The 268,868-nt window shown below is 42.8% G+C and overlaps 2 protein-coding genes and 2 long non-coding RNA genes across 8 annotated transcripts; 2 read left to right on the top strand and 2 right to left on the bottom strand.

The window, feature by feature from the left end:
* The first annotated feature begins 17,032 nt into the window (after positions 1 to 17,032).
* PODXL (podocalyxin like) lies at positions 17,033 to 57,533 on the top strand. Its single transcript, XM_031609724.2, has 9 exons — positions 17,033 to 17,184; positions 42,614 to 43,438; positions 45,208 to 45,368; positions 46,310 to 46,375; positions 50,865 to 51,015; positions 51,376 to 51,437; positions 51,555 to 51,722; positions 52,758 to 52,814; positions 54,053 to 57,533. The coding sequence occupies exons 1-9, from the start codon at positions 17,139 to 17,141 to the stop codon at positions 54,245 to 54,247; spliced, it is 1,731 nt and encodes a 576-aa protein (XP_031465584.2). The 5' UTR covers positions 17,033 to 17,138; the 3' UTR covers positions 54,248 to 57,533.
* An 8,212-nt stretch (positions 57,534 to 65,745) lies between these two features.
* Positions 65,746 to 163,559, bottom strand: MKLN1 (muskelin 1). Of its 4 annotated transcripts, none has more exons than XM_031609737.2 (18): positions 163,447 to 163,559; positions 148,024 to 148,093; positions 139,832 to 139,974; positions 138,376 to 138,464; positions 132,537 to 132,646; positions 128,514 to 128,706; positions 120,717 to 120,794; positions 119,492 to 119,557; positions 111,997 to 112,109; positions 96,855 to 97,067; positions 94,920 to 95,141; positions 92,703 to 92,808; positions 83,710 to 83,857; positions 82,567 to 82,681; positions 79,254 to 79,393; positions 77,088 to 77,190; positions 69,076 to 69,130; positions 65,746 to 67,288 (listed from the first exon to the last, which is right to left on the bottom strand). In XM_031609737.2, exons 1-18 carry the CDS (start codon positions 163,536 to 163,538, stop codon positions 67,167 to 67,169), a joined length of 2,178 nt encoding a protein of 725 aa, XP_031465597.1. In that variant the 5' UTR covers positions 163,539 to 163,559; the 3' UTR covers positions 65,746 to 67,166. The 4 variants fall into 4 exon arrangements, with proteins under 4 accessions (XP_031465597.1, XP_031465596.1, XP_031465598.1 ...); XM_031609736.2 differs by having other exon boundaries at positions 92,679 to 92,808; XM_031609738.2 differs by lacking the exon at positions 163,447 to 163,559 and adding an exon at positions 148,466 to 148,617 and having other exon boundaries at positions 92,679 to 92,808.
* A 62-nt stretch (positions 163,560 to 163,621) lies between these two features.
* Positions 163,622 to 183,799, top strand: LOC116239610 (uncharacterized). Of its 2 annotated transcripts, XR_016463485.1 has the most exons (4): positions 163,622 to 164,357; positions 165,403 to 165,595; positions 175,863 to 179,996; positions 180,115 to 183,799. It is a non-coding gene; the product is annotated as an uncharacterized LOC116239610 (long non-coding RNA). The 2 variants fall into 2 exon arrangements; XR_004169136.2 differs by lacking the exons at positions 175,863 to 179,996; positions 180,115 to 183,799 and adding an exon at positions 165,813 to 168,167.
* Positions 183,800 to 218,332: 34,533 nt separating this feature from the next.
* Positions 218,333 to 220,960, bottom strand: LOC149919356 (uncharacterized). The gene is made up of 3 exons (XR_016463532.1): positions 219,790 to 220,960; positions 218,927 to 218,989; positions 218,333 to 218,408 (listed from the first exon to the last, which is right to left on the bottom strand). It is a non-coding gene; the product is annotated as an uncharacterized LOC149919356 (long non-coding RNA).
* Between the last annotated feature and the right edge of the window lie 47,908 nt (positions 220,961 to 268,868).

The following is a 268,868-nucleotide window of genomic DNA, read 5'->3' on the forward strand; positions in this document are numbered from 1 at the left end:
GTGTCATTTTGTGTATTGCAGTTGGTCTTTCTTACCCTGTCCAAAATAAAGCACGATTCTTCTTTGAGTCCTGTCATATATGAACAGCCGTGTAAGTGATGCACATCACAAGGCGGATCTCTTGGCCATGGGCACGTTTTTTTGTGATCTTCTGTGATAGTTAACAGAGACCTAGGGCTCAACTCAATTGCGCAAACATGGAGCTGTTGTACCAACTGGGATGTTCTAAGATATTTGGAATATAGATAGCTTACAAACATATCAGATACCTCACTGAGACAACCCAGATGGCCCAACAAATATATGATTGGGTAGCTGAATCGTACCTACTGTGGGTGGCTAGAGGTGTAGTCCAAAGCAGAGATCAGCTTGGGACCAAGAGGAGTGGAAAGCAGAGGATTACCTGCAATGGCTAAGAACTTCTTCACAAAGGGAGCAGAGACAGGTCACAAATACCAGACATTATATGGGATTAGTCTGCATAGCCAGAGACAAGTCCTAAAACATGAGTCTGGATCTCATGAGGGGGTTGATTCAAATGAGAGGTTAATGGCATGATGAGAGGTTTGTCTTTGTCCTTCCTTGTCCCAGAAGCACACCCCACCTCTTCCCATCGCATAGGCAGCAGCACCTAAAGCTTGGGATGTGAACACTCACTACCAGTGTTTTGCTGCTGTCTGTTAGGCACCAGCAGACCCCTGCCAGCAGGGATGGAAACTAAATATAAACTGGCTCACGCTCACAGATTTCATTATCGAGTTCAGAAAAGGAAACACCTGGAGCAAAGGGAGGAGGGGCTGAGCTCTGGTGCTTGCAGGGAATACCCACCCCAGAGGCATTGGCGTTCCCATCACAGCCTCATAACAAATAACAAACAGATTCTGTTTTCCATTCCAGTGGCACGTCCCTTTGGAGTCACTGTCCAGCCTCAGGCTGTATTTACTGCAGTGAGAGTCTGCATGTCCACCAGCACCAGGCATCTTTCTGCTCTCATCACACTGGGCTGTGCAGAAGCCATTTCTTACAATGGGACTTGGAAAGGCTGAGCAAAATAGACACAGTCCACCTTCCAGTCTGGGATTTCTTTCCCAGGAGACAGTGATGGCATGCAAAGAATGGTTCCCTACTCTATTGTCCCTGCAGTCCCTCTACTTTGGGGCACAAAGTTTGGACATTATCCAAGCAACAGCAGCTGCATCTTCTGATGGTTGGACTAGATGATCCTAGTCGCCTTTTCCAACCTAAATGATTCTATGATTCTCTCATCTCAGCTCAAACCAACTCTTTCACCCCCAGCCTCGTCGCATCAAAGGGCTCTGTGTTGTGCCTCGTGCTCCCACTGAGGTCAGCTCTACAAATTATCCTTTTAGTCCTGCTGTCCACCCTCAACACAGCACAGAAGTCTCTGTCCTCCCCTCCACCCATTCCAAGCTCTACGCCAAAATAAAATAAAATAAAATAAAATAAAATTATAAGCATCTATTTTTTATTCCCCCTTGAAGACAGTCCACCTGCTCTGACTTTCATCCCCACTTTGCTTTCTGACTTTTCTTAGCATTTGGCCTATTCTCAGAGGAAAACATTCACAATGGAAGAGATCAACGGCGTAGAGGAGAACACACAAGCCAGTATCCATCCAGACAGCTGCTCCTGCTCCACCAGTAACCAATACAGATTTTGTTTTCCCCTCTCCCTTCACATGCTAATCATCCAGCAGCGGTTAGAGCTGCAGCCTGACTCTAAGAAACAGAGCGAGGGGCCGAGGGGAATTTTTCAGTGCTAAGCAGCACGGGAGAGAGAAACTGGGGGAGGAAAAACACAACAAAGCAGCAAGAACAAGACATGCAAGGACGTGAAGAAGCCTCATTGCTTATGGTTAGTCACGTTCAGCCCTTTCAGCTTTCACCCTCCAAGTGACCAGGCAAGGGGCCTATTGAAGATCCCCACTTTCTTATTAGTATTCCTCTTTCCCAGCCGGAGGAGGTGGTGAAGGGAAGAAAGTGAGATGGAAGTGGCTTTGGGGAGGGTGCTGGGAAATTCCTGGCATTTTTCTGCCTTTGTGTCTGGGGGCTGAGCTGAAAGGGAGCGATGCAGAGCTGCCAGGGAGGGCAAGGGCAGAAAGACTCCTGCACCCCCCCAGCAGGGAAGGGATCGTGCTAGGAGAACTGAAAGCCTATTTACTCCTTTTGCTATCGCCTTCCAAACAAAACCCCAAATCTTTACACTTCGTTGTGCGGTGGTTGTTTTTGCTGTTTTGTTTTTTTTTTCCAGACTCTGAGGTCTGTCTACCATCTTCCTTGATAACACGAACTTCTTTTGATCCTCACGGGAAAAGCCTGTCCAGATCTTTTCCCTATAATTCTGGGGACAGAATCTCTTCAGGTTTTTGTCTGGCTTCACTTCAAAATAACTGTCTGTCGGGGCTTCCCTGTCTCCTTTTCTTGACATGATGCTACACTGCTTCATTTCAACGTCAGATCCCAGCTACTGTCACATTCCCCAAGCCATAGCAGCATTCAGGATCAAAAGGAGAGCTATAAGACAGAAGGGGATAGACTCTTCAGCAGAGTCTGTTGTGATAGGAGAAGGTGAAATGGTTTCAAACTAAAAGAGGGAAAGTTTAGAATGGATATGAGGAAGATTTTTTTTTTAATAGTAAGGGTTGTGAGGCACTGGAACAGGTTGCCAGAGAGGTAATGGATGTCCTGTCCCTGGAGACATCCAAGGTCAGGCTGGACGGCATTCTAAGCACCTGATGGAGCTGTAGGTGTCCCTGTTCATTGCAGGGGAGTTGGACTAGATGATATATAAGGGTCCCTTCCAACTCAAATGATTCTATGAGCAAAAAGCAAAGCTTGGTCTAAGTCACTGTGCTCTACAATTAATGAGAGGTTGCTAAAGAGGGAGAGTAGGCAGACAGGAATATTCCTAGGGAAGACCATGAGAATTGCAATGATAAACAAACACCGCAGGAACTCCAGCACAAGGGTGCTATCCAGAGCACCAAGTTTTTCTAATTTTTCTAAAAATCCTTTTTAAAATTGTTATTACTTATTCACTCTTTTGGTTTCCAAAGCATCCTAAGGCAGCGAGAGCCACACCTGCACTCTGCCCAGCTTTTGTTTGGTGAGAGATGCCGCCCAGCTCCCGAATTACGGGAAGGAGCGAATGCTCCTGCCTCCTCCCACCCCTATCACTACGGATGTTGTGGCCCAAAGGCTGTTCTCCTGCTTTGCTTTCTCTTTTGCAGACAATGGAGTCCCAGTCTATTCCCTAGGCAGTGCTTACACAGAGGTTGTTTGGGGCCTATGATTGTTCCTGGTGCTTTTACCTTTTCCAGTCCCATTGTATCCAGTTGAGGTGAGGGGATCAACATTGTGTACATCGTGCAAGAGGTCAACACCCCAGAGATTTACTCAGTGCCATGGTTCTTAGGCTTTTTTTAAAAACCCTAAACCTCTAAACTTATATTTGTTTTCTTTGACTCTGGTTGAGTGCAGCGAAGACATTTCACTCTGCTTTTTCCACTGATACAAAGGTGTTACCCCAGAAATGGCTAATTGGGGACCCACATATTTCCAAGCTGCTTTTTGCCATGTGCAGTTACATTTAAATTTTTAATAGCAAATGTCAAATTTCCCACTCACTTGCTCCAAACTAGAACATCCTTCTGCAGTCCTTCATGCTGAGCTGCATAAATTTGTACTGGCTTCATTATTCACCCTATTGTCAGAAAAGATTGATCTGATCAAGCCCAAAAGAGGCTGGAACCTAACACATCACATCCCTACTGGGAAAATCAGCCATCCATTCCTGTTCTTTGTTCCCTAGCTTTGGACTTCTGATTAATCCATGGCAGTTAATGAATAATAATGGTGGGATAATCTTCTCTGGAGCTGGGTCAGTCCAATCAGATTGGATTTGACCCATTTGCCATCTCTTTTTTTTTTTTTTATAGATCCCAGTAAAAGAGACCAGAAAGACCATAGTGACAAAATGGCTTCACTCTTGATGATCAACTTATTATTAGCCATGAAACAGCCATCCCACAAAATACTTCCTAGTAATCCAAATGATCCCACAAGAAGATGAATGCTCTAGCAGCACAAGACTCAAGCATTGAGATATTCCCCTAAACTCTCTCCAAAACGACACCTCCTGGGAGATTCATCTCGTCTCTTCCTTTACCCAGGTTTCATGCAGAACACAGCTCTCAGCCCTTCTCCCCTCCTCCATCCACCTGATGCCTGGGGGGAAAATGCATGGGGCTTTGCATCATGGAGAGCTATAAACTACATCCAGATCTGTCACATGGAAAGAATTACGATGAACCAATGCATCCACACGCCATCTGATAGCTAAAAATAGGGAGTATCCACCCAAAATCATCGAGCCCCACCTTGGAGCACCCGTGGTGTGCCTGGCAGGACGTGTGTTTGTTGCAGCACAATGCAAAATGGTGAGTGCTAAATATAGGGGTGGTTGCTCTTAAGCACGGGAGGATGGAACGAACAATGTGTTGTGCCAATAGCACAGCTTTTGGCTAGTGCAAGAATATCAACGACAGACAAGAAACTGAAGCAGGAAGAAGTTCATTTATCCATGAATACATGCTGGCTTGTGCTATTTCCTCCTGTCAAGAGCATCTCGAGGAGCAAGAGAGCTCCTCGCCATCTCCTATACCTCTTCCTCACCACTTCTCTTATTCTTTTTGACTAGGTTGGAAGGATTAGCTGGTCCCTCTGTTGTCTGTGCTTAGAAGATGCACAAGCACTGTGAATTGAGATCCACAGAGAATATCTCTTGTTGACAAAGTTTCTTGCCCAAACCAGTGCTTTGAAGAGGGAAAAGCCTGTGGAAACAAATGGGAGTGTCAGGCTTCCATTTTCTTTGTCATTATTTCTAGTGATTATTCACCATGTCAAGTAAGCAGGAATTGTTGGTTTTACCTTACCTGGTACTACAGAGAAGCAAATTTCTTGTATTCTGACGTGGTCCATCAAAATATGTGAGAGAGATAAGCTTGTGTTAATCATCACTGAGAATTGGTTCTCTGACTTATTCAAGGTTAAGCACTCAATAATGGCAATTAAGTTGAGAACATGCTCACCTAAGTTTGAGGGTGAGTCCAGGCCTCCCATATTTTGTTTTGCTATCTGGAGAAACAGGTATTAATTAAATGTTTATTGGACTGTCTTTCATCCTAGTCTTCCAGGACAACATGTAGACTGTCACCTTGAAGGACTAAATGCTGTTCTCCAATACCATCACATGCAGACAAATCAGAGAAACAAAGAAGGCAGACTTGGAAGAGGGCAAACAGTTTTCCACCATAGAAGAGAAAGCAGTTTTCTTTTTCTCATTATTTGGACTGTAATGTTATAGCATCAAGCTCTTCTTCTGTCACCTTGAAAAGCATCATTAAAGATGCTTTATCAAGGATGGCATATACTTTGAGACTTCATTTATTTTGAATGAGGTAAGGCTTTTCCTGTAGGGAAGACTCTCCCAGAACAGCAGTTGTTTTCATATTTCTTCTTTCAGAGTTTTTTGCCCCATAATGTAGTAGGCAGTTTGCATTGGTCCATATGGAGTCCTGTGCATTAACTGAAGGGATTCCTGGAGTCCAAATAGGAATTCAGATCACTGCCAACATCTTTGAGCCCAAAGGGTTGGAGGCTCTTGCAACATTATCTGATTTTTCCCAGTGCTGCAGTGCCCTTCATGTCCTTGTGAATCAAAGTATGAGTGTGGGTGCTGCACGTGGATGGGCAGCCATGCCCTCACCAAAGCTATTCAGTGGTCATCTCAAAGTTCCTTGTTCCTTAGAAATATAGAAACAGAGCAAACTTACAATTTCTTTGTTGACTCAGGATCCTAAATATCTCCAAATATCTAAGGAATTTAGTATGCAACCACATTCTGGAGCTTTACAGTGGGATGCACAGCAGTTATCAATTGGGTGTTGACTAAGACTTAAGTCTTCACTTTGACTGAGATCTATTGATTTCTCTTGGCAAGTAAGTGGGACCTAGTTCAGATGATGGGGTGGGTTAATCAGCCAAGGCAGAGACAGCATCCCCTCCTTCTTCCTAGCTCCAAATCCATGAGCTCAGTCACTCATCAGAGCCATGGGATCTCTCCAGCATGGTCACTAATGGTGGCGGTTTTAGTTCTGGCTGTTTGCAAGCCTGTCAGCCTCTTTGGAAGCACTTGCAGGTTTTCTCTGAATGGATTTGTCATTTGTCAGCAGGTGAATAGATCACCCTCAACCTGCTGCAGAGCGGCCAATTTTTTGCGTGTCCTTTTGCATCTTTTGCAGATGTTCTTTAAGTGGACCATAGCTCACTCACATACAGGATGCAGCAACATTATGTGAACTTCCTCAGATCCCAGAAATTTCAGCAAAGTGCTCCCCATGAAGTGGGTATTCCCACCATGTTTACTGTGGAGCTAGCAAGGTTGTTGGACCAAGTCCAGCCCAGCCCCCTGCTCTTCCTGGAATTTCCTTTTATTGTTAATATCAGCAGATGAAACATAGACCTCAACTGAGCTTTTCCCTTGACTTTCAGTTTTCACACCAGCAACACTTTTTTTTGTGGTTTATTCCCTTCAGTGCAAAGAGAGATTGAAGCTGCCTCCTTATTAAACTTCTATTTTAACCAAGGTAGGAAAAGAAGCATTTCTTTGCTGTGCTCCACCTTGTGCTTGGCACAGATCTGGATCCTGCAACACCCTCTCTGCAGTGCCTTCAGATCTGCTGATCTGTTGTGTGCATGCAGGATTGCATGGGTTGCTTCATAAAAATAATTCTCTCGTGTAAAAGTGTACATAAAGGAGCAACATCATTCACCTTCAGGAATAGGGGATGTCCCTCTGGTCCTTCCAATAAATATAGCACCTGCTTGAGAAGATAACCCAGAGGATTCCCCATGGATTCCCACTCTTGCTCTAAAAGGGAATGTGTATCCTCTGGGTGCTGAGAGGCATCTGCCAATCTAGATGAATATCCAAGAATTGGCAACTTGAACTACACTCCATCCCCAAGTTCTGCTGCAGAAGCGGTTGTCTTTCAAACAGAGGATGAAGGGCTTTGTTGGATGTGATGCATACCTTCCCAGGTTGCTAGATCCATATAATTGCAATGACTCTGCTGCAGGTGGTCAGTATATGTACTATCTAGGACAAGAGAGATCACAGATTATTGGGGAATTTGTAATCTTATTTGTTCATTTTCTTTTTCTTTTCCCCACCCTGACCATTAACTCTCCCCCTTTTACTGTCTTAGTGGACCTGCAGTCTCTTACACTGCATAGCTGGGAGTGGGTGGATGCACACATGATGGGTGCAAAGAATGGGGATGTAGAATGCCCTCCTTCAGGCTTCTCAACCACAGATGCAAAACTGACATTTTTAGGACAAAGCAGACCCCCTAAAAGCACAGCCTGGATCTGCAAGCTGAATTCCTCCTCTTACAGCAGCAGAACGTGTGGTGTGTGCTGTAAAAGGCAAGGTGTGCTGTAAAAGGCAAGGTAGTGTCTGATGCAAAAATAACAAGGTGAAATGTTGTGAATGCTGCTAATTCTCCCTTTCAGAGCCTGAGAACAGTCACGAAATGCCAAGTCCCCAGGTACCTAATTAGCATCTTTTGCTCAGCCAAGAGGACTTGCCTTTATCCTGTGCTGGGACAGAGGTGAGCTCCAACACTTGTTTGCATGGCATTTAGCAAAAGACAGCTTTGAATCCATTTGAGCTTTCCAAGAGCAAAGCAAAACACAAGAACAAATAATAATGCTCCTTACCTCTAGTATGCCCCGTTTCATTGCCAATATCTCTGGCTAAAAGAAGACTTTGGCCCTTTCTTTTTGCTTCTATGAGGATGTAGGCAGACTCCCTCAATGCTGGCTTGGTCTCAAATGGGTGAAGTTTTCACACAAGGTGGTCTCCTGGCAACAATTTCCCAGCATCTGAGAGCTAAATTTGGAAGTGGCTCAAGATGAATCAACAATGACCCCAGCACAGTGGCATTAAGTCACTGGAAGACTTTGAGGAGCCCTTTGAATGTATGATAGATCTCACAGAAGCAGGTCTTTCTGGTGCCTGTGGGCTGGAATCCCAGAGGGGGTGGCCACATTTGGTGGGACTGAGCAAGCCCAGTCTTGCGATAACCTAAAAATCAAGGAGTTTGGTTTTTTTTTCTCACCTCTTTCACCCTACTGTAAGCATAGGATATGTTGGATTTTGGACTCTACTGAAGGTGAAGATAAGTGTGAGTTTTGGGGTCCTGCCCTGATCTTCCTTTCCTCTTTCAGTACAAGCTTGGTGCAATTGCAGTTAAAAACTCTTGTCTGATTTGTCCTGGTCCTGAACACCAGGAGGGTCCAGAGGGAAAGTTAAACCCCATAAGACCATCAACGCCCATCTGCAGCTGAGAAACACATTGTAAACCTTTCCTGTAGTCAACATTTGATGGTTATCAATACAGGCGTCATGTAGAGAGATGATGACAGGGCCTCACCCCTTCAAGACTTCCCATCTCCCAGATGGCTCTAAGATACATTTTGCTTTGTAAACACCAAACAAAAGTGTCAATCTGGGATTGTGCTGATGTTGCTAGTGCATTCTGCCCTGGAGAAGAGCATGAACAATGGTGATGGACAGAATGGACTGAGATTTTCCCTGTTATTCTCACTCCATTTCCATTTTTTCCCCACCACACACCTTGCAAATGCCCTTGGCAAAGTACATAGGTGCTCAGTTCTTTGCATTTCACAGAGACTCTGGTCTCTGCAGAAGGACTCCTGCCTACACTAAAATCAAAGTACAATCAGTCCCTATTATCTGTTTGCATAAGCAAGCTAAACATAGAGAACTCCCAGCTGCTTATTGTGGTGGATTCTGTTGCAAGTGATACCCACAATACAAAGCTTCATCCCTTCCTGCTTGAAGTATTTTGGAAACACGTTGTGATGCAAGCATGAATTTTCCTGTGTCATCTGCACTTGAACAGCAGGGAAATGGGGCTGGATTCTCCATCATTAACAATCTTTTGGCAATTTTGCATTAATATAAAACGGATTTAATTTCTTCTCCTGCCTCTGAAAGACACTGTCCTAGCCAGTAGTCACCATCTACTGTTAAGATCCATGCCAAGGGGTAACCCAGAATATCTTACCAAAGCTGTTCGGTGGTGCTGTTCATTAAAAATGCCAGACAAAACTGAAATGTGCTACGATTTGTACTTGCCCTCCTTAGGTTTAGGCAGGTTCTTTGTGAAACCAATGCCTTTCTGTAAGTCCCATTACTTCTGATGAGAATGACTCATTTCCACTAAATGGATGAATGCCCCTTAAATTAATCTTCACTAAAACATGGGAGTAGGGAAACAAAAGGGAGGCAGTGTTTCAATTAGCTTCCAGATTGGTTTTATTCTTGTTTTTACAGATTACATGTAAAATATAAAACAAAATAAAAGGAAATAAAACCAAAAGGAGGAGACCAAGTGAGTTTATCTGTAAAAACTTTCAGTTCTTAGAAATAACATTTATTATATCCACAGTACATTCTCTCCATAGATGCTAAGACTGTTCACAGACACAGTCCATGTATTCATAGTCCATTACTATCTTGTTAATCTTGTTGAGATATGGGATACAATTTACACTGGGAAACTGAGGCACCGGATGAGAAAATTACTGGTAAAAAACTGAATTATCATCAGTATTGGAACTGAGATTCCCCTCATCTGGCTGGTGTAGGTGATTCCTTTGACCTAGCTGGGGTTCCAAACAAAGAGCTGAATTCCCCCTATAAAAAGCATTTTTCTCCTGTTAGTCTACCAGAAGTAAATGCCAATCCTTCCCTTGTAACTAGGACACTTTCCCCCTCTAACAGACCACTGTACCCAATAAAACCTGACCCCATGCTCTCAAATCTGTAGGGAAACCCATAGTGATATTCCCACGGATCCCTCTTGACAATGTTGAGCAGCAGGATTTTTCACAGTGGCCGGGGCACCATTTATCTGAATGGGAACAGAGCATGGCTGGTGCTGGGTCTTGGCTGTCTTTCTGAGAGGAGAGTTGCTGCTTTGTCTTGGTTGAAAGAGGAACTGCTCACAACCTGAACTGGGAGCATCACCCCTTCAGTTGATACTGGAGTAAGGAAGCATGAGATTTTTGGTGGCATTGAAGGAGGTGGAGGAGTCCTGAGACATTAACATTAATTTCCATTTAATCCCCCTTTCACAGTTTATTTTTCAATCACGCTCAGAAATGTACAAGAGGAAGTAGAACATGCCCTGAAATGCTCACAATCCAGTATGAGACCAGAAGACAACACATAGGGCTTTCCCAAGGCTATCTGACCCAACCTGGCCACTAGCCCACCCACCCTGACTCCTAACTCATCGCAATACTCAGGAACCTCCACAAAGCCCTAACCAACTCCTAAGCATTCCATGTTATCAATGGATATTTCATGGAGAAGGCCCATAAAGAAAAATCACGTACAACAACCTCTTCCCCATCCCTTTCCTCATTTCCAGGCTCCAAATGATCTGCCTCATCTCTAATAATTCAATGAGCTTTGTTATGACAGCGCAATGCAGTTAATGGAGAGTGAAATTGAAGAAGAATGTGTGGAAGTTGCAGCTTTTATCTATAAAACAAATAGTGAATTCCTCAAGGCGGCTGCAGCCCTGAACGATGATCTGGCCTGTGGGGCCTTCACACGCTGCCCTAGTAACTCCCAAGCTGTTGGGGCAAATCTTTCTCAAAGTGGGAATAGAATGTGGCAAAACCTGTGGGAAGAGATATGCAGAGCCAGGTGGGAAGCCTGGAAGATATTTGGATTGGAGGTACATGCTGCATATAATGCCATGGCCTAAAGGACCATCCTGAGTACATCTCACCACCAGGGCTCCCAAGAAGTTCCCCCACACCAATTGGAAGGAAGTAAAGCTGGTCCATCATTCATTGAGAGAAATCCAGCACAATACTATTTTGGAGGTCTCCACTAGCACACTGTGGGATGTGTGGGAAGGCTGAATGAGGGGCCTTGGGGCAGCAGTAATACAACTCTTCTCTCTGGGCTTGAGAAAAGAGGTGCCTATTTAGCTTGAGATGCAGACTGACAGGTTTCCACCAGTGGCTATTTCTAGCAGTGGAAAATGTGTCTAGCTGATTTCCTGTCCCTCCCAGTGGGCTGTTTGTTTTTCTGTGGCTTCTCTGCATCCCTCTGCCTTTTCTTATAATAAAACTGTTATGAAAGATTTATACGAATAATGATGCAAGGCAGACGCGTACGAAACCTCCAGATATATCTGTGAATGTTTCTTAGCCCTGATGGGAGAGTTTTGCTTCTCCACATTGCCCCTCCATGCACCTACCATGCGATTGCCATTAACGTTATATGTTGCAGCTCCACATCTCTACGCTGCCTGAATGACATGGAGCTGCATCAGTGGAGGTCAGTTTGGGGGTTAGGAAAAGGTTCTGCATCAGAGAATGAAGGTAATGGAACAGGCTTCCCAGGACAGTGGCAGAGCTCCAAGCTGCTGGAGTTCAAGGAGTATTTGGACACCACTTTCAGACATAGGGTTTTATTACGAGTAGGGTTTAGAGGGTGATTCAACAGACCTGGTACATTTGTGTCCTTCAGGCTCTTTGGAAGAGGGATAGGATTCAGTTGACTAAATGGAGCCTGTGGGGTGCAATTTTACACCCTGCAGTATAACATCAACTGGTCTGTAGCTGCACTACAGGCACGCAAATATGGGTGCCTGCTTTGGATCCAAATCTACCAATATGACCACATGTATGCTCCCATGTGTGGTTGAAGTTGCTAGCAAGCTTCTAGGACATGTGCATCTGGAGGGTCAGAGTTCCCTGAAAATGCCATTACTTACTTCTTTCTCATTAAAAAATAAAATCAAGAGAATTAGCAATTATACTTGTCTGAGTGGCCAACTCCAGAGGAGGAGCAGAAGTGTTATTGATCCTTAAATGTAGGATCAGAGCTGAGATCAGGAGGTTATTTCAGACCTGAGAGCAGAAGACTGTTGAAGTCTTTGTCTAAAACGTTAAGTACAGAAGTATTTTTACTTCTTTTCACACATAAGTTGGGAAGCCATGGATGGCACTCTAAGTGTTTCCAAGACTGTTCTTAATTTCCTCAAGACAACTCTTGCTCCCAACGTAAGGTGTATTTTTGGCTGTGTGTACCACAGACTTTTCCCTCTTTCTGTTTTTCTTTTTTTTTCATTTTCTCATGAAAATCCTCTTTCCCTCAATTTAGATATAGCTACAAACTTCTCTCCATTAATGGTCCCACTTCCTGGAGGCTATCTGTTAGGAAGGCATCAAACCACCTCTAGCTGGAGGGAGGGCAGTCAGTATTTTTTCTTTCCTTTCTGAAATAGCCACAGGTGATCTAGTCCCCAGGAGACCCAGTGCTGTTATTTATGGTTTTGTTGGATTTTTTTTTTTTCTCACACCAGTGGGATCAGCCCTGTGTGCTGCTGTTCATCTTCCCATCTTAATCCCAAATTTGAATTCCAAACCTTATTACTTTGTGCCTCATCGCACAAGGAAGATAGGTGATGACATTCAATAAAATTGGATTATTGGCAACTTAAATGTTCCTAAGCTGGATCTCAGCCTAAGGATTTTCATGCTGCATAGGCTTTCCTCGGTTATTTTCTGTGAAAAGAAGTAAATATTGCAAGGATGCCTGGAGATGCCAGTCAAATGTTACAGCAAATCTGAAGACAGCTGAGAAGGAATTACACGGTCGAGAGAATAGTGAGCTCTCTCTGGGCATTTATCCCACTGCTGTGAAGCACAAGAGTATTTCCTGTGTTACATTTTCTGCTCCTTTGTCCAATTTATTCCTAAATGACAGAATAAATGGGGTTTTCCTAGATTCTGAAGGACCGTGAATGCATCTTATGATGAATTTCCCAGTGATGGCTCAGTGTCAGGATGGAGATCAGTGGTGAGTGGTGTCAGCACTGGCACCGACGCTCATTAATATCATCATCATCAATGGCTTCAACAGTGGGATTAAGTGGACACAAGGTTGTTAGGATCCAGGTATGTAAGTCTATGTGCATTATTACATCAACTTCAAGACAAGAAACCTGAGTTAGGTCCATGGGAATGTTTAATAATAAAAATTAGGGTAAATTGTTATCTTTTCAGTTGCTGTTTCTCAGGCCAATATACAGATTATTTTCCAAAAGGTTTCTTTGCAATTCTAAAGCATACATTTGTGTTCAGAACTGAAACTAAAAGCTCTGATGCAATTTTCTGACTCCTGGATGTTGGTATTTTGGATAACCACTGGAACAGGGAGGCTTGCAGTAAAGCTCCCTCCTAGCAATGCTGTATGTATTTGACTGTAAAAGACTGGTTTTGTGTATCTGTGAAGCACCAATGATTTTCTGACACTCTGTGAAGCTTTTAGGTTCACAGGTTAGGTCTTTTTCTGACTTCTTCTTCCAGCTCCTTTTCTGACTTTTTATCCCTAGGCACCTTCTTACAGAGATCTAGCTTTGGAAGCAGTCATGCTAAATATCCTTTTCTTTCTTCTTTCAGCTGTTCATGATTCATAGCCTTGATCTGACACCCTCTTGGTAATTAGCCCTTGCAGCAGAGGCAAAAGGCAGACCTGAGATGCTGCAAGCAGATGCCTGCATCCTGCTGCCAACCATTGGATACAGCACAGCTCCTCCCTTCACCCTCTTTGTAAAGGAGGTTGAACCCAGAGTTTCTACATGGAGTTCCCAAGAAGTAGAGTTCATACTGCTGTTGTAGCATAAGTTGCAAGGTGCCTTCTTCTGATAATTCAATAGGAATTATACAGTTCAGATCAGCAATTTAGACGTATTTAACGCTTGGGGAGCAAGGTTCCCTCCTTCCTGCACAAAGCCAAAGGAACTGCAAGGCTCAGGTCTGCTGACAAGGACCAACCAGATGGACTTATCATAGAATGGCTTGGGTTGGAAGGGTCCTCAAAGATCATGAAATTGAATCCCCCACGCCAGGCAGGGTTGCCAACCACTACATCAACAACTTGACCAGGCTGCGCAGGGCCCCATCCAACCTGGCCCCTCCAGAAACAGGGCATCCACAACCTTTCTGGGCAACCTGTTCCATTTATTTTCCTTTAACTCTTAAAACGACCATAAGCATAAGTACAACGGCTGTTGAAGGCAGCCTGATATTTAAGCAGATCTTAATGTGCCAGCTCTTACTGCAGCCAGAAGCTTTCAGAACATTCTGCTTTCCTACAGCTCCTGAAGTCCTTTTAAGTTAATGCCAAGGGAGCTTTGCTCCTGGATATTCTTGCCATTGTACTCATTCAAAATGGAGACCCACCAGACTTTGTGACATTCTCAATCTCCCAGTTATCCCAGAACAACGTGCCCCAGAGGGTGTTTTTTTCAGTGTATTATTGCTGCTTGTGCAGTAAACAAGTGAGAATCACAGAATCATAATTGTTTGAGTTGGAACGAACCCTTAAACATCATCTAGCCCATCTCCCCTGCAATGAACACCTACAGCAAGAACAAGTTGTTCAGAGTCCAGCCTGACCTTGAATGTCTTCAAGGACGGTGCATCCACCTCATCTCTGAGCTTCAGGAGCTCAGCATCACTTTCCTCCTCTCCATCCTTGGGACAACTTTATCCTGATCCAGCTCAGGATTTTCCCTAGACTGCCTCGTCTTGGCAGTTAACATGGAAATATGCTGATTAAAGAGTGTGTAGGGGGGAATGTGATCTGTTATTAAAAAAGAGAAATATTTTGCAGGGAGAGAAAGATCCGCCTCCCTCATATTGGCGAGATTGATAATGTGCATCAACATCATCTTGCATTTATTGCTACTCTAGCTTCATGGCTTTTAGGTGCTGTGAAATGCGGTCATAGCAAGAGCAGGGGAAGTCTCACCCAGGGACTGACCCAGTGGACAAAATCAGAACTAGGAGCCTCTTCTAGGTACAAAGCAGAGCTGAATGAGCTAACCCAAGCCTTCCCTGAAGCATTCTCAAGGTGACCTTGCAACAAGAAGAAAATTTTTAATTGAAGACATCAAAAGTACCAAATCTGGAAAGCCCATTTTGGAGTGAGGGCTATTTTCATCACCTCTGGGTCCAGGCTGGGAAGTTTCATGGTTCAGCTGGATCTGCCAGTGCAAGGGGGAGGATTTGGTGTAAAGTTCTGAGCTTATTTTTAGCCTCCTCCTAGCTGCTCTTTGCCTGAACACAGGTGAAAAAAAAATGTCAGTACTCTTCCCTCTTGCCACAAAAAGTGCTAAGATTTGATAATAATTTCGTCCTTGTTACACTGTAGAGGTGGAGTACTGACTCTTCCCTTCACCATCTCCTGTTCCAGGGTCTTCACATGCCACTGGAGGGGAAGAGGAGGGGACAGGGGAATTTTGCACCATGGGGATATGGACAGTGGAGGCAGTAAAGCTGAACAGAGAAAATCCCAAATCCAACTCCCTCTGGGTAAGAATCCCAAATCAGCCTCCAGTCCTGGTGAGAATCCCAACTCAAACTACCTAGATGAAAATCCCCAAACTCCCATTCAGCTGAAAACTTTCAGTCCATTTCAACTCCCTCCTCCAAATTTAACTCCCAAAACCCTAATTCCTGAATGAAAATCCCAAATAAATCCCTATCCAGATGAAAATCCTAAACCCACCCTTCATGCTGAAACAACAGAATCTTCATCATGCAGCTGGGAATTGCAAATCCCTCCTTAAAATCCTCATCTAGATAAGAACCTCAAATCAACTCTTTAACTTCTTGCAGGTGAAAATCCCAAATCCAATCACACCCTGATAAAAATGGTAAATCCCACAGCCCTCCATTCTGATGAAAACACAAACCCCATCCCCAAACTTCACAAACCCTCCCTATAGCCACCTACAGTGGGTGGGAAGCCCCCATTTGCCCTCCAACCTGTATCCCAGTAAAAATCCCAAATCCCCCAAGGTCCCCCACATCCAGATGGAAAGCCCAACCCCCTCCAAACTCTACCCCAGAGAACCACCAACGGACCACTGTCCATGTCTTATGGCAGGTGGGGAACACAGACATTCTCCCAGAATCCAATCTCAATAAAAAACCCCAAATTGCCCAAAGCTCTCATCCTGATGAATGCCCTCAATCCCACCCACTAAGAATCCCTGTGAACCCCTATCATGATGGAAACCCAAACTCTACCCTCAAATTCTATAAACCACCCAAATCACCCCCTGTAGGTGGGTAGGTGAGAATCCCAAATCCTCCCCCCCCCCAAACTTCCATCCTGATGGATACCCCAAATACCTTCACATGAAGATGGAAAACTCAACTCCCTCCAAACTCTATCCTAAGAAACCCCCAAAACCCCCTTAACCCTAACCCCAAATCACCCCTTATGACAGCCCAGATCCCACCCCAAACACACATCCCAGTGAAAACCCCAAATCTCCCCAAGCACCCATTAGACAAAATCCCCAGATATACTCGTGTGTAGAAAATCCAATTCCCCCTAAACTCTACCCCGAAGAACCCCCATATCATCTTCCATAGCATCTAGGAAACGCAGACATTCTCCCAGACCCCCATCCCTATAAAAGCCCAGAATGCCCCTAATCTCAATGAATAACCCAATCACTCCCAAATGCAAGTAGAAACCCCAAATTCCTCCAGATTTTATCCCAATTAACCCCCAAATCATCTTTTAAGCAGGAACTCCAAATTCCCCCCAGACTCCCACCCCACTAAAAAAAACCCCAAATCCTTCCAAACCCTCCATGCGACGAACACCCCAAATCCCCTCCACGCATCCCAACCCTTCCACAAACCTCCGCCCGGACAAAAACCCAAACTCCATCCCCAAATCCCTTTGTATCCGCTGACATCCACAACCCCACCACCGCCCCTAACAAACACCCCCCCCCCCCCCCCCATATCTCCAACCCCAGCCCCGGTTCCTAGGGGGCGGAGGCGAGGGCGGGCCGGGGATGCTGCGCACCTCCCCCGGTTGCGGAGGGGGCAGCGGGTGCGGAGCCGGGGGAGGGCAGCGGGAGCCCAACGGGGAGAGCGGAGGGAGCCGAAGCGGAGACGGCCGCACAGAGCACCATGCGGGCATCGCTGCTGCTGCCGCTGCTCCCGCTGCTGCTGCACGGTAAGTGGCACCCGGAGCCGCCTCGCTGTTTTGCCTTCGCTTTGCTGTTTTTTTCCCTTTTTTCTTTTTTTCTTTTTTTTTTTCGGGGGCTGCGTACATCCAGCATCCTCCCTTTTTGCTTTCTTCTTTAACTCATTGGAAGCAATTGGGGAAGAAAGGTGTAAAAAAAGCACTCGGGGTGGTGTGTGCGTGGATCTGGCTTTATTCAGCCTCTCGTTTAGAAACTAAGTGCAGGAAACCATTCGAATTGCCAACCGGCAGCTTAACTTCGGGCGCGAATCTATAGGGCAGCGCGCCGCAGTGCTTCTTCCTTTATGCAACGCTGTGAGCTGAATGCGCTGCTTCTTCACAAAGCCCTTCAGTGGGGCACTGGAGCGGCGGTTTGGAGAAGAGAGCACGGAGCAATGAGCCTCATGCAGCTCTTTTGGTGCCCCAAGTGTGGTCGGAGTTTGGGTTGGTGTCGTAGTTTGGATGTTGGGTTGGTGTCATGGCTGGACTTTGGATTGGCATCATCGTTAGACTTTGGGTTGGAATAATGGTTGGGCTTTAGGTTGGAGGCATCGTGGCAGTGATCCAGAGTGCGTGGTGCTGTCCGGGTTGAGCCCGTGCCTCTGGTTTGTGGAGAGGTGGGGAAAAAGATGAGGGGAGATGGCAAAGTCAGTGTTGGAGGTGGATAAAGGAGGTGGAGTGGTGGAGACCCTTTGCTGGGAGGGTCAGGGGAGGTTGGGGAGCGGAGGTGTGGATGCTGTCTCGGGTCCTGTGAGAATGGCTGTGGGAGGGATGGTTTTGTCAGAGTGATGGTCTTAAATTGCATGGAAAAGTAGTGGGGAAGTGAAATGCACAGATTGTTTTCAAGGTGAATAAAGGCAGGGAAGAGTTGGGGGATCTCTTGGTTTCTCAGAGAGAAATGGGGCAAAATAATAAAGGAGGAGGTGAAATCTTGTTCTGGGTCACATCAAACTCTGTGGAGCTGCACAGGCTCTGATTCAAGGTAACAAAAGCTCAGGGTATCTCCGGAGGTAAAAGCAGAGTGAAGGGAGGGCCCTGGGGTCTGAACTGCAGGGGGAATTATTGGCCGAGGTCAGGCTGGAATCTCTGCCTGCCCCTGTTTTATTGTCCTGCTGCTCGTGAGTGTTACCGTGTCACCTCGTGGCATCTGGTCGTGATGGGCACGCAGGTGGGAAGTCCTCATCTCCTCCTGGTGCCGACGTGGGCTTTGCAAGAAAATTCTCTTGCTGTTAAAAAGGCTCAGCCTTATTAATATTGGCATAAAGCAGGGGTTGTTAATGCAGTTTTTCTGTCGCTGGCCAAAATTTGGCTGAATTTGGCTTCTTGGAAGGTTTTGTGTTGTTTTTCAGAACGGAGTGCAGAGTGGGACAAAAACAGGCTTCAGCTCCAGGAGGGAGCCCTGGGAAGGTAGAGGACCTGTTTCTACAGCACTCTCAAGTGATCCTATTACATATTTCTCGGAAATTATTTGATTAAATCCTTCAAAAAACAGCATTTCCTTGCCATTAGTTGCTGCTCCTAAGGTTTGAAATAAGCTCCTTAGAGGTGCTTTTATGTTGTTCCTTGGGTGCTGGCACTGGGATTTTCTTCCTTTGAGGTTGAAATAGGCTTCCTTTGCAGCTGGGTGTTTGGGCTTGGGCATGGCTGCTTGGCAAGATCTTGCTGCTGGTCCCAGCAGTGCTTATCTGTCATAACCATCTGCATTACTCAAGTAGTGCACCTCTTTTTCCACCAAATTGGATCGAAGTTGAGTTTGTAAATGAAACCAGAAGTTTTTTTTTTGTGGCTTAAAGGAGTAACTGGGATGGAGCTCATTGCCACTTGCGCTTGTTTTCTGATTAATTTGGATGTGAAACTCGTGAGTGAGCAGGGAGCTGGGTTTTGGGATGGTTTCTATTGCTGTGAGGAAGAAGGTGACAAGGTTGTGTTTGGGGAAGAGCAGAATTGAACCTTAGTTTTTAAGAGCAGCTCTTTGAGGTACAGCTATTTCACTACGAATGCTGCTTCCAGGTTTGTAGCTGATTCTGGAAAGATCCCCCCTATTTTTCTTTTGCCATAAATCAGAATAAAATCACACTCGGACAAAGCACAGCCACTCCACACAAGAGATGTTGCACGTAAAACATGGGGCACATAACATCTTGAAATTCAGACAGCTTGTGAGGGGCCCTACGGGGCTATAGCGTGCTCCCAGGATATTTTATTTATTCCTCCTACATATTAGATCTTCTGTCCCACTGGGGCATGATAGCAGAATTGCATCAGGAAGAGTAAAACGATATGTTTTATCCTCAGAGGATTAAGAAGAGCCCCAAGCTCAAACCTGCCCCAAGGGCAGGAGCAGCCCTTACCCTTTGTCTGGCTCTAAACAAACACATCTCCGGGTTGCTGCCAAAACAGCCTCCTTCATTCCCAAAAGCTGCTCTGGTTCCCTGGTGCTCAGAGCTCATGTTTGTCCAAGACAAGCTGTCAAAGACATGCATTCTTAAAATCCATCTGATTCATTGGATGCTAATGCTGAGATGGGCAGAAGCAGGAAATTGGTGGGTGCCAACAGGAGGAAAAAAGTCATTAACTGAAGTGTTTCAAATTCAGCACTGAAGCAGAACGTGTATTCTCATACAGTCATTGCTGGAGGAACTTTGACGGGATTTTTGCAACTCATTTCCAACTCTTGCCATTTTAGCAGCGCAATACCTTTGATTCCCCGGTGGCAAAACAGATTCAGTAATGATACCCCATGGGTCTGTTTTAGGAGGTTTAATTAAAGGCTTGTTTGTAAAGTGCTTGAAGGTCCCTGGATGAAAGGAGCTGGAGCCATGCAATACACTGATTTAATTCCAGAGAGTTGCTTTAAAGGCTTGTGATGAGGAGGCTGGTGATCACTCATGGTGGTGGTGGCAGGAGACGGGCTGCAAATATCTGCTCTCAGCATTTGCAGAGAGGTTTGGGTTGCACTTCAGTTATTATTTCCCATTAAATCCTGCATCTTCCATCCCCACTTGCACCCTCCAGAAGACATAGGAATGCCAACAAAGTGCAAGCAAGCTCTGGAGTGTTTTGAGACAGTGGGATTTGGAAACTAAATTCCAGTCAGTGAGGATCCCTCAGGCTGTGCAGTATCCCCTGTGTTATTCTGGGTGTTACATCACTTTTCTAGAGCAGAGATTTGCTATCAGGATTTAGACACAGGATGCATCCATCCCACCTGCTCACATCTGCATTGTATTTCGCCCCCTTCGTGCTCAGCTGCAAGTCCTTCACCACGTGGGCCCTTTGCCTTATCCCCAGTGACCCACCATGGCACCCAGAGCCACAGTGCCTTCACTAGCTCCTTCCACATATGGTCCAATCAGCTGGGACCAAGCCTGGTGCAAACCCACACACAGGGGCACAGAACATCCTCCTTCCTGAACACCAAGCCAAGCATTCGCCTCACCTTCAGTCCTAAACGTCACAGAAGGGCTTGAACTCTACAGGAATCCAGGTGGCCCTGTTTGGTCCATTCCCCATGTGCAGGCATGTGTAATCTCACAAGCTCTCTGGAGCGTTTTCTCATGCCCCTACCAACTTCCTCCTCAAAAATCTGTTTGTGTGCACTGATGGCCTGCACAGCTCCTTCCATAACCAGCCAATCTCTGCGTAAGGATGTTGTTCCTGAGTTGTTGCAATGCACGCCCTGCCTTTCAGAGAGCTCTTCAGCAAGTTTTGCTTATGTTATTATTGTTATCCTAGAAGATGCACGCAGTCATCTGTTAATTGTAGAATCATAGAATGGTCTGGGTTGGAAGGAACCTTAAAGATCACATAGTTTGAGCCCCCTGCCATGGGAAGGGATACCTCCCACTAAATCCAGGTGTTTAACGTCACAGCTGTTGTTCTCCAGCCACCTGTGCTCATAGAATCACAAAAACTTTGAATATCCCGAGTTGGAAGGGACCCCTAAGGATCATCGAGTCCAACCCCTGGCTCCACACAGGACAAACCAGGGTGCATCTTGCTGCTGAATGTGCTTAGATGAGCTCACGTGCCGTAAAATGTGCTAAGCACCCATAAGATGGAGCTGTTGGGGTTGAAACCATGGAGTATTTGGGGCATGGTTTGTTGTTTTCTGCACAGGTGTTGCACAGCCATGTCAGAGCTGTGTGCTATAGAAACCTGTCTTGGGATTCTTTGATGGGAGACAGCACTGCAGCATGTGAGATCACCAGCCTTGGTGTTTGGGAATGTAGCTCCAGCCTCCTGCAGAATCCTTTCTATGTGCCATTGGTGCTTGACCAAAGAATTGCTCTTTTCCCCTAAACTGCATGGTGTGATGGTGTCCCACACCCTGAGGTGCTTTGTCATGCTGAATTCTTCATTATTTGGGAGCTTCGTCAAGTTTTAATGGCTCTAATGCACATATTTCTGCTGTAGTGCTTGGCAGAAGCTTTGCAGTGCTTTGCTCTGGAGGTCCCTGAGAAAGATGGGAGGAGAGAGGTGCTCTCCTCGTGCCACAGCTCCAGTTTTGAGGTGCCTAAGCAGTGGGACTAGTCCATATCCAAAACCACATTGCATTAGAGTTTAAACCCACCTGAAGTTGGCTGCCTGTTTTGAATTGCAAATAGTGCTAGAAATAATTGGAGAGTCCTGGAAAATGCCAGTAGTAGCATTCCTGCTACTGCTACTGGTAGTGCAAAGCTTTGAGGTGGGATATTTGGCATGAACTACATGGGGAGCTGCATGGATACTGGACTTGAGCCATAGAGAGTCTCAAGTCTCAGGTCTTTGAAAATTGCTGAGACCCATTGGCAGCCAGCAAATGCCAGGATGCCTCTTCAACCCTACTGTGAAAAAAAACCCTCTGTCCTTCAAGATATAAAGTGAAGTTGCTCCAGACCCTTAAGGCACCAATATTCTCCACTGATCATTTGATTATCAGGGCGCAGGTTTTCTTGCTGAAGTTTTCTCATCACCACGTGTGGCTGCTTTGCAAATCATTGTCTTTGCAGCACATGCTGCTCCACGTGCAGCGAGCACCTATTGCTTCCCATAAATAATGTATGTGTTGTGGCTTTCTTGGTCACAGGCCAGGAGTGCTTACTGTTGTGTGTGCTGCTGGTGACAGTTTGGTGACAAAATATTGCAAGGAGGCAGGGAGAATGCAAAAGACTTATTAAAATTAACTCAGTGCAACGCCTCAATGCCCAGCATAAAGCAGAAGGGCAAATGAATGGGAAAGAGCCTTCAGCTATGGTACAGCACCTGGTTTTAGATGTGCATCTGTAATAAACCAGCTGCAAAAAGGCAGTGTCTGAATGCACTGTGCTCCCCACGTTGTGATGTGGCTTTCAGCATAGCTCAGCTTGTGCACAGCTTGTGTCCAAGGAATCACTGCTCATAGTGATGGGGCCACCATCCCCTTATTCTGGGGAGAATTCAGGTGTGTAATGAGATGAGTGAGTCCGAAAAAGTGCAATGTAGCTGTGAATGTTCTGGAAAACAGGTCATATGGGGAGGGGCTGAGGGAATTGGGATTGTCCAGTTTGGAAGAGAGGAGGCTCAGGGGAGACCTTATTGTTGTCTACAGTGACATGAAAGGAGGTTGTGGCAAGGTGAGGCTTTTCTCCCTGGTAACAGCAATGGAATGAGAGGGAGTGGCTTTAAGTTGTACCAGGGGAGTTCAGGTTGGATATTAGTTTCTTCTCAGAAAGGGTGATGAGGCATTGGAACAGGCTGCACATGGAGGTGGTAGAGTCACCGTCCCTGGAGGTGTTCAAGGAAAGTGCAGATGTGGCACTGAGGGACGTGATTAGTGGGCATGGTGGGCATGGGTTGATGGTTGGACTGGATGGCCTTAGTGGTCTTTTCCAGCCGTAATGATTCTATGATTTAGACACTAGAGATTTGTATGTCCATGGATGGTGCCCTGCAGGGTTTATGTTACACCAAAAGCATCCAGGATCTGCCCTCAGAAATACTGATCTTGCTTCACAGTATCTGTTTAGAAACATCCAAAAATGTGGGTTTGTAGATGTGTTCTTGGTGGGTCAGGAGTACACCATAATGGTGGCAGCATGTAAGGCAGATGGGAAGAACAGTCTTTGGGTTTAAATCAAGGCTGTGTTTGAAGCTGAGTGCAGGACTTGTGCCTTAGAAACAGGCAGATGGGATTTGCAAGGAAATCTGCAAAATGGAATAGTTAATGTTTTATTTCTGAGTTACTCCCATTGTAGATGTTGCCTTGAGGTTGGCTTCATATTCTTAGCATCCAGAATAAAAGCTGGATTAATCCAGCAGGTTTTTTTTTTTTTAATTTGCAAATTCAACATGCATGCAGCTTTGGTCTTCCAGCACATGTGAATGGTGATAGAGAGGAGAAGGTCATTTTGCAGTGGTAGCAAAAGGCCTGAGTTATTAATGACAAATGCTGAATTTTTCTCTCTCCGCCTTAATTGATTTTAGTAATTCTAACTGAAGGAGATAGAAATTGGCTTAGAGTTATTCAGCTGTAGTACTTAAAGATACATGAAATCTGCGTGCTGGCTATTGTAAGAAAGGAGGAGACACGCTTATCAGGCATTTATTCTAAGTGGTTTCTGCTAAACACAGTCCAAGAGAGAATGCCAGATTTCTAACTCTGACAGAGTGCATTTGAAAGGGTTTGCAAGTTTTGGAGAAACTGTGTTTGAAAAAAGCCCTTCTTTGAAGCGTGATAGCAAAAACGTTTTTTTTCTTCCCCCCAGAGTCTAAAGGCAGAAGGGTGAGATAAGAAATTCCACCACAAACGCAGTGAGGAAAAAAAAATGTCAAAAGTTTAAATGATACTGCCTGGATAGCTTTCAGGGTGACTATTACACCTTGCTTATCACGGCACTGTGTTCCTCGACTGTGAGAAAGGGCAGAGTGGGCAAAGCAATGCACTGTATTCCCCAGCACAAATCCAATTTGCATCAGCTGTATTGATACAACTTTTTCCTGGATAATTGCAAATGGTTGCAGCAATACCAGGAGCTGAGGTGGACCCATGAGCAAGAGACGTGCTGCGTTCCTCGGCTCTTCTGTAGCTTTCTTAGTGAGGAGCCGAATAGACTTGATGGGGATGATTTAAAACCTTCAATCAGTTGTTTTAAAAATAATCGAATGGGTTGTATCTAAAAAAGTCACCCTCCCAGCTGACTGCAGGAGGGAGTTTTGTAAAAGGGGGTCGGCATGAAGTTAAAGGTTTGATGGGTATGAAGCATGTATTTTTTATGCTCGCTTCATTGCGTCTGAGGCTTAGCATCGTCACTGGCAGCATGCAGGTGTGTTCAGAGCTTCTGAAGAGTGTTATTAAATTTATACATATTCTAAATAAGCAATTATACCCCTGTATCTGAGCAACCTGTTCCAATAAGGGTGGTGAGGCACTGGCACACAGTTTGCCCAGATTGGTGGTGGGTGCCCCATCCCTGGAGACATTCAGAGTCGGGCTGCCCAGGGCTCTGAGATCCTGATGGAGCTGTAGGTGACCCTGTTCATTGCAGGGAAGTTGGATTAGATGGCCTTTAAGGGTCCCTTCCAACTCTATTCTATGATTCTGCAAATTACAGTTGTCCTTGTTGGACCTTTCTAATTTATCAACCAACAGAAGAGATGCCTAAGGCACAGTCAAGGGAAGAATGTTTTCTAGCATGTTCTAGGTGAGCTAATATTAAGCCTCTTCAATAGAGATTGCTATTGCACCACTTCCAACCCAGCATGAAATCTTTTGGCCGTGTTCTCCCTCTCTAGCTGATGGTGACCTGATTTGGTTTCAGAGCCTGCATCTGTTTGTTCCCACAGGTTTCTCTTGGCAAGATGGTGAACATAATAACACACAGTAAATGCACAAAACAGCTCCCACCCTGCCCTTTTTTTTCTTTTTCTTTTTTTTTTTTTAATAATGCTGTGTTTTCAGGTGGATCAATTCTCTGATCTAGCTCAGCATGCTGTGACAGTGTTCATATTCTTGCAGGGCAGAGCCTCTTTCAAAATGCACATGGTTTGATGCCAAGTTAAAGCAATGCTGTAAGCACACCGAAATCATCCGTGGCAATGAAAGGTTGGATTGCAGCAGTGCAGTGTGCTACAAATGGAATGAGCCTGCACCTGCCATAGGGCTCCTGGCAAAGCTTGTGTTGATCAAGAGGCAACCAAGGCAAACCATGAGCAAAACAAGACATGACATCCAATTGGCGGTGAGGCCAGCAGGCAAATCACCCTCTTGACCTCAATTTTCAAGCACGCAGGAGTTAATCTCAGCATACCCCAGTGGCTCTCGAGATCATCAGTGCTGCACTTGCCTGAGCCTCGGGTAATTCACATGTAGATGCTGACCTCTTTGGTACAGGTGATAAATTTTCCCATCTTGAATAGTCATGTAAAATATCATAAAAAAATGCATTCGGAGCTTGTTACATCACCCTAGTATTGAACATTATTCTGTTTCCTTAAGTTTTTCCCAGACAGCTGAAAAAAAAACCTTCTGAAGTCTCACTCTGTGCAATTTGTAGGCTTCTAAGACAGGTCCTTGAGGTACCAATGAATCCCCATTATCCACATTCAACACAGGAACGTGCTTTTTCTCATTAAAACCTCACAAAGGGTTCAAAACTTCCTTTTATTGCAAAGTGCTTTGATTTAAATTGATGTGGCTTAAATTAGGAATTTCAGTCATGGTTTAAAATAAGGAAGCAAAAAGTCTTTATTGGAATGATTTCATTTTAATCATGCTTTTCATTTCCAATTCATAGCTATATCCCTTACGCAAGGTTGATTTCCCCTTGGTTGCTCACTGTAAAACATGGAGATTTACAGCTTGCTGTTACCTTTCAGCTGTATTTTCTAACAGGGTAGTCACGCTATGAACATATTTGTTTAAACAGCTATATCTAGGCTGCCACCACTCTGTTTTGATTTTTAATGTGTACATCTTTCAGGTCTCCCTAGGAAATGATGAATGGCGCTAACTTTGGGCTCGTTGCAGGCAATCACTCTTTACTCATGAGTGAAATTTCTGTTAAACTGACAGATGTGAAACAGCATTTACAATTCTTTTAAGATACATCAGGCAACCAAGGACTTGGATACCTAACACATACACTTTTCAACACGCTTTCGAGATTAAAACCAAGAAACGTATTGAGCAAATCTCAAGTGTCAATCTCTGATGGAGTTAGTGACTGAAATGAATTGTTTCTTGTCCCTGGGGGGTTGTGAATAAACAGGAGTTGTTCTCTTAAATCTCGCTTTTACTGTTTAAAACAAGAGAGAAAGCTATTTGATTTTTCAGCTGCCAGTTCCCAGTTGTTTTCACAGCTTAAAATTAACCATTGGTGGAATCGCTGAATGTGTCTTTCTATTATATGCAGAGAGGCTGGGGCACTGGAAAAAAAAAGGGAAAAAAAGGGAGGAAAAAAAAAAAAAAAGGTTAGGATTAGGGTTAACTTTCTTTAATTGGCTCACCAGTTTTTGTCTTGCATCCAAATCCCATCTCATTTAGTGCTGAAAAATCCCAAATCCCCAAGTGCCATGGATGTTCCATTTGAATTTATACTTAGCGCAATGTATTGTTTGTAATAATTGTATTATATCTATATATCTCCTGTTTGATGCTAGATGACACATTCGTCCTTTCAAAAAATAGGAGTTGACCTCACCTCGCCAGGACAGTGACCCATGGCAGTGCAGGTCTTTCTTCCCCATGGAACAGTAGCTTGGACCAGTCCTTGTGTCCAGGAGAGCAATGTAGCCTGGCAGATCCTGGTGAGCTTCCACCCATGCACATTGCATGGCCATCATGGGGATCTTGGAAGCATGGAGAATAGTAAGTTCAACCCCCCTTCTGTTTTCTGAAGTAAAACCCCATTAATAGACAACTGTGTGAAACCTGGGGGAACCTGGATCCTCTCAGCTGGGCCATTTAGATCCATCTCTCTGATGATCCTTCCTGAGAACGCTTTCTCCCATTGGCTTGATGATTAAACATCAAACACACAAAAAGAAAACAATTTGATGATATGATATTGCAGTGTCTTGAGCTCCTCAACATAGCAGGATGCTCTCAAAGGATGGAGGCTGTTCAGCATGATCACTGCCACCAAGATGATTGTGGTTGCTGCTCCTGCCGTCACTGTTCTGCATGTATCTGTTGCAGCTATTGGAGTATCACCTCCGTTGTATGGAGGCATCTCTGCCAAGATACATCAGTTAAGATTGCTAAAATTGCCTGAAGTGTCACAGCTGGAGGCAGCTTAAGGCAAAGGACACACTAAGATCATTCAGGCCCTGGGCTGAATCTTGCAGCCATCACTTTGTGCTTCTCCTGGCCAACTCCTTCACAGGCTGTTGGGGGTATCAGTGTCTCAGGATGGCCATACTACAGTGAAGTGCTGTCATGCAGAACAGTTCTCAAAATCTAGCCTGTAATATACCATCTCACCTTAAACTGCTTTTTCTGTGGGGCTTTCCAACAAGGAGAAGGCTGATAGCAGATTGGGTGGTGTTAATACCTAATGAGGGCAAGGATGGCCAATACTTCCACCACTGTGTGCTGTGTGATCAAAGGCAAAGCCTACCATCCATCAGTATCCACATTTGCTTTGTTGGTGTTCCTCCCAGTCGTGGCCTCAACTGGTGAGGGCAATTTAGGGCAGCTAACCTGGGGAAAATAAAACTGTTCTTTCTGCCTAGGAAGTGACACAAGAGGAAGGGTGGACTGGTGGTCAATGAAAAGTAGGCACCTAAGGCTGTGTTGCAGCAGGGCGTGTTGTCTCATGGGGGACATATAATTTGTATGGTTCAGTAATGGGGTGAGAAATGCAGAAATCTAAGTTAAGAAAGGAAAGAGCTATTTCTCTGTTCAAAAAAAAAGAAAGAAAGAAAAAATGAAATCCAGCTCTTTCATGCTCTGTGAAGTCTGGCCATGGGTAGCTGACACCTGCACAGGGTAAAGTTTTGGGGGGTTCTAAGGGTTTTTTGTGGCACAGCCAGCCCCTGAAGGTGCAAGGCTGTCGTTCCTCTGATCCCATTAGAAACGGAGATTATGGAGGCTCATCCACATTGCTGATAGAAGCACAGAAACTCCATCTCAGAGCACAGAGTGAGCAGCTCAACAGGCATCAGGCTGTGTGCAGAGCTGCATCACAGTGCTTATGGAGGAGAAAGTGGGGAGGAATGCAAGGAGCTGCATTTTCGACACAACTCAAAGATGCCAAGCTCTGAGCTGGTTGGTGATTGCTGAGGCCCTTGCTGCGTTTTTCATGAGAAGAGGAAGGAAAATTTTGATGCTGGGTGATTGCACTCTGCTTTTCCAGCTTCCTTTTCTAATTGCCTGTAGAATTTTTTGGCATAGCGACCACAGAGGTGCTTCCAGCCCTAACCTCCAAACACCCACAGGATCCTGCCCCAGGAACAGGGCTGCTGTGGGCTGAAAACCCTCAGCTAAGATACAGATTTTGTAAACTACCAAATTCACGTGTAGCTTGTGAACTTGGTGAGAAGTACTCACAGGAGAGCCCTGCCGAAGGAGTGCTGGCAGTTTGGTGTTTGTATTTGAGCTGGAGGAATTAAGTGGTAGCTGTACGCTTTGTCTTCCCATGAGTGTGTTTTGTGGGGCTGCTCCAATCTGTAGTGATGTAAGCTGCTTTCCTTGCTGGCAGTAGCGCTGCGGGCTGCCCCCAGCCCAGCTGGCTTTTTCGGGAGGTTTCCTGCTAATCCAGCTCAGAGGGCAGGGCTTTGTTTCCATCTCTACTGACTAAGAAGGGGGTGAGGAAGGTGCAGCTCTTGAGTAGTTTCTGTAGGGATTTTGGTTCGGTGTGAGCACAGCAAGCAACAAGGGTAATAAGATCTTGCCTCTGCTCAGATCTGGCAGGAGAATATACTTACCAACAGCCAGTTCTATGCAACAGGACTGTCCTTTTCTGTGATGGACAGATGATTATGAGGTGCCTGTAGGCAGATTTCACATATTTTTCCCCCATAGGGCAGGGAATGGCTTATTATAGCAACTCGTTGCCACTTGGACCTCACTACATATCCCTAAGTTCAAGGTCTGCAAGTTGTCCTGGCTCTGTTCAACTCATGGCTATACCATGAAGCCTGTGAGACTGGGAAAAGGAGGTTTGCTGTCCTTGATGACGTAAATTCACAGAATCATAGAGTGATTGGGTTGGAAGGGACCTTTCAGATCACCTCGTTCCAACCCCCTTGCTATAGGCAGGGACACCTCACACTAGACCAGGCTGCTCAAAGCCCCATCTGGCCTGTCCTTGAATACTTCCAGGGAAGGAAGAAGAATATGTTTGTTTAATGGCAATAAATATCACTTTTTGGGTACAGCTGGAGCTGGTGTGGATGTGAGCCAGTTTCTTTTCTTAGAGGTCTTTTCTTACCTTGATGATTCTATTAGGGACATGTTTTAGTGGGCATGGTTGTGATGGGTTGACAGTTGAACTTGATGATATTAGGTCTTGATGATTCATTGATTCTGCACGGTTCTTCTGTTTGGGAGAGCAGATGACAGGCTTGCTAGTTATTAATTGTATAATAACAACGGTCAATACCAAGCATTGCTGAAAGTCACTGTTTGCTTCTGAAGCCTCAGCTCTCCCTTGCCTCCATGATCAGCATATCCAATGCCTGATTTCTGAGAGCTGCCCTGACTGAAGTCAAAGGCTATTTTGCCCTGATGATAATAACCAGATACATCTGGAGGAGCTGATGATGCTTTCCTTTAAGACTGCGTGGGGATTTTCAGTTGTCTCTTCTGCCCTTCTGTAATTGAATGTGCTGGTTTTCTTGTGTCTCACAGAGTAGTTTTTGCAACAAGACTGCTTTGAATTGGCAGTGATCATTTGCAGACAGAGTTGTTCAAACAGCAGCAGCCTTTTCTGGTGTACCACATGCCCAGCATGGGCTGCATTTGCTGTCCCTCTTTCTTCCCATTTCTGCTCCCCAGCTGCAGTATTACCACCAGTAATACCCACTGAATCCCAGCACAGTGCCCCATCCATCACTCTTCTGGAGGCTTTCTGCAGGTCCCATCAAAGACCCAACTTGCTGTCACTGCCTTCTTTTCCCATCTTCAGCTCTATCATGACTTTAGGTTATTTTCTAAAAGAAACACCCAAGCTTATTTGTCAGAGCTTCACTGCTGTGCTATAAGCAGTGATCCGGTCTCTGCAGTTCCAGGTGCAGAGTAATTTAGATAATATCATCAAGCCCAGAACTGTGTCCTCCTCCTCTGCCCACTGCTCTGCCCTTTTCAAGGTAGGGAACCAGCATGGTGTTTGCAGACCTGACAGCTTCTCTAAAGCGAAAGGGGAGGATGATTAACAACAGGGAGGGGGTGCAGCTCCTTCTTCCTTCCTGCTTCCTTTACTCCCTTTGCTCTCTTCCCTTGCCCTGTCACGGCCCGACTGCTGCACGACTGCCAGACATGGCCATGCCACTTTGCAGCCAGGAGGGAGAAGTATTTTGGTGGCAGCGAGATGTCACTGAAGCTCTGAGCTCCAAAGCTAACACAGATGCAGATTTTTTTCCATCCAGAACCCCAGGAATATGGGTACTGCAAGCTCTCCTTTCTGCAAGATGCTGTGTAGTGTTTCTTCCCCTAACCAGTGAGTCTATTCATGCTCAAACCCACTACCAAGACCTTCTGGTCCAGGGACAGATGTTGAATTTTTGAGGAGCTGAGTATGACCCCTGTTGCATGCCATACTTGTATTGTATTGCTCAGCACACAATAATGCCACAGCTCGTTTGAACTGTGTGCAAAATGCTGGATCCTCGACCTAGTGACATCCTACAACTTCCCATGCTCTTCTGCTTGGCTCTAACCACACAGGAATCCCACTCCTTGCTGGGAGAACAACATTGTTCCCCTATTGACTCATAACAATGAGGTCACTGGGCTGGAAAGACAATGTCACTCAGCAGCCAAGAACCCAGCTGGCTGGTCCTGGTTGTGTCTCATCTCCTATGACAAAACCACATTTGATTTGACTAATTAAAACTGTTGCAGGCTCTGCCTTGACCAGAATGCACATTGTTTTTCATAAACATCGAGTCAGGACAGTTGGCCAACTTATTAGTGAGAGCCTTCTTTTTTCTCCACCTTCACTACTTGCTGTGTAAGCCTATATTCCTTTTCCTAGCAACGGACAAACCATCTCAGAGATATGCCACCATATGTTTCAGAGCCAGATACGTGTTTAAAGGAGGATCTAACGCCATCAAGACATTCCATCCAGAGCCCATTCTGCTCTAACATGAGCCAGCTCAAACCATTTTAGGATGGCCAGTCAGTATTGCCATCCAGCTTTTGTTGGACACACAGTATTTTGGTGTCCCTGCTTTTGAGTTTGATGTTGCACCTCAACCCATGGCACTGGGGTGCTTCCATGCCCCATATACCCTGCGCAGGACAATTTGCCTGGCCCATGCACCTCGTGGATGGACCAACTTCAACCCAGAACTCGCTGCAGACAAAGGATATATTTCTATTCGCTTATGAGTCATCTTTTCATCTTTCCCTTTATGCACTTTTTGGGTGGTAAAGGCACAGTACCCACACATAAGCAGGGAAATGCCCAAGCACTGTGCCAGCAATCTGTGCATCCACCATAAACCTCAGCGTCCCTCCAGTGCAGTGCTGGGTCCAGGGGCTGCAGCCTTCACTGCTTCATAAACAGAGGTTTCTGAACGCTTGAGACCAGTGGGCACTTGTGCTCTCATCATTTCTTGCTCTTACTGCCATTCTGAGTAAGATCCCGTAGATACTGAATAAAAATGCCCTCAGAGACTTCTCAGAATAAATACTGTTTAGTGCTGCCAGGTTGTGATTTCCATTAAAGCCCCATTTTTTATTTTTTTTTCCTGTCCCCAATGCAATTGTCTGAAATCAGATTTATCTTTTTTTTGCTGCCCAGGCCCAGCTGAGCAGGAATGCTGGGTGTATGTTTACCTCGACTGCTGTCCCAGCCCTAAAGCACAGCAGCCGCTTCTTTTGAAGAACACACAAAGCAAGGAAGAGAAGCCATTGTTTGGGAGGAAGTTGAACTATAATGTAATAGACTCTCATGGGAATTAGTATTATTAATTATTTGTATTGCTGTGGCACCCAACCAAGATTGGGGCCCCGGTAAGCAAGGTGTTAGACTGGCCTGTAAAGGAAGACAGCTCCTTCAAATCAAATCCATCTGTTTTTGTGTGTAGGGATGGGGAAAGTGAGGAAGGGATAGATTAAATGTGTCACCAGGGTTATTTTGGAGAGCTGTGGCTGAGCAAGAATGAGCAGTGCATCATTCTTAGAAGAGCATCCTTCCTCTCTGGAGGGGAAATGGTTAAGGCTCATCTGCTTTCCTGCCCACAGCAGCAAAGAGAGCATTGCATAACAAATATGCTGTGCAGAAGAATTCTCCATCACGAAAGTACTGAAAAAGGTCATCTCTCACTGTTTGCATCTTTCATCAGTGATTCCTGTGATCGTGTGTTTTATGTTAAGGACGGGAAGAGCAGGAGCTGTTGAGTTTGAAGAACAAAAGTTCTTCAAGTGGAAACTGAGTCCCAAAACACTTATTAAAAAAAAATAAAAATAAAGGAGCTGACATGGATGTTCTTTTTTCCCTATAAAACTGATTGCTTCTGGATAGTTAAATAATGAGGCAATTATGAATTTGCCAACAATAGAAGTTGATCTGATTATACAGCTTTAAAGCCAGATCGTCACTGGGGCCATTTGGTGGGAAAGCAACTCTGTGCCAGTCAGTCTTTAAATAGTTTTGAATAGGAGGGAGGGTGAGATGTGTCCTTCCCTTCCTAGGTTCTCCCCACTTAAAGAATAGTCCCAAGCCTCCTGCCAAGAGCGTCGTGTCCAGCCGTTGCCCAAAGTCTCCTCTTGCATGCGCAGCTATACAAATGTATGAACATGCATACGTATATGCGTGTGTATACATAGAGCTCCAAATGATCCGGGAAGACCCCACCCAGAGGGAGTTGTGGGTGGGAGCTGAAGAAAAAAGGTGGGACCTGAAATAGCACGGACACACAAAGGATCACAAGGAAATGTGGAGCCCTCCTTGTGACGCTAACAGGAAATCTCCAGGCTGCTGGTTCCGTAACCCTGGCTTGCCAAGGTCATGGAGGGGATTGAACACAGCAGAGGGACTGATCCTGATGTCCAGCTCTGCTCCTCTACAAAAAGCACTGGGAGAGACCCACAGCGAGGTTGGATGGGGCCGTCGGCATCCTGATCTAGTGCTTGATCTAGCAGTCTGCAACCTGGTCTGAGGCATGGGTTGAACTAGGTGATCTTTGAGGTCCCTTCCAACCTAAGTCATTCTATGATTTTGTGTGGTGGCAGCTTTAATGTGGGTGAAGGTTTGCAGATACGCCATGAAGTGTTTGTGGAGGAACCCATCCCCAGCACAGTCAAAAAATGCAGCAAAAGCAGAGGGCATTGAAGAGCTAATGCTTAACTAGAAATCACACAAATTTTTACCAAGGGAAGCTGAGATCTGTGAGGATATCACTGGTGCCTCCTGGAGGTGGCTGCCTACATCACTTGGCATCATCTTCATCTACTTCACATCACAGCACCCTTCACCAACTTCAAGCCTCGATGGACCTCCAGCTCATCACCTTTGTTTCCATCCTGGCTTGGTGGTGGGTGTTGCATGTTGACCCTGAAAAGGTTAAAAATAAAGCTGGTTGGAGCACAGCAGAGCTGAGGGCGTAAATTTGGGCTGATGGCATGACTCACCAGAAACACTGGGCGCACAAAGAAGGGTGAGGCTGTGGGTCTTATCACAGCCTCCCATCATTCTTCCGCTGGCCATTTTCACTCTCAGGGCGGGCAAGCATCCTCCAAGTCCTGCCCAGAGCAAGGCTCTGCCAGAGGCTTGAAGCCTCTAGGAGGGATTAGAGGCTGTCCTGGGAGGGTGATTCCTGCTGTAAATCTTACGGGAGGAGAGGAGGAAAGGGAAGTACATAGAAGTGCAGACAGCACTTTGCAGTGCTGCAGGGGTGCCATGTGCCAGCACAAACTGACTTCTCCATCACTATCCACACTATATTTCCTTTACATCAGGGCTGCTTGTGGTGAGGCTGAGATTTCCTTGTTCCTCTAGTTTCACAGTTCTTATCCCTAAGGTTGCAGATCAGACCTCCTCTGTGCTGGGCCTCCAGCCTTTCCTGGAGGCTGACATCCTCACTTCTGCAGCATTCATCACTTTGGAAGACCATTGTGGCAAATCCAGACACATAGCCAATGCATGGCACCTGAGTGACATTAGGTGAGAAAACACTTCAGTAGTGCTGGCCAGCTGGCATGGTTTCAGATAGCAGGATAGTAGGGCCAAATCCTACCTCATCTTGCTCAATATGAACCCAAATATGAGCCCAGCCAGCTGGAAAGGAAGGCAAGTCAATGAGTAGGATAGGAAAACCCACCACTGCTGACGTTGGAGCTGGAGAGGAAGGTGCACCCCATCCCTGATGTTTGGTTGGTATTAGTGCCAAATATTGCGTTTGGGGGCTTGCTTCTGTGGAGACCATCACCAGATTTCTCCTAAATTAGCATTCTTAAACTGCATCTTTCCTTCCCCCCCACTGCATTTTGGCTTTCAGGGCTAAGGAGACTTTAATTTGATTTAACCCACCTCATTTTGGCTAAATGGAATGAAGGTTGATTTAAAGCTGAACAAGAGTGGCCACCTGGTGGGTTGTGTGCACTTTGATTAATCCACTCTGGAATCATGCCTTCTTTTAATTTTAGATTAATTTTCCTGAGTACTTTGGTGTAGACAAGCTGTCAGGCTGAATGAAAATCAGTTCCCATCTCACTGGTTCATGTCCTTGCTCCCTCTCAAATTGTCTGTAGTAGTCTTCCACGAAAAACAGGCAGGGATGGTTCAGTTTTCAGGGGTAGAAAGCACAGGGAGGAACTTCTTCTCTATTTCAAAGAATAAAAATGTCCCCTGGCCATCCTCACACAGCCTTCAACCCTCACTGTAAAGGGTTGGTGATGTTGGGTGTTTTTCTAGAGGAGTCAAGTCAGCATTGCCAACCTAGTAGTCTTATCCAGGCTCTTGGTCCTGCAGACCTCAAATGCCTATCCAAATTGAGACAAGTTTAGGCTTTTAATCTTGTTTGTCGTCTTTTTTTTTTTTTTTCAAAAATCAGACTTTTTAGCACTTACAGAATCAAAAGAATCAAAAGAATCGAAACCCAGTTGCTTAGGTTGTAAGGCACCTAAAAGATCAACTGGTTACAAACCGGTTGTGGGTAGGGATGCCACCCAACTGGATCAGAGCTGAAGGGGCTTCTTAGAGACTTAAAGCTCAGGAACTACACAAGAAGAATCCCAAATGTTTTCTGTATAACAAGGTTATGTGTTCTTATGGCATTTTTGTGATTTTCAGTGTCATTTTGATTCATGGCCACTGTTCAGGGCTAAAGGTAGCTGGGCTTTATCCCGCTGCAGAGCAACTGTTGTAGCCCATTACTCAGTGTAAACCTTGAGTTTCTTCCAAAGGCCCTGGGTGACTTCTGCAGAAATAGAGAGCTAAATATACCAGGCTTTATGTCCTTCAGACACTGGCTGCAGGTGGAAAACTCCCCTGCTGAGCTTTGCATGAAGGAGATTGATGCTCCTTTGTTACAGGAGGTCACCTCACTGCCACAAATCTTGCTTCAAAGAAACAAGGCCATCACAGGATGACTCCACTCTGATGGCACAGAGGAGGTATGAGAAGGGCAGGAACATGGCTCTGAGCTTCAGAGCATCCGCCTGGGCTGAGACACGCAGCTTTTTTGGCTCCTGCTCCCAATGTTTCCGCTCCAGCAGCTCCACTACAGCTTCCTCAGCAATGAGGCATTTCTATGTGAGTTGCAAAGGGCCCCCATTTCATTTTGCAGCCTGGGAAAGGTGTGGAGATGGAGCAGATCCTCTTCCAAATCCCAGCAACCCCAGTGGAAAGAGGATGTTCCCAAGCTCAGTGATAATGTTAGGGAGTAGAGTGTGTCTGTGTGTCTGTTTGCCTCCTTGACAACCTTGTGTGAAGGCTTTTCATTTTCCACAGTAGTCTTCCTGTCTGCTTTTGATTGTTTTTTCCTCTTCACTTCCTAGATAGCTACAGCCTGTCCGTGAGAAGAGTCGTGGAGACGCGTGGCCTAAATAGGATGTTCAAAGACATACTCCTAAATAGAATGTGCCATGTGTACTCGTGACAGGCTGAACTGGAGCTTGGTCCACCCTATTGCCTGTGTCTGGAGGTGGCCATACAGATGGCACTACCTGGAATGGACCAGTTGGATCCTCTTGAGTGGAAGATGCCGCTGTCTGATCCCAATTTCACAACAATACCCAGGCCTCAAAGGGAAACTCAGGAGAGGTCCAAGTGTGGTGTGAAGGGCAACTTAATGAGAGTGTTTTTGAGAAAACAGGGGTGCGAATGTGCTGAGATCCTTCTGCTCCACCAATCCGTTGGGCAGTCATTAATTAGCGTGGCAAAGGAATGCATTTCTGCCTCCCAAAATGCAGTGTTTAGAGATGTCAAGGGAGTGAAGAGGAGAGAGGCTGGGATTGCAGGGGAAGAGCAGTGTGTCCAACAGGGAGACATGCCTTTGGATGATCTTTAATATTTGTCATGCTTCCAAATGAAACAGCAGACAAGCTGAGCTGGCTGAAATACTTACAGAAAGAGCTGATGGGGAATTTGTTAATGAGGCATATTTCTCATCAGAAAATGCCAGTTCATCAGAACCTGCATTTCAGGGGCCTGTGTCACAATCCTGGCACTAAAGATGCCTCAGGACACAGGTGGATTTCTTGGTCAAAACCAAGGCAGTTTGTCAGTATTATTGCCTTGATTTCATGGTCACTCACATGCAAGAGCTAATCTGCACCAAATTGCAGGGTTGTATGAATAAAGCCTCACCACATCAGAGTCAGGGAGGTTCCCTGCTGAAAACATGCCTGGTGGTTTTAAACCAGAGTCCAACAATCCTCATTTCTTTCCTGAGCAATGCTTCAGTGCTAATTAGACTCAAACATCAGGTCTCATTGTTAATATTTTGAAATGCAATGCTGTCAAGAACGTTCTGCAGCCATTTTTCTTCTGGCAGGATTTTGGAGAGGATAAAAACCCATGTATCAGCAAATTGGATTGAGAGATGAGTGTCTGAAAGTGCTCTGGCAGCAGCTGTTGGACCTTTCCTCATCTTCTCACCTAGGAAGCCAAGCTACTCTTTGGCCTGGCTGAAAACATTTTGTAATGTTGACAGTGAGATCAGCAGCAAAGCAGGCAGGCAGTGACAGCTTCAAGAAATTTTGATGACAGAATCACAGAGTTGCAAGGGCTGCAAGGGACTTCTGAGGATTGTCAAGTCCAGTCCCCCTGCCAAAGCAGGTTCCCTACAGTGGGTCATACAGGAGAGTGTCCAGATGGGTCTTGAATATCTCCACGATATCTCATGATGTTGAAGATGCATCTTTGCCAAGGGTAAGAGTGATGTGAACGCTAACAGCATCCTTACTATATCCTACACCAAAATCCCAGCACGAAGATTAGAAGGATGATGCTGTTTGGATCCCATCTTGCCCTAAACAAAAAGTTAAAGAGCCCGAGAGCCTCTACACAATCAAAATTAAAAATCCTGACGAAATGACCACTGGCTCTGGTAGCCCAGCTGAATTCCAGGATAAATAACTCTGCACTGTGATACTCTGCCAATCTGGCCACCCTCACAGTTTTAAAAGGAGGTGACAAATTTCCTGTCCACTGCAATGACTATGTGCTGTTCCTGCTCAGACAGGGCTGCATTTTTCCAGGGATAAAACCCTCCTCTTGACCAGGAGCATCCTCACTGGCTTTGGTCCATGCAATCCACTGGCAGCGACCATCCTGGAGCCTCAGCCCCGGCTCTCCCTTTGACAAACACAACCTGTTGCCCCTATTTTATCAAAAAAAAAAGCTGCAAAAGGGGAGGGAAATAGGAACTTCCTAAAGCCTGGCTCATATCCCCTCCTCTTCCCCCGTTGCTGGGTCTCTGCAGCTTTCTCATCCCGCCTTGGGAGGAACAGGAGCCGGCTGGCGCAAGGCTTTGAGCCGGGCTCAGCCCACCGGCATGGGGTGTGTCACCCACCATTTCCTAAGTTATTCTTTTGGGCTTCCTTTTCTCACTATTAATAGATTTTTAGCCAATCTGAGCCATTTCAGAAAGGTGGTCAAGGCGGGGGACGTGTTCCTGAAATAGGAAGCGGGAAGCTGTTGGGAAGGGAATTAATTGAACCAGAGGAGCTGCATGGAGAGGTGGTGGCTTTGGATGGACGGGACATGTCCTTTCACTTTGCGTTTTGCACGGATGTGTTTCCTTTTTTGTTTTGTGCTCCAGCTTGTGGCCTTTCCAACCAAGCTGCTTCCCTCCAAGTTCTTCAGGTTGGATATGAGGAAAATGCTCTTCTCAGAAAGAGTGGTGAGGTATTGGCAAGGCTGCCCAGGGAGGTGGTGGAGTCACCATCCCTGGGCGTGTTCAAGCAAAGGGCAGATGTGGCACTGAGGGACATTGTTAGTGGGCATGGGGATGATGGGTTGGACTTGACAATCTTGGAAGTCTTTTCTAACCTTGATGATGCCATGATTCTGTGTTTTTCCCCAAAATACCATCTTCTGTGACATGGTTATAATCACTTATGCATCACTTTGTGGCATGGTTGGTGATGGTTTCTGACAGATGAAAATTGTCACTCTCGATTGATCGTGCAATGAGTTGCATTGGCAAAAGGCACCACACTTTTCCCTTCATATTTTAGGTCATTTTTCATATCCTAACCAAGCATTCCAATAGCAGCCCCATCCAGAAGCACTCGGGTCTGAGTCCTCCTCCCTTGGGGACAAGCAAGTTGATCTTCTCAGCTAGCAATAATAGAAAGTTCTCATCCCTCCGGGGCTGTCCCCATCATGAATACACCATATCACCAACACAGTCATGGGATGCATATGCGGAAATGAAATCATGTTTTCTCAGTGTACTCATTTCCTCTAGGCCATTTGGCCACCGTGCACATTGATGCATGTGAGGAAAACTTGCACTTTCCTCCTGTGGGAAGACATCAGGTAGATTTCTATTGCCCAGCACAGAAATGCAAGGTTTTGTGGGTTTTTTTTTTCAGAGGCATTTAGAAGAGGAGAGGTGTAACCTCATAGCAAACAGCTTTGCTAGTTTTCCTTAAAACGAAGAATTGATGGTGGTCCAAAAATGTGAAATCAAATAATCATCCTTCCCCTGTCAAAATGCAGCCAGGAAGGTCAGGGGCAGGTAGGTATTTCTCCTGCCTTGTTTACAATGAAGATGAAGGACCCCAGCTGAAACTCAAGTGAACTTTCCTTCAGGCTGCTGGGTGGGATCCCATGCTGTTAAGGGGTGTGCTAGCTTAGAGAACTTCTCCTCCATCCTCTTTCTCTCTCTTAATACGCATTAAATCCTTTTATCTCTGGGGCTCATGGTGTGAAAGGATCATTCTTTTCCTGCAGAAGGACATACTATATTTCTTTTGTGACCAATCTTCATGCTGAAGGGGTGCTGAGCATAATCCTGTCCTGTCTGCCTTTTGTTGCTGTCACCCTGTGGTTGCAGGGATTTTCTCTCTTCTGTTTCAATCAAATCCTATTCATTTCTTCTGCTGAGGACAGTCATCAGGCAGCACTGGCCACTAGCCCAGACAAATGGGCTTATTACCAGTTATTACCCCTGGATCCAACACAGAAATTTGGAACAAGTGAGGAGGAAGAGAGAAAAAATAGTGCTTAGAAGTCTGAAAGAGATACAAGGCATGTGGAAGGAAAACTGTGCCTCATGGACTTGCATGCTTTTGCTGCTTGTTGTGTATTTATTTCTACTTGGAGATTGATATTTGCTAGGCTTCTGAAAGACTTGAAGCAGATACCTGGACAAACAGGTATTAAGCCGTGGGCAGTAAAACTGCAGAAAGCTCTGCAGCCCAAGAACCACAGCAGCATATGGCACCATATGTAACTGCAGTGAGAAAACAATTTAATTTAATGCAACAGGAGAGCAAAGGTAAATTTCACTGACAGATGAAGACCCAAAATAGGACAGATGTGAGGGTGTTTCAGGGGAGGTTCAGGCTGGGTATTATCTTCTCTGAAAGACTGGTTGGGCACTGACAGAGGCTGCCCTGGGAGGTGGTGGAGTCCCCATCCCTGGAGGTGTTCAAGGAAGGGGCAGATGTGGCACTGGGGGATGTGATTAGTGAGCTCTATTGGTTGGACTACGTGATCTTAGTTGTCTTTTCCAACCTTAATGATTCTGTGATTCTATGATAATATGAGCCTGGAAGGAGGGTCTCACTCAGCTGTAGCTGTGGAAGATACAGCAGCAGCCCAGATGAGCTAATGTGGAGGTTAGTATGGAAATGGTACTCTCAGGTCAAGTTTGGGGTGGGAGATCTTTCACAAAGGGATTTCCAGTGTCCATTTGCTTCTGGGACAGGGATGGGTTATGAAAAGGAAGTAGCATTAGTGGGAGATTTCCTCCACCTTCCTTCCGACCCTTTCTTTATTTACAGCTCTTTTATATTTTATCTTTAGAGTATGGGTGTTTTTTCCCTTTGTCATCAAAGCGTCTGTCAGGCTTTTACAGCCTTATTTATGGGATAGATCATTTTGTATCTTAACTGGATGCCTGATCTCCAGCTTAGAATCATAGAATCATAAGGGTTGGAAAAGATCTCTAAGGTCATCTAATCCAACCATCAACCCATTCCCATCATGCACACTAACCATGTCCCTCAGTGACACATCTCCTCACCTCTTGAGCACCTCCAGGAATGGTGACTCCATGCGTTCCCTCATCAGCCTTTCCCAATGCTTCACCATTCCTTCTGAGAATCAATTTTTTCAAAATCTCCAACCAGCAATGGTGTTTTGCTTCCTTTGCTCTTTTTCTCTTAAAGATGGTGGTCAGTCTAATGGAGAATATGACTTCTCTCTGTAAATGGTCTTTACCTGCAGATGTGGTGGGAATGTTTCCTTACAAGCCCAGGTTTTCCTAAAACAATTCATGCTGCTAGTTTGCTCAGCTCACATCGTAAAGGTGTTTTCGGAATGGCTGCTCCTGGTGGCTTGGCTTGGCAGGGTCCATTCAGATTAGATTTTCCCAGTGATATGAATCTCAAAAATTTGAGCTTCCATCAGATCTTGGACACATAACCAGTGCCAATAAACAGGCCATGGAAGAGAAGATGCCTTATCAGCATGCCAACACAGAGCAATGAAGCAGGTCTCTGGAGAGCAGCATCCAACCTTGCAAGTTTCCTGCTTTGGGCAGTTGGGAACAATATACAAGGAGGGGCATGGGGGAAAAAATAGCCCTCTTTTGTACTGTTGTCAAATGGAAGAAACGCCCCAGAATCAGTTGGTTTCTTTACTGCAGACAAATGCACTGATGAAATGACTCAGTGGAATCTGCATTTTCTGAAAGGTGGAAAATTGGTCGAAACTTTCCTGGAGTGAAATTGTGCAGGTGCCCAGAAATGGCAGATCCATGTGCAGCGGGGGAATATTATCTCTGTGGCAATTGATGGAGCTTCTGCTGTGATTACAAACAGAAAAACAGACCTGAATTTTATATCATAGTGAATATACCACGTTTCAGTGTTGCAGGATGTTGCTGCTGTTGGAGACTTGTCTTCTGTTAGGCAAACTGTCCTTCAGAGTGTGCCCCTCAGAAACACCTTCATAATTTTAGAATTTAAATTACTCTTCAGAAATTAACTGCAGATCTCATTCTGTATCATGGATAGCCCTCTTTGCATAGAGAACAAGTTTTGTACCCACCAAGGTAATGTCAGCTCTCGGTAAAGTTCTTTATAGCTTTCCTCAAAGAGTATGAAGTAATGATAAAAATAGCATTTTTATGTGATGTTTCAGGATGTACAAATGCGAGTTAACGGCTTTTTATAACTAAAAAAAAAAACAACAATAAGCTAAGCAAACAAGTAGTTGTAATTTGCAACGGACAGCTGATGTGAACATCCTTGAAATTAAAATTACGCAATTTTCCAAGTAAATGCATTTTGTATTCAACTGCAAGATCTATCTAGAGTTGACCCACTCTTTCAGAATGAGTAGAATAAATATGCTTTTCATAGATCTCCTAGCTCTTCCTTCTCATCCTCTGCTCTGTTTTGCACTGGATGCACTGATATCAGAATGTGTCACTCAGCGAGAATTTAGAAGGCATGAGTCAAACCCTGAGTTAATGACTTGTGGGTTCTGGTCAGCATTTGTTTCTGCAAATCATAGAATCATAGATATTTAAAATACCTGTTTTGGGTGGAAACCGAGGGAAGTGTCCATAATTCAAAGTTTATCTTGGCCTTTCTGCTTTTGCCTAGGTGTCAGCTCTGAAGATAATGATACGACCACAGCGAGCTCAGGAGAAACTAAGCAGATCACCACTGCTACAGTCACCACCAGCACGGTGCAAGAGAGCAGCTCTACAAGCAAACTAAAAAGCACATCTCCCACCACTGTGATGTCCTCCACTGCAGCTCAAGGGACAGCCACTGCAAGCAAACCACATAGCTCTTCAGCACCATCCATCCCACCATCATCAGTCACCGCCACCCAGAGGATCAGCACTACAATCTCACAAGGAATCACACCATCCACTCCTACATCGACACACACCTCAGCTCAAACCACCAAGACCCCAGACAGATCAGACCCATCACATGTCTTAGAGACATCAACCACTGCATCTCAGCAGGTCAGCTCTTCAGCCATCTCCATGACCCCAACAACCACCTCTGCTGCCACCTCCAGTGCTACACAGCAGATGAGCCCTCCAGACAGCTCAAGAACCTCACTCACCAAACCCAGTGCAAGTCCTACTTCCACTCAAGTGACCAGCCCTTCATCCACCTTAGTATCGACTGTCTCAGTGTCTCCACACAGTGGAAGCCCTGCTTCGGACAGCACTGTGTCAAGCTCTGGAGTCTCAACAAGCAGCCCTGTAGTCAAGGACAGCAGTGTCTCTTCTACTATATCTGCTACCAACCAGCATCACCCTTCTACTGCTTCTCCAGTCCAGAAATGTGAATTTACTACCCCTCGTAGTGGATCCGTGTCCTCTACCAGCAGTAAAACCTCTCTGTCTCCACCATCTGGCACCACAAAGAAGGCCACGGTCATAACCACCATGACAACTGCTAAAGCAGGTATCAGAAGATTAAAACCGTGATTTCTTGGGTTGGGGAGCTCTTTGGTGGTCTTTTCCTTTGGGTACTCCATCCACCTCCCTGTCATTATGAGTTACTAATGCCTTGTCCCATTTTAGGACTGTCCAGCATAGCTTTTTCCATGACCACCAGTTGTTTATGTCCCTGTTGCCATCAGTGGAGACTGAGTCAACAAAATTCAAGGCATGGATCATCTGACGAAACACTTTCAGATGGAGCAAGCTGTGCCCCAACCAGCTGACTGCAGTGACTCGATCTCCACTGACTGCAAAAGGGAGCGATGGGTTCAGAAGTAGTGTGACATTGTAGAGTTGACAGCACCTCAGATGCTGAATGCAGAAGATCCCTAATACAGCTGACAGCTTGGTGGGCATGTACAGAAAATAAGCTTTAGATGACTAACGAGATTTTGTGGTTAAACTCTGAGTCTGTAACCTCTAAGAACTCGGAGCAGTTGGTAGGATATTCATTGCTGCTGCAGGGGTTTTGGCTGCTGACTTTGTACTAGCGTCCACGTGGTGTTTTGGATCTAGCTGAACACCACTGATATGCTTTTTCTATACCTCCAGAGCTTTAGGGTGTTATGTTAGTCCACAAGTGTCTTGGTAAGGCACACTTCAGACTTCCCTTTGGTATTTTGTCCTGTAGCATTTACAGGGAGGCAGCCCCACTGTGGGAGTGTGGAACTTTCAGACTTAGGTGGGATTGCGAGTTGAGCTCATCTGGCTGCACACAGAAGCTTGTGATGGCATTAAAACCCTTCATTATCCTCCTGTGGAGAATATATAGTTGACCCAGTTTCCTGTTACCTGCCACTCAAAAAACCCCATCTCCCTCAGCTCTCCAGATCCTCCTTGTTGCCAGCACCACCAAATGGGTCATGGCCTCAAAGCAACATCTTCTTTGACTTCCAAGCCATGTTTCAAGTGTTTTAGCAGACAAGGATAGGTGAAATGACTGTCTTCGTACAGAATACCTCAAGTTGGGTATGAGAAAAAATTTCTTCTCAGAAAGAGTGGTGGGGCATTGGCACAGGCTGCCTAAGAAGGTGATGGAGTCACTCCCTGGAGGTGCTCAGGAAACATGGAGATGTGGTACTGAGAGGCATGGGTTAGTGAGCATGGTGGGGATGGGTTGATGGTTGGTCTTCACAACCTTAGTGGTCTTTCCAACCTTAATGACTCTACGATTCCATGATTCTTTGATTCTTTCCTCTCAGGCTCCATAGAATGGTTCTGCATTATAGCATGAACTATGAAATTATATTGATTGAAATTTGACCTCAAGCAGTGAGCATAGAAAGGTTAAGAATCTTTGCATTCCACAATCAGGTGGGAGAATGCATCACAAATACCACATTTTTGAAATTTATCCACTCCTAGAGCCTCCAGAAGGTGTGCAGGGAGAAAAGTGTCCCTCATCTTTGCTGTAGTAAAGGCAGGACTCCCAAAAACAGAGGGGCTGTAAACAGGATGTAGGATTTTAATTCTCTTTGTCACCATTTAAGGATCAGTTATGAAGAGAAGGATGCAAATCCTTAAACAGATCTGGGAAGCCAGAGGCTGCTGTTTTCCTTGCACTATTCCCATTGCACAAGAAATCATAAAATGCTGTAGCAATCAAGAGCACTACAGACTCAACTCTGTTAGCTGGGTTCAGCCTCCCACCAATGGAGCTGTGTCAGCTGTATCCTTTCTACTGTCTCATTGACTGTCTGCTTTTTTTTTTTTTTCCCCTGTATATTGGAGACCCAGCATACACAAGCCAAGGAGACAGATCTGTGACACACAAACCTGGTGTTACTGCTGAGAGCCCCACCAGTGCATCAAAGCCAGCACCAACCCTTGGAGACCAGATGGAGAGCAAGAGGCCTGATCAGCCACATGTGAATATGTCTTTCCAAAATGAGGTAATGTGACCTACGGAAAGGTGGGCACTTCCTAATGTCCAAAACAAAGCTAAAAAGGGCACTGAGTCTTCCTGAATGGACTCTGATGAGTTGGGAGCACGATCAGGCTGTTCCCTGGAGAGCGGTGGCGAGGCACATCTGTGCAAATAGTCTTTTTTTGGGTGGGATCTTGTAGCAGGGAGCTGCATTTTATCCCCAGATCATACTAATTTTTAGCTGGAATTGCATGTAGATGTAAAACTGCAGCTCATCTCACTGGATGTGCCTGTTTCAGAGAGAGATCTGTCTTAGGAAACAGAAGGTAGCAAAATAAGAATGGGTAAAGCCTTCTTTCACATAGCTTTCCAGAGACATGGAAGACGGGAGGTGAAAAGAGCTCTGGGTGCTGAATAGGGAAGAACAGAAATTTGGGAAGAGAAGGAGTGTAGTGGAGGGCAGGATTTGCCTCGGGGTGGACTTGGACGTGATGAGAGGGCAAAGACTGCAATTCAGCATAAACCCCACATGGATAATAAAACCAGAAAATGGCTTGGGAAGGGCAGGGGAGTCTAAAAATGCAAGCCAGGATAATGAAAGATCCCAGTTCTAGGGGGGGGAGAGAAAGGGATTCTGTTCCTAAATGTTCGTTATTTGTAGGGTGGAACTGCATCATGGCTCACTTGCATGGATCTTCCTCTCGCCCACACTAATTTCCAGTTTGTACTGCAAATGCTAAACCTGCTTTGGGAAGCATATTAGCAAATACACTCCAGGCAACCCTTTGAGTTACCCAGGTGAACTCTTATCACACAGAAATGGTTGAGTGGTGGAACACAGGGCCTGATTTATTTTGATAAAGCAGATTAGAGCTTTGGTTGAGTTGCCTTATAGTTGTATCAGTGGTGGACTGTCCTTCAGCCTACAGCAGTGATCTGACAGTTGCTTTTCTTCTGTCTTTCCAGGTGATCTGTGAAGACAAGATACAAGAGACGTGGCCCATCATAAATCTGAAAGAAGCAAAAATTTGTGTAAGTATGGGTTCCTTTTGTTTTCTTCTGCAGGGCAAGCAGCTGAGGCTGCTGACAGATCAGCTTATAACCTGCAGCACTCTAAGCATGTGAGCCTGCAGAGATGACACTTAATTGCTTCAAAATATGTAAACACTTAGGGGATATAAAATGACCAATGCAAACCTACATCCAGCAGTATCTCTCAGTGAGAGATGTGACCAGAGCAGATGTCCATGTCTTGTTCAAGGGGAGGGACTCACTCAGCCAAGTCTCAGAGAAGAGAATGAGAAGTTCTAGAAGGTGAAACCATCGCTCTTCAAAAGCTAACGGGGAAGCTCTGCCTTTGACTTCAGAGGGTCCAGAAGTTCATCCCCAAACCCCAAAGCATTTGAGGGTGGCTTGAGCTGCAGAGCAACTGGGAAGCACAGCAGCCAGGATGCTGGGGCTTGATTAGTTCTTTGATACTAAATCAGCTCTCAGAAAATCTGAAGATAATCAAAAAGTTCCTTTTCATTTGTTTCAAACCCTCTGTGGGAGCAGCGAGTGGTTAAATGTAGTTCCAAGGTTAGGGAAAGGCAAACCCAACCCAAGAGCAGACACCAAGACTCCTTATCCTGGAGGCTGTCCACATTCACTGCTGGCTTTTCTGATGAATACCCACCTGCAAAAGTATTCTTGTGGGAACGATGGGTTTACTGTAATAGGTGGGATTCGACGGAATGATTAGATGGCATTTTTGAGTAGGCTGAAATTTTAGCTTTATGGTAAAGAGTGAGGGCAAATGCCAGATCTTGACTTCTCAGAAGGAGTGTTGAGGCATTGGCACAGGCTGCCCAGGGAGGTGGTGGAGTCACCATCCCTGGAGGTGTGCATGAAAAGGGCAGATGTGACACTGAGGGACATTGTTAGTGGGCATGGTGGGGGATGGGTTGATGGTTGATCTTAGTCTTTCCAGCTATAATGATTTTATGGTGATGCACCAGTAAGCTATGGGGTTAATGGACATCACAGCTTGGCATTCTCCATGCTTGCTGGTGAGCCAGCAAGTCTGCTGCACTGCTTTCCTTTGGTTCCTCTGGGTGTAATAACCATCAGAAATGGTGTTAGTAGTAAATGCTGATTGCCTCTTGAAACAGCTGCTGAAGGACTGCAAGGGTGCATCCTCCCATAGCATCCTTCTCTGCTGCCAAAATACCTCCCACCCATCCATTTCTCATTCAGCAAATTTGTGAAAGCTCTGCTACATTTTGTGCCTCCCAAGCTGAGCAGATATCAGAAATGGCACTATCTGGCTTCCCTGCTTTGTTGGCCCAGTAAACGGGTCTGTAACCAAAGCTTGACAGCAAAGTGAAAGAATCCTTTGCATTTTGCAGCCCGTGGGAAAACAGGAAAATGTGCACTATAAGGAGAAGTGTTCCAGAAATGGCTCAAATCCTGGTCTGTAAGATCGAGCCAGCACTGGGAGTGCACTGTGCTGAAAGCTCGGCTCCATGAGGAGCTGAGCAAAGTGAGGGCAATGCAGGGGTTGGGGATGTGTCCATGTCATACCTGGCAGAAAAGGAGGCATTGCAGACCTCCCCTATGCCCCTGTGGCATCTGCAGTGGGGCAAGGAGGGACCCTGGCAAAAGCCTGGGAATCACAGCTCTGCACCATGGTTTCTCCAGCTGCAATAAGTTCAGAAATAATTCAAAATAATCATAGAATGTTCCAAGTTGGAAGAGACCCACACCGACCATTGAGTCCAACTCTTGGCTCCACACAGCAGCGCCCAAAATCCATACCCTGTGTCGGAAGGCACTGTTCAAATGCTCCTTGAGCTCCAGCAGCTCAGAGCATGTGCTCTGCCTTGGGGAGCAGATACACTGCAGTTGAGCAGAAATTCGTTTATGGGTTGGTTGCTTCCCAGCATCCTTCCTCTTCAGGTGATGCTTTTAACCAGTGCTGAACATTTTGGTCCAGGTTGCTCCACACTCCCTGTTACCCTTTCTTGTTTCTTTCCTGACAGCAGGATCTTAACGAGTTTCCTAATGAGACTCATTAGCTCCATGCCTTGTTTTACATAGATGATATTTCCAGTGTTGAGCTCGTGTCATAGAATCATAGAATTGTTTGAATTGGAAGTGACCCTTAAGGATCATCTTGTCCAAATCCTCTGCAATGAACAGGGATACCTACAGCTTGATCAGGCTGTTCAGAGCCTCATCCAGCCTGATCCTGAATATCTCCAGGGATGGGGCATCTGCCATATCTCTGGGCAACCTGTTCCAGTGCTTCACTGCTCTTACTGTAAAAAAAATCTGCAGCTGGCTTTTTGTTGGCTGCTTGGGTGCCCTGTTCCTCATCTCAATCCATTAGATGGAGTAGGAGGTGACAGTGCTGGAGGTGACTGGAGATGGTGATCGGCTCCAGCTGAGCCACACAACCCTATGGGAACCTTGCAGGGAGCTCACAGACTCCTCCATCACATTCCCAAGCTGGGATGTGCCCAGTGAGTGGATTTGGAGAATGCTGGGAACACAGAAGCCACTGTGAGACCTCCCAAAATCTATCTTCCACCTCCAGGCTGGGGACAACAGGACAAATCCCCAAGCCACTGAGGCTCCAAGTGAGGTCATGCCCCAGCTGTCGGGACAGGTTTGTTGACACAAGTGCCATTACCTCACTCAGGGATGTTGGTTTTAGGTCCCTGCCAGTGTGGGAACCGGATCTGCACTGCTCGGCAGTGCCTCTCAACTCCAGCCAAGGAATGTGAGTGTCTCCAGAATGGAGAGAGCGTGGGGCTGGGGCATCCCTATGGCTTGCTGTGGCCCCTTGCCATGCTCTGAGCTGGGAAAGGGCAAATCCCTTGCAGTCAGCCTATGGAGGGGCTTAACATCCAGCAGTGTGGTGCTTGTCGCCCTTTGAATGCAGGAGTTTGAGCCCTCCCAGCTCAAAAAAAAAAAAAAGAGCATTGTAAATGTCTTATGTGTAGGGTGGTGGGAGGAGTGATGGGGTGCTCAGGTGCAGGGGAAAGACAGAAAAGCCCCAGAGAATACAGCTGCAGGGAGGCAGCAGACGGTTTTAAGGCTGGTGCCAAAGAGAAAGTACAGGGAATGGGGAACTGCAGGATGTGCATAGTGTAGGAGCACAACCCAGCGTCCAGAGACACACAAAACACTGCTCCCAGTGAGCTTAGTCCTCTTCTCCCTCTCCTGCTGCCTCATCCTGACACTTGCAGCTTTTTCCCAATGCTGCTGGGTTTCCAGCTGGATCAATGCAGGAGGAAAGAAGTTTTTCCCCCACAGAGCCAAAGGGCAGGGAGGGTTAGCTGCAGTTCCCAGGATGGTTGGGGTTTGCTCCTTCTGGAAGCTTGTTTCAGAAGTAGTAAGGTGTGCATGGATAATTGCAGCATGCAGGATATTTGCATGCAGGATCTGTGCACACAGTCCTTGCATGTGTTGGACATACACACAAAGGATCTCTGCATATAGGACCTGTGCATGCAGTCCTGTGCATGCAGGATGTGTTTGCACATCACAACTATGCATGCAATGCCTGCATATGCAGAATCTCTCATACAGTTTCTCTGCTTGTCTGACCTGTGCACACAGGATTTGTGCATGTAGGAGCTGTGCATGCATGACCTGTGCATGCAAGAAGCCATGCATGCACACAGAAGCTATGCATGCTATTGTACAGCTCCTGTGCAGGATCTGTGCGTGCAGGCACCTGAGCATTTACACCTACTTTATTGAGCTTCTAGCTGTTGGAGGACATTGAACAGGTGCAGAGAACCTCAGGATCATCCCACTGGGGCTGTGGACTCCATTCACCCCTCCACCTTCATCCCTCCAGTACTTCCCCAGGCTCACCTCTCCAGGGATGGTCTTATTTCTACAGAAACAAAATCCTTTCTCTTGTCTCCATAGGCAAAACTGAACTATGAAGGGCAGAAATGCAGGTGGTGGGAGGGCTGCAGATGCCCTTAGGGCATGGCAGCTCCATCCCATTCCCATTGCAGCCTCAGCCTCCACACCCCACTTCCCCTAGGGACCTGCTATTCCTGGAACACCAAAAGCTGCGGCTCTCAGATAAGGGCCCCATAAAGGAACAGCAGCCAAGAGCTCGGCTTTTTGTAAAGAAACAACTTTTGAACTTTTCCTGTTCCCTGGGAAGGCCAGCAGCAAGCGGATAGGGAGGGGGGTGGCCACAGCATCCTATGTTGGGATCTCAAGTAGTGCCACGGGGGGTGATTTAGACTGGACATGAAGAAGAATTTTTCTTCATGGAGAGTGCTCACACACTGGGATGGATCTGCCCAGGAAAGCAGGCATTCTTGGATGTGGCACTAAGGAACATGATATTCTGATGGGACTCTCTTAGTCAAGTTGATGGTTGGACTTGATGGTCTTGAAGATCTTTTCCTTCCTAAATGATGCTATGATTCCCAGCTACCCTGGGGAAGGGATATGATGCTTTGGGGTGCTGGGTGTGGGCAGCAGTGCCAACCCCCTGTTGTCACCACAGGATGACTGGAAGAATGACAGTGCCAATGAGTCCTTCTTCGAGTTCTTCTGCTCAGAAAAACGGCACGCATTCGACAGCAAGAGGGACAGGTGCACGGTGACACTGGCCTCCTCCAATCCTCATCGCTGGTCTGTGCACCCTGTTGTGCATCGTGAGTATGGGCCCATGTCCAGCCCAGTGGGGTAGGGTGGGACGAGAGCTGGGGACACATTATGATACCAGGTGGAGGTCCAGTGAGGTCTACCGGAGGTTGGGTGGGGGTCACCTTTCCTTGGGTTGCCTCTTCTCACTGGATCAAGCTTGGACATTTCTCCCATGGCTCCTTTGGAGAGATCTCCAGGAACAACTTTGGTCATCAGGGCTGTCCCCTGGCCAAAGAGGTCCCAGCTCCTTGGATTGCTTTAGAGAGCCATGAAGGCTTGGCTCCACGCCCACACAGCTCTGTCTGCCTCTTCCATTGAGCAGGAGCTGGTGCCACACCTTTTCCATCTCCACTTGTGTCTTCCCCCAGGCCTTCTGGACCCTGAAGCAGTCTTTGAAGTGCTGAAAGAAAAGAGGAATGAGTTACAGAAGGTAAGAAGGTCCCCAAGATCAACATGGGGGATGTCTTCACAGAGGGGTTGCATGGGGTGGCTATCCTTCCCATCCAGAGAGCCCTCCTTGGAGCCTGACCTACTCCTCCCCTGACAGCTTGGCATCACCAATGTCACCTACCTCAACCGGGAGATGGAGGAGGAGATCAAGGATCAATTCAGCACGCCCCTCATTATCACCATTGTCACTCTGGCTGGCTCCTTGCTGCTCGTCGCAGCCATCTACGGCTGCTGTCACCAACGTTTCTCCCAAAAGAAGAGCCAGGTATGGTGGGAGTTGGGTGGGGTGAGCATCCCAAAACCTCCTTATCCCAGAGAAGATGAAGACGATCAGGTCTTCACCTCACCAGAGGTCCTGGCTCACTGTGCTGGCACCACCTTTGAGTTTTACTCAAGGGATTCGGTGCAGCATCACAGTGTAATGATGCTGAGTTCTGCAGATGCTTTAAAGGGGCAATGGTTGCCCTTCTGGGGTATTGACAGAGCATCAGCCACGGTGCAAATCAGGAGAGTGAGGAGCAGGTGGTGCACGGGTGCAGCAGTGAGCAGCAGCTATCCCTTCTGCCTCCAGGCCAGCTGAGCCACATCTTTGGGTCACAGAGTACTTTTGAGGCTTCCTCAGCCCAAATCCTACCTTCAAAGCCATCCATTCTTCCCCTTCGCCCCCCAGAAATACCCAAAATATTTTTCACAAAAATGAATGTGGCACAAAGGAACGTGGTTTAGCAATGGGACTTGGTAGGTTAGGTTGGTGATCTCGAAGGTCTTTTCTAGCCTAGATGATTCTATGAAAAATGCCTTTGGGAGCCAAGGAGGACATCATCGACACCACGTGCTGCAGTCCTGGAGGAGCAGGCAGCAACGTGATGCTCTTGGTCCATAGTGTTCATAGAGCAGAAAGAAATTGGGTATTTTTAGTGACTGGGATGCATGTCTCTGCGGAGCAGAGGGACAGGTACGAGTAGCCACTGGCCATAGAGATAGAGAACAAAACTGTAGCAAGCAGTTTCTTTGGTACATCGATGGCCTCTTGCCTGAGCATAGGAAAAGATCTTTTTCTGACCAATTACAAAAGTGTTTTAGGAAGTCAAAAGCATTTCTCCATTTTGTGTTTGATTTTGGACGTTTTCTTCCTCTTTTTGTTTGTTTTCCTCCTGCTTCTTTTCAAGAATGACTTGAAAGTTTTGTTCTGTTTTGTTTTCTCTCTTTTTTTTTTTTTTTTTTTCCTTTTATTTTTCTCCCTTCCCCTTTTTAAACCCCCTCCCACCCCCCACTCTTGTTTCACCTGGGAAATAACCAGCACATCCACCCTGATCTCCCCGGGTTTGATGATGGACGTGCCATCCTGATCTTTAATGTGAGTGCAACGAAACGCAGGGAGCAGACGGGTGGGCGCCGCATCCATTACCCCCTTTCAGCTCTCCCCCCTCCGCAGTGGCCAGCAGCTTTCAACAGGACTAAAGCCTACTAAAGCTTGGGAGCTTCCCACCACTTCGCTGCACGTGCCGTGCTGCAGGGGGGAGAAAGAGCTGCCCCAGCATCCCTCTATACCAGGGGGGCTGTACCAGCATCCTCCCACTCCTCGAAGGCTCCAGTGACCCCTCTGCTTCTGAGCATCCCTCTGGCTCCGCCGTCCCCTCCTGCAGTGCCTGCTAGCTCCCAGCCCTGCGGTTCTGCTGCTCCATCCTTTTCCTTCTCCCCCTTCCAAGGATTTCCTCCCACACCCAGCTCCCAGCATTTGTTAGGAGCAGTTAAATAAATCAACTGTAAAGCCAGGAGGATGTTCGTAGGAATGCAAACAGAGAGCCCTAGGAAAAGGGACAACGTAGGAGTGCAGCTCCTCTATAAATCACTGTGGGGTGGGAATGAGTCGCTGCAGTGAATGCAACATTGGGATGAGGTAGGGATGCTGATGACGCTGGAAATGAAAAGGGAGCCTCTGTGGGGCTGAGGTGCAGCTTGGAATAGCGTGGCTCTGAGCACCAGGCTATTCATTGCCTGATTCACCACTCTCCACAGGAGTGGGGATGGCCCAGCCACAAGTGTGCATTGGGATATGGATGGATGGATAAATGGAAACTGGTTTCTAACAGGAGCTCCAGGATTGGGCATAGAGTTGATGCTGATCTGGAATAAGTGGGCCAGCAGAATCTGCAAGCTGGGAGCTGCCAAGGGCTGAAGAGGAGAGTAAAAATCAAGCAGTTAAAGAGAAACAAGGGTGCAGAGGGGGAGCTGGGGAGGCAGAAATAGGAATGCAGAGTTGAGGCAAGCCAAGGATGCTCTGCCTTTGGTGCCAGCCTCCTCCCAGGGGGTGAATGTGGGGACACAACCCCATGAACAGACAACTGAGAGGTTTTCTGCACATCTCTGGCTCCTCCTTCCTCTTCCCACCATCAGCAGTTTCTGTCTCCATCCAGCTCCATGCTCCCACCTTGCTGACTGCAACCTCAAACTCAGCATGGAGTCTCTCTCTATATATAGTTTTAAACATCTATACATGTTGCAGCCTTGTCAGGCTGGGAGGTGATGAATGCTGCACATATGGCATAGCCAAGCTCTTCCTTATTGGGGTTTTTGGGTTTTCTTTCCTCACAGCAGCGCCTGACAGAGGAGCTACAGACAATGGAGAATGGCTACCATGATAACCCCACACTGGAGGTGATGGAAACGGGCTCTGAAATGCAGGAGAAGAAGGTGAACCTTAATGGGGAGTTGGGGGACAGCTGGATCGTTCCTCTTGACACCATCATGAAGGAGGACCTAGAGGAAGAGGAGGACACGCATTTATAGGGTGCAGGATTTGAGCAAGCAAAAAACAACCCCCCGAAACACCTAATCCCTTTCCCTAAAAAAACAGAAAACAAACATGACCCTCCCATACACATACACAATTCTGAAAGAAGGCAGAATTCCCAACAAACCCCAGAAAACCCCTTGTGAGCTAATCACAGCCACCACACGGGGTGAAGGATGGAAGAGAAGGACAGAAGAAGACACCTCCGTGGCACATCACCAACACAACACAGTGGTCACATGCAGTCCAGCAGCTCTGTCACCCATGGGTGCTCCTGGGGACGTGTCCAGCAGATTGGCCAATATGCTTTGCTTTGCTGCTCTGCTGCGTCCAAACAGAGATGCTTGAGGCTTTCTAGCAGCAGGGATGCTGTATCCCTCGCATTCCCAATCTGAGTGCATCCTCCAGCTTCCAAGTGACTCAAAAAGTAAAAAGAAAAGTAATTAGGATGGGAGAGGGAGCACAGCTACTGATAGCAAATTGGCACCTGGCAGTTAGAGCTAGAAAAATCCTGTAGTCCATGCTGTTTAATCATCATCCTCCCCTACAGCTCCCTTGTAAAACACCCAGGGACTGAGCAGAAAGAGCAGGAACACTCCATTTCCTCCTTTCTTATCCACTTTCCATCCTCACCCAACTGCTGTTTAAAAATGCACACTGGCCACACTTCATGGCATAAGCAAATGCATGCATCCAGGCATGGCTGGACTGGGGGTGTTGAGGCCAAATCCCACACTGCCTTTATCAGCCCCACAAAGAAGTGGGGCAGGTTCTGGTTACAGACCAGGAGAGGTGAAGGGAATAGTGCAGCACCTTCCAATGAGAAGGAGAGGACAAGGTGCCACTCCTTGACTTTGTATCTCCAAGGAAGTGTTTAATGAGACAAAGACCAACCGAACGCTGTTGGTGGTTTTGGTTGTAAAGGAGCCCAGCTGTAACACAGACCAGTTCTATGGTTGCATTTACCTGTAGAAGCATCTGATCACCTTCCAGTAGTGATGCAGCACACCCGTTTTCTCCTGAGGCAGGTGCTGATGTCTACAGCGATGTTTCGTTCTGGCAGGGAATTCTGTGCTCGTGTTCTCTTGTGCTAACTACAGAAATGATACAAGAGCAGCAAAGGTGTGAGCCAGGTAGCTTGGCTGCAGTCAGAGTTTTCCATCTGTTCAGCCCTTGGTGTTTCCTCTCCGTGAGGTTGGTGATCTCCATCCTCATCCTCAAGGTTTTCTTCTTCAGAAGTACTTAAAATAGCAGGGATCTGTGAAGAAGCCTCCAGCAAGGCTTGTACGGAACTTCGGTCTCCTGTCAAGGTCTCCCTTTGTGGGAAATCTTCAAAGGGGAAAAAAATAGGAGCAGAAAATGGCTGGACCAAGACTATTTGTGGTTTTCCCCTTCCTGCCACAGTTCCTCAGTGGCTCTAGAAGGAGAGTTTCACAGCAGGCGGTCTGGCATGGAAGGGACCTGAAGTCCCTTGGGTGAGGGCGCCTCCTGGATCTCATACATCATCACAGCATGCTGAGGTTGGAACAAACCTCTTGGTCCATCTGGTCTAATCCCTGAACCAGAAGGGACACCCAGAGCTCTGCCCAGGACCACATCCAGGTGGGTTTGAAGATCTCCAAGAAGGGAGAAATGCCGACATTGAGGTGCTGTGCAGCAAATCTGCAGTGGTCCGGGAGAGGAGCTCCAGGTCAGTGCAATGGAGGAGGCATTCCCAAGGCTGTCCCAGAAGATGGGCAAAGATAAAGAGGTGAGGAGAAATGACAACATTGGCAAAACTCTGCTCTAATCCATCAGAATTGCTCACAAATAGAGTGGTCAGAGCAGCTTGCTCAGCCCCAGGACAGAAGCTGGAAGATGATTGATTTTCTCCTATGGGCCAGCTATTTTCCTTCTCTCCCACACTGAAGGACGTAGTTGAAAGTGTTCAAGCCTAACTATTTTTGTATGTAAATATTACTGCTATTCATCAGCAATGTATTCCGCACACTTCACTTATCTGTGCACTGCACTACGGGGAAGCAATTTTAGAGGGGGAAAATAAAAAAAAAAAAGATTAAAAAAAAAGATTAAAAAAGCTAAAGGCCTGTCTGGTAGGGGATTGCAACTCAACGTATAGCAGGAGAACATCTGATGAAGCTGCTTGGATAACCCCATGCTGCTGCATGTCAGCATCATGTTAACGTTGGCAAATTGGTCTTGGGGTGGGCAGCAGCATGTTCAGCCTTAAGGAATAACTCTAGTTGTAATGCTTTTGGAAGCATGTTGCTTCCCAGCTGTCCAGGATGGGTCTTTGGATTCATATTTCTGTCCTTAGCATAAAATAAAAGCAGTACGTGCCTAAGATCCCCTTCCAGTGAAGAGATGCCAAAGTGCTTTAATGAATCAGGTCCAAAGACTTTCCCAGAGAGCCCTACGAAGGCTTGAGATCAAGTAACCTTAAATCTTTCAGAGCAGAGACTGCTGGAGATATTAACTGCTCAGCAAGTGCTTACGGTGATTTATATTTGAATAGGAATTGTACATTTATTTATTTTTCCAGACACCATATTTTTAAACCACTAATATTTTATAGTAGATTTTCCTTCCCCTATTTAAAGAACTATTTCCTTGGGAAAAAAAATAAATAATAAAGTTTTTATGTTGATAACATTCTTTTGCAAAAAAAAAAATTAAAAAATGAAAGATCAGGTAGGAAATGCAGCATCTTCAGCCTTAATACTTCCCTTCATAGACCTGTAGCCATAACTGTTAGACCAAAAAGAAGGATTTACCCATGCATTTCCTCCCTGGCCCTCTCTCCTTCCCCTCGCTCCTCTTCCCCAAAATAGCTTTAACACCCAATATGCTGTACAAGGACTATTACTCTTACCTTTTGGTAAGACTTTTGTAAGCAGTTCAGATGTTCTTGCAAGAGACTTTTCTATTTGCAGATTCACAAGGAGCATGTAAATACTTTAGGACCATTTATCTCCCACTCACAGTGCCATGACCCAACTGAGCAGGTTGATGCTGTGACTTGCCTACAGCCGAAGATAATAACCCACAATGGGCTGCAGAAGGAGAACCTATTTCCCAAGGCAGCTATCCATTGAACCTTGCAAATATTGTAGAGCTCTCATGTACTGTATAGCAGCATCTCTCGTGGGGACAGGAGTCTGATTTACACTGGAATTTAATGAGGAAAACTGGATTGTAGAGATTATTCTTGCATTTTCCTACAAATATATTTTGAAAGCATCATGTATTTCTGTCAATAAACATTCGTATGTAAAAGATTGATTTCTTGGCTGAGTGGAAGATGTGTTGTGAGGGGAAGCAGAGCTTGTGCTCAAGAGCCATAACCAGCTACATGCATAACCATGCCTGAGCTTGGTTGGAAACCCAGCATAGGCATTGCATGGTCCTGTTGGCAACAGCGTGTGAAACTTTTGGGGAGGGAAGGAGAAAAGCCAGCCCAGACCTTCAGATACCCAGCCCTGTAAGAGTTTCTGCCACGCTAAAGAAAGTATGATTGTGATGAAAACCTTCCCTTAATTAAACAAGTGGATATCCATAGGTGTGGGATGCTAAGCTGATCGAGGTGAGGGCAAGCTTGTAAGTGTCTCTAAAAGACTCTACAAGGCCATAGTTAGCCAAGTCTGTGCCATTCCCTCTGCTCCAGCCACAGGCTAAGCAAAACTAGGCTGTCCATAAAGAACTGTCCCTGTCTGAACTGAGGATTGGGCAGAAATTCACTGCTCCAAGTGAAGCAAACTGGTGGTATTTCCAGCTACAGAAAAAAGATGACAAGTTACTGTCATTTTCTCAACTATTCTTCTGGCTGTTCAGTTTTAGCAGAGTCAGTACTAACCACTGCAGTGCAGATCTATGTGCAGCATGCAACCCACACAGTCCTCTGAGGTCAAGAGATGCACGAGCAGCCAAAGTGGCAAAGCAGCAGCAATGTGGGCAATGCAGCATTTCCATTTGCCTCCTTGCAACCCAAAGAAAACATTTTGTTCCAGGTTGGATGGAATATGTTTCCACTTATGCAAGGACAAAAAAAAAAAAAAAAAAAAAAAAAAGGAACTTGGTTTGATTTAAGTACTGAAAGTCAGCAATTCGCATCAGTCTGTTTTCTAGTGCCGTGCTCCTCCCCAGTAGAAGTTCTTGCAAGTGCTAGCACACAGTGGATTTATGGAGCACAGATCCAGCTAATCATCGCTTTCACAGAACAGGATGTTTTCTCAGCTTTTCTGCAGTGCAGAGGACAGGGCAGGCTCACCCAGCAGGAACAGTGCCTGCTGTCCAGACAGAACACACCATCAATTTGAGAGTATCTGCACCGCTCAAAGTGTTCACAATTTTTCCATCCTCAGAAATAAGTGATGTTAAACAGATCTGAAATGTACACTCTTGCTAGCATATACTTTTTTATTAAGAAAAAAAAAAAAGAACAAAATACATTCTCTCCTTATGTACATTACATACATCATAACTACATTTGTAGGTATTCCTCATATCACTCATCCACTTATGTACAGCACAGGGCTTCCAGATCAACCCAGAAATAATTGAAAATGACTTATGCCTAGGAAGCAAATTAACATTCCAGGCTGAACAAAGATAATCCATTTAACTGTAAAGAAAAGGCAGGGATGGGGAATGACCACAGTCCAGGAATGATGCCTGTGACCACCACGGTAAATGCATATCTTGGGGGCTCAGTGCAGGACCAGCCAGTATTTGAGTTGCTCACTGAAAGATGCATGCAGTTCAGTGTTCTCTCTCATGGATGCTCCATGCAAGCCCAGGGCTGCACTCCTGTTCAGCTCTCCTGAGGTCAGGTGCCCAAGACCACAGCCGCAGTAATAAGGGAATTCAGAGGGACAGCAGAGTCTGGGGGGTTGCTGCAGGAATGCAAATGCTTTGGATCAGATGCCAAAACAGAGAAAAAGGTCAGACTCTGGATACGGAGTTGACGCTCACAAATCCAAGCACTACATAAGGATATTCATTTTGGGGGGACCACACAGCGTAGAGGACAAGGAAACAACCATCAAAAGTCCAGACAAACAGACCACCACACTGTATAGAGCTAATGAGAGGCAGAAGCTCTTCTCCAACCAACAAAACAGCTTGAAAATGCACCCCAACCAGGTGATGGTGTGAGCTCAGCCAGCTTAGCTGTGTCCAACTCCACACTCCTATGCTATCATTGCATTTAAGAGAGGTAGTTCGTTTCAGTGTTTTCAAAGTACAAAGTTCAACAGGAACATGTTTATCAAGACTCCTTCATACTTCTAAAATGCAGCATGTTGACCTCGATATCTAAACATACAAGATGGATTTAACTACCAAGACTGGAACGTGGTCTCCCATTAACTAAGAATAAGCCAAAGGACTTTCATTTTCTGCCCCTAGGCAAGGCTGTATGCAAGGTTTGGGACCTCCAAGACTCAAGTCTCCCAAGAACATACATGTTTGTGCAATTAAGCTCTTTTCTCTGGCTGAAGGTCTCCCCAGCATCCCCTCATTTCCTGCTGCGGGGAGGACATACTAGAAGACAACACAGAAAACACAGCTTTGTTAGACAGCAACAGCTCCTAATAACTAGGGCTTGTTTTGTTTTCCACAACCCAGCACTGCAGCTTCTGAAGTGAGAAATGTTTCGCACATCAAAACATCAAATGGTGGGAGAGGGAGGGAGGTTAGGAATGAGGAAGAAAGAAAATATTTGGCTTCCACTGTTAGAGTGCCTTTCCAATTGCCATGGCAGACAAGAGGGAAAAATAAACACAACTGTCCTCCATGGTCAAAAAAATGTAATAGTCATATCAATACAGGAATTCTTATCAACATGGGAGACCTCTACAGTGCTTGGTGAAGGGAACCAAGCCATTCAACTTGACTACTGCATATTACTGCGGTGTAATGCAGAGGTATGAAGATCAGCCAATATTCAGACTTGACTATTTTCAGTGAATTCTGACTTGCGATTAAGGAAGTAGATATCAATAAAAGTCACTTTCCTCTTCTAAGAGTTGAGATTTATTTTTCAAGGCTTCAGAAAAAAAAAAAAAATCAGTTTTCTTCAATGAAGAGACTCCATTGATGCGTTGCAGCACTTTTCTATTTAGTGAAAACGATGTCAATGATTCAATCCTTCAGCAGCTAGTTACCAAGTCAGGATATTCAAAGACTATTTTCTCATTGTTGGGATGAAAAACATATCCACCGGTCTTTTGGGAAGCTGAGAAAACTGTAACCACTGGAATCAACATTTTGGTCTAGCCTTCTCACCATCATATTAATTAAAAAGTAAGCTAACATCCCCCCAATTCCACCAGCAGCTTTTGTTAGAAAGCTTGGGGCATTTTTAGGTTCTAACAATCTTTAAGTCTGTGAGACCTACAGCTGATTGTGCTGCAAAACTTTCAGTGTGTTTTCGTTCGAGCCTGATTGGCCTCTCTGCAATTGTTGGAGAGACTGGAAAAGAGGGCTGGAAATCTTCCTTATGATCTGTCCCATGAGTTCATTTTTATGATGACTGTGACAGACAGAGAGGGCCAAAGCCCAAGGTGAAGCTCCAGGACTAGAAGAACCTGGTCTTGCATCACCACTATTTGAAACAGAACCAGAGAATCCAGACTGAATAAAGAAAGTCTGCTCTAATTTGCTGAGCTACTTAAGAGTCAAGTCTTGCCATGAAATACGCATCACATCCTAAACACGCTCACATGATCATCACAGCATCATCCCAAGTCCACTTCTCGTGTCCCTTTGTCCTACACTATGGAAATAAATCAGACACCAACTACTTGCTGTATGTCTACACTGGTTAGGGATTTGGGATTACAGAAGCAAGTGCTAGAAACCTAGAAGAATTATTGAGACGAACTTGCTACTACCATCTTCTCCTTATGTCAAACAGCTATCACACTGCAGCTGCTATGCAAAATAAACAAGGCTCAGACAGGAGGAAAGGATTTATCACAGCAGTTCTAGGAGAAAACATTGCGATTCAGATATTTTTCTTCCAGAGTAGTAGCAAAACCAAAACCTAACCTGGTAGAGCTTATCTTCAGCTCTTCACTCACCACGATTTTTTCGGGAACAAACTGCAATGCTATGCTAGAGCTGTACGTGCCAATTTCTGACAGCACACAAATACTTACACTTTCCAGGTCATCAGTAAAGGCTGAGCTGCCTTACAGCAAACAGCTGGAGGCTGAGACAACATACACCTTTGTCTCTACCAAGTATAAATTCAGATTTCAAGGTACTAATGTGATATACTGACAGATATTGCAAGTCTGTGGCTATAATGTTCAGAAGCAGGGCACAATTTGGGTCACAGCAAGAATGTGGAGTCCATCACATTGACAAATGGAGTTCAAACACATGAAAGTAAAGGAGACAGCAGCAATGTTACCTTTAGAATTCATGTTGCAGTAGATGCTGCCTTGCAGACCTCTAGACTCAAGACATACAGCTGGCATCATATACAAACCCACGACCACTACTGTCTGCAGAGGTTTACATATAAAACCAAGGCATTTATGGATAACCCAGAAATCCATCCAGTTCTTTGACCTCTGCCAGAATGCCAAAAGCATACCTGCTGACATCAACCATGATGATTTCTCATGATTTCTGATTCTCACTTTCAAATGGCAACAAGCAAGTAACTAGCTGGCTCCAGTCATGCCAAAGCTGGGTTTAGATGCATTACCTACAAATAAAACATGTAGAATCAATTTAACCAAGAACTGAGCCATGTACTATTATAATGCTTTCAGTACAGTAAACTTATTTCTTCCACTCAAGTTCTCATTATAATGGAACCTTTAAGTAAAACAGGGATTTTGCCTTGAAATTGTTGCCACAACTTAAATACTTCTAGCATAACCTTTCCCATGATGGGATATCATGATCTTATCTACCATACCCAAAGGCATTTAGATACACTAACAGTACATTTGCATTTCAACAATATTTACAGCTCATGTACTACTGTCAATCTGTACCAATAACAAGTCACATAGCTGTTCTTAAATCCTCCTTTCACAAAAAGGCGTCTCAAAATTTCCACACATACTTAGAAGTATGGCCAAGCTTGTTTGTTTATGTTTTGTTCTGTTTCTTATGTTCTTTGTTCTGTTCTTTCTCCTGATCACAACAGTGTAATTAATTGTTTTATAGTGGGCCTACCTCTGTTTCTGTGACAACTGCAGCTATAAAACAGCTCAAGAACTTCCAGAGAAGCACATGAATTAGTTTTGTTGTCAGGGCTTCTCTTGACAACAGCCAAATATTCTTTAACTCGGAGCCAACCATAACTGATAAGCTAAAATTCAAAGCGCACACAAAGCAGGGATCAATGCTTCACAAGACATTTTTCCACTTCTAAATACAAAGGTTCTGGATGGAAACATATGTAATACTTTTAGTCATTTTCCTCAAAAGCAGCACAGCACTGTATCAACAGAATCACTGCATGTACGGAGATGAAGGAGCACTGAAGTCCAACAGCTCTACAATAAGTCCTCAATTCCAAAAAGCAGAAGGCACCAAGCGAGTGAAAAGTTGTTGTACTGCTACCTCCACCTTTCTGCATCCGAAACAAGTGCAGTTATATGTCTTTTATTACAGTAAAAGCAAACTTAGGGAAAGGGAAAAAAAAAGATTATTCAAGTTTTTCAGAGTACTGCTCTGAATTTATTGCTACTGCCTGCAGCATTCACAAGTGCAAGTTTTCACAGCAGGGCAAGATTGGTCTACAGCACTGTGACAAAGGAAACTCCCTTCTAAAAATTTGCACACATCAGGAAAATGATTCAGAAAACAGCTGTTCCACAAAACCACACAGAAAACACTCTTCCAGGGTAATCACTATGCCTGGAAGGGGTCTGTTCTGGAAGAAGAAATAACTAACGGAGCCCCTGACGCTTGTGGCTGCTTATGAAAGAAAAACACAGATGAAACTATTGTGACCTCTTGTCACTACCCCCATACCTCTGAAAGGAATCTGCATTCCTGCAAATAGGTTGGTGCAAGTCAGTTACTAACACTTCTCCATCATTTAATTTTCAGGCTAGGTCCCTTCCAACTAGGGCCATTCTGCGATTCTGTTAGTATAATTCACGACCAAAAAAGTTCAGCAATTTAAATTAAGCCTATCCATCCCTATTTTAGTATAGACTTCTTAGAGGTAAGCTGCAGTGTGTTCTTTAGGAAAGCTCCCTAATTCCAGCCTAGCTGCTATTGCACAAGGCAAGTACTTGAGAGAGAAATATCTTTCCAACCAGGACTTCAAATAATAATTAGCAATGTCATGCCCTTATTCAGAAAAATCAGCCCTCTTGACCCTTGAGCTAGAGCAAGCCTGTGTGTGTCCAAAGCAATTCAGGGCAAGCAAAACCAAAACCCAGACATTTATGCACATGATTGAGTATCACTATGTGAACTACACCTATGGGATGGTGCCAGGAGAAAGAGCAAACAGAACTTTTGTGACACAAAAGTTGTCCTTCCTCATTACACTCAGCAAAAGGAAGGGATGCTTATACATTACAAACATCATCTTTGAAAGAGCCAGGAGAGAAAAAACTACAGCTCATTTCAATGACCACTTTGCAACAGCTTTCAGATCACCCCAGGAGCAATGCTAATTAATGGAAGGCTTAGAGAAGGGCAAGGAGGCAGCTATCCTCTCTTCATTTGTAACACCACCACCTAAGCAAGTCCTTCTGCCACTTGACACATGAAAACGTGATTAAGTCATGTTATGATATCAGCGCTCTCTTGCAGAAGTCATGTTGAAGAAATTTGAAGGACTTCTGCCTTGTGATCACCATGAGGAGCTATATAACACAAGCATTAACAAACTCAATTAATTTTGCCTAATCTAAGTGGCCAAAATCAAACCTGAAGGGCTTTGTTTCTCAAGGAAATCATATTACTTCATAGGAATAACTTCAACAATTTGGTGATCCACAAAATAATGCTACAGGTTAACACAGTTTAGAAATAAATTACTGTAATGCAAAGATTGTATAAACATTGCATAAAATCACATTATGATAAAGGCAAATTTATGCCTTTGCATATGCGTGTCTTTGCTACAGAGTGAGTGGCCTCTGCTACAGCCTGCAAGCAGTACAGGGGAAGCTTGAAAAACTCTCCCATAGCTCTTCTACACTTGAAATGTTGCATGCACTGTGCTGCAAAGCATTTTCAGGTGGCTCTTTTCTTTCCTCGTTGTACATCAGTACCTCTGTAATGATCACATCTATCACTTTCCTGGAACCTCATCAGCATTTTGAACATCTTCATGCAATTATGTTCAACAAACTCTCCCTGCTCCTTAACTTTTTTTTTTTTTTTTTCATACTTCCCCATTCCGAATTTTTAATTGTTTTTTAAAATAAAGTAGTGCAGTATATACCAATGCTAAGAAATCACTTAGTAGGAGCACACAGAACAAGGAAATACCCTAGGCAAAGCCATGAGAAGCCCTCACTGTGGATTAACATCTCTGGCCACAGGGTGCCTCTGCTGCTCAACAAATACCCAGAAGCTGAGCAAATAGTTTCTGCTGGTTAATCACCAGCTGGAATCCACAAACTGTGCTTGTATGAGCTGAAATCGATCGGCTCAGGATAAATGCAGACCAATATTTGATCATCCTGAAGTGCTCTCATTAGCTGCGTTTGTCCATCCTATAGAAACAATGCTTGCCTAATTCAGACAAGGAATTCATTTATTCTGTGCTACAGAAAGAGAGCTGGGCTGCCAGGATTTGCATGTACTTCTGAGGACAGTGAGTTTTGACTGAATTTCTGTAATACAAACCACCTTAGCAGCAACATTGTTCACACAGCCTTTAGCATTTCTGAACTTCCACCATCTACTCACCACGGCTCCTCAATCTAGTTTTGGGTTTGCGATTATGCTGAGGCTGAAAAGTACTGCAGGGTTGCAGTACTTTAGCTGGTTGTGTGGGATGCGTCCAGTTCAATCTCAATGGAAGAAGTGCCTCACTTAGGAAAACTTGCCCAGGTTAGCACCTCCACTATCTCTATCTTATGGCATAAGCTCTACTTTAACTAGTTAACAAAGCGACTGCAAACACAGCATAAAACCTAGCAGTCACCTAAAAACTTTCCATGTCACTGGAAAAAAAAAATACCATGTTTCAAAGAAACAATTTCGTCAAATTTCATTTACTGCACTGCGTATTCTTCCACAGACATGTGATTTGCTGACCACTAAAGTATACAATTTCTAAACAGTCTAAAGTTACGGGTTACTTAAAACACTGCATCTATATACTCCTCCCTGAAGACAAAGCAAAGCCCAACCTCTAACACATTGTTCCTTTCTGGGTGATTAATCACTAGTATGGAGGTTTAAAATTTATTTCTAACATATCAGAACTACGGAAGTTGAACAAAGAACATGATTAAAGAGGCAACACAATGCAATCAAAGCAAGCAGACACTCAAGCTCTGAAAAAGACACTTCACTAACTCTTTATTTCAAGAGTTCAAATCATCTTTGCACACACACAGGACTTCCATCGAGTTCAACAGGAGCTGTGTAGCCGTAGTGAGTGCAGCAATGGTACCCTACTGGCACGAACATTTCTGGACATAAAGCTTTGCAGTTGCATATACGATTTACAACAGCCAGTTTTGTATTGAATGCTTACTGACACTGAACGCAAAAAGCTGCTAATGCTCGGTATGAGTATCCTTCATTCCACTTTATAGTGCAGCACCAAGCCTTACCTTATTTATAAAGAAGGCTTTCAGCAAAGAAGAGTATATTTTCTATTCATATGCATCAGCTTGCTTTTTAAAGAAGTTTATGCTAAAAAGGCCTCCTTCACATTCAGAGCAAGGTATAAAATGCATTTAAAAGTAAAGAAACTGCACTACACAAACAGAAGACAAGCTGTTTGGAGCAAACCTCTTTACATTTACACACTGACAAATGCACACAGAAGCATAGGTGTATGTAAACGAAGACAATCTGCTTCGGAAATCCTACACCCAACCTGGAGTCAGGTTGCAGAGGTTGGGTGTGTGAGTGGAAGACCCAGTTCTGCAGAGCGCTGTGAGGACCTGCAGAGTTTTTCATCAGGAGAGCATGGCACTGGAAACAGAGCGATCCCTGAAAAGGAGCCTGTGCAGACAACCCCTGCACTCCCGTTTTCTGACAGTTTCTCCGAGGCTCCCCCATGACTGTCAGGTCTAAATGGAAAGCTCCAGAGAACGGAAGTTAGGCATTTAGGTTTAGACTAGATATCAAATGCAATCAGACACTGCTGCCAGCCAGGTTCTCGAAGAAGACAGACAATTTGTAACACATGCTCCCTTCACATGACACCCTGCGATTACAAGACTCAAGACACATATATTACTATTACCTCAACACACGCCAGTGTCTTGCTGCCAAGTTATTCAGCTGCTGAGGATGGACTTGTAGGACAAAGTAATATATCATGACTAGCTACAAATGAGTAAAGAACCACCACCCCCTTTCCCATGAAATCCAAAATAAAACCCATCATCTTTAATTCCAGACAGCCCACGAATCTCAATTTTCTTCTAGAGGGAAAAGTGATCACTGCACGATAGGGTTTTATTTTCTTTTCCTCCCCTCTCTTTTCTCCTTACATTTGCTAACTCAAAATTCAATGTCAGAAAAAATATATATATATTTAGTCAGAAGTATGTCAGTTACATTTTTATTAACCTACTCCAAGAGAAAAGCTTCAGGGATTCACCATACAAGTATAAAACCCCTTTCAAACAGCTAGGGGTTACCATATTCATCCCAGCAGTCAATCGATGCAGTAAAAAAAAATTAAAATACTGAAAATGGATGCTTTTCCCCTCTTCCACATGTCCAGTGATCGCTCTGTTACAGCGTGATGAGGTCTACCAGGTTGCCTTTAGGAGGGGTCATGTTGTCCGGAAAGAAGTTGACTAATGTGTCAAACAGCTGAGTTCTCTGCGCATAAGTGTGATCAACATCTGAAAATCCTGGGGGAGGAAAAAAAAAAAGGAAAGCAAGTCAGTGCTTACTACTTTAAATGCTCAGTTTAGCTGTGGAATACACCAGCTTTCCATTCTAAATGGAAGTTAATTATCTGCCACATTTTTGTCCCTGACTACAGCCCAGTTAACATCTATAGCATCGTACTAATAAAGCTGCCAGCTTCTCATCCCACTACTGTATGCGTGTAAGCACATCGAGTTCATGTCATCCCAAGCCAGCACTGAAATCAAAACACCATAAAAAGTAGTAGGCAAACTGGCTGTCAAGTTTGTGGACAGTCCTGAAGAAACCAAGGAAGCAAAAGTCCTCAGGGAACTGCTCTGATGTCCCAGAAAATAAGATTCATGTAGCTATTTTTATTTGGTGCCTCATTTCTTCTGTCCTCAGGCCCTCCTCATTATCTCATGACTGCCTTAGCCAGAACTGGTACTCACACTGCCCATAGTTTTTCTTGAGACAAGCTCTACTGATGGTTGGAGTCCCGAGTTAAGAGCTGCTGTTTAATTGCTGGGCTGCACTGCGGACGCAGCCTGCATCTTGGCACAAGGTCTCTGCAAAATCATTTTGTGAAGTGCCTCCTCCTGACAGGGGAGGGTTTAGTCTACCACAGCAGCATTGTTTATCCAAATCCTCATACTTAAACCATCAACAGCAAGAACAATAGAGTGGGCATACAACAATTTCCTCTGCTTTGTACTACTTAAACCACTGGTATCTCGAAGGAATGCTTTTTAATTCACTTTTCAGTTAATCAAAGTCAACCAAGTTAATCAAACCAAGGGGGGTTGGTTGTTGTTTTATTTTAGCAGCACCACTTGATGCATGTATCCTCCAATCTTTAAAGACAATCTCTGAATACAGCACTGTATTGTAGAACGCAGTGGTGTTAATGTGGGAAAAACTAAATCATCTTTCAGATTACTGAGAACTAGGAAAGGGGAAAAACAAAATCAAAACACTCCTCTGAAAACTAGCATTTACTTCCCTTAAAAAAACATTTTAAACAACAGCATGAACTAGGTAGCACTCCCCAAAGTCAGCAATGCTTCTTCATCCAGCAGGGCAGATAATGCAGGCCTTTTCCTTCCCTCAATTTCTTCCATAGGGATTTACATGGTTTGTCAAAATTGAAGCAATCCCTGCTCCTAGCTGGAGCCCAGCAGCTGGCTGGCAACACAGTTACAAGAATGCAAATTATGCCAATAGTCTTCCTATAGCCTGCCCAGGATTAATATCTGAACTGTTTAAAGCAGTTAACTGGATAGAATAGCAAAACAAATTAATGGCTTTGGCTCAGAGCTCCTGTTTTCAGACTTACATGCCACTGCTTTCTTCACTCTTGACATCCTGCCCAAAATACTCATTTTGCAAAGAACACAATGAACTAAACTACTCCAGGAATTGCAATTATCCCAGCAAACAGAGACGTAGCCATGCTGTGAGATTCCAAAGTGACATGACAAGATCCTGACCAAAACTTCTGTTTATTTGGGCAACAGTAACGCATCAAATGTAATAAGAGACACAAAACGATCCCCAGAGGCATGGATTTAAAAGCACTGGTGACAGATGTTTTAAATATGGGCTCAAGGCTTTGGGCACTGGTCATTATACTCTTTCAAATGCCTATGCATTTTCAAACTGAAAAAGGCTCACGATACTCATAAGAGCATGATATTTAAAAAAAAAATGCATACAGAAGAAACTAACAGTAATGATCTTTAGGAGAGGGAACATTCTTCATGCAATTCCTCTGATACACAATACTCACCAAGAGTGGTGAAATCCGAGCCAGACTTAAATAATGCTGAGGCAAGAAGCTGAAACTGGAAAACACAAGGTGGAAGAAGAAAGAAAAAAAATGCTGTTAACTGCATTGGCAAAAAACAAACAAACAAACAAAAAAAACCAAAAACAACCAACAAACAGTGGCCGTAGAGTTGCTGGGTTTTCTCTGCATAATCCTTAAAACTACTGTTGCATGCACGTGAGTAACAGTGGACAGTGCTCTCATATGAACAACACAGCTTAGCAGCACATGGTAAATGTTTTCTTGTAGAGGTCTGACTTAGACCAGCAGTGAAAGGGTACCTGGTACAGTGCAGCATGAACTGTTTTAACACACCAAAAGCTTTACATTTTGATAACCTTTCTGAAGAACAGCTCATATCACAAGCTTGTTTGAGGCTTAAAAAGTTTTAAAAAAAGTTCCATACTTGGGAATATCAGAATCCAGAGTAAAAGTGGATTAAGTAACACATTCATATTCTCCCCTAACTTCTTAACAATAGACAGTGAATACTAGCTTCCTTTGCGCCCAGCTGCTGTTTTCAGTTCCTCATGTTGAAGCAAAGCTCAGTGCTTTGTCATGTATCTTCAAAAAACTAGCCAATCCTTAAAGGCTTGTAATGTTTTGTCTCCTCTCTGTCTATTTTATGTATGGTGATACAGCCCAAAGAAAGAAGCATAAAATATGTAAAGGAAAGGAGTGGGGAGAACACCAGAAATTAGATGCTGATCAGTTTAATTTCAGAAATAAAAAAGGGGAACAATGTAGATGACAAGTAGCAATCAATGTTGATTTAGCAATAAGATGTATCACATCAGTCTGATTTCGTCTACAATAGGGCAGCAGGCCATAGGGATGGAACATGGGACTCATTTTTTTTTAATCTCGACTTTCATTGGACATCAAATGCTTTTCTATGATATTTAAGGTAAATTAGTGAGGAATCACAGAGATTAAGCTAGCAGGGAATAACAAATAGGCCAAGTAACTTTACTGGAGGTAGTCATGAGTGGTTTGATATCAAAACAGAACCATGAATCACAGAAGAGGAACAGGGCCTGGTCTGAAAGCAGAGGACACGTTCATTCAGCCCACAGACCTCGTGCCATGCTTATATTGCCAGCATGGAAGCAGTCATGCTTCAGACTGTTTTTCTGTTTCATCCAGGCTATAACGATGGCTCAAGATGCAATGCACTAGGGTCAAGTGCAAATCAACAAACCTAGAATAATCAGTCATACAAAACAGAACTGCAAAAATACATTTGCAAGCTGTAATAGATCACTGTCAGCCTATTGCAAAAATAACAAATACAGCAGAAAACGAATGAAAAGGAGTCAGGTCTTCAAGTAAATCAAGTACTCCCACTGTTCCAAGGCTTGTAAATTCTCATTTACAACATGGCAACAAACTCTGAACACCTTGTATCAATTAGCAGCATATTGGGAAAGTGCTAGAAAAATCAAGTGGTTTAAAAATCAAGCTCTGTCAATACAGTTTAAAGAGTCAGGGTTGCACAGTCTCCACAGAGGAATGCCCAAGGATGAAAGAGCAATGAGTCGCAAATGTAAAAGGCATTTACGAAAAGGTAAACCTACAACTAAGTGCAAGAACAAAAAAAACCTTCAGCAAAATTCAATCTGCCATCAAGATAAAAGCAGACATGCTGCAGTGTGTCAGACTAAACTTGTAAATTTTTATGGAGGCTATCACAGGAAGAGATTAAGAGAGGCATTTAAGAACAAGTTGGGAAGATACAGAATTGACAAATTGTAGAATAGGGGGGATGAAGTTGATCAAATACCCTCAGTGAGAGGTCTGATTACACAGAATCAAAAGGGACTGCATTGCTACTCATGTACTTCACTGCGATCAAAACTTGTAAGACTTGCTTGGCCCTGCACCAGTAACATCCTTAAGCAGAAGCCCAGTTTAAATAGCTCCAAAAGGTTCCAATAAAACCAGTGGCCAAATCCATTGTGCTTGTGATACAAAGTGCTATCTTCCTCTTGCAAACAAGTGCCTTACTGGCCTGCTGCCAAGCTGCCTGGTGACACACTAAGCCAGCTCTGTGGGGACAATGCAGACATCACATGCTTTGAGGGATTCCCCCTCCTCTCCCAGTGACCACAGCCACCCAGCCAGAAAGAGAAGTAAACCCCAGCTGGGGCTGGGCTTCAGGTACTCAGTTCCTAGAGATCAAATAACACAATCCAGGTAGTAACCTGCTGAACTGAGACCAAAAATCAGTTGAAAAGACCCTTCGCCAAGTATTCTACTCTTTACGCACTCTGAGTGATGAATATCTGCTGCTATGAGTTCTTTTCTAGCCTCTGGGGAAAGGAGTATCTTTTCTCTTTCACTGATGCCACTGCAGTAGAGTTAACCTTGAGAGCTGTGTTTACTTTTGCTTTAAAATGATACTGTATGCGTCATTTCACATTTAAAAAGCACTTCTTTTTGAAAGAAAAGTCAAGCAGGTGTGTTATCAACATCAATTATGGACAGCACTGAAGCTTTATGCTGGCACACCACATTTGCATTAAAATACCAACTATACAATGTTCTCCTAAAAGACCCCCATTTTTTTCCCCAATGCATAAGATTGCTACTGCTAAGTGAAGACCATGTCTCTTACACACCATTCATAGCATATATCCAATGCAACTTTTTTTTCTCATATACTTCTGAACACACTATAAAAAAAATAATTTCTGCATGAGTTTTTCTGTTAATTGATATCCTATCAGATAGTATTTCATATTTGGCTTCATTCTGGGTCCCCAGTATGAAATTATCATCTTTTTTTTTCTTTCCCAAAAACATTTTGCTTTAAGCAGCTTCTACTGAATTCATTTATAGCTAGAAAGAGCAAAGCCCTCAACAGACCACATATCAGATCTCTCCCATCCAGTACCAAAATGAAAGAGCCAATTAATGACCATCTAGGAAAAGTGATTTGCTTAACGTCACATAGCAAATACATTACAGAGGCAGGACCAAAACTCAATTATCCAACAGAAGCATCCAACTGCTTTAATCATGCCACCACCCATTTTTTTCTGACAATCCCTTCACCATGTTGGCTTCATCTATTCCAAATTAAGCCTCCATACAAAAGACAACAGTTTACTTCATTACGCAATTAAGTTCTCTCTCACAGATCCAATCCTCCTTCTAAACTAATGCAAGGGTTTCTCAGAGACAGGGATATAAGACAACTAACATAAGGTTCCACAACCACTTTCAGAGAAAAGCCTAATTAAGACTAAATAATTAATATTAATTCCAGTATTTTCCAACTTCATGTTTCCAGTATTACCATTCTTTAATCAGTTTTACATATTTCACCTAGGTTTCTACCTAAAGCAAAAAACCAATTCCACTGTGTGACAACCCATAAAGGTTTTAATGTATTTGCTGCACATCTCTGCTGTCTGCGCAAAGGGAAGATCAGTAATTCTGTCTGGGATACTCAAGGGGCTGTACAAGTTAGATATAATTCCTCCTCCAGAAGGTCGGCACACCGAGTGCTCAGATCACAGCACAAAGCAGTTTCTCAGCTTTGACCGATTCTGTTGGGATGGCGCCTCATAGTGAAGGCACAAAGAAGAAACAAGAGGCCTACACTGTTTGAGGATGGAGCTGTCACAAGCTGAAGTCTGGGAGGGTTGAACACTTATTTCAAAGACTCCTTGGCTCCAAAACCTCTGCTCCTGCAGCACTCAGAGCCTGAGGCTTTACAAAGAATCACAGCAGGACATGAAGAACAGAAGCGTGCTTTTCTTAGCTCCTTCCTAGAACTATTTTTCCTATTTGGGCTTAAATTTTCCCAGAAATTTCACTCAAATGCAGACTTAAACAATACTTTTGGGCTCTGCTGGCTTTTATCTGGCAATTTTTTTTTTAAAGAAAATGTCTCAAGAATGGAAAGTATAAAGCAGCCTTGAACAGGGGCCTCAACTTGGCCTCCAGGTTCTTGTTCGTTTTCTCCCACAGTCCAAGAAGAATGGATTTCAGCTTTTACTTGCACTTCGTACCTATGTTTTGGCAAGCATGGGAACAAGCTTAAGTTGCTTCTTCACACTAGGCAAGTCTCAGTCTCATTGTCAAAAACGGTCTTGTTCTACTTGGGCAGCACTGGTCATTTTTTTGTAGCCTCTTCATTTCTTCTACAGACTGCAAGTAATGTTTTGGGTTTGATCACTACAGTGTTCAGCTGATCACACACAAGGCTGTGTTCTCTGATGTTTTTATGCTTTAGTAGCATCTATTTTTTCATGATATATACAAGTAAAACACTTGGAATTCATTTGAAATTCCAGTTTCAATCACCCTTATGACTTTAAAGCTTAAATTAGGAAAAAAGCTTCTATTTAGGAAAAAAATTATCACCAAATGCACATCTATTTGTATATGAAATAGAACATTCATTCTGGCAGATTTTTTTTTTTCCAATGTCAAGAACTGCCAGTGTCAGTCTTTTATCTAACTTTCATCTCCTAATGAGCCCGGATGCACAGACAGACTTCCACGTGCTCTGGAAATTTACTCTCCTTGCACACAGTGTCACAGCCAGTAAACAGAAAAGATTCACTGATCTGAAAATGCTGAACTGAAGAGGTTTAAGTGATTTCAAGCAGAAACACAGTTAAAGAGAACTAGATCCGCAATTGCAGGCAACAGCAGAAATATAGTTGACATACAGCTTGTGGCTATTACAATAAGCACCTATGATATACCTACCTGCTAGCAGGCATCTACAGTTTCACAGCGTAGTAATTAAAAAAAAGGAAGTAAAATTATCATCCCGTGAACATTGCTAAAATTCACAACAAAGGAAGGAAAATCTGAGGTATGTTCCTACTGTCAATCATTCATGCTACTTTAAACAAAATTGGTTACTAATGCCAAAGTAAATTTTGAGAACAGCCTGTTTATTTTCTTTGGCATTTAACTCAAAACAGCTGAAGAGACTTGCCTAACTAAGTTTGAAAAAATCACTTCTATTATAAGACAAGTAAGCTTTACCCTGAAGTAAAATTCTGCTTGTAATATCATACCAGTCTATAAAACTGTAACAAAGTCAAGGATAAACTCATTTTGGTCCTTTCCAAAATTAAGAGAAGTACTATAGAGAAGGAGAACAACACGTAAAAGGGAAACTAATTTCTTTAAAATTTGCCATACTTAGAAGCCTTACAGTGTTCACTGGTTGTAGTCCTCATAGAACAAACCAATCAGATACACAGCTCTCAATATTAAGACTATCTCAACTACAAATAAAGACAGAGTACGTAGGTGTCTGTGCTGAAATAAACAATCAAATTGCTGCTTGCAATTTGATATGGAATCCAAAAAGCCTGCGTCAGTCCTCTGGAAAGCACAAGAGCTATTTGAAGATGTAACGCCAGAGCAAAAAGCCAACTCGATGTGATAACCGGAAGGTAAATTGACGTCAACTGGAAATACACCCAGTTACTACCAGTGCTGTGGCTGGCTCTAAGCCTCTGACCCAGCAGATATGTTCCAGTGTAAAAAGCTTTACAAAGTAAAGTTTTGTGACCAGCAAAATTTGCAAAACAACCAAAAAAAAAAATTGTTTAATTTTTTTCCTGGAATTTGTTAAATAATTTTCAGATACCACAGGAATCAAAGCTTTCATTCTGCTGAATGATACGCACTGATTTGGCAGACCTACATGACAGCTATTGAATCCTGCTTGGATCAGGCATTAGGCCTGCAGAGAAAGGAAAGGGTTCAACATATATTCACTTATTTGGCTTGTTCTACTTGAGCTTATATGCTTAGAAGAGAAGACTGTCAGAAGATCTCATTACGGCTTTCCAGTATTTAAAGGGAGATTAAAAGCAGGAAGGAGAACAACTTTTTACACAGGTATAGTGATAGGACAAGGGAGAACAGTTTTAAGCTAAAGGAGGAATGATTCAGATGAGATGTCAGGGGAAAGATTTTCAGTGAGAGTGATGAGGTGCTGGAACAGCTTGCCCTGAGAGGTTATGGATTCCCCATCCCTGGATGTGTTTAAGGCCAGGTTGGATGGGACTCTGTGCGATTTGGTCCAGTACAGCTCATCTAGCAGCTGGCAACCGTGACAGCAGCGAGCTGGAATCTGATGATTCTTTAAGGTCCCTTCCAACTCAAGTTATTTTATGATTCTATGATCATTAATGAGCAGAATACTAGCATGCTCTGTCAAACCTTTATTATTATTTAAACTTTTTATTCTAACTATACTCTGCAAGATACAGCTACTACTTTTCCCCAGAACCTCAGGAGTCCGTGCATTTAGGCAAATTCTTCATTCTTACAGAGTGGACAAATTCAGTACTACACACTGAAATGAGAATATAAGATTATTAAAAGATTCCTTATTTTTACATGTATGCAACATACAGCCTGCTGGTGACAGATACCTGCATGAACTAGAAGGAAAGATGCTCACTGATCATACCACAACACATTCTCTTCAGGCAATAAAAAGGCACACCCAGCCAGCAGATACAAGATCTCTTTAGGAGAAGTTGGCCAAACACACACATGGCTTTCACAGACATGATGAGGCTTCTAGAACACAGATATGCCACAGACAGAAAGGGAAAGTAAAGAGCACAGGACAATTTCACGTCCTGCAGAGAGAGATGGCAGAGAACTTGAAAAGCAAGCAATGGAATTGTCATTTCATGTTATTAGTTATTACAGATTCAAATAATAAAAGTGCTATCATATTTAAAATAGGCATAATTGGCAGAGCCCTCATGAAATATGGGAATTATCTCCTTTTCTAGCTAAGGAAAATGAGGACTATTTGTTCTTTGTCTTTCCTTTGCTAGAAATAGATTTAAAAATCTATGAAAGTACTTGATATGGGACAGTTTCAGCGAGAAATCATCTAACAGAAAACTTATAGGTACAGCAATTTTATTTCATTTGGATCAGAAGTTTATGAAGCCTAACCAGAATTTATAACAATTAAATTTGATCAGTTCCGAGATTCCAATGGTAGTTCATATTTTTTCATTTTATTAACTCTACATTTTTATACTATGCATATGCAAAGTCATTCCACACCAGTGCCTGTACAAAGATCACTTCTTTAGACAAAGTAATGAGTTGAAACCAGATTAAGTGGCTTTATTCAGAGACTCGGCAATGAGCAACAAGAGTCCACTCTCCTACTTCAATTTTATGAAAGGAACTGTCAAATTATTTCCACAGTGAGTAATGCATGAAGAGGGTAAGAACTGAGGACTCCACTTCTTCATCTAACCAATGCTTGTACATTGAAACTGGTTGCCACAAGTTCCAAGTAGACATGAACAGGAGAGTGAAGTCAACCAAACTTATCTGACACTTCACACTATTTCTTTAATTCATTTTGTAAAGTGACACATACTGCAGTAAAGGAATCAAAATAGAAAATGGGAGCAAATTTCTAGAGCAAATCAACGAACAAGTCTACTAGATAACATTCAAAATGCTGAAGAAATAGGAGTTTTAAGGTTAGCGAGTAATGTATATGTGCAATCTGCTTCCAGCAATTCATAAGATGTAGAAGGAAAGCTCTTTCTACCCCCAAGCTATTTGATATTGACAAGCCAAAATGTAAAGTGAATAGGTGGTTTTATTCCTCCTCCACCATGCAACCAACCACAGACTCATGACATTTCAGAGAGTTTACATTTCAATTAAAGTTCCCAAAATACACACGAGTATGCTGGAAATAGAACAAAGGCTTAGTCTTCACTATTATAAGCAGAAATCCTATTTTATCTGGACACATAGTTGTACAATGCCTGTTTCAAAAGTAATATGATCTTTTGTGTGGAGAAAATACAATACAGTGAAGTATCATGTTCCAGTTGAGCTTTTCAAACTGAATATAAACAAAATTTAAGAAACTTAAGATCTGTGCTAGAATGTGAAAGCACAGTACATATTTCTTTATACTTAAGACAAAGATTGTTCATTACCTCTTTTGTCTCCTCAGGGTCTGAGTGATCCACAGTTACATACAAATCATTCTGTAGGTACTTCAGTGCACTAAGAGGATCAGTCTGAGCTTTTTCTTCAAACCTGCAAAGAAGAGATAGAAAACTTAAGTGCAAATACATTCTTCAGGACTAAATACAGCTATTTCTACATAGAGCAAAGCCTACAAAACTTTTAGACAAATACTTCCAAACAATACAGTATTAATGGCAGCTCAGCATCACATTTACTAGGGTATGTGCTGTTAAGGCAGACTGAAACAGAAGAAATAGTTTTTTTTGGAGGGGTGTAAGGAATATTTAGATTCCTGGCCAAATGGAAGCCTGACTAAAATGAAAGATGAAGAATGCTCCCTGCTTCTGCCAGACAACAAAAGAAGGAACAATGGGAATAAAAATCCTCAGATTCAATGACTTGACATTCCACCTTTGGAAAGAGCATATAAATGTAAAATTTGGCCATGCATCACCACCATTATTTTCTCATTTTCTTTTAATAAGGGGAAACATTAACTGCTGCAAATTCCTGAAGAAACACATACAGCCAGAACAAGATTATGGGCTCAGCACTCTCGATGAGGAGAGCTGCTTCCCTAGAGTACTGAATTGGGTAAATAAGTCTGGAAATGATGAGGTTTAAAATTACCTATTTTCCTCCTACCATCTATCTGCTGAGCGCAGTATTATACGCTGTTGCCTTCTAAATCACTAATACACAGTTATCAAGTCTTTCCATGAAAATAGCTTAGATAATTCTAAATGACAGTGACGAGAACCTTAAAAACTATGTTCTCAGTCATATATCAAATGTCATAGAAGAACACAAGGTCTTTTATTTGTAAGTCACACTGAATAGATTTCAAACTATCTGACTGGTAGCAATGGACATCTGTAACTTGAATTTTCAATTCATTTCAAGATCTGGACTTAAGTCCCAAAAAGGAAAGATTATGACTGTTACCTGATTTACATGACAATTTGGTAATTAAACATTATTACTTCCAACCAGTCAAACAGATACTCTTATATGATACTGCCACAGTCCAGAGAACTCCAGCAAAGCAGCCATCATACCAGTTCCTAGCTGGTACATTCGGTTCCCTGATGTATGCCAAGAAACAGGAACACAGTGCATAAAATCCAAGCTTCTGCCAGACAATATGTAGCAATGTTTTCTTTTAGTGCAACTTAATCAAGTGAAAACATGTAACGCAGAGTTGTTTCTGGAGGCAGTACAGATGTATTTGCATACAACCACAGCGGTTAGTAAACCTCCCAGATTACTGGCAAGATTTTGATTTGTACTTGTAGGGATTCACAAATATTGCATTGCTAACCTGCAAAAGGCCTCACCCAGAAAGTCTACTACAGCAATTTGCTTGCTACCTCAGAAGTTAAAAAAAAAAGTAAAAACTGACCCTTGACCTCCAACTTTTGGCAGAACCAAAGTATTCTCATCAAGAATGCAGAAAGAAGATATATCTATTGCCTTCAAATAATTTGCTGAACCTTGAAAGACTCTTTAACTGTTACAATTTATTGCTTAAGGCAACAGCATGAGCTTGATTTTGAAAAGCTGCTTCCTTAAGTAGCAAATATAAGGTAGGTCTGAAACATCCAGAGTGCAAGTATCGTAGTGCAGATGAATTCCCCATAAGCAAGATCTTTCAAGCGATTCTGAAAGAGAAACACTGATGACCTCACTACAGACAAGTCTCAGATGTGCAAAGGAATTCAGCCCCCAGACTTCATTAACATCCTTGTGAGCTGTCACTATCTCCTAGCACACTGCTTTAAAAAAATACTCTATTTCCTTGGGAGGTGACAGTACACATGTTGATGAGAAGCAGAGTGAAGAAGAAATCTAAAAATTCTCCACAAATCCCCACACGATAGTCAAGACTTATTTTAGCTTCAGAATAACATCATAAAACCAGAGTGAAGCAAATAATTACAATTTTGTCATTTAGATTTGCCCAACAGCTTTTAATATTGAACTATTTTTTCTTAACTATAAATAAACAGGAAATTTGCAAATCGCCATATAATCAGTGAAGTGAAACAACTATTAACAGGATAGAGAGATTTTTAAAGATACTAAAAGAGATTTTTGAAAAGAAAATTGCAGAACATCTTTTGTTTCTATACCTGTGCTTCCTTATGAGGTATTTGCAGTGTCTTAGCAGGTATTCCTTTGAAGGTCGACAGAGCTTCAGAGACCAGAAATCATCTAATCTCATCTTTGGAGAGCAGGACTTGCCAGGATTTCCTCCAAATAAATAATGAACCTATAGATGAAGATCAAGAAGTTTAACTGTTTACATATATTCATTAGACAATGACTCTCTCTCTTTTTTGGACAAGCTGCTCCAACTTATTATGAGCTTTATTATCCCTACTTTATCCCTTAGAAAATGAGGTTTTCTTAAAGCACTTAAAATTTCAGATAAGACATCCACAGACCAGGCAACCTCTTTCTTTAGGAAAAACTTAGAAGCATGATAAATCTTCAGGTAGATAATACGAGCAGAAGAGGATCTCATCCAACTCTTGTTGCTCTGTTCAAATTAGAGCAAACAATATTCAAACTGATGGATTACAAGCTTCTTTTCAAATCTTGTCCTCAAAGACACCAAATTATCCCCATCACAAGACAAGGAAAAATTAAGGTACCTCAACTATGGCCTCTCTCTATTTAGGTCAAGCAGACTTATATATATATATATAAAATCGAGATTACTCCAGCAACCAGACTCTCTCTTCAAATAAGAAATAGCTATGTTCGTAAGAAAGACTCAGAAAAATGAACTTTCTGGACTAATATTCTTAACTCTAGTCAAAGCACCGTTGATGAAGATGCAGTGCTGAAGGCAGTACAACTCAGGTAAGTAGTCTTCTCCTTGAGTCAGAGAAGACCATGGTGTTCTCCAGACACCCCTGGAAGAGGGAATGGGGGAAAGTCCTAAAGATGCTCAAAATGAAGTGACAACTAGCCCAGTCCAGCACAATCTTGGGAGATGACACAACCGACCTGTGTTTCCTACATGTTATGAAAGCTCCCAAGACCTTATTTTTCTGTGAAAGACAAATTTATTTCCATTGTCTTTGGAAGGGCAGACTTATTTCACCTGTATACAACAGTCTAGCTGCAAGGTGTTTGATGCACTGCCTGGGCACAAAGGAAGAATTAAAATAAAAAGACATAAGTATAATGTTAAGAGTTGAGAAAAATTGTAATGCTAAGAACAGTGGAATAGCTGAAAAAGAAAAAACAAATCTTATTTGGTACCAGATGTCACATCCACTGCTGTGACTGATCATGTTCAAGAGTTCTAGTAATCCAGAGACCAACCCTGGTAACACTGAATGCAGTATGCAAAATCCATTTTTTGTTGAAGGTAGCTCAAATGAAGTAGTCTCAAATAGACTTCTGATAATTTCAGAATACAACTTTGAAATGCAAGGCTAGACAGAGAGAGCAAAAAGAGCAAAAAGGACTGTATTTCTCCACTTTTTTTTTCTCCTTCACATCATTTCATATTTCAGGCTCTGAACTGCTGATACTAACCACGACAAAGAGTCGTCAAATATTGAAGTTCAAGAAGTTTAATAGGCTACTTATCTCTACAGCTTTAAAAATAATCACTCGAAACAATGTATTCTACATCCTACTGATGTAGGCTCTCCTTATTTATATCGAGAGGAATTTAGAAAGGTCATTTGAATAGAGGTTTCTAAAAATAAGACTCTTCAAAACAAGCGCATCAAACAGCTCTTCAGATAATGCTGAGCAACTGCCACAATTTAGCAACCTTCACAATAACTTAGAAAATTCTACTATCAATCTCAATCTTATACCTTACACATTAGAAATAAACAATTAAGGGTAGATCAGTATTTATAATCTATCATTAACATGCTCAGTGAAGACAAATAATATCATTGCCATACAGAAGCTGCACCTATTCTCCCTTAAACTTCTCCTTCCATCCACAAGTTTTTCCAAATTCCATAGCTTACTATGGAATTCACACTAAATAAACCAATTTTAAAAACAGTTTAATCACATCCCTGAAAGTTGATGTGAATTTGTCACCATGATTTAAATTCACAGGTTAATGAAGTTATGGTAACCTAATCATTGGGTTTGTGTTAACATGCACAGAGCTCTAAATCTGCTCATCACTCATGTATATACTCATGTATATACATGTATATACTCATGTATATACTCATGTACACATATCATGTATACACTATGAACAGACCAGGTTGCTCAAAGCCCCATCCAGCCTGGCCTTGAGTGCTTCCAGGGAGGGGGCATCCACAACCTCACTGGGCAACCTGTTCCAATGTCTCACCACCCTCACAGTAAAGAACTTCCTCCTAATATCTAGTCTACTTCTACCCTCTTCCAGTTTAAAATCATTTTCACTTGTCCTGTTGCTACATGCCCTTTTAAAAAGTCCCTCCCCAACTTTTCTGTAGGCCCCCCTTCAGGTAATGGAAAGGACACTATTAGATCCCCCAGGAGCCTTTTCTTCTCCAGGCCAGAGCCCTTGCTAGTGAGACTGAGGCAAAGAAGGCACTGAGTATATCAGCTTTCTCCATATCCCCTATGACTGGGTCTCCAGTATCCTTCCAGAGAGGGTCTGCATCTTCTCTGGCCTTCCTTTTATTGCTGATGTATCTGAAAAATTTTTTCGTTGTTCACCTTTATGTCCCCAGGTAGATTTAATTGTATCTGGTTTTAGCTTTCCTAACCTGATCCTTGGCTCTGCCAACATCTTCGTAGTCCTCCCAGGTAACCCGGTCCTGCTTGCACTCCCTACAGACTTTCTTTTTGAGCTTAAGTAAGTCCAGGAGGTCCTTGTTGATACACAATGGCCTGCTGGCATTCCTGCCTGCCTTCCTTTTTCTTGGAATGCAATGTTTCTGGGCTTGGAGGAGATGGACCTTGAATAATGACCAACTTTCTTGGGCATCCCTTCCCACCCGGGCTTTATCTCATGTCACCCTGCCAAGAAGCTCTCTGAAGAGAAAAACATTCCCAACAAGAGAGAAAAAAACAATGACATTCCCAACATTCCTTATTGAAATGTTAATTGTTTGTGAGTACTTGGAGGGAGGAATGCAACAGCTAAACTAAAGAAATAACTCCAAGAGGTCTTGAGCTCAAGCCCCTGAAGATAATGCATAAAGCTGCAGGTGCTCTCAAGTACAAGAGAAGCTAATAGCTTGCTGCCGGACAAGTCTGTATTGCTTTTAAGCGCTATCCACAAGAGGGAAAAGTACAGCCCATTTCCAACATTAATGTGTTAGCTGAAACTTATCCATCAGAGTAATCCAAGCAGTTAACACCAGACAAACAGATAATTTCATTGTACTGCCTCTGAAGAAGCAATTACACTGGATGAGCAACAAAAATAAAAACACCGTCTATGTATTTAGACCCTCATACCTTGTGCAACTCATCATAAACCAGTTGATGGGCAAATCTTGGGCAGGGCTCTTCTTCCTGAAGACTTTTACCTGGATTTTCTTTGGCTGCTTGGTCATTTTTATAGACACAAGACCTAAAATATATTGACAGTAAGTACTGATTAATAGAATAGCATTTTGGATACAGCAGAGATAAGGGAAGTCTAGACCACAAACTTTAACAAAAGCACTATTTCAATCACTGATCTTCTCTCCACACAGACTTTTTTGTTTTTGTTTGTTTCCAGCTGAAGGTCCTGCAGAGAGACCTTGACAAACTGGATAGGGAACCTGCCAAGTACATAAAGTTTAACAACAGCAAGTGCTAGATTCTCCACTCAGGATGGGGCAACTCATATTTATACAGATTGAGGATGAGAGGCGTGGAGAGCAGTCCTTTGGAAAGGGAACTTGGGATTCTAACTGATGGTAAGTTGAATCTGAGTCAGTGACATTCCCTGGAAACCATACCCTGGGGTGCACGAGACCCAGCTCTGCCAGCCAAGAGACAAAGAATTGTCCTTCTCTATTCTCTAGTGTGTGGTCTCACCTCAACCACAGGGCGTAGTTTGGGTGCCACAATATAAGAAGGACATAAAACTCTTAGAGAGCATCAGCAGAGCTACAAAGATGGGAAACAAGGACAAGACGTACAAGGAGCAGCTGAGGTCCAAAACCAAGGTGTTTCAGCCCAGAGCAGAAAAGGCTGAGGGAAGGCCTCATAGCGACCTACAGCTCCTCAAAAGGACTGGTGACAGTGACAAGACCAAAGGGAATAGCATGGAGCTCATAGGGGAGGGTCCAGTGGGGAATTAGGAAAGTGTTTCTTGCCTTGAACATATCCTACAGGAAAAACTTCATATAAGGGCTTACCTTCTCCCCCACCCACCTTCCACCTGTCTCCAGTGAAAGAAGAACACAGTTTCCTCCCTTCAAGAGGCTCGTTTCTACAGTCTCTCTAAATACTCTGGGAAAGAGAGCCTAAAAGGAACTGAGCCTTCAAGATTACCAGTGCATAGTTATAAATTATTATAGAGTAACTTGGGAAGTATGACTGTGTTAAGGACTGCTTTCTAAAGAAATCATTCTAGAATTTGGAAGTTTTCCCCTTTAATTGACTTACCAGCTGTTCCTCACAATGTCATAAATCCAGAAAGAATTCCTTACATTCTCTTCTCGCTTCTCCTTATCTTTACTGAGCCCGGACAAGACATGGATTTCATTCAGTTCTGGATCAATGGTAGCCCTTTGAGTGAAACCTGTCATTGGAACTGATAAGAGAAAAAAAAAAAAAGTTAAAGGCTAAAAATAAAGGAGGATACAGGAAAGGATCCAAGCATCAGATAAATGTATTATTACCCTCTCCATGAACTTCCAAGAGAGGAATATGGGGATATTCCAATATCCACAGTAAAGGCACAAGATTTCATTCAATTACCTTCTTAGTATTCTGGATGAAGAGCATCTTCAGTTTAACCTTGTGATTTATTATCCCTATTTACTGTTTAAGTACTTTCACCTCTTCAACTTTCATATAGAACCAGTATCTGGACGGGGTGAACCCAGTATTTTCTATTTTCCACAGTGTTCTCGTTATTTACCACAACTTAAAACTGAAGCATCTCTAAACAGGAGCTATGCAGAAGTTGCTCCTGTTTAGAGAGCTCCTCATATGAGTCCTCCAAAGTCACATGAAAGAGATGAGAGGAAGAAACATCACCCAAAGGTTGATTCCTTCTCCGCTAAGAACAAATCCTGTACAAATTCTCTTATTCCCTTCTTATTTATGATTCCTGGAAGCATATTAAACAACATTCTGAGAGCTGCTGTTTCCTAGAGAAAAGTATAGACAAGGTTTGAAAAACTATTGCCCTCAAAAATGAGAATAAAACTGCACTGCAACAGAACTAGATCTTCGCGAGATAAAAATGGGATGATTTTGTCGTTATCTCATCTGTAAAAGGAAGCATTGATTCCCAAATATTTAATTGAGCGAGAAAGCTCAAAAAAAAAAAAAAATCATGATAAACTTATGATCACACAGCTCACAGCCTCGCATTGTTTTCTTTAGTACAAATATTTCAAGGAAGTTTTCTTTATCTCCTATATGGTTGTGGTATAATTGCTAAGCTACTCTTCTGTTCCACCTTCAGATTTAGAAATATGTTTAAATACTGAGGATTCCAACAGTTTTCACCATAATTCCCTGAAAAAAAAGGTCAGCAAATTTGTTTGGCAGTCCTTTTTGTTTGTTGTATAATTCCCATTTCCTGTTTCCCTAGGCAACCATCCTTCCAAAATGTATTTGTGAAAAACACGTGATCTTTGTTTACGGATCCTGTTTGTCTCATTTCTCTTTCTGGGTCAGTTTACAAAGGCTGGTAAAGGTTCCTGGACTTCAATCAAGATTTTGGCATGAAAAATTCTCAGAACTTTTGTATTTTGCAAATTCTTCCCTGCAATTAACTACACACACAGGCTAGAAAACAAGACCTGTGCTAATAAGCATTTAATATTGCTTTTCAAGAACACACAAAACAGTGTTTTGTAAACCTATTCTCAAATAGACTTGCATCTCATACTTTACCGTTTACATCTGGTACACAAAGAAAGTAATAAATGTCAATTTGAAAATTCTAAGCAGAAAAGTGTTATCAAAATGTTTAGCAAAACTGAAAAGCAAATATTTCTTAAAAATGATTACCTTTTATGTAAATAGGAACTGAAATATATATTGTTAAGTCGTTTTTAGAGGCCTGTCAACCAGTTCCTTGCTTGTTGTTTTTATGGAAAAGCAAGAGGCAGAGTCTTTCAAGCCCTCATCACCGTAAACTTGCCTACTGTGACCTCTATTTTGCCATGACTTCTCAAAGGAAAAGTCATCCAGTTTGTAAGCAAATGGGTACAGAGCAAAGAAGAAAAGCAGGGAACAACACTAGATGTAGAACAACTTTACACTTTGTTTTGTTGGTAAACCATGAGCAAATTTCTGAAGAATCAGTTTAAGGAGTACTGTGAAAGTCACCCAATGAGAGAATTGATAGCAAAAAAGACTAATTTTCGAAAAATATACATATAGCATGTCTTTTTGAATTGTCAGCTACTGAATCATTGACCCAAAAGGATTAAATCCAAGGCATATGTGAGATATTTCTGGTGAGAAGCATCTAAATTTGATCAGCAATGCTAATGTAGATGGAAAATGTCTTCGCAACCCTATCTGCTGCTTTTAACATTCGAAACCATGTCGGGTTATTAGAAAAAAAGCATGCAAATCTTCAGAGCATTAATACCCTAGACTCACTGAAATGAAAATTATTATAATCATGTGGAATACGGTTAGCATATTATCACTGATACAGAAAGCATATGAAACTTGTCTACGGAAGTCTCATCCCTCCTCAAATGTGTTCGGTATCTTTCCTGAAGCTGAAATTATTATTTATATGGTTGGTTGTGTTTTTTTTTTTTTTAACTCCTGGAAATAAAATAGGATTCACATGCAATAACTGCAATCAAACCCAAATTCAAGTAATTCCAAGCTCCCTATAGTGTTATGTGTTCTTGAGACTAAATGCAGAAAGTCTAGAAAAATTTATATCCAAAAAATATATATTTAAACTGCATTTAGTAGGGACTTAAGATGAGGACCAACTTGCATCAACTCTGACCTAAGTAATTAGGCAGAAACCATAGTGAAGTGGACAAAGCACACAAGGCAGAGGAAGCTGACAGCTAGCCTTTTGCAGAAGACAGGAGAAAGACAGATGCAATATAACTTGAGAAATAAAAAAGCACGATAGATGTGGTGAACAAGTTCCTGAAAATAAAACAAAAGGGAAATGAGGCAAACTACCACTATTATAGTAAGAGGGAGATGCTCTGATATTTTACAATAGAAACATCAGAGATGTTGCCTGTAAACTCCAATCCTTGACAGAGCAAAGGGCTACATAAAATCATCATGACTGACAAACACTGCCACTAGGGGGTAAGAGAGATTCATCATTTCCAAGTGCAGCCGGCTTGCAGTCAGCACTGGACATAATTCAAATGATTGAGGTCAGCATATTAGAGAGGGACAACGGCTGTAAACCCTTGTGATATTTAACTAATAAAACATACTTTGGGACGGAAATTAAATTTTGCATGCAAGATGTTAAATTGAATTTATGTCAGTAACAGATTGCTTAGGATCTTTTTTGTTGTTTTTGGTGTTGGTGCAATTTTTTGTTTGTTTATTATTCTAGTAATTATATATTTTTAAGAGTCAGTAAAAAGCATAAACAACATCAGATGGGAAGCAGACAGTAATGCCAGTGGACTTCGAGAGCTAATATTTGCAATGTACTGGATCCAAGAAGTACATAAAGCAGTAAGAAGAGCTGCACGAAAGTTCCCTCACTTCTCTGCAAAAAGTAGATGTAAATCAGCTCTGGAGCAAACCTCCACTGATTTCATGCAGTCTGGAGTTCCTCTCAGGCCCCACTATCACTCAGATCAGCTGCAGGCAGACAGCTTGAAGGACAAAACAGCAGCTGAGGATGTAGGGCTGGTTGTTTTGAACACGATACTGGCCCGTTGCATAGTGATATCAGCTTGGCTTCTATGACAGTACATCACAGATTGAAGAGGAAAAGCTGTGCAAAGAAACTGCTAAACAGAATGCAAAAATCAAAAGCACGTCCAGAAGAAAGTGAATGTTTTTCACGTGCTACTGCACCCTTTTCCCGTAATCTCATTAACTATCCCAGTACAGACAGATAATAACTAATTGAAAGCAAGGGATCTGAATCCTCTCTCCAAAACTTGGTATTTTTGTTTTATCTAGTAAAAACAAAAAGCTTAACAGCCTCCATATTTGAAACACTAAACAGCTAACCAGGACTTGAGTTTACGTAACTGGCTGCATTCAAAACAAGCAAATGAGGGCTGCTCTGAAAGTAATGCCTCTTCTTTTATTATGTCAGCCCATGACGTTGGCAGTATGTCAGTAGAGGTTGAACCTTCCTGCAAGCACTGTTACATTTTGTTGCCACATGACAGATGACAGTGGAGAGAATGGCATCTGATATGGAAGCGCATATGAAGCAAAGGCGTGTTACTGAATTCTTCTCTATGAAAAAAAATCACATCCGTTGACATTCATCAATGCTTGCTGAATGCTTCTGGAGACCAAGCAGTGAATACAAGCTCAGTGATGCAGTGGGTGGTGTGCTTCAGCAATGACTCTGTCATAGCAACTGTGAAACAGTGGGTCACGTCCAGCAGTGCAGGTGAAAATGTACAGCTAATGGTGCTGGTGACCATGCTGGAAAACCGTGCTTTGTAGTCAAGAATTTGCTCCATCAGATAGTGTTCCTGTGCTCTATGCATCTACTGTAGTGTCCATGGAAATAAGCAGGAAGTCTTACTTTCAGAATAAACGACGTAATTCCTGAAAAAGCTCTGCTAAAATGCTGAGTAACCACGTACAGTGTCAATTCAGTCTTCTAGAAAAGTGACACCTAATCATGCAACAGATATGTTCCTACTACTATAAACCCTACTTAAAGACGTTCTTTTTTTTTTTTATTACAGTGATCGTTTCAGCAAGCTGAATATTTTTTGGCTTGCGTGTACAAACAGCTAGAGTTGTTTCAAGCACAATGTTGACTGCTGCCAGTATCTAAGCAAGAGGAAAAACAGAGCTCTCACACAGAGGCAGAGTTTGCCAAGCAATAAGCTGGAGTTCACATAGAGGAGGATTTCATAATACTAGACAGAGGTTTGGAAATTAAATCCCATCTCTTACTGGACAAGAAATTATAGCAAGTTTTTAAACGTGTTCTGAATACACAATTGGCAAATGTAATATGAAACCTCTAGTTGCCAATCGCTTCTGGAGGATTCACTAAGGGAAGCAAGTTCACTGATATGGCACTATAGTGCCACCTAAATTACAATTCCCTCAGAACATGCTACCAGTAATTCTGCTACAAGCAAGATGCAAGCATCCTCCTCCTCATGATACCCATGATTAAAAGAGCAGAGAGAGCTACATCACTCTACTGCTGTTCACCAGAACCTAGCACATTCCTAAAAGAAAAATTTGAGGGAAAAAAATAGCAGTGTGTCAGCAAGTTGCTACATATTCCTCCTTGTAATTCATAAAGCTGAAGCAGCACCCCTCCTGAACTTTAATGGAGCAAAGTGACAGAGACAGTATTCAAGCCAGCTGTTGACACAGCAAGATAATAATTATTCTCTTGGATTTTTCATGATGAGACTGTGTTTGGAAGCCAGCCAAGGAGCAGCAAGGAGACCATGTGAACTGTTTGGTTGTTACATTAAAAAAAAAATAACAAATGAGCAATCCTGATGTTCAGTGAATAAGCTTTCTCCCAAGGAATGAGAAACTTTGTAGAAAGCAGATCATTTAGTAAATTCAAATGGAATTCTGCTCAGTCTTCCCTGTAGAGCGCTCTTAAGATTTGGTGACTGCCAAGTCTCCTCACCTTCAAAGAGGAAACCAAGTGTTTTTAGATTGGTTCAGAGAAGCACCTTACAAGAATGAAAAAAAAATAACGTACATCACCAAAAAAGTACTTCCATGTTAAAAGATATGCTGGCCAGTGGCAGGACAGACCTTAAAATGAACACAGGGCAAAACATGTCAGATGTCAAACAGACAATCAAAAGGAGATATGCAGATCAATTGTCCAAGCTGGCTCCAAACTATGCTTTTTATTTTGATTAATGTTTTTCCAACAGTGTTTTGCTTTACATCAAGACTTCCCAGATTAGGTAGTGTCGTCTCTGTCCGTGGTCCTTATCCATGAAAACTCAGCTCTGAAACACGCCTGACTTCCTATATCCAATGAGCATCTGCCCAAACAGAGCTGGGAAAGCTTGACAGGGAATTAAAAATACATATATATAGACAGTTTGTCCTTAAGTACTACTTCACAATTAAAAGGAAATATAAGAATACACAGGGTTTGCTTTTGTTTGATTTTGTTAGTTACTCAGTGGATACAGGATGATCTCTGCTCTCCTGCAGCAGGAAATTCTCCCTCTGACACACCACCTGAGTCAGGGCCAAACAGGATTATCACAGGAACCTTGACCACAAGTGCTCCCATCAGCTACATTAGACCTGAAATGACCGCCCACGATTAGTCATACGCTGTGTGCTGAGCAAGTCAGGCAAGCTGTCAATATAAACTTTTAAAAACATGTGATATCAGTGACATCTCTAATCCATATGTATGCCTCAGACAAACTCGTGGCTTGTGAGATTTTTTTTTGTTGTTTTTGTTTTGATTGACTTTTTTCGGGGGCTGGTTGTTTAGTTTTCATTCTCCCCCCTATGAATAATTGTAAGTCTATAACTGCTCTAAAAGGATTCATCCACCAACATGCACATTCCTGCCTCTTTAACTACACGCTATATGTCCTCCAATTTCATCACTACTGCCTTGGTTCTTATCAGGCTCATTATCACAATTGAAATCTCCTTTCCTCAGTCCCATTTTGGCCATTTCTCTAGCTGACCTAATGAATTTCTTGCTTGTGATACTTATCACACAGGAGAAAGATAACCAATATGAATGACTTTATTTTGGTGCCCTCCTCTTACAATAGGGAGAAAGCACTAGTGTTTTGGATGCATTGAGGTGGAGAAAACACCAGCGCTCACCCTGCAGAAGAGGCAAGTGCAACTGGAAGACAAAAAAAGACGTGAGACTTATCTATGCTCAAAGCAGACTCAGTAACAAAAGAGTTTTAGTAGGCAAATCCTGGAGAGCTCTATTTGCAAACCAATCTTTCAGAAGCTGTACCTTGGTCAAATTTAGTATTTTCCAAATAAATAAAGTATGTCTAAACTTGCTACAGCTTGCAGTCCTTTATCTCAAGCACATTATCTACACAAGGAATTGATTTTCCACAAGCAACACTTAAAGTACAACTAAGAGTAAAGAATGACTAAACAGCATCAACAACTCATCCACGAGATGAGACAGCAGCAAAACCAAAACATCACCATAATTTTCTGATATGGTATCCACTTCATATTACTGATATGCCTTTAAGTTTTTCTACATTTTTTCCAGTTTTCTCACTGCTGCACTGAAAATTTTAAACAAATGAACAATTACGTTTTTAGATAAAATAAAAATCAGAATAGCTCAACTAAGAATAGAACTGAATGCCATATGCGAGCCAGGAACAAAGTGTAATCATGGGACTTTATAGGAACATTTAGGTCAGGCACCTTCAACTTGACTCATCACACCAAGCAGCATAAAACTCCACAGCAACAAATCACTGAATCACTTAGTTCATGCAGATCAAACCAACATATCATCACCTAACAAGAACACAGAGACTTGCTTTTTTAGGGTAAAAATACTGCTATCAATATTTACTGTCTACATGTATCAGGCATGTTTCTCTGCTCCTGTTAAGACATACCGAATATTCTTACAAAAGCGAAGGAAACATTGGAATCTGTTTGTTTATTTTTCACACATACAAGAACAGTGAACTGAAAATCTTGTGAATTATTTTCAATGACTCATTTCTTACCATGCCTACCATTCACCACTCAGGGGCCTGCGGGAATGGCAAGGAAGGTTAAATACTCGATTCCCATTTGCGTAACTGAACCTTGCAGATAATATATTCACTGAGAAGCGGTGCTTTATGTCTTTACTAGCTTTAAGACAAGCTCAATAACTTTAAATATGAAGTTAACACCAATGATAGTTCACAGCCACATATTTTAAAGCTTCTGGCTATTAAGAAAAGCAAAATGGAAGAATGCTAGTAAAGCCGTAAGAAAAAAAGAACAATACAAAACTTTGAAAGCTCTAAGGACCACAGTATGTGGGTGTGTACACAGCAGCATCAGGCAACATGCAGGCACCTTATTAAATAAGACTGTCAACAATACAAGCTGTTTCTTTCTGGGAAGCAATGAAGTAAATAAATCACTCCAGAGAATAAGTGTTTGAGTACTCTTCTCCCTCACTGACATATCTAAATTGAATGAGCAAACAGTAACTCATAACTATCAATAATTCACTTCAGAAGTTCAGTAAAATTAAGCCTGATCAAAATAAGGAGGGAAGCCTAGATTTAAGGTAAAATCAACTTCTTGGGATTTTGGTTGCTGGAAGAACAGTAAACAAGATCAAGCTTGTTATTACACTACATATAATACTGGAAGCATTAATAAATTCTCTCATAGTAAACAGTGCAATGCAAATTTCAACTTCCAAGCCATAGGCTCAAAAACCAGAGAGGAAAACAATATGCTTCATACAAGCAGAAATCCTATTTTCCAAAATGACCATTCTTCTCCCTTTGTGCCACATTTGAGGAGAAAGAGCTTAAAATCAATTTTTTATGGCCATGTCCTCTGGGTGTTTTTAGAGGATTCTGGTATACAGGACTTCTGTATATAGTTCCAGGTGGCATGAACCATGCAGAACTGAAGCTTTACTCTATACTGCTACCAGATTTAGCTCCCCTTCCTCAATTTAGAGAAACTATATCAGCACATGTGCAGCAGAAACCTCATTTTTCTCATCAGCTCTGATCAGGCAAAATAACCTTTGCCCCTCTGCTCCATTTCTCCGGACATCCTACCTGCCTTTCTGCATCTCAAACCAAGCTAATGATTACTGTTTCACAGCACCTTTCACTTTATAGAACTTAAAAAGCTGTTCTCTCCTTCCCTGTTTCCACAGACAATTATTTTTTTCTCTCATCTTCGCTGAAATTGCAAATAATGTTCTCCTAAGTTTAATTTTGCTGGGTTTTTTTTTTGTTGTTGTTTTTGTCTTGTTTTTTTTTCGATAGGCATATGGTTTCATGCATCAATTATTTGTATTGCGCTAAAAGATAGAGATATCGAATGACGAGAAGGACAAAAGAGCTGGCATAAGTTTAACCTATATACTGTGGAGTTCACTTGGGTACACAGGGCTGGTTAAGGATGCTAACCTGATACCACAGGTCTCTGCAGTTGGCCATTCACCTACTTAGCAATATATTTCTCATTCGTACCAATGTGAAGACATTACTTTGTAGTCATACTCTTACCCATCCCTGAATCTTTCTTAGTACCATCTGATATGATATCCACATGGTCGCTGTCTACATCGTAGCTGAAGAAATCATTCAAGTAAGTTTTTGATCTCTGGCCACCAAATACGTATAAGCAGCGATTTTTCTAGAAAGGAAGAAAAAGGTATTCCTTAACCAAGTTCTTTATTTCTGTTTCACAGAACCATTAATGAATGAAAGAATAACAGATTTTTCTTCTAAATTTAAAATCATGCTTTTAATTTGGTAATCATCTATTACTTCCATATCCGCAAAGATTCACAGAATTATGCACAACAGTTTATTATTCACAGACTTAGTAAAAGCTATATAATTCTTGATTTCATTCTTAATCTTTTTCATTCCTGAAGTCATGTATTTTCAGTTTCAAGAGCTATACCACTGAGGGCTTCACGTTTCTCCACCCCAAACAAATGCAATTTTAGAAGACATTATTTTCTCAGTCTAAGTAAGACTATAAACCTGGATCCAGAGTATCGATTCCAGAGTAACCAGGCAAATTTCACACAGTAATGGTTATAGCCCTGCCAATCAAACTGTAAGGTCAGAATTTTGAAATGGCAATTCATTTTTCAAGTCCAATACAGAAGAGCAGCAGTCTCAAGGGACACAGGGATAGCCTCAAGTTGCACTAGGGGAAATATAAGACTGGATGTCAGGAAGAATTGCTTTATAGGAAGAGTAGTCAGGCATTGTAACAGGCTGCTCAGGGCAGTGGTGGACCTTCCCATTCATGGAGGTATTTAAGAGATGTGCAGACATGGCACTAAGAGGCATTGCTTAGTGGCAGAATTGGCAGCATTAAGTGCTGACTAGACTTGATGATCTTAATGGTCTTCTCCAATCTAAGTGATATTGTTTCAAAAAAGAACCCTACTAGATAATTTCACAGTTTAAACCAGGAACAAAGAAATTAAGAGTAACTATCCAGATACCAACACACTAAGAACAAATAAGAACTAAGGCAAATATGCAGCAAGCCAGCTTTATCACTTCTTTCAAGCTCATCAAGTAGAAGGCCCATAAGAGGCAGACTGTTTTTCTTACAAAAGATTGAGAAAACAGTAAAGTACCTAAATTGTCATCAACTCTGCTTGTCGAAATCTGTCGTCTTAAGTTTACCATAGGCATATTCTTAAATCCTCTGGTAACTATGCAGAATCGTGTGGCAGTATTTTCTTTTCTTTTTTATAAAATCAAGTTTTAGAACTAGAGTCATTAAAAGCAAAAATGGTATTGAAAGCTCTAAAAGCATAGCAATCACTATGAAACCTCCGATCTTTCATTTGAAAGGGAAAACCTTTTGAAACTGGTCAGTTTTCAATTGTACATCGCAGAACACATGCTGATGCCACAATATTAATTCCAGTTTCCTTCCTCCTCCCATCCCCAAATCAAAGGTCAATATCAGCAAAACTTTGAAAACTCGTTTGCTGCCACTAAGTTCAGTGCAGAACTGCCATTACACCACATCTGCCCATGGAAGCTTCATAGTTGATACAAATTCCCTTTGTACTGTGTTATTCTACTGAATGTATCTGTACAAAAAGGTAGTCCAGTACAGATACAATGCTTTACAACCCTCATCCTGCAAATCCTATATCCAGCACTTAAACAGCTAATGAACACAAGTGGAAAAGCAACAGAAGATTTTTATTTTCTATTAATCTACTCAGTAATAAAGTGCCATGCAACCTCTATCAAACACTCTGCCGTTCCCCATCAGGCTCTGGATTAAGAGCCCATAATGCCATCTGAACCAAACTTAACAGCTGATCATGATAACAGGCAGCAGCTGGGCCCCTGTGCTTCTGAATGCATGTCAGGTAAGCCCTGCACTAGTCAGGTTTACCATTCCTGGTCTAGTAAATACTTTATGTAATTACAGAAGACTCTAAGATTCTTTACTGACTCTGAAAGGAAAATACTTCTGAGTAAATTCAACCAGTAGACTACAGTTCAATGCCTTTAATTAATTACAACCAATTTAGAATTCACCTTGCTTTTAATTTCTATTCATTTTAAGCCATGAAAACTTTGCCCGAGACTTCAATTAATACCACCTGCACTTACCAAAAAAAGCATTAGAACATCATTAAACATAAAATCAGGTGAGACAACATCATTTGGAAGATTAAAGAGCCTGTAAGACAATCAAAACCAGATGTTCTCCTTAAGGTCAGACACCATGAATCAAGATGTGGTGGGGATACTTACAGAATGGAACAACATACAGTGTCCTATTCGGGATTGGATATCCTCAGGTCCAGCATTACAGGAATCCTCTCTCAGAAGTTTCCATGTCTGACATTGGCAGTCAAAAGCAAACAATCCACTGAACTGTGGTTCGCTGGCTCTGCTGTCATCAACACTGCCATTACAGGTCAAAATTCTGCCTCCGAAGGTATATATCATGTGTTTTTCAGAATCCATACACATCTGTAAAAACAAGAGAAATTTTTTTAAAAAGCACATTACGATCTGAATGTGCTCAGATTTATGATTATGCAACCCTCCCCTGCAAGTGATATCTAGTAAGTTAGATAGTACTCTGCACATCTGAAAGTCTTGTGAACAGATAAGAGCACAGGCGTCATGGTTGACAGGTATTAAACTCAGAAAACAGTTCCTTAGTTTAGAGCTTGAATCTAACGTCAGCTTGACAATTTAATGATCAAAAAGGGCTACACTCGTCTGCTCCTAATTGCTGATTTTAGGGAAAAAATATATAGTTTTAATCCAGGATCCGTAGACAATTTTGCCAAAAAGTAAACAAAGTCATTGCTAGTTTACTGAACGCAACACTACTGATCCAAAAACAACTAGTGATCTGTTACTCAGCTTCCATCTCACATATTTATTGTTGCCTTTGCTACTTCAACATAAAAAAGGACTGTAACCTGGCCAGGAATCCTTGAAGAGTCTGCAGCAGAAAAAAGTTTATCCCCAAAGCCAGAATTCGAGTTATGGCACACACAAGATACATCAGTACAAATCAAATAGAACTCCCTGATTCCAGGTGATGTTCTCAGACATAGTGCAATGGAGATGTCTACAAAACACCGGGGGAAAAGAAAGACAGAAAAACACAACAAGACAGATGCTACTCAGAAAAGCCTACACACAACTTTTCCCAGGCAGCACATTTTTGTGAAGGTTAAACAAAATCTGGTATCACAGTACAGTGAGGGAGAGAAGAGAAATCTGTAGATTGAGAAAGAATTCAGGGAGGACATTCTTTCCTTGGAGATAGAAGGGAAAGAAGAAAATTTCAGAAGGAGGCAAACAAGGTACCCAAAGTAGTCTTGCCAGCTGATCCTTTGCTTTTGCTCAACACCTGGAAGACTGATATTTGTTATTAATAGAACAGAAAGACTGATTGGCTTTTGTTCTGCAGGCAACACATCTAATTTATGGTGTCAGCAAAAATGCATATCGTGCTGGCAGACAACAGCTTTGGTTACAAAACAGCACCAGTTCTTGGGACACTCTAAAAACAAATACTGATGTATTATCTCTTGGCCATGTTTTATAAAAACAACTAAGAACCAAATATCTTTTTCAAGGACACAAAAGCCATTGAATACACGACATGATTAAAAATAGAGTAATTTGAATATACAGAGAGGTGCAGCTTTTTAAAAGATTGGTAGCTACTCTTGTAAGATTTCAATCTCTGCAAGGCAAGAGCATTTCACAAAATTAAAGATAATCGATTTTTTTTTTTTTTTTAAGAATCCTGATCCCATTGGCCTCATTTCAATGTCTTGCTTACAGTATTCTTCTGAAGGTAGCACACAGCTTCGCAAATTGTACCCCAATGTCTACTCAGTAGGCTGATCTGCAAACCCAGCTCAGCAAGTCTGATTAAAAGCAGATGAACTGTACTTTCAGCTTTAATAAAACGTGTCTTAGTTTAAAAATATTTTTATGATCTGACTCAATTTTATTGGAATACCAGTAATCAACAGCATTAAACAATAATGCCATTAGAAATTAATTGAGTGCAGATCACAACTTCCCCCATCATTGCAATGTTACCTAGTACAGCAATTCTAAATTGCAAAAGGCTATGATCAAAATTATAATTCACAAACATTGAGAAAAAGGTATACATATAGGGACTTGTGCTAAAATATCAGTGTAGCTGACCTGATGATCGAACACCAGCTTTGGACCCCCATCAGCTGCAGTGTCTTCACTCAGTAGCATCCATGTATTCGTATCAATGTCATAGCGATAGAAGTCACTTTTCAGAGATTTGCTGTTCCTCACAGAGGAATCCAGGTAGCGACCCAGCGTGTAGATCTGTCTTCGTTGAATATCAATGCACATCTTGTGACAAGATCTGGCACTGGGACCACTCTAGAAAATAATCACAAAAATAAAGTATATAACACATTTAACACTGTTCCAGATAGATCACTACCCATTCAGGACAAATAAATATCATCAGGAAGTGAAAATCCTTTGAATGCTCAGGAAAATTTGTGTCAGCCAAATACAGAATTAATATATATCAATATAGCAGGACATTCTGTAACTTCTTTGTGCATTAGAAAAACACTGGCAAAACAAAGCAATAAAACTTCTAACGTAATGCCTTTTTGTAAGATTCTTTAGGAGACAGACCATTCCCTCCAGAACTGATGCTCAGAGGCATGTGAAAGCTACTTGATCTTTTAAAATAACAGAAGCTGATGTACATGAGAGCAAATTAAGATGTCACAGACTATAAATAACTACTTAGGAAGAAGATTAAGACGTGCTCTATTACATGAGGCTCTGTTTTATTAATAGACTGTTTTCTAACAGATCATAACCAGGCACTCCCACAAGCAACCATATCCTGTAATTGGTCTTCGAAGGCAACAAAAGCACTCCATCGTTCATGAAACAGATACTGTTATTCCAGCTCCAACTACAGAAATGTTTCTTACAGTAAGCAGAACTGCCCTGAGTTATGGTCTTCAGAGAGAAGACACTGTCAAATTATTATGCACTTATCCATCCAAGGTGCTCAACTTCAAAACACAGAGTAATTTATTCAATGACATTTAGACAATACTATGCAGTACTGGACACTACTGCCTTCTACTTCAGTCAAGACTAATTTTGAAAGCCTTCCTATTCTCATCTTGAAGCACACAAGTTCTGTTGCTGTACTCCAAAATACTAGAAATCAAGGTGGGGAAAGCCTTATTTGCAGGAGATCAGACAGAAAAAAGTAATGCTTACAGATAAATTCTGTATTTATTTCACCTTTCTTTGCGCTTTGGAAAGCATTTAAATGAGAATGACAGAACAAGGCTGTGCAGCTAGCTTTGAGAATCTTCTCAAGAGTCTGGAAGATAAGAAATAGAAATCACATAGAAAATGTCCACAGTTTCAAAGGTTGGTATTGGGAACCTGAAAAGGCAACCTGGAAAGCAACAAGGAAAGTGGGAAACTTTCCACTGTCAACTAAAAACGGTAAGATGCACATAAACATGACCAAACTATGAAAGACAAAACATATTAAAAATATATAGAAAAAGAAAGACTACCCAAATACTCAAAAGTTGCATGACAAATCACCATTTTTTACAAGTCCTACAGTTTAGGAAAGCTAATCATGCCATACCAAATAACAAAATTTGCTCCACGTGCTACTAAATACCACCTCACTTAAAAAAAAATATCTAATTGTATCATTTCATTTAAAACAAAGCTGATTAAAGTATACTGATGGAATATTCTTCACTAAGTTTGATAAAAAGAATTCTTCATTAAAAAATAGTTGCTGCAAACTATTGTTTGAGTTAACTAAACAGTACAAAGATGTGAACTAAATTGTTCGCATTTGGTAACTACGAAGCTTGCCAGCAATAATTACAAATTTGAGAATTAGCTATTTCATAGTGATTAAAAACATTTTCTCTTCAGAAAAAAATACTGACAGAAATGAAACAATAGCATGAAATCCTGAAACACAGCAAAAGTTCATTCATTGCCTTTGGTCACGTGGAAGAAGGTGAAAGAGAAGGTAGCAACATACTTGATCTTGATCCCAGAAAACACAAATTACCATGTTCCAAAGAATCCTATTCAGAACACATGAGATTCTTTGCATCAGAGACATCAACTCGTATATTCACAAAGGTTATCCCTGATTCAAAAGAAAGCAACCCCCTATAGAAGAAGTCCATTTCTTGTTATGGAGGAGCGTGGAGGATGTTCCATTGTTCCTCTGCCAAAGAGCATGTTATTGCCATGGCACAGCTACTACTAGATGGAATTGTAAGCCCCACATGTCTGAAATCAGTCCTTTCTGACCCCTTCCCATTTGTTATGTCACTGTAATTTTCTTTTTTAAATGAACCCACTGATTTAAATATCTCACTCCCATAACACTATACAGTCTCTCTGGGCTACAATAGATAATATCAGATTTGCTTAAATAATGTCTTAGGAACTTTCAAGAATAAATCACCAAACTTATTAATTTCTTGACCTCCTTTGCACTGTGGAAGAGATGCATCTTCAAATGAAATTTGAGCACAGGCAGAAGGCTCAGGCACTCAGCATATGCAACACTAGTTTTAAGCCAGGGGAGTTAACAGCACAGGTACTACAGAAAACAAGCTTCAAATCTTAAGGCTATGTTAAAATGAAAAACAAGTTCAAGAAAAATGCATTGTTCATAAAGATAAGAGTTGTATATTAGTCATGTATGACTTTTTAAAAGGCATTTAATTTGACCATTTAATCTACAGACTGCAGGCAGAAAAACTTCACCTCAAGCTCACAAGAATTTTACCTTTGACTTGAACTTGTAGAACCTGCCATAGGATGGATTGTACCTTGTCATACAGAAAGCTTCCTCCAGTTCATCATCTTTACACAAAGAAAACTGAAGTTATTCCTCTATACCACTTAGGAAGTCATGTGGAACCAATCGTGTATGCTGTGCAATTACTAATAGCAGTAAATAAGTCCATTAAACATCAGCTTATATGAGGGCTATCCTCTCTGCTTAAAAAAGCCCTTGTATCATGAACATACTTCAGTGGGAGACACAAAGTCCATTTATAGAGACAGATATGGGCAGACACTGAAAAATGACTAAAACTTCACAGCACGTGTGGTTAAATGAATCAAGAGTCCGTGGTCGATTACAAATGTTGATCCAAAGTTTCCTTTACACAGCTACAATAGTGAGCCTGTTGCTCAGACAAAGAACACACTACTCCAACTTGTCATGGAGAAAGTGACCCACCAAATTCAAACAAATAAGAACTGATTCCAGGAGTGTCAAAGAATTTGTCCTGTTATTAAGTTATAAGTAAAAAAAACCTGACTGTAATAGCCATGACTCTCTTCAGCCTATATAAAAGATATCAAACAGAGAGCAGAACAACTCTTTTTTCTCCTCCTGCTCAGATGTAGACTGGTCTATGATCTATTAGTTAATGTCTATTTATACGTCTATTAATAAAGTAAGTGCTTTGCACTAGAAATCTCTAGTCTCATTAAAATCTGGACCACACCACAAAAAATAAACTGACAGCATACGAAGTATTAATTTTGGTACTTGCTAGTCCTCATAACACACTACCCACCATTCCCTAAAAATCTGGGGATAATAAAGACTTTCACCTGCACACTGATAAAACTAAGAGAAGATTAAGCAAAGTCAAGTCTTATTGAGCAGAGTAGAAGACAAAAAATTCCAGCTAGCCTGCATTTACCCAGTCTTGTGGTAATAAGAAGTGATTGTAGATCAATGCAGGACTTTTCATTAAGTTGTACTTCCTTTAGGTCTAGTTTCACTGAACTGTTATCTCCAAGGTTCCTGGCACATGTGATAGACGTTTTTGCAAATGAAGATACATGAGCAGATGTTGCACTTCTGGACATGGCAATGAGTTGGACTAGATGGTCTTAAAGGTTTTTTCCACCTTAATGATTCTACAATTCTAAGAACCAATCAACTGAGTTAGCAGAGGCATTACTCTCCAAACAGAGCTCACCAGTGCCTATTTTAACTGGCTAAGTCATATCAAGCAACAGTGCCCAAATGATCAGAATAAACACTGGCTTTGGGAACACTTTCCAGTTCTCACCATGAAGCTTCTGGCATGCACACTGCAGAAACCACACATGAAAGAAGCTTTTGACCAGGCTAAATTCTTATTCAGATGGCTAACAATGTGTTAAGCTGCTTCGGCCAGTTCCTCGGTTTATGCCAATGGTGTGGTGGCAATAATAAAGCATTAGTGTATCGCATTTCAGATCTACAGGACATCAAGCAATACTAAAGATTACTAAGCTTGAGCACTTGGGCACTTTGGCTTCTGTACAACTCAACCAGAGCCCCCACAGAGCTAAGACTAACCTGAATAAAGTGGCTCTCTACCACCCAGTACCGCTGCACAATTAGCACAGCATAATAACAATCAAGACAGATCAAACACTATGTGCCATGGCACCATTTTCAAATGGTGCAGAATACCAAGCTTCTGTTCCCTACTATAACAATACAGCACTCAAGCAGCTTAGTCTTGACTGCAACTGCTCAGGACTCTAGAACAGAAATAAACGACCGAAAGGATGTAGGGAAAAGAACAGAGTACATATAGCTAGGAATACCTAAGACAAGGTTTTGATCTTTTAAGTGCCTAGAAGCAACCAGGGCCAAACAGGATCTTTTAGTTTAGTCAGTGCCTCACAAAATTCAGTTGCGCAACGCCAAGTGAATACACAGTATACTTTATGAAAAGCCTTCTCAACATGCTAAGCCACTTTATAAAATCTAATTAGAGCTTTCTTCATTTAACTTGCAAATGCTGAAAGCAATTATCCCACTTAAGGACTAACTTACAAAACGTTTTCAAAAAGCAACATAACAGCATCGGGAGACAACACTGCCTCCTTAGAATAATTGATTTGTTCCTATACAGGAGAGAAAGGACTGGGACTCCTTAGGGTAGGGTCTGCTCTAATAACTATTTATGCCAGAATCACCATGCATCATCTTAGCAACAGAATCCTGGCATGCTCTAAGGCTCTAACATGATAGCTTTCCTTTTTGTTTTGCTTTTAAATAAGTGTCCTACAAACCTCCTTTAACGTGAACAGAACTCCATGAAGCTGGTTCAACTTCCCATCTCCAAAAGAAGAAATTGAGGAGCTTGGCTTCTTTTGGTGATCATAACCTTTTGCAAATAAAGGGTTTTCAGTTGCAAGAAGTTCTGTTTTATTCAGACTGATCCAGATGAAAAACCTCAGGAGCAAGCCTGGACCCTGTTCAAGAGTCAGGGAAATGAAAACAAAGAACAGCTGACTAATTCTCCCTTCTCAGTGCTTTAAAAGACAGGATGGAATGTGAATATTGTCTCCAAGTATAAAGTTCAAAAAATAAGCGTCATGAGGTAAATGCTCTTGTCCTAAAGCAAACTGGGACGAAGACATAAAAAGACACAAACAACCTACTTTGTTTCCCATTCTGAGAGCAGGCTGTCATACAACAAATAGTCCCTCCTGCCTACACACCACTGTGGAGATTAATTGGTCTCATTTCCCAGTTTCAAATTGCATTTCAGCAGATTCAGAATATAATTTGTTTCCTCCTCTCCACCAGCATCATCCCAAAATAAAGGATGAAGTTCTACACAATCTTGAAAATAAAAGGAAATGCATATGAATCTTGTTATTCACAGAATCACAATCAAATCTTTATGCCCTTTAAGATTGTTGATGCTGTATCAGTGCAAGCATTCAGGTAATGTGTGTTCCAAAGACATTTAATCTAAGCAGCAGCTCATAAGGATGCGACTTCCTTTAGATAATTTCTAAATTCAGCAAGAGAAACTACAGCAACACAAAAAATTTCCATCTCATATTAGCTGCTCACAGAAAGCGTTTCATGTTTCTCATAACTGAAGATGCCAGAAATCTATTAAAAGCATGTATCTAGCACTTTCTATGGTAACACGTGGCATCAGTACTACCCATCAACCCCAAACAAAGTGAGTGGAGGCTGCTCCCCTGCTTTTAATGCTCATACAATTACCAGCTGACCACAAGTGCTGAATCACACAATGTGCACATGCTACAGATGTGAGCCACCTGTAAGGGCTTTTAAAGGGTGCAAGAGCCTCTCACATCCCTTACCCAATATGATGGCAAAAATCAGAGCTGTGTGTGTCATTTGATATCCAGGACTTGACATCTCTATCACTAGATGCAAAAATAACCCTTGAACTTTACAGAGGGTATATGCAACAAGGGATTGAACTAAGATTTTGAATGTTTTAAAGAATACAAGACTAGCTCAAAAAAAAAAAACCATCTATATGTGTATATTCTGCATACTCAACATACATTCAATTCATCTAATTACTCTGCAAGTTTGCCTTAGGTAAAAGCTTAAATAGCAAATGAAGCTACAGTAGGTCGGCAGCATTGCGTTTTCGTTTAGCCTTAAGATACTCTTGTTCCTATTTATGAAATATAATGGCTATTATAACTTACTTTCACAGTTGCTATGCCAGCTATAAAGAAGATACTCCGAGAGTATATGAGTTAAATATATTCTGCCAATAAATATTTTAGGAAATCTATTAAGCAGATCAGAACCTAACTAAGAAGCACGACCCTTAAAGCCCCCCGAGCCAGTGTTGGAAAGACACGCACCTACACCATTTGTCATGCAAAGTAGAATGTCTTAAGATAAATATTTGGCATGGATATCAGAACGTTGCTGACAAGTATTTGCAAATACCAGGCTATTAACATATCTAGTTTCAGCTAAGACAAAGAACCTATCCTTTGGTCAGGCAGCTGACATAGTATTTGAGTTGTGCCTAATCTGCTTACAAGTAACCTCCTATAGCAATGCGACAAAATAGATTTAGTTGCAAAGACCTTTCTGGGAATCTGACTCTGACATGATGGAGCAGATTAAAGTCAGAGGCAGCTTTTAGTACACAGTTTTGATTCATCGATATTGCTCACTTTGAGTGAGAAAAAAAAACAAACAGGATTAAGCTTTTTTTCCTGAAGTGTGTACACATTTGGGATACTTCAGTGTTGATACTACACACCCTCAAGCTTAATGTTCTCTAAAGAGACTTTCTTTGCTTGGAAGTAAAACTGAACGGTCCTGTGTTCTATTTGTGAAAGCTAGTTCAATGAACTTATAAATCAAATGCTTAAGCTCATATATATAACCTTATGATACAGTGGCCAGGATTTGATGACCCATGGGCAGGTCATCCCATTCAGCCCTACATAAGAATTTACTCGGAATGTCTGTTCCATCCGTCAGAGAGCAGTGCAGGTTCATTACTGCACATATAAGAGGAGACGCAGTGCAGCACACAAATGCCGCTATGAAAATGAACAGATGCTTATATTCTCCTCCCATCAAATTATCTGTTAAAAATTAGTCTCCCAGCAGACATGCTTGCAGAAACAACTAATGTCAGGGTATTTTCATAACATAAATGAACTAGCTCATGACCTATTGGCTTTTGGTGAAGTGCAATTAATGCAACTCGAAGAAATAAAATAAGTCATTTAAACCGACTCAAGAACTTTTCAAAGCACCAACATCCTTGTTTTGAGAGCTGTGTGCGTGAGCTTACCTACTGTGCAAAACAGCTTTAGATACTGATATGTGCATCACTGCACATGCAAGAAGCCATATTCCCTGGCCTTGTCTGAGCAGTGTTCTCACCTGGCTTGCTCTCACACCTAGGTATAATCAAGGCCTTCCAGCACCGTGCAACATCATGTTACAGTAAACCAAATCACCAAATCAAGCGAGTTCCTATGCAAGCAGCAGAATAATGAAAAGAGGGAAGAAAAAGAACCACAGATTCAAAAGCACAAAGGACAGGTAATAGTTTTCATTTATATGAAGCAGGCTGCAAGAGCACACATGAAGGTCTTGCTTAAGCATCAGTTTACAGTCAAAAATAGATCATCCAGTCTACTTGATTCAACTTACCAATCCTCTCACACAAAAGAACTTTGCAACAAAAGAGCATTAATATTGTGCTACTTCTAACAAAACAAACAAGTTACTCACAAAATCAATGGTACTCACAGCAATGAGATTTGAATACTAAAAACTGCAGCTTATTAAGTTTTAACAAGCAAACTTGGTTTGTTACCCATCATCTGCTCAGTTTTGCTTTCAGTAATGCTGACAAAACATAACAGACAATTTGTCACCAGCTCTGAGATATGGGCCTCAGGACAACGTCCTTCGTGGGCCGAATTCAACTAACTCCATGAACAATTGCAGGATGTTGAATGAGGTCATGTTCAAATGCACTGCTAAGTGTATGCTGTCCTCTGATTACCAGTAACAATGGTTAGCACAGAAGTCATCCAGCTAAGAGAAAGATTCCTCTGCAGATGCAAGTTGTTTGGCTTAAAACAGACCAACAGGCCAGTAGGCTGAAGACAGTTAACTTGTAATTTATGAGTTGTTTAACCAAAGATGTGAAACATGTCCAGTTTTGAAACCTTCATGAGGGCATAGCAGAGCTAGAAATAATGTTTATTAATGGTTTTTGAAAAGATGGTGATAAACTTAAAATTTCATACTGATCTAAGCAATTCAGGACAGCCACAAGCTCTCAGATGTTTCCTGGAAAGCGATGACAGCTTTAAGGAGAAGAAAAGGAATAGTTTGGACCTAAAGGTGTTACAATATCACAGAAGTAGCTGTATAACTTTTCCCCTCAGGCTAACCCATGGCTTATGAGATTGTCTTCTCAGATACTGAGTTCAATGTAGGCTTCTTCTGTTAGCTTTCATAGCAACATGCCAAGAAAAATATATAATACACACCTATATATAACAGAAATATTATGTTAAATAGCACTGTGGAAATGGCCATATCTTCTTTGAAACATCAGAAAGTGACACATCAGAAAAGATGTAGCTTGTGAAATTTTTATTTATATCACTCGTCAGCTATTCTCAGAACATAATTTGATTATACAGCTGCACAAATTGCATCAATTACCACAAAGTGTAGCACACAGTCTTTGCTGCATGACACTTTCAGGAGCAAGTCATCTTCAATTTTGCAGTAATTTGCATGGGATGTCAGAGGAAAAAACAGAAGATATAACAAAGAATACAAAGACAATGCAATTCCTTAATCCTAGTATGAATAAAATCCCTAGGTCCCTCAGCACTTGCAAGCCCTGGAAAATTCATGGATTATTTCCCACTAAACATACTAAGCTCTTTCAGGGTCTGAAAGCTGAACGTAGCAATGTGCTACATCCACTCAGTCAGGGTTTGTCCAGAAAGTTTAACTGTCTTCAGAGCTTGGTGGCAGAAATATACCCATTAATAGCAGCAAGATCCACAAAAACTTACCAGATTTTCAAACATGTAATTATCCATACAAATTAACTAAGGATATGTCTATGGTACTAATGAAAACGCTTCCCCTGTGTTACCACAGTGGGTAACTGATATTTCTTTAGGGATTCCTGTATTTGCACAGCTTGAGGAGTGTTAATGTAACGGAAGCCTTTTACAGACTAGCTGAAACAGGAGACTACTCCCAAGGCAACATTGATTCATGTGTGAAGCTACTTTGACCTTGCTGGCAAGAGAATAAACTTTCCTCCTACCTTCTACCCCTACCTTCTCTGTTCCTGCCATTCTCCCCACACAATGCGGGGGGGAACGTGGGGTACTAAGGATTCCAGACTGCTGTTGTGTTCCAGGTGCCTGTTTTGCTGTCAGTAAAACCTGGAACATAAATCAGCTTTTCTTAAATACCAACATTCTTCACTTTACTAAATCCTTACCTGAAAGTTCCATAATACTTCAAGCAGTACAAAAAGGCATTATCTTCCCCAAGATCTGCGCACACCCACCCTAGCATGCCTCTGCATACTGCTTTAAAGGTAATTCACAAGGGAATGAATGGTGCAACACATTCCTAACAAAGCCAAAGTAAAATGAAGCTGTACTCCAGATAAGGGAATCAGGCCAGTATGTCCATGTCCATTGTAAGCTAGAGTCAATGCAGTGATTTTCAACAGAACATAAATGCCACAGATCAACTACTCATGATGTATTACTTCAAGGTATAAAAGCAGTTCTTAGCTTTGCAGGCTGCAGCCTTTGCAACTGAAGGCTTTACGATGCTTTGGAAGTCCATGTATAATCTGAATACTGGCACGTGCAAGCTCCAGGACTGCCAAAGTTTTGCAGCCTTCTGAATACCGTGCATAATGCATTCATTTAAGTACTCCTTTCTCTATGAGACTGGCTTCAATATCCAAAAGGGATCTCCACACATTGAAACATCTGGTGTTAGGAATAACTGAAGTTTGGCTGGTTTTCCTGCACTTTCTGCACGCTGGAAGCAAGAACTATGGGCACTCCACAATGGAACTGAATAACTTAAGACTCGGAGCTTTATAAAATAAAGATTGTATTTTCTATTTTAAAATTTCAGTTAAAAGAAATACACAAGAGTAGGAGGACAGAGCTCTTAAGCACACAAACTAGTATAAATAAAAAAGTTACTTTTACAAGTGGAAAACATTTTCTAATTTTTTTTTTTTTTATAAGATACTCTGCAACAGGATACTTTTGTTTTAGGACGCCTGTATATCACTGAAGAAACTAGTCAAAATTATCTGAAATTCTTTAACATTTTGGAGAATACTGTCTAGAGCAGTTTTAAACCATTACACTTCTATGCAGGAGGGGAAATAAAACAGTAGCATGTAGTATTCAGGACCTGCCCAGAATGCATTACATTGTGTTCACTTCAGTATGTGCCACCCTTGTCCCTACTCTTGTAGGCATTTCCACTATTTAAGAAGTTGGCTCAGAGCTACATCTGCAGGATCCAAGTTTCTGCTGCAGGCTTTTGGGGACAGCTGCTTTCTCCCTGTGAGCTTTTGCGGTACCAGGAATTTCTTACAACTGAGCAACTTTTAACAACTAGAACTACTCAGACATGGCAGATTCATTGTATTAGATCTCAATTCCATAAACATTACTGTATTCAAAACGAAACAAAAATCCCCAAATGACTGATAGCATCTTCCGAATTATATCACCATCTGCAGGAAGCGGTCAATATATGAGACATTTTCAGTTCCTACTCTTAAAAACAGCACAGAGTAGAAGTTTTACACCAATAAGGTTACATATTTGAAAATCACCCCACCTTACAAAAAAAAAATCATGTAAGTATCACAAACACAAACAAATATAATGCTTCTGTTGCAATGACATTGAAAGTTTGGGGAAAATGCATCCATATCAACAAACATAAAGCGATGCACCCATATAATATAGAAAAATTAACTGGAAATACAATAGCAGGTGACATTCAGGCTGGCTCTCAGTACCACGAGATCCTTCTACATTTGTCAGCCTTCATTTTATGTAGGGAAAAGTATTTAATGCTAGCAGCAAATTGTCACCTTGCTATATATGCCAATTTTCTAGATCATTTTGAACCTACTACGAGTAGACACTTGTTGACCTACACTTTCCTTTATTATCAGAAAGAATTTATCCTCTTAACCTATTAACCCATGGAAAGACCTTGTCTGCTACTGAAGAGGTTTTGTCAAGAAACACTTAAAAGTTTGAGAAATAGCGTCACCTAAGCTTAGTCCATTTACACAATTGCCATGTCCTTCACAGAACTGACGTGTGAGCATAAAACCAAGTGATGATGAATCAACACAAACGCACAACAAAAGCTACTACTTTGCACAGTAAAATACGTTCCCAAGATGATCTTGCATCTCTTCTGATGTCTATAGGAGGTACCAAAATAGGGCAAAGGAATACTATGGACATACTAAATATAGTGCTTCCCAATTCTTAATTATTCAATCTTTAGAGCCATCAACATATCTCAGCATTTTGATCCTTTAAGTCCACAGAATTATCAACATACTGCAAATGAAGTCCTTCCTACAGCTGCCTATTCACCTCAACTGTCCTTCTGTACTTCATTTCACTAAACTACCCTATGAGAAAGTTATCGCTTGGAAACTACAAATATTAGATACCAAAACATTCACATTAAGTTCATCTATTAATTAACACTGGCCTAGTACCAAAATGCTCAAGAAATGACAAGGATTGATATTTTAAAACTATTCCCAAATCCTGAAAAAGTCCACTAATCTACTACAGCTAATATACCCTTGAGACAACATTTAGAACATTCCACTTGGTTCAGGGTACAAGTTCTTAAAGACTCTTAGACTTCACATGCTTTGGCCATGCCTTGTGCCAACCGATTTGGAGAGCTGTTGAATACTCAAGCACTGCACAGAGGAGACAGAAGTTGTGGATCCATTTAAGAGGTCACAGTACAATTCCTTTGCAAGGACACGATCATGAATGAGGATGATTTCACAAGGACTGAAGGAACTTTGCTACCTCCATACAATGAAAGAATGGTTGGGAAGTTCCAATTTCAGTCTGCCCATCAGCTGCTAAGGTACATATTATGGAAACTCAACACAATACTGCACCTTAGTTCACGATACCCTTTTTTTTTTTTTTAAAAGAACATAGGTCAAGTGTTACTTTACTACTGCTGCAAGCATTTGTTCCTGAGATAAGAAGGACTGTGGAAAATTAGCATTGGTAGTTGAACTGTTAAGAATACAAATGCAACTTAAGGTGACAAAGAGACCTTTCTCCAACTCACTGGCAAACTTAGAAAAATAGAAACAACGCCATTTACTGAAAAGGTCACTGCAAATTCTTTGTACCACGGTGCCAAGTGGATGAAGATCATCTGGCATTGCATCAGAAGTTATCAGTACCATTACTCTGAAAGAGTTGCTCTGTGTTACCCTTAAGATGATGATGGATAATATGCAACCATCTTCTCTTCTAATCCAAGCTTAAACATTCAGTGGCTAATTCAACCAGCGTCACAAATTAAATGGGATAAAATAGCTAGAAGCGGAACAAGCACAATATAACACAAAAACAAGACTGAGTTCTATTGGACTCTACTTAGAATATTTTCAAAAATTCCATGTCAACAGACATTTCCTTTCAGCAAGTTGTTTGTGAATAGTTGATGTTCCTATTAGAGAAACATCTGGAGTCTTTGTTTTTTAATTTACTTCTCCATTTGAGATTGACCTTTTCATTTCTAAATCAGGTTTCATCCAGAACTCCAATAGAAAAAAAAAGAAAAACTGCTGGCAAGTGCTGGCAGCCAGTTCAATGTACTTCTTTAAGTCACCAAAATCCTGAACTATGCCTCTGTAGGTTGTCTTCTGACATCCACTTCAGACTATAACTAAACATAAAGCCATTCTGGAACTCCATTTCTAAATACTTCTCCACTTATATTAAGTACGTGTCTTTTTCAAAGTTCCCCATGCATTCAACTGAACCTTCATCTTTTCTTAATTTCCTGACCTTGCTTCTTCTCAGCCAACAATCCCTCCAACTTCCACTTGAATTTCCTGACCTGCCATCGCAATCTAATTTTACTTCCTCCAAAATCTGTCTCCTACACAGCTGTTCTTTTCTATATTCTTTTATTCCCATCCCAGCATTACCCTGCTAGAGTCAGGCACGAGGAACTCAGAAAACATACGCTGTTTCTGGCATTGTTTCATGCCTTGCATCCCAGCCAGGCCTCCCAAGCTCTACAGAAGCTCAAATGGATAAGAAAGAATTCCAGAAAAAAAAAAAACACCACAGAAAATGAACCCCTTAAAGAAACACCAGAACTACCCACACTGGTTTGTGCAGGAAGAAAACACAGTCACCCTTTTTGACAGGAAGGCCTTATTACATTGCATCCTGAGTTAGACAAAAAACACACACTGGGTAGCTACAAAACAAGAAAAAAGTGAAACAGGCTGCAGTTAAAATTATTGTTTTCTTTCACTATTACTGGCTCTCTATTCTCAGGAACAAAGGAAAAGATGGTCTAGCTTTATCTTTCAGATCTAAGTTGATAAAAGAGTTAAATCCCAGTTTCCTCATCATTACATCACACATATCCCACTTAATTTTGGGTGAACAGTAAGAACTTTTTTTTTCAGCTACACAAGCTGACCCTATAGCACTGAAGGACCAAATCCAGTTTCAACACTGTATTGCTAAACGTGTGAGAAGCCATGAGAAGTACAGAGCTGCGAGCAGTGATGAAAGTATTAAGAGTAAAAAAACTCACAAAGATATGAAATATAAGGACAATTTTAAACCTTTATACAGCACTATTAAGATAGATACTATAATACCACAATCAGTTTGATTATTGCTCATTTTTTAAGTAACATTAAAAACCTCTGTACATGACACATAGATGCAAAGGCTAGGGAAAGAGCCTTACTGTGAGATTTTTCACTAAGGCTATTTGTCCTGCTTGATTGCAACCTCTAAACACCTTGCCAGGAAAAAAATGGCAATACTTAAGTGTTCTTAAGTTCATAAATTAAGCCAGTGACAAGAACCCAGAAAAATTCAAATGAGAAAAAAATATATTTATGCCTTTCGTAAATACTTGGGGAAATCAGTTCCTGAATTTAGGTATCAAAAAGTGGTGGAATCTCAATCTTTTTAATTGTTCAAGACAACACTGAATGAATTTTCTTCAGTTATGCGCTGACAAACAAGTAATGAACTCTGAACACAATAACCACAGGAAATTTTTAATATATTCTGTGAAATGTCGTGAGAATTACATGAGTCAAAGGTTGGAACTCTCTTTTTGTTATCTCCTGTAGCCCAATTTACATTCATTTCAGAGGTTTCATACATCAAAAAGCAAGCAAAACAGGCCAAGGAAAATGACTTGAATGCCATGAAAACTCCTGGGACTGCATGGCCTCTGGCAGTTACTCTCTGTTCTCTATATTTCCACCTCCTGGTTGTCCATTTCTACTCACATTTTTGACAGAAGCTAAAAAAATTTCTACTGAGCCTCAACACCAGCATTAGGTCTGAAATGCTTATCTGGCAGCCTGGTTCCATCTTATCACATTATTTAACTTATGTTTTACTCACTGAACTGATTTTTGGCTGATCAGTCTACTCCTGGGAAATAAACCTTTCCCCCAGTAATCGTTAACACTTGAATTTCACATCCGTTTCACATTTTCCCAGTCTTATTTCAAAAGCCTTCTGAACTTGAAAGTTTGATTTTTTTGTTGTTGTTCATAATTTTGGCACACTATTCATATATAGAAGCACTTTAGAAATGTGGCATTTTTCTCTACAGTAATTCATATAGTATTAACAGTATGAATGTACTACTTGCCTCTTTCTCGGTATCTCTGGATATACAAGTCCACTGGTTCTCCTTCACACTGTATGCCCAGAAGTCAGCCAGGTCTTGAGTTCCATCCCAGCCACCAAACAAATAAACAGTTTCTAATAAAAAAAAAAAAAGGAAGAACACATTAATTTTATTAAAAAAAAAGAATGCCTTTAAACACAAATACCTACAAAACATTTGTGATAAACAGACTGAAGGTCAAGCCCATACAGGTCCCTCTGGATGGTATCCCTTCCTTCTATTGCATCAGCTGCACCACTCAGCTGGATGCCATCTGCAAACTTGCTGAGGTGCACTCAGTCTGGGTTACTGATGAAGATGTTGAAGAGCATCGGTCCCAAGACTGACCTCTAGAGAATACCACTCACAACTAGTCTCCACCTGGCACTATAACCATTAAGAATACATTTTATCCACCAAACAGTCCAGCCTTCAACTCCATCTCTCTCCAATTTAGAGACTGATGCAGGACTGTGTCAAAGGCCTTGTACAAGTCCAGGCAGACATCATCAGTTTCCCTTCCTTTGTTCACCGGTGCCATTAGTCATTATTAATCTTTACAAGGGAAATCTGTTTGCCCCCTGCTTGATGCAAAACTTACAGTCTACAAAGATTTTTGAGACAGCAGCCAAAAAACTCTTATTTAGTTGATCTCTTATAAAGGAAAACTTGCTTCAGTTATGAAATCCTCTTCAAGGAAAATGGCTTGTATAATATAATTTATCTGATGTTACAAAAGCATGTCAGTAGAGCAGTAACAGTTTAAGTCAGCATTCCAGGCTCATCCTTAGAGCGTGTTACCTTAAATTCACAACCACTCCAAGCACAGCGAGTTCAAAAGCTTATCAGACTCGCTGATGAAACTAAATGAAGCCTCCTACATAGGAAGCATATAAGGAATAAGCCTCAGTTATGATACCAACAGATGATTAAGCCACTTCCATTACAGTAACACCACTGTCTGGTCTTGAATTCTAAAAATATTTCATCTTCAGAACACACTAATACAACACAAAAATCAAGTCCAAAAAGAATGAGCTGCTGAAGAATCACAGAGCTTTATAAACTTCTTTAAAATCCACAAGCCAGATCTATTATGAAGGTAACGGCCAATTTTCAATCCAACACCAATTAAAGAGCAGAGCTAAAAGTGTGATTATAAAACGGGAATAGTCCTTGACCCTTACCTACCATCAGGATAGTGGTCATCACCATGGAAAGGTTACCCTGGTTCATTAACTTTAATTACCCTTCCTCCTGGACTCAGGGCTCCCAGTGTTCCCTGCTAAGAGCAGGTCTCTTTGTGCGCATAAATTCTCACAGCTCACAAAACCCACATTACCACAACAGCTTCATTGATAGCTGAGAAAAATAAAAGATTTGGCACTGGCTAAGTATCCTACTGGGGCCTTGCCAAAATGTCATGCCTGCCTGTAAAGACTTTGTTGTCTCAGATGAAATTTAATAGCAAATCTGAATGAATTTGATGAAAACTCAGATTTTAAAATTCACTTAAATCAAGCTCACAGAATTAAGTGGTGTATAAGGACCAAAAAGGGGTGCACTCAGTGTGAACTGTGAGCATCCCCAGATTCCCTGAGCAACAGCAACAACATGAGCATACATGAACTGTACACCAAATTTCTTCCTTATCTTGATACAAAACTGTAGCCCAGATGAAAGAAAGACTGTCACTACCTAAACCCAGAATGACCATCATTTTTAATCTTATTACAGAAGTAACAAAAACATTTCTTAATATGTAAATTCATCTGCTAATGGTAATGTCAGGAAAATCATTTTTCAACACTTCTAAAGTTCACAATTGTTCTCCCAAATTATAAGAAAAAAATAGTTGGGAGTGCAGAGGGGGGAAAGGTAGCATTTGTTTTTTCAAAACAAAAGTTGAACTACTCTCATTTTCACAACTGGTATCACACCTTCCAGTCTATTTTTCAATTCAGATTTCATGGGAAGGGTTACTTTTTCCAAGGAAAGCACTCACTAACACAGACCCAGAGTACAACTTCAGCATTCTTTGGTATTGCCACAACATCTAAACAATGCATCAGCATATGACCAAAGGGGAGATCAGACACAGGGAACAGACTACAAGGTTTCAGGCAGCTGAAGTGTGAAGCTTGAGGAGAAAACAGCAGTCTCACATTGGTATAATTATTTCTACTTTATTAACACTAGGGAAGTCAAGATGCAGGCAGGAAGAACATTGTTCTCTGGCAGAGGAAGGGATTCCTTCCTTGCATCATAGTTGTATGTCACACAGCAATATCAATATTGCTTTATTAAAACAGAGTTCTGTTCTGCTTTAGGGACAGACTGGAAGAATTTTTCATATCTACCTGCAAGGCAACAAGAAAAACATGAAAGCAGTTACATCTACCCAAAGCTTTTACAAGTTACATTTTGGACATCAAACGCCTCCTCCAGCATCTTATCCTTATCTCCTTCACATTTACTGTTAAAGTAAAATTCAATACTTTTAAATATGTTCTATGAATATTTCTAAACTGCTTGCTCATTCAAGCAAGCAGTTTTTGTAATGTCTAAATTCTTTTCTTTTTTTGTTCTCCAAAAGACTAGAAGGTGCCAGAACACTCCTCAACAAAGTATCAGAGAACATACACTGAAAGGTTTAACATATGTCCAAGACAACCCCTCTGCAAGTTCCTTGTTCTCAGAAGAGTACATACAGTATCTCCAGTCCCTGTTAAATCCCCAAAACCCTTCAGGAGCTTCAGTCTAGGCTTGGATAAGCTCACAAAGTCAGCTTTTCAAACTTCTCTTAACTCTGTCTTCAATGCACGATGAAATCTTTGATGGGATTCTGGCACAGCAAGTTTTCCTATCAGGATGTAAAACGGAAAATTGTTAAGGGCAGGCTGATAAATTAAGCTTGGCCTACTGCAGAATCCCTGTTTTATCAAGGCACACTCCAACTCTGGTGACTTAACTAATCAGTGAAATATTTTTGCATGTAAGACTTCTAGAAATCTGCCATAGTCTTCTTTCTAACCCCTTCAGCAGAGCAAATTTCAGTAACAAAGCAGGTTTTGTAGAGCTCTGAGTAACTATAAGGACGGATTCTTCATAATATCTGGATCATCTCTTATTGGTTTTGTGCATTTTTTTTTCCCTCTGCGTAGCTAACCAGAACTTCTCTTGCTGCAATGTGTCCATTGCTCTTCATTCTATCCCCCGAAATGAACGCCTATTTTCTCCACATCTCCTGCAGCAACTATATCATTCTTCAGCTGTCTGGAAGCTGCATCGTGCTCTCTGTAAAGGAGCACACTGAGCACAAATACACAGACAGATGTTGAATTTTCTTGTCCACCATTCAGTTTCTGAATCACTTCAGTGCAGATGGCGGCTGGCTACAATTTTTTTAGGCTGTAGCTAGTCTGGGTAGGCATACAACGCACACAGAGTCATCTTCTCAAATGTGAAAGCACCATGAAGTTGAGTAACCTCCAGGATGCAGCAGCTGTTTGTATTTCAGAGCTTAGAAGCCATCTGTGTTTTGTTTCAGAGATCTCTTCATCTTGTACACAAGTCCTGTCTTTAAATAAAATATCTTATGGATAGCAATGTTTTCCCCAGGCAAAACACCATCCTTTCCCATGTTTGCTGTTCTCGCTTCATCTTTCTCATAGCTCCATGTTTCTTTTGTGACTGTTTCATCATCTCTACATATACTATGGCATACTGTGCCCACTGTTTCGAATCGCCCACTGTTCCCAACCTACAGATCTCTTTTCACTTATCTAACAGAATGAAATAATTCCTTCCCACAAAAGGAAAGGCAAAGTAACATACACCCAAAATAACAAATTAATTTTGCTTCAGAGACTGAACAGAGGTAGCACAAACACTGATAAAGATCATTTCACTAATATTTTCCCTTATAATACATTTCAGTTGCCATAGTTTGGAGAAACAGACAAAGCTAACACAACTGAGACAAAAAACATAAGGTGGCTTTATCTAAACAAAATAATGATGAACCTTGAAAACAATTAGGATATATTACCAAAGAGTCTTTTAAATAAAATAACTTCAATAATAGTTCATTTTCTTTTCAAATCCTAAAAAACCCTCCATCATTCTGTTACCAAAATAAGTTACGTAGTTCTGGAGACTACACTATAATTCACATAAAACGGTACCTCCTCTGTAAGAGCTGACAAAAAAACCCCACCTTACCCAGGGAATTACAAGCCAGACATCCGAAACACGGGACTCCCCTAAATCGTAGATTAAAAACTTCAAACCTGAATGTGGCACTCTGCTTAGCTGTTCTCACTTTCTTCCAGAGTTGCTGTTTCAAAACATGTCATAACTGAACTAAAGAAAGTCCTGAGGGGTCATAATTAAAGCTATGTTAATCAAGAAAGCAGTGCTAAACAGATGCCTACATGTTCTCTTCCGGAACTGCACTGGGCAATCACTCTATCAGCACTTAATGCATCTGGGAAGCAACGTTATTATATACAAGCCTGCACTTCAATGCTTGAAAATTTCACCAGGACCTACATAAATCATAGACGGTTTTCATGGCTGATATTCAGCTCACTTTACAAAGAATGCCCTTGCGCAGCTTTGGGGTTACTTGCACTTTAGGTGTTCTGGGAATGCTTCTGATTGTATTTTTAATCTAAGCCCCCACTTCTGTCTACGCTAACAATTCTCCTTCCTCAGAAAGGGGAGCAGAAAACTCTCTAGCCTCTCAGAGAGCTAGAGAGAGCTACATAAGACAAGTACCTTACACAAGAAGCAGAAACATAATCCTTCTGTTTTCATTTGAAGTCTAGAGTCTTAACACATGCAACAGCAGTTTCCAACTATAACTAGGAGTGCATCATAATAAATATTTCTCTATAAGCATACCAAGAACAACTTCCTAATTCTGCCACCCAGATGATTTCCATCTGAGCACTAATACAAATAGAAGTCTGGAAAAACTGTGAGAGTTATTGATTATCAATTTTTTCATGTAGAAGGCAAGCTCCACACCCCCAAAATGCCTGCCTCTTCATTTCAATATGCTATGTAAGTTTTTCAAAGCACAAAGAACACTCTACTTATTCCAAGACATCTTCAGTAAGTATTAAATGCATAAGACAGAAGTGAGCTACGCCACTACAAGTTACCTTATGCCAATAGAGATGCCATAATTGCTCTTTTAGTTACCTTCAGCCTATTCTAACTGGAAGACAAAACATGCTAGAAGACAGTCTGGACCAAGTATGACAATACCCTACCTGAAACTAGGAGTATAAATGAGAGACTCAGCAGACCGAATCACTATGATGATGTAACTCAAGATCTAGCTCAACCTGCTTACCACCTCATCTCCTCTATTCTGACATTAACACTTATATGCATCTGGCAGGCTCTATGTTATACAAAACTTAGTAAAAATAAATGTTTATTATTGTAATCAGTAGCAACTGGTTAATATTTCCCTGAGGTTAATCAAAAAGCAGAACCAGCTGCAGCTATATTCATAGCTACAGCAGACCTGGGCGTAAGTGATTAAAGTTTGCTTCCAAAACTTGCTACTTTTATGTAATAAAATTCTCATGATTCATGTAAGTCTGGTCTTGGTTTTTTGGTTTTTTTTCTTGTAAGGAATGGATGATGTCTGCAAGTGTGCTGCTGCTCCTTTTTCTCTTAATGCTTGATTTGCTCATGGCTGGCCAGGGAGACCAATTCCAGCCTGTAAAACACATCCTGACCTAACTGGCCAAACTCCCACAGTCTCACTAAATGCTACCTATGTTCAAAAGAAAACTCAAGCAGTCAGCAGCAGCTGGTTTTAAGAATACAAACAGCACCAAGAACTTCCCCTGGCCTGTTTGTAAGCTAAATTACATGGCAAAGCTTTTAATCTCAAAAACATACAAGCTTTTACAAGTCTCAATGGGCCTGGAAGCAAAAGCAAGGGCAACTTCCCAAACTTCCTAAATGCTCCACAGAAAAACTTTCTGAAGGAGTATATCCTGCCACCACTGGAGAGCTGCAGCAAAAAGGGACTAACATGACATAGGAATCCACTTCTCACACCTTGAGACTCTTTCTCTGTAGATGCTCTCCAACCAGTTTTAAGCAATTAGGGGAGAAAAAAAAAAATCAGAAAAAAAATATCTGTGCTTTATACTGCTTTATTGAAGCAGAGTGATGATAAGTGAAATGCAGAGGTGATATGCTTAATAAGACTTAAGAAAACCAACAGAAATGGAAACGAAGACTCATGCTACCATCATTTTATTGCTTTCAGCAGCTCTAAAGGACTGTCACTGCCAGACTGAAGTGCTTGGCATTTCTTCGGCATGCTTGTGAAACAGACATTGCTACTTACTTACTAAGACCACTAGGGAGCGTTCACAGCCTCTTTTGTAGACAGACACCAGCTATCCTCCAGCAGCATTTTATTCTAATGAATCTTACACCAAAAAAAGTTTGCTTTCATATACAAAATAACTCGAGTGCTTCCTCTAGAGCAAAAACTACATACTGAGTAACAGCCAAAGACTGCAGTGACTTCTGCATTTTTGCTTGTTCACTATGACTTAGCAAATTACTCTTGAAGGTACTATCCTGTCACATGCTTCAATCCCTCTCCATATGACCACAACAGAGACAGCTACTGCCGTTTTTTGCCAACTCCCTCGTTTCCACCCTGTATTCCTTTCTGCAACTGACAACCCTGATCTTGTTTCTTCTTTCCTAAGAAAAGCTCCATTACTCATACAAATTATTTGTTTAGCAAAGATGCAGGCAGGGAAGCTTAAGTGAACAGTCACTTTAGTCAGGAATGACGCACTACAGAAATCTGATTAAATAAAAGACATAGCTAGAGAAAATTATAGAGTACAGAGTTCATCAACACTGTTACCTATACCTTCCTTTCTTCTCTTTATGAGCTCTTCAAAACAGAGTTTGAACCGTTTTTTAAAATGCTATTGAAAGCATTTTCATAAAAAGCATCAAGTAAATTATATTTAAATGGAACTTCCAGCACAAAAATAGCAGAAGTTAGAAGCCACTCTAACCAAAATATGAGGAATATTCCAGCATGTCAGATTTATTGCTGAAGTGCTATTCCAAAGCAGATGATAAGGGAAATAATCATCCCTAATGTCTCCTGTATAAGCATCTGCTCAAAAGGGGGAAGAAAGACAAATTATTTAAACCAATTGTTCTTGGCTTCTTAGCAAAGCAGTGAGGAGTTAAAGACCCAAAGGGATATTAGCAGGGAAGAAGCTAGTGGGAAAAGCAGTTGGAATATGCTCCAGGCAAAGAAAGCAGATTATTTAATACAATTATTTAAAAGTACAATTTTTCTCCAAAAATTAAAATTAAAGCATTCTCAAAAGAATATATTGCAACATTTATGTGAAAAATCTCATTAAATAACTAAATTCATTGAGAAAAGAAATCAATAACTACTCACCTGTTTGAACATCTATAACCATCTGATGGCCTCCTCTCATCCCTGGTCGGCTGTCTTCCCCATCACCTTTAAAAAAAAAAAAAAAAAGGAGTGAAAGAATGCCATCTGTTATAAGACCTTTAACAGAAAGGATAGAACTTCACGTGTAGTCAAGTACTATACAAAAGCAGGGCAACTTAACTCATCATTTTTGAACTTTAACACTTTCTCCAGTTAGTATTCTTCCACACATTGTAAAATTCAAAATAAAACTGCTGACTGCTCCAATAAATAACTGAAGTGAATACAGTACTCTACTGCAATTCTAGCAGCCTTCCAAAGGATCCTCAGAGTTCCTCAAGCATGCAGGTCCTCACAAATGAGGCCTGAGCTATCTTTGAAACCTTCCAGTAGTGGGAACACTGAGAATCTTTTGCTCTCCTTTCAGCTCTCACCCAATGCTGCCTAAAGGCAGACAAGTGAGAACAGATACTCAAACAACAGCACTGTACCCAAGGGAGGGAAGCAAAGGGCTAATGGTATGGATATAACAGTTAGCTTTGCACCAATTATTTGTTCTCACATAAGGGAATTCCAACCATCCAATTAAAGTAGTTTTCCAGTCACTTCAGATTTCTTAATTGTTCAGGACAGGGAAGCAATATTAGAAAGATATTCCATATTCCACTGGAAGATAAGTCTGTTTATATTCATACATAACCCTTCCCCAAGAGGTTCAGGGATGGGGCTCTGTGCTTGGCGATTGGCACTTTGAATCCTGCAGTTGCTGCACAACAGTCATTTTTGTTCCTTGTAGTCAATATTTGGGGATAGATTCTGCAGTTTAGATTTACTGTACAATAGATGAAGATTTCAAAAGATATGCTTCAAGTCACAAATACTCCACGTTAAAATAAAGCATCTATTTGCCACTCTTAGCTGTACATCTCCCTTTAAGATCACTCCACACATTAAACACAGTCCTACAGATAACTTATAGTCTGAGTTTCACTTGTGAAATGATTAGTTGTCCTTGAAGTGACAGCTAATGTTCTTGGAGCATTTCTTATTCAACCAGAGACCAGGTTACATTTCATTGATTTGCAGACAAATGGCAAGTTTTTCACAGATGATCCCATTCCCCAGAAAGCAGAATGCCTTCTTTCATCAGTGTCTTGCTCTATACCCAGAAAGGAGCATGAAAGTATGAGTGGTATGAGGGCTGTAGCTTCAGAAAAATCCTTACCTTTGGAACTTTTGGGGATAATCTGTCCCCAGCGAGGTTTGTATTCTTGTTGACTGATATACTGATTGAATAAGCCATCTGCAAAACAAAACTCCTGCTGTATAAAAGGCTTATATTTCAACTATAGCAAAAGAAAAAAAAAAAAAACACAAGACTACAACAGTCAATCTAGTATACTCTTCCAAAAGGTATGCTCATTTGTCAGCAAAGCAGGACTATCCCGTGAGGTAATGGGCTCCACTACCTCCCTAATAACCTCTGACATGTTGTCATGGCAATGGCCTTGCACTGCAAGTGTTTGAGTCATTCCGTGCACACCCAAGAAAGTCAGAAAGTGCTTTTTGTTGATCCTCTGCAGACACTTAGGGACACAGCTTAGTGGGCATGGTGGTGGTAAGTTGATGGTTAGACTAGATGACCTTAATGACTCCATGATGTCTTCATTTTAATGAATTTCTGTGTACATAAGTTAATTTGTTAAACTTGCTAATGAACTTAATGTGGAAGCACTACAATAAGAATGAGGACTCATTACTACATCAATGAACAGTGACAAAGTCTGTAAGCCAGGTCATGCCAATCGTCTGTAAATTTCCGATGTGGTGTATTTAGTTAAGAATAGAGTCCCACCCCCTTATTTAATCAAAAGAGAAGTTGCCAATGCACGTCAAATTCAACCATTTTAACACATGTTAATTCAAAACTAGGTCAGATAGTATCTCTGGAGCTTCACCTGAAAAAGAAAAGCAGATTAAAAGCTACAACATGGGACAACCGAGCATTGGATGAGAAACAAAATAATAGCTTACATTCTCCTCAGAGACTTAAACAAGAAGAGAAACAGAAGAAACATTAAGTCACTGGCCAGATATGCCAACTGCAGCATTTCTGTAAGAAGCAGTAACTTGCAGCACTCTATCCACATTCCATGGGCATTCTTCTCTCCCTCTATACAGCTACCAGACGTAATTTGCTTAGCATCAAAAGGTCAGATCCTAACTGTGTTCTACACGTGTCATGAGTTTACTAGACAAATATTTAATTTTCTGAAGCTCCTCTTCTTCAGAAGAGAAGAGCTTAGCAAGCACTGAGAGAAACTTGTATCAGTCTTCAAATGACTTCATTAAGAAAAACTCCCTAACTTTCTGCATGTATATCAAACTACTAGACTGCTAGTAGCCAGTCTCCTGATCACTGCTTCCCTTAACACCCACCTTCCTATATCCCACCCATTACCCCACCATCTCAAGACATATTTATTACAAGCATTTGTACTCCATTTATACAGTACTCGAAAAAAAAAAAAAAAAATGTGAGCCACATTTTTACACCACTAGTGCTATAATAACTAACACGAGCAGACTCAGAATTCCAATGACAGATTTACATGGTTTTGTAATAAAACAGAACACTGCACATAGGCTGCTCGGTCAAGGGTAGGATGCATTCAGAAATCCTTCATTCTGTTCCTAACAGCTTTGCTCTTCACTAGAATCAGACCTAGCCAACTAGCTCAGGAATCACTTTTACATTCCTCAGTAGAGAAAGAAAAAATGAAGTTACCAAGTTCTATGTACTACTTTTCAGTTCTTCCAACCCCAGTAATTGTGGCTTTGAGGTAAGAACGTAACAGATTGTGAATGCCTCCATTTATTTATACAAATCCCTTGGAGGGCACAGAGAGGAAAAAAAGATCATTCTTTACTGCACACGTACCTATTTAGTTACAAAAAAGGTAAGAATCTTTGGTAAGCGTGACACAACATTCAGAGGATATTTTAGAGCATTTCCTGGCATCCTGTACTTTGTCATGACTGAAATCCAGGTTTTAATTAAAACTCAAGCCAGCAAGGACTTCCTGGGAGAACATGAAGACTCTATTTAGAAATCACCTAATAGGAAAATGAAAGGCACTCAAGAGTTCCAAAAAAGTACTGAATTCGGCCTTAAAATACAAAACTGCTTTCAACTTTCTTCAACTCTGTTCTGCAAGTTTTTCAGACTTACTACTCTGTTAAAATCTGAAGAAAGTCAGAAGTTTGCTCACCATATGTAGAATGGCTTGTTTCAGTTTTAAGACTGGGACTGTTACTCAGATTTCTTCAGGATTAATAAAGGTGGAATAAAACACAAGAGGCTTGAGATTTCATGAATTCTGATTCAGAAAAGCCAACTTCCAATAGAATAAACATATGCACTGTACGTAATTCCATACTGAGTCAGATTTTTCTAGCCACAAACCTAGATAGAAATTCAGCCTCTTGGTTATCATTTTTCGGTCTTTAAGTCCAAAGACAAAACTGTATTTATCCCTATGGCAGCCAATAGATAATTGGACATAAATAGCTCAAGAGGATGAATTACACCACATATGATCCGAAAGGGTGATTTAACCTCTCTCCCATGCTCAACACCCACAGGCTGCACTTGTCAAGATATGATACTTCTCCCCTACTGTGCTTTCAGCCTCTTTTAATAATGCTTCTTGTCTTCCATGGGACATTGGTTTGGAAATACTCCAGCTCGCTTCCCAGAAATGTTTCTTTCTGCTGGAAGCAGTTCCACATTCATTCTACTTGCACCGCAAACCAGAAGCAGCTTGTTTTGGGAGCTGAATCACCACCTGTCTGACACCACAGGGAGAAGAGGAAAAAAAAGAAAAAAAGGATTTCTAGGTGGATTCTGTATCTGATTCCAGACTTCTAGCACACTCCTTGTGTCTCTGGCCAGGGTAGAGCCGCTGACCAAAAAGTCTCTAAAGTTTCAGCAAAGGACTGAAGATCAGATCCAGGCCTACTTATGTCTGTCAGCTGTTTCCAATGAACCAGTAGTTTAAAATAAATTTCAAGCTCACTGTAGAAAAAGCGTGAAGTGCAAGCCTTTAAAAGAAGTAGTTTCCGTAGGCCCTGCGGTCTCTCATCTCAACGTCCATGTTTACTCTGTAGAACTGCAGCCAAAGATGGTACTTTTATTCTGTACTATTTACAAACACTTTGCAACAAGTTGTGATGCATTTTGGATGTAACAACATGAAATTTACTAGGTTTAACTATTGTGAAGTTCATCTGGTAACTGAAAGCTTTATTTTGTCTGTCAATTACACATTACCCAGAAGAGATTAAAACAAACACTGCAGACCAAAATATTTAACTTTGTGAAGCTGATCAGAAACAAGTGAAAGTTGTACTAAGTTTAATTTTAGGCAACACGCACCTCTAGCCAGAAGTAGTGAAATCTACTCACTTCACTATTAAAGGCATGAAAAACTTCAAAGCAACTTTTGTCCGTGACTTCTGGAGTTTGGGGGTTTGTTTTGTTGGGGGTTCTACAGTTTCAGATGTTTTTCTTCGTAAAATAAAACAATAAAGTTTTTGTAGTCAGAAAATGCTTCCAAACAAAATCTGAAGCAGAAAAAGATGAGATCAGACAAGACTCCAGCCACCACGTAATTTCCTTAAAACGTGAAAGCAACAAGAAAACATGAATTTTCAAGCCTCAAAACTGTGACATCTTCTTCCTCTCCTCTTAATAAGAGAAACCAATCAGGATGCAAGGTTTGTTCTCCTACAAGATACCTGCTTCTACAGAAACCATACCACTGTACCATCGTACCACACCATCTGCAGCCTACTGTAAAGGGGATGGGAACTGATTATCTCCAGAGGTTCCTTCCAACCCCTAGGATTCTACAATTCTGTGATCTACTTACTATAGGCCTTGAATCCCTAGCAAGCTTCTCTCCTCCATCTATCCCAGTATAACACAGAGAATTTACAGGCTGGTTTGCTGCTCTAACATGAACTCCAAAGTGTCTGAAGTTAAAATTAAGTGGTGTCTGTCAGCAGCTTCCAGAAGAATACAGATGTTCCTGTACACCCCAAGTTTTGGGAGACATTTGAGCTTTCAGGCTGTAAATCACCATCTCATTCATTGTACAGGGCCAACGTGTCAGCAGATAGACACTGTACTGCATGCAGATAGAAGACTTGCCAGAAGGAACAAATGGGTCCCTGGAATACTAATATGCAGCAAACCTAGCAGATCTTCAATCCATTCCAAGCAGCCTTCTATGCCTCCAGTAGTTGCAACCAGTTCACCAAGTAATTTGCACTCCTCATGCTCTCTGTAGGAATACTAAGCAGATTTTTTTCTTCAATATAGGCTGGTTGAAAGCTATAGGAATGAATCCAAATGTGAAGCATTTGAACCAAGGCTGTGAACCAGCTGAGATTTAAGGAACCTTTTATTTCTGAGCGGAAGTCAGACAGCTGCCAGAGTTTCCATTTGCCCATTTTCTAAGTCTAATGCACAAGTCAAAAGAATCTGCGGGAAAAGTGTGGCTGCCTGCCACTGAGCTCTCAAAAGAAATCATCTGGTGATGTGAGGTGGAAGACAGCGCTCACCATTAGCAATGCAAAAGAACAAGAGTTTAGCTCTGCTAGCACTAATTCTTGACCACCTACACTTTTTCTACATGACTAAGCCTATGGAAATACCCTACAAAAGATGTATCACATTTCACTTTTTAAATACCTATCGCTGCAAATATTAGCCCCTACAAATCAAATCTTAGGCTGCACCGAGCAACCAGTGTCAGTGTCAACCTCACTGCACTCTGTTGGTTCCTTTAAGGCTATGAACTCTCAGATTAGCAAGAGTTCAGCAGTTCAAATATTCATGTCCAATCCATTCAAAAGAGCAAACTGTTCCGTAACAGGGATAATTTAAGAATCTGTGTATCTCAATTAACTCTACAGTTCAACTACACTAACTCATCATACACAGGACTAAAGTTAATCTGCATCTAATTGACAAGAAAATGCAGTGGAGAGCTCAGTTATAAAACCCATACCTCCAAAATTTAGTAGCAAGCTAGGAGACTGCACAACCAAGCTACCAAGAAAGTGAGGTGTTGGGTGCAAACAAGCCTTTTTCAAACAGAAGCACTTCAGAGACATCAAGAACAAAGCAAGGACAGGTAACTGCGGAGGACCACAGGGAGCTGATACTGTAGGAGAAAGTGAGACTGAAAACATCTATTTCCATCCTAGCAAGAAAGGGAAAGACCCAGCTGTGAAATACGTGTTCAGCTACTTGCCTTATGACAGTCAACTGGTATAACCATGGACAAACTCTTTCAGCAGCTTTTTCATGTTTTTAGTTCCTGCCCTTTCCCACACTGTAGCTGAATCAGTTCCCTGACCTGGCTTACCACGTGGCAACATGAGCACCAGTGTCACCAAGCAAGGGGCTAGGGCATACACTGTCCTGAGCAGGGATTGACCCAGTTCAAGTTCTGCCACCTTACAGAAAATATGGGATGCAGCCTCAGTGTCTTGAGATAGATATCACTTCTCACTGAAGGGTGCTGGGAGGTGACAGAACTTTAAATGGGTGCAAAAGCTGAAGACAGCAAAAAGAAATGCAGAAGGGAAGGCAGAAGGCAGGTTAATGTATTCAAAGACAAGCAAAATCATTAAGGATAAGCAACAGAGCAATGGGAGATGCATACACTGACATTTAACTTCAGCTAGCCAGGTGCTAGATTAAAAGGAAGCAATATAAACACACCCATGCATATTATTCTGTCCCTCAGAAACAGTAAGGAAATTTCACTCTGCTGCTCGGAGACTCTCCTGCTAAGTTACCCATAGTGTGTTGCTTTAAATATTTGTTTCTGTACTTGCTGGAACAAAACAAAAAAAAAAGGAGTGATAAAACAAACCACACTATTTTTCTAGGACATGCAAAGTTCTCCAGCCTCTAAAAAGGGACATGATTGCAGGAAGAAGGGAAAGAGGATTATTGACATCAAATTGTCAATCCATCAGTACAATACCAGACTTGGAATCTTCTACCAGGGAAGTCTTTTGTCTTCCACATCTAGTAAAGTTGAGCACTGCAGACAGCAATTTTGCTCTGGATATACTGGGGAGGCACAGAAGCACCTCCTAAGTTCTAGTCTCAGGGGAAAACTGCTGGATGCAATAAATTCAGTATGCTACACATAATGTGGTGAAAAGAATTAATATGCAACAGGGCAAAACAAAGCCACAAACATTCAATTCATTAGTGCCTGTGGGGAAAAAGGTCAGTTTTTGAGGGACCTCACTCAGCACATTCTAGATCTCTAGTGAAATTCCATTCAAGAAGTAGCTTCTACTACGGTCTGCAATGAGGTGGAAAGAGGAAAGCCTCTAAGCACTGATGAGATGAAGCCACAGCCAAGACAGATCCCTTGGCAAGATTGTAATCATCAGCATATAACATCCCATTGCTTCAGTTTGGTGGGCACAAAAGCTCCCTCTGACATTCCCTTCTTTGAGTAACACTGCAACAGCAGAGCAAGAGCCAGCTACAGCCCCCCCACTGCTCTTTCCTCCTACAACCCTCACGTGCTCTTAGATTCAGCAGAAAGCTGCCAGTTGAAGAATGTCTCTACATTGCAGGAAGCTGTTTACACTCCCTTCCAAGCCAACAACACTACTACGTCTCAGGAGAACAAGCAGCACTCAGAAGGACAAGGATGAATGTAGGCTTTTCTCAGGCTCAATGCTTGTAGCTGCTCAGGGAGCTCAGCACACAGCAGAGTCAAGCTGTACTGCTTATATAGTTCCGAAGTCTTCTGTCAAAACTCACAGAAAGCCATTTGACAGCCTGTTGCAATAAACTCCCTAAATTGTGCTCTGCTGAACAGCTTCCTCATGAAAGCACTGTGATGCTGATTTTAAATCTATCATTTCTATCATATCCTAAGAACCACTTGCAACTTCAGTGGTTTTACCGAGAAAGAGGTGATCAATCATGTATGCTGCTATTTATTCTAAGAGATATTTCAAAATGATTGATTCACCCAGAATTTAAAACAAAACAAAAACAAAACCACCAACACAAACCTTTGGCGCCAGACACCCATTACATTGGTCCACTTAGTTTCCAAATCCACAGACACGAGGATCTCTTATGCCAGTACAGGTTTTCCATGAATAGCAATTGCACGTAGTCAAAAAGCACGACACCCACAGGCAAGAGTGCCTCTGTTTATCAAATTGCAATCCAAAACCACTGCACAGATCTTTGGAGACACACTTCACTGCAAAAGCTCAATTCTTGTATCTCATTCTATCAACAGAAAGTAAATCTCTCCTGTCTTAGGAGATGAGAGCTGTTTACACACAGTGCTTCTAAGTTGAAAGGTTCCAAGTAAAAAATTAATAGTAGTTACAAAGAAACCGGTAAGTGAAGAAAGCCTTTGCTTCCAATCATTATGACTTCTCTTAAGACATCCTCCAGGGAGTACTTTCTTCACAAAGAAAGCATACTCAAATATAGCTGAAGTTCTGCTGAAATACTCACCAACTGGTAAGTCCTAGCCAGAAATCATGATAAAGATCATTACTCAGAACACAAGTTCTACGCTTCTGTTTCCACTGCTGCTTTTCTATGCTCATTACTACAGTTTACTTCTGATAGCTATGTCCACCTCCAGTTTGCCAGCCACTTGCATGAAGAACCTATCTTCACTGATTTTAAATTCATCAATTTGTCATCTTCAAGGGAAAGAGAGCCTCCAAATGTAGTTGTGATGCCTCCAAATGTAGTTGAGATAAGTTATTTCATGAATTAATTTTTAGCTTTCATCATGCATATAGAATCCAGAACTTGATAGGACACCACACTATGAAATAGCACATAGAATAGACAATTTTCTTATTACGTACATTAACACTGAAAGCAGTCATACTTCAACGTCTTTTTGTTTAGTTTTTAATATCCCCAGCCGCCTCTGAGTCTTACCATTCACAGCTTTTTCTATCAGTTCTTCACAAGCATCAAAGTCTCCCTTCAACACTAGTTTGTCATGCAGGTCTGTCAACATAGGGTGCTCCAAAGCAATCCTGGTTTTCTTCTGCAGCGACTCAAAAGCTTCAGTGTAGTTGTGCTGACGAAAATGCTTTAGGCAAAGGCGAATGGCTTCCTGTTCACGGTACTACTGGAACACAAGAAAATCTATGAGACATGCAGATTTTGTTTTTACTAGAACAGTTGGCATCTACCTATGAATCAGTCTGGAGATAGGTTCTTACACACTGCACGTAACTTGCTTATGAGCTTACAGAGGAACACTATCACAGACATCAGAAGCTGCGCAGACGTTTCCTTTTCAACAGTATAGAAATTATACAGCTTCATATCATGAACACAATTTAATAGGTGCATGAGAAGAGACTGCAGTGTCCCAGATCTCCAAAGTGACCATTACTTCCCCCCCATCTGCTTGGTCCTGCTGTTTGAGGCCTACATGGCATACAGGGCAGGAAAAAGCCGTCGCTATCAGTGTTACATAATTTGATTGTATGACTCTTATGTAACAAAATAATTTAGAAGAGTAAGTAGGTCACAGCTTTTCTAGAAGCAGAAGGAAAAAAAAACATTAGAATATAAATACTTGTAATGACCACCGCTCCTGTAATGGAAAAGCAGAACGTACGACTAACCACAAATCCTGCAAGTTTGCAAGGATTTCAAATCAACAACAGCAAGTATTTACATGCATGCCAGAGTTTTACCTTCAAAATATTCCCCACAAGTCTTAAAGTGGAACCCTTGCCTTCATACTACAGATTAGCCAAAGCTGTCCGTGTCCCACTCAACTGTGGGAGAGTGAGAAAGGCTAGGGAAACCCACACTGCATCAAAAAATAAAGGTACAGAAATATGAGGAAGTAGTAAATTCTATTTAAGAACTACAGCTCACGCAGTTAACGTACCAAGTCATTCACTGCATATTCAAAGCTGTTAACAACATGCGTAAGTGACTCAGATTTGTATGTTTATAAGTAGCTCAGACATCCAGAACCACTTATTTTATGTATATCCATCAAACCCAAGCTCTACCGCATTAAAAACATGTAATTCTTGACTTTCATCTTTAACACACATCATTTAGTGTGGTAAAAAACAAGTCCAACTTAAGCATCTCTAAGAGCGATCAAAATAAAATGAGATTTTATTCTTAAACTGATGCCACTGCTCAAAGTTCAGTGTATGAAATTGAAATGAACAGGATCTTTCTGAAAGCCTGAAAACTTACACCAACATTCAGAACAAATTAGTGCTTCTGAAATAACAGCTCTATAGCAAGAATCTACAACTAAAACACAGCTAAAAAGAAGCACAGCCATGTACTGTATTTTTAGTTCTTAATCCATCAGTATTATACAGCTGCAAATAAGCAGAACTATGCATTTTTAGAAAATCAGTTCCCAGCCCACATGAAAAAGGCCAAGGACACATACCAATAAAAACGCAACCCACTGACAAAGGAGTATTAAAGCTAAAACACAGCTTTGGAGCACAGCTAGATTTATCTTTTTTTTTTTTTTAAAGAGATACTTAAGACACTGACTTTAAGCAAATGTTCACTTGCGTTCATCATCACCCTACATTATTTGTTGCTCCAAGGGATAGCAAGCAAAAGGATAGATGTATGTCTCTAATAACAAACTTCTGCATCTTCAGCTGCTGCAACTTGGCCATTAGACTAAAAGTACAGACTTTGTGTACTGCTACTGAGCATCTCATGATCAATAAACCTGGCTTATAAAACATGGATTGACTACTGGCAGGTTGGCCACTTGATGTAATAAAGAAGTTGCTACTTGACTGACACCACAGTAGTAGTACAGAAGCTAAGTATAAAAATATTTTATGCAAAAAAATGAGTCTAAAAAGTATATAAGAGGCTTCTCTTCACATGCTGTCACGCAAGTTTAAAAAGATCACAAATCAAAGAATAGCTTTGATCTGAATCTGTAAATAATTACTTTGGTTAAAAACTTAACCAGAGCGTGAGACTGAGATGTTAACGCTGTGAAATATACAGTTAGAATTAAAAATATTTTACATTGTTCATTATGAAAAACAAAAATGAAAGCCATCCATAAACTGCCATTTCTAAGATGCCAAACTATGCTTAGTCTTCAGTAAAACTGAAGTGGTAAGGCCTGCAAGAGGCTGTCAGGTGAGCTAAACAATAAGGAAAAAGGAGTGAAGAGCCAACTGAGGAGAACACTTTTTTTCCAGTTATTATGTGTCACATCTAATCCTATTCCCCCAGGAAAAGGAAGTTTTACTGGTTGAAGCACACAGAACAAAAAGGATGGGCGACTTCATGGAGAACCTTCTTGTCTGATGTCTCAATAGAGAACAATTATTAGATTTCCAAATCTTTCAGACTTTCAAGAATATGCAAGATAATACCCACACTACCTCGAATGGAAAAAACAGATAACTCTGCTGCCCTTCCCCACATAAGGGTTAGCTTATATCCTTCTACATGGCTTTAGTAATAGCAGCCTCTCCAGACCGTGGGAGAAGAGAACACTGAAACACAATGATCACCAAAAATTTGGCAATTGATCCAAACAGTCATGACTAAGTCTCTGTCTTGTTGCTTTAGGGCTCTTAGCTTTAGAAGAACAATGCTGGCAGAAGCTTTGAAGAAGCTTGTAACTACATACATGCAGACCATGAGAAGTGTAGATTCCATGGGATAAGACATAACAAAACAGATGTCAACATCAGACTGTCCTTGACCAAAAAATGATTTAAAAGAAAAATCATAACCTCATAGTTGCAACTAGTGAAAAATGACAGAGACCATAATGTGCAGAGTTAGGAGAAAGCACAGAAAACCATCAGCAGTTTCTACTGACCAAACATCAGCAATTAGCAGCTTAATGACCAAAATACGACTTTACAATTAAAGCAGCTACAACTTCTTCTGTAACTATTAGTACTGCTCTGAAATCCTCCAGGAAGAAGCCTGTGATGTTGCTGCAAAAATTTACAAATTAAATAGTAAGGTAAAGAAATATTGTGACCATATTAACAGTTCTAATTCAACTGGCAGCACCATACAGTGGGGAAGGAGTACCAGTATTACATCAACAGCCTTCTCCTTTTTGCCTATCTCCTTTCTGATTTCTTCATTTTGGAAGCAGAGATATGATGCTCTACTGCTCAGTCTTATTCAACTGGGAAGAATTTCTTCTGGAACAATTCATGAAATTCACATGGTATTAATAGAGAAGTTATATGCATTAAAAATAGCATTAAAATAAATTCTGGTTTTTAATTCATTCTCCCACAGAATACTTGCTGTACTCAATTATGCACAGCTTATACAAATAACGTTTAGAAACCCTTGAATTTTCTGTCCATCAAAGTGACAAATGGCATAAATCATCTCATAGTCCAGCAGTGTCAGCTCCCCTCAATTTCAGAATATTCAACAGAATGATATTAGGAGGGAAACATGAGAAGTGCAAAGATCTGCAGCAAATTAAGACACTTAAGAGGATTCTTTAAACAAACCCATACCCTGTAACAAAAGCTACATAGTTAACCAGATGCCTCCAGACTCACATATAGCTCTGCAGAAGAGCTTAACTGTATGGTAAAAGAAAAGACTAATCAAAAGGCAAGAGAGGCAGAAGTGGAATCTTAAAGACTTATTTCTTTTCCAATGCAAACATTACTTCAATCACATTGTCCCCTTTTGACTCCACATTCCTTTAAGTTTTTCTTGTGATGCTACCTAGCAGGTTTTTGTTGTTTTCTTTTATAAAAGCTGCAGATACAAAAAGACTCAAAGTCAAAGTCAGCCATGTGGTTTGAGTTTTAACTATGTGTGTTTGTTGTTTCAAAAGCTGATATTCAGGGAATGAAAAGGTCACATAATTCCAGTAAGAGAAGCTTCACAAGATTCTGAGATGACAAATCCTCAAGCAGACAGGCACCTAAAATGCAGGCCTACCTTGCTGTACCAATTGAGGCACGGTTGGACCACATCTGGATCATCAATGCCATTAAGTTCAACATACCAGATACTAAAATTGAAGCTAGGTCCCCAGGATAACAGTGGAACTGGAGAAGAAAGGAAAAGGAGAAAAAGGACACATAAATACCAAACATTACACAAGTCTTAATAGGCTATACATACTACTACTTCTTCAACAGTACACTTCAGAAAGTTAAATAAAATTCAGCATTTATGACTTTATAGAACTTTTAGTTCAAGAAAGTTTAGGAAAAATTATCACGCCATGTTAAAGCTGTCATTTAAAGCAGCCTGTGCTAAACAACATTAACACATTATTACAAAGCAGAAGCTTGCTTTAAGTAAAAGAGCAAAAATGCTATCATTTAAAACAACTAGGAGGCAAAAAGCTTTGACATGGACACTAGAGACGCTATTTGCTTCTCACAGTGCATTTATTTTCACTTTTGTCAGCAACAATTATTTTCCCTAATGGTGAAGACAAGAAGCTCACGTATTTTGAATTTTACAAAATTAGTAACGTCTGTAAGTTGTGGAAGAGGGAGGGAGGGAACACTGTCCATTTCCAAATTAAAAGCTGTATCTAATTTTCCTTTTTTTGAAAAAAAGCTTAATCATATGCAGCTTTTTAGCCAATACTATTTTATTTGGGTATCGGGGCAAGCATACTAAGTGTGAAACACACTGCAGCGTCTCACTTATTAGGGCACCTCGACCACTCTGTTGTAACATCTACCTTATTGCACTGACCTATCAAACTTAGTCTGTTGATTAAGAGTTGGCTTTGCTTCAGAACAATTCTAACTCCCAAAAAGTTTTAATGTGAACACTTAAACTTTCAGTGAAATCAAATGGTTTCATTTCCCGCATCCTTTCTATTTGACCATAACTGATAAACAAGAAAGATAGCATTTAGAGATAAATGATTCATTACCAGCAACAGCACAGAGTACACTACTTCCCTCCATAGAAACTATTCTTCCCACAGAGTAATTGCTAGTTGTCTTTCAAACCACTAGGAAGTACCATGAGTTTACTAACTGCTTGAACTAGGAGTATTCTGACATACTCCCTGAAAAAGGAAAACCCAAAATCCATTCTAAAGTTGCTTCTGTTAAAGATTCTTTAACACTTGCTTAATTGTACCTCAAAGTTAGATCAATTACCTTCCGTTTGGGCACAGAGCCTATGTTCAAATGCATGGTACTCTTAATTTTAAAAGGTGTTTCTACAATCCTATTGCTAAGGACTTAGAACAGCTTCAGGGAACAGTCATCAGAAGAACAGATTTTTAGAAAGGACTCAAAGATATTCTGAGTATATAACTTTTCATGATTTTAGAATCATCCCAAATAGTTTATTTCTACTTGATCGTTCAACACTCACAAGTGAGATGATCTCAGAGCAATTCCCAAGGAAAACCACCTGTCCTCTACACTACATACACTCTGCCCAATAAGCTTCTTTTGTGTAGAGAAAAAGCTAAGCCAGATTTTTACCTTAATATCATAAAACCTTACTACTTTTAAATTCAAACATATCAGTAAGTTTAAAGTTGTTACCAGAGAGACTATGAGAACTGAGGAAATAACTGATGCGTGTTCTATGTGAAAAGATACTACACTCCCTGCACAGAAACACAAGAAGACATCAACAGTCGCTATTTCTCACATTCCCAGGAGGGCAACAAACTTCCAAACGCTAGAGACAGTGAACAATCCAGGCATTACTCATATTAAGATGATAGACTGACAGATACCACAGGAATGGGTAAAACCTTGTATTTGTCCTCTGACCTGAACACACAGGACAAACTGAAGCTAAATTTGGTATTCATTCAGCAACAAAGAATCAAAAACTGTTCATCAGTTTCTTCAGCTGAAACACTGAACCAAGCCACAGACCACCTCAGATGGATTGAGACCATAAATTTCCTGATGGTGAGCGTGAGGCTGGTTTCTTAAGGTTGAGTTAATGAGGTGAAAAACCAAACTTAAATATTACAGCTTTACCACCTTCTTCCAGGAAAAATAAAAAATAATAAAAACCAGGAGTCTACCTCAATATTTCTTTTTAGCAGCTCTCAGAACTTAAGTCAGCTTCTCCTGGTACAATCAACAATTCACCCTCTCACATCAGCAGCCAACTACAGTCCTAAATAAGAACAGCAATGTATGTAAGGATGCTACGTAGCTATCAATCACAAGAAATGCAGAACTATCAACTTACTAACACCCCTCCTCAGTTAACTCAGAGCTTTCAGCAGTCCTGCTCACTGTTCTGATCCCCAGAAAAACTGATTTTAACATCAGGACTTCCACACTACATTCAAACTTTACACATAAGTGAAAATGCACAGGGAACACAAAACAAACGCTTCCCTAGCATCAAATGGGCACAGAAAACTGAGTCTGATCTTTTAAGTTACTCCACAGTATTAGGAAAGGGCACAAAGCAGAACTTCAGATAATCTAACTTCTACTCCTGGCAAAGAGGTCACCTTGTGGGTTACTGGGCACTGTGGTGATGAGTCAATGTTTGGACTACATAACCTCAGTGGTCTTTCCCAGCCTTACTGATTCTATCCTACAATGTATTTGTAGGAATAAAAACTTATTCTGCCTACTCTTTTCCATATTGCTTTTTTCCTCCTCCTATACACACAAACATACACTCCTTCAAAACAGAAAAATGTTTCCACCAAAGCTGATGAACCTGAAGCCTAGCATTAGAATATTTCTTCAATTTTTACCATAAAGCTATCTCAGCTTGGCTTTTTTGGCTGCGTGTACTACAGCAATCCATCCTGAAATGCAAACAACTGTTCAGACCAGCTGAACCATCACCACACAGAGAGAGGTGCCCCACAGAGAGGAAAAAATAGAAATAAAATAAAAATCAATACCTCTTTAACAGAAGCAGAAGGTATGTATTTAGGTCACTTCAGCAAGTTTTAAACTGCACAAGAACGATTTTAGGGGATGTTTATCAATAACTGCAAGTTATGCCTTGACAAAGATTGCCATCCTGTATACTACAGAAAACATTAGATGCTAAGCAGTACAATCATTTAGAAGACATGTCTCAAGCTAATTTCTGAGTCTCATTTACTCGTAGCAGTCACACAAACAACATATGCTTAAAAAAACACAGGTACAGATGTAGTCTATACAATTAATGTAGGAAACATCCGTCAAGAAAGCACTGTTCATTTCTAATACACGAAAACCTCAGTTTAGCAAATTCCATGCTAGTAACAAACTGGTATAAGAACTACAACCCCACACGTCTTTCAACTCTTTCACAGCAATCATTCTTTACAACACCTTCTGCTTTCAAGGACAAAAAAAATCTCTGCCTGGAGAAACCACAAAAAAAAAAAGAAAAATAAACAAAGAGTCAAAAAGTTCACATATATTAACAAGCTTCTTCCTCACTATTTTTTCCAGATAAATATCTTCCTTCCCTTTCCTAAGCTCTTTAATGAGGTGTTACATGAAACAGAGCAATTACTTGTCAAGTAGGTCAGAAGCCCACAACTGGGCATTTCAGTGTTAAGGAACTGAAGTCGAACTAATTAAACTGAAAGAAGCTCAAGTCTCTTCTTGACACAAGTTGAGAGAAGGAATTCATTTCTTCTGCTTCCTATCAGTCTGAAATATGGGCAATGGAAGTTTTAGGAAGTTCTTCTCCAGTATCTCACAGATACACTCATGCCATATTTCTCCTCTTTCCCCCTAAAAAAAAAAATGACCCTCCCTGTTTTGCTATTAGTAGCTGTGTACAGACCTGGCTATCTTCAGAATTATAAAGCAAATGCCTTATGCAAGTGACTGCCGAAGTAAATAACGCCTTCTCCAAACACGCAAGCTTCACTGATAACAATAACTTCTGAAGTGTCCTTCTCTACAAGTCCGAAAGGGCAGATTTTGGCCTCGTGTTTATTGGCAGCGTGACAAGGAACACAGCACGGTATTTCGAATTTTGAGTTACTTTGGCTAGCAGCTTGGAAAGTCTAACAAACTGAAAACATATTCACGCTGTGAACCTGAAAAATAACAGAATTTCATAACATCATTTTACAGTTGTTTCACAGTAGAAAAAACAGTCAACTTTATAAACAAAATGACGCTAGCAGCAACTAGAAATTAATAGGTGTTAGCCCAGAGATCACTTCAATTTTTGAGCTAGCACAGGAATTTCTTCATAGAAGATGCTTCAAGAAATTAAAGGATATTAATATAGCTAAAAAGGAAAATTAATCTCAAACAATAACTGGAGAGTAAGTGACAATGAAACATGCCTTATTGCAAAACAGGATACTTATTGTTGTGTATGGAAGCCATTTCAACAAAGCAAGCCACCTATAACACAACTCACATCAGCGAGAGAAGATCTTGGTAGTAGAATTCATCAGTACTTCACTTTCCTAACAAATTCCAGTACAGTGCTATGCTTCGTAACATTTAAGTAGAATATATTCCGCAGGAATAGAATTTAAACATCCAGAGCAGTACATAGGAATTGTTCTATTCACCCTTTTAGACCTCCAGTAACTATTTGCTGTTTGTTAGCCATTATATATATATATATATATGCATTCATAACACTGTCCAAAAAGCTTCAGTAAGTGTTAAAAATCAATTCAGCTTTTGTGACATTGTCATCCTTAAACTATTTCCTTACTCAGCTTCAGGTTTCCTAAAGCCAACTGGATGTCAGATGCTTCCAAAAGAAGTAGCCAAAAAAACCCAAAACAAAACAAAAACCACCAACTAATTTCTCCACTTTTCTAAAAATGGGAAACACTCTGATTTACAGCATACAAATGATCACTCGTTTCCTAAACTGATGCTTTCACTTTCTCAGATCAACGTGAGAAGTGATTCAGAAAGCTGTGAAGGCACAGCAAAGGGCCCCAAGGGAGCAGCTATCACCAAAGTCCTGGCAAAGGAACTACGCAACACTTGAAAACACTCTTGAGTTCCCAAGTTAGTCAGTAAGGATCTCATTCCATTTTTCAGCAGCTACCTCCTCAGTCTCTCACCTTCAACAGCATAAAAACAGTAATGCTTTTACTGTCTCGGCAGGTAGGAAGGGGAAGATAAATCTGCTTACCTATGGTAAAGGTAAAAGGCTCTAAATTAATGCATTATATCCAACCAGTGCATGGCAACTCTAAGACACTCAGACGTATGAAGAAAGAAAGAAAAAAAAAACAGCCCTGCCCCCATCAAAAGTCACAATAATCAGACATCATTTGCACCCTCCCCTCCCCCCTCTTTAGCAAGCTTCACCAGAGAAACTATTCTAGAAATCACATAGCATAACTCTTCCTTGCTCCTGGATAGCATCTTTAGGCAGAAGTGAGACTTCAAGATTAGAGTAGCAAGATGACAAAAGAAAAAGAAGGCTGTTGCTTTATGTTGAATGAGTTTGGGAAAAAAACTTTTCCAAGTTCTACAGCTGTCAATACAGGAGCTTCTACTTGTATTTAGCCTAATGTTTTTTTTTTTAAACTCTACATAGCAATTTATAGTAGGACATTAAGCAACTTCTCCAGCAATTAGTTGGCTCAACAACTGCATTTCTGAAAATTACAGCATTTTGCTTTCAGTCCCTAGGATTTATGTTATGTAGCTATTATTTCTTAGTAACAGGACTTCACTGTGTTCCAAACTAACCAGCCTAAAAGATCATGAAATGGAACAGCTACTTTGGATGCTTTTCCTAATACAATGAAGTCACAAGTGCCAAGACTGGCACAAGCCTAAGAAATTATTTTCTACTCAGAATGCCGAAAAAATGCATTTACCTATCTTAATGAATCGACAGGGGAACATCTGCTCATCAATTTTATGCTTCAAGGTGAATGTTTCTTTGTTATAATCATTCTTTAAGCCACTGTGGGAAAAAATAAATAAGGTTACTAAATCTTACCTTGTATTTTAGAACTAGCTAACAAATGCAATCTAGGTCATGCCTGAAATGCGATGCTTGTTTCACATTACTATAAATCATAAGTATGCATGCTGGACCAATGCCTGGACTGCTATCCACCATCTTATCTCCCTGGGAGGCAGCATTGGTTAGTGGTTTTGGGGGTGGAACTGACAGCAGATCAATGCTGCTTGCGTGCACCAGTGACCCTGTGACTTCAGCAAGCAATCTGAATTGCACTTTTCTGTTCGAGATGGAGACAACCCAACTCCCAGAATTATCACACTGCCGAAGTGTTTTGTGATCCACTTATGAGCAACACTTTATAAAAACTATTTAGTATAACATCAAAAATCTTAGGTCCATTTGTACTGAAGATGTATCTACAGATCCCAAAATACAGATTTTAATTAAACTTTGGTACAAGCAAAACAATACTAGGTATCACTAATTACTACACTACTAAAAGCTCTACCCCAGAAAATTCCAGCAGCAATAAAGCTAAATTGCAAGACTGATCTACTTAAAGAGGGGGGAGGGACAGGGAAAACTGGCTAGAAGGACACCTGCAAACGAAGAATGTCACATGTTTCTGCGTGGCTAATTTACTTGACTAAAGATGACGTACATTTCCTGGAGGTGGAGTTTCCTTCTGTAGGCCTCGAAAAATAGATTGGTTCTTGCTACTCATCTTGTGCTCCTAGATATTTAAATCATTCCCCTTTCTGAAAAAAGAGACCTTAAAAGGCCCTTGCAAATTTACATTAGCGATTTCTCAGAAGCTCACAATAAGGCCTCAACAGCCCAAAGGCTCTTTCATTAGTCCTTACTAGCATAACTAGAAATCAAACTAAAGAAAAAAAAAAAAGGTTTTCTATTTACTGATCTGATTTGTTTATTTGAAGCTAGACAGAGCAGCTGACTGGTTTAGATCCTTATTGCTGCAGTGAGGCTCTTGACATAGGTAGGCTACTTGTGCTTTTAAAAGCTTCTTAAAGTTACCCACACCTGGGGAATCATTTATATTGTGCCTCAGGCACAAGGAAGAAAGAAATCACAAATCCAATGTTGCATCTTGCTCTCAGGTCTTTCAAGCCTCCAGGAGCACATTCTCCACAAATTCTGTGGTTAGAGCAAGCTAAGAAAGGTTTTCTGCAGCAAGTGTTGGGCTTGTTGCTCTCTGACCTGACCATAAACACAAGGGCAGCTAATTTCAGGATCACAACAAGAGCTCTTTTACACTGTTAACCACCTATCTGCTTGGCAGTGAAGGGGAAAAGCATTTTGGTCCAGCCTTTATGATTATCATAGCTGATAAAATCACATCTTACCTGGATAAGAGATCTGTCATGTTTTCCTCATTCATCCCACCAAAGACTTTAAATTTCTTTAAATTGCAGACATGTGTTTTTTCATATTTGCCAAACGTGATACTCTGGACTATGGCAGGTCTTTCAAGTTTCAGAATCAAATACTGTGGAAGAGATAATAGTGAATTTCAATATTAAAGCAAAGGCTGCCTTCAAATATTCTGTTAACAAAACAAAAAAATTAAGGTGAGCCGCCCCCATTATTCCTGCTTATTTCCAGCAAAAGCTTTTTAGGAATATTACTTTTTAAAAAGTCTGTCCAGGAAAAAGATTGGGTTTAAGTGCCTATTTCTAGTATTGCTATTCAAGGCTTACAGACATTCCTTCAAGTTGGATGCAAGACTTCCCAAAATCTAGCAAATAAGATGGATCTAACAAGAATGATGACCCAGACGCCCACTAGAGCCTGAAACGAAACCTAAACTGAATGCACAATTAGATAAATACAGTATGTTCCACACGCTAAGAGAACATCAAATACTTTTCCTCTCTAGGCTGACACTATTTCACCACTGAATACAGACTAAGCTCGATTTTGTGGCTAATGTAGGAGCCAACTGCTTATTATGCATCCCAAATAAAACCTAACCACTTAACTGACAATAAAGGGGCCTTACACATGAAATGATGAAAGTGTTCTCCTTTGTAAACATTTGCTCCTCCTAACACAGACATCCCCCAGAAGTGTAGGGATCAAGTCAGCAGATTATTTACATTCAGACCACAGCTATCAGCTTCCCAGCACTGCTGGAGCAAAAGATCTCTTCCATTTGAAAAACGTACACAGAATTTTTGCATCATTCATCTGGAACCATTGAGCACCCCAAGTTTATTTAACCCTTCACTACAAAGTAGGCCACAGTGGAGGAACTCCAGAGACATCCTGCTTCACAGAATACAATGAGATTCATAACTGAAAACAATGTTTAATTTTCTTGTCTGATTTCTCAGAAATAAGCAGCACAGCAGACAAACTGAGACTAAGAGCAGAATCAAAATTACTCATCGCTCTGGATTTGGTTACAAAACCTTACGATCAACACTACACTTCCTAAGCAAACAACCAATGTGGTGTGGAACACCTCCCCTGCAGGCACTGCCGGTGGCCCTTTTTCCAGAAAGCAGTACTGCCAAAGCACACACGATGCAGTATTTCAAGTCTTTCAACCACACTTATCTACACGGTGTTTGCATGCATGTGACTGCTCCGGCAGTCTATCAGCAGAAAGCAGCAACTTTCCACGAAGTGCTGTAAAGACTACCCTCCTTGTGCTAAGCAGCTCCACCAGAGGAACAATCTTACCTTAGAACGGCACTTCTCAGTTGAGAAACAGAACAAGGTTTTCCCATATCTTTAGGGAATCTCATCTCTGTCCTGCCATGGCTTTACTCTATAAAGCAATTAATTCTGAGCATAAGAGCACCAGTGATGATGTTTTAGAGAGCATCAGGATATGCAGGTGATCTCAAGTATCGGATCTTACTACAAAGGAGACAGGAGAGCTGGCTTGGCCAACTAGGGAAGTGTGAGCTGCAGGCACAGGGAGCCCCTGGAGATGGCTGGTCTAGATGATCTTAGTGGTCCTTTCCAGTTTAATGATTCTATGACTTACAAAGAGCTTAAGCTTAGGAAAATACTCCACAAGCAGCAGTTATCTTGAATAATGCAGATGGGTACCTTTTAAGGATAGAAAGAAATTACGGCCAAGGATGTTTCCAGCAATGAAGAAAATAAGTCCATATCAGCGACAGAAAAATGCTTTGGTGCTTTTCCAAACATATTTTTTTCCATTAAGTATTTAAAAGAAAGCTGCTTAGTTTTGTGCCACTCATCTGGACATCAGAACATAATTTCAGCTAACTAGCAGAAAGCTAAGCTTCTGTATCCAAGTAATTTCCAAACTTTGGAGCAAAAAAGAGTTTTATACAGAAAACAAATTTTTAAGACAGAAAAAAGGAAGGGATGAGTAAGGGGACGGTCCTGTAGCATGGCAGTACTTGACACAGAGCACAGCCAGTTGCCAGAACAGACAGTACACAACAACATCTAAGAGCTCCTCCACCATCAGATCCTCCCTACAGATTTCTCCCACAGCTGAACAAGTGACATCAGCACTGCTAACATCAGCAACTGCATTTCTTAAATCTTGCTGAAATCACAAACCTCCTGCTTGGAGCAGGAAGGAATACTTTCCCATGTGCTCTGCAAGATACGCAAAAGCTTGACATAAACTTCATCCTGCGTTATTAGATTCGTGCTCTAAAATACTAAGTAAACCAGGAATGCAGATAAATCCTTTCCAAAAGATGTCTAAAGCAGAGTAAGGCACAGCAATTGCTCCACACGGCCAGCAGTTATTTTTGAAGGCTACAGACAGCCTTCCTTCCTGCTCCCACACCTCCCAGCACCTGCTGAGTCACACATAGATTTAAGGACATCAACACAGAAACTGAAGACTGGTATGGAACCAGAAGACAAGTGTTCCTCAATGCCTGTGGCCAAATACCTGAACCCAGCAATGCTTTCTGTAGTTTTTATATACACAGGTTGCTCTGAAAGTAATGCTTCTTATTCGTTCCCATGGAAAATACAAGAGACACAAAGGGCAAAATAACACTATTCAATTGAGCAAATTCTCAGCTACAAAGCACTATTTTTCAGCAGTCATTACCATTCACTATGCATTTTTGCCAGCAAGAAGCAAGAGCCTACGTGCCACACAGGCCTAATAAAATAGGAGGCATTACTTTCAGAGCACCCTTTGTATAAAAGTATACGTGCATGTAAACACACACACAAAATACAAAAATACAGATGCAGCTTTTAATCTAGGCAGATTTTGCATATATACAAAAGATATATACACACAGAGGCCACTGTGAGTACAAGCTACAGATCTCACACACTTGAAAATGTACGTGTATATAAATACATATATATATACATACACATATATACACACACATCTCCTCAAGAACTGCAAACAGGTGGCAGCAGGGACATTTTTGGACTGTTACTAGGATTTTAAGTGTCACAGACTATCCTCTACAGCTTTCAAAGGTTTGATCTCACATTTCTATTACATTATGAAGATATCTGAAGAGAAGACATTTGAAGAGAACAAGTCTATGAGGTTTCAGGCAGACACACACATATATATATATATGTATACAGTTACATAACACTTTTCAGTCATGCTGCCATAAGCAGAATCAGTGCACTTAACACTGGAGTATTCAGGAAGTATTCCAACAATCCAAATTACAAGCTTATTTGCTCATTAGAAGCATGGCATACTGACACCGCTTGGAGCAGCTGCACAAAAAGCTTCAAACTACCACACTTACAAACAAGATGCTAGATTGCATTAGAAGAGCAAAACTTCTGCTCCATGAGTAAGCATGTCAGTAAGTGAAGATGCACAAAGAGCAGAGCATGGCACCTCAACAGCCAGTTAGGTGCACCCAAGAATACAAATGCAACCCTGTCACACTGGGAGCTGCAATCAGTTCCAAACTTTTTTGAAGCTCTGGTCCATGCTACCATTTGATGACAACCACATGCACGCTCCTGCATCACACAACTGAGTATAAATTTTACAAATGTGTTTTAAATTAGTTGCTGATATGATCTACAGTAGGACACAACTCAGGAGTGGAAAATCGCTCTTCTCAGATGCAAAAATGAAACTAATTGTTTGTAGAATGTTAGTGGCTTTCTCCATGTGCTCTTTAACAGCTCAGAATCTGCACCTCTTCATTAAAGAAAATGAAACTGATTCCAAACTGCACTACACAAGATGCCTGTGCACAGACTCAGATTATATTATGTTGACTTATTTTTTTCTTTAAGCATTTCTGTTTATCAACCACTGCAATACAGCACTACACACACTTCTTATTAGGGAGCGATGAAACTTATTTTGTATTTGAAAATAAAAGCAGAAAATAATCAAAATACCTGACAGGATCACTGGCCATTACACAAACTTACCCATTGTTTTTGTAATTAAGTTTGTCCTTTTGTTCTGTACATTATTAATCATGCCATGAGGGGAATTCAGTGTTCTGCATGCAGCCTCCTGAGCTAGACCATCACTGGAGCCACCAGGATGCACATTTAGAACAGAGCCACAGTCTTCAGCACTACAAGCCTTTCTGCTTCACACTTCCTATGTAAGCCTAGAACTAGTTCAAAAATAGAACTATCAGCCCTCTTCTGCCTGAATAGGTTACTACATAACAGGTTTGTTATTGAATATATAATTTCTGGGTCATTCTATTTCAAGACCCAAGAAAGATATCTAGTTTAATAAACAGAAAAACAGCTGTCATATGTATTTCCTTTCACTGGCACTCATTCATAACTCCCGGCTTTCATGGCTGCTAGAATGATTTAACTCTAGCATACCCATACAGTTAGAAAGACTCTTTATTATATACAGCCAGAGAACAGCATTTCAAATATTTATACTTCCACTTTCATTTTCTTTCTTTCTTAATAAACTTTCCGTATACACTTCACCACGCTCACTATAGAGATCTGCTCTGAGACACTGTATGAACCCTGAAGTTCACGTATGTTCTTTTGACTCATGCTTATCCTAGCAAGAGGAATGCTCTGACAGAAAGCTGTCAGTAGAGCTTTTTTTCACTCAGCTGGGAAAATGAATAACTCAATACTTAGGGACTCACTCATATTTTCACCAGTGGCAAATTAGTAAACTCTTACACAAAGGTGAGATGCACTGATGAGACAAATCAGCCATTAGGGTTGCAGCTTATTAAAATACCCCCCAGCATGTGCCAATGAGCCTGAACTGCACTAGCCCATGCTAGTGCATGCTAGTTGTGTCTAGGAAAGTTGTATTTTACCAAGCTTTACAGCATTTCCTATCCCAGACCATTATGGCCACCCACGTATTTTAACAAGAGTCACTGTACAAGCAACCAATTCGTAAATGAAGAAATGCCAAGACAAAAACCAGAAAATGCTTTATAACTTCATTTTCCGTAAGATGTTCAACATTTATTTTGGACATCAAAAATCACGTGGATTTTATTTCTGGAATATGAAATAGTCAGAAAGCAACCAATCTCCCTCAGCCTCTCCCCCCACCACACTTATTATCTGGTTAACTATTATTTCAACTGAAGTTCTCCAAGCTAAGATTCTACCTTTAGAACTTCATCAGTTTATGAGAATGAGTCTGTGTATAGTCTGTCTATAACTTTTACCTGCATCAAAATGCAGCAATCTTTCACTGCTGGAGGTGTGAGAAGTATCTATTTTGAGCAAAACATAACCAAATCTGAAGTTCTTTGATAGAGACATTAACTTGAAAGTTTCTTCATGTGCACAGCAATAGTAGAAGCTACACCCTTCACGTAGAGGTCTCTTCTGCAAATGTTCATTTCCTAATCCTCCTTCCCAGCTGTTGTTACAACAGGTAAGTTCATACCAGCAAATATGCTTTAAACAAGTCACTGAACTCTTAGATAAGAAGCATGAGAGTTAGCTAAAACACAGATGCAAAGACATCTCTCTTACGCTGTGTTCAGGATTGGCCTTACTGAACAAACAAGCAACTGTACAGCTTTTTGTTTTCTTGCTGTTGCATGCAGAGATTCAAGCAAGAAGAATCCCGTGGGACTGTCTTTTCCACTTGGGCAGACAGGTTGGTTTTTTTGCATTTTTGTCTTTAAAGAAAACAGAATAAAACTGAGACACTGTTTTAGTAATCTCAGTTGCCACTATCTGCATACCTCCTACACACATTTAATTCTCCAATCAAAAGTTTGGTTTAAATTACTTGCTTAGCATGCAGGGCAACACCCAGTTCTCCAGGGCTGGATGCAGAAGATGTACAGTAACATCTTCATTCATTCCATGCTCAGTACATGCAAAAGTGATGGAAATATCTCCCAGATAAAAACCACATGAACTTGATCAAGCAATTCTGATTATTCTCTGCTTATTCCACGTTCTTGGTATAACTTCAGTCACAGCAACCCCCACTATCAACACGAGCTGAGGGAATGAAAGGATTGAGTACAGCCCTGCCAAAAGGGACCGGGGGGTGCTGGTGGATGGAAAGCTGAACATAAGCCAGCAATGTGCCCTCGCAGCTCAGAAAGCCAACTGTATCCTGGGCTGCATCAAAAGCAGCGTGGCCAGCAGGGCAAGGGAGGTGATCCTGCCCCTCTGCTCTGCCCTGCAGAGACCTCACCTACAGTACTGCATCCAGACGTGGAGTCCTCAGCACAGGACAGACACAGACCTGCTGAAGCGTGTCCAGAGGAGGGCCACCAAAATGATCCAAGGGATGGAACACCTCCCCTGAGAGAACAGGTTGAAAGAGCTGGGGATCTCAGAGAAGGTTCCAGGGAGATCTGAGAACAGCCTTTCAGTATCTAAACAGGGCTAGGAGAAGGAAGGAGACAGACTCTTTAGCAGGGTCTGTTGTACTAGGAAATGGTTTGAAACTAAAAGAGAGGAGATTTAGATTCGATACAAGGAAAAAGCTTTTTATGATAAGAGTAGTGAAGCATTGGAACAGATCGCCCAGAGAGGTGGTTGAAACCCTGTTCTTCAACACATTTAAGGTCAGGCTGGACTAGGCTCTGAGCAACCTGATCTACCTGTAGGTGTCCCTGTTCATCGCAGGGGAGTTACATTAGATGACCTTTAAAGGGCTCTTTCACCTCAAATGATTCTGTGAACTTGCATTGCTGCTCGTCGGCATTAACCATCAAATGGGAATACGGTAAAGCATCCAGCCACACGAAACACATTCCCATTTCAGAATCAGTTTGAAAACAGAACAAAATATTCAGGATCACCCCAAAAACAAGACAGCAGAATTATGAACACCTCACATGAAAAACCCAGTCTGAAGCTACAGCACAATCAACCTTGCCTTCTGAATGCATAAGAGAACTCAAAGGAAAAAAAAAACAAATGCTTTCTGAACAAAACAAGGTGAAGGATGGCACAGTTTGAGATGCAATACATGCTCAAAACCAATTACCCTGCAATCAATGTGTACTAGACAGATTAAAACAGCTTCAAGCTATGAATGGAATTCCCATGCTGTTTAACAAAAATAAGATATGTTTAAAAAAAATATCAAACAAGCAGTAGATGCAAATCAGTTGTCAGAAGCAAGTTTACAACATTAACAGTATTGATAACATAGCTCTTTCTCCCTTATTAGAAAACACTTTCACAAACAACAGTACATAATACTATCAGGAAAATTAGGATGAAAGCCTTTCAGTTGGATGAGATGACCCCCACTGTGATACGGAGCTGCCAGTTGTACGGATTTTCAACATACCTACACAGCATAGCAGCAAGATTTACCTACAGGAAAAATCCAGAGACTTAACCTCATGAGGAGTATCTGAATTACATGTACTTATTGTATGTACAAGTAGGTAGAATAATTTTGCATGAGAGATACTCTGCTGCACATCAGTACTTGAACTCGGGACTTTAAAAACCCAGCATAACAGATACAGGAGAAGCTGAGCAAATAGTACCAGTGTAACCACTCTCTTTATGCTAGATCTGTAATGCTTTTATTGAAGGAAAAATCGTAAGTTAACAGATAAGTATATTTTTCCAGATAAGAAAACAACTTAATAATAAAAAGGCAAACAAGAAGCTAAGAATCAATACAAATTCTTTTTAATAAGGCGGTTAATCAGAAGACGAGGTGACTTTCACATCTATAAAGATTCTACATTTCTAAATGTGCTATTAAAGGAAACAAACACAAGCTCCTTAGATCAAGGATTCAAGGCCAGCAGTCTACAGCAGTTTCCAATAGCGCTGACAAAGGGGGACCCACATGCCTCATTAGCAGCTTAATCTAACCATAAGGTTAGATCATTTCCAGTATGACCGTGATTTTCAAGGCTGAAATGTAAAACTCTTCCCCTACAAAAAACGTTCCTTGAAAGATCACAAATACATTGCTGGAAATGCATGCTATTGATACAAGAGGTATTTACATTTTAATGAATTGAGTAGGTAATTTATAAAGCCCGTCATTATAAACAGTAGCAGCCTATGCTTAAAATAAAAATGTAATTGTATGTTATGCAGTACAACACAGCTGTGTACCTGCAGAAATTCAGATGCTTACCTGGGGAGGATAATTGCTTTCAGAAGACCACCTCGAAGACTGATCATTGGGCTTGTCCACCAAAATGTTCCTTAAAAATGAAAAGCCAGAAGTCATTTAAGTACAAAAAATGACAGTTGCGTCTCCAGTAAGAGCCATCCAACGCACAGATCAATAACATTCTCATGCAACTAACAAAAATTTTCAGCAGAAATTAAGGTTCTGCTCCTCTAAGTAGAATTCATATATATATATATGTATTTTTTTTTTTTAATTCTGCTTTCTAGTAGAATTCTAGTTACTTTACAGGACTTATTCAAATACATCTCCAAGCCTCATTCACCTCTATGAGGTAGGAATTTTTCAATGAGGTTAAAAAGGATAAGCAGTAAGACAGTCAGCAAATCAAAGTCTCTGCCTTACTAAGTGTGCCATACTGGAACAGAGCGAGTGAGCTGCTAACCTTCTTAAGTTTTCCTGGTGCATAGAAGATCCACCCTAAACATGGCAGGGGGTTGAAACTAGATGATTATTGTTGTCCTTTTCAACCCAGGCCATTCTATGATTCTAAGATGACCATCTAACTCTCACCAAATTTGAACATGTATTTTTCACGAGCCACAAGCCTAGAACAACACACAAGAATCAGATGTTCAAATTCAGCCAACAAGATAATATCTTAATTACTTTCATACAGTGTGAGATTGTACAGCATTTAGGTAATTAACAAATTCAGAATAGTGTGTTGGCTAAAATGAAACAATTTCTTAATGATAATCCTCATGAAGGACCTCTTCCTCTTTCCTGCATAGTAAGGCTAGCCCTCAATTCACCTCCCAGATGAGTTTAAAAACAAAAATATATATGTTAAAATACACAGTTACATCATTCCTCATGGGGAGGTAATGACAGCACCAGCTGAACAGGACAAGCCCAACTAACAATCTCGCCAGCTCATAAAACTTATGTGAAAAGGACAACAAAAGGCTCATGCCATCTACATCTGCTGTGTAGGAGGAAAACAACACTGGTATAAAAGCTCAGAAGGGAAGGAGGTTAAGTTGGAGGTTGAGCATTAACAGACAAATTAACTCACTCCTTCCACATTGGGCAGACCAAAATCAATGCACTATCAGTGATACCCAAGCAATCCTGCACCACAAGGGACACGGCAAGAAGCTAGACTGGGGTGACCCCTCCAAATATGTAAGAGCAGATGGCTGTCTACTGGCTTCACAGAAGATACATCAGGATTTGGTATGGCATGGGAACAAAATTCAAACTCCCTCTCCTGATAGCTCATTTCTATCACAACGTGTCATTTAGCAACACAGGAATATCAGCTGATTTATGGACACGTGCCCAGTGCAGAAAACGCATCTAAATAGCTTACAGCCACACACTGCCCTCTTGCTCTAACCCATCAATACAGGAAGATTGAGGCATCAGTCTGCACGATTATTCACTCAGCTGGGAACTCTAAGTTTGCAGCAAAACGAGGCTCAACTCCAGAAGAAAACATAGCTACTGTCTTCCTTAATTACAACAGGGAAAAAAACGAACCAATTGAACAGAGAGAAAGATTTTGGACGCTGTTAAGATACACAAACTTCTAATAGAAGTTGCCAGATGTGCAGTTATGTCAGCACTAAACAACAAAACGCATTTGCTGTAAGACGACTCATACCCACAGCGTCCTATGGCATGTCATGGGAAAGGCAAAATGACACTTAGTCATGTCTTAATACCTTTTGATAACTAGAGAAAAAGTTACTTTTGAAGATTTGGATTTTATACTCTAATACATATTTAAGGGACACATGAAGGCAGACCAAAAAAAAAGTTAATGCTATATTGCTTTTTTTTCCTTTGGAAGCTTTAACTGGACGCAAGAAACAATTCACCCTAGAGAAAAATTTTATTTATAATGATATTACATTTGTTTAAACATTAGACGGTAGGTCCTTCATGCATTGAGCAACATTTGCAAGAATTGGCACTGTTACATGGCCAGATAATGCCCTGCTGGAAGGAGGCATTTTATAACTGGGACAAATCCCAAAGATCGTATTTTTAGAAGTAGATTTGTTTACTTCTCCAGGTCAAGGATCAGCTTGCCACAACCAATGAGGAGCTCATTCAGTACAACGAGACGAGAGAGAAATCCGTGTGCAGAGAGAAAAGGAATGGATAGCTCACACAAAATTAAGGCTGAAACAAAATTTTAAAGGGAAAAGACAGTATTGTCAGGAGTTATTAAAAAAAAATTAAAAATACATAGGTGGCTTAATAAGTTTAATAAGATTAAACAAACATTGAGGACAGAATTCAGTCCACACAAAGTTAATTTACCATAATGGTTTAGGAAAATTTATGGGCTCAGAAACTTGGAGGAATTCAAGCATTCCAGCAGTCCTGAGGCAGTAAAAAACAAACACATCTCCTAGTGACAGATGCCTCTTGCCATGCAAAGCCCTGTTCTGCAAACACTATTGAAATCTTAAACAGGAGGAGGAAGTTTTTTGCTCAGAGGTTAGTGACACACTGGAACAGGTTGCCCAAGGAGGTTGTGGATGCCCCATCCCTGAAGGCATTAAAGGCCAGGCTGGATGTGGCTCTGGGCAGCCTGGTCTGCTGGTTGGAGACCCTGCACATAGCAGGGAGGTTGAAACTAGAGGATCATTGTGGTCCTTTTCAACCCAGGCCATTCTATGATTCTAGGATCTCAGACACAGAACCTAAATTAAAACCTCTGAGAAACTTCTGAGATGAAAATTATACCGACTTGATGACTTTCAGCACAGTTCTCACATGAAATTAAAGGTAGTGGCTCAAGGAGTTGCAAATACAAATGCCAATAACTTAGAGCATGCTTTCCCTATGGATAAAAAAGAAAGGAACTCATTAAACGTGGCCTGAGATAATTCATAATCATAAAGTGTAGATACAAGATCTAGTCTAGTATAAATCTACAATACTGCCAGGAGTGACTATTCCACCCACTCGTGCTTGATCCTCCTCCTTCCTCCACCAGCAGCTATAATAAAAAAAAAAGAGTAGCATAAATAACTTTTGCAGTCACAACCATTCTCCAACTTACCATTAGTGCCAGCACAAAAGGAAAAAAAGATGACAGCAGCTGGACCAAGAGTCCCCACTGACATGAACTCTCAATACCACTCCCCTATAAGCTGCTAGAGAAATGAGTGCCATGGTACCTCAGCTGCTCTGTGGTGCTCTTACCTTTTACCCAAAAGCCTGATTTGCACCACCAGCAAGAACATGACCAAAAGCAGAACTGGTGAGCCTCAAGTTTTCAAACTAACTTCCTTCACAGCTATTTGCATCTCAGCTTTTACTGTAGGCACTCCCTTTGCCAAGTGAAAGAAGCGGATCGTTCTGGCTGCTTCGCGTAGAAAGCACTCTTGGCAGAACAAAATGGAAGTTTCTTTTTATTACCCATGCAGAGACTGCTCTTGCAAGTGCTGGAAGTAGATAACTTTTCCATTTAGCAACCCAGATGCTGCTATGTCCACTGTATGAACCACTGGTTGATCTCCACTGAGATTACAGAGATGTCCCCACGCCTGGTACTTCCAGAGGACTCCTCCGTGTAAAAAGCTCTGTGGTTTCTGACACGATAATCACAAAGGGAGAGTTTTTCTTAGCCTTTGAGGAAGGGGGGTGAAAAGGGAGGAGCGAGATGACTTAGCAAAACATACTGCAACTTGGGTTTTAAGCTGATACAATTTGCATTCAACCTAAATATTTTCATAAAGGCTGCTATTAAAGAAACTGATGACTTTAGGAACAATTCCTTAAGAATAAACAAATCCAAAACATTAGCTCTGCTTGGCACATTCAGAATTGCTCTTCAGAGAGCAGCTGTGCAGAAAAGAGCATGCACATATCTCCAAGAGGACTTGGAACTCAGATGTAGTTTTCTGCTAGAAAACCACTGAGGCAGCACACCATTAAACAGCAAGAAGGATGTGCAGTGCTAGGAAAACAGCATCACTGAAAGCCAACAAGTACCTTCTTTAAGGACTGCCCATGTCACAATTTTTTATTATTATTTTTTCCTGGAACCATCTTAAGACAAAGTAGCAAGAATAAAGCAACTTCAAATATGGATTCATTCCCTTAAAGTCCACTTCACAGAGGACTAAGATGAGGTAGGCCAACTATTTCAACTATTTCAGATATAGGGAACCACCAAACTGGCCAGCACAAAGCTATGACAGAGATGCTTAACCAACTGGGGGTAGGCAATGCACATAAAAAACACAAAAAACACATGCAAAACAAATAAACAAGTCCATCAAAACCCTATCCCTTACATCTATAAAGACCTGAATAATATTTTCTCTATACGACTCACTCCAACTCCCAGAACCTCACTGTAATAACGTTGATTTCAAACTACATAGCTGCAATGTTCAAAAAGCAGTATGCACCTACAGCAGTCCTGTAAAGTGATTCAGAAAAAAAAGCCTTCTAGATTTCATCATAAAATTTTTCTCCTTTCTGTTGTAAAAGTTCACTCCTTAAAATGGCATAAATGCATGAAAACATGAAAATATCTTGGTTGGAACACACACAGGAGGGTCTCCTGCATAGCAAGACAAAAGATGATGCTAGAGGTAATGATGTACGTAAATGTTCAATTTAAGTACTGTATTGTTGTGAGCTTTGCCAGCTTAATGCTCAAATTTGTTTCCACCTCCTCAGCAGCCTTTTCACAAACACATCCAACATGGTATAAATTTGCTTCTGTCAAAAGATAAATAGCTAAGTATAGCATATAAAAACCACTAACTTAGAACTATCACCCTACAGAAATGTGGTCATTGGATCACACCTGACTGCACTGGACAACAAACTAGATATCACCTAGTTCAGAGCTAGAAATAAGTTCATTCAAATCACTATCTCAAACATGTCTTTCAATTATCAGTTTACCTATTTTTTTTTTTCTTTTAAGCCATCTTTACACATTGCCAACCCAAAGCTCTTACTAAAAAACAAATACAAAATGACATTGTCACAGACGTAGAACGTACTCCTCATCACCCCATGTCCAATCAAGCCTCCTTTAAACAAAGCATTTCTGATTCGACGGCGTCTCTTCCTGACATGCCAGGAATTAAATGTTATCAATAGTGACTAAAACTGCAGCATTGTAGTGAATTCCCAATGACTTATCAGAGTGCTGATAAACAACTTCTATCCCAGTGATACTCAGTAACCCAAAATCGCAGATGAAACTTTTGACTACATCAAGCAATGAGCAACTCAAATCCTTAGCAGCAAGAGGCCCCAGCTCCAGGTTAGTCCTGTCAGCCACAGGACAGCAGAAAAACAAATGGGAGAAAAATAAAAGTCAGGTTTATTCACATATAATGGTAATCACAGGGACTTCAGACACCGCATGTGACTGTCTGCTTAATTCTTCCAGCATTTACAGATTATACTTTTGATGAAAGTAATGACAATGAACCTTGAAGCCTAAACGTTAAAGGTTTCTTCTCTCTCCCAGCTAGCTTTGGTTTTAAATGTAACAATAAATGTTGTTAGACCACTTAAATAACAGAACTTCCCCATGTACACAGTGCCTATTAAAAAAAGAAAAAAATAATAACCGCAGATGCTCAGAAACGACCCCAAACTGCACCAGAGAGGATTTAGACCAGAAATTAGGAAGAGATCTATTCTTCAAGTAAAGGGTGGCCGGGCATTTGAACAGGCTGCCAGGGCATTGGAGGAGTCCCCACCACTGAAGGTACTTAGGAGACATGTGGACATGGCACCGAGGGACACGGCACAGCGATGGGATTCGGTATGGTTAGGTTCATAGTTGGACTTCATGATCCTAAGGTCTGTAATTAATTCTATGATTAATTATTTACAAAGACACTGTTTCAACTGATCAACTAGTGAGCTGATATTAGTGCACATAAGAGTATCTGGACAATGTATTCTTATACTTAAGAATTTATTTCTACACATCAAATATTTAAGGATGTTTGAAATCCAACCTTTCAAGCAATCCATAAAACTCTAAAGGAAGCAACGTTGCATGCAACCTAGGTGACACTCCTGGAGATTTCTAGAACAGAAATAAATCCCAGGCTTGATAAAAAGACCAAAAATAGCATAAATTCTACCCACTGATATTAAGGAAAGATGAGGAGGTTAGGTCCTTCAGCTCACTGAATCTGCAATCAAGAGATGAAACACCATAGCTAAAATTTGTCAGAGTTCAAGACATCATCAGGCACTGCCAATTTACTATAAAGTTCCATTCTTAATTTATTTAATAAAAAAAAACTCACTACTTCTTGAGAGAATGGATTTTGGCTGGTACTTTGAACACAGATTTCCATTGCCAGCATTTACCAGTAAAGGCATAAAACATTTTTTGCACTTTCCAAATCTTCCTTAGTATTGGCAGCATAGCACAGTAATGCTACATTCCCCCCACAAACCCTTCACAAGATGAGCAGAAAGCTACATCCAGCACACTTCTGAGTGAATCCCCTATTCTGCATTCTGGAAGGACCACAAACTTCTTGGTAGTGATTTTACTTAACTAATGCACAAATGGAAAAACATTACGCAGGCCAAGTAGCAGGCTTAGATCTTCCATGACTTCACAGCATTGTAACAATGCTCCTACGTGCCACAACACTTCGTATTTCCACTTGAGGGAGGAATTCAATAAAACAGACTGACTACATGTAAAGATATAAATTCACAGTGCCATAAACACATCTTTAATACTCATCAACACAGTAACTTCACACTCAGTAAAAAGCTCACCCAAAAAACATGCCTGGAAAAGAATTTAAGGAGGACTGCGTTCAACAGAAGAGACTGAAACCCCTCGTGTCCAAACTATTGCCAAGAATTGAACTTTTTTTTTTTTAAATCTAAATCCTGTAAAAACAGTTCCTCCTGATTCCAGGTAGAAACACAGTCCCTGCGTTTATGTTTTTTTTTTCAAAAATCAAGGTTATCTCACAAATCATGCAACTCTACTCAGGGAAATCAGAAAATCAAACGTTGGCCCAGGAAAAAGAAGATTCTGTTAAGAATCAGTCTGTTAAGAACTGGCTATCTGGGGAACCGTGCTACAAATCAGAACCATTTGCCCCTAGTGCTACATTACAGAATAATTCCTTATTTTGGAGCAATATAAATGAATTCATGCTAAAGCACACAGGTTCCCAAGGCAGCATTAGTTCCAGGTTTGGCAGGCTCCAAAGCTGTAGCAGAAGGCAGGGTGTTTTTTTTTAGAAGACAGAAAGTGAAAGTTAGCACAGAGCACTCCATCAGGAAGAGGAGGGTGGGAGCTCGTTCAGCCGTTCCTTACTCAGAGGTCAATTCACTGAATCCCAATTTATTTTCTTCCACCAAACTGCCTCCTGCAGCCCAGCAGCAGCACTGAGAAGCCAGCAGTGGAAACCCAACCTGGGGAGGAAAATTGGTGCGTTCCAAGGAAAACACAAAATACATCATGACCAATGCACTGTTATCAATATTGTGCCATTTTTGAGGAACTGTAACATGTACCCACATAGCAGCAAGCTTTATTAAAGCATTTGCTTTTGCAGTTCAAATTCAGGCACGCAGGTTGCTATCCCCAACTCAAATAAACAGTCATGCTTCTTGATTTAAATTGCTCCAAGAAATAATTTCTCAAAGATATGCATGCTGAGTGTTAAGTAATAACTAAAACTGTAACTACTTTGGATAGCAAACCACAGAATATCTTCACCACTGCCTTTCCTCCCAGCAGCTGCTATCTTATTCAATTCAGACCAAGTTAAACTTACAAACCACTGTTCCTACAGAATTCTGCAGGCTGTAGTAATATAAAATAATACATTCCCTTTAAGAGGTTTCTATTTACATGCAACTAAAACAAAGGAAGAATTGGCTTGTTTTGGAAGTTTAGAAGATGTGACCTTCACATAGCTACTGACTGAATACAGCACTTAACCTCAACAGAAAAATCTTCATCGCATCATAAAATCAATTATAGCATTAAACCTAACAGTGCATTTTAACACTGATTTGTAAAAAGATGAATGTGCAGAGTAAGAAACTATATTCTTTGCCATCAAAAAAATCAGAATGTAGATGCTGGCTCAGCAATAACAACAGTTATCAACGGAAAACATGCTTGAAATAGTATTTTACTCTTTTAGTGAGTAATCACAATCTAGAAAGCCTTCATTAAGCTTGCAGGATATAAAACCATATACAAAAAAAAAAGATCCATAATCTGATGATGTTAATACCTCCAATGAAAGCTTTACATTCTTAATGTTCCCCAAAAATGCCATCCCAGAAGAGGCGGAACTTCAAAGCACGACAGGTGATGCCAGCTTAGTCACATCACAACAATTAACAGTTTACCTTCACCATTCTGCCAGGGAATAAAACCACCCAGCCTCCTAAATAATGGCTATATTTTCATGAAAGCATAAAGAATTTCCTTCTCATTCCACGGCATTTGAGCTTTCACTCAGGAAGAAACTTCTATAACAAGATAACAGACTTCAGATGTAAGGCATGAACAACTTTGTTTTGCAATCATCTTCACTCTTTCACCTCTCTCACCACTCCATCTTTTCACCACATTAAGCTTAATTCAGTCTGTAGGCAGTGATTTCCTACAGACATATTTGAGCTTTAAAGTACTTTATTTCAGCATCCAGAGAAAAATCCTAGGCTACAGAAGTGAGGAAGTGCCTATTAGGAAAAGAAATCCAGAAACATCCAGAAAAACCACAGAAACAAATGAAAAAAATCCTACTTTTAACAGGATCCTCAGAATCATTGAGGAGAACAGATTCAGCCAGCTCACTTCATTTGTCAGCACTCACATTCCTCTTTGCAGATGTGACACGTATTGATCTATATTGCAAACACACCATGAGCACATAATTACAGACAGCAAGCAAGTGTGCCTGTTCATCTTCCAGTATCTGTAGATGAAGTGACTGAACCAAGAAAGTGAACTGGCAAAATTAGAATGTTGAAGTGAAAATAAGAACTGGCAATTTAAGTTGAGGAAAAAAAAAGAAAAAAGACTCAGGCTTGTGGAAAAAAAAAGTTGTGATCTTACAGCTAAAGTGGAAGTCATCACTGCCGCACAGCCAAAGTTATTTAAGAAACCAGGGAAACAAGCACTATCATTACAGTTTCCAGTGCATGGATGATTAGCTCAGTTCATCCTGCCAGAAAAGCTCTAAAACACGCTTTGCTTGTCTGCAGTTTAGGCAGTTTTTAACTAGTGAGACCTCAACGGAAGAAGTCTTCAGCTAGTTACTGAAACAGCTCAGCAAGCAGCAAACAGAATAGGGAAAGCAAACCTTGGTGTTAGTCATGACTGACCATAATTCAAGGGTGAGATCCTTCAAGGCTTAGATGCATCTATAAGATTTATGAACCTAAAGATACAGATTCTGAATCATCATATGGTAGGAGACACTCGGAATTGTGTTTCACTAGCCACAAATACATGTTTTTTTCTTGTTACAGAAATCACAAAGAACAGGGCTGTTAGAATCCAGAATATTTTCAGAGGAAGGGTTTGATGTTTTGTTTCAAAATCTTTAAAGACTTCACCCAAAAAGTTTGCTATGCACATTCTCAGTACTTCTTATTAATGCTCTGGAATACCTTGAATTCGTACAGTACATCTTTGTTCCAGAGTAAAGACAAGAAAGCAGTAGACGATTGGTTAGACTGAGCAGACAGTGACTGTCATACCCTTAGTTATATTCTTATCTTGGGAGGCTACCAGTTACCTAAACTTTATTACCCAAGTATCTTTTACTTTACTTTGCCTGATTTGATGGAAAAACAGAAAGTCAGCAAAAAAAGAAAATGATTAAGTATATTGTAACAAATCAGATGGAACTTTCTTGTTCAGTAAGATTTTAGGGAAGAAACAATAGAGAAATCCACTCTTCAGCACTTGATGTAGTGCCACTGTCAAACTAGAAGAGACTGGGATTACTGCAGTAACTGAAGTTCATACTGAAATCAGAAAAACATAGAATGGCCTGGGTTGAAAAGGACCACAATGACCATCTAGTTTCAACCTCCCTGCTATGTGCAGGTTTGTCAGCCAGCAGACCAGGCTGCCCAGAGCCACATCCAGCCTGGCCTTGAATGCCTCCAGGGATGGGGCATCCACAACCTCCTTGGGCAACCTGTTTCAGTGTGTCACCACCCTCTGTGCGAAAAACTTCCTCCTAATATCTAACCTAAACCTTCCCTGTCTTATCCTCCTTAACCTCCTCTTGTCCTGTCACTAAATAACAATAAATAAATAAATAAATAAATAAATAAATAAATAAATAAATAAATAAACAAACCAAGGGGTTGCAAGAAATGACTACCAGTTAGAAGGAGGCTGCTGATGAAATTTAATCACCAGCTTAGAAACTTACAATCTTAATAGCACAAGACTGTGCTACCTTCTGAAGAGGTATCATACAGGAAGACATGAGCAACAGGAATGGCATGAAGCTTCCCTCCTCAGGTGCACAACTTGCATAACACAGTAAAAGAAAAAGAAGATAAAAACACTTGTTAGAAACCACACTGCTGAAATCCCAGTTTAAAAGTGCCAGAAGGACCTGAGGACATTTGCCAACTACAACACATCACGAGTCAGGAATCTGATGCAACCACAGTACTAGGGTACAGTAACAAGGCACTTTCCAGTAGAGAAGGGCATGTAATTGCCATTGAGGAGGGCAGAGCAATATACACCTCTTATTCACCATAACATGGAGCTTAAAGCAGAGCTAGTATACAAAACAGTACTAAAAAGATCAGGATAAAGTGCTTTTCTCAAAAAACAAAGAAATAGCTTTTGATTGAACAGGGCTCATATTACCTTCTATACATGGCTTAAATCGTCCCTGTCCGGAAAAAAAAAAAAAAAAAAGCAACTGAGCTCATCACTTTCTGCAGGAAGTCAAAGGAGAGACAAGGGAAACTAGACCAGGTATCCCTCTGCCCATGTCAAACTACATCCAGTACTCATTGGTGCTGTTTGCATGTAATCAACACCAGTGGTGGGGAAGCCCTTAGGCCAGTCCCTGGTGAAACAGTGGGAAGCCCTCCGACATGGTTTAGGTTAGATATTAGGAGGAAGTTTTTCACACAGAGGGTGGTGACACACTGGAACAAGTTGCCAAGGAGGTTGTGGATGCCCCATCCCTGGAGGCATTCAAGGCCAGGCTGGATGTGGCTCTGGGCAGCATGGTCTGGTGGTTGGTGACCCTGCACATAGCAGGAGGGTTGAAATTAGATTGTCATTGTGGTCTTTTCAACCCAGGCCATTCTATGATTCTATGGCTCCACTCCTTTCAGGACAGACTGCAAGAAGGAGAGTAAGGGTGTGATGAGGAAGTCTCACCCAACTTGCTGGGTTGAACATTTTCAACAGGCTGAAGCCTCTCAGCAGAAGACCGGTGTCTCTGGAAATACCAGGTATTTCAAGGACAAGATTGCTCTTGAACCAGTTTTCTTCCCAAAGGCACAACTTGCTTGCTCCCAGATGCACACTGAACGAGACACCAGACCAACTCTTTCAGTTCTACCCAGTGAGTTCTGAAGAAATTTCCAGGTCAGTGTAGCTGCTGGAAATTGATTTTCCAACAGAGCAACAAACACTCCAGCAGCTTGAAAAACAAAATTAAAGCCATTCTTTTGCAGATTCGAGAAGGACAATTGTCATTTGACATTTGGAAATGTCTTTGCAAATGCACAATGAACGTAGCACTGGTAACCAAACTTTGGTTCAGCACTAACCAATCCCTTAGTACCCCAACATAACAGAAATGAAGTTACTATTTACTGAAATACACTTTCTGCACCTTAAAGAAAAGTGGTATTTTCCAACAGACCACTGATCCCAATGTAAATAGGATAAGAAAGTCTGAAAATCACTTTTTCCTTTTTCTTTTTAAATGAAAAAGAACACTTAAGTGTTTTCAGCATACTGACGAGTCTCTGTATCAGTTCAGTATCTGGTAAGCAGATGCAGTGTAAGCCACTAGACAGTGCTCTTCCCTGGGAAGTGGTGACAAAAATTTCTCATCTCATACCTTCAGTTTTTACACTTAAAACCATACAACTATTTAAGGAGCATGTTTTAATCATACTTAGTTAACATGGAACATGGGTAATTTACTTTGTTTCCCTTCTACAAGCACTTTACTTGCAATGCCACAGCAGCAGTAAGCATCCTCACCATCATAAGCAACATATTTTATGAAGTATTCCTACACAGACTATGGCTGAAAACTCTTCCAGTTCAAGTTTAAAGTGTTTTCTTCTTAGCTGTGCTTTCAAACTTATTTCAGCTAGGGTCTAACTAGAGCTCCCCATATCCTTCCCGAACAGCAGAATTCTGATCTGCATGTTAAACAAGACAACCATTTTCAGCTTTGTCTGCACATTTCTCCTACAGTACATTATGTTCCTTAACCATCAATTTTAAAGTTTTCCATCTTCACTCTATCACCAAATACCCACTCTCCTGTATGATTTTCTTCATAAGCTTTCACCTTATGAGAATCTTATCTTCAGTCACAGGTCAGAGCTTTCTCTTTCCATTTGAGATCACATTTAAACTCCCTCCCAGAACATGGGAATCAAACATCAGCAGACAGCAAGCAAAAACCAAGCTTTCTTAAGGGCGATTTTCACCACAACCCCTTGCCTGATATTATCAGTGCTGTTGAGGAGGTAGCACCCAAGCATAAGGACCAGTGCACCTCATACCAAGGTCCATAACCCCATTGCTGAACAACACTCAAAAGCTTTTCCAAGTATTTTTTAATGATAAGGACTCTTGAACACTGTCTTAAAAACAGCCAAATGCAAGGTCATGCATTTGTAAAACACGAGCCCTATTAAAGGAAACAGAATTGTATCACAGATTGCAATGACATTAAGGACTTTGGGCAGCACTGAAGAGGCCACGTGAACATTAATTCCTAACAAGAGTCTGCAACAAAAAAACCCTAATGGAATGGAATATCAAGGAGAAAGAGTATTGTATTTTTATATTGCATCAGTGAGATCAATAATGGACTGTCACCCTTCCATTCAGGGGCCAACAATTTATAACAAATACAATTACAGACCTGAAAAAAAATGCCTTACAGTCTTTCTGAAAGAAAAAAAGGCAAATGGATTACTTATTTATCACAAAAAATAATCAGTGAAAATACAGTTTTTCTTAATATCTAAGCAAGCAAACATACTTAAAGATTCAACCACTGCAAGTTTAGCCAGAAAAACTTTTGTTAAAGTTTGACCTCATTTTAGCAAGTGGAGATAATCCATAAAAACTAACAATTAACAAATATAGCAATCATCACTTGTTAAGACTGGTTAACCAAGTTACTGTAATCAGAGATTGTTCAATTCAAGGCCATCAATCATTAGACAAAACTCTAAGCCTGCATGTCTGAGGTGCCCAAACAAAGTACTTCTTACTGTCCTCTAGCACTGGAGCTGACACGACAGAATGGTGAAAAAATACATTCAAGACCACATTACATTCATTACAAACTTCACTTCCAGCACAATCTGATTACTCTAAAACACAACTGCTTGCTCACAGAGCTCAAAGTCAAAACAAAATCGAAACAAGCTGGCACCAGGTGATCCCCTTCCCCCCAAAATCACACATAAATCACGGGTGATCATTGCACACTGTTTACCACACTGCCAGCCAACAGGGATTTCAGGGGTCAGGGGCAGGAGAGGAAGTCAGGCTGCCAAGAAACACATTGCCACAGGCACCTGACATGCCCCTAACCTGCAGGACAGTATTTGTGCAGGGGGAATTGACTTATCCTTCCCCCTGCATCCTGGTGATCAGTCTCTCCACTGCATGATGCTAAGCCCAAAACTGGGGGGCAGGAAAGGCTGCATCTCCTTCCCAGGCCATCTCCCTTACCCATAGCAGATGACTGCTCCTCTCAGCTTCCCCAAAGACTGGTGGCTCAATGCATCCCTCCTACCTGCTCCAAACAAGTTCAGCATCTCACCAGACCTGCATGCACATCAACCCCTCCCTATATACCCCCCAGGGCAGGTGCTCATCCCTTTCCCCACCTGGCTGATCCCCCACCATGCACAGAGCCCCCCTAAACATGTTGACCACCTCCTGCTCCTAAAACTCCTAAACTGCTGACCACCCCTCCAGCCCACAGGACATCCTCAAGACATGCTGAGCACCACTCCCACACACAGCCCCCACAAACCCCACATACACAGTCTCCCAAAGCTTCTGATCAACATTTTCACTCAGATTTACCTCATCCCTCTGGACATCCTCAAGCATGATAAACACCCCCTCCCACATAGACTGCCCCCCCTTGCTGAGTACCCCTCCCCACAGACACAAACCCCCAAAATCTGACTTCCTTCCCCACAGATGCATCACCCCAACACTTATGGGCTAATGGGAACCCTTCCCCACATACTCCCACCAAATAAACTGACATTCTCATCCACACAGCCCCCCAAACCTGCTGAGGATCCATCACCATACAACCTGACCACCGTCCCCCCTCACATGCAGCCCCCCCAATACTGACCATCTCATTCCCATACACACAGCACTCCTGAATGCTGATGAGCACTGCTCCCCACACAGACAACCCCTCTGCCCCCAAAAATCTTGGGCCACCACACCCACACTCATGCAGTCCCCCAAAAGAATCTAAGACCACCATTCCCTCACATGCAGTTCACCAAAACCTCTAAACCACCACCCCTCCATACACAGCCCCCCCAGAACCTCTAAACCACCACCCCTCCATACACAGCCCCCCCAGAACCTCTAAACCACAACACCTCCATACACAGCCCCCCCAGAACCTCTGAGCCACCACCCCTTCCATACAGAGTCTTTAAAACTCCTGTGCCCTCCCAAGGGCACACTCCCCCAGAAGTGGCCGCTCTCCTCCAAGCACACATCCCCCCCACACTGACCATCTTCCCCATTCCAGATCCCACAATTCTAACCCCCTGCCACACACGCATTCCCTGAAAAGCTGATCGTTCACCCTATCAGCACAGACCCATCCCCAAACCGACCATCCCCTCCATTCCAGGATCCCCAAACTTAACCCCCTCCTGCACCCACAGCCCCCACACAAACACTCTTATCATCCCGCTCCCACAGACATCCTCCCCAAAACCCTCTGACCGCCACACACCTCGCCCTCAAAAGCCCCCAGCCCCTCAGATCCCCCCCTCCCCAACCTCCTCACACCAGGCCTAGCCCGCCTCACCCTCCCAACCGGGCCCAACACTCACTCCGCGACCCTTCCCGCCTCCTCCCCTCACCCCCACAGAGCCCCGTCAGGACGCTCAGCACGAGCCCAGACTCACTCGGGCAGGTAAGTAGAGGAGAAGCTGCTCCAACGGTGCAAAGTGTAACCCAGCACCCGGCTCTCGGGGCCCGCCGGCCCCGCCGCCGCCATCTTGTTGTCAGCAGCGGCCGCCGCGGCCCCGGCAGCGACCGCGAGAGGGGCGGGGCCGAGCTCTTAAAGGGGCCGCGCGGGTGGCGGGACAGGGGCTGTGGGGCGCCTGAGTTGGGCTGTGCTGTGTTGTGAGGGGGACTTGATAGGTCGTTGAGGGTTGTGGTGGGTCTGTGGGGACTGCAGTGGGTTATTAGGAGCTGTAGGGCTTGGGGTGGGGTGTAATTTGTGGCTGCAGGGTTGTGTGGGTGCTGTGGGTGGGCTATAGGGTGTGGCTTGGTGGGGGGCTGCGGTGGGTTTGTGGAGCTTTGAGGGGCACGTTGGGCTCTGGGGTGTAATTTGGGGGCTGTGTGTGTGTGTTTTGGGTGCTCCATAGGGCTGTAGTGAGTTGCAGGAGGATGCTCTGTGGGGCTGTAGTGGAGCATTGGGGTTGTAGGACCTGAAGTGGGATGTAATTTGGGGTTGTGGAAGTGTGGGGCTATGCCTATGGGGCTGTGGGACTGTGAAGCCCTGTGGGATTGCAGTGGGTAATGCACACCGTGGAGCCTGGGATAGGATGTAGTTTGTGTCGGCAAGGCTGTACAGGGGGCATAGGATGTAATTTGTGTCTGCAAGGCTGTACAGAGGGCATAGGACGTCATTTGTGTCTGCAAGGCTGTGCAGGGGCTGTGGGATCCATCCCATGGGGCTTCAGGGGGATGCCCTGAGGGGTTGCAGTGGGTTGTAGGGTCAAGGGGATGCTCCGTGAGCTGTGTGGGGAAGGGGCTGAAGCAAAACTCAAGCGTGATGTGACCTCGTCCAGCTCCTGCGCTGATCCCTGTTGTGAGTAGCGCAGCTCTTTTCTCTTTACTCTGTTTTATGATTTGTGTTTCACCACATAGTTCTGTGCTTTGTAAGTATCAGAAGCAGCTTGTTTTGACAATTCTGTCAATTTCAACATGCTTTTGTTGTTGTTGTTTTCCAAAAAAGGAACTGGAGCAATCGAAGTCACCATAAATAACTGTAAATATATAAACAAGAGTTAGTAATGAGTGAAATAAAAATTAGCTAATTGAATGGTGCCCAGATTTAATCCTTGACCAACAAATTGCAAGCAACTGAAAATTGAGTGGAGGGTACTATAATTATTGAGGTTATTGGGCTTATTGTCTCTTTTCTGGTCCATACCACAGCTCATCTGAATGCTCCATAGAAAGGTTACCTGGAGGTCCAGACTGTGGGAAGGAACCGAAGTGGTTTCCCATGTCTTGTGCACTGTCATATTTAATAACTTTTTTCTTTTTTTTTTTTCCTTCTGAATTCTATTGATTAACATGTATTTAATCATTTCATCTATTGCTATCAGTGCTGCTGAATAGTTCTCCAGCAGTGCCAAGACCTCCTCAGGTTTACATTGCCGTCCCTGGTTTAGAGGCACGCTCACATTCTGATCTCCGTTTCATGCCATGATGTTTTTCAGTGCTTTTTCCTGCTATGTGAATGGACCTGAAATCCCAAACACCCATGTAATTTCCAAGCATGTAAATTGGAGATTTATTGATGGGCTTCTCTGACTGAAGTTATTGTGTTTGTTTGTTTATTTTTTGGTTGAAATAAAATTGTTTCACCCAGAACCCCCACCAAAGTGAAGGGAAGACTTGAGGAAACCCTGGAGCAGTTTTGGGATGCTTGAGAAATAAGAGGAGATATTTCAAGATCAGGGACAAAAACAAAAACTAAAATAACGAGAAAAACACCACTAAGGTGACAACAAATAAACAGCTGTCAGTTGGAAATGACAGATTGGAGGGATATTATCAGACAGGACAGCAAAATGCCTGGCTAGATTAAATTAACGCAAGGATATTTTTTTCGCCGTTTATTTTAGGAAAGCAAGTGAGAATGCTGCAACAAAATCTGTCTGAGGATGAAACATTCTTGCAGCAGCCTTGGAGGCTGAACGTCAGCTGAGGATCTCAAAAGTGAGGGGGAGCAGCAAGCGCATTGTCTCGAGACCCTTTTTTGGGACCTGAGGGAATGGTGCTTCTACTGCAGCAGCACAGCAACAACTTGCATGCAAGGTACCATCTTCCACAGCTCTACCTTTGCTGCTGCACTAACAAGGTTTTTTGAAATTTGAGGTCTTAATGTGGCATTTAAAATTTCACTTACCCAAAGCCTCCGTTTTTTGTTATTTTTTTCTTTTTCCTTTTTTTTTTTCTCCCTGCGATTTACCACAAGAATATTAAAGGAAATAGCTTAGTGAGGATCTTGCTAATAATATATTCCCTCCACCAGGAGAAAATATTCTACCTTGGCATTTGGAGCCTCACTAACAAGCAGCCAGAGAGGAGCGATGCCATATAAAACTGTAACCTCTAAATATGAAATTTTGGAGATTGCAGCAAGCGGTGAGTGCCAGCTCCATGCCGGCAGCAGGGAGGAGGCAGAGGGAATGCCATCAGCTTGCTACTCGCTGCTGCACAGAGCACATAGCCCCAGGAGTTTCTCTGCCCGGTGTCCTGTTACCACTTGAATCAAGATGTGAATGCCAAGCCAGCTTATTTTTAGCACAATTTGGATCTAAAGAAGCAAACGCTGGTGAAATACACAGTACTGACAGCTCTGGAAAATCTTTATTCATCTGCAGCACAGGAAGCAGGGAAGGATGCGAGAAAGCAATCCCAAGCTACAAACCAAATCTCTCTAGCACTGCACAGATCCTGGCAATAGCTAGGAGAGGGTTTTTCCACGCTAAGAGCAGGCCTGGCACGGCAGGGAGGAGTGCGGTGTGCCGCAGATTTGGACAGCCTGCAAGCCTCCAGCTGAGCTCACTGCAGCAGCGGTGGGGCTGTAAAAATGGGAGAGACTCGGAAAACTTGAGTATCTGAGCCCTGTTCTGCTAAGCTCTGTGAGTTTACTGTGTTAATACAACATTGGATCTGTGCAACTGGGCGGTCCAATGGCACTGATGCTCCCCTGTACCACCTCTAGCAGTCACTCAGACCCTCTGCTCTGTGGAAGAACCCAAAAAGAGGACACTTATGACACAACCAGCATGCCTAGCAGGCATGTTTCTATCCACGTCTCTTGGGACCTTGCTGAAATCCTCCAGTGCATTTAGGCATCTGCAGGACCTGAGCTGGCAGGGGGCTGGTAGATCCCTGCAGGCAGCAGTTGGCTGGAGTGGAGATGGGGCCACGAAGGGGAGCAGAGCAGCAAAAATGGGTTCCTTCAGCTTTTGGGGCACAGCTAGGAGGTCTGTGGATGTGTGCTGGGAACGGTAGCTGGGGTTGTTGAAGGTGACCACAAGAGATGTCCTCTGCATTTCTCTGCCAGGAGGATGCACACACAGTGTTAACACGCTTGTCATCAGAAGGTCTGAAATCCAATCACGGACAGCTCAGGGATCTGACAATTGTTTGTGTCTGCCTTGAGACAAATATCTCATTGCCCCGTTGCAAATTTGCTCCTCTGCTGCGTGTGTGTTTCGAGTTTCCTCATGCAAAACCTGCGTGGGTGTTTGGATATGTAATGAGCACATAGTTCAGGATGAAAACAAGTTGCCTGGAAGAGCCAAGTAACGCCAGAAAAATGAAAGCAATACAAACAACAACATGGCACACAGCCATACCAGCTAGACCGTGGGCCAGCCGGATCTCACGTACTCTCCGGAGCTGCAGAGCTGATCAGCTGTTGGAAAAAGAGACCTTTAAAGACAAGTGAGAGGAAATAGCATTGGCAGTGCAGGCCACAGCATGTTTCCTTCCAAAGCAGGACAAAGCCAAGGACATGAGGCAGAGCTGTAACATTTGGGGTCTCATTGCTCAGCAAGTCAAAAACCTCCAGTGGGTTGTGGTTGTGTAAGCGCCTATTGTTTTCTGAGCAGAATTAGAGCACTGGTCTGATTGGGTATTGTCACAACAGATTTTGGCAATGCTTGCTCACCTAAGTGAGCTCCCTTTGCAAAACGAAGCTCTGGCTTTAACTCAGTGCTCCGTGTTGGGGAAATAAACCTGCCTGCCTACACAACTCTCTGGCTGGAGAGTATCTTCCAAGACGTCCCATAGGAACTTCGAAGAAAAGCACCATTAGCCTATGGACCAGAGCAGGACCAGAGCAATTCCAAAAAGTTCCCTGAAGTGGCCTCACTAATTATTATCTCATTTTGGTAATGTGAATGGGGAAAAAATAGTGGTGAAGCTGTTTTGAAATGCATTTTCTGCAGAGCCTGAATGAATTTCTGTATAGAAAGAGGGATGAGAGCAGGCCTCAAAGATGGATTACGTAATTTTTCCCTTGCCCTCATCCATTTGGAGCAAGGGACCATCTGTACCTCCTTATAACACAGTGAAACAGTACTTCGTTCAGCATAAGAAAATAGGTTTAGTTGTGTAGACTCTGATCCAAGCATCTGCTGCTAGCCCATTCACTTAAATACCTGTCTGAGAACTCTTCACCAGCTCTTAGAGCACCTGTTCATTGGTTAAAGGTTTGAATCATTGAAAGCTCACTGGCAATCTGGAAGGTTGAAAGGGGCCTTAAATACCAGAGCTTCCATATGCATATTGGCATTTTTCTTTGCATAAATGCCAGCTTTAAAAGGCTTGTTTTACAAAGCACAAACACACTTCTATGATGATTTTTTTTTTTTTTTTTACATCAAGGTCAGTAACTCAGCTTCATTCATCAGTCTCCAGCTGCAAACATGCCCCAGACAATGGAGGAGAGTGTATGTGAGCCAGGAAGTGCCATTTAAGGGGATGTGAGTGGCTCTGAACTGCACTGGGGAAAGAGGATCTTGGTGCCCTTGTGCACTCGGCCCTGCGCGAACTGAAATACGGTGCTTGAGGGCAGGAAAAGCTGCTTAGGTGGGCACAAATAACACTCGCACTTGGTGAGCTTCAGTAAAAGGCACCTCTCAAATGTCACCGCTGTGCTGTCGACTCTGGCGTGATGCGGCCAGCATTGTGCTCCCCTCCACAAAGGCAGTGAGCAGGAAGCAGACAAGATAATCCCAGCTAAAAATACTTATTCTTCCCCTGGCAGGTGCGTGCATCCTGTGCACAGTGCTCGCACGGCAACATGCTTGCACACCCAGTGCACTCTGCTCATCTCTCACTTTGGTGCTTCTCCTCCTTCCAAGTGAAGCGCTTGGGCATTGTGATTAGTGCTCTGAATCACCCAGAGAGGATGCTCCGTCCTGTGTTTCACATGCAAAATGTGCCTTGGAATTCAATAGTTGCTATAGTGCTGTAATTACACATTTTATGGAGCAGTTAGTCAGAATGGCTAGAGCTCTTGTTATTGGACTTGGACTCCTTCTGCTGCTTTATTTTAAAGACCTTTCTGATAAACATCTACTCTCTGCATTAAAAATAGTTTGTTTCAGCTTTTGTGTCTCTCCAAATGTAGCCACAATTCATGGCTGGAGGAGAATAGGTCCCCAGCTATGTGGAGGGACAGAGTTTGTAGTCTGCTTTTTGCAACATGGGACTTGTGGTGCTCTGGCATTGGGTGCTCCAGAATGTTCCTCAAAGTCAGTTGCAATGACACCAGCTGAGCACTTCCAGGATTCAGGAGTTCTTGAGCACTGATCTCAGCAACTTTGATGTCTATGGTTTGGAGAGGACTTGCACAACCTGCTCAGGGCACCCACACCAACCAGAATCCTCCTCTTCCCTTCAGCAGTATGGAGGAAGTTGATTCTTTGAGTGCTTTTTCTAGAAGATGACAGCCTACCACAATGGGACATAGTTTTGGTGAGGATGAATCCCTGTACCAAGGTGTTGCTGTTCTTGTGCCCACTCTAGAAGAAGCTTAGCAGTATTGCAAGCAACCGAGATAAACAAGATAAGCACCATGCTTGACATCCCTCCTCTGGTCAGCAGAGATACTCACCACCCTAGACCATAGTGTTGGCCTTTCCCCTATTAACTACGTTTTCTGCCCAGGTTTCCCTATCTGGAGAGTGGAGCTAACTGCTTAATTGCCTACTTTCTAAGGAGTCAGGCAAGCTAATTAGCTAATGTTTGGGTAATGCGTCATAGGATAAGAGTGCGAAGTAGTATTACTGTCAGCAGCACAGTGGGAAGTGAAGGACTCAATCTTGTTTTTCAGTCAGGAATGTCACGGTCTTCCCTTAAGCTCATTGTTCACATTGACTGCTGAGGGCAGGGGACTTGGGTGAAAAGTTTCAAGGAGGAGGATGCCAAGGACAGCAGAGAGTTGTTTGCAATCCAGGAGAAGAGCTGTGAGAATAGCTTGGTGTGCTTTGGAAAGAGAAAACTGAAAAATGATGACAAAGGCAGGGAACACGCCTGGGGCAGCACAGAAAGGACTCGTGTCTGTAAGCTTAATTATTCAATAGCAACATCCTATGAGTCATAAAAGTGCATCGGGGAAAGTTTTCTTGCGTTGCATTTGTTGCATGCATGCAGCACTGTGGGAAGCATGATACAGAAACCCATCTAGCTCTCCTTGGGGACTGAAGTAGACTCAACCTAAAAGAGATTTTGCATCTTTAATTTCTATTATTCTGCAAATTACGTTACAGATGAACTTTAAACCCTTCTCATGTCCGCTGATCATAATTGATGAGATTTCAATTGTGCCTCCTTGAAGTTAAACATCTGAGAGACACTTTGCTTAATAGTTTGCTTTTCAGAGCACTGCATTAGCTCCCTTGTGCTCCAGTCTGCTTAATTTAGAGCGAGTGCCCAAAAGTGGTGCAATTAAGGAAGGAATCTTGGGCTGAAGCTCTCTATGCTTTCAAATGACCAGCAGACCCTTCAGCGCTGGCTTGTTTTTACCATAGCTAGAACAACACTTTCCGTGACTCACTCTTAATTATTCTCTGGATTCACAAACAAATGTTTTTAACCTCTTTCTGTTGTATCTGAGAATAATTAAACCCTCATCTCTGTCTCTGAGCAGTCCTGGAAATGTTGCTGTGATCTGCTGTTCCACCTCTGTGAGCCTGACTCCTTGGCTTTCTGGCCATGCCAGAGAAGCATATTCTCCTTCTGCATCTTTTCTAAATGAGCTGACATTTTTCACGCTTTCTATTTATTTTCTTGCCCTGGAAACAGTCCTATGCTTTGATCTATGCAAAAAAAGATGTCTTTTCCAGAGAGGTTGCTGAGCTCTCCCTGTTTCCTGTCAAGTGGCCAGCCACAGGCCACATAGAGAAGATGCTAGCTCCCTTTTCTTCTTCCCAGTATCAGTAAGCCAGCCGCAGACCATCTCAGCAGCTCTACACCCTGCACAGGTGTCTCTTCAGGCAGGAGGATAGAGGGAAGAAACACAGATGATGCGGAATCAATCCTCTCCACCATTTGCATTCCTACATCTTTGCGAGCTTTCCATCAGGAGTAATATTTCATCCCCGGAAAAGCAGAGCATCCTTTTGTTTGCCATTCCTGATGATATGAAAATCAGCAGACACATTGCTGTGATGAGTTGACTGCCATGAAACAGTCACATGCCAAACACCGCCCCATTCCATTGCTCCCCAGGGAGAGTTTGTACCCAGTCTCAGCTTCTGAAGTCCTCAAAAGCCTGCTTTATCCTAGAGAACCACTTCCTGTTGTGTCTGTTCCTGTATTTGTACTAAGTTGGTGGAAACACTGGCAGCAGTTATGGAAGGGTAGGGCTTGGGGAAGGATGTACGTATTTATCGAGATCACCCTCTCAGCCATGGCTGGGTGTTCTACTTAAGACCCTCTTCAGTGCTCAGTGTCAAGTGGAAAATAAGCAGGACTCACTGCTTCCATGAACAGAGATGAATTTTCCAAACCAAAAAAATAATATTTGATGAAAGAATAAGCATCATCTGTCAAGACAGGGCATTTGAGGAGATGTCAAGTTGCATTTTTCTTCTCCAGATGTTTCTCCAGCAGGAAATCCACCCTGCCTCCATCCTCCAGCCTCATCTGCCCTGTCAGAGCCTGACCTTAAGGTCTACCGTGAGAGAGTGAGAGATTGTAGCTGTTTGCTGAGAGTGACACAGAGGATGGGGCCATTGCAGCTGTTCCTGTGCTGTCTTCACTGGGTCTGCATGTATGGGAACAAGGAGAGATGCTTTTGGGGCCAGAGGTCTGCCAGGCTAGGAGAAATGGTGTAGGGAGGGCTGAGATGGGGCAAGGTTGCTAATGCTCTTAGAAAAAAAGGGGCATGGGGATCCAGGAGCAAGGAGCAACTGCTGATGTTGAGAGGTGGCGCTTTTTTTTCCATAGATCCAGGAATTTTCAGCATGTTGCTGAAAGCATTTCTGTTCCCTGGGAAAACAGGATAGCTACATACCCAGCAGGTGGCTTCACTTCTCAGCACACTCAGCTTCTCCTGCTCCATAGGAGGCTGTTTCCCAGGAGGCACATATGGGCATGGACTGGTTTGTGAGCCTATTCAGATACTGCTTGTTTCTGTGGCTTGGTGATTTTGCAATCTGCTTCTTGGGAAGAGGAGGGAGACAAAAGCCCTGTGACTGCTGAAGGCTTGAGACAGATTCATGCTTATGAGCAGTCATCCATGTGGATTTGGCAGCCAGAGCTCAGAGGCTTGTGGGCTGCCTGAGTGCCATCCCTGCTGCTTTGCCAACCTGCTGCCACATGCATAGACTGACTGAGGGGTTCAGGTCTCTCCACATAGCCGAGAAAGAGGAGAAGAGGGACAGGGGAGTGACCCAAGTCATTATGTCCTTCAGCATGGGCACCTCGAATTACCCAGTCCAGGTAGAATCCGCTCAGTGTGTGTTGGAGGAAGGCAAGTTCCCTTTTTGTTAAAAGAAGCATTGCAAATCTCAAAATGGAAGGAGCCTAAGAGCATGCTGGATATGGATATGACCCGACAGGTAGCCCAGCAAGGGCTTTGCTTATGGTTCGCAACTCCCCTGCGTGCTTTTGGAGCACTTAGAACAACCGGCTTGCACCCCTGCCTCTCCCCAGGAATATGCAGCTCCAAGGAGAAAAATAACTAACTTCTTGTGGAAAAGGATAAAGCAAGCAAAAAACGTGAGTCAAGACAGATTTGCAAGGGAAAAGGAAAGGTGGTATGAAGAATAACAACAAAACACTGATTCTACAGAGAAGTTTCAGGGAGGTGAAAGGTTTGCCAAAATGCCAGCCTGGAAAGTATTAGAGAGACAGGTCTATCTCTAGGGTATGAGAGCCAGGAGGTATATACCTCTTCAGCCTGAAATCATCTGGGCAAGGCCAAAGGGGGTAGCCACAAAATGCGCAGCTCAGAAAGTGGCTGGGTAACATCAGGAACCAATTGAGGTCTTGGGCATGGGTGGACTGGAGGTGCCAAGCCTGCTCACAGAGACTGCTGGGATGGGTGTCATGTCAAGAATGATTCAAGCCACCCACAGCTCCTGCCCGCTTAGACCTTGGCTTCCCGTGCTGCCTGCAAGAAGCAGTCACGTCTCCTTGTGTAGGCATCTAGAGTACACAGCAAAGCAGAAACAGCTGAAAATGAAGAAAAGATAATTCCAAAAAAACAATTGGATGTACTAAGCAAGAATAGCATGTCCTCCAGATTGTTGAAAGAGGAAAAGAAGCAACAGTGGTGACCTTTTATAAGTCATGGAAAACGAAGGAGATAGCCGGGTTCTTGGGAAAGAGGTCAGGAAATGGAATGCAGAGCAATGGAAATTTTTACCTGGCAACACTGACTTTGGTCCCAAATACAGCGAAGGAAAAGGCAGGGCGTGACATAAATCTCTGACTGTCTAAAGGATGAAGGAATAATGAATGTTTATCCACAGGGCTATAAAAAACATGGAGAGATTTTTTTATCAGTCTACAAAATGAGTGGTTGTGAGAATATAGTGGAGGCAATATTTCATCTCATTTGTGAAGAATTTGATGCACTGTCTCAACACAGCGCTTTTCTAAAATTAATTTGGCTTGAATCTAAACATCACAGAGGCTGAACATCACAATTTAAAGGTCCTCTCAGATGGCCATATGATATCTTCCTCCTGGATAAAGTTGAAGTGTTAATGGCCCCTTCCCTCTGTTGAAGCCTTCTTTCTGCAGACACAAAACCGCTGCATTCATCTGCCTCCGCCAACCTCAGTGCAGATAACGCTCAGCAAAACACCGCATCCTCCAGGATGGAGGCGGGGAAGTGAGAAAGCCAGCAAGTGAGTCATCAAGCCTTACGGGCAAAATCTGCCTGGTATTTGTGGCGTGCAAGAGAATAGCCATGCGAGGGGCTTTAAGCTCACGCTGGTCCTGCAAGGTCACTTGACCCTGTCCAGGGATCACTGTGTGTCATCATTCATCATCAAGATCTTAAAGTCCATCCAAACCCCAGTACATTCTTCTCTCCCTCTCTTGTCCTGCAGCGTGGTAGTTCCAGGAGCCATCTCTGCTGGCTTTCTACCACTGAAGTCTTCTGAGAGGAGAGAGCATTAGTTTGTGGCTGAAATCCTAAGCATGTAAATGTAGGCCATGATGCAAGAGAAACTGGCTTTCCAACTGTGCATGGCAAGAATGCCCCCTCATTAAGGGATCAAAGTGCTATCCATCGAGACTGCCTCTTGCAACATGCTGAAGACCTGATTATGGTCATTTTTCTCCCTGCTTCCACTGCATGCCTGAGAAAGGGACGCAGTAATTAAAGTTTGAATCTCATTAAATCTCAGAAAGTGCTTGGCTTTCTGAGAATCCAATTATCACAAATGCTATGTAACGCCAGTCAGGGCACAGTTTGTTTTTGGAGTTTGGAATTATTCTTGTTAAACATACAAATGGTGTGAAATCAAAATTTCTAGAGGATGTTGAAAATCCAAAGAAGGTGCAGCTAAAAAAAAAAAAAAAAATCAAACAATTTAAGGGCGGGAAAAAATACCTTGGAGAAGGAAGGAGAGGCTGCAAGAGCTTCACTCACCAGTACAAGAAAGGACAGAGCAAGAAGCCTGAGCAGCAGGAATTTCCCTCATCGAGCTCAAGGCCCTCCAAGAATAGTGTGCCTGGGTCTGGATGAGCACCCCATCAAGGTAACAAGCTCTAGCTCCTGGATGGTGACCTTAGGCATAAAGCCAGATGAGCAATGGCCTGTCATGACTTAACCAAAAGAAACCAAGCTCTGGAACATGCTGCCTGGGGGGGTGGTTGAGTCCCTGGAGGCATTCAGGAATGTTTAGAAGTTGTACTAAGGGACATGGTGTAATGGGGAAATAGTGGTGGTGGGTGAATGGTTGGACTAGATGATCTAGGAGCTCTTTTCCAACCTGAGTGTTTTCATGACTCTATGAACTATGCCCCAGCTGTGCTGGCTTGCTATGTCATCACTTGGATTTGACAGGTGGAAAGTCCTTGAGTTAATGTGCAGCTTGGATCTGTGTGCATCCATGGCACTGGAAATGACATAAAGCCAGCAGTGAGAGAAGCTGTTCTTCCTCTTGCTCTTCAAACATGGAATCAGAGAATATTCTGAGTTGGAATGGACCACAGGAATCATTGAGTCCAACTCCTGGCTCTACACAGGACCATCCAAAGTTCACAGAATCAGAGAACAGTTGGGTTGAAAAGGACCATAATGATCATCTAGTTTCAAACTCCCCTGCTGTGTGCAGGATTGCCAGCTACCAGACCAGGCTGCCCAGAGCCACATCCAGCCTGGCCTTGAATGCCTCCAGGGATGGGGCATCCACAACATCCTTGGGCAACCTGTTCCAGTGTGTCACCACCCTCTGTGTGAAAAACTTCCTCCTAAGATCTAACCTAAACCTTCCCTGTCTCAGTTTAAAACCATTCCCCTTTGTCCTATCACTATCCACCTTGTAAACAGTCATTCTAAACAAATGTAAACAAGTTTAAACAAGTTCAAACCTTATGTCTGAAAGCATCATCCGTGTATTTCTTGAGCCTCAGCATCTTGGTGCCATGATCACCACCCTGGGGAACCTGTTCCATGCCCACTGCCCTCTGGTTAAGAACCTTTTCTAAATTCCCAGCCTGACCTTCCCCTGATGCAACTCCATGCTGTTTCCTCGGGCTTTGTCACTTTTACTAGAGAGCAGAGCTTAGCAGTGACCCTTCACTAACTCTGAGGAGCTGTAGGCTGCCACAAGGTCTCCATTCAGCCTCCTCTTCAGTGTAGGAACCCTACAAAAATACATGGTTGGAAGCAGAAGCCTGCCACATGGAAAGGAAATTTCTCTTTCTAACAAGCAGTCCACCATGGAGAGGGAAGAATTGGGTTCTCCATCACTTGCTATTTCCACATCCTTACTGGAAGTCTTCCTGAGCAACATAGGCCACTCGTCTCAGCCCACCTCTGAGCTGCAGTGTCTACAGAACCCATCCAAAATATCCTCCCTTTTTCTGTTGCCCCCAGGTTGGCCCCAGACTGTGACCTCCAGCTTATGGGACATGGATGTTAGGAGGGAATTCTTTACTCAGAGGTTGGCGATGCACTGGAACAGGCTGCCCAGAGAAGCTGTGGATGCCCATCCCTGGTGTGTTCAAGGTTTGATGTAGTGGGTGGTAACTGCCCATAGCAGAGAGGTTGAAACAAAATGATCTCTAAAGGTCCTTTCCAACCCAAGTCATTCTATGAGGGCAGAGTGGGTGATCCGAGACAGCCAACATGGTTTCACCAAGGGAAGGTAACGCCTGACCAGTCTGATGGCCTCCTATGATGAAGTGATAGAATCAGTAGACAAAGGGAAGGCAACTGATGTTATCTACCTGGACTTCTCCAAGGTCTCTGACATGGTTCTTCACCTTATTCTTATCTCTAAATTGGAGAGAGATGGATTTGAAGGGTGGGCTATTTGGTGGATAAGGAATTGGATGGAAGGTCATAATCAGAGAGTTGTGGTCAATGGCTCTGTGTCCAGATGGAGGCCTGTAATGAATGGTATCCCCCAGGGGTCCTTCTTGGGATAAATACTCTTTAACATCTTTATCAATGACGTAGATGGTGGGATAGAATGCAGCAAGTTTGCTGATGACACCAAGCTGAACAGTGCAGTTGATACAGCAGAAAGAAGGGATGCCATCCAGTGAGACCTTGATAAACTCTGAATGTGGGTCCTTATGAAACTAGTTTCATAAGGGTTTTGCGGTTGGGTCAAAGTAATCCCAGATATGTATACAAACTGGAAGAAAAACTCCTTGACATTACACCTGCTGTGAAGGGCTTAGGGGTCCTGGTGGATGAAATAATGAACGTGAGCCAGCAGTGTGTGCTTGCAGCCTGGAAGGCCAGTGGTATCCTGGGTTCTATCAGAAGAGAGGTGGCCAGCAGGGACAGGGAGGTGATTATCCCACTCTATTCTGCCCACGTGAGGCTCCAGCTTGATTATTGTGTCCTGATATGGGCTCTCCAACACAGGAAGGATGTGGAGCTGTTGGAGAGGGTCCAGAGGAGGGCCATGAAGATGATCCAAGGGCTTGAGCACTTCTATGAAGGCTGAAGGAATTGGTCTTGTTCAGCCTGCAAAAGAGAAGGCTGTAGGAAAATTATGGCCTTCCAAAATGTAAACAGAGTTTATAACCATGAGGAAAATCAACTTTTTACATGAGTGATAGGACAAGGGGGAACAGTTTTAAAGTGAAGGAAGGGAGATTTAGATGCCAGGGAGGTTTTTTTACTGAGTGAATGATAAGATGCTGGAACAGGCTGCCCAGAGAGGCTGTGGATGCCCTGTCCCTGTAGGTGTTTAAAGCCAAGTTGGATTGGGTCCTGGGCAATCTGATCTAGTATGTGATCTAGCTGCTTGCAACCCTGCCTGTGGCAGCAGGCTTGGAACTTGATAATCATTGAGGTTCCACCCAACCCAAGCCATTCTATGACTTTGTGATTCTATGGTTTTATAATATGATTATCCATCACCAGGGCTAGTGGTGGCTCTCACGATGCCTGGCTTTGCTGCACTGCTCAGCTGCTGGCTTACCGAGGCACGAGGCACTCAACTGTTCATTGCCTCAGTTTTCTCAGCTGTAAATGCGTATTAAAACAATAACCTCATTTGTTAGGGTGCTGACAGCCTCCAGCAGTGATAGTGAAGAGTTCTGCCAACCTGGGTTAAAAGGTGCTAGTTAAGTGCAAAATACTATTATGCTTTTTGTGGGACAGTGTGTCTGCCATACATTACACTTATGTAACATTACTTAGCACTTAGTCGGCACTTCACATCTTTAACTAATTATGCAGAATCGAGCCGTTTACCAGCATGAACAGAAAAACATCCTGTAATGACTGATCATAAAGCTCTGGACTGATTTCCAGACTCCTCCATGAGTGAGAATTGCAGAAGACGCAAAATAAGTTTTTGAAAAAGAAAGGCCAAACAAACAAACAGATGCTTTAAAAGAGAGAAAAATTGAACTGTGTGACAGCAGTGAAGGACTTGTAGAGGAAAATAATGCACTGCATTTTCTCATGGAAACAACCAGCCAGAGCTCAGCCTGGCAGCATCTCCAAAGCACGTTTAAAATTCACCTCTTCCTCCTTTTTGCAATTAAACACACATTCTTATGCACCTCGACTTATAAAATAAATAATGACAATTTTTAGTGCTAGCAATTAAAAGCAATGCTGTTTACATTTTAATTAGCTCTTTCAGTATGACTAGCTCAGTTTCTTTCAATCAGAAATGGATGTATTTAGAAACAAGGCAGCTCCTAAGTGCTCTCTACTTTTCTGTAGACAGTAGCCCTGCTCTGCTTTCAGATTCTCAGGGTGGAAGGAGTGGAGAGGCAATCTGCTGGATGGAAAACTCTGCACAGCTTTTCTTCCCAGTGGTGATTCTCTGTGGGAGTACAGAAAAGGAAGTTTATTTTGGAAGTGAGAAAAATAAAGAGAGGTTTTGTTCCAGGAGAACACAAAGATAAGTAGCATCTGTGCAGCTGAAAGTGGTGTATGTGGCTGGGAGGACCATATTTACAGCTGCAAAATGCTAGGTACGTTTTCACCTCCTGGTAAAGCTTCAGAAGGCACTGAAGTGCTACCAAGGCAGTCCCCAAGATGCATTTCCACCCACCTTAGGTTTGCTCTTGCAAAATCACCGATCATCTTCCTGCTCAGTGCCATCTGTGGGCCTTGATTCACTATTGTGCAAGTTGATGAAAATTTACCAGCAATTTGAGTAGAAATAAAACATAGTCACAGCTATGAGAATACCAGTGCTGTACATCAGGTTCTCTACGCATCAAACTTGCTCGGTCTGAACCCACTTCGACAATTCACTCTGTTGTACCCGGCACATCTGCATCTCAGATGCAAACCTCTTGGAGGAGAGACAGATGTCAAAACACCACTCAGATAGCTTTTGCTGCAAAGTAATTCTTCCCAAATAAACATCAACTGTGAACATGTTGCTGAATGGTGCTAAAAAGAAGCAGGATCAGCAGGTGCACACGGTGTGGTTTTAGCAATCTTCTGCCTTGTGCCCTCATGCCGCTAAGGGAAGAGGTGGCATTATTTGTGACTCGCAGATAAACTCAGTGACTTGCCCAGGGCAGCAGGGGAAAGTCTTTGGAGATAGAATGAAAATGCAGTGCTTTTCAGGGGAATGTTCTGCCTAAATATTTTCTTTTTCCCAGCTATTGTCTGGGTCATAGAACCATAGATTCCTTTGAGTTGGAAGGGACATTTAAAGGTCATCTGGTCCAACTCCCCTGTGATGAACAGGAACATCCACAGCTAGATAGGTTGCTTAGAGCCTGATCCAGCCTTGCCTTGAAAATCTCCAGTGATGAGGCATCAACCACATCTCTGGGCAACCTGTTCCAGTTGCCTCACCACCCTTATTCTAAAACACTTCTTCCTTATGTCCAGTCTAAATCTCCCCTCTTTTAGTTTGAAGCCATTTCCCCTTGTTCTATTACAATAGATTCTGCTAAAGAGTCTGTCCTTTTCTTCCTTGTAGCCTTCTTTTAGATACTGAAAGGCCACTCTCAGGTCTCCCCAGAGCCTTCTCCAGACAGAACAGCCCTAGCTCTCTTATCCTTTTCTCATAGGAGAGGTGTTCCATTCCTCGGATCATTTTTGTGGCATTTTCTGTTGGTTCCTCTATCTTCTCCTCTGGAGACGCAGCCCAGGACATGATTAGCTTGTCTCTGCCAGCCCCAGGATCACCTAAGTCCCTGCCCTTCTCTCCTTGCTTAGTCTCCTTCAGCTCCATCATAAGCAGATAAAACAGTAAAACCTTCAAGAGCTTTGCATGACTTTTGTCACGTCCTTCATTGGGCTCTTTGCTGTCAAAATGACATATCTGTCTTAAGAAAATCACTCCCAATTTCTGAGATGCTTTCAGAGAAATCCATTCGCTGGAGAAGTGGTAGGACCTAAAAGGTGAAATCCATGGGAAAGCAACATTGGCAGCACAGGAGTTGGCATTACCACCCCTATTGCCTTTGGACAGCAATGATGTTTGTGCCCATGTGATTTTAATGATTGCTTTCCTTTGCAAAGATGCAGCCTAATACTGAGTGATCACGGATTCTGCAGTTAATCACAGAGGTGAGTGAGGCAAAGTGGGATGTTTCTTCTGGTGTTTGCTCTTTCTGTGGGCTGCATATATGTGACAGGACCCCCAAAATACATCAGCACTTGAACTACTCTTTTCCCCCTTCCACAGACATGCATCTGGATGGAGAGTGCAGAAACACTGAAGTATGTCATAAAAACACAGACAACATAGGGACACCTGACCCATAGCCAGGAGTCTCCCTGTTACAGCCCTCGCCAGCATCTCACATTGAGGCAGCTTGAGGTGACAAAGCCTTTGGAAAGGACTGATTCCTGTGTGTCTTGGAGCACAGCAAGCACAGATGATGATGAAGCCATCACTGCTGGTTACAGCCGCATTGCGTGAGCCTGAGCTGCCCGTTCTTTGGTGCCAGTGGATGGCATGATGCTTTGAAAAGGAGCCCATCGTTGGACATCATGGAATTTAATTGGTACCGTTTGTTACAGCATCAACACTGGATAGCTTAGCCTGTAGAGCTGAGGGACCACCCCAGCCTCTCAAAAACTACTGGCATGCGTTGTGTTGTTCTTTCAACACTGCACTGAGATTTTCATATTTCTCCAGCCAATCTTCCACTCCCTCTCTGCCTCTCTGCTTCTTTCCAGCTCAGCACCCCGTCCCAGTGCATGAGTCCACTTCATGCACCCATGTGATGAGTTACACTTTGGAAGACCTTCCTAAACCTGCTCCTTACAGATTGGAAACGGATGGGAAACCTTGGACACATAGCAGAAGAGGATTGCTAAGGGCTAGAAAGCAAAACAGGAGTTTGAGTTTTTGAAATCTATGCTTGAAGGAACAGCAAGAATGGCATGTAAAAGGCAGTAGTGAGGCTGGAAAATCCCAAGTAAGGCTCTACCCCTGGCTGAAGGTCAGGAGAGTGGCCATAAATGCTGGCCAAGGCTGGATCGCGAGAGGCTCCTCAGGGATGCTGTGGACAGATGTGCACTCCTGGATCCAGCTGTGCCACTGGACATGCTCCCCCCTCCAGACATTCCTCCCCACCCTCCAGCTGCTCCAACCACTGCAACACAAAGCAACATCGCTCACTGGGGTGAACTCTCCATTGACAGAGCGGTGCAGAGCATTGTTTCCAGCTAAGGCCAGTAATGAGTAGCTGGGGCATGGTGACATTTCCAATTGACACAGCCCTCTGTGGAAAGAATATCTGCCTGTGGCTGGAGAATAACCAAGGTAGCCAAGCAAGAGCAGTTTGAGACGGTTCAGGATTGCTGTGAGGAGGTCGGCGAGCCATGCAGCAAAACTAGTTGCATTTCATGGAAAAGTGTAAGCAGGGCTCTTACAGCCAAAGTTGTAGCTAGGAAGCAGACAGGGGGAAATGAAACTGTGAGCAAACAAAAGAAGCCCGTATTCAGAGCACTCCTCAAAATCCCATCCCCTTATTTCCCAAAAAGGTGCTCTTGGGAAAATTTTAGATTTAAGAAATGAATCGGTATAGGCTGCAAACATCCTCTGGTATTCATCCTCAGTTGTTAATGGCAGGATTAGTTAATGAACATTTTGATCCTTAGGTGGCTATTTTATAAATTTTTGGACAACATGGTCCTGAGAGGCAGAAGAAAGGAAATGTGGTGGTGATTTAGAACAGAAAAGGATAGAATATAATTCTGGCACTCACCAGCCTATAAATATCATAGAACAAATATTTAAGAAAAAGTCATGATGAAATGTTTAGAGCTTGGTTCTGTCCACACAATAGTGTCAACAGGGAGAAACTGCAGAAGCCAGATGCTGAGTAAAATTACCAGGAGACAAGAGTTGGACTTGAAGAGTGATGGAGAGTGATGGGCACAGAAAACTGCCAGGTTTTCTTCTTTTCCAACTGTTGTTTTTTTTTTTTTGTTTTGTTTTTTTTGGTGGGAAGAGGTGTAACGTTAGAGAATGACAGAGCCAGAAGATGAAGGAAGCACACATTTATGAACATGTGTTTTTGTTTTGATTAATGTATTCTGCTTCTTTGTCTTAGGAAATAAGAAATTAAAATTAAAAAATGAGTTGGTCTGAAGCACAGTTTGTGCAAACTGAAAACACATTGAAATGCAGTAACTAAGCCCAAACAAGAGTGTGCTGCGTTGAACAAGGCGTGTCCACTGGGGTAGGACAAGAGTCAGGATCAAGTTTCATTAACATCCTTGCTGATGATCCGGGAGGACAGTACCAGTATAAATTGAAATTCACAGAGGACAGTAAATTAGAAGCAGATTAGTAAGTAATCAGGAGTTTTCTGTGGTTTAGATCTACTTCTGTTCCAAACACCTGGAAATTTCCACCCGATATGAAGAGCCATTTCATGCACCAAAAAATCTCGTATCATTGAGTGACATTTCCATTACTCACCACCTAGCCCACTCAGTCTCTTTGTAACTCTCTGAATGTACTTCTGGGTATCTTTCACAGGTCTTTCCACAGCTCCAACCCTTTGTTAACTTGTGTGATATTCAGGGACACGTTTCTGGAGCAAACACATGCACCCAGTGCTTGCAGTCACCATCTCCAGGTTTGCTACCTGCCCACTTTCCCCACATGCAAAGAAAATCACTTGAATTCACTCGAGTGATGGAGCTGTGTGCATTTGAATGCATGTCCCCTCTCCACATGGCTTTCAGTGCTCTAATCTGCTAATACAGATCAAACTGGTTTCATGAGAAACCTCCCAGGTCTGTGCTTGCTGACATGCTTCTCTGGCATATGGAATGCTCCCTGACCTCCTCCTTCTTATGTGACTTGGGCGATCCATGGCTGTTACTCAAGACCTTTCATCCACAAAATCTTGAGTAACATCTATGAGTTTTCTAAGTAGAATGAATCAGGTCTCTGGAGCGCTGACCTGGGTTCTCCTCGCTATCAGGAGAAAGGGAGCAGGGAAGGACAGAGCTTGTGAGCCTCTGTGTCTTCTCCCATCATGCTGGCCTGAGGGAACATCATGGAGCTGTGTCTGGAGAGTCAGGCTGAGTGTTAGGAAAAGGCAGTGGGCATGGAACAGGCTCCTTAGGGCATTAGGCACAGCCCCAAGCTGCCAGAGCTCAAGGAGCATTTGGGCAACTCTCTCAGCCATAGGGTTTCAATTTTGGGTGGTCCTGTGTGGAGCCAGGATTTGGACTCGATATTCCTTGTGGGTCCCTTCCAACTCAGGTTATTCTGTGATTTTGTGGTTCTAGAAGGACACAGGCTGTTTCTGGGGCTGATTTGATAACTTCTGATCTTTTCTCACAGAGGAAGCTCAATGTGTGAGGAAATCAGGCTGGTGATGGAAACAGCATTACTTTACGCAGAGGGAGCAGCCACAATGAGAAGGGGAGAACTTCATCTGTTAATTATCTCAGCATCTGCTGAGGATGAAGGGTGGAGGGAGAGGTGGAAGACCTGGAGATGGAGCAATAACTGAAAAGATCTAGGGAGATTGGAAATCATAGAAACCTCCATCATGACACACTGGGAGTCCTTGTCAGAAGGTCTTGAACCTTGAGATGTCACCACTGAGATGTTCTCCTTTGCAGAGCCTCAGGTGTTCCCAAGTCAGTTCATGGATGAGGCCAGTTAATGAAGTTGTCACCAATGGGTATTTCATAGGACAGGGGGACCTATCCTATTACTAAGGACGTGGTCTGTGTGAGTCAGCCATGGAGGCTGTACACTGCAAGGGACAGGAGCAGGCTGAAGCCTTCCAAAGAGACAATATTTATCCGGTTTGGTTTGTGGTTGCTTGAAGTCTGCTGGAGAATTTGCTCTCAAACAACCAAACAAACAGAGGAAAAAGAAATACATGTGAATGAATCCAAATGTCTCCTTATGGCGTTTTTGGCTTTTTTTTTTTTTTTTAATGAAATGTGTTGATTTTGCTTTTGCATTATGTCAAGGCTAATTTTAGGAACGTGCAATCTTTACAAATCCAAGGGGTTGCAAAAACTCTGGGGAGAATAATGCTGTGTCTTTCAGCCCCAAAGTCTGAACCATTTGCTTTCCTGCCAAAGAACCGGTGATTCCCAGGGTGGAAGGGCAAACAGTCTGCAAGTCCTCACAACCAAGCTGTGATCTCCAAACAGGGCAGGAGACCAAAGCAAACTGCTCTCTCCCAGCCTGGAAGGCAGGGGAAGCCCAGGGAAAGCAGCTATGGAGTGGCCAGGAGCCACAAGGCCTTATATCAGGTGCCTTCTCATCCACACTGGCCCCAAAGGGTCTTGCTGGGATAAGGGGACAGCAGGAGCCCCAGCTACGCCTGTCCCCACCCTTTAAGCCTCTAGAATTGGACGCGTCTGGCTCCTTCTCTGACTCAGCCATTATATCCAGGGAATTTATGGCCTTTCCTTCCTGCCAGCCTCAGTAAATTACCCTGTCATCTGACTGGGATTTGGGAACCTACCAGGAGGAGGAGGAGCCTCACAGGCAGATCGGGCTGAAGACCTGAGCACAGCGGTGAGCAGCCCCAACCAGGACCCTCACCGGTGACATCTCCATCCTCAGTGGAATGGAGCCCTTGGGGAGGCCCTGGAAGCTATCAAAACCCGCATATATAGATGAGCTTTATGCTTCATATCTGTTGGTATTTTGCTTATGTACCTGAGGTGGAGTACAGCAGGATATGCCCAGGTAGCAGGATGCCTTCATTCCATGCATCCTCTAGTGTCCTGGCTCCATGAGGCTGAATGGAGCAGTGAAACTCAGTCTCGGCAGGGTTCTCTTGCTGCTCCCAGACTGACATAGTCCCCTGTACAGCCTCTCTGTAGCTAATTTGGGCATCCTGGCTTGCCCCCTGGAGGCAGCCCCATGCACCGCTGATGGAGATAAGAAAAGTAATACTAGTAGAAGGGTGAGGATAAATTAGCAGAGATGTTTAAGCCCATCTGAAGGGATGCAGAAGAAATCAGTGCTTTTGGGCTGTCGAAGTAGGTTTTTTGGGGGGGTAACTTGGACCGTCTGGAGTGAAGACAGGATGAGACAGAACCAATAAACTAAAGATCTCTTGGTCCTTCTTCACTCATCCATCTCTGGAGCTCTTTTTCTCATTTGGAACTGCAAGGATCATGATCCCTGCAAGTCAGATGAGAGATGTATTATCTCCTCACCATTACAACTGTCAGACTGAGCCTCTGGGGTTTCTGAGGAAACCACAACCTCTGGGCCAGGAATTGTGTGCTGCATCCTCCTGGCATGGGCGCAGGGAGGTGCCTTTTCCTTCCCGGTCTTCCTCTTCCCCCTGCTCTGGTCTGTTCTGGTGTAGCCTCACCCCAAGAACTCTGTGCACTTTGGTCACCACAATGTAAGCACAAAAAACTATTAGAGAGCATTTGAAGGAGGGCTGCAGAGGTGAAGAAGGATTTGGAGGACAAAATGTATGGGGAGCAGCTGAGGTCCAGCACAGCCGATGGAGAACTACTCGTGGAGCCATGAAAAGTGGGGGTGCTTGGCACTGTTGGTGCTAGGGATGTCCTTTAGCAGTCTGAGACTCACACACTGTTCCTAAAAGAGTTTTGCAGGAACTGAATTGGACAAGCAGTGAGGAACAGTGTTAAATGACAGGAGTGCCCATCTCCACCCAGGGGAGTTGGAGATTCACAATCCTTGAGGTCCCTTCCTTCTGTGATTCTGAGTGCCTGCTTGCAGGTTCGTGTGAGCCAGGCTACATGAGGTGCAAAGTGTCCTCAGTCTCATGGCTAAGCATTAATTTACCTTCTGATGAATGACTGGCTGCAGGTAACATGTAATTAGTTTCAAATCCAGCATGCAGGTATCATGTCTGCGTGTTTCAGTGGCACATTCATGAATCAAAAACTCTCAAGGAGTCTTCTGCCCCACAGTATTTTTCTGGACAAACAATCCCCACATGGCCCTGTAGCAGGGGTTAATAATCTCCATCTTTCTGTTTGGGCTTTTTTAAGGGAAGCATGGTTTCATGTGCTCATTGGGCTGCCTAGGAATTTATAGGCTGGCACAACTTGGTAAAGGCCTTAAGTTCTGCCAGGGGAGGTTCAGGTTGGATGTTAGAAAAAATTTCTTCTCAGGGGTGTTGAGGCATTGGCACAGGCTGCCCAGGGAGGTGGTGGTGTCACCGCCCTTGGAGGTGTTCAAGAAAAGGGCAGATGTGGCACTGAGGGACGTGGTTAGCGGGCATGGTGGGGAGGGATTGACAGTTGGACTAAATGATCTCACAGGTCTTTTCCAACTGTAATGATTCTATGATTCTACGTGTCTATGAACTTCTGATCTCAGAAGCCACGAGGCGGTGTGTGAAAAAATAAAGGAATAAGTGAACAAATAAATGAATAAATAAAAAGGATTGCTGACAGCCTGGCAAAGACCCTGCGTGATGAATTCGTAAAGGCCATCAGCAAATTGCCACTCAGGACAAAGACATGGAGGCAGCAGCTCATCACCAGCCCTCTGCAGCACTCCCTTAGTCATGCGGTATTGATTCCCTTGGCTGGGGCCGTGAATCATCAGTTCCTCGCGGGGAAGTGCTCATACAGGCACAAATTACCGGTGTGCATGTAAGCAGGCGCAGCAACGATGAGATGCTGAAGGAGATGCTCCTGTCACGTGATTTGGGAAGATGATCAACAAATTAGAAGACTGAAAAAAATAATCGGTGGCAGTGGCTAAAAAGGAAACAGATACAGAGAGGAAGGTGATGTCTTGTCCAGGAAAAGTCATCTGCCATCCACCCTGTGAGGGAGCAGAAGGGGCCTGTCCTTCCAAAGCTGCATCCTCCACTTGCCTTTTGAGCAGACAAGAGGTTATTCAAGTCTTCGCCCGTGCCAAAGCAGCCAAGCATCAGGAGCAGTGGTTTAAGGTCCTCTACATCGCTCCATTAAAACCTTTTACAAGTGCTTTGATCCTTCCCTGTTTCTCCCCAATGTAGCCGAAGAGGAGCCAAAATTCCCACGTGGCAAACCCCTGCCTGCGCTATTTTCCCTGGGAGGTCTGCGCATGGAGAAAAAGCAGAAAAGGAAACTAACAAAGGATTAAGGTTCTCTGCAGGGGACAGCAAGGCAGCCACAGCTCAGGGCTCTGTTGGCAATGGGCATCTGCTGGCAATCAGGATCTGGCTCTGCAAGTGGCTGCAGTGCATCCTCGTAGCTTTGTGAACACAACCTGTGGCTGCAATGGAGCTGAAGAGAGGGCTGAATGCTGGCCAGAAACCTGGGGCTTGCTAAATGCACCAAGTGCCCCCTGGGCATTAAGCCATGCTGCACGGGAAGGAGTGCGTGGGCTGAAAATAATCCCTGCTCCCCTCTGATTTTATTAGCATCCCCTAGGTGGGAGGGGAGGAGATGCTGCTGCAAAAGCAACGCAGCAATCCAGAGCAGAGCAGAGCAAAGGAGAAGCCGGTGCTTCCGCTGCCAGGGAACAAGCTTGAAAGGGATCCAGCGGATAAAGAGATATTCAAAGTTCAGCTAATGAGCGAGATGACTCACTGCCTCGGCCAGACAAAGGTTAGGCTGGAAAATAGAAACACTCTCTGCAAGGGCTGGAGGGGACACGGAGGGCTGAGGAGGAGGTGACGCTGAGTGCTGGCAGGGGCGGAGAGTTTGAATGTGACCCCGGATTTGCTCTGGACTTGCACCAGGATTTGTTTTGGGGGGTTGTGTGATGGAATTCAGTGGCCTTCACTTCGGGGCTCGGTGGCCATTTCCATTTCGGCATGTGGTAGCTGTGCCCACAGTGCTTCTGCAGCCCTTCTTCTGCGTCAAACTTTTATCCGTTTGCTTGGAAATGAAGCAATACAGCCCTGGCCTTCTTCCCCTTCTCCACGCCAGTGCTGCTGGGACCAGCTTTGGAGGATGGTCAGCCCCCAGAATGGACACTAGGAAGCATCAGCTTGCTTCAAACACATGCATCGTCACCACTGTGCCCCAAGAAGAGAAAAACTGTGGTAAACATACACACGCTGCTCCAAACCTTCCTGAAAATGGTGGCTAGAAGAGCAGTGCCTCTCTATTCATTGGGAGTGCTGGCTGTCCTAGGGTACCTAAAAACTCTCCTCAGGCATCCCTGGGTCAGGGCTGGGTAAAACAAAGGAAGAGATCTCTTTTTTCCCTCCTGGTTATTGTAGTCCAGAAACACGGGGACAGTTTTGCTGGCGACCTTGGGACTTCATGTTTTGGATGTGCTTTTATTTCCTTCACCTCCGGCAGGAAGCTGAGGCTGGGGCCAGCTCTGCAACTCAGTTCCTGGCTTCCCCAAGATGTGGGAGAGCAGCACATGCTGTTTCAACCTACACTACGTCCTAAACACTCTTGGACAGGAGGTTTCCAGCTGAACCAAACTGAAAAGCCACCCCTTTCCTCCCTGAGATCTTGGGAAAAGGAGAGATGGGTTGAGTGGCCCTATTGACTTTTGCACATTTGAGCCAGAGTTTGCTCTGTATGGGTTGGAGATGCTCCACAGGAGTGGATGCTTATGGGTGATGGTGGGAGAATCATAGAATTCATTCAGCTTGAAAAGGACCTCTAAGATCATCTACTCCAATTGTCATCCCATCCCCACCATGCTCACTAACCCTCAGTGCCACAAGCATGCAGAGCACAGGCACGGGGATGGGGCATAAGTGAAGTATGGACTGAAGGATTGAAACTGCCTGATCTGTTCTTTGCAGACACGTTTTTATGCTATGCACTGCATTTATGAACCAGTGCTAGGAAAATATTTAAAATTGGTACTTCACAGTTGTATGGAATGCAACATACTTGCTTGCCCACAGCAGAGCGTTGAAACTAAATGGTCTTTAAGGTCCTTTCCAACTCAAGTTATTCTATGATTCTATGACTTTTCCCTGCCTACATGGTCTCTTCCAAGCACATTTATAAGCAGCCCGGTCTTGGCACTGGAGTGCCTGCCAAGGAGCTGGATGTTGGCTTCTGAATGTGGAGGAGGCAGGGCAGTGGGCAGGATGCTTGGACTCTTCTACAGCACTGTTCTTTCCAACAGCATGCCCAGATGGGCAAGGAGGTCAATGGCATCCTGGCCTGCCTCAGAAGTAATATAGTAGCAGTGCTAGGGAAGGGATCATCCCCTTGTACGTGGCACTGGTGAGACTGCATCTCAAAATGCGTTCAGTTTAGGGCCTCTCACTGCAAGAAAGATATTGAGTTGCTTAAGTGTGTTCAGGGAAGAGCAACAAAGCTGGTAAAGGGACTAGAAATGAAGAGTTATGATGAGTGGTGGAGGGAACTGGGGCTGTTTAGTCTGGAAAAGACTAAATATCACTCTAGATCTGCCTGACAGAAGAGTGCAGCAGTGAGGTGTTAAACACTTTTCTTGGGTGATGAGTGATAGGACATGAGCAAATGGCTTCAAATTGCACCAAAGGAGGCTTAGATTGGATATTAGGAAGAATTTCTTCACAGAGAGGCTGCTCAAGGACTGGAATGGCTGCTTAGGGCAGTGTGGCATCCCTATCCTTGGAGGTATTCAAGAGATATGTGGACATGGCACTAAGAGACATTTTTTGGTGATGGGACTTGGTAGGTCAGGCTGATGGTTGGACTTGATGATCTTGAAGGTTTTTTCCAGCATAAATAGTTCTATAATTCCATTATTTTCTCCAGCTGCCTTTAATTTCCAAGTGTTGACTCCCCAGCCACAGGATAAGGCAAAAGGCTGCAAACCAAAGCAGTATGATCAGCTGGAGAAGCTGGTAGAGGAGAAAGAGATCAATTGTTCCTCTTCCATATCCATCCTTGATCTCCCTGCAGTTTATAAGCTCTTGGGAATGGTATCTGAGAAAAGCAAGTTCACCATGTTTAGATGCTCATGTCACTGGCCTCCCTGGGACAAGGCAAATTATCTGGCACCTAACAGGGTGAAGTTGCTCAAGCTTTATTGCAACACTGGAATGGGATTATTCCAAGGGATGCATCATGCAAATATAAACTTGACTGCATTTGTGTACTTTTGAACTCTCCATCATGCGAGCATTAATTAACCAATTATCAGTTCTGCCTGACACTTTCCCACCGGTTAAAGTTACAGGTACCAGCCAGCTCTCAACCAAGACCTGCACACAGGCTATACATTGTGAAAGTGCGTGCAAATCCTTCATCCTGAGCAGTAATCAGGCCAGACCAAAGTCAGGGAATAGGACGTGAACCAACAGGATCTCAAGCAATGCGACAGGGGGCATCGTCTTGTCCTTGTTTAGTGCAGCATCATTGCTGTCTTCTCCTTTGTGGATGCCTAGTTGCTAGAATCAGACTAACTTCTGGACTTAATGTTGTTCCATATGGGGAAAGAGAGCAAACCTTGACTGGGCCTCCGAAGATGCCTTGGTAGTGTCAGAAAAAAAGAAAAAAAAAAAAACAAAAAACAGCTCAAAGGACTCCATGGCTTCATCCAGCCCCAGATGCTGTATGCTCACTGCCAGGAGCTGTGGTCACCAATGCCTTGTGAGGAGTGAGGAAATGGAGGGGCTGAATGGAGGTAAATGCATTATATTATCAGCAAGTTCAAAGAAAATGGTGAAAAGACAAATTGTTTTTTAAAATAATTGCCATTTTAATAGCCTAAGAGCGCCAAGGATTTTTCTCAAAAGCACTACTGAAGGAGAATGAATCAAAATAAAGCTTTCTGGTAATAAAAGCACCAGCATTTCTAGGACTGCACATAGAAGTCCAGCCTGCTGTGAGATGGTTTTGATTGAAATAAAATGATCCCATGCCAGATAGATGCTTGCAAAACAGAAGCATGGCTAAAAGGGATCTTAAAGAACAGAGTGATGCTCCTTGCACCAGAACCCCTCTGGAGATGTTCATGGCTCCATTAAGGGAACTGAACCTGTGACATGGAGCACACCCTGTGACAGTGGGCTTAAAATCCCTGCACCTCTGTTCCTGTGCTCCATGACTGCCATCAAATCTATCTGCATTCAGCCAGAGGCACCCTTCCCAAAATCAGGATGGAGGAGAACTGAAATTAAAGCAACTTAAGGGTCAGCCATTCCTTTGGAAGAAAGCATGCTTCTTTTACCCTATTTAAGAAGAAGAAGGAGGAGGAGCTCAGCTAATACATAACATGTGCATGCCTCTGTCATCACATATATCCCAGTGTAGCCCACAGTGATTTGGCTGTTCTCGTAGCAATCCTAGCCAGAACTTACACAAAGTAGTAACTAGCAGAAGTACATGTGTAGATGGGACTTGGAGAAAGGCTTCCTTGCAATGAAAAGTTTTGCCCACACGCATGTTATATTGCATTTTGAGTGAATGTATTCCCAGGGCAGCGCTGAGGCACTTATTAATTTAAGAAGGGTGAAAAGCTACAAAAATACCCAGTTTGCTTTCATCTATCAGCCTGCAATGCACGTAGGTAAAATGAAAGCAAAGGAACTTCTGCAAAAGGCAATGCAGCACAGTCAGCAGCAGCCTGTGATGTGCAGAGCATCGTCCCAGCTGCCTCAGCCAGAAACCCCCAGGGACACCAACAAAACCACCTTCTGAGTGCTTTGAATAAAACGACACTTTTAAAAGCATGAAAAGCTGGTGGGTTTAGGTGCATGCAGCCAGAAAATAAAACGAGAAGGCAAATGAGAATGAGCAGGCTGAGTTTCGGAGCTTCCGCCTGGTGCTGGATGCACACCCTATGCAAGCAGTGGAGATGTTACGATGAAAGATGGGGACTTTGCACAAGCTAAAAGTGCCACAAATTCATTTTGACTCAGCACAGGCACCTGGGACCATTAAATTTACCCAGGAAATACTCCCAGGCCAAACAGAAGCATTAGCACAGTCATCCCTTTAGAATGACATGATCTGGTTGCGAGAAATCCTTGGTTATTAGCTTAGAAATGAACCTTGCAATGGACAGCCAAGGGGATAAATGGGAATAGAGGGGTTAAATGAAGAGAGTGAATGTTTAGTTTAAGTACTCAATTTTCTCCTGGTGGAGCTGCTGGGAGTTGCAGCAGATTACAAGATGGGGGACCAGCAAACACGCACAAAAAACTCCACGTTGGCAGGGAAGAGGACTGGGTCACCTGTTATATCTTTTCCATCTCTACCCCAGAGCAAAGATTTTGCTTTAATGGACTTCAAACCATCTATTTAAGTCACTTCTACTGTGACCTAGTGCTCCAGAACCTGAACGACATCCGATCTTTTAATGTACTTAACTTCACACTGCCCTTCAGAGACAGGAAAATGCCAGAAGTTGTTTTGCACATGGGAAACTGAGGCAAAGACAGACTGATGTCCTTAGGCACAGCTTGCAAGGTAGAAATGGGCACAGAGCATCGGTACAATTCAGCAACCAGGAGCAGGTGGAAGAAATCTGTTCCTACTTCAGGAAAAATCAGATCTTCCCTCTCTCAGACATGTGCTTGAGCCAGATTAAAATTGAGCTTTCCTGGCACTAGAAGCTGCCATGGAATAGCATTGACTTTGGGTGGAATGCAGAGAAATGGTCAAAAACTGTTCACACCCCCAGGAGATGGGCAAACAACGTGAGGTAAGTGCTAGAACACTATGTGGCAAGGAGGGACAGAGGAGAGTATTACATCCTCAGCCATCCTTTGAATAGAAAACAAGATAACCTGGTGCATTATGAAGACAAAGCACAAGGGCTCTAGCTCTACAGCTAGGCTGCAACTGGGGCTGCAAACATGGCTTGAGCTAAGCCCAAAGAAGTCCTCTTCAGACCAACATCTGCTTTGTCTTTTTTGAGACTTTTTGCTCTTCCCTGTTTTCACAGTGGGTGCCAGGACACATTAGTAGTCTTGGAGGACCTGCTGTAGGCCCAACAGCCATGATGTTGCTTGACTTTGCAGCCTCTATTCACAGCCTTGTCTCAGATCTTTGCCCAGGACAGACAATGCCTTGGCAAACTGTCTGTTTTGGAATCCATCACATGCAGGGTTAACCCCAATTTCTGGACTAGGCTGAGTATTGTCTGGTCTGATGTCAGTGGTGAATTTTAAGGTGTTGTCTGCTGTGTGAGTTCACCCAAATACGCCATATGTACAAAAAGTCTGAATCATTTCTCCATCCCCTGCATGACTCTGCCTTCCTCCAGATCCTGAATTATACTGGACTTCACACAATTTACCAACCATATTCTGGCACAGCAGATGTCCTGAGTTTTTCTGGGATAGAGTTTATTTTCTCCCCTGTAGCTGGCAGAGAGCTGTGTTTTGAGCTTAGGATGAGAATAATATTGATAACACACCAGTGTTTCAGTTGTTGCTGAGCAGTGCTTATATGAAGTCAAGGACTTTCAGATTCTCACGCTGCCTGGCCAGCATGGAGCTGGAGGTGCACAAGGAGCTGGAAGGGGACAGAACCAGGACAGCTGACCCAAACTCACCAAAGGGACATCCCATACCATACAGCATCATTCTGAACAATAAAACCGTAGGGAGGGCTGCTACTGCTTGGGGACTGGGTGGACATCAGTCAGCAGGTGGTGAGCAGTGGCATTGTACATCACTCATTATGTATATTCTTTTATCATTGTTATTATTATCATTATTATTCCTTCACTTTCTGCCCTATTAAACTGCTATTACCTCAACCCATTAGTTTTTATCTTTTTTCCAGTTCTCTCTCCCATCCCACTGGGGAGCAATGAACGGCTGTGTTGTGTTGAGCTGCCTGCCGGGTTAAACCACAACAGCAGAAAAACGATGTTGACAACTTACACAAAATACCTTGAGCACCTGTGACTCACTTCAGTAACATCTTTCTCTTACAGATATATAATAGCACAGTTGGATGCAGAATGATTACAGCCAGATTTCATGTCAAGTTAGAGCTTGTATTATACCCATGCCCTCCTCAGCAAGCCCATCAAGGACATCGGCATATCCCGCAAACACCTGCCTAGAGAGCTCTGCTCTGAGCTGAGCTAAATACATTCTTCAGCTCCCTCAACAGAGCAGCTATTCACTTGGACGTTCTGCATGATTTGTCCAGCTGCCAGATTTTGAGCCTTGGTCTTCATCCAGGAGAAACAGATACCAAGTTGGGAGGCTTTTGCCTCCAGGCATCCAAGCGTGTGTTCCAGGTGTAGTGCTGACTAAACATCGGGAGCCACAGCGTCCGCAGAGCAGAGGTCGGTGAAGGTCACAGATCCTGAGCAATTCATCAGGGTTCTTGAGCCCAGGCACTGAAGGCCCAGCACCACGGCGTGGGGATGCCAGCTTTCCAAGCAGATCCACTGCTCCATCACCCCTGGTAGCCCTGTGATCATGTGAAGGTCAACTCTTGGTGAGATCCCCAGGCAATGGAATCACGCTGGAAGAAGGACTTTAATCCTGTTCTGTCTTTGCAGCTAAAGCAGGACAAGGTTCAGCCTGTTAACAAAACAAAATCGTTCTGCTCTTTGCAAGTCAGCGGCCGCTGAGTTTTGGCAAAGAGTGCAGGGGCAAAGCCTGGCGCAGCACCAGGCGGTGACGCGGTTGGTCCGCATCCTCTTTTGCGCAATAAGAAAGCAATGTCCTTCCTCCATCCCAGAGGGACTGGCCAGACCCTAGGCAAAGGAGCAACATTCATCTGCCCCAGCTTTAGGTGTCAACAGCAAACATCTACAGTCATCCTCATCACCACCAGCTCTATTTAGTGACCCTCTTGTGTAGAATTGCATCTAGAGATGAGCCTGTTGTTTTTGATACCAACCTTAATGTGAAGGCAAGCTCATCCCTAGAGGTGTTTTAGGCCAGGTTGGATCAGGCCCTGGACAATCTCATCTAGTGCCTGATTGAGTGGTTGGCAACCCTGCCCTCAGCAGGGGGGTTGGAGCTCAATGGTCTTTGAGATCCCTTCCAACATAAGCCATTCTATGATTCTGTGATTCAAATCAAGATCCACTATTGTGTCTGACATTTATAATGAGTGATCTATGCTTCTTGTGAATTATAAAGATACTTCCTTGAGACACTCCACAGCCCACTCTGTGATACCTGACCTTTTGCCCAATCGGCCCTAATCGTGCTAAAAAACATATCCTGGTCCTTTAAAGGTCCATAAGCTTGGCAGCCATTGGAGGGATATAGTGTGCCTGTTGATTCTGGGAGACAGCACCAAGTTAATCTCTACAGCAGCTTTTCATTGCTGAAATTGGAAGTATTATTATGAGGGGTGCTCTGAAAGTAATGCCTCCTGTTTTATTATGTTGGCCCACAACATCAGACGTGGATGTTAGCTGTATGACTGTAGAGGTTGAACTTCCTGCCAATATTCCATTACATTTTGTTGCCAAGTGACAGATGGCAGCAGAGGGATGGTCTGACAGAACAGCATCTGATATGGAAGTGCTTTTGAAGCAAAGGTGTGGAATTTAATTCCTCCATGTGGAAAAAATGGCACTCATTTACTTTCATTGATGCCTGATGAACTTTTATGGAGACCAAAAAGTGGATGTCAGCACAGTGAGGTGGTGGGTGGTGCAGGCATGTGGGTTCTTGTTAATCACTGATGAAAATGCGTAGGTAATGGTGACTATGTTGAAAAACAGTGTTTTATAGCTAAGAATTTGCTGTATCATAGAGTCATAGAATGGTTTGGGTTGGAAGGGACCATGAAGATCATCTAATTCCAACCCCTCTGCTATAGGCAGGGACAAATAGTGTTTACTGCTCTTTGTATCTATGTTGTATGTATATAACAGAGACATTACTTTTGGAGCAACCTATGTACAAGTAATAATGTTCAAAAATCTATTGAGGTGGTACCATAAATTAGAAAGAGATTCCCATGAACCATTCCCATCCTGGCTCACCAGAAAGCAAGGCTCATGGCTTCAGTTGTGTTTTGCCCCAAATGCATCTTATACATCCTCCAGGACTTTGTTCTCTGCCCCTAGCATGGTGCAGATGACATTGGTCAACCTCTGCTGAGCAGTGGAGCATCACAAAAAGGATGGTTTTTTTTGGCATGTGTTCTATTGGCATCTTTCGGTTTGGTTCAGATGTCTTCTGTGTTACAGCAATGTCTGTTATGCATTTCCACACCACACAGAAGAAGAGTTGAACAAGGGAGCCCAGCAGGACTCTCATGGGCCACATCTGATGTGCTGGGAAGTGAGCCCTCATGATGATGGTTTGTATTACAAAGTTCTGGAGTCGCTGATGACATGGTATGATCCAGTGTCTTTGTTCAGGCAAGCTGTAATACATCAGCTGCCCTTTTTGTTCAGATTTTATTTTCTTAGCTAATGTATCAACGAAAGCCTCATGCTTTGAGCTGAGACCCTGCAATGGCAGGATCATAAGGAGCACAATGATTCTGTGTTTGTAGCAGGTATTTCTAATTTCACTTTTTCCTCATTGTCCTTCATGGAGTCATAGAATCATTTGAGCTGGAAGGCACCCTTATAGGTCATCTATTTCATCTCCCCTGCCATGAACAGGGACACCTACAGCTAGATCAGGTTGCTCTGAGCCCCATTCAGCCTGATCTTGATTGTCTCCAGAGATGGGACATCAGACTTTGGTCATGATTTATTGATACTTCTGTAGTTATTTTCATCTCTTAAACTCTTCAGAGACTTTAAAGAAGCTGAACGTTGGTTTTCTGATATCTTTGATGGTTTGTTTGGGTGTTGGGGTTTTTTTGGTTTTTTGTTTGTTTGTTTGTTTAATGGAGCTTTTGGGGAAAAACAAGGGAATATCCCTGAGTCTCATCTGGAAATCAGATCCGTTGAAGCGTTCCCTCTTCTATTTGCCAGTAAGCTGAGGTAAGCTGCTCTCTCCTTTGGAGCAGTTAATGTTATCGAGGGATGGAGACGTATGGTTTTTAACTTCTAGGTAGCCCTTCAGGATAGGTCAATAAATCACCCAAGATGTCCCAGTGGATGATGTATTACTTTCTTTTAATGTTGAAAACTGAATAAATCAGGCAAAAATTCTACAAGGAGTGTTTTGTATAACTTTTGCTTAACTTTCAGCCAAAATCATTCAGTCATTTCTAAGAACAACAGTGGGGTAACATAAGGTTTCTCCCTCCTTTTTCAGAAAATGTCTATGGATTTGAGCTTTGGAGTAGGATTGTCATAGAATCATAGAATCATTAAGATTGGAAAAAAACACTAAGATCATCTAGTCCAACCATCCTTGTCCTGTGGGTTCCAGTGAATTTGTGCCCATCTGAAACCATTTCCCAAATTTTGATTGGCCTGTGCTCAGGTGTGATTTCTCAAATGACAGCAGAAGTCTAAACCCCAAAAAGATGGGATTGAAACCCCGAAAGGACTCAAAGTGCACTGAATGTCCTCCACTTGGAGGCAGAGCAGGACTCCCTCTGTACTCCCTGGGCTGCTGTGGGATGTTGGGTCCATCACCCAGTTTTGTAGGGCTCAACAGAGAGCAGCAACAGATAAATGCTGATTAGCTGCTCATTAACAGAGCACAGCACATCCTGAGCACTGAACGAGGCAGCTGCTCTTTGCAAATAACAGCATGTGAGGGTGTCATTAAAGGCTATCTGGGTGCACCCACACAAGCTGCATCACTGCAAGTTGCATGGATATTTTTAAGCCAGTGTTTTTTCCTACCTTGTGCTTGCTCATCTTTGGCCAGTGAGAGTGTTCTATCTCAAATGTACCTGGATGTGAGCTCCTCTGTTATTCACACAATTTCTGCAAAGTAATACTAAAACGTAAGGATAAAGGAAGGTAAACATAGTCTGTCATTATTGAGTACCAACAGCAGTACACCCAGATACACCCAAAAAAGTGTTGGGACCCCTAGACATGCCATACAGCCCAGGGTAGGGCAGAAGTTTCATGCTGTCAATCTCAAACTGACCACACTCATTACTTCCAGCCTGCAGTGAGGTCCCAAGCACCTATCCTATCACATACAAATATTTGTCACAGCAGCAGGAATAGCATGATCTTATCTTCGCTCTCCATGCCAAGCCACCACTCTGATGTCAAAGTGACCATGCAGCGCTTGCTCAGAGGGGATGAGCTAACATTCCCATCAACAGTGATGCCATTGCATTCCCTGTAATGGTCCCTCCTTATCACCCTCTCAGTCATGCTTTCCTGGCAGGCAGCCCGGGCATGGTATATTGTAATCTCCCAAATGGTATCAGGCAGGGCAATCAGCTGGTGCTGGAATAGCTCACTGCAGTGTTCAGGGTGATTGCGTGCATCCTTATGTACAGATGAAAGCCAGCAAGCCAAGGCAGAGATTTCCAGCTCCTTCCTTCCCATCTCGCCTTGTTCTTTGACTGTCCATGGCACTGTCCTTGGCCAATGGACTTTTCCCCCACTTGCTTTGTCCCTGCATGGCTTTTGGCCTTGGGTAGAGCCCTGCAAAACAGCAAGCCCCTTAAACCCCTCCTGAGTTCCTCTGCCTTCTGAGGACTTCAGGAAATGCAAGTGTCTCTTTGGACAGCTTTTGGCCTCAAGCTGGAAATGTCCTCAAGTAGAAAACAGCCTCAGGTTGCACCAGGGTAGATTTAGATTGGCTATCTAAAGGAATTTCTTCATGGAAAGAGTGGTCAGGCATTGGGACAGGCTGCTCAGGGCAATGGTGGAGTCCCTGTCCCTGAAAGTATTCAAGAGATGTGTGGATGTGGCACTGAGGGATGTGGCTTAGTGGTGGTAGTGTTAGGTTGATAATTGGACTAGATGATCCCGTGTCTTTTCCAGCCTAAATATTTCTATGATTCTATCATTCTATGGCCTCGAGGTATTTAAAAGGAATAAATCTTTCCATTGAGGGGATAGGAGGAGAAAGCTTTGGATTTGTCAAGAACAAGACTATTTGGTGTGGCTTCTGTGTCCCAGACCAGTATCAGGGTTGTTGCTGTTAGACCTCCTGGTCTTCAGAGTTAATGAGATCAGCCTGGTGCTGTCTGCTGGTCCTTTCAGGGTGATACAACACATAGAGGGTCTCTGTGAGGTCTTTCAGCTGGAAGAGGAGTACAGTCTTAAGTAACCACCGTGGAGGTTACATGGGAACAATTGAAAAGCAATAACTTATCCCACATGCAAATATAGGTTCATAGAATTGAATAGAATGGTTTGGGCTAGGAAGAACTTTAAAGCTCATCTATCTCCAACCCCATCAGCAGGAGCACCACCTATCAGATCAGGCTGCCCAAAGTTCCACCCAACCTGGGCTTGGAAACTTCCAGGGATGGGGCACATACAGCTTCTCTGGGCAGCTTGTTCCAGTGCCTCACCACTCTCTGAATAGACAATTTCTAGCATCCAATCTAAATCTCCCTTCTTTTACTTTTAAACCATTCCCCCTTGACCCTACCTCTTCACTGGAGATCACTGCCCCATTTGTGGGGCTACATTTGGGGTACGACTAGCTACTGGCAGCCCATGAGCAGAACAGGGAGACATTTACTAGCAGATTGGCAGAGGTGGGCATGGAGAGTCATGTCTATACAGCACGGATGAACTCATTTCCTCCAAATATACAGAACCAAAAAAAAGTATAGTTGTCCTCATGCACAGCCCCGTTCCAAAGGCAATCCCTATCAAGGATTCACAAAATCACATTTGTTTTCTTCCAGATTGCATGTTTGTTTCTCTTTGTAGGCGTTAGCATAGCTGACTTGCACAATTTTATTATAAAATGTGATGTTACGTGCCATCTTTGATGCAAGAATTTCTTGCATCACGTGGCTCTGTGATAAGGAGTTCTTATTAGAGGCAAAATGGAGTGGTGCATTTGCAGTCCTCATCTGAGCTGGAAAGCGAGGCAATATGCCTCCTAAATGTTCAGAAAGCAGGCACAGGAAAAAAAAAAAAAAGGAAAAAAAGTAACCCAAATGGATATTATCATTTTTAAAAATCCCATTATTTTTAACCTGCTTGTTCACATCTCCTGCTCTCCTGAAGTCAGCTGCTGTAATGGCTTCCAAGATTTTCCGTGAAATGTGGAAATCCCCCTTACACAAACAATGGCACTGTTAGTCTTGCTGATTTTCTGGAAGCACAAAAACATGTTTGTTTTCAGCTGCGATCCACTGGGGGAATTTCCTCACTGGAGTTTCGGATTTTTTATTTTTTTATTTTTTTATTCTCCCAAAAGCCATTTCTGCCAGTTTCCAAGAACCTCAATAAACTACAATTACTGAGATTAAGAGAGTTATGAAGTTGGCATCGACACAGAAACAGACCCTGAATTGTGATCACTTTGGTGGAAACCAGCAGAAACAGCTAAGTGGAATGACCTCTTTTCCTGCAGTGTCCGAGAAGTAAAACGAATGTGCCCTGTCAGGGACAGTAGGTTTCCTTTGGCAGGAGCTTCATGCTAATGGAAGCCCAAGCAGCTGCCCAAAGTGCTGCTCTGTGTGACAATGGAGGAGACCTGACTGCATTGAAATAGGTGCCAGTTGACAGGAGAGAAGTTCAAGGGCATCTTCCAAAGGATAAATATGCCACGAGTCCACACAAACCTATGGTTATCATGCCAGAGTCTTTAGGGGGAGGGATGGATCCAGTGATGGGACAAGAGGTAGTGGCCTTAAGTTGCGCCAGGAGAGGTTCAGGTGGGATAATGGGAAAAATTTCTTCTCAGAAAGAGTGGCAAGAATTGGAACAGGCTGCCCTGGGAGGTAGGGCAGCCACTATTCCTGGAGGTGTTCAAGAAATATGGAGATGTGGCACTGAGGGATGTGGTTAGTGTGTATGGTGGTGATGGGTTGATGGTTGCTCTAGATGATCTTAGAGGTCTTTTCCAACCTTAATGATTCTATGACTCTATGACCTCATTGATGAAGGACAAAAGCATGATTTTTTGGAGATGCTAGAGTGCATCTCCATCCAAAGTGCCCCAGGTATGGCTCTATGAAAAGTATCTTCACTGGAGTGTGGTGGGCATGGAACAGGCTCCCCAGGGCACTGGTCAAGTCCCTGAGATGCTGGCGTTCAAGAGACATTTGGACTTTGCTCTCAGACACTGGATTTGGGTTTTAGGTGGTCCTGTGTGAAGCCAGGAGTTGGACTCGATCTTGTGGGCCCCCTTTAACTCAGAATATTCCAAGGTACTATGATTCCATTTTGCTGCTAGCCATCGTGTGCCCCCTCCCCATGGTGCAACTACACATGGCTCTCAGCATGGTGCACATGGAGTGAATGGAGGGATGGATGAAGATGTGGGCACAGCCCCAGCTCACAGCCTGGCTAGGCAACAGGGATGAACACGGTGTCCTTGTGAAGCACAGAAGCGTCATTCCTGAAGCTGATGCTGGGCTAGAGGGCATGGAGCTTGTGACTCATCTGAAAGATGATATGTCCTGGGGCGTGGAAGCTGCAGGAGGAGCAGCTTCCCAAGCAAAAGTACTTCCAACTGCATCGCTGGCAAATGACTTCTGGTGCTGCTTCCTTGCACCCACAGCCTATGTTGCCTTTGTCCGGAAGAATATGGGCAATGTGGAATCATGTCCAGATCTAGCAAGGATGGCAGCATGCCACCAGTGGGTAACAGATACCAACTCATCTCATTGAGACTTTTTGGAACCAGACAAGCTGTAGCACTTGGAACTCCCAGTGAGGTCTTTCCTTCCTCTTAAATTTACTGCAGCCACCCTATCCTCACATTCCTGTTCTCGATGACATGTCAAGCCCTCTGCTCCCTGCCAAGGAGCTGAGTGTCAGCATGCAGAACATGCCATTCAAGCCGTGTAGACACAGAGCAGTCAGCAATTACGTTTTAGGAGGGTGCTGATTGCCTCAGCAGAGGGTTCTTTGCAGCATGAAAGATCTGAAGTGAGGTCTGGCTTTTCTGAGAGCTATTGAGGTGGGGAGTACCATGAAGCATCCTGTGGGAGGAAGGAGCTCCTCTGTCATCCCCTCCCAGCTGGGAAGACGGCAGCTATTCAAGAAGGAAAGCTTTGAAATCACACTGCAAGTAACACAGAGATACCCTGAATGACCCCAGGAGGAATACATAAGGAGCTGGTTTTTCTAGAATGACTTGAAGGATATGTGGCTTTTCTTCAAGCCATCACCAAATTCACGTTCATATTAATTTGTGTGATCACATAGAATTGTAGAACTGTAGAATGGCATGGGTTGGAAGGAACCTCAGAGGTCATCTAGTTCCAACTCCCTCCCATGGGCAGGGTCTTTGATCATCCACTGGAGAACAGCAATGGCTGCATAGTGGGTCTTTCCACTCCAGATGCTCAGTGGAGACCCAGCAGCTGCCAAAAATCCCATTCTCATTCAGGCACCTACAACCACAAAGCATTGCAACATCTTGCATGCCTGCCCTAAAAATACTATAGAATAGAATCATTAATTGGAAAAGACCTCTATGATTATCTAGTCTAGCCATCCATCTACCACCAATATTGCCCATTAAACCATGTCTCTCAGTACCACGTCTTGAACACCTCCAGGAACAGTGGCTCCACCACCTCCCTGGCAGCCTGTTCCCGTACTCAACCATTCTTTCAGAGAAGCAATTTTCCCTAATATCCCACCTGAAATGCCCCAAGGGCAGCGCTCCCCACTCAATTCCAAGCTCCAGTCCCACCAGAAGGACAGTGAGGAGCCCTCACCCCCTTTCTTGCTGCAGGGGTCCCCCTGAAGTGCTGAGCACCCAGCTATGTCCCAGTGAGAGCATCCATCCCGCTCATGGTCCTGCTGCTGTCCCCATGGTGGGTTTCCTGTCATGCTCCAGACTCCACCGGCGTGATGCTGCTACACTGTGTGGGAGGAAGGACTTAATGAGTGAGATCTGGAGAAAGGAAGATTTTGTCATGTAAATGATTCCTGTCATAGGACAAGATCTAAATTTGGATTCTGAGGCTGGGGCTGAGCAGAACAATCTCTGCCGTAGCATGGCAGCTGTCAAAGGTAGGGAGAAGCTTTGAATGCCTTCAGGAGTGATGGCTGGTGCCTTTTATTTCACTGTGGGGTACATTTCATCCTCTGTGCACATCTAGTGATTATATAGTGCTGGACAGGAATAATCCTGGGAGACAGGCTCTATTATTTCCCTTTCTTTTAGCGAAAGCAGCCAAAAAGCCCAAGTGCTTGTAGGCAATAAAAGGAGTTGTTATCAGGGACATGATTTGATCTTGGGATTTCCAAGCTCCCAGGCCTGTGCTCAGGCCACGAGCCAATGTCACAACCTGTTTCTGTTTAGTATTTTCTTCCTCCGCTGTTCAGCACTGCAGAGCATCACAACAGGAGGCAGCTCTTTCTGCTCTGCTCTGCCTGGTAATGGTGCCTCTCACTGCATTTTCCTTCTGATGCTGTACCATATTCTTAAAACAACTTCTAGATTAAAAAAAAAAACAAACCAGCAGTTCCTGTAGTGATGGATGAGGTCTCCAATAAGGATGAAATTTGTGTCTGGGTTCTCTAGAGTCTCGTAGGGTAGGAGACTGAAGCTCTGCTTGCAGGTGATGCCCTTGCAAGATCTCATGGCCACATCGATTCCCATAGAGCTGCCATCAGTCTGCAGTCTTGCTCTTCCCTGCCTCTCCCCTTTCCCTGGCTGCCTCCTTTCATTAAATTTCCAGAAATTTCACACCTCTGAGTTTAGCAGCTCTCCATCAAATTCAGCTGAAGTTAGCCAACAGGTTCACAAGCTGTGAGAGAAGACGAGGAGACCTGTACATAAAACATGAACTTAAAGCACAGTGCTCAAAAGTGTAAGATCTGAGCCCGTGGGCAGCCAAACAAAGAGGAAACAGGAAGAATTCACATTGGAAACTGGATGAAATAAATCCTATAGGTTGTATAATGCAAGCAGTCTTCTAGCAGCTGGGAGAAGTGCTGATATAATGGGATGGGGGAGAAAACGTCTTGAGCATTGGCTTCTTCAGCAGATGTAGCTCCTTGTTATGCTCGTGATTATACAAAGAAATAATGTATGAAGAAATCACAGTTTTTGATGGCATTCTGCACAGTTCAGCCACAGGCACCATTCTGGAACAGATCTTGTTTGGATGGGTGTGTTTTGCCCAACCAGAGTGTATGTCTGCTCTGTGATGGACTGATTATTTAAACAGCTTCAGCTTCAATGCAAATCCCTCAGCTGTGAACATTTTGGTTGTAAATTTGACATACAGTTTCTAAATGCCTGTAAAACTTGACCTAGACCAGTAAAACTCTTAATGAGCTAAAAAAAACCACACCCACCCAAACACAAATCTAGCAAATCCCTTGGAACATGTAAAAAAATATGGGCAAAATGCTGTTGGCATTTGCCTACATTTTGCTGAAGGTCTTTCATCACTTTTTGATTTTGTGATCCGTAGTGCAGTTCCACAGCATATTAAATCAAACAACCCATCCCAATAAATCCTTTTCAGGACTAACAGCACTCAGGAGTAGGATAAAGTCAGCCTGATTGCTATGCCATCACATATAGCCATCCGTCCTCTGCATCTGTAGGGTGTGCAAAGCAGCAGTGAACTGGGGTTATTTACCCTAGAGAAAAGGAGGACTGGGAGAGATCTCATTGCTCTCCATATTTACCTTGAAGGAGGTTTGTGCTGAGGTGAGGGTCGGCCTCTTCACCCAAGCAACAAGCAATGGGACAGGAGAAAGTGGCTTTAGGTTGTGCCAGGGGAGATTTAGTTTGGATATTAAGAAAAATTTATTCAGTGAAAGGGTTGGGAAGCATTGGAACAAACTGCCCAGAGAATCAATACAGTCCCCATCCTTGGAGGTATTTAAAAGACAAGCAGATGTGGTTCTTAGGGACATGGTTTAGTGGTAGACTTGGTGGTGCTAGGTTAACTGTTGGACTTGATGACATCAGAGGTATTTTCCAACCTAAATGATTCTATGATTCTAGGAATTTTGTGTGGGAAGTTTGGGTGTGAGTCTCATCCCATAGGAGACATCTTTGGGTTCAGCTGTCTGCCAAAGGGCTGAGCTCTTAGGTCAGGCTGAGTTGCAGAGCAGGCAAGCCCCCTGCCTCTGTCCCAGCATTGCAGCCAGGATCCAGGACAACATTTTTGGACAGCTCAAAGACAGTTCTCATTTTGAAGGCCTCCTCCTGACTTTGGCTTGTCTCCAGGATGGAGGAAACAAATCAAATGACTCTTTGGCAGCAGCAGGAAATAATAAAGAAATCCTTGGGAAAAAAAAAAAAAGGAAAAAAAAAAAGCACTATCATGAGCAAAGCTTAGTGCCATTTCATTTATTAACTTAGTTTAAAGCCCCTATCTTGGTGAACAACTGAATGCAGAAGGAAACAGTGCATTGTTTGTATTCTTCCCATGTCTTTGGGGCTGGAGAAACGAACCAGGGCTCAGGTGTGCAAAGTGCTGTACAGAGCCCAAGCAAAAGGGCCGCCCTTACCTCAATGGCCTCTTCTATCTTCTGTGCACAACACAGGAGACAGCAGATGGACTCAGATTTAAGGACAGATAAATGAATACGAGATTTCAGTGACAAAGCCATCTGTCTTGCCAAAGTCACCCACTTCTGTAGTCTGCGAGGCTTGGATCCACCCACTTGTGTTGTAGAGCCAGACTCTAAGCTCAGTGATTTTACTTACGGTTAAGTATGATGTCTGCTTTCCGGGGAGACAAACTGTGCCCTAGAGGTAGATGCTTCTCTGCATTAACTACAGCCACAGAGGAGGATTTAGATGCTTCTCTGCATTAACTGCAAATGCAGAAGAGGATTTAGCTCTGATCTTGTCATCTATAGTCAGCATGTGCCAGGCAGATGCTCAGTAGTTTAGCCCCATTAGAAAGAACGTGGGTTGGTGTCTTGGGCATGCCAAAGAGTCTTCAGGACAGCCTCATAAGTTGACACCATGGCAAAATGGCTGGCACTCAGAAGGACCAGTCCTACCTCTTCTTACTCACTGCCACCTGGCAATCACTTACCCCTATTTTCAAAGTTCCTCTAGGAGCACAGCCAAATGATCCTTTGGTATTTTGGTTCCTCAGAAATACAACATGATGCCCCATCTGGAAGAGAGGTGAAGTTTTCTACTGTGTCCCAAGTTTGTTTTATGTTTTTATGTCCCTGGGCATGAAGAACAGGGCCATTGAACGTTCATCCTGGGCCAGTGCCTCTATTGAGCTCTGGCACACTGGGGACTGGCTGGGACTCCCTGATGGCACATGAGTACATAGGGCCAGAGGGAGAAGAGCTCTACTGCGGCATTAGAAACTAGTCGGCCAAGAAGCCCTCATCGCTTCTAGGTTAAGTTGTCTTTGCAGTGCAGTTCCCAGTCTTTGGGACCAGGAGCAAGCTCTGCAATTAGGACAAAGTCCCCGATGTGGATCAGACTGGATCCTGACCTCCCCATCCCTGCCACTCACGAGAAGCTGGATGGTAAAGAAAAGAAAGCTGCGATGGCTCTGTCTCCACAAGTCACTTATTTCTGCTTATATAATCACAGAATCGTAGAACACCCTGAGCTGGAAGGGACCTACAAGGTTCATCGAGTCTAGCTCTAATTAACCTGCAACCTGCAGCCTGGTCCAATGGGAACTAACCGTGAAGACTGACCGCTTCTGTACTCATTTCCATTGGATGAAAGCTGGTTTTCAAAGCCAAGGATCTGTATTTTGGCAGTGCTTTGTTTGCTCGTTGTTACTTTGGAAAACAAAGGCCACACTGCTTTTTGATGCTAGGCACTGGCAGAAGCAGCCCTCTCTGAGGCACAGGCAGGGAGCTGGGTTCGATTCTGGCAGCTCTTTGGAGGCTGCACAGGTTTGCAGAAGCCATCGGGCGGCTGTGCAGCGTCTCAGTGGCACCGGCAGGAAAGGCGGTAGCTCTGCTTCCAATGTGTTTCCTTTGCTGTCCTCCCACCCTCGCTCCTACGAGCTCCTCATCATAATTTTTACAGCACAGCTGACAACTCACTCCTATATTTTCTGTCCCTGAGAACTCTCTGTTCAAAGCACCAGCGAGAACCGATGGGCACTCAGGCCAGAGGATCACACAGATTCCTCTTAAGTGCTCTTCCTGCGCTATTTACCTTCTTTTTGTGCAGTCGGCAAAGTAGTTGAGTGGGCAAAGGCGTATTCACCCTCTGGGCTGCTGGGCTATTTTTTGGAAGGAACATCGAGAGCTCCACCCTTTCAAAGCTGTGCTGCAGAGCTTCTCATTGCCATCCTCTGCCATATCGCTGGCAGGAATCATCTCGTTAAACACAAATCCCCATTAGCTCCTACACGACCAGGAGTGTTACAGGTGCCTCGTGATTGCCGCACATCTTTCTCCTGCAAATGCACTATTTTTGGTCTGGCTGATTTTCCAACCCTTCCCACAGCCATTCATTGATTCTTTTAAGTAAATTGCAAAGTAAACAAACAAACAGAAACAAACCAAACCGCAGCCCCCAAACACAATAGGGGACACAAACCCTAAAGCCTCATCAACCTGCATGGTTTAAAGCCAGAGAATATATTAAAAATTTCCACTGTGGAAATTTCCTAGCTCAGCATGGAGATTTCCCAGTCTATTAGACTCTTCTGTTTTTCAAGGCTGCAAGCAAAGAATGGAAATTTCCAATTACTGCATCAAAGGCTGCTGCTCTCCTGACAGTCTGCTTAGCGGGGGTCATCTGCTCCTGTAGGACATTAAATAATTTAAGGGAGGGATGGGGAGGATTGGCTCAGCTGCACCATTTCCTGCACAAGGCACAAGCATTTCCTCTGATTCTGGGTGGGAGGGAAGGAGCCTGCCGGCCCCAACAGGGTCAGTAGCAGGGAGACTGCTTGTGCTCCATCCCCACATGCTTGATGAGGTGCGGTGAGAACTGAGGGAACTCAGGTATCCTCGCTGAGATGGAGCTGTTCAACCCTTGCCCTGCTGCTGAACCGTCTGCCTACAGCCCTCCCACTGAATCCTGGAAGGGAGGAGGGAAGCTGGAATGGCAGGGAGGGATCATGCTGCTCCTCCCACTTTTATAACCCCAGCAAGTGCCCTCCAGCTGTGCAGATTCTTTGCTGAGAACTTCTGGGCAGATCTGGGGCATGGAAGAAGACAGAAAAGCGTTGAGGATCGTGGCTTGGTGATGGGATGCAGTTGGTTAGGTTGATAGCTGGGCTCAATCTTCAAGGTCTTTCCCAACTTAGATGGTTCATCTCTGGAGGTGTTCAAGGCCAGGCTGGATGGGGCCCTGGGCTGCCTGATCTTGCACTTGATCTAATGGCAGGCAGCCCTGCCCTCGGCAGGAGGGTTGGAATTGAATGATGATCTTTGAGCTGCCTTGCAACCCAACCATTCTGTGATTCTATGATCCTAGCAGTAAGGAACCAGAGGCTGCTTTCACCTCCTCACTCTGCTGTGGGTTTTCAGTATGGGGCGAGCACACTGTGGTGCTTCATCAATCTGTGCTGATAGACAGCGTTGGAATTCCCTTTTAAGGTACAGTATGAAAGTGCAAAGTAATGCCATTACACAGGTGATTTTCTTTAACGAGTCTCAGCGCTGCAGCATGGAAATATTCAGCAAGGTGCCATTAGTGGTAGCCAGCTCATCTACTTTGGCATAAAAAGTAGAGTAGGAGGAGAAATGAATACATATGAGTCCCAGGAGAATTCAGATTTGGACTCGATGTCTGATTTTTTCAGGCCACGTCTTATCTTTATTTGTAAATCTGACTCCACAGTTCTTCTGAGAGTGCTCTGGTACTAATACATCTTCTGAACTCTGGTAGTTACGGTGTGTTTTCTGTTGGTCCCAGCTCATTACAGAGGTAATCATGTGAGCTAGTTTATTTAGAAGTGGATCTGAATGTTCTCGATGTTGAAAGCAGCTCTTAAGAGCATGAGTCTGCAGCAGTAACTGTCCGTACTTCTGCAGATTCTTGCATCCAAGAAATTCAGAACTTTTTGTAAAGCAGCGTTTGTATTTTTTTCTTATGGGGGAGAGGGAGATAGAGGGAGACAAAGTGTTTTGTTTCAAGGTTTCACTAGGAGTTATTGGCAAAATTGGGATTAGAGCTTGGTCTTAAGACAAGTTGGCCCAAATACCCTTTATATCCTCTCGGTTTTATGAACAAGTCGCCCTACCTGGCTGTAATCAAGCTGAAGAGGAGGTATTTGTAGCATCTGAAAATCAACACGGGTCACAGAGTTACAGAACTGGGGAAAAATTGCTTTTTGGTGAATCCACATTCATAATGTGATCCAAAAAATACAGCTGTTGTTGAGGGGAACATCAGTGTGAGTCAGGCATGCAACTAGTTTCAGGCAGCCAGCACCAAAAAAAGCCAACAGCTAGCTTTCTAAAAATTAAAGGAGATTATTTCTGCCATGAATGGTCTTGCCTCTAATATTAGGCAATGGGTTCAAGCTTCATTATGACAAATAAAAGCTGGAGGCTGTTCACATGAACATCACCTACAGCGGCACTGATGGGGAGAACAGCAGCTGGCAGCACAGTAGGAACTGGTTTCCCAAAGCCATGGAAAGGAATGGGATGAAATTTCAAGATTAAATGCCGTGGATGGAGATGGGAATGCTGCAGGGAGGAGATATTAAGGGAAGAAGGGGCAGAAGCATTAGTACACATTTCTTTCCTTCATCTAGAAGGAACCAGTGCAATATATGTGCATCATAAAGATAACAATTTCTGCTGTTTTCTTAAGGTGAGATTTGTTCGTCAAAGCCAGCTATCAGGCACCAGTACCCAATCCAGCTAGCTTTTTTGCCTTTCTAGGCAGTTGATGGAGGGAGTCAGCTCTTCTGGAGGGTGATTTGGTCGCTCCAAAAGTGGATGAGATGAGTTGCTTTCTAAAAGTGCTTCCCCCCATTGACCACCCTAGGAGGAGGCTGGATGCTTGGCTCATGCTGATAAATATCTGACTGCTTGGGAGCTAACATTAGGTGAGATGGATCTTATCAGGTAGAACTAAGGATGATATTGGCTATCTACTACAGAGTAATACCTTTAGAGCAGTCATCTAGGAAACCAACATCAAGGGGCCCTTAAGAGCTGCCTCCACAGGCCTTTAGACTGCTTGCATTGAACTTATTGCAAGCCTTAGTATAAAGAAGAGCTCCTGAAGGCCAGGAAAAGGATAGCATGTTGATAAAAAGGCAAACAGAACAGCACAGGTAACTGTAGGCATGATATCAGTCCCATGCAAAAGAGTAGAAATTTCTACATACAATTAATTCCATATGGAATTAAATGAGAAGAATACAATCAATGTCAGTCAAGTTGAATTTGATAGAAAAACAGTTTTCTGTTTTTCAAATGAGTCTGGCTTACCATTCCTGAGTGAGATTACAGATTTGTATGGTAGAAGGAATTATGGCTCTACAATATGTTCAAACTTTTGTCATCATGTCCCATACTCCACACTTGGTCGTGATACATTTTCGTTAAAAACTGGCACTCTAAATTATCAAAGAAATGTTTGTAAAATGGATTATAAACTGTCTGTCTGACAGATCTCAGAGTCCATCCCAGATGGGAATTCTGAACCAAAAACAATTTTGAAGGCAAAGTTTCACAGGGATCGGAAGAACTGACAGACAGTAAAAGCAAAATCACTGCCGGACTGATGAAGAAAAAAGTCTGATTTGGGCTTCCCATGCAAACTGTGCTCATTCAAACAGCAGGCAATGGAAAACTCTCCATCTATAGAGGAAGGAAAGTCATTGTCTGCTAAAGGATCATACTCCCTGGAGAGGGACATGCAGAAAGCTCTAGCTGTTTCGATGTTGTTAAACTAGGCAGAGAATTGACTGGTTGCACTCATCATAGAAGCATGGAATCATGGAATGTCTTGGGTTGGAAGGGAACTTTAAATCATCTAGCTCCAACCCCCTGCCACACACCACATCAGGCTGGACAGGCCTATATCCAACCTGGCCTTGAATGCTCCTGGGGACGGAGCATCCACAACTTCTCTGGGCAGCCTCTTCTTGTGCCTCACCACCCCGAGTGCAAAAATATCTTCCTAACATCTAATTTAAATCTCCCCTGTTTTAGTTTAAAACCATTCCCCTTGTCTTATCACTATCTGCCTATGCAAAAAGTCACTCTCCACTTTTTTATAAGCTCCCTTTAGATACTGAAAGGCCAAATTGCCATCTCCCCAAAGCCTTCTGTTCTGTGTGTTCCCACAGGAAGTGTGATGTTGAGCTGTCCTACCCTCTTTGAATAACAAGAGTCTCAGCAAGAACTGATGACTGAAAGCATAATCTAGACAAACTTAAATCTGATCTGCCACTGATCTGCCATTGCTCAAAGGCAGGGCTTCTTCGTGGACCTGCCAATTGGTCTTACTAAAGCTCATCCTTTTGACCTCAGCTCAGCAATCCAGCCTGTCCAGATCGCTCTGTAAGGCCTTTCTACTCTCAGGAAGATTGACACTTCCTCCCAGCTTGTTGGCATCTGTAAGCCTACTGAAGGTGCACTCAATGCCCTCATCCTGATCATCAATAATGATACTGAACAGGGCAGGCCCCAAAACCAACCCCTGGGGAGCACCACTTGTGACCAGTCACCACCTGGATTTAACTCCATTCATCACCACTCCCCAGGCCCAGCCAGCCAGTTTTTTACCCAGTTATTTTACCACTTTCCCACGTGATGCCTTCCTGGGTGGGCACTGTGCTTCTGCTGGGCACGTGGAGGCGAACCAGCAAAATGCATTGCTTGTCATCAAGGAAAAGTCTGAACATATGATCTCACGCCCCATGCACGACTGCTGCTTTGAAGTCCCCAGATGCCTGCTGAGACCAAGAGCTTGCCAAGCCGATCTCCCCGCAAAGGAGAGCTCTGTGTCAGCTGGACGAGCCCTGCAGAGCCAGAAGTGCCTCCTCCGAGCCAACTGTGCACCACTCGCTTTTGGGACTTGTTCCAGCCCTTTGGGCTCTCTAGTGATTTCCTGCTCCTGGTCACACGCTTCTGACAAGGACCTGACTCATGAAAGATGTATCTTGTGTGAATGAGTCCATCTGCTTCCCTGACTTGTTGCTCGTGTTCATCTAGTGATTGTTCAACGATTTCAGGTTTTGGACATCTTTCTTGCACCAGCTCTGGCTCCTATATACTCGTAATATTTCCTCAAGTGCCACTGGTTCCTTTCACCTGAGGCTGACAGGGACATTTTAATGTCAACATCTGTTTGGCACTGTATTGCTCTATTCGGTCAGGATGAAAGATGCTGACCCCACAAACAGTAAACTTTGGTGTTTGCAGGCTGTGGTTGGGGCAGTGACATCACTTTGCAGCCTCCCACAGGGCTGTCAGCCTCTGTCTTCGCTGCCAACCATCTGACTGCTCGTGATGGCTCAGCTCAGCAAGGATGAGCTGTGCCACCTCCAGTCTGCATGAGGATGGGGAGGGAGGAATCTCTTGGAGCAGTTCTGCCTCCAAAAGTACTTTCCAATAGGCTTCATACACCACACGAAGAACAGAATAGCTCAAAAGTTGGTGGCACCGCCAAGCCTCAGTTATAAGGTGGGATTTTGCCTCTTCATGGCTCAGAATGGAGAGCTGTGAAAAGATACACAGATAGAGAAGGATCTACTCAACCTTTTCTGACCCATCTGGAAGGCAGCAGTGGTACAATCCCAATGGAGATGTTACATAAACTTTCCTTTTGTTGACACTTACAATTTTGTTAATTTGGAGCAAACAAGTTTCTTCTAGCAGAATAGGCTGTCTTTGCATTATGCTGACCCTTTGGACAATGCTTTCAGACACAGAGTTTGTTTTTTGGGTGGTATGGATCCAAAAGTTGGACTCAATGATCCTTGTGAGTGCCTTCCAACTCAGGATATTCTATGATTCTGTGACACTATGCTTGTTTCTTCCTCACAGGACATTTCTGTTCTGTAGGTTGGAGAGCTTATGGAGCAGGAGTTGAGGAAGGACATGGCATGAGGTTTAAAGGCCAAGTGGTAACACGTTCCGTCCTTGCTATGTTCAACGTATTGGCTAGCAGCAAATAGAAGTATGTAATCACACATTTTTGGGGATTAGAAGGGACCTTAAAGATCATCTGGTCCAACTTCCAAATCCATATGCTTGGCCCATGGTGTATGCTCCGGATTCCCTGTTGATATAATTTGGTGCAATAACCTTAACAAGCAGGGCAGCAATCCCCAGGAAACAGCTGCATCTTACAGCTGAGGTAGGAAGCCAATCTTCTGTCCGCGGGCTGCAGAAGGTCTTGTTCTTCCAAATCTTTCCTTCTTGGCAGAATTGATTTGGTTTTTTTTCAGGCATGCCATGTGGCTGCCCAGATGCAACTCATCCACAGCCTGCATGGGGAAGGTAAGGGGATTTTCTCCCTGCCCTGCGCAGGCAGATTGCCTGTTGTCTCACCATAGGCAACATACAGCACGGTGGAAGATGACAGCCCCTGTGCATCAATGTAATTCAGTTATTAACCATGCTAAATAACGAGGAGATTGCTGGATAATTTGGACTAACCCTTTGCACTGGAAGGATAGTTTTTTATGAGCTATAACATTTTCCAGCTGGACCCTACTGCTCTCCTGGTACTACTTTGGACTTCTAGGGACTAATATAATATAATATGATATAATATAAAATGTCTTCATGCCAGCCAGTTATTCTTTTGGAACTAAGTCAGAGAAATACCATATGAGATGGCAAAAAAAAAAAAAAAAAAAAAAACCAAACTCTGGTAGCACAAGAGATCCATTGCACAAGGCTTTTTTCATGTGATGCCCAAATAATGACGCAATTTGATGCCTCTTACAGCTTCAGTATATCATGCAGAGACAGCAAGGGAACTGTGCAAAAAGGATCCAAAAGTCCTGGGCTGAAATCCCAGGAAAGCTGATGGCAGGATTTCCATCCATTTCAGTAGAGCCAGGAGCTCACCCCTGAGAATCCATACCGGCTCTGCTGGGCAGTGCACCTGTCTCCAACTTTTTCTTCTGTATTATCCATAAAATAGTCACAGAAACACCTGTTTTACACATAGAACTGCTGTATAGTTTAACTCACCAATTCTTGCACGGTGCAGAGGGTTAGTCTGTTGAAAGGGTCAAGATAACCACATTATTTTCTTTATTGACTGAATATGTGCCCATGGTGTAAAGGCTGGAAGTAGATGTACACTCCCAATCTGTGCTGTGTGATCAGCTTCAAAGTCCTTCAAACAGCATCTCAGTTTGGTGATGGCATCCTCTATGCCTGTATTCATGCTTTGTCTATGGATACAGTATCTAAAAACCTTGTTGTCTATGAGTATCAATAATGAAATCAGTAATGGCTTTTCCTGGAGATTCTGATTTTTCCTCTTTCCTGCCTGGAACTTAAGCGTAGGGACCACTTGCTGGGGACACTAGGCTGGAAGTGATGCCAGCATTGTGACATTCTGAGACTGGGGTCCACCTGCCCACCCATCCACTCTCTGGGCAATGTGTGGGTTCTGCTGCTTTACCTTTTCAGGTCCAAAAGCAAGGTGTAAACTTCATGTATAGAATCATTGAATCACAGAATCATTAAGGTTCGAAAAGACCTCTGAGATCATCTAGTCCAACCACCAAACCATCCCCATCATGCCCATTAACCATATCCCTCAGTGCCACATCCAGCCTTTTCTTGAGTTCCTCCAGGGACAGTAACTCCACCACCTCCCTGGGCAGCCTGTGCCAATGCCTCCTTCTGAGAATAATTTTTTCCTAATATCCTCAACTTGGGTCTTTGATCTTAGTCCATGCAAGTCACTATTTCCCTGTGTCCCTCCTGGCCTTCAGGCTTTGAGCCTTGAGAAAACAACAAAACCAGACTCAGACCAGGCTGGAGGGATCTTCTCTGGGAGAGCCTCACTGCTCACAGGCTGAACTGAGCTGTCTCGGAACACATCTGTCCCATTTCTAGCTGGTTAACCATGGAAACTCGAGATGGAGTCCTGGGGCTGAAAATCCCCTTAAATCAAAGGATGCTGAGGTTGTCCTGCACCCTCTCAGCAGGATGAGCTAGGAGAACCACTATCCATGCAGTCTGTCATGCCCATGATTCCCTGAGATGTCAGGAGACATTTGTGTTTAGAGACAGAAGTAGCTTTTCTGAAATGAAAGAGGACTGGCAATGCAGCATTTCAACAAGACGGAGAACGTAGTAGAGTAGAATCATAGAATCATAGAATTACTCAGGTTGGAAAAGACCTTAAAGATCATCGAGTCCAACCATAAGCTAACAAGACTACCCTAACTCTAGTAACCCTCTGCTAAATCATGTCCCTGAGCACCACATCCAAACAGTTTTTAACACATCCAGGGATGGTGACTCAACCACCTCCCTGGGGAGCCTACTGCAGTGCTTAACAACCCTTTCTGTAAAGAAGTGTTTCCTGATATCCAACCTAAACTTGCCCTGGTGCAACTTAAGGCTATTTCCCCTTGTCCTGTCACCTGTCACCAGTGAGAAGAGACCAACCCCACTCTTGCTATAAGCACCTTTCAGATATTGGAAGAGAGCAATAAGGTCTCCCCTCAGCCTCCTTTTCCCCAGGCTAAACAGCCCCAGTTCCTTCAGTTGCTCCTCATAGGGCATATTCTTCCAAGCCCTTCACCAGCCTTGTGAAGGGAAGTGCAAATAAAGGCTTGAGGAAAAGACTTTTGCCATCAGAAAAAATTTCTGAGCTTTGAATTGAGTTGGGTGGTCAAAATTAAGAAGGTGTCACAGAACAAAAGGAGGAAATAATACGTGGAGCTACAAAGCCTCTTTTCCTGGGTAACTAGCAATAGGATGAGGAGGACTGGCCTCAAGCTGCACCAGGTGAGGTTCAGGTTGGATGTTAAGGAAAACAACTTCTCTGAAAGAGTGGTGAAGTATTGCAATAGGGTACCTCGGGAGGTGATGGAGTCACCATCCCTGGAGGTGTTCGAGAAAGGGATGGATGTGGCATTAAGGGACAAGGTACAGTGGGCAATAATGGTGGTAAATTGATGGTTGGACTAGATGATCCTAGTGCTCTTTTTCAACTTTAATGATTCTATGATTCTGTGATTCTAAGGGGACACCAAGGGATGAGTCACAGGCAGCTGCTGGGGAAGGAGGAAACACAAGTGTGCTTTGTGCTAGGTTTCCATCCCCATTGCTGTCTAAAGCAGAGGATTTCTGTGCCTGTGTTTCTAGCTAGAGGAAGCTGCTAGCAAGGTCTTGAAATCTTCCCTCCAGAGGCACCGACTCTGGGATTTGGAGCAGGAGTTTGCAATCCAACACCGGTGGGATCTCTTCCAGCCCTACCTTTGGCATCACACGTCCTTCAGGGCCCCACAAGCAAACCTCTCCAAGCCTCAGGGCTTCGGATGAAATACGGATGATGTTCCCCGTTCCGTGCCCGTGCTGGATCGGCATCCTGGAGCTGGTGCTGCGAGCCCGGGGGCTGTTGTCTGGGAGCTGCATAAGCTCGGTGAACAAAAGGCAACCCGCAGAGTCACATCTCAGCCAGCATTCCCCGGAGGATTTTTTTTTTTAAGGGTGACGCTAATTGCTGTTTGCAAGGCAGATCCCCGGCCGGGAAGCACTCAGGTAAGATGCAGCAGCTCTGCCCACTGGCTTTTTGCATGCGGTAATTCCGATCCCGCTCGCGGTGTTCTGCCAGCTGCTTTGTGCAGCGACGAGAAGGCTGCCAGGAGTTTGTAAGTTTTAATATTCCTCCTGACCGAATAATGGACACCAGGCTTTGAGTAAGATGGGCGTTCAGGAGTGTTAGAGGAGCCCTAAATGGCCGAATTGTTCCTCATGCTGAAAGAAGCAGGCATGATGTTTCCAATTATTCTTCATTTCAGACAACAGCTAGCTGTTTTCGTTTACTGGAGCAGTAGCTGGGAAAGGAAACAATATTGAGTGAGCAGTGCTGAAAAAGGCTGTGTGTAAAGCAACAAATTTTTTCTGACATGGACCCAACCTTGCTTTAGAATATTGCTGGCAAGTCAATAATAGGTAGAGCAGAAATCAATCGGCAATAATGCTGCAAATGAGGCACGGAGCACAGAAAGTCCTTTCAGCACAATAAATAAATCTCTGCTTGTTCAAACAAGTAGCATTTATGACATGATATGAAACTTCTAAAAGCAGACATTTGTGCAAACAGAAAAAGACATCAAGTTTATTGACTGAATAACAGCTAGGCAACATCTTCTCTCTTTTCTTTTTCCCCCTCCGAACAATACAGAGATAAAATATTAGAAAGAAAATCCAAGCAAAAGGATCTGAAATTAGGGGATCGTGCAAAGAAATGCAGACTCAGGGAGGCAGTCTCATACTTGGAGAAATTGCTCTCTTGGGGATAAAATTATTTTTAGGAAACAAAACTATTTTATGATCCTAAAGAATTTAGCAGAAAATTATACCTTTCTGTTGAGATTTTGTATGTTATTAAATCACAGAAATAGAACTTTAGAGGTTATTAAAAACTCCATAAAAATTAAATTATTCTCTGTTTAACTCTACAGCCTTTTAAAATAACTTCTATAAAACTAAGTTAAATTTCAATCGACTCCCACTGCTTCCATTGCTTATCCACTTCTATGAGACTTTTCCCATAAATGTGCATTATGTAACATTAAAATTGCAGTTGATTTTCATTTGTAAGTGGACTGCCTGTCAGCTGCTCTAGTCTTCATTAAAACACACAACTCAATCACACTAAAAAATTAGTAAAATGAGAGAAAAATATTATAAAAGATTTGTAGATTTAGAAAGAAATACATTTAGAAATACAAAAAAACTTTTAAAATGGTGGAGACCATTTAGACCTTACAAAATCTAGTAAGACCAGAACATTGAGAAAATTCAAAGTGCAAACAGGAATGGGCACTAGAATCAATTGGAAGTTTTTAATGCATGAGACACTGTAGGGAAACCTCTTAGGAAACTGGCAATCTTGCAGCCCATTGGAGAGTAAAAGGAGCAATCAGGATTTTGCAGAGAAGGGAAATTATTTCATTGTGTCTGTTTCCAGCTCAGAGATTGTCACTGAAATACTTGCTATTTGCTTGCTCAATGTACGTAATAAATCTGGGAATATTGTTGAAGAATTAGGCTAAGCCCATTCTTAAACATTTTGCTGGAATAACAGTGTCAGCAAAAGCCCATGTGCTTTTTTTATTATCCCAGCAAAGAGTCAGCATAATGCAAAGACAGCTTATTTTGCTGAAGGAAGCTTGTTTACCCCAAATTAACGAAACAGAAGTTGTCGACAAGATGCAAGTTTACATAATATCTCCGTTGAGGTTGTACCACTGCTGCCTTCCAGATGGGTCATGAAAGGGTTGAGTAGCTCTGTCTTCTTCTTTGGCTTTTCCCTGAGTAATGCGGAATGGGTTGGGGAACAGGAGGCTGGTGCTAGACTTGAAGGATGTCCAACTTCTGTGGGTGGCTGAGAGTTGCTTGAAGATCAAGGAGCTGGCCCAAGAGCCACAGGAAGTGCCAGCAGTGAGAACAGGCTGTCTGTGCTGCTGTTATCTGCTGGGGATGCTGTTATAACTTTAGGTCTTGGTCTTCTGCTAGCATGGAACACACTGTGGCTTGGGTTTCAAAGAATCCTAGAATTACGGAATATCTCAAGTTAGAAGAGACCCACAGAGATCACCTATCCCCATCTTCATAGGCCTTTGGATGCTCTCCAATTGTTTTATGTCCTTCTGCACACAGTGCTTGAGGCAAGGCATCACCAGTGCAGAGCAGAGCATGTTTTCTTTGTATGGAGGACAGGTGCATGCACTGGTCTTTCTTGGATTTAGGATATGGCCTAGCTTGCTTGTCTTTGTTGGCCTTATATCTGGGGAGCTGGTTTCTCAGGATGGACACTACCACTGTCCTTTGGCACAGAGCACCCAAGGCTGAGCCCAATTCCATGTAACAGATACAGAGGTAGATACCTGTTCAGAGCATGTGCCTACAATGCTTAACCCAGGTAGATACAGGACGTTTTGGGTGTTCTTGAGTGAACAACATCAAGAATCCCTGAGAAGTGCCCTGGGCTGTTCCAGCCACAGCTCATTGATACGTTGCACTGGGATCTGATCTGGGACAATTCCAATAGCTGAGCAGTTTCTAGTACCTCTCTCTGCGTTCTGGCAGCCTCTGCTTTCCTAGGGAAGTCATATGAGAGGAGAAAGTGATGCTGGAAAAAGAGGATGAATTAAAGAGCAAGAGATTATTAAGATGGGCTAATGTATCTCCACGTGTACTAGGGTAAATTAGGCAGGAAGTACTAAGCTACTAAGAAATACTGACCTTTTTTGCATTAAAAATCTCTGACATATCAAAGGATTGGAGTACATCTGGGTAATGCTTATTGACAGCAATGACTTTAGAAGTACAACCAAGTGACAGCCACACTGGCTGTGTTCCCTGGCTTTGAGCTCAGCTGGCCACCAGGCTAACTATTTTACTCTCCAAAATGGGGATATTATAGTCAAGCTGCCCATCAGGAACATCAAGCTCAGATCTGTACCCAGACATTGTTTAGGAGAGCATTTGTTAGCCTTGGCCAAATCTGCAGCAGGCAGCATGCTAAAAATTTAACAGTATGAGCAGTTCTTGATCTTGTGCCCTGTCCCTATGTAGTAACCAGCAGCCATTGGATCAGACCAAGGCCCAGCCAGCTCCACCAGCTACCTCCAGCAATGCCCTTGTGTGCAGTCTCACACTCCAGACTATGAGGCTGTTTGCAGTAAGCAGGTCTCCACCCTGGAGAAATTAGGGACTGGGATCTGTCTCACGTCCTGCAGCGTTGCATAAAAACAGGAAAGTCATGCAGTCACTGTGGCTAAAAGCAAATTCATGATTAGCTAATATGTTTTGCTGTAATAGTAACACAGTGATGTCTGGAGCTAGCTCAATAGGCAAAAATGCTGGTGATAGTTACACCCTGTGCTTTGCACTGAACAATAAATAAATGATCCAACAAAAACGCCTTACTTGGTTTGTCCCATTTCTTTACTAAGGTGCAGGCAGAAGTGCCAGTCCTAAGCTCTTGGAGGCAGGACTTATCATGTTTTAGGCTGAGGCTTCCACCATTCTCCATTCATCACTGTTCTCTGTGGCTTTCAGAAATTCCAGCTATGAAGCAACTATTCCCAAGTGTAACATAAACAGCTGTGCTGGAAGACACTCTGCTTTTGCTTTGTGTCATCACAGTCTAAAGCAAAAGGAGCTATAGTGACATGTTACATCAGGGGAATCTTTACATCAAGGTGCATCATATGCCATCTCTCTTGTTAGGGACAGCCCAAGAAGGCTGTTGAGTGGATGGGGAAGATAGAGATGTGGCTTTGAGCTCCTTCAAGGTACACCATGTCCCTCCGCCAAGACCAGCATGTTGGGATCCCATACCTTTCCATAAAGCAGAGTTTGCAAAGGGTAACGTCAGCAAGGATCCTCCAAACCTTTTCCCCTCCTGTTTTCAGAAATGGAATGCTTCCCAGGGGAGCCAAGAATGGCCCAACAGGAATGATGTGGCTTTTGGATAGCCCTTTTCACCTGTGACTCTCAGAGCGTTTGGCAAGGCACACTCTTTGCTTTTTGATAATTGCAATAATCTAAGCGATGTGCATAATGAGTCAGAGTTTTCACAATTACATACCTTAATCCAAAGGACACAACACAAAGCAGTCTATCTGCAACACAAATTAATTTTCCCTTGTTAAGTTGGCAGCCATGAGTTAATTGCGCAGGAAGAAAATGGAGAAGACTTCAGGTGCTGTCCCAAGAAATTGTTGCTGTCATTCATCCAGCTGGTCAGGATGTGATGATGATCAGTATCAGTTACTCAGCAACTGATCTGGCATTGGTCTCCTTTGATTTAATGCCCTGTAGACTCACTTGAACTTGTATGCAGAAACAAGTTCTCCTAAGGACACGTAGAGTCTTCTCCTGGAAATGTAGTATTTCTTGCGGATCCTGGGATTCCTTTGAATTGGAGGGAGGAGTTTCCACACTGGGGAGCAAACTGCTTGTGAATCAGCCTTCAGAAGAATTAAATTTGCTTACAGTTTAAGATTTTTAGTTAATGCACAGGATTATTTTTTGGCAACGTTGTGATGCAAGCTTGACGTTTTGAGGTTATAAACCTCAAGCAAATAAAAGCAGAGAGAAGAATGACTTCAGAAAAGTTCCACTGGGCTATAAGTCAGAGGCTGTTCCACAACATTTTATCTCTGAAATGTCATGCTGTACTGGCCTCAAAGCTAGAAGAACAGACGGTTCATCTAATACAATTATTTTAGGATCCTTTCATCATAAACAGCGCGCATGCCAAAATGAAAACGTATCATGGGAAAGCATTTCTCATTGAAGCCTGAATCTCCTCCCTAATGTTTATTCTATGTCATGGAGAACACTAAGGGCTAAAATACACCCTGGGTTAAAAACACTGGCATAAGTTCTTGCAACACAAGTCTGGCGGAGATTCAGGATGTGACAGCTGAAGGAGGTTGCAATCTCCCTCGCACCAACAAAGTAGTTGGTGGCTGATGATGGCGAGTGAGGAAAAGGGATGATGAAGAGAAACCTGAAGCATGCCACAGCAGCTTCTACCTGCTGTCCTGGGTCCCTGCAGTGTCAGCGTGTGTGTCCCAGGCTCCTGGTGTTGTAAGGTATGTGGGCAGCATCCCATTCTTGAATGGATGCAGATCCTCACGTGGTGGTAATTTGCACCTCCTTGCAACATAACATCTCTTTGGATGACATCCTTGGTTGCAAATCAATCTCTTCTTCATTTTCAGGAACAACATAAACTCTTTTTCCTGGCAAAAAAAAATTAAATACTTTCAGTATCAATAGATGAGTTGAGGCTGCTGCATAATTCTCTTATTCTCAGTACGCTCACATTTAGTTGATTATTTGGGCTATTTAATCACTCCCACATTATGGGCCATTGTCTTCTGTCTTGCAAGCACAATCTACAGTTTTCACCACACTGCACTTTGTTTTATTTAGATCATCTTATTTCATCACAGTCCTCGTACCATGGAGCTGATGTGACTGACTTTCACGTCATCAGCAATGACGTGATGACTTTCATCTCTTCCTCTGGGTCAGTCCTAAAGACATCAAGAAATCCAGGGTCCAAAAGAAGTAAATGGTAAACCTCAATAACTGCAGTATAATTGCATTTCAAATTAAATTATAAGATGTGTTGGTGAAATAGTTTTTAATCCATTTAGTGCACCAGATTAGTGCTCATATGCTTTTCTTTAATTGGGATTGTGTTCAGGAACTGTTAACTCACTCTCAATAATTTATAGCAACCTTATCTTTATTAACCAAACTTTCATTCCCATTAAATAAAACATCCATTTGTTTGACATGACAGGCTTTCCATAAAACTGCCCAGGCATATCAATCACATTAGCATCCTTTAATTCATTCCTAATCATATTCTATATCAGATTTTCTTTGATATTGTTCGGGATTGGTGTTAGATAATGAATTCATAATTACCTGAGATTTTGCTATTATGGCAAGTACAGTCTTCTAAATTCCACACAAACGTACACACGTAGAACCAATGCATTTTGTGGGGTGTCTCTGAGTGAGCAAGGAGTTTGGACCAGATGACCTCCAGAGAACCCTTCCAACCTCAACCATTCTGTAATTCTTTAAAGAGCAGTACAGCAGCACAACCACACCAGGCTCACCTGCAGAGAATCCCAACACCACAGAACAATTTGGGTAGGGAAAGACCTCCAGCAGTCTCCAAGCTGACTCCTCTGCAATGGGGTTGATATCAGTTTCTGTCTGTTCAGAGGCTTACCAGCTGCAAGGATGGAGATTCCAAAAGATGTGTTCCTTTTGATCACCTTCATTGTAATTTTTTTCCTCCTAATACTTAGTGCTGTAATGTACTTTGCTGAAACTTGTGTCAGTCACCTCTTCTATCACTATGCCTCTCCACAAAAAATCCAGCACTGCTATTTCAGTGAACTCCAGAACGATAGAACATCCCAAGTTGGAAAGGACCCATAAAGATCACCAAGTCCAATGACCTCAAATATTTTGGGTCCCACCAACCATTCTACATAGGCTCAGCACTGTAAGTCCCTGCGGTGAGGTGCATTGCTTCTTTTTTTACTGTTCTCTGCTGACATGGAACTTGACAGCTATATTCACGAGGCTTAAAGGATACCTACGTCCTTGTAGTTGCTCAATGGAGAGTTCTAGTGGGCGTGGAAAGCCTCAGGAAAGCTTGAACAGGAACCACCCCTGAATGGTTAACGAGAAATGAGAGGTGGGTGGATGCAGGTGGAACTGTGGGTCTGGTCCTAAAAATGAACCTTGCAGGTTCAGTTTCTTCCTTGCTTTAAGATGTTCTCGTTTTATGAAGAACAGTGACCCAAAGAGCTAGGAACTTTGTTTAGCACGTTTCATATGGGCTTGGGCTTGTTGTCTGATTTACTAGGAGATAACAACACATTTTTTGATGAAAAACAATGCCATCTGTGTATTGGATGCTATAAAACCCAAAGAGTAAAGGGATGTTTCAGTGCACAGAACATTCAAACCTTTTAATTGCCTTTCCTAAATGCCTGCTTGGCCTCCCACTGAGCTGGAGAGGGGTGCCTCAGCATGCAGGCAGCCTCTGTGATGCTTACAGGAACATCACATAAATCTGCCACCTTAAAAAGAGTTTTAGGTAAAGACTACTACATCTAGGCACTGGGAAAATGAAGGAAGGAGATGAGAAATGGGAAATGGTTGGGAATGAAAGACAAGGCAAGGACTGCTGTAGTGGAGAGTTGGATGGCTTTAAAAGACAAATTGATTATTAATTATATTTGTGGTAAGAGAGCAAAGAATGGTTTGCTACCTGGAAAAAGAAACTCTACAAAGAGCAATGCTAGGCTTTGCCTTGCAAGCATAGTGGGAGGGCTTTGAGCTACGTTGGAAGGAGGCTGACAATGAAATCCAGGTGATGGAGGAGATGATGGAGAGATGGATGAGACTGTGAGTGATGAGGAGGAGCTGGCTGAGAATAGGAACGCAAAGGTTAACTTGTTCAGAGTTCATCCCTCTGAAGAAAGGAAGGAGTGAATAAAGTGGAAAAGGGAGAAGGAGCAATAAGCTGTGCAAAGACTGGAAACAAGATTAGAAAAAAATGTCTGGAAAGAAATAGCACAACTATGGTGGACTTAAATGAAAAAGATCAGGGAGAAAATGAGTTTCAATTTGTAAGGGATATAAAAGATGACAAAAGAAAGCTCTGTAAAGGTATCAGGAATAAGAAGAAGGCAACTGAAGTTATTGGTAACTGAATTAATAGAAAACCAGAGACTCGAATAAAAGACAGAGGAAAGACAGAAACAATCATCATTTCTTATGCTTCAGCCATAAAGATGATGAGGAGATATTTATCAGAACTGGCTTACTGAATAAGACAATCTGAAGGAGCCCAACAGAAATGGACCAATTCAAGCCAGAATCCAGGGGGATGAAGTTCCCCAGAGTACTGCAGGCACTGGCCAGAGCAATTCCCAAACAGTCTATCTGGGAGAGATGCTGGAGAATGGAGTCCCCCAATTTCCAGGAGGGAGGAAAGGTAACGTAGGACCTGTCTTTGAAGAGAGGGAAGCGGAGCTAAGGGAATTACCTAGCAGTTAGTTTAGCATGTAATGAAGAAAAACATTACAATAAACTGTTAATTAGTTATTAACTACTTGACTGATAATAGAAGTACACAATCAACCAGCTTCAATTTGTCAGAAATGAGCGATGTCAAAGCTATCTAAATTTCCATCTTTCAACAAAACAACTGTTTTATAGAATTAGGAAGAGAGAGTATATGTGATATATCTGTAAATAAGGCTTTCAGCACCCTTCTACACCACATTCCCATCAACTGATCAGGAACTATGATCTCTGCTAAGTCATCTCAAGGCATAAAAGAGAGAAAAAGCTATATATCATACGAGAATTACTAATTCCTTTCCTCTGAATTTAAAGGGCATTTCAAATGGGCTCCCCCAGGGTTTACTTTTGGACCTAATACTAATATTTTCATTAGTTATTTGGATGATGGAATAAAGAATATATAATTACTCTGGAGGATGTGTTCATAAATGTTCCTGGGAAATAGTATAATATCAACCAGAAATGGTTCAGTACAGACAGAAGCAACAAAACACACAAATGAAAGTGGCAAACCATTCAGAAGAAAAAGAGCTGTGAATGAGACATAGAGAAGTGCATAGTTGTTGCAGGAAAAAAAAAAAAAAAAAAAGTAAATCTTATTCTGAGATTTATGAACAGGAGAGTAATAGGTGAAAAATGAGAAGCAATTATCCCACTCTAATGAGGCTCGGTTGGAATGCAGGGTGTGGGCATGGATGCTGTACTAGAAGAAAGTAGAAGAGATGTAGACAAATAGGGAAGCAACAGGGATTATTGACAGATGGAAAAGCTGGAGGACAGGCTGACAAATTTTCTTTGCTATGTCTAGAAAGGAAAAGACTGCAGGAGAAGACAGAGGAGATTTATAACAAATTGAAAATTGTTCTGTGTCCAACAGAACTGAATTGGTTCGATTTGCTGTGAGGAACATTGTTGCTAGATATATGGGAAAGAAGAAAAATCCACAAATTAACACTAAAAGCTTTTTTTTTCAAAGAGAAGTTCTTCGAATTAAAACAAAAATTTATAAATGAATTGCTACATCTGCTGCTCTGGACATGGATTAGCCTCTCACAGAGATAGTTTCATACTGCTCAGGGTACAGAAGGGGATTTACGATCCATTTTCAGCTCTCCCTTTCCATGGCTGCATTCTCTAGGTGTACCAAAGCTTCCATGTCCCCTGACCATCCAGAAATATTGATGCAAGTCTGGTGTTTTCATTTTAGCATGGCTTCAAACGTTTTGTTGGTGTTAATCAATCACCGAACAACAGCAGAAAGGCAGTGACACCAAATAAAGCACAGAGCTTTCCCCTGCCAATACCAAAATCAACCCTTCCTCCAGTGTATAATTTCACCAGTTTTGTTTTCTAGGTACCAATGTCTGTGTATGTAAACATAATGAAGAGAATCCTTTCCTGCATCTCACACAGACATCATGTTGGTGGCAGGCGGATGAATGTGGCTCTGTGGTCCTTCCTAGAATCACAGAATCATAGAATCATAGGATGGCTTGGGTTGGAAGGGGCCTCAAGGACAATCAAGCTTCAACTCCCCCGTAGCAGGCAGGACAACCAACCTCCACATTTAACACTAGACCAGGCTGCCCAGGGCCCCATCCAGCCTGGCTTGAACACCTCCAGGAATGGAGCAGAAGGTCTAAAGAAATCAGTTTGTGCTGGAGTGTAAAGCTGTTGTGTAAAAATATGCATTATATGGCAAGGAACCATAATGTTTCTCATTTTTCCCTAACAAGGAACTCCTAACTTGCAAGTAAAGTAATAGTACGGGGATAATTTTTTTTCAGAGCACTTATTCAAGAAGAATATTTGAGGAGGAGAAAGAGGAAAGGAGTTCACAACTCACTTGGAAAGAACATACTTTCCCTGAACTCTAGGAAGATTACAAAACAATGTGCTTGGATGTCTCTGGGTGGAGATAAAGGAAGAGAGAAATCAAACAAAATCAGAAACAATCTCATGGTAGAATCTACTGTACATCAACTAATGAAAAAAAAGGAAACCGAGGAAATACTTCGTAAAAAATAAATGAACTGTGGAAGAATGTTTCCTGGTGAACCTGAAGGAGAATGATATGCCAAGATCAAGGACATTTTGAATTTTGTTGTGATAAGAAAGAGAAAAGTAAGGACAGGAGGATGGAATTTAAAGTATTAGCTGTTGCGCCTTGTAGCCCTTAAGATTTTGGGGAACATTCTCCTACTTTGAAGGTATTTTCTTTTCTCCTCTTGGACTAAATGCTGAATGATTACTATCGGCAATTTTATTTTTGTGAAACGCTTCATTCATTTCACACAAATAACACGACTGTAGACTGACCTTCTTGATGCACGTTTGCTGTATGGTTTGGGGAGGGAATGATGTTTGTTGTTACTTATGGAGGAGCAGCACCTGAGCCCTGGTTAGAACGGAGTGGTCCTGATAGGCAGCATGGGCCAGTATAGCCACAAGTACCTATGAATTTATCGCTGCATTTCACCTTGAATATTTAACAAATGCATGATACTTCATTTTTCAACTTAAAAATCATTTCGTGGATCTTCTATGATGCTCACAGCATCTGCATTCAGCAAGAGAATCATCCCTGTTCTCAAGAGGATGAAACAGGGACAGAGAGTTCAATAACTTATATCTAGCAAATTTGGGTAAGTCTTAAAAACAAGACTCTCTTCGTTCATTGGAGAAATTAGGTACAAGATCAACGCTTGTATTGTCTCTGCACTACTCTACTTGGCTGCTTAGGGGATGTTGGTGTGGCTCTGGTGAATGCACTTCACATGTTGCTGAAAAGTACACAAGGAAATGATCAGATAAGGTAGGATGTGGTTAAAGTCTCAGTTTGCAAATTGGAGCTAATGTCAGGGAAGCGTATTATGTCTTGTATCCACTAAAAGCCTCCAACAATCTCCTCCCAGTAAGATGGAAGAGCAGCAGAGAAGGAATTGTGATTTCCTAAGTCCCAGCAGCTTCTGAAGCTGTTCTGTAAATATTCAATTATGTGCATCCCCGGATGTGGAGCACTGCACTACGGTTGCTCCAGCCCTGAGGTTCAGCTGTAACCAAGGCAGCTGCAGAAGGCAGAGCCACAGCGAGACACAACCCCAAACCAGGGTTGTCATTAGACCTCCAGCCAGCTGTGTGGAACAAGCAAAGAGCAGGAAGCATGCTGTCAGCCCCTTTCCTCCTTCATCTCGCCTATCCAGGCTATGCAGGTTTGGGCAAGAGATTAGGCAGGAGCTAGCTGGTGGTACTGTGAACAGTGGGAAGGGTCATCAGGGTTTTTCTCCCTGTTGTTCAGCCCGGACATGCTGATTGACCATATAAATCTCTGTATGTTCTTCATTTCCATCTCATGCCACACAGCTCTGCTTTTCCTTCACCTTGCCTCCAGCCTCAAGCACTTCCTATCCCAGTTGACCCATGCACCCCTTCCATTTCCAAATCATGGTATTAACTTGACATTTGTAAAAGGTCATGTTTGTTCTGCCTGAGAGTTATATTGCTCACTCTTTTGTCTTTTTGCTATGTAAGCCCTTCAAGGCAGAGGTTATCTCCATGGGTATGGCTGTAGACTGTCCAGGAAAATGCCCCTGATCTTGTTTGGTGGTCCAGCAGCTGCAATAGATACAATGAATGTATTTCCTGGTAGAGAAGCTGCTTCCATAGACTATGATCATATATGGAATCATAGAATCATTAAGGTTGGAAAAGAACTCTAAGATCATCTAGTGCAACCATCCACCTACCACCAATATTGCCCACTAAACCATGTCCCTAAGTACTACAAGTATTATAGATTATAGATTGATCATCAGTGGTTGAAGAATCCTATACACAAAAGTCTTCCTTTCGGAAGAGGTTCATATGCAGCATCTCTTGACAGAACCACCCATGCCTTCGTTTTAAAGAGCACCAACAAGCGTCCATTCAGATAATGTGGTATTGCTGGAGCAGATGCCATTTGTGTCTGTTGCAGTAACAAGTGGGGAGTAAGGCAGGTGGTACACATATTTGTACAAATATTTTATGCATATAAAGGCACATCTTTTTTTAGCTTGTAGTTTCAGTCGCGCTGAAATTGTTTGCTGCATCAAATTAAAGGCAATTGAGATGAGAGCCTATGTTGTGCTCAGTGTTAGTATGGCCATCCTGCAGTAGGTCCAAAAAAGGAGGTAGAGAAGGGCCTTAAAATTAAATCAGGTAAGAATGGGCCTAACCTTGTCCCCTAGTCCTGCCCATCATCCTGTATTCTCTCTGAGCACAGGGCTTTCCAAAACCATCATCTCAGCTAAGCAATCTACAGGTCTCCAACCTAGGTAGAATCTCAGCATTGTTCTTGTCATCTATGAGGACATACCAAGCTTGGCTCTATGTAAGTCTAAACCAGCTGTGAGCATCACTGACAAGGCAGCGTATGGCAGAGCTGTTGCTCAGTGAAGATACAATTAGTCCATATAAATTAATTGGGATGCGCAGTTTGTATGGCCAGAAAGCAGCTGCAAGCCCTGATGTGCTATGGTTAAGCTCTGCTTTGGTTTCTGAGTCTTGCCCTCCTACCTGAGTACTGATTTTTATGCAACCTGCAAGAATAGAACTGTCTTTGAATTAGCGGCTCTCTCTCAAGATCATATTGTTTTGGGAGAGGGATTTGGACAAACCTGCAAACAGAAAAAGAGCGTGGCAGAACCCTTATTTCCTTAGGGAAGCAGCCCAAAGGAATACATGTGTCTGTTCTCATCTGTTGCTGGGCTCACGACCCACACAAATAACAGGGAAAAGTGAACAAGCAGTCGACTGCAGAATGGGAACAGGGAAAATGACTCAGCAAGCTTGGCACCAAGCTGGAGGAAATGCAGGTACATTATAACCTTGCTCAAGCATCCATCTCGCCTGTGACACGATGTAGAAGCAGCAGCTAGTGCGGGTATTTGCATCTGATGGAAACATCCCTTCTGATAAATGATTCAGCTCTGCTCTTACAAACAGTTATATATGGGAGCAAGGCAGGTGAGAGGCTCCATTTGTATTTGCCAGTACAGCAGAGAAAAAATTCAATGAAAGCCTCTCGCTGCTTTTTAAATATCTTTTTTTTCTTCTGTTATCAGTTGACAAATAGCTGCTGAATTATAGCTTCATGCTTTGTTCGTGTCATTTTTCCTAAGATCAGTATTTCCTGCTACATCACCTTAGAAACTTGATCAACAAACACTGTGCTCTTCATGTAAACAGAGCTTTATTTTACTCTATTTTTTGACAGCAGCCAGTGTTTTAGAAACCAGAACATTTCAGGTTCCCTGGGCTATTTGCCTCAATTTCACAATTTGGTTTTGGTTTTGAGGGCCTGTCAGCATTGTTTACACATAGATATGTGTGAGCAGCAATGTTTTCATGTGAGCGGCAAAAAAAATACATTACTGCAAATTGCTTTTTGGAATCAGACCTTCCCTTCTATTGAGTATATAAATGAAACGACACTTTCTAACACGTAGGAACTAAAGACTAAAACAAATCAGAACGAGAAGTGAAACGAGAAGATCTAGTTTCAGTGGCTGAGATGAACGAAGAAGAAGCAAAGACAATATTCGCAATAAGAAGGAGCGTCTCTGGAGCTCTATCTCTAATATAACCCAGAGGTTTTTATCTGTGCCAAAGGAATGAAGGAACTCTGCAGGGCCCTGAATGTATTTCCCTAGGGAATGGCATCAGCTCCAGTTCTGCCTGTGCTTTGCCTGTGCTGCTGCCCCACAATAAGGTAGTTTTTTTAATGTTTTTGTGGAAAACCAGGGCTGCAGTTCTATAAAACAAACCCTGTGGATATGAACAAGAAAAGTTTTCTTGTTTTCACTGTAAGAACATTTCCCAGGCAGCTGTGGGGGAAACACTTACAGATGAATCCAGCAGTAAACGAGGAGATTATTTTTGCTACTTCTAACAAAACTGCGCACAACACGCGGCTACTGAGCCTCCTGGGATCTGCCACCACACAGACAGAGTCCATCAGTTAGGGATTACTTTTAAGGCAGATATTAAAGCCTATCACATGCCGACGGATTTTCCTATATGTTCACTTCAACGGGATGCTTTAAATCCTGCATGCACACATGTATATGCACGTGTATGTGCACGCTAGTGTTTATTCAGACCTCTTTCACTCACAGCCAGACACAGCCTTGGGCTCCTCTGGGCCTTTCCAAGGAAGATGGGCTTGGGAGAAAGAGAGAGAATTATATTTAAACCACACATTTTTGAAAATAAGATTTTAAAGCAAGTAAGCTCAGAGCCAAGCTTGTAAAGATTTTATAACAAGCAATGCTTTTAAGAGGAGACAGAATCCTTGCTCTCTTAGTCCAAGACCTTGTTATAAGAATTCTGAGCAAACATGGTAAAAAAGTGAGTTTTTACAGAAATGCATCCTTTTGCTTTTCTTCTCAGCTGTAACCTAAAGCATCTGGGCTTGACAAAATGAAACACAGCCACATGACGATGTGGCTGCTGCTGCTGCTCTGCCTCCTGCAAATCTTCCCATCAGAGCCGGGGAGGATGCCTTCTCTGAGCCAAAATCCTGCGCCGGGTGAAGCTCAGCATTGCAAAGCAGGGCTGAGCTCCGCAGCGAGCAGTTTGGTCGGAGGTGTCTGCTGCAGCCCTCATGTCTGCAAGGGTTTGCATGGCGAGGTAACTCTCTTCCCATGACACAGCAGAACAGCAGCAGCAGCAGCAGCAGTGTAAAAGTGATTGGTTCTGGCAGCGCTCCGAGGAGACTAATTTGTATCCCAGTTCCAGCCTCTTTCTCCTTTAAGAACAATCCTGAGGAGGGAATACGGAATAAAAAGAAGCTTAATGGAGTAGGCAGATAAACATCAAAGAAATGGAAAGGAAGGAATACTGGAGCTAGAATCCATGGTAGTGGGACAGCCTGGATATTATGGCAGAAAGTGTGATAGAAAACATCCCAAAACTTGGTAGGGAAGAGCAGACAAGCAAGCACAAGTTGTAGGTGGATATAGGGAAGCATTACTGGAATGGGCTGCCCAGGGAGGTGGTGGAGTCGTCTCCCCTAGAGGTATTCAAGAAAAGGGCAGATGTGGCATTGAGGGATGGGTTAGTGGGCATGGTGGGGATGGGTTGATGGTTGGACTGGATGATCTCAGTGGTCTTTTCCAACCTTGATGACTCTAAAAAAATCAAGTATCAAAAACACCGATCAGTTAAATATACAGCTCCTTGTGTGGGCACGCTGAATGTAATGGGGTCAAGCAAAAATATTCCAACTCCAAAAATCCCAGCAGGAGAATGGAAGGACCAGGACAGGGCCTGTCCAAGCAGCTCTGCTCCCATACTATGGCCGGGCCACCACGTCTCATGGGCGCTCAACGGGCATTGGTGTCAACCTGAGGTGACAAAGGTGATCCTTTCAAGAGAACCCCATGAGATGTCGAATAAATGGGATAAATTGTATTCCAACCCTGTTCTCAGTGCTGTGGGTCATGCTTTGAATCATCGAGGGGCTGCAATTTTCAGCAAAGGCTGGAAGGAACCAAATGTGGCAATGCGTCCTGAACTCTCTTTTTAGAATCACAGAATCCTAGAATATCCCGAGTTAGAAGGAACCCATAAGGGATCATTGAGTCCAACTCCTGGCTCCATGCAGAACCACACAAAAATCAGACCATATGGCTGAGAGTGTTGTCCTGATACTTTTTGAACCCCAGCAGCTTAGTACCATTACCAGTGCCCTGGGGAGCCCATTTCAGTGCCCGACCACCCCCTTGGGGTATTTTAAATGTGAAATGCACACCCCTCTAGCCAGCCCCACGAACCTCACACTCAGCTGCAAACACTGCTGCAGCATCATGAATTTGTGAGCCAAATTTGGGGAACTCCCGAGGGACCAGCAGACCATCTTATCGCCCAGACATCACGGGAGATTCGCTGTGAAGCAAAGGACTGAAGATGCGTGCATGGAGCGGGTGGGCTTCAGCCCCATCCCCACCACCCTTGGGGCACCAGCTTGAGCCGAAGCCACTTCAGCACTGAAGGCAGAACAGCAGCCTCTGCAGCGCCGGCCGCCAGCGGGGCTCCACCGGGAGACCCCCGCCGCATGCGTGGGACTGGGTCTCCCCAAAGCGTGGAAAATATCATCTTATTGCCTTTTTTTCTTACATCTGTTCGCGTGCAGGATTGCGCTAGGGTACTACCGGACATCACTCCTTGAAGCATCTCTCCCTATAAACATCTCTAACACTACCCCGTGTTAGAAAGCTGATGTTGTTACAGATTAGCTCCTCACTAAATAGTTTTTCCATCAGCCGGCTGAGCTGCAGATCTAAAAGCACGCTTGCAAGCAACGCACCAACTCTGTGCACCAGCACAGCAATGGCACTGCTCGCATCCTCTGCCTCCTCGCTGGCACAAACAAGTTTTTGCCACTTCAGCACCGGAGCCGCAGCCGAGCGGAGCCGCGCTGGATCCCGCAGCCGCAGGCTGCGTCCGCGCTGCGCAAGGTGCCAGGCGGGCGGGATGCTGAGAGCAAAGGGGGGAGTGGGAGGGATGAAATAACTGGCAGTAATAGCGACGGGGGAAAAATTAGAAGGGATAAGGGGAAAAATAATAGTGAGGAGGGTAGGGGAAAAAATAGTAATGGTAATGTTTGGGGGGGGGGGGGGGGGAAGTAGTGATAAGGGTAGGGATAGGGGGAAAATAGTAATGCTATGGGGAGAAACAGGAGGGATAAGGATAGGGGAAAGGGGAAAATAGTGATGATAGGGAAAGGGGGGAAAATAGTAGCGATAAGGGTAGGGAAATGGGGAAAAATAGCGATGATAACGGTAGGGAGAGGGAAGCGAGTTGCTGGGGCTCGAGGAGCCCGCGCGGTGCGGAGAGCGCGGCCCCGGCAGCATCGCGGCTGCGGGCGGTGGAGCCCCGAGGGCGGGGGAGGCCCGGGGGTGCCGTCGGGTCCGGCATCGTCACGTGAAAGTCCCCTTTAAGTTTCCATCGAGAGGCCTGCGGGTGTCACATGATGGACATGATATAATGAAACAACATTGTGGGGAGGGAAGCATTAGGGCAGCGCGGGGCAGAGGGAGCGCGGAGGGGGCACGCAGCCCCCCCCCCCCCCGGCCCGCAGCCCTGCACCTGTCTGCGAGCTCCGTAGCGGAGCCGTGGGGGCGCGGAGCGGAGGTGAGTGAGCAGCGGGGCCGCAGCGCTGCGCGGAGGCGGCCGCGCCGGTTGCGCTGTGTGTGTGTGTGTGTGTGTGTGTGTGTGTGTGCGGGGGGGGCCCGGCGGGGCTGTGCGGGAGAGGCGGCCCCGCCATGTTTAGCGCGGCGGAGCTCCGCGTAAAAGGGGGGGGGGGGAGAAAAAAAAAAAGAAAAAAAAAGCCCCGCGGAGCTCCGTGCCCGCCTCGATGTCCGCATTCCAGCTCATGTTGCGCAGATAAAATTCAAACTTGAGGTAAACACAAGCGGCGCTGGGGGGGGGGGGGAGGGCAGGGGGGAAGGAGGAGGAGGAGGCGGGGGGAAGGAGGAGGAGGAGGAGGAGGGAGGGAGGCAGGCTCTCTCCATCGCACCCCGCCCGCCCCTCCGCTCGCCCCCCGCCCCACGCACCTGGCGGCGCTGCCCCGAGCGCTCGGCCCGGACCCCCCCCGTTTCCCTCCCCCCTATGGATGGAGGACCTATGGGTTGGCGTTTAGCGTAGGGACCCCCATCCCGCGCGGTGCCTTCAAGGAGAGGATAAACTCTGCGGGCGCGGCAGGTGCGCGGTGTCTGCGTCGCGGGTGGGCGCCGAGAGGGGTTGTGCGGGGGGGAGGTGGGGTGTTGGGAGGAGGGAAGGGGTTCGCGGTGTTGTTTTCCTCGCGGTGAGGATTTAAAAGAAAAAAAAAAAAAAGAAAGAAAAAGAAAATGCACACCCCCTTTAAAAATTAAAATAAACACAGAGAAAAGCCAACCCCGCCAGCAGCCCCACAGCGGCAGCGCGGATTCGGGGGCGGCGGAGCGAAGGGGGGGGTGGGGGGTGGGGGGGGGGGGGGGCCGGGCTGCGTTTCGAAGTGCGTATGGCAAAAACAAAATGTGGCCGATGGAGGGGGGGGGGGGTGGGGGGGGCGGGGAGGAAAGCGCCGCTGCCTCGCCAGCCCCGGGCCTGTGACACAGGCGGTTTCGCTGGCAGCGAGTATATTTAGCACTTCCCCGAGCCCTTCGCATGCTCCAGCCCCGGTGCGGAGCGCTCGCTTAATTAATTGACGCAGCTCTCGCCCCGCGGTGCCACATGACGGGGGCGGTGGGCGGCCGAGGGCACGGCCCTACAGGTGGGTGCGCGGGGCTCCGTGGGGGGGGATTGAGCGGTGCTGGCTGTGGGGTGAAAGTGCGTTTGTGGGGTGCGTGGCCGTGCTGGGATGTGACGTTGTGTTGTGGAGCGAGGGGTTGAGGTGCTGGAATGGGGGCACGGCGATGCTGAGGAGTTTTGGGATATCTGAGGGGAATGGCTGATCGTGGGAGATGATGCTGTGATGTTGGGGAGCAAAGTTTTGGGGTGCCCGAGGGGATCGTCGAGCTGAAAAGGGAACGGAGGAAGCCCTGTGCTGTTGGAGGAGTGAGGGTTTGCGGTGCCTGAGGGGAATGGCTGTGCTGGGAGATGGCGTTGTGGTGTCAGGGAGTGAGATTTTTGGGGTGTCTGAGGGAATGGTGGTGCTGGAAGGGAGCAGTGCGGAGGTGAGGAGTTTTGGGGTGCCCGAGGGGAATGGCCGTGGTAGGAGGTGATGTTGTGGTGTTGAGATTTTTGGGGTGCTGGGGGGACCGCTGTGCTGAAAGGGGATGGAAGGGAGCCTGCGCTGTTTGAGGAGTGAGGGTTTGGGGGTGCTGGAGAGAAGGATGGTGTGAGGTTGGGGAGCGGAGTTTTGGGGGATCGTGCTGAAGGGGAACGGAGGAAGCCCTGGGGCAGTGAGAAGCTGGGTTTTGGGGTGCTTGGAGGGGAATGGCCGCACCTGGGAGGTGATGTTGTGAGGTTTTGGGGTGCCAGAGGGCATCACTGCAACATAGGGGGATGGGGAAAGCCTTGTAGTGCTGAAAGGGGACGAGTTTTGGGGTGCCTGAGGAGGGCAGCAGCGATTGAGGGGGACGCTGCTATGGAGGAGCCATATTTGGGGTGCCTGAACGGACAGCTTTGCTGAGAGGGGACCCTGTGGCATTGCAGATTGTGGCTTTGGGGTGCCTGAGGGAATCGTCACGCTGAGAGGCGATGGAGAAATCCCTGCGGTGCTGAGGAGATGGGTTTGGGGTGCCGGAGGGAACAGCAGTGATTGGAAGGAGCCACGTTTGGGGGTGCCACAGAGAATGGTTACACCGAGATGGGAGCGCCCTGAGGCGTCGAGGAGCCGGGTTTGGGGTGCCCGAGGAAATGGCTGCGTAGGGAGGGGACGCTGAGGTGATGAGGAGCGGCGTGTCGGGGTGCCTGAGGGAACAGTTATGCTCTGAGGCGACGAGTGAGATTTGGGGTGCTTGAAGAGATCCTGAGGCAACGAAGAGCGATGTTTTGGGGTACCTGAAGGAATGGCTACGTAGGGAGGGGATCTGGGGGTGCCCGAGGCAGCAGCTGTGCTGGGAGGGGACGGAGGGAGGGGACGAGGGCTGTGGGCAGAGCCGCAGTGGTTTTTTCCTGCGTGGCGCAACTGGCTTGTGGAGGGAGGGCAGGTGGCTGTGAGGCAATCGCCGCTCCGGGAGGAGAGCCTGGGGGCCCAGGGCCGCCTGGGAGTACGAGGGGGTCGGTTGGAGGGCGTGACGGGGTGGGTCGGGCAGCGGGGAAGGGGCTGCGAGGCGGCGCGGTGCCGGCGGGCCGCGCTCGGGGGGTCAGCGTCGGGGCGGGCGAGCGGCGTCGCTGAGGGCGGGAAGCGCGCGCGACCCCTCGACGCGCGGCAGCGGCCCCCGCCTGGCGCCTCCTCAGCACTGCACCACGGCGGCGGGCCGGCTGGCCACGCCCACCGCTCCCCGCGGGCCAATCACCGCGCCGCTCCCCCCCCCCCTCCGTCTCTTCTCCCTTCCCGCTCTTCATCCCCCCCCCCTCCCCTCCCTCTCCGCCCCCCGCCCCCTCACCTCGCTCAGCCCGCCCGCCCTTGGCAGGGCTCGAGCGCGGCCCGCCCCCGCCCACCCGCCTGTTTGTTATGGTCGGGGCCACGTGCCGCCGGCTCAGGCAGTCACGCGGCCCGGCCTCGCGCCGCCCCCAGCCGCTCCGGGGGCGACGGCGGCCGCGGGGAGCTCGTGGCGGCCGCGGGGGAGGGCGGGCCGGGGGCCTGTGACAGGAACGGGGCCTGGGGCGGGAAGCGGGGCCGGTGGGGCAGCCGGGTCGAGGAGAGGCGGCTGGGAGCCCCTAGCGCTGAGGGGAGCGGGCGTTGGGGCCGCGCCTCCTGAGGGCCCTTTTCCCGGTGAGTGGGTCTGTGTGCCGGCCCCGTGACAGAGCCCAGCGAGGTTCCCGACAGGAGGGGTTTTAGAACCGGCTGCACCCGGTGGATGCGACGCGTTTATGCTTTGCGTGGGTTTCTCTCCCTCGGTGCCGTCCTGTGTGTCTGCCCGGGCCGTGTTGTTATGGCACTGCTTGGTGTGCGGGGGAACGGAGGTTGCTGCCGTCCTCCAGAGCATAAACGCTATTTATAGGTTGGGCAGACTTTACTGCAGAGTGCCTTCGGATCTGGGGCCGAGCGAGGTGTGTTAGCCACGTTCTGGTGTTCCGGAGTTAGGATTTTATGGAAAGCTCTGGAAGAATGCTGGTAAGCTGCGTAGGGAAAGGCAAGCTTGGCATTGAGGAACGTAATGCTGTCTTAATGCAACTTCTCAAATAGCAGAAGAAACAGCAAGTAAGAGGATACGCAGTTCTAGATCAGAGGCTTTCAGCTCGCAGGCAGAGGACCCCAGGAGTCTGCTGGTGGCTTGCACGGGGTCTGTAGGAAGCGTCTGTGCCTGTAGGCAAATGCTTGGAGTTCAGGCTTCTGCATCTCTCAAAACGCTGGGAAAAAAATGGAAGACCGCTATTTCTAGATGACGGAGATATTTTAGTTTAGAGTAAGCGGAGGAGGAGTGGGAAAGCAAACTGTATCTGGGTGTTCTGCTGTCTGTTTTGCTACTATGGAGCTTAAAAAAATGTTGAATTTAATGTATTTTGAAGAGTTGCATAAGCCCAGCATGGCAATTCTTAAATAGCCTTAAAGAGTTAAATAACAGCAGGCGAACAAGCAAGAATAGGTTGGGGAGAGATGATTTTATAACCAACGCTGATGAGCGTGCCCAGATATTTAAAACTGCAGCAGAGTTGTGCTCGAATCTTGTGTCAGTAGTGTGTTGGGATTTTAATGCTCTGTAACAGAATGTAAGAAGGAGGATAGAGGGATAAAGTTTTTCACAGTATGTGCAGGTCTGGGTCATTAAATGTATCGGGGGTGGTTTATGATGCTTCAGTATGATGCTTCCATTCTGTCATAACATCACCAGCACAATGTTCTGCATACGGAATAGTGAGATCTTCCAGATATTAACTTGCCTCAGGGAGGAGGGAATCTCACCTTAAAATATCAAGAAAGGGTAGTTGTGCCGAATGGTGAAAGGATGGTAATCAGCCATATTTGGTGCTCGCTGTGGAGTGCTGTGTTCTGTGTTGGTTACGGAAGTCAAATAAAATGGTGTTTGGCACAGAAATACATTTATTTGCCCAAGCAGTATCAGCTTTATTTGTACCAGCACATCTGCATGTCTTTATATCTTTCTACTTCAGGGGGGAAAAAAAAAAAATCTACCTTAAATAGGAATTGGGTAGGGAGTAGTTGATTTGTTACGGATCTGAGGGTGCACAGGAGCAGAGCACGTCAGTGTCTGATTTTTGTGTACGTGGAATTGCTGGTGGAATTGATGCCCCAGGAAATTGCTTTCTCTATTTTTGTTGGTGACACGCAGTTAACATAAAATGAGCACTTTGGATCCCGTATCCCATTTCTCTTTAATATAACTAAGATCGTTTATCTTCTCAGACGGCTGGAGGAAAAATATTTCATTTTGTAACTTAGTTCACCTTCTCTTCAATTGCTGTCAGTTCGTGACAGGGAACAATGTGTGCTGTACACGGTGTTCTACTGAGCTGTTTTGGTGACGAATATAATGTATATGAAAAAAAGCCTATGAAAAATAGGTGTTGTGCCAGTTCTTCTCACTTCTGTGTAAACAGTACCAATTTATCTTTCATGTGCTCAGTATTTCACGATGGGATCTAATGCGAGATTTCAGTAGCAAAAAGATCTCCTGTTTTGTTGTTTGCGTGTGCTTAGAAAAGGCTTCGAGAAGTATTTATCTAAATGAGTGTTCACATTGATGTTGCTACAGGAAGTAGTGAAAGTCTTTTTTTTCCTGCTTTAATAAAAAGGGAAATTGGGAACTTATTTTAAAAGAAAGTGTTTGTTTATGTTACTTGTTGCCTATTACACGGTTAAAATTGAGAGGAGCTCCTTAATCTGGGCTGTGTTTTTTTTTCCATTGCTGTAATCACGTGTTTACTTCCTCTCTCCCCCCCATTAACAACGAAAGCATGGAGTTATGTTTTTGCTGCTGTGTCTATAGTATCACTAGCTGTAGCTATCATGCAATATTTACATGGTGCTAGTTCATAAATATCCTGCTTCTGGAATTCTGTGGTGGTACCAGAATAAGAGCTCAAAAAGGCTGTAACATAAAGTATAAAAGTAGATGCAAACATGAACGCTGAAATAGAAATTATAAAATGACAAAACCTTTCCCTGACAGTTCTTCTGAGTCAGTTTCGTGATAATTTTGTGTCCCGACTCGGGGCTTTCTGGAGAAAGAATTAATAGAGTTGTGACTGTTTGCAGTGAATTTATGCATAGATAGTATTTTTCTTTTCTATTGGCTTTGGACTTTGCTAAATACAGCATAAGATTTTCCATCCTTCGTGAGCCCTTCAGGGTGCTGCACCTCAGCCGACAGGCGCTGCATGGTTACCTAACAGCCGGGCTGCAAACTGGAGTTGTTTGTGTTCTGAGTTTCACCCTTATCAAGGTCAGAGATTTCATCCTTCCGTAGTTTCCTGATCTGGCAACTTAACGCTTGCAGATGGCCCTCATTTGTGGGTATTTGTCACCTGTCCTGAGCTCAGGAAGGAATGTGTTAAATGTCCCCAGGAATTTGCTTCTCCACAGATGTAACTCGGGAGATCCCTGAAAATCCCTGAAAGACTGACGACAACACAATAAAAATACGAATTGTGGCAGTAAAACAGTCAAGCTGAAAGTTTCCTCAGTTCCTGACAGAAAGCGATGTATTTAGCAGGGCAAGAAAAAAGGGGTGGTTGTAGTATATGCTGGTTATAATTAGTTGAAATCAATCTGAATGCCGAAGTTTTGCCATTGTCAGTAGTTCATGAGTACTTCAGTTGGAACACATGGGATAATCTGGAGGGTCGGGGGGGGGATGGTGCTGCTCTTGAGCCTGGTGTCGCAGTGAGCTGAATCCCACTGTACAGTTTGTTATGTGAGAACTCTTCATTATTTTTTTTTTTTTGTATTATTCTGTTAGGAAGCGTTAGTGGTTTCTGCTGATGTTGTTGGGTTTTTTATTTTTTTGAAATAACTTCTGGGCTATAAATTTGTTATTGAAGTATAAACAAAAGAAATTGAGAAGTAAATAGTTTAAGGAGCATTTATAGCACTGTAAGCCATGATTTTTATTAGTGCTTCTCGGAATGTAAGTCTTGGCTAGACAGAAGGTCCTACTGAAGAGCAAAAATAATGTGATTATTTAGTTAACAGGCAAAGCTGGTAAATGAAAAGATGCTAAAGCAGGCATAGTATTCCTTCTGTCTTCCAAATTATTACTCCTTGGCACCAAACTGAGAACATGGACGTAAAGAGTACTGTACAGGAGTCTCACCTTAACAATAAGCTTGTGAAGTCAGTATGCTAATAATACTGGGAGGTTTATTTTAATATTTTCTTGGTGTCATGAACTCTCAAAGACAGCTGTTAATTGCCTGGATGGAAAGCTGAGGAGAAACGGGGAGAGGGAAGCGTGGAAAGCATCCTGCTCCACTGTCACAAAATGTCCGTAGTTCTGCCCCCCTCCTGGTGGTGCTTTGCATGCAGCAATGTGCTGCTCTGCCTGTGTGCCACCGACACCAAGCAAGCTGAGAGCAGCCCGGGCAGTGCTGTGGCTGAAGGAATCCTTATTTCTTCGTAGTGCTTATTAGCTTGGGTTGAATGTTGTCTACAGAACTTTTCTCAGGAGATGCAGACTAAGTCCTCTAAGATTTGGTGTTTATTTAGAAAGCATATCCTGAATCTGAGGTAATTCTTCCTCTGAATTATGGTCGGGTACAATTTTGGTACTGTATGCATTTTTGGAAAAGATTATTGCATTTCTGTGTATGGAAACATTGTGTATGGAGCGTCCAGAATGTGTGCTAATTTGTATAACTGTATAATGCTCACTTTACAGAGTTTTAATAGATCTGTGGCAGCTTTTGTCGGAGCTTCTGCAAACACGGCAGAGTTGTAAAATGAAGGTAGATACCGACTTCATCGACTACACTGTGCCAAGAAAAAGTAGAACTGAAAGAGAAGAAATTCTAGCCTGTTCGGGAGGCAAACATTTTTTTGGTTGCCATTTATATCAGAGTTGTCAGGTGTTTCTGCCTGATGGGATGCTGGGTGCTTGGTGGTAGTTAATCCAGGTGTCTGAAGCTGAGTGTATCTTTGCTTGATTACGGGAATTCAGTGGGAGTTCTTGCTACCAGCTAGCATAAGGAGCCGTGAAGTCTCTTGGGACAGAGAAGTTGCATCTAGCAACGGTGTTTACTTCTGACAGGAGGGGAAAAAAGGAGATTGCTAGCTGCTATCTGCATGTTTTGTAAACTGAAAGCACTGTTTGCTTTCAGATCTGGCTGCTGTACTGTCCTGAGTCCTGCAGTTTGACATTTTAGGAGTGTCTTTCCCCCTCACTCCTCCTTCTATTTATTTGACCCGTCTTCATATGTTAATCTGTTAATGTCTGCTCTATATCAGTGTATGTAACACTTGGGGTATCTTTCATATTCTGACTTCTGTGACTTCAGGGCAGTGGCCCAGGCTCCTGGAGCTATCCGGATTCTGTTTATCCTGCTGATAGAGGACAGGATTCCAAGTCTGTGAAAAGCAGTTGGTATTTTTTCTCAGCAACACGTATGTATAGCAAAGACACACGTAAGCCATGTCTAAGCCGAACAGAAACCTTTGAAATCCTGCGGTGTTAAATACTGCTTGTGTTTTAAGACAGGTGTCAGTGATGTTCGGAACTGCTCCCGTCGTTTCAGAGCAGCCTCTGAGTGCAGCACAGGGCTGTTTAAGTGTCATTGCCCTCTGCCGGAGGAGAGCAGAAGCACAGCGCTGCCGGTGGGCCGGAGCTGCCCGCGGGGCTCTGGGACAACGCTCCCTGCCTCACTTGGTGTTCCGGCTCCCTTGTCAGCTCAGGTTCGAGCCAGATCGGCTAGTTGGTATTCTTTCCTTCTTATCTGTGTCCATGGGCATCTGTTCAGTGAAGCCTGTAGTTGTCTGTATAAACAGAAGCCAGAACGGCAGATCCATTGTCATGGGACCTGCTAGTTCTCTAAAAACTGTCATCTACAGCCACAGCTAACTCTGTTAGCTTTAAAAAAATCGTGTGCCCTTCCCAGAAAAGAAAGAAAATAATACCATGGCTTTAATGTTTGAATGGTTAGCCCTGTCAGGTTTTGCTAATCCAGAGGTACCTATGGAACAGCACTGACGAATAAATCAATGCTTTGAATTTAAAAGACACTTAGATTTGAATAGCATTTGTATAGCATGTTATGGAAGTGAGATCTGGCTGACTTAATATGTGGTTTCACTAACATGGAATATATCTGCTGGTTTTGATAAGCCTATAGGATAGCACAGTGCTGTTTTATTATTATTTTGTAGCTTAGGAAAATTCTTGCTTATTTTCCTCCAGAAACTGGAGTTTTCGTGTGTGAGTGGTGTTGAGGTTAAAGGGACGTAATGAAGACAGAGTTCAGCTGTCCTACGTCAGTGAGAGCCTCTGTTCTCTAACAGAATTACTGACATTCATGAGGAAGTCTTTGCAGAACATTGGAAAGAAAAAGTCAGAGACGATGATCAGGGAGGATTAACCACGGATTGTAAATTGAACTGATCCAATTTCAGTTAGAAGTATTGTTTTGGTAATGAGTGACACCTATAAGCAGTGATACAGGAAATCAAAATAGTGTAATACAGAAGAAAAAAAATGTTGGTAGGGATGTTTGATTGGTTTGTCTGGGCCCTTAACATTATGGTGGGAGAAGGATCTCTCTCAGGGCATTCATGGGAAACAGATTCTCCAGGAGCAGCGTAGATGTCTGGGTATAGTCCTATATTGCTCATGGGCACGTGTTACATCTCAGTTTTCAGGCTCCAAATTGAAACTGTCCCTGGTCCTCTCAGAAGGCTGTTCTGTGTTTGATATCACTGGTGCTTAGAAATATAAGACTCAATTTCTCTATAAATACAAGTTTGTAAGTGGCAGTCAGCATGCATCCATTTTTTTCTGTTGTTGTTGTGCAAATACTGTCCATTAGTGTCAATAGCTCTTTCTCTCCCTTGTGTTTTGCACATTCTGCATCTGTGGATACCAGTTAACTGCTTTCATGGCCTTTATTTTGTTCTAGACCAGCAATTCTTAATCTTTTTTCATGCCTTCTCCCCTCTTAAGAATGTATTGCATGCCTCTGTAGTTTGAAGACCACTGGTTTCAAAACCAAACTTTTTTTAGTCTTTTCCTGTAACTTCATGTTCCCGTGGGTAAAGTTACTTCTGCGAATGTTCATGTAGTGTTATTCTCAGTTCCTGGGTCAGATAAATGATATAAATGCAATTTTGCCACCTCTGGTATCAGTTTAGTCACAGTCTCTGTGGGATGTACCTCGTTGTATTTATACCTTCCATTTGTGTTTTCCTTAGAATGACAAAGTACTCCTATTATCATGAGCAGGCTTAATTTTGTTCCCCACACTGTTGGCTGATTAAAGCAGTGATTGTGTCTTCTGGCAGTTCGTAACAAAATCCATTACCACAAAAATAATGTATTTACCTGCAGTGTACAAGGTCTATTTTCAAGAACAGGTTTGTGATGCACGTAACGTTTCTAATAGACAGGGACTACAGCTTTTTCTTATTCTGCTACTTCAGAAAGTATTTTCCAATCACGCTTAAACTGGAAGTCCTCCCTGAGACTTGCAGATACCTTTTGTAGCTGTGTCTAATTATTTGTGTACCTCTAATGTTTCTGGCTTCTCTGCGCAGTTTATTTGGGTAGATTACATGTGGTTTATTTCATTTTAACTTGTGATCATAAATCTTTGCAGAGACCTTAACCAATATTCTTAACAGTTCATTGTTCTTTTTAATAACGCAGGCAGAAATGCATGAGGATTTCAAAAGAAGTTGTGGTGATTCCTATTCCCTTCAGGTTCTTTTTCTTCATCTGTTCCTTTGTCTGTAGCTGCTGCTGGTGTCTGCCTTCATTCTGCTACTGCCTGACAGAAAGCAAACAAAAAAAAAGAGTGAATAAGTCTATCTTCTTCCTGCAGGTGGTATTTATGATTCTATTCTTTTTTCTTTTTTCCTTCAGTTGTTTCTCTGCCTTTCTTGCAGCAAAAGCGGACTTTGCCTATTTCCTGAGTTACGTTACCTTTGTGGTTTGGTGCTTCTGGAAGTTTAAAGAGTAGAAAACTGAGCAAGGAAGGGCATCGTTGGGATTCTCCTTCTGCTCCGTCCTTGCTGTGATGTGAGGCCTCGTGGTGCTCAGTTCAGTTTGCCTTACAATGTTCAGCTACACTCAGTGATGTATGTTTTCAGTGATGTCTGTTTTCTGCTCTTGTCTGTTGCTGTCAGGAGGCAGTCAGGACATGAAGATGAACGCAAACTCATCTTACCTTCTTAGTGATGCTTAAGGAAATCCTCCTGTGGCTTGCAGCTCTTTGATTCATAATGTTAAAATTTCTTAAAAATAAGTCAGTGAGGAATGGGATATTCACTTCTGTAAATGAGTGGCTTCACTCCCTGTAGTTGTAAGATAGATGTGGATAGCATCTCTACTGCTTGCAGTAGATGAATGGAACTTTGTAGAGTGCTTGCTTTTAAGACAGACTTTCCAGTAACATCTCTTACAGAACTGAATTCAGAATTTAATTTTTCCTACCATCGTTATCTCACTTTTAAAATGAATAAAGATATAAAGATGTTTTCTCAACTAATTGGTATTCAGCTGACCCCTCTACTTCTGTACTCTGGGCCTCTAAAGAATTCTGTTAAGTAGTATTTGTATTAATAGTATCATCTGTGCTCTCCTGTGGTTTATAAGAGCATATTTAAGTATTACATTATGTTAACCAGCTCTGTGGATAGCTCAGGATTCAAGTTGCTTGTATTTGCAGTTCTGCTGCTATGTTCTTCATCTCCTCTAAGCATTGTAAATAAGAGGTTGGGGCTGCAGAGGAAGAGTCCTTCCAGTGTTGACTGCCAGCACTGCTGAGAAGAGGATCAGCTTGAACTAGCTTGAGATGTCCCAGTGAGGCAAGTTGGCTGTGGCTGGTAGGGCTTGTTTGATATGGGAGAATCAAGTTGGCAGCAAGGAAGGCACAGAAGGAGAGTCATCAAGTGTGCACTGCTTGAACTGGGCCGTTCGTGAAGAGATAATGAGGCATAGAGGCACAAAAATCCAGACAAGGTAAGATTAGAAATCACAAGCTCTGATTAGAAATCAGAGGCTGTGAGCAGAGGGATGACCAGTGCAGGGAGGCCAGAGCGGGTGAGGTTCTATTTTTAGTGAAGTTCAATATGAGTTGTTAAACAAAAGTGTTTACTCTGTACATAAAAATCGTATTTGAACGTTTCACAGAACTCTTCTGTTTCTTTTTCGATGGTTATTAATTCATGTGCCTTGTACATACTATCATACACTTAGCTGACTTAAGGGATGTATAATAAGAATTTTATAAGCTGTTTCATTATTGCATTTTCCACGTTTTGTACTGTATCATAGACAGCTTTCTTATCATAGAATGGTTTGGGTTGGAAGGGACCCTTCTCCATCTCCCTGCTATAGGCAGGGGCACATCTCAGTGGAGCAGGGTGCTCACAGCCCCATCTAACCTGGCCTTGAATGCTTCCAGGGTGGAAGCTTCCTTCTTGAGATGAGGCATTCTTGACCACGTGCCCGCTGTTGCTGTATTGTAATATATTATCTATTTTTAGGGTTGGGAAGAGAGCAGTACATCAGCTCAGGAAAGCATCCCATCCCTTGCTCAGCTGTGTGAGAAGGTAGCAGTGCCTGAACTGCTTCAGTTGCCTTTCCTAGCCTGTATTCCTCTGCATTCGGGTTTTGCTTGGAGCTTCCATGATTCTCAGATTTGGTCATGTTACATGTTCATTTAGTTCTCTTTCTTACAAGTGCTGGTATTTGAATCAACTGTTTAAATTAAACAGAAGGCATACTGCCTTTTCCTGAATTCTGTTGAATTGATGTAGGAATTAACTTGAGAGATGTCAAGTGCTTGAGATTTCGGTACAGAAGTTAGTACAGGAATAAATCTGGAATCTTAAATATAGATTTCATGGGAAGATATGTCACTGTACTATCAGAAAATTAATTTCTTGGCCCGGGATAGCACTGGCTTTTGACGAGCATATCTTCAAATATTTAAAAATCTGTTCTTGTGTTTTACCATAAAGTGATGTGGTCCAGCACTCATCTGGCTCAAATGCTGGAAATGATTTGTTTCTTTTTACGTGACTCATTTCTGTGCATTTGTAACTATAGTTAATTGGTTAATAGCTCTTATGGTTAATATGCTTCTTGCAGGGTTTCTTCTGCCCTTGAATGATCATGATTTTGAGTATTCAGTTTGACTCAAATACCAGTGTAGAAATTCCCCCTAGGACTGCTTGTTTCCAAATACATCTCTTATGCTATGTGCCTGTAAAACTACCAGTCTTATTATTACTTCTTTAAGTCGGGATCATGGTGGGGTTATTTCTCCCTACAGCATATGTAATGTTAACATTTTAGGCTTCAGAGTTGCAGGTAATGTGGTAAGAAGTTTGCTTCTGGAGGTGCCTTCATTTACTCAGTAGCAGTGGTGTGTACCTTAATGAGGTAACAAGTGAAGTACCATAGCAATGATATTACTGATAGTTTGGATTCTGCATATTAAAAAAAAAAAAAAGCAGTGTTGTCAGTGCATGCTCACTCTTATTTAGGTATTAAATTAATAGCTGGTGATCATTTCCCTTCTTTTGTACATCATTGAATATAGTTTTTTGTTTTCTTGAAGACATTTCTTGTCACAGTCAGGAAATATCTGCTTAGGAGAAGGTGGAACATAAAGCCTTTTAATGAATGATTATGGTTCAGTTTTATCCATTCTGCTTTTATTGCTGGAGGGGTTACTTCAGATTACAGAACTTTCAGTTGGGTCGATTCTATTTATTGTTTCTTCAGTACTTGACAATTATTATAGCTTTGAAATATTGAATTTCTGGTCTAAGATATGTAATGCTGACAGCATTTGTGACGTAACTGCAGAATCACTGGGAATTTGTAGCAAGCATGGTGGTGCCTTTAAAAAAAAAAAAGGCTTCCTAGACTTTCACCCTTGTCAGTTGGTATATGAGGCTTGGTGCATTTTAATGGCTATAGCTTTAAACTAATGAAACTTTTCCTTAAGTGCAGTTTTTTAATTCTTTGCTTAAACCTGAAGACTTCAAACCCGAGTTGCTCTGATGGGTAGAACCTTTTTTTCCAGTTGCTGACTTAAGTTTTTAAGGCTGCCATCGTACCCTTTTTCCCTCTTTTTTTTTTTTTTTTTAAGTAACAGCAGCTATTGCCTTACACAGCCCTCTTTCTTCGTGTTTATTCCTGTAGTGCTTTTATGACTAGGAATTATATCGCTTATTCAGTCAGGTAAGCAAACATAGCTTCTACTCTATGCTCTAAGCGCTGATTTCCAGCCCCGCCTCTTCCCCTTTCTTTTGATCATCCTAAACTGTGTCTGATCTGCATATTTGGCTCAGATCTGAGAAAGATTTGCACCTTAGTTTGCCTGCTGCCCTCACTTAAAGCAGCATGGGACACAGTGTCCCTTGGTATCTCTTAATATCCTCCAGAACGCCTGAAGTCTGTGGTGAGTTAGCTTGCTGTTCTGGGCTTTGATGTGCAGTGCACTTGGAATAGCTCATCAAAGCAGAAACATGGTTTAAGAAACTATTCTTAATCATTGTGCAGTTGTTAGCTGCTGCTCTACAGCTGACGCTGCATGAATCGTCCTCCATTTCCTGCCTCAGAAACTTCGTGGTCCTGTCTTTCATTTTGGAGCCGGTGCTGTTGTGTCATTTCCCAGCTGAGGCCAGCATGGAGTCTGCAGGTGCTTCTCTGCTTCGTTCAGCTGATTGCTGCCGTTGAACAGTTGAACACAAACCACCGATGGAGCAAAGAATAACAGTGAAAGCTCATGCAGGCAGTCTTCCGTTGTTGCTGGGAAGCAGCAGGAACAAGCAACCACATTCTCTCCATCTATCATTTATGCTGGTGCTCTTCTTTGCTTTTTTCTCCTTGTGGTCTAAATTGAATCCTTTGGCTGCTGTTACTGATTTTGGCTGAGAAATTGTAATTTGTAGTCTTAAGACTGCTGCTGGGGATCACACAGCTCTGTCTCTTTTATTAAAAAATAAACAACCCACAAAACCTTCTGGTGAATCCCTTCCGTTCTGTAAGCACTGTGCTGTCATTTGATGGGTAGACTGTTACCATTCTGTTGCCATCTCTGCTACCAGAAAGTTCTTCTGTGTTGGTGCTTGAGTCTTCTTCTTAGCCAGGGCACATGCAATAATCAGATGAAGTCTCCAGGCAGCTATGAGTTGCTGCTCTAAGTTGGGGTCTCACCTGCTTTGTCTCACAGGTGCATCAGTCTCATGGCCTATGGTCACTTTGTAACGGGCTGAGCTTTTTCCTCCTGGTTCCTGAATTGGGGAGCTGTTTATGGCAGAAATATATTATGCCCAAGAATATGGTTGAATCTTCTGTGATAGAATCTGCTTCTTTTATTCAAGTTCTTAAGGTTATCCAGCTCTTTCTGGGCAGCATCCTGATTGTCCTTCCGTAACATGGTTTTATGGACAGACATCACCATGATCCTCCATTTTATGCCAGGATTACTATTAGGAAAATAACATAACAAGACTCTAATTCCTAAACCTAGCTGATTAATATTTGTGTCTTTACCTTTCCATCAGTAGAGAACAGTTACATGTAGAAGTCTTCAGAAAAGTGGTGTTTTGGAGAAAAAACCAAAAAATTACAAGATTTAAAGCATGTTCAAGGTATCTTTGTGCATTTAGAAAAATCAGTGTGATCCAGTTCTTCTGAAGGCATTTCAGCTCATTCTGAATTACTGAACTCAGTGAAGGAAACCGGACAGAAGATCTGCTCATTTCCTTAAATCAGTAGTAATGCAGTTGATGTAATATTGTTTTGATTTCTGTACTAATTCAGTGAGAGTACTTTTGATCCAGTTGTGTGGATAAGTGTGTTCAAGAAGAACATAAAGAGTGGGGAGGTGACTGAAATGGAACCTGTAAGCCCTGCTAAAACGAGTGTTAAATAGCAAAATGTTCTTCAGTCATTCGAGCAGCAAAATAGAAAGGGGAGGCAAAGCTCTCCTTAAAGGTGATAGCATTTAAACCTTTGGTTCATGTTTTGTAAAATCATGGGGGGAGAAGGTTGGGTGGCTGGTGAATGTAAGGGTTTAGAAACTGAGGTGGTTATAAAAGTGAAAGGTGCTAAAGCACTGAAGTACAGATCGTGTGGTGTGCTCCAAAAGCTTTCAAGAGTTCTTTTTTTAAGCAATAACAGAGTTGTGGTGTTAATGTTTTTCATAAAGAGTGTGTATGTTGAAATAGCTGAGCTACTGCACTTAATCTAAATTGCTTTTTTCTTTTTTAAACAGTAACAAAACTTGGACAGCTTAGAACTGGACAGCTATGTGTACTCACGTGGCTTCAGTAGACTTGGGGAAAGAAAAAAAAACCTCATACTGAGTGCTCAACACAGGAAATAAAATACAGTCAGCTTATCAAAAGTAGTTCATGCTGGAATCACCTTCTGATATCTTCTCTGGCAAGACTTACTTTGTGTAAGGTCCTTGATGGGAACCTATGTGGAAGAACGCTATTGAAGCTGTGCTTTTATCGAAAGAGCTGTAATGTTGACAAGGTGGCTAAGAAGTGGTGACTGGTAGTTTAGGAAATGGAAGGGGAGGGATGGGGACAGGTTTTAGAGAACACGCCTTTCATGTTTGGTTTAGGCATAAGGGGTTTCTATACCTGCTAGGGCTTTGCACGATGGACATTGAATATTCAGAATTAAAGAATAAATCGGGAAGCCTAGAGATTTAATGGTCACTTCACTACTTGAAGTGACACAAACATTGCATTGATGTGTTTTCTGAACTTCCTAAATTCTGATTCCTTTTGTATGGAGTTTGCTGTTGACAGCTGGTAAGCACTGACTGAACTATTAATGTGAATGTTAAAGGGAGCAAGTAATACTGCTCTTTTTCATTTTGTGATTGTGTGTTATTTATAAGAAGCTGTGAGGTCATTGGCTTCCTGTATGAGCCACTTCCTGAAAGCTTTTGTTTTACATGGTAAACCTAAAAATGTATTTCTTCGAAAAACTCAGCTGTGTTTTGTTTTCTCTTCTCTTGCTTCTGTCTCCTCACTTTTGCTTCTGCTCCACTGCTTATTGCAGAACGGGATACATTGTGATGGAGGGTGCAAGCTGTACTGTAGGAGTGCTGCAGAGAAAGATAGTTTCAAAAAGCTATCACCATTGATAGAGTAGGAACAGCTTAAAGCAGTCTGACGTGCAGCAGTATTGACAGTCTCAAACGTTAGTGAACTTGGGAGTCATACATAGGCAAATAATCAGATTACATCTAACATAAGCAAAACCTGAACTAGCAAAACTATTCAGCGCATTATATTCATGTTCAGTTCCAGATGTCTAAGGGCCAGTTATTTCTGTGCAGTGCTATGGTTGAAATTACTTGCAGTTTTTCTTTTAAGGTTCTCACACAGTCAGTGATTTCTGAATGCTTAGTTTTTAAACGAAACCATCAAACTTCATTAGACCTCAAGGGTTTGGCAATAAAAGGAGGCAAGCATATATGTATGTTTGTGTGAGAAAGGAAGTGAGCAGCCATGCTTTATTATTCTGTGATGTTACAATCAATAATGTTCTATGATTTAAAATTAAAAAAAAAAAAAAAAGATTTCAATGAAGTCCATGCATTTTGGAGTACAGTCATTAGAGAGCAATATAAAATGAGCTGTAGCAGATAAGTTTGTGTGTGTGTGAAGATGAGGAGCTCATCTCTAGAAAAAATTAGAATTCTGAGGTAGTTGAGAAGAATTCACCAAGTTACTAAAAACATACAATTTTTAAAGGGAATACATTATACAATGTATGGGTCACCTATTTAACTTTCTTCACTTTGCTAAGCAAGGCTAATAGCTATACTAGCAGAGTAAAGAGATCCTAGAACAGCTCTGTAAACTAGTACTTTAGTCTATAAGTGATTTGAAGTTTTAAAATGTATGAACATACAGAGCTTCTGCTGAAAAGGAGAACCTCATTTCAGTTTGAAGGTGCAAGAAAAACAAGAGTTGGTTTTGTGGCTAATTATACACTTGTTCAATTCTGATGAGGTTTTTTGTTCAATGACCATTGAAGATAATACTGAGACTGGCTAAACTTCACAGAAATAGTAGCATTGGGAGAGCCTTAAAAATACAAATGCTTCTAAAATAAACGAACAGCTACAGTAATTTGGTTTTTCTTTTTTTTTTTTTCCAATCAGCACACAGTTTTATCGCAGCAATGAAGTCATTCTCTACGTCTCCATCAAGTTTTGCTGCCTGTTGGCAGTATTCCTGTCCATTTCATGGTAACTTTATCGGTTATTAGCACTTGTCAATAGCTCGTCCATCATAAATCTCACATCTCCCAAACCCTGTCTGCTTATACCAGAATCAGTTTGCAGTTATCTAAAAATACCATTCATATTTCGGCTTCATGTGGCTTTGGTTGCTATTGGATGAAGAACTAGACTTAAGTTGACTTGAGATAGCCATGTTTGGTGTTCTGCTGATATTTTTCCCCTCTCTTTTCTTGTGGATGTGGAGAAGTGGAAGCAATGCCTGTGTCAGTATGTTCTTAATCCTGAGATTGATTATTGAGAAATTTCTCTCCTAACGTAAAAGTAATGACTCTGTGCTGACGTTATTGAGAACTGTGGGAGCGTGCGTTTGTTTTGCATTAGACTCTTAACTTTACCTTAGTTGTTTCAGTTTGCCTCTCTTAATGTGAGGTGCTGATTTACTGTCCTGGTATCATAATGCAATCACTGCACTGTCAGATCGGTGCATGATTTTGATCAGTTCTGAGAAATAAATAACAGATAGGAGTTACCAGTGTGGTTAGACTGAAACAACGTGCTTGATTGTCAGATATCAGCTCCAGGTGGACCTCTTCAGGATTTGTTGCATTCCTCTGTCTTGGTGTTGTCGTTCACCTGTAAAGGGAATCTAGGAGGGTTTAATTGGATTAGTTCTTATCAATTCTTTGTCCAGCATTTGATCTTGTCACTCAGCTGGGGGAAAAAACTCAGGACCACGAGGATGAGCTGCAATTACCTGTGATAGTTTCACAGGGTTTGGTGAAGCGGCCTAAGTCTTTGGGCTGTGATACACACCAACGTGTGTACATCTGCTTTGTAGAAATGGAGTTGGAATTCCAGAATCTGAAGTGATTTCTGGATCGGAGGAACACCCTGTTCTTTTGCTACTTAAAATTCATAGTTTTGGAGATGATAGTTGGGCAGACTTAACTGAATATTGGGCTGGAATCGGATTCTTTGTTTTCTGTGTCGCTTAAAACATAGGAAGAAAGCCTGAAGTACTTTGCACAAGGATCTTCAGTATCTGTCTGCTTTTGTGAAATTTTCTCAGTTTTGAATTTGGTGTGGAATAATTACGAACCATCTTTACCTTACTAACATCTTTACTAAGGAATATTTTATTGTATTTCTAACTGAGTAGGCACTTGTAGAACTTGTGGAGATTTTGCTTAAGTCACTAAGTAAGGGTAATAATATGGCTTAAAAGCTGCAGTCACGCTGAACCATAATAATAATAATAATAAAGTAAACTGAGAGTTAAACAGAAAGGCTCTTAAGAGCCCATCACTGCAGTTTCAGATAGCTATCACTAGGAGGACACACAGACCACAACATTAAGGAGCTACTTGTTTACCTCCTCATATCAACTGGTTTGATGCTAGTTTATAAAATCCAGAAAAGTACGTGGTGAAAGGTTGCTGAATAATTTGTAATTTGTGGCTTCAGGGATTGTTTGACTCAGAGTAGGGAGTTGTGTAACAGAAGAGAAAGGAGTTTGATAACATTTGGAAATCTCTCGGTGCTCGCTTTGTCATTGAATCAGCAGAATGCTTATTCTTATGTGCGTATGCCAGGCAGTAATTGACGGCATGTAGGTGGAAGTGAGCTTTTTTTATTGGTTATTGTCCAGTTTTTTATGCAGTAATTTCTAACACCTTTTTATGTTACGGATGCTTCTGCTGGGCAGGGTGCTGTGTAAGATGGATCAGTGCCTGGGATTTGGTGCAGTGTTTGTTGTCATCTTGGCTAATGTTTAACCTGTTTGTGGTCTTGCACGGTGTTTGCAAATAGCTTTTCTTTTAGTTGTCTGTGTGTGTTTACTTAGATTCTGATGTACAATGTCTGTACTGGGGTAAGTAAAATGGAAATGAAGCTAATTGATGTAAGTAGTCTGTAGTTGCAGCCTGTGTTGCTGAGGCAAGCTGTTACCTAATAAGGATTTCAGAATCTGACTCTTTCTGTATAGGATCACTATTGATATCACACATGCAGACAAAGATGATAACTGAAGCATATGCTTTAAATAAAATGACATGAGAAAATGAAAAATGGTTTCAAACTTAAAATTAGTGAAAGATTCATGAAAATAACACCAGATGGAGAGAAAAAGAAAGTAAGACATTAATAAGTATGATGTGCTGCAGTTACATAGAATATAATCTTGCAGGCTGTCAGTGTGTGAAATTCATTGTGACTTCTGTAAGAGTTGGTTTGTTACATAATGTGAAAATACGTCAACTGACTCTTCTGGAATAATACCTGGTATTGCAAACAAGAGCACAGCCCAGTTTTAGGTAGTTCTGAATTGTTATGACCCACTAGATCTGGTTAGAACAGAGTTTTGAGAAAGAGGTGTTATTTATGGAATTAATACAGTTTTACATCTCTGGATTCATGTACTTAATTTGCTCTGAGACATTTTCCTCAGTATTGCAGCTGGTTTCTATTGCTGAGTTCTGTAAGACTCAGCAACACAACCACTCTCTCCCTGCAGGAACACTTAGGTCTGGGACTGTTGCATGGATGCTTTGTTGAAACTTGTGTTTAAATAAACCTGTTCACTTCTTGCTCATTCTGTGTTAATCATAGTTTGTTTTCATGCATTTGTTGCTTCTTCAAGTATTGCTTTGGTTTCGAGCAGAGCTTGCTTTATCTTCTTACTAACAATATTTTTGCCCATCTATTTCTACTCTCCCAGCTAGTTGACTTCATTATTTTATTGTGGGAATCATTCTCTTTTGTACCACGGAATCCTGGTGTGCTGCTTCAGGCTCTTAATGGTCAAAAAGCAGAGGCAAAGCAGACTTCCATTTGTTACCTGTGCTGGCTCTGTGGATAAGACTGGGCACCATGCAGATCTGAGGCTTTAGCCCACTGGACCATTTACATCTTTATAATTTGAATTGAATTACAGGTTCATCAAGGCAACTCTTTTTCTGGAGCATTGTTGCTGGGGGGTCTGCAGAGATGTTCTTTTCAGAACTTTCTAGAAGCCTGGAATAGGGCTTAGCAAAATGCATCAGGTGACATCTGTCAAGCCTTCTCACGCTGTCTTTAGGATTTCTGTTTTAAAGATCCTGCTCTAAAACTAATCCAGAATATTCTAAGTAACAGTTGAAGTAAGAATGGAAACTGCATAATACTACTTATCTCATTACAGATCTGTAGCATTTTTGTTCTAGTTATAATTTTAGAAGGAAGATGTTAGGCCTTGAAGGTAGAGATGAGGCCCTGTATGGGAGCTGCTGAGTCCCAGTCTGAACCACTGATTGAGCACCTGGGGAAAGGACTGGGTCAGCCCTGGAAGCACAGGTGAAGGTAATTCAGCTGTGACTGGAAGGGGTGGAGCCTGGCTGCACCTCTCCTAGAGCTCATTTAAGGGCTGACTGCCATTGGAGAAGGATCTCTTTCTCAAGATCTCTTCTTGGTGAAGCTTTCCCCTGCAAACCTAGAATCTTCTGATATGGGTGAGCAATCTTCTTCCCTTCTTCATAGCACCTCTCTGTTGTGCCAGTCCTTTTGTTATAACGCCTTTGTTGTAATGCCTTTCCCATTGTATTGAGCTGTCTAATTGCTACAGGCTCCTATTAAGGATTGATCTAACCAGAGCAAAGACTTAAGGACCATTTAATCCTAATGGGGGGAGTGAGGACCAGGCCACAAGACTTCATGAATTGAAAATGTTCAAAAGTTACTTACTGCTTTTTCCAAAAGTTGGGTGAAAGTGATGTATCCTGAAGAGTTGTATTGGACTAACTGAATGAGACGAGCTGCTTTTAGAATGAATAAACACTTGAGTATAGTTCTTATTCTACCAGAGTATTTACAAAGTGAGCAATTACAGTATAACAACAGTGTGTATTCTCAAAATGCTGCATTATGTTGGTAGCGAAGCAAGTTTTTTTTTTTCACATCCTTCAAATTAGAAAGGAAATAGCTTGCTGCATTACGCTGAATTACATGGCTTTATTTGTTTAGGTTTTTGTTTAACAGTGTAGTAGTTTTTAACCTTTGACTGCACGTGGGTTTTTTGGAACCCATTCAAGGATTTACATTCAGATAATCATTCAGATTTGGAGAGAGTTACCAGAACAGATCAATACAGAAATCCTGTTTTGTGAGTAACATCATATTGAAGAAAGTCACATCAGTTCAGCTGTGAGGCTCGCAGATTGGCAACTGATGCAGGCTTGGAAGAAGGGTCAGGGCAGGGAAAGCAGAAAAGAGCAAGAGGTTAAAGCAGGTAACCAGGCTGGTGGGCAGATTCTTTATAATGAAGCAGTGCAGATGGCAGTACTACTGTATTAGTTTTTTATAATGCAGCACATTAGGATACTCTATGCATTCATCACTAGGAGTGCAGTCAGATGTGAAATTCTAATTTTTGCAGCTTTTAGACTCTTATTACATCAGATCTGCTAGACCTGCACTTTGCAGCCTATGAGGTGTTGCAAAGAGTAAATAAAGTACGAAGCAGACTTCTCCATTCTGTGTTGAAGCCAAAGAATATCAGGAACTGGAGAAAAACTTTCTTCATTGAAATGAGGTGTAGGCTGAGAAAGTCTGAGGTGCTGAAATAGCAGGTCAGTGTGTATTAGATTTTTCTCAAGCTGGTCACCAAAACCAGAATGTTCCTCTGAAGTAGTTGCAGGTTTTTCTGAGAATATATGGTGTGTGCATTCTTTTTTAATGAAAAGATCAAGGGGGAAAAAAAACCAACACAACGACTTCTTGTCTTCAGAGATAAAGGGATTTTTATGGTATCATTTCCATAGATAATCAGTTAGTTTGGGTACTTTTGTGTAGAAGTCTGGGAACGCTTGCAGCGTTATTGGGAAACTCTTTCCATCAGAGGGTTACCAGAGTTAGCAGCATCATGTCTATGGTGAAGGTGAACTGAATTGGATCGTGGTACCAGACTGGTGTAGGGTTTGATGTGGCTTCCTTCTTATTGCTGGTGTCAGCTACTGTTGGGGTTAAAGGCAGAGCAGTTCTCTGCAGTTCTGATCAAATTTCTAAGGTTTATTCTTCTTTTATCTTTCTCAAAGATTCTAAGGACAAATGGATTTTCTGTCATTATGTGTTACAAGTGGTAACTGCATTGGGATGATAAAAACTGGGATGAGATGGGTAATGACAATGGGCTGTGTGTTGTGTAGTTGTTGGCACATGATGTTTTGCTTTGACCAAAGAGAATTTCAGTACCAAACAGTGTTTGTACTGTCAGCCTAGTCATAAGCAGTTTGGAGTTCGAGAAAAGAAATAAATATTCTTCTGTAGGCACCAGCTTTACTTGAGTCAATCTCATGTTCAATTCTGATAGGAAAGTCGAAGGTTACATAGAGGTCTTTGGGTTTGCAGTGAAGTATTTGTATACTTGGTCTTTAGGTGTCTTATGGGAAATGTGTCATGTTGTTACCAAGATGAATTTATTGAAGATGAAAAGTGGTTGAACTAGCATGAAGAAAGTCTTCCCTTATGACATGACTTGTCTTCAACAGCTTCTGGAAAGCGTGTGTCTGTAGATGCTTTGTAGTCAGCATCTGCAGAAGCCATTTTCAGGACCTTGTTTCTGTTGATTTGCTTTAGCTGGTGCCAGTCTCTTGAATGTGGTTGTAACAGTCCTGTCATATTCCTCAGTTTTAAGTAGGAACAGTAGAGGAAAAGAGGGAGAACAAAAGGATGACCAGTGCTCCATCCCTGTGTGTTACAGAAGCATGTGTAGGAATTGGGTGCCTAATAGGTAAAAACTTCTTTATATTCCATGGTCATTGTTAGTTTTAAACACAGTTTTGATATAAAACCAGGCAGCCCTGTCTGCAGCAGAGGGGGTTGGAGCTTAATGATCCTTGAGGTCCCTTCCAACCCAAGCCATTCTGTGGGTCTCTTCTGGATGTGAAAGTGTTTGTTTTCCACAGAGAGCTTTACCAAGGAGTTGTCTTTTAGAGCTGTTGGCCACTAATGGTAAAGCTCTGACAGTTCGCTTTTAATCACACTACTGCCAACAGTTTAATGGAGTTATGCCTCTATTTCAAAAAGATGTCTTGAGATTTCTTGGAAGAGGATGGTGGCTGACATAAATATACCTAAAACAGGAATAGAAGTGCGCTATTTCTGGAATAGTTCGGGGTATCTTTCTGTGGAATATTTGAAGCTGTTATATCACTAACAGGAATGACAAGCTATGAAGTTTCAATGGGAGTGCTGAGATCAGACTTGATAGCTCAGTTGAGAAGTCAGACCTCCCTCTTAGCAGACGAAGGGTAGCAGGGTGTGTGTCAGATCAGTGTGGGATGTCTTTGTCTTTGTGGCTCAAATATTCAGCTACATATTGTTTGTGATTCTTTGTGTAAGAAACCACTGGAGTGGAGTTACTTTGAGGAAAATCAAAGGAACTTGAATATAGGTAATAAAATATCTACAAGAGTAGTATGAGGTACTTCATTCTCACAGCATTGTGTGTTTCTCAAGCATGTTATCTTTGTGTCTGTAACCACATAAATATATTTGAGCTACAAGAAAAAAATAATAAAGGAGTAAACTTTTGGATGAGCTACTTCCAGGATATGATTACCTATTTGTAAGCTTTGTAACTTCAGAATGCTTCAGGCTGACCATCCTGCCTTTCAGACGGTGGTGTGGTTGGTCACAAGCAGCTTTATTTGAAGCACTGACATCCCATCGTGTTGTTTGTACACTTTCCCTGGTCGTGATCACCCAGCTGCTGTGGATGTAAGGATCAGATGAGGCAAACTGCTATATATAGGGGAAGTTGTATTCCACTGCCTTTATAATTTCCTGTCTAAGGGCTTTTTTTTTTTTTTGCTGTTGTTTTTTGGTTAGATACAAAAGACTTACCAGCTTCAGGAAAGAAGACTACTTGTGATGGTGTTTCTCTTCTGGAATGGTGAAATACCATCTTTCAGTGGAGTGTTGTGATCAGGCTAGGAGGGCAGAAGGTTTTTGTTCTCTGCATTGTTTCCTTGCCTGAAGACCAGGGGTTAGCATGTCTTTAATATTCCGGGCATGTATGTATTATCACACTGATACTAAAATATGAATCAAATCTTTCTGCCAAGGATTTCATTTTGGGGGATGAGAGCATGGCTGTTAGTGCCTCGAAATTGCCTAGAATCCTGCAGTTGCCAATGAGATTGATCCCTCCAGGTTCCAGATGTGGAACAGCAAGATAGATGAATGACACCTGATGTCACAGACTCTTTACAGTCAGAGGGGAGCTATTGTAGGATGTTTAGGGGTGGCTTCTCATTTTTTCTCATGTAGAGACTGAATTTAGCAGATGAAACCACTGACTCTTAACTTGATCCCCATTACTTATGAGGTAACCTAGACAGCTGGTTTACATGTGGACACCTATATCGTTAAGAAGTGAGATAAATACAATTCAGGGTGATAAGTGTGTTTTCATTATGATGCTTTGTGAGAAATCTCAAATTCTGTCAATGTGTTGTGATGTTTTTCTGTGGAATTCTGTAGAAACCAGGGTTGTCTGTCTTTCAGAATGGATACGTGCTAGAACAGGCTTTTGCAGAGAAAATGGGCAGGGTGGAGAAATATTATCACACTTTTTGTTTTTCTACTGTGCGTTCATCTTGGATTTCTCTCCGTTTTTGTGAACTGAACAGGAGAGTGTATTGGACCAGAAAAATCTGTTCCATTAAACTCTAAAAACATAGCATTGCTGTGGGCCTTCATCACTCTGCCTTTGAAATCTCAAAGATAATACTGACAGGTTTTGTTCTCTTATTGTAATCAAATTCTGTAATGCAGCTAGCTGCTAGTCTTAAGTATTCATATGGATTGATTGAAGAGATGCTGAGTTATGGGACTGCATTCCTGATGTTTCCAAATGATTCTGCCTTCTCTGGAAGTCTGGATGACTCTGGAAGTCATCCACAGTTGAAATAATACAAAAAAAAGCTGACTTAAATTGTGTTAGTGGAGTAAATGTGTATTAATTTGTGAATGTCTGAAGTTGTTGGATAAGATCTTGCTCTTTTGATGCTTGCACCTACGTGTAAGTTTTAGCTGCCTGTTCAGTTACTTGAATTTTATGTTGGGTGAATGGAGAGAAATGGAGGCCATCAGAAAGCTCCAGAAACAACTCTTCTCTATGCTCTGCAATCTGGATTATTCCCACTTTCTTTTTTGTAAATGGAACCATACTTTCTGGAGAAGAAAGCTAGCAGAATTTTCCATTCCTGGTGTGTAATAAGCAAGACCAGGCTGTGTGGGATACATGCAAAATAAAGTGTTAGGGACTGTGGTTTTCAACTGTCAAGATATGGGCTTCTCCCAAAAAACTCTAACTTACGATAGTAACAGTGTATGCAGCAGAGATGCAATATGCATGATTTTCAGTAAATTACACTTATAAGAATACCAGAAGGGTTGACTGTTGGTTCTTGTTTGCTCAGCATTAGATCTTGTGATGAACCTTTTTCGATTAGCCATCTTAAAAGAGAGTTCTAACCCAGTTACAGTAGATGAGATTTGTAGAATAACTTTTTTTTGGTTAAAGCCTTGTCTCTAATTAAAACATGCAGCAGATTACTCCTTGTGCTTCTTCATACTTCTCCTAAGATGGAAAGCAAATGAAACGAAAAACAAATCTATGCAGCTCTTCAGTGCAAGGTGTGATTCGTTAGCTATTTGTCATCTCAATCAGTGTCATTTTTCTGGTTTGATAGTGAGGCTTGAGCTAGGGAACTGCTCTGGTTGACCTCAAGAATTGAGTTTCTTCTTGGTTATGTTGGCTCTTTAAGGGTTATTTTTTGCACCAGTAGGTCTCTTTTGCCAATAGTTTAATTACTGTGGATTATTTTCAGTATCATCCTGATGAAATGAGCGAGCAGAAGGAAACGGAATGGGGTTGTCATGACTACTGTGGTGGGTTTTTAAATTTTTTAGTTTTTGTACTTCCCTTCAAAAAATAGTTTCATCTCTGCATTTTTCAGCATGGATTTCACTTTGCTGATTTTTAAATTAATAGTCATAAAGCTGAATCTTCAAGTTTTGCTGGAAATTGCAAAGGGTGCAGAGAGATCTGTTTTCTCATAAAGGAGAGCTGAATTGATTTGAAACAATTTTTTGAGCATTTAATGACAGAATTTTTTTGCATAGAATTTCTCAATACATATGTGGTTGCATGCCACTGGAAAGAGCCTGACTTCATCTGTTTGACTCCCATGCTTTAGGTATGTTTAAACAGTGATGGGATCACTTATGTCTTCTGCAGGCTGAACAGTCCCAGGTCTCTCGGCCTTTCCACATATGGGAGATGCTCCAGGCCCCTTATGATCTTACAGAGGGGGAGAATTGTGTCCCTCACCCCCTGCCGGCCCCCTTGCTGGCCATGCTCTTTTGAATGCATCCCAGGATGCCATTGGCCTTCTTGGCAACAAGGCCACACTGCTGGCTCATGGACAGACTGTTGTTCAGCAGGATGCCCAGGTCCTTCTCACCAGAGCTCCTCTCCAGCAGGTCAGTCCCTAACCTGTACTGATTTGTGCTCTTACTCCTCCTCAGGTGTAGGAGTCTACACTTGTTCTTGTTGAAGTTCATCAGGCTCCTCTCTGCTCAACTCTCTAGTGTGTTCAGGTCTTGCTGAATGACAGCACAGTGTTCAGGTGTGTCAGCCACTCCTCCCAGCTTTGTGTTGTCAGCAGACATGGATTTTAAAGAGTAGATTTAGCAATACTTGTGTCTTAGTTGTGGTTAGAAGTGATATGTTACTTTTCTTGAGGGAATTGATTCAGATCTGTAATTATTGTTCATCAAAGGGGAGGCTGAAACAATTTGATATATTTTCAGTCATTTGAGAGGGCAAATTCTTTATGACTAATGAAGTCAGCGTATTACTGTAATCCATAAGAATGACTGTCTTATTTTTTTAGGTACATCCATCCTTAACCTTTGCATTTTTGGGCCACGAACAGGGTAGTACACAGGCTGATTCAGTTTACAGTTCTTGCACTGCCATCTTCACTGCTATTCATTAGCAATGATTTAACAGGAATCCTTTTACTACGTGGTTAGTACCTGAACAGTTTTAGGCTGGGCTTGAGGTTAACGTGTGCCTCTGATCTCTCATATGTTTATTCTCTAATAACAGTGACATTGCAGCACCACTCTGATTCCCAAGTTAGTTTTTGCTTTTGTTCATGATACAACCAAATCAGTCTATGCTGTGAATAGTTCAGTTTATGCTGTTGTCTGGTTTAAATTAGCCCTCGGTGAATTAGACTATTACCTAAGAAGAATTCCACTTGGCCCCAGCGAATGCAGTCAGCATTGTAACTTAAACAGTAAAAGAATTCTTACTTCTCATTGTTCTTTAGTTGCTGGTGTCAGTGTTTCCTGTACAGGTTAGTAATCTCAGGTAATTATTGTATGTGAGTAAAATGTTTTTGCTTATTTTGTATTCTAAAGGAAAAATTTTTCAATGCTTTTTTATGATTTACTATTGTCAAACAGTACAAAGAACAGAAGGAGGAAAATGCTAGTGGGTTTTGGTGCTGTCCTGGTTTACTTCCAGTGGAAGGTACAAGCTGCTCATTGTGCTCAGCTGCTTGTCTCAAGTCCCACAACTGAACCACTTGAAAGAGCAAACGTAGAGCAAAGGATGTGAATTTGTACAGCGTGCACAGGGACTTTAAAGATTCTTGATGGTTAAGATGCTTGTGTGACATCTTCATTTACAGTATATTCTTGTTGGTTTTCAAAGTACATAATGCTAAACATGAGTTTAGTGTAATAAGTGACTACCTTTTATCCTCCAGCAATTCTTCCACATCCTGTATATTGATAGTCATCCTCTCTGCTACCTGCCCTGACCTTGTTGCTTCAATCCATGTTCTGTCTCTGCATTGGATTTAAATGTACAGTTAGCCAGTGGTGCTGACTGATTCCACTTTGCTTCAGGGAGCTGGTGTTACAGGAAGCAAGGGGAAGAGAATGTGAAAGAATGCTGATGTCTTGCTCTGTTCCTTCTTGCTTCATTTCTAGTTTCCTGGCAGGTATTGCTGTGTAATGTAACCATCCTGTGCTTCAGTGAGTGTAATCTTTATTTTAAAATGAATAATAGAATTTTGGCAGAGGTTGGCAGCACTAGAAATAGACTCCTACATACCCTGAGTGTTTTGTTTTCTTTTTTTCCCCAAGGTAGTGTGTGTGTGTATAGCTATGACTGAGAGAGACTGAAGTATTACGTGGGCACTGGCTGCAGGCAGCACTCTGTATGCCATGCCCTCTGTCACGTCTTCCATCTTTCTTTGCCTTACAGAGTATATAGAGTTAGATATGTAAAGCTTCTTTATTTCAAAATTGTTTTAAATGAGGTAAGCTCAGTAACTCAGCAGTTGCATGTATCACTGAAACATGATGGAAGATACTTTTGAACTGAAAGCCAAGAGTTCTGATTTGACCCTCCTACTTACTGCTTCTATACATGAGGATTCTTACTCACCGAAGCTGTCTGCTCGTGGCAAGCAAAATTATCTCTCGCTGTGTTCACAGCTGAGAGTTTTGACAAGGTGGGTAACCAGTTCTGGCACAGCATGGCTCTTTTCTCCCTCGTCACTGCTAGCTAAGTAACAGGAACATGTGGGACCTCTGCTGCTTCCTTTGTAACAAGGTATGAATTCCAGATCAAATGTTAGAACTTGCTCCTTTGTGAAGATATCAGATTCAACCCCTAACTGTATTCCAGACAGGAATATCATTAAATTTGACTCTGCTTCCAACTGCGAAAAGTATGCAGACCTGCCAGCCAGGGAGAGAACTGAGACAGGCATGCGTTTCAAAGATGTAAGGTGGAAGGAAGGATCTGTTGAATCAGTCAGATCAGTCAGTCTGACATCTGAGTGTTGTGGGTCGTTACGTGTGACTGTTACCCCCTGCTTTGAGCTTCGTAGTTCGTGATTGACTAAAAAGCAAACAGGCATTTGTTGGAAAACTTTTTCAGAAAGGCATGCTGTCTTATTTTGAAGTTCCTGAAAAATGGAGGTTTAATAACTTTTTTGTTGGTTAAACGCTTTCTGTGCTTTCTTCTTCTTTGTACTTTTTCTAACCTGGGTATGTCTAGCTTCTAGTTCACTGTAGTTTTGCAGCAATTTTAAGCTGGCATAAAATGGCAGAGCTGCTGAAACAAGCAGTCACTTCCTGCTTTGGTGCCAGCTGGCATGGCAGAAGTGCTGGCCCCCTGTGCTGGCCTGGTTTCTGTACAGCTGTGCAGGGAACCAAATGCAGAACCTGCAACAACACCAGTCTTGTGCAGGGCTGGTACCAAGATCTGGTTCATAGCAGAGCTGTGTGAACAAACACAGGTGGTAAAGGGGCAGGAATGAATGGTCAGTGATGAGAAGTGGCAAGCGAAATTACCAGTGAGTTTAACTGCCTGTTTTGGTGGCTGTTTCAATAGCAGATGGTGAAGCTGCAGTTTCTTTCAGCTGTTGGTTCTTGGCCATTTCATGCTAGAAATAATTGTTACAATGGTGGCTCATGTTGTTTCTGCATCTGCGGCTTGGTCCTCGTGGCTTTAACATCATGACTTTACAACCATACATAAAATAACCACATCTGTTACTTCAGTTTATGTCGGAACTCTGAAATTAAAAAAAAAAATGTAGTTTATGTAGCAAAAGTAGTTTAGAAGTAAATGCTGTCAAACTATTGCTTTAAGTTTTAATATCTGTTGTGGTGACACTCAGAAAAGGTTTTGGACAATCTTTCTATGGGTTTCACGTGAAGCAAATTTATCTCAGTCTCAGCATGTTGAAAGAGCAGAGTCACAGTATGTAAGAACTGTATTTAATATGTTAAATATACATTTTTGTATGTATAAATACAAAAGAACATCTTCCAAAAATGAACTCAGTGTGTAAGGTATAAGTGGATAGTTAATAGGTAATGGGAAGCTGTCAGACAATGTTGAGCTAGGCCTTGTAACTGATGAGCTTTGTCTGAACCAGGCAAACTTCACAGTAGATATAAAGCGTTACAGGCTCTCTGCTGAGTCTTTGCGTCTCTTCTTAGTGTCATTGACAGCTCTCACTTCATAAATATTTCATCATGCACTGTACTAATAGAAGATCACCAACCTTTATGAATTTGAAAGAGACATTTGTTGTGATAATTGTTGAGTTTTCATCCGTAGCCCGAGGTATGAGTCTATGAGAGCTGATGAGATGCCTCTGAGGGTCCTAAGGGAGCTGCTGAGGGGAGCTGTTAAGCCACTGTCCATCATGTTTGAGAAGTTGTGGCTGGCTGGTAAAATTCTACTGACTAGAGAAGTGGAAGCATAACTCCTTTTTTAAAGCATAGCTATAAAACCTGGGAGATGATATGGCAGTCAGTCTCACCTTATTGATTGGCACTGGAAGTTCTGAAGAGCAAGGTCCCAGGAGCAAGTCAAGCTCAGCAATGCAGAATTATTCAGTGGATGGTGGAATGGCTCCAGGCCTTGGACTGTGACTGGAAAACACTGTACAGTTCGTCCTTATACACAAACTCATAGAATATCCTGAAGTGGAAGGAACCCCATAAGGAGCTCCTGGCTCCAAACAGGACCGCTCAAAACCCAAACCCTGTGTCTGGGAGCATTGTCCAGACGTTCCTTGAACTCCAGCAGCTTGGTGCTTTGAGCACTGCCTGGGGAGCATGATCCAGTACCCAACCACCCTCTCAGTGAAGCTGTAGCTTGCAGTGAGGTCTTCCCTGATGGCCTGTGACCAACAACTGCGTTGTCTTTCATATGTTTTTCAGTAATTCAACAGAATGGTCTTCAGAATTTCTCTACTCAGTGAAGTGAGACTGGGTCTGCAGTTACCAGGGTTGTGTTTCTTATCCTTGCCATCTTCTGGTTGACTGGGAAATCCATCCCCACAATTATTGAAAATGAAAACAGTCAGATTGTGTACTAGTCTTCTAGGGTGTCAGATACTGATGTTGTTTTCTATACGTGGAATAAATCTGTTGCAGATATTGCTGAAAGCATGGACTGAAATTTGGCATTGTCTAAACACGTTTTGGGTTTGTATTGATGTTTACCAGTGACTCTCACTATAACGAAAGTTGCTACGTAAAAATACGTGCTATGTTTTCTTCCCCAAAGGTTCCAGCTCTGTTTAGGCAACAGTGCTGATGAGTGAAGCATCTGGCACTGTTTCTTCCATTCTCTGTTCAGTATGCTGATACCATATCATAGAATCATAGTATGGTTTGTGTTGGAAGAGACCCTTAAGATCATCTAGTTCCAACCCCCTGCTATAGACAAGGGCAGCTCCCTTTAGACCAGGTTACTCAAATCCCCATCCAGATCCCTTCAGTGCAATTAACTCTAAACACTTCACTTAAAAATATTTTTTCCTTTTGTGGTTTGTTGGTTCACAGAACCTGGTTCTGTGTTACTTTACTGCATTTGTCTGCTCAGAGAACCTGTGAAGTCACAGGCTGCCTTTCACATCCATTGCAACTGAGAAACAGCTGTAAAGATATTTTGCAAGAGTACTTCCTTCTTCGTTAGGGCTCCTAACAGCCCAGTTCACCAGAGGTCTTACCACTGCTTTGGAGTTTGAGGAAGCCACTTCACTTGAAGTCTGACTGCTTGCCTGCATATCTGCAACTCAGGCTTTTTTGCTGCGGTTATCTGAATTGGTCTATCTTAAATAAAGCTTCCCAGGGGTGCCCACATGCAGTTGTCTGAAGGATGTTCTGCTGCTGCTCCACTTGTTCAGTTTTCTTAGCTTCTACTTGACGAGCCTGCCAGCCTTGTTAGTTCTCATCTGCTCATTTTTCATTGTGTGGTTGCTGGCTGGTAGGTGGTGGTGTGCATTCATGCTCCAGACAAGGTTCCTCATGTTCTGATCAGTCTTTTTAAACCTACTTTGTATAATTTCTTTGAATCTTTTGAAAAACTTTCTTGGGTGGAAATTTCAGGCCACCTGTGAATTCAGAGGGGAAACTCCCATATTTCTCATTTAAAACTCTCAATTAAGGTTTTTATTGAAGGCAGAAATGGGTGACTCTTGTTCATATCAGATTTCTATATTCACTGCATAGATGTACGTTATCTGGTATAGCTGTAAATGGCAGTGCTGTTGTGATCCTCACTTAGTGTGGTATAGTGTAAATTAGACTGTGAAGTCTTCTTTAAAAGTTGTATTTGAATATAATTTGGGAGAGATTCCTTTATTTACTTTTTTTACTTTATTTTACTTGGAGGGAAACCCTGAAAAATGCCACGTTAAAGAGCAGACAACTTTCATGACAATGTGGGGTCTTTTCCCAGAAATACGTGAGAATAGGGTTTCTGGGCAGCCATAAAACTTTTCAGAAGATTGCTGCTGTTTTTTGTTACATTTCAAATAGAAACATGTAAACTGACAAGCTTTCTCAAAGGTATCCAGGTTTCACAGATCTTGTTAAAATAGCATTTGACTCTCCTTAGGGTAAGAATAAATGATGTAAGAGGAGTTAATCAGTAAACGTTGAAATGACAATTTGTATTTTTTCCTTTTGAGGACTCTACTGGATGAATTATTACCACAACTGTACTCAAGTACTTCTGGAGTCATTGGGAGCTTTAACTTCATTTTTCGAGGAAACCTGAAAGGCTCCCTCTCACTGCAGTTGCTTTGTACTGAACGTATGATCTGTGATGTGTGCATTTTACAAACGTTCAGAACGTACGGTTAAAAGAAAGTCTTGTACTCAGTAAAAGCTTTGTGTGTACTTCAGGTGGTAAAAGTACAAGCAGCGTGCCTATTCTTAACAGTTTTCTGCTTTTCAAATCTTGTAGACTTGAGAAGAAATTGTTCTGCAAGTAGAGAAATGGGTATTGAGTACACAGTAAAAGATGGTCAGATTTTTTCTGAACTTAGTGTAGAGCTGTGGATAAAACCAAGAACAAAACAACCTGCTTTGCATTGTAGACGTGATAGTAGCTTGAGCACACTTTGCTTGTATGAGCTAAACTCAGTTTCCAAAGAGGAGAAAGGGAATTGAGAATCAGGTCCTGTTCGTTAGGTTCTGGCAATCTGACCCTCCTTGGTTCTTTTTTGAAGACCCTAATGCAGCATTGCATTTGAATTAACTTCATCTGTGTTGCTAGCCTTGTTGCTAACTATGCTGGGATCAGGGTTCCCTGTTCATGCTGCTCTGGTTGCTGTCTTCACCATCATGGGAAAATCTCTGTAGGTGGAAAATCGGCATTCCTGGAGAGCATTTGAGAATATTCCTAAGGAGCTCCTTTTCAGGAGGATAGGGTAGAGAAGAGGATTCCAAAATATGTTTTTAAAGGAAAAAAAGACAAAGCTTTCAAGACCGTCATTAGAACCTTGGAATGGATTTACGTCATGGGTTGATACATGAGCTCCATCAGCTGGTACAGGCAAAGCCTTTAGAACTCATCTTTATGAGAACTGTTTTTAGAAATCTGTAGGATTTAAATCAAGGTAGAACAGGCCTTGCAGTGCAGGTTTGAAATCTCGTTGCTTCTGCTGTGAGTATAAGGCAAATGAAAGTGGGAGGGTTTAGCACCTGTTGAGTACTGCATGCTGTGTTTTTGGGAGCATCTTGGTAAGTGGGTGAAAAGGACTAAAACTGGGGAATTTGTCATGTAATGGATCGTGTTCAGAAGAAAATTAGATGAGCACTCTTAGAATTGACTTTGTAGTAGAAATCGTTCTGTCCTCCCTATAAGCAGCAGAATCATAGAATGGTTTGGGTTGGAAGAGACCTTTCAGGTCATCTAGTTCCAGCCTCCTTGCTTTAGTTAGGGACACCTCACCAGACCAGGTTACTCAAAGCACCATCCAGCCTGGCCTTTTACACCTCCAGGAAGGTAGTATCCACAGCCTGTCTGAGAACTTGTTCCAGTATCTCACTAACCCTAATGCTTCGTTATAGCTCATCTGAATTTCCCTTCTTCCGTTTAAAGCCATTTTCCCTTTGCTCTGTTGCTAAATGCCCTTATGAAAAGTCCCTTCCCGGCTTCCCTCTAGACCCTCTTCAGGTACTGGAAAGCCACTGTAAGGGCCTCCTGGAGCCTCCTTTTGTCCAGGCTGTAAAGCCCCAGCTCCCTCAGCCTGTCCTCATCTGGATGGTACTCCAACCCTCTGATCATCTTTGTGGCCCTCTTCTGGGCCCACTCCAACAGCTTTGTGTTCTCCTTGTCTTGGGGGCTCCAGAACTGGATGCAGTACTCCAGGTGGGGTTTTACAAGAGCAAAGTAGAGGGGCAGAATCACCTCCCTCACTCTGCTGGTCACACTTTTCTTGATGCAATCTAAGATGATACAG

Source organism: Phasianus colchicus, chromosome 1 (assembly GCF_987193195.1).
Source record: "Phasianus colchicus chromosome 1, bPhaCol1.hap1.1, whole genome shotgun sequence".
In the NCBI taxonomy this organism is placed as follows: domain Eukaryota; kingdom Metazoa; phylum Chordata; class Aves; order Galliformes; family Phasianidae; genus Phasianus; species Phasianus colchicus.

Excerpts from the sequence above, each read along its gene's own strand:
- PODXL (XM_031609724.2), top strand. The coding sequence starts at position 17,139 with ATGCGGGCATCGCTGCTGCTGCCGCTGCTCCCGCTGCTGCTGCACG. Across the intron at positions 43,439-45,207 it reads CATGACAACTGCTAAAGCAG|ACCCAGCATACACAAGCCAA; the intron begins GTATCAGAAGAT and ends TGTATATTGGAG. Across the intron at positions 45,369-46,309 it reads ATATGTCTTTCCAAAATGAG|GTGATCTGTGAAGACAAGAT; the intron begins GTAATGTGACCT and ends CTGTCTTTCCAG.
- MKLN1 (XM_031609736.2), bottom strand. The coding sequence starts at position 163,538 with ATGGCGGCGGCGGGGCCGGCGGGCCCCGAGAGCCGGGTGCTGGGTTAC. Across the intron at positions 138,465-139,831 it reads ATGACAGATCTCTTATCCAG|TGGCTTAAAGAATGATTATA; the intron begins GTAAGATGTGAT and ends TTTTTCCCACAG. Across the intron at positions 79,394-82,566 it reads TTTATGATGAGTTGCACAAG|GTTCATTATTTATTTGGAGG; the intron begins GTATGAGGGTCT and ends CTTCATCTATAG.